We start from the raw sequence: 247,674 nt of genomic DNA on the forward strand, positions 1-247,674 counted from the left end.
GCAGCTTTATTTGCTGAGGAGCTGTGAATGGAATTGAACATTGTGCAAACATCATCAAGTGTCACAGACATATAAGCCAGAAAGCAATATTTCAATAGCAGTAAACATAAAATGGTCCCAAGCACTGCAATCTCCTCAGAAGCTGCACCATTTTAAGCTTTAAGACCTTAAGCTTGGTTGCTCATTGCGTATGATGCAAAAAATAAGTCATTGGTGAAGCAGTTAAAGGTGATTGGCACTAGAACATTGACAATTGCACAAATGACATTGGAACTTCTGCCATGATATCCTGGCGCTGGGGTTGTTGGCCTCCATCAACCATATGCAAAGTATTACTCCAACAACATTTGTTTCAACAGAGTGCCAAATGGTTCACTTGTTTAAATGCTGCCTTGGTGTGAAGGACAGTCACTCTCAATTTGACTTTGGGACTCAGCTCTTTGTTTCACATTTGGACCGAGAGTGAGATGAGGTCTGGCACTGAGTGGTCCTGGTAAAACCCAGCCTGGGCAACATTGAGTAGACTATTGGTGAGTAAGTGTGACCTGGCAGCACTATCAATGACAGCTTGCATCACTTTGCTGAAGACAACAGCGGGCTGATTGGCCAGCATTAAATTGCATTGAATTGAATACTTTATTGTCACATGTGACAAGTCACAGTGAAATTCTTTGCTTGCAGACCCAAGGTGTGCAATGGTCTGCACGCAAAGGGTGCAGACAAAGTTACAAAGTATCCCGTGCCAGGTACACTCTTGTTCTCCATCCCCTCCCTCACGGCAATTCCCTCCTTTGTTCTCCAATAAGCCAAATTGGATTGTTCCAGCCTTTTGTGAACAAGATACATCTAGGCAATTTTCTACACTGTCTGGTAGTTGCCAGATATATAACTGCACCGGAACCACTCGGAATAAAAGTGCAGCTAGTTCTGGGGAGCATGTTTTCAGTACCACAGATTAGATTTTGTCTGGTCCCATAGTCTTTATTGTATACAGCATTTCTGCTTTTTCCCCCCAATATTCTTGTGATATTCATGTGAAGAGCTGACAAATGGTCATAATCTGCAAACAGGTTGCTAGTATGAAGCAATGGTAGAGATGTTTAACTGGAATGAAGTTGTGGAGACTAGCAAACTCAGGAGATTAATAATCCCTGGAGACTAGCAAACTCAGGAGATGAGCAACAAGTTCTGGAGATTGGTAACTCATTGTGTGGTGTGTGTCAGTATTATGGTGTAAATCCATTCAACAGGTTTTCAGTTGATCATCTCAACACTTAGTCTTAGATATATTTACATATTTCCAATTGGAGCCAGCAAGTTTACAATGCAAAATGTTCTGAGAGAATGCTGCACTTGGGACTATTTTACTTTTACTGCTGTTGAAGTACATCTCAATATTGGATTTCAGTTAAGAACTAGAAAGAATGTTTGGTCTGATTCATATTTTGGTGGGAAGCCACGTTAAAAGTGATTGATGTGTAGGAAGGAACTGCAGATGCTGGTTTAAACCGAAGATAGACACAGTATGCTAAAGAACGGTCTGGACCCGAAATGTCACCTATTCCTTTTCTCCAGACATTCTGTCCGACCCACTGAGTTAAAAGTGGTTGATCGCTGGTTCAAAGTATCTGATAGTCAACAACAAGTATAATTTTTATAAATAATAATTTTGTACAAAATCTTTTGTTCATATTGAATATATTTTGATATATCCTATCTGCACACGCACTTCAGGACTGTTGGATTTAATGAAGATTTTATTTTCTTGGGTGGTAAAAAGACAGAACAAACTAGCTTTTAACAGAAGCAGATTTCTGAACATACATTAATTTGGAGCAAGATTCATTTATTTTAGTTTAAGCACAATGTGCACTGGCAGATGTATTTAACTGCCCTTGTGATCTGTGTCACTCTTTTTGATCATTAAATATCACCAACATTTGATCTTAAATAATAGTCTGCCAGAACCTATAAGTTTCCCAGTTCTTTTCAATAAACATTGAGGAAAAACATTAATCCTTTTCAGAAGGCCCATTTTATATACAATGTGAAGGAATTTTATTTCACCATTCATAATGCAAAATACTCCAGGGAATATATGCCAGGAACTGGTAGGGTTGATTTTTACCATCTGGGATTTGCAGAATCCATGTTTAAATGAAGGAGAGGGTGTTTTAAAAATGTAGTTTTATGTTCAGGGGTAGCCATTGTTAGGCTCCTCTCACTGCATTCAAAAGGGGGTGGTGCTTAGTTACAACTGTGTCTGCAGTGACGGAATATAGTGCAGAGGAGTAAAGGCAGCAGGATTTCACACTGAATTCAGCACTGTGTCTGTGAGAGTGTCTGTGCATGCGTGTATTTTTAATTTGTTCCTTTGAATTCTAATCTTCAACAAACATGGGGAAGAAATCCAAAAAAGGATGTGATTTTAAAGCTGTTTTGAGGAAGAACTGGTTGCTCATGAGTACAATTCTCGCTGTAGTGTTAGGTAAGCTTTGCATGTGTAAGCTCTTGAATATTTTGTTGATGTACAATGAATATTTCTTCGTAAAGGAAAAGATCTGAATAGATTCATGTTATTATATAGAGTTCTGTATAATATAGCTACATTCTAGATCTTATTAGTATTCATATCACCGTGTTAATATTAACACCTGCTAGTGCGGCTGATGCTTCAATTGTGCGGTTTTTAATGCTTAAATTAATTGGTTTGACAAATTATGCAGGATTCCATTATACCATTGTCCCAAAGCTTTTTAAACCTACACAAAAACAAATGCCAGATAGCATTTTTAATGAGTTATATATGTAACATTGCAATGAAATATCTAGCTCTAGCTAGTAAATGTAAGAGTTAATCAGCCCATCACATGAAATGGTATTTTGCAATTTTATTCTCTTTATTTATTCTCTTTTCTGTTAATTTAATTCATTGGGTTATCTATTACTTAATATTCACTGAAGGTGAGCAAACAATCTCTTCCCAGGTTGAAGCCACAGCTCTCTGTACTTAACTACTGGGAAGTATTCAGGGGTGTTTGAAGTGAAATTATCTCAAATATGTGAAATTGATTTGCAAACAAAATGATGAAGAATCTACAAAAATAATTTCAGTTTCATACTAAGCGAGGAGTGCGAATGAAAGAACTAAGAGATGCTCTTTTTTCTTGTGTTGTGAGAATATCCACTTTCCATCTGTTGGGGAAAGATGCACTATCATTTATGGGTGCTACTGCAGAGAGAGAGGGAGAGAGAGAGAGAGAGAGAGATTGAGAGAGAGAGAGGGGGGGAGAGAGAGAGAGAGGGAGAGGGGGGGAGAGGGAGAGGGGGGGAGAGGAGAGAGAGGAGGAGAGGGAGAGAGGGGAGAAGAGCGGAGAGAGAGAAAGGGAGAGAGGGAGGGAGAGGGAGGGAGAGAGGGAGAGGGAGGGAGAGAGGGAGAGAGAGAGAGGGAGAGAGGGAGAGAGGGAGAGAGAGAGGGAGAGAGAGAGAGAGGGAGAGAGAGGGAGAGAGAGGAGAGAGAGAAGATGAGAGGAGAGGAGAGAGAGAGAGAGAGAGAGAGAGAGAGAGAGAGAGAAAGAAGGCGAAAAGGTGACTGAGAAACAACAAAAGAGAAAGAAAGAGAGATTCCCAATTGACTTGAAAAGCTTTTCAACTTTTCTCAGGAATAATAGAGGAATGAACAAAGAATATAGTAACAAATGAATTATGTATTAACTTATTTACAGTAAATGATTTCTAACTGGATTTGGGTAAAAGATGCAGTTCTTTCTTATTCTTTCTGAATTATAATTTCATTGATAATTAAAGTAAAATTATTTTTAAAAAATCAATTTAGCTCATAAACAATACAATTGGTTTTCTAAATTTCACAAATAATGGCTAAACGCTATGTGCATCATGATTTTTCTCTCAATGTAATTCTGTAAAATTGATTTCAGAGGATTATTGCAAAAACAATAATGTTCTTCCAAAGTGTCCAATCATCACCTCTAATTTACTTACTTTACTAATTTACTAACTATCCTTCTTCTTTCAATAACAGATTCCCTATTATCTGTATGTAACTTTCACTCCATGTCTTCTGATTACAAAACGCATGTTATCACCTGAACATCTGCAACTGGTGGCTTTATTAATACATGATGTATTCAAAATAGTCACGTCTGCGCTCTGGAGGAAAATAATTTTATTAGGTTGCACTTATCAGAGCCCAATTCTATTCAGTATTGTTTGCACAGAATTCATTTGAATTCATTCAGAGTGATATCGTATTGTAACTGACCCGCATTCCAATGCTAATACATTACAATGAACTGCCCCTTTGAAATGATTATCCGTGATCACATCAGAGATTTAAATTTTAAGTTTGCTCAGAGAGATGTGACCCATGTTTCATCTCAGCAAAAATGAAGTGTGTCTAGAATTGTTTAGTCTTTGTGTATAAGTATAATATATGGTCGATAATGAGCGTTCATCCAGTGTCATTTCCTTACAGTAAATCCTCGTTATAATAGACTGACTATAGGAGGGGAGTGGTGTCCGATAATGCAGATAACAGAATAAGGTATTGTCATTGTATAAGTAGTAGAAACAAACTGCAGTTGCTGGTTAATCCACAAAAGTACACAAAGTGCTGGAGTAACTCAGCAGGTCAGGCAGCATCTCAGTCTGCCAAGGCCTATGCGATCCTCCAGTTGCTAAACATCTTAACTCCCCTCCAATTCCCATACTGACCCTTTCTGTCCTGGACCTCTTCTACTGTCAGAATGAGGCCAAACACAAATTGGAGGAACAGCACCTCATATTTTGCTTGTGCAGCTTACAACCCAATGGTATCAATATTGATTTATCTTACTGTTTTTATGCCTAGTTGTCACCTTCCCCACAGCCAACAATGAACCATTCTACATTTCCCTGATCATCATCTGTTTTGATCTGTAGTTTTCACACCTTACCCCTCCATATCTCTAGTTTCCCTCTCCCACTCTGAAGGAGGGCCTCGACCCTAAACATCACCCATTCCTTCTCTGCCTGTCCCGCTGAGTTACTCCAGCAATTTGTGTCTATATCTGGTGAACATGGATAGGCAATGTTTCGGCTCGGGACTTTTCTTCACACACACTGGCTTGAAATCCAGGTGAGTTGACGGGCCCAGCCTGCTGGCTGCCAGGGGAGAGGAGAGGATCGGCGCAGTCATTGGTTACGGCCCGTGGGTGGCTGGTGTGCAGGTAAGGGTTGGTGGTGGCAGGCACGGCCTGGAAGTGGCCGAGGAAGTCATGTGAGTCAGCAGTGGCAGCAGTAGGTCTGGCCGGGGAAGTCGGTGTGGGTCGGGGGTGCCTCTGGTAGTATATCAGTAGGTCTGACCGCTATAACCAAAATGCATTATAATGAGGTGCGTTAAAACAAGGATTTACTGTACTTGGAGATATTTAAAGAAAAGTTGAAGTACAATTTTGCAGGAATTGACAAAAAGAGAGTTTGCTCAGTTATTTGAAGCTTAACAATGGAATTTGATGAACTGCCTTTGATGAATTGTAGCGATAAGCTTTGGAATAAAGGTATCTATAGTTAGAGTGAGACTGCAAGCTCCAAAGGCAAAGATGGAATACCATGTTTCTATTTAGCCAAGGCATTAAAAACAGGTAAATATATCTGGAAATGTCTCGGTATGCTAGGCAACAACTGTGGAGAGAAAGAAGATGATGGGGTGCACTAATAGCTAGCTGTGAGACCATACAGAGCTGCCAGCTAGCAGCAAAGCATATGTCATTGACTGACCTCTGATCTGACCTTGGATTCACCACTGAGTCCTGTGATGTTCCTGAATGACCCTGAGCTAATGTGCAGATGCAGTTCATATCCAATTCCTCAGCTTTAAGCACACATATATGAACTAGAATGCGTCACCAAACTTCATTAAGGTGATTAAATTAATGTTTTAATTTTAATTTATTTGAATTAATATCAATATTTTAATTCATTTACATAGGGTAACTGCATTTTAAATGAACTTACTTTTTAAAATCATTTCAATTTTTTTTTCAATTGTCTCTAAGGGTCATAACTGATCGTAAAACAGCAGAGACATCTGAAACAATTGGAAAGGCCTTCCAACAGCACAAGCTATTAGAAGGCATCAGAAATGTCAGTGGATGGGTTACATTTTTGCAGTCTGAAGCATAGTTGCTATTCTGCTTTCAGAATGGCCTTGACAGGAACACCTGAAGATTACTGAGAACTGTGTGGTTGCTAAACATGGTGAAACTTGCGGTGGAGGTGGAGCTAGGGAGGCAGGGAGAGTGGGCGGGGGGAGGGGGAGAGAAAGCTTTGTCTGTGATAGACGCATGCCAGCTAATATTACTTTTGTATCTTTGCATTCATTATAATGTGGTATACATATATAGAGAGAAGGATGCTACTCCTTCCAGTCTGCTACTAAGAACCAAATGGGTTGGAACAAATGGAAGCCCCAAGCAATGATTGATTGCACAATATTTCTTAGTAGTTACAGCAAATGGATTGTGATTGGATTGAGATTTTACTGCCCTTTAAATGCAGATAAATAATTGGGAATCCAAAATTAACCATTACATTTCTGAATGGTAACTGAAATTGAGGAGAAGATATTGTCATTTAGCATCTGATCATAATATGTGACACTTACAGTATATACTTTAGCCCTTCCACACATTTGATATGGGAAAAATAATAAGATAAAGAGTAAGATTTGCGAGTTGTTTTTGATTAGGATGGACTTTGCATTGTTTTGCTATAACTCACATGGCTGTTCAGCAATTTCCATTGGGCACCTCTGGTTTAGATCTATCGATAGTCTCAATTTCAGTTTATCAATCATAAATCTAATTCTGTTCATATTAATCAATTAATGCAATCAAGAAATTATTTCTTGCATCCATTTATCAGTATCACACATGACAGAACGTAAAACTGAAAAGGGTAAACACAAAGTTATGTAGTTAATATAATACTGGTGAAACGTACATATGTAAACACTGAATTGTGTTCTCAATCAGTAATTAGAGTTCATTTTTGTAAACCACGAGACCTTTGGCCATTTCATTCTGTTGATGCATAAAGTAATCCAGATGTAACAATATCACTCAGTTAATTTTAACTAAATATTATCCTGAAAAATTAGCATTGTAAATTTTAAAGATCTGTGTTGAAATAAGCATGGAGAAATGTCGCCACTTATTATATCTCAAACTGACACCATAAAGAGGTAATGGTTAAAAATCATGCCTATGAATCAACGATCAAGTACAATAATAAAATCACGATTATATTTTATTTACAGGTGATCAATTGATATTCTGATCCATTACGATGAAGGGATTTAAAACAAAATATTTGCCTAAATATTTCAGAGAGGGACATTAAAAACCTGCAAACAAATCTTTGACGGAAAGCTGTTTAGGACATGTATTTTTTATCCATTGGATCAGCCATAAAAGGATTAGGCTGGGTTTTTTTTTGTGTTGTATAACAGACCATAAACAGAGGGAATTAGGTCCTTAAATTGCAAATTGCCTTGAGAGAACAGCAATCCCAAAACTGAGAACATCTATCAGAAAAAGTGAAAGTGACGATCTTCACTAGAAAAATCGAACGTTTAAAGACGACCATAGGAATTTGACAGAGGAGACACAGGAATATAAGTGTCAGCAAATAACAATGCAGCCTTATAGGACTTTGGTAAGGCCACACTTGGAGTATTCCATTACAGGAATGATGCGGAGGCATTTGTAAAGGTGCAGAGGTGGTTTACCAGAATTATGCCCTGGATTTGCGGATGTTAGCTGCTAGGAGAGGTTAAACAGACATGGATTGTTTTCTCTGGAAAACCAGAGGTTAAGGGGAGACAATAGAAGTATATAAAATTATGAGAGGCATAGATAGGGTAGATAGAAGCTTTTTCTCAGGATGGAGATATCAGAGCATGGGAACTACAGGGTATATCTTTAAGATGAGAGGGGTAAAGTTTAAAGGAGATGTGCGTGGCAATATTTTTGTTATACACTGAGGGAGGTGGCTGCCTGGAATGTGCTGTTGGTGGAGGAAGTTCCCCAGGTGGCATTTACAAGACATTTGGATTGGCTCATGGGTATGTGGGGAATGGAGGAATATGGATTATGTGCAGGCAGATAAGAGTTGGTTTTGGCATCATGTTGGAATAGGCATTGTGGCCAAAGGTGCCCGTTTCTGTGCTGTACTGTTCTATGATAATTCCAAATTCAGTAGTATGCACAGGAGTTTAAATTTGAACTCTTTGGAGGAGCATAGTCATGCATTCCGAACATTCTGCACATCCAAAGTTATATTTTGGAAGAGTATTGGGTGAGTGGGGACGTCATGCTCCCAACAACCCTTTGCATGCCCCTTGGAATGGCTCAGGCGCAGCTGGTAAAGTGCCAGAAAAGTGGGCTCAAATCTGATCTCCAGTGTGTGGAGTTTGCATGCGCCCCTGGGGTAGAATGGGTTTCCTCCAGGTGCACCAGTTTCCTTTCTTAATCAGTCATTACAAATAGCCCGAGTATTTAGGTGGCATTGATGAGAATGTGAGGAGATTAAGAATTGGATTAATGTAGGATTAGTGTTAATACGTGTCTAATGGCTGGCAAAATGGGATGGACTTTGCTGACTTTAGAAGCAGGAGAGGTCTAAAATAAATATTTCAGTTTGCTATTTATTCTTATGAGGATGAGAATATTTAAATATTAAATTAAAAATAATATATATATATTTAAAGGGAAGCTACAAAAGCACACTGGGGAATAGGAACAAAACCAGATAGGCTGCAAAAGAGGCAGGAGCACATTGGCTTTTTATGTTTAAGCAAGAACTGCAGATGCTTGAAAAATCGAAAGTAGACACAAATGCTGGAGAAACTCAACGGCTGAGGAACAGGTGATGTTTCGGGACGAGACCATTCTTCAGACCGATCAGACCCGAAACGTTCTCGACCCGAAACGTCACCTATTCCTTCGATCCATAGATGCTGCCTCACCCGCTGAGTTTCTCTAGCATTTTTGTCTACCTTTGGCTTTTTATGTTTTTCTGTTCCTTTGCAGGAAACAAATACATTTAAGTTTGTTTCATGTTCTTTTTTGAGTGCCCATTGTATTTGTGAAATGAAATATCTCAACATTTCTCTACTAGCCTGTTTAAAAAAAATAGATACATCATTCTACCTGAAAAAAGACTGAATAAATGCACCTTCCACTAGTTAGCCGCCCAAATGAGAAAATCTACCCAGGTTTTCTCCAAGTATGTCAAAATTACATTTGTACAGAACAGTCGGTATGAGACCAACTTTGGTAAATTATTAAGATGATTTGATGTAATGACAAGCCCAGTATAACAGAAATTAATAGAAGCAGAAATAAACAAAAACATCAACTGTTCCTGATAAATTAAATCAAAATAATATGCAAGTTGGAAATAAAAATCAGCACTAATATTTAACTTAGTATTTCCATGCTGCAAATTTAAGCATGTCAACAGAAGTTACCCAGTATTAAGACCAGATATATTCATCCTCTAACTTGAAACCGCTGCAGTATAGTAACATAATAGTTCTATTACAAGGAAGGCTGCCAGTAAGTGCCCATTACACTGGCATTGAGACATGAGTTCAAATTCCCACCTTGGGGAATTTAAATTCTAATAATGAAATAAATCTGAAATTTGAAAAAGATGTTCAATTCAGGAATGAAAACCATAACTCCATCAAGATGTTGTAAATACACTCTGGGTCACTGCTGTCTTTCAGGAAAGAGAATATGCTGCCCTTACCCCATTTCTTTTATTTGTGGCCAATGAAATTATATATGGTCCGGGTTTGAGCTTGCCCTCGGGTGCTGTCTGATTGGAGTTGGCATGTTTTCCCTGTGTTTGTGTCGGTTTCTTTCGGGTGTAGCTGTTTCCTCCCACATCCGGAGGACATGTGGGTTTGTGAGATAATTGGCTTCTACAAAATAGCCCTAATGACTACTCATAGAGTCATAGAATGATACAGCGTGGAAACAGGATCTTCGGCCCAACTTGCCCACACCGGCCAACATGTCCCAGCTACACAGATGAGATGGTGGAATAACGTAGAACTAGTGTGATTGGGTGATCAACAGTTGGCATGTTCGGTGGGCTGAAGGGTCTGTTTCCATGCTGGATCTCTAAACTAAACAAAACAGTGATGCCTACCTGTGCCTGTTGGCTCAATATGTTCTCATTACACTATGAACTACACAACATCTTATTGCTGATATCCAGATGGACAAAGTTCCTTGTTTTGTAGAAAATCAAGCCTGTCGTGTAAATGTGGGATGGAAATGATCAAGGAGTTGAATGACACGCACATCTTAGAATTCCTGAACAATTGAAGAGGTGCTTAGTTTCATAATTTGTAAGATAAATTTTATGGTAATTGGAAAATTATCCATTGAGGATTGACCTAAATGTATGTGTTAAATCCCAGTTTAGAAATTTCATCCTGGATTAATTCATAATACTGGCACCTCTGCATTAGCAGATTGTAGATTTGTGTTTCTTCACGGATTAGAGTAATTGATGAGGTGTTAAACAGAAGTCTTTAATTTCCATTCAGGTATGACTGAAATATCTCACAATGCTCTTTGAATAAGGGTCCGATAATGTAAATAGTCTTACAGCACAAAAATGGGTCTTCAGCCCTCTTGTCCATGCCTACCAAGACACCACATTATCCCATGTTTGATGTATATCTCTCTGTCCATGTACCTGTCCAATTGTCTTTTAAATGTTATTAGTTTACTTGCCTCAACTATTTCCTCTGGTCGCTTGTTCCATAAATGTACCACCCTCTTCGTGAAAAAGGTTGCCCCTCAAATTCATATTAAATCTTTCCCTTCTCACCTTAAACCTATGCTCACTAGTTCTTGATTTCACAAACCTTGGAAAAAGACTGTGTGCTTTCACCCAAACTATGCCCTTCGTGATGTTGTACACCTTTATAAAAATAACCCCTTAGTCTTCCATGCTCCAAGGAATAAAGGAATTATCTATTTGAATGAATGAATAGATTTATTGGCCAAGTATTCACATACAAGGAATTTGCCTTGGTGCTCCGCCCACAAGTGACAACATGACAGTTAGGAATGACACATAAAACATTAAGCATTAATAATAAAACATTATTGATTTAACATGTGAATTAAATAAAATGCCAGGGTAAAAGGAGGCTACAGATTTTTGGTTATTGAGTAGAGCTACTACTCGTGGAAAAAAAGCTGTTTTTATGTCTGGCTGTGGCAGCTTTGACAGTCCGGAGTTGCCTTCCAGAGGGAATTGATTCAAAGAGGTTGTGGCCAAGGTGAGAGGGGTCAGAGATGATCTTACCTGCTCACTTCCTGGCCCTTGCAGTGTACAATTTGTCAATGGAGGGAAGTTTGCAGCCAATAACTTTCTTAGATATTCTTCAGTTCCTCTGTTCTATAACACTTCCCATTACCCTACACTTCATTGTGAAATTTCTACCCTGGTTCAACTTCCCACATTGCAACACCTCACATTTATCTGTATTAAACTCCATCTGCCTTTTTCCTGCCAACTTACCCAGCTGATCAAGGCCGCTTGATGACTTTCTGCATTGTCTTCATCACTCAACTATTTTAGTGTAATCTGCAAACTTTCTGAGCATGCTGTGTACTTTCTCATCCAAATCGTGATGTAAATGACAAACAACAGTGGGCTCAGCTCTAACTCCTGAGGCACACACCTAGTCAACGGCCTGCAGTCTGCAAGACAACCTTCCACCATCACTAAATGAGTCTGCAGAAGGTTTCCAACCCAAAATGTTGCCTATCCATGTTCTTCAGGGATGCTGCCTGAACCGCTTAGTTTTTTGTGTCTATTTTCCACCATCTACTTCCTGCCATCAAGCCAATTATGTATCCAATTAGCTAGCTCTCCTTGGATCCCATGCGATCCAAACTTCCTGAACAGACTAAAATGTGGAAACTTATCAAAGGCCTTGCTGAAGTCCATATAGATTATATCATCAGCTCTGCCTTCATTAACCTTCTAGGTTATTTCTTTGAAAAATTCAATCATACTCATGTGACATGATCTTCCTTGCACAAAGGCATGCTTAGTATCCCTAATTAACTCCTGCCTTTGCAATTGCATATATATCTTATCCCTCAGAATCCCCTCCAGTAACCCACCTACCACGGATTTCAGGCTTGCTACTCAATAGTTACCAAGTTTTTCTTTGCATCTCTTCTTAAATAAAGGCACAATATTAGCCATCCTCCAGTCTTTAGGCATCTCACTCGTGGCTAATGATGACACATATCTCTCAGCAAGGGCTCCTGCAATTTATTTGAGTATTGTGTGCAGTTTTGGTCTCCAAATTTGAGGAAGGACATTCTTGCTATTGAGGGAGTACAGCGAAGGTTCACGAGGTTAATTCCCGGGATGGCTGGACTGTCATATGTTGATAGAATGGAGCAGCTGGGCTTGTATACTCTGGAATTTAGTAGGATGAGAGGGGATGTTTGAAACATATAAGATTATTAAGGGTTTGGACATGCTAGAGGCAGGAAACATGTTCCCGATGTTGGGGGAGTCCAGAACCAGGGGCCACAGTTTAAGAATAAGGGGTAAGACATTTAGAACAGAGATGAGGAAATACTTTTTCACACAAAGTTGTGAATTTGTGGAATTCTCTGCCTCAGAAGGCAGTGAAGGCCAATTCTCTGGATGCTTTCAAGAGAGTTAGATGGAGCTCTTAAAGATATCGGAGCCAGGGGATATGGGGAGAAGGCAGGAACAGGATACTGAATGGCGGTGCTGGCTCGAATGACTCGAATGGCGGTGCTGGCTCCTGCACCCGTTGTCTATTGTCCATTGAGTTTCCAACGATTTATGGATATACCTGATCAGGCGATATCCTGAATGTTGTCTGTCCACTCGTTGCCGCAGTGATACATTTCAAAAGTGTATGATGGGTTGCAGAGGTTTGAGACAACTTCAAGTAATAACAAAGATACCATGGAAATCCTGTTCATTTCTATATAGACAATAGACAATAGATGCAGGAGCAGGCCTTTCGGCCCTTCGAGCCAGCACCACCATTCACTGTGATCATGGCTGATTATCCACATTCAGTACCCCATTCCTGCCTTCTCCCCATATCCCCTGACTCCGCTATCTTTAAGAGCTCTACCTAACTCTCTCTTGAAAGCATCCAGAGAATTGACCTCCACTTCTGAGACAGAGAATTCCACAGATTCACAACTCTCTGGGTGAAAATGTTTTTCCTCATCTCCGGTCTAAATAGCCTACCCCTTATTCTTCAACTGTGACCCCTGGTTCTGGACTCCCCCAACATCGGAAACATGTTTCCTGCCTCTAGCGTGTCCAATCCCTTAATAATCTTACAATTTCAATAAGATCCTCTCTCATACTTCTAAATTCCAGAGTTTACAAGCCCTGCCGGTACATTCTCTCAGCATATGACAGTCCCGCCATCCCGGGAATTAACCTCGTGAACGTACGCTGCACTCTCTCAATAGCAAGAATGTCCTTCCTCCAATTTGGAGACCTAAACTGCACACAATACTCCAGGTGTGATCTCACTAGGGCCCTGTACAACTTCAGAAGGATCTCTTTGCTCTTATACTCAACTCCTCTTGTTATGAAGAACAACATGCCGTTCGCTTTCTTCACTGCCTGCTGTACCTGCATGCTTACTTTCAGTGGCTGATGAAACATAGAAACATAGAAACATAGAAATTAGGTGCAGGAGTAGGCCATTCGGCCCTTCGAGCCTGCACCGCCATTCAATATGATCATGGCTGATCAAGGACCTCCAGATCCCATTGTACTTCCCCTTTTCCCAACTTGACACAATTCAAATAATAATCTGCTATCCTGTTTTTGCCACCAAAGTGGATAACCTCACATTTATCCACATTAAACTGCATCTGCCATGCATCTGCCCACTCACCCAACCTGTCCAAGTCCCCTGCACCATCATAGCATCCTCCTCACAGTTCACACTGCCACCCAGCTTTGTGTCATCTGCAAACTTTCTAATGTTACTTTGAATCCCTTCATCTAAATCATTGATGTATATTGTAAATAACTGCGGTCCCAGCACCGAGCCTTGCGGTACCCCACTAGTCACTGCCTGCCATTCTGAAAGGGACCCATTAATCCCTACTCTTTGTTTCCTGTCTGCCAACCAATTCTCTATCCATGTCAGCACTCTACCCCCAATACCATGTGCTCTAATTTTGCCCACTATTCTCCTATGTGGGACATTATCAAATGCTTTCTGAAAGTCCAGGTACACCACATCCACTGGCTCTCCCTTGTCCATTTTCCAAGTTACATCCTCAAAAAATTCAGGAAGATTAGTCAAGCATGATTTCCCCTTTATAAATCCATGCTGACTCGGACCGATCCTGTTACTGCTATCCAAATTTGCCGCTATTTCATCTTTTATGATTGGCTCCAGCATCTTCCCCACCACCGATGTCAGGCTAACTGGTCTATAATTCCCTGTTTTTTCTCACCCGCCTTTCTTAAAAAGTGGGATAACATTAGTTACCCTCCAACCCCCAGGAACTGATCCTGAATTTATAGAACATTGGAAAAAGATCACCAATTCGTCCATGATTTCTAGAGCCACTTCCTTAGGTACCCTGGGATGCAGACCCTCTGGCCCTGGGGATTTATCAGCCTTCAGTCCCATCATCCTACCCAACCATTTCCTGCCTAATGTGAATTTCTTTCCTGCCAAATGTATATCTTGTACTATTAAGCAAAATAGCTTGTTTCAAAGCAATCTTCTTTGGATAACATTAATCCATTATTGTTTCTGGAATTACTAATAATACACTGCAATATTAAAACCATTCCAAATATAAACTCAGGATAGCATTCAACTTATGACAGCAATTAAAATATTATTTTGAAATAAAACCTGAGATAATGATGCAATTGAAGGCCATGAGTAAGATAAATCCTCCATTGGGAAATTTATCACAGATATTGCTTCTGAAAATTCAAAGACAAATCAGAAATAGTCACGCATTGATCTTAATCATAAGATGTCTTCATAATTATGATGCCTTTAAATATTCTTAATCCTGATTAATTGAATTATCAATAGGGTATGGTTGAGAGATACTGACCATGGCATATTATAAACATGGTAACAAAATTACTAAAAATATTTTAATAGTTTGTTTAATTTTTATGTAATTTCCATTTCACGGACAACCTGAAGCAACACATCTAGAGATACAGTAACATGATTCGTCATCATATAATGCACACCACCATTTGCATTGAAGCACCATCAGAGCTTTATAAACAGATTTCATTACCTTGCAATAAATCGTAAGGAATATGTTTAGGAATATATGTACGCTTTTATTTTTTTTCCAATCCTATTCATTCTGGTATATTTCATTGTCATGATTCATAATCTGAAGAAGATACTGTGTAATATTCTACACAGTGCCAGTAATGATTAGTCAAACAAAGTGATCCACCAGAATCTTTATTGAAAATTCATGTTGCGAATCATTAGAATTTAGAACATGTGTGAGTGAAAATAACGTTGCAACTTCTTTGCCATGTTGGTAACTCAGAAGCTCTGAACTAAACAGCTATTTAGTATCACAATTATTCAGTTATCACAATAATTATTGCAGTATGAACAATTATGACAACAAATTGGATGGCAATAGGGTTGCTGCCTCACAGCGTCAGAGGCCTGGGTTCTGACCTTTGGTGCAGTCTGTGTGGAGTTTGCATGTTCTCCCTAGTGACCACTTGGGTTTCCCATGTCCCCAAATCACGTGGGATTGTAGGTTAATTGGCTTCTGTAAAGTTGGCCCTAGTGGGTAGAGGGTGGATGCAAAAGTGGGATAACATAGAACTAAAGTGAGTGGGTGATTGATGTCAGCAATGACGATGGGCTGAAAGGCCTATTTCCAGACTGTATCTTTCAATCAATCAATCCAAAAATGTATCCATCTCAGTGACATTTCTTTAGAAGATGAGTTGTTGCTTGTTAACTTTATGATCTTTGCTTTTTCATCTGAATATGGTTGTGAAAGTGTGCTTCCAATTATGAGAATATAGCAGGGATTAACTGTGGAAAGATCTTATTCACATAACATGTGATTAAAAGAAATTCAGAAAAGATGTCCCTTCTGTAACTCTCTTGAATAAAAAGATAAATCACACCTAAAGCATTGTTTTAAGTACAGGTAGTAGAAAAGGTGTGGATATATTTTTAAATACAGATAATTTGCAACAATTGGTTAGATCTGTTAATTAAGGCCATTGATGAGAAATAATAGTAAGAAGAAATTGTGGTCTGGCAGAAATAATGTTGTAAATTGCCTGTTTGGATCATTTGTGGTGATGTAAATGGGCTGAATTATGCTGATTGATAGCCAACAGGTATGAAGGACAACAGACACAAAACACTGGAGTAAAGGGCTTGTCCCACTTGGCAATTTTTTGGCGATGCCGGCATCATTCACTGAAGTATCAGGTCACCGAAAAATTTGCGGTGGTGACACGGCATGATGACGTATGATGCGCGGTGTTTTTTTCAAGTGTCGCAACATTTTTTCTGTCGCCGCTGGATTTTGAAATGTTCAAAATCTTTTGGCGACACTAATATGACACCGGCAGTCGCCGAAAAAATCGCCAAGTGGGACAGGCCCTTGACTCAGCAGGACAGGCAGCATCTCCGGGGAGAAGGATTGGGTGATATTTTGAGTCGAGACCCTTCTTCTGGCTGAGAGTCAGGAGAGAGGGAACGGGATATGGAAGGGTACAAAGAACATGTAAGGTGTGAAAAGAACAGATCAAAGCAGACTATGCTCCAGGAAATGTACAATGGTTCATTGTTGGATATGGGAAGATGTCAACGAGGCATACAAACAATAACATTAATCAGGAGGACAGTGAAACTAGTAGGAGAACTAGAGAAGGAAGCCACCAGCTATCAGACTCAGATTTCTATGCAAGCACATGTCAAAGACATCCGAAAGGTTAGATGCAGATAAGTATGACTCCTCCATCTGTAGCTGGATTCACCATTGAGAATGCACTTTCCATCTGTCCTGGGACTTATGCCGGGGAAGGTTGGCATAACATAAGATCATATGATCATAAGTGACAGTAGAATTAGGCCATTCGACCCATCAAGTCTACTCTGCCATTCAATCATGGCTGATCTATCTCTCACTCATAATCCCATTCTCCTGCCTTCTCCCCATAACCTCTGACACCTGTGACAACATTGCCAATTCTATTTACTAGAATGTGGCTATCCACACTGGAAAAAATGTAAGTATAGGCTAAAGCTTTACTTATTTTACTTTAATGCTTTCTTATTTATGTGTTAATTACATTTATTCATTTTGTGTTTATTTCTTTTAATTATTTGAATATATTTTTAAATGTTCCCATCGGAGATACTTACGTACTGTTAAATTCTGTTCAACAATCTTTGAGAGTGGGTGAGTTTTGCAAGGGAAAAGGTTCAAAGATCAGACTGATAGAATAGAAAAAGGCTCACACTTCAGTTACAGTGTAAATCAAGATTATTAGCAAAGGGAGTAGTACTCTCTCTCTGCCCCCTTCCGTAACACCGGTCACAATACAGCCCATTGGTGAGGCCTTCCAGTCTGAATCAACTTTATTGGCAATAGGGAATAAACATCTACTTATCTAGGTATGCACAGGGTCTCTTCTACAGCCGCACACCTCCCTCTCTCTATGCCCCCTTCAGAGGTGCCAGTCGCAATCCAGCCCATTGGTGACACTTCCCTTCTGAGAACAAAGGAGCACGCAGGAGACGCCTGCTTTATACTAAGTGACTGCCATAGCGCTACGTCTAGCCAATAGCATTCCGAAATGCACCGCTAGTCCCTCAATGGCAGGGGCCCACAGTCTTTCCCGCCCACCCTTGATACCAAGCAAAGCACGATGCCTATTTGTTAACTACAGCCTATTTGCACAGCAGGCTCTCTCACTACAGCAAGTAAGCTCACCTCCTTGGATGCCAGCAGGGTGTAGAGAATCAAACAATTCAACCCTCTGCAGCCAGAAGAAAGAAATGCGGGTGGGTGAGAACTAAATGTTGTGAATTCAGGCAGGACAGGACAAGGATAATCTGGCGGGGTGTCAGGGGTTATGGGGAGAAGGCAGGAGAATGGGGTTAGGAGGGAAAGATAGATCAGCCATGATTGAGTGATGCAGTAATGGGCAAAATGGTCTAATTCTGCTCCTAGCACTTATGATCTTATGACCTTATTCATTCTTCTGTTCTTCCTATTCTGGGTGAGACTGAGCACAGTTATTTAAGAATTACAGTTATTTAAATATGACATAAATATATTAAGAAATGAAAAAGCATAACGATTTATTCGACGTAGCATTAGCAATAAGACAGAAATACCTTATCAAGAAGGATGTTTACTTAATATATTTACTGTGATGGGTGCAGAACCTGTTCTGATTCATACTTTATTTTAGACAGAGAGCAGATCAATTTTTTCCCAGCATATAATTCAATGGTTATGTGATGAGGCAAGAAACTACCAGAGACTATATTAGTAAGGCATTGACAGTGTGCTGAAGCATCCAGCATGGGCAAGGTTTGCATCAATGGGTGTACTTTGTTGAGTAGACAGAGCTGCCACGTTGGAGCTCAGTGCTTGAGTGCCCCCGCCCTTGATCATGTGCTTTACTGCAAAAAAAATACTTCCCTACACTCCTAGTTGATGGATTATCAACTAGGTTCAAAGTTGCTGCAGATCACACAAGAGCGTAATACATTTTACAGTCTATTTTTTTAACATATATATTTTTTAACTATTAAAGTGAATAAGCAAGTTGTAAGCAACACTACCTGACCCACTGAGCTCCTCCAACATTTTGTTTTAAGTGCTGAGACATTAAGTGCGGGGACTTAAATCTTGACCGCCGGTCTGCGGCCTACAACAACTTAAAGCCGCGGTCTCCGGTGAGGAAGAGCCGATCCTGGACTGACTCTGGACTCTGGTCCTGACCACGGTGGGGAAATGGAGGAGGACTGGCCAAATTTTGTGCCTTCCACCACAGTGATGAATGCTGTGGTGGATGTTTGTGTTACAGTTTTATTGTGGTTGTGTGTTCTTTATTATTGTATAGCTGCAGACAACCCAAATTTCCACCAGCCTGGCTGTGTGGCAATAAATTATATCTAATCTAATCTAATCTAATCCAAGATTTTGCTATAACCAAATGTTACCCCACATATTTGCATTATTGTAATTTCCTTAGCAATACATAACATGTTTGGGAACATGTTCATAAGTGATGCAAAACAGGACAGGCTGCTTAGAAGGGAAGGAGAAGAGGTAAAAGGACTTGCCATCAGCCAGATATGTCCTGTGCGAGCCTTTCTGCACTTCTACCTGAACCTCAGTGAGAATCTACGCATGAAATGTATGAACGTGTAAAGGGATCCTAATTGAATTCTTCACTTGCTGCAGTCATAATGCACCTCTCCCTTATGAGATGCTGTTAACTTTAAATAATGCCTGACAAATTAAATTAGTGATAGTCAGGTTTTAAATTGCATTTTGCTGCAGTGTGCAACCACTCAGCAGTATGTTAGCCAAGGTTGCAATCATTTGTAATTAGTGGTGAGTAATCTGTTGGCATGTAGTCTGAATCAAATGGACACTATTTGATTTTTATAGTTGCTTTGAGGACTTGTCAATTTAGTTCCCATTGACAAATGCAAAATTTCACTCCTTGCTTACATTTTGTGTTATTCTAGACATGACAGTTAAAAGGAAACAGAATAGGATTAATCTGCTTTAAATCCATGTTTCTTTGCGACCATGAATCAAAGCATAAGTAATGGACTGCATTGCTATTCCCAGGTCCTTCGGTGCTGAGAGTGTAGAATACTATAATATATCATTTCCCAAGGGCTTCTCAATCAAACTGAATGTGTTCCTTCTAACATTAGAGGTGATACGGTGAATTCTGATAAGATTTAAATCTTTATATTAGTCACTTATACATCAATGCATCCTAATGCACCACATGAAGGATTGATCCCATGCCCGCCTCTCCTTTCCAGCATTCTCCCCCTACTTCAATCAGTCTGAAGAAGTCTCAATAAAAACTCCATTCCCTCCAGTGACACTACCTGACCCACTGAGTTCCTCCAATATTTTGTATTTTGCTCAGGATTCCAACATCAGTAGATTCTTGTCCCTCCAGGAATGCATCCTAAATGATGCTTGCCAAGACAATGCAGCCATATGAACATCTTTAATGTAAATTAATGTGCAACTTTAAAATGAAAATTGATTAACAGAAAGCAAGCATACCCCCATTGATAAGACTGCCTTCATTTTGAATAATTCTGAAATAACTAACAAGATACAAGCTTAAAACCCCTGTCTCACGGTGCGAGTCGACCCACAAGTGGCCCCGAGTTTAAAACAAATTAAACTCATGGTAATCACGTACAATTAACGTAGCGGGAACGTCGGAACTCGTGGACGCAACTTAGCGACTCGTGGCGCTAACGGCAGGTACCCGTGAAACTTGTTAATTCTTGAAAAATTTCAAACATGTTTAAAGTTTTCCACGAGTCAAATTTACTCTTGAAGTTAAAAATTGAAACATTTAAACTCGTTGTAAGAATGTAGTGGCCCGTGAGTTTACCGTAGTGACTCGTGAGTAACTCATGGGTTTGGCCCGAGTGCCAGAAGTGAAATGTTGAAGATTAGTCAGATCTTAATGGAAAATTTTCAGTGAAGCACACCGGGGATCTGAGAAACAGTGGCAAAAAGAATGAACCGTGCAGTGTGGGGAAAGCCGCATTGCGAGAGTTCATTAGTTCTCTTCAGAACTTTAACTTTTCACATTGAAACGGTGCCATGAATCCTTGTTACATTAATGCACTTTTCATGTGCATTAATGCACTGGATTCCTCCAGTAACCAGTAAATTACTATTAAATCTTGACATGCTTTACATAGTGACATATTCTAACATCCAGGCAAATTGTGAAGATTGTGTAATGAAACAAATAATTGAACTACCACAGGTACAAGACCCATTGACCAAACCGTGCTTCGGCAGTGAAATACAAGAAGGGTTGGTAAACAATAATTTTCAAAGTGATTTCTTCCAAAAGAAGCCATCAAGAAATAATGCGAGAGAAAGAAGGGGTGGGAGGATGGGGTGGGGGGAGAAGGAGAAGGGTACATGGATGAGCTGCACACTTTCCCCTCTGTGGCTGCCAGCAGCTTCAGAGCCTGAAGGTGTCTGGAGCTGGTGGCACCAGTAACCGTGCGGAAAATTGCCTCATTGTTTTTCTGGCTTCAGCAGCGTGGATGCGATATGGATCCTGCAGTTGGTTTGCCTGGGAACGGTGGCGCAGAAGGTTGCACATGGTTCTCTCACAGCTCCAGCGATCAAAAGGTTCAATCCTGACCACCGGTGGTGTCCGTGTCAGGGTTACACCTTTTCCCTGTGACCAAGCGGGATTCCCCCGGCCGCTCTGGTTTCCTCCCACATCCCCAAAGAACGTAGGTTAATCTGCCACTGTAAATTATCCCGAGTGTGTCGGTGAGTAATGGAATCTGGGACAGTTGACGAGCATGTGAGACAGAATAAATTACAGGGTAACGAATGGGGAATGGGATTGATGGGATTGCTGTCAGAGCTGGCATCGCCTTGATGGGCCAAATGGCCTCCTTCCATGTTGAAAGAATGATACGCCAGAAAGTCAGCTCTCTGCCGTTGATTTATGGGATATTCATGAAATATCATGCGCCGGCCGATAGCTTTTGGAGAGTTCATGATGTAATGCAATGATGTAACCAATTGTAATTATGGTACCAATTATGGTATCTACACCGGATGATAGTCTACCGTACAATATAGGAAAACATTCTCATATTTACAATTAAGGGCCAATTGTATTCGGGTTTTTAATACAAATTCAGTTTACCAGAGTTTAAATTAAAACTTGGGCCAGGCGCTGGGAAACTCTGGGACGCCACTGCTGAAGAGAACATCTGAGCTTTGTCTTTCATTCAGAGGTTCGCGGGTGACTGTAGGGCTCTGGAAACTTTGTTTCCCAGGGCTGGGGTGAGTGTGAAAGGGGTGGTTTCTGGGCAGATCTGCCCAATCAGCAATGTTTTGAGCCGCTGCTTTATAGAGAGACACACACTGCTATCCCTCTGGTCTACGGACCTTGCTGTCGGGGGAGAAAATAATGTTAATGTTCAATTTACCTAATCTTTTTGCTAGAAGTTTAACAACATTTTGATGAGAGATGAATTAAGGGAATAAAACAATCTTACTAGACACAAAAAACTGGAGTAACTCAGCCAAGCCGGCAGCATCTCTGGAGAGAAGGGTCGAAACGTTTTTTTTCAGTCTGAAGAAGGGACTCGACCAGAAACGTCACCCATTCCTTCTCTCCAGAAATGCTGCATGTCCCACTGAGTTACTCCAGCATTTTGTGTCTATCTTCGGTGTAAACCAGCATCTGCAGTTCCTCCCAACAACAAAAAAACAGCCTATGATTGATGCCAGACCTTGAACAAATGCAGTTCAAATGGACTTTTGAATGCAATTTTGGAAGGATTGTTTCTTGAAACAAACTGCTCTAAAAGTTTGAAGGAAGGGATTGCAGGTACTAGTTTAAACCAAAGATAGATACAAAATGATGAACTAACTCAGCTGGTCAGGCAGTATCTCTGGAGAAAAGAAATAGGTGATGTTCTTCAGGCTGGGTCTTTTTATAATGAAAAAAAACTGCATGACATCACTCCATGTGATGATTTTTCCACACGTCGGTAGACATTGTTGGCTCAAGAGTAACTCGGGAGAGGAACTTGGTAACTCGGGAAACAAACTTGGAACATCGCAGAAATTAGAAGTAAACGGCAAACTTAGACATACCTGTGGGAACTCGGTTAAACTCTTGAACATAAACTTGGAATCTCGTACACAACCACAAGTCTGATTTATTTCTTCCACTCGGGGTCACTTGTGGGTGGACTCACACCGTGAGACAGGGGCTTAAGGCACAGAGAAATACAACAAAATACCCAGATGTTGCAGATTTAAATGTTTCCCTGAAAAGCTCAAGCTGAAAAATTAAAATCGGATACAAAAGCAATAGAGGTGCAGAATAAGTTGGTTAGGGTTAATGATCTGGATGAGGGAATTGAAGGCAATATCTCCAAGTTTGCGGATGACACTAAGCTGGGGGGCAGTGTTAGCTGTGAGGAGGATGCTAGGAGACTGCAAGGTGACTTGGATAGGCTGGGTGAGTGGGCAAATGTTTGGCAGATGCAGTATAATGTGGATAAATGTGAGGTTATCCATTTTGGTGGCAAAAACAGGAAAGCAGACTATTATCTAAATGGTGGCCGACTAGGAAAAGGGGAGATGCAGCGAGACCTGGGTGTCATGGTACACCAGTCATTGAAAGTAGGCATGCAGGTGCAGCAGGCAGTGAAGAAAGCGAATGGTATGTTAGCTTTCATAGCAAAAGGATTTGAGTATAGGAGCAGGGAGGTTCTACTGCAGTTGTACAGGGTCTTGGTGAGACCACACCTGGAGTATTGCGTACAGTTTTGGTCTCCAAATCTGAGGAAGGACATTATTGCCCTAGAGGGAGTGCAGAGTAGGTTCACCAGACTGATTCCTGGGATGTCAGGACTGTCTTATGAAGAAAGACTGGATAGACTTGGTTTATACTCTCTAGAATTTAGGAGATTGAGAGGGGATCTTATAGAAACTTATAAAATTCTTAAGGGGTTGGACAGGCTAGATGCAGGAAGATTGCTCCCGATGTTGGGGAAGTCCAGGACAAGGGGTCACAGCTTAAGGATAAGGGGGAAATCCTTTAAAACCGAGATGAGAAGAACTTTTTTCACACAGAGAGTGGTGAATCTCTGGAACTCTCTGCCACAGAGGGTAGTCGAGGCCAGTTCATTGGCTATATTTAAGAGGTAGTTGGATGTGGCCCTTGTGGCTAAGGGGATCAGAGGGTATGGAGAGAAGGCAGGTACGGGATACTGAGTTGGATGATCAGCCATGATCATATTGAATGGCGGTACAGGCTCGAAGGGCCGAATGGCCTACTCCTGCACCTAATTTCTATGTTTCTATGTTTCTAAAAGAGAAAAACAGACGAATATTCTCACAAAGAATCATTATTTAAGCTGCCTAATAAAGTATTTATGCTTTGATGCAATTTATATATGACAGTACCCTACTTCATTTTTGCATTTTTTACAGCTGGAGGATGAGGTTATGTTCCAAATGAGATCTATTATTCAATGAAACCTCTGATCAAAATTAATCATTGAGAATTTCAGTTCATATCCTTTCATCAATATTTGCCATTTTGTTGAAGAAATGCTCTTTGGTTGTCTGTGGACAGGATACTCATTTGGCCCATTTAGCTCCTCTTTTATTAAAATCTATGCTTCTCTATTTTGGGATGTTTACGTTTACTTGGTTTTAAAGTGGCATTTCAGAGAGGCTTGTTTATAAGTTGTTGCATTCTTCTTTAACGTGTTAATGGGCCTTTGGGGCCATCTGCAGCTGGGACTGTAAAATGGCACCAAAATGATGCCTCTTGCATATCGACTCAGTGGGATGTTCTGTACATTCTGTATTAAACAGGGGATGGAGCTTATGTATGGTGATCATCTTGCTGATCTGTATGCAAAAAGAGTATTTCACTGTACCTTGGTACACATGATAATAAACAAACCATTGGATTATTGTTGCAGGTCTCGTGTCTCTGCTTCATTACCTACTGAAACACGATCCTGACTGCATCCTACATGAATCAAGGGTTTGATCTCACTTTTTCTTTTTCTCCAGCTAACAAAGCAATCCCATAATTTAGCATCTAGCAGGGAATAGTAAACATATGCAGTTAATTTTGGGGAATAACAGGTGCATAGCCCATTACTTTCAAGAATTCATCTGTTATATTCCATGTTTCCTTATGATATTGAAAGAGGTAATTCATCCCTTTGAAATCAATGGTAGTTAGTAGATCAATCCCACTTCCAAAATAAAATTTCCTGCAACCATCAACTACCCTCAGGTTACCCCACCTACCTATACACAAGGAGCAAATTAAAGTGACCAATTAATGTATCACCCTGGACTTTTGAATGTGGGAGCAACCAGGGCACTTGGAAGAAATGGGGAGAATTTGCAAACTCTCCACAGAGGTCATGACTGAACTGCAGCTATGTGGCAGTAGTTTTACCAGCTATACCAAGCGGTAAAGTTGCTGCCTTACAGCGCTTGCAGCACCAGAGACGCAGGTCCGGTCCCGACTATGGTTGCTCTCTGTCCGAAGTCTGTACGTTCTCCCCGTGACTGCGTGAATTTTCTCCGAGATCTTTGGTTTCCTCCCACACTCCAAAAACGTACAGGTTTGTAGGTTAATTGGCTTGGTAAAAGTGTAAATTGTCTCTAGTGTGTGTGGGATAGTGTTAATGTGTGGGGATCGCTGGTTGGTGCGGATCCGGTGGGCCATAGGGCACGTTCCCGTGCTGTATCTCTAAACTAAACTAAAATGAGATCTCTCAGATAAATGCTTCTGCTGGGTACGTCACAGCACTTTCCCAGCCAATTCTATTCATTATCAGATCACTGGATCTACTTGCCAGACATATTAAACACAAATCAATTTATATTAGTGTTTATTACCGTTAAGCTTCTTTTCTGCGCAACCTTAATTGACTTGGCTTCACTAAAGATTTGGAAAATTTAATTTAAGCTGTAACAGAAATTAATGCAAATAAATAACGAAATCATGCAGCAGAGAAAGGCTAATACAGAATTGTGAAATTTAGCAATTATCCCCCTAAACTATCTTTCTATCTAGTCTGACCCATTGGCCTCCATTAATAAAACAGCTCCATCCAGCTTCAATAGACCATAAACTTAATTGAATATTGTGTTTAATCATCCCAATATATTGGAAACCCTTTTCTCGATCAGATATTGTTTCCGTTTCTTTGAAGAAACGAATAAACTCAATTGCATTATTGAGGGATGACATTTTTTTTCTGATCTCCTTTACGGCTTTTACTTTTAACATTTTGTCCTATCAGTCTGCTTCATGTTCTAAGTCAAATCAACAATCTTAAGCCCCTGTCGCACTTATGCCCCTGTCCCACTTAGGAAACCTGAACGGAAACCTGAACGGAAACCTCTGGAGACTTTGCGCCCCACCCAAGGTTTCCGTGCGGTTCCTGGAGGTTGCAGGTGGTTGCCGGAGGTTGCAGGTGGTGGAAGCAGGTAGGGAGACTGACAGAAAACCTCCGGGAACTGCACGGAAACCTTGGGTGGGGTGCAAAGTCTCCAGAGGTTTCAGTTCAGGTTTCCTAAGTGGGACAGGGGCATTACAGTAACATCTAATATGCATCTCGGCACTTCAAGAACAATAGGTCATTTTCTTTAAGTCTTTTAATGATAAGAAATAAATATTATTTAGAATTGAAATAAATCAGTTTTACAAATTCCTTTCAATATCTGTGGAACATTTCTACACATTGTGCAGATCTGGAGACTTCTTACAATGTAGCCAACAGAGTGTACATCAGACATTTAACCCCTTGCAACTAATTACTAATGGCTACATTGGCACCTGTCCAGTGGAAATAGATTAACAGAACCCATAAATGTTAAGGTTTCAAGGTTTCAAGTTCAGTTTATTGTCACACGTACCAGTTAAGGTACAGTGACATTTGAGTTATCATGCAGCCAAACGAAGTGAAAAGCAACAAGACAAAAAAACATAAAAGTTAACATAAACATCCATCACAGTGGATTCCACATTCCTCACTGTGATGGAAGGCAATAAAGTTCAAACTTCCTCTTTGTAGGAGTAGAATTAGATCATTCGGCCTATCAAGTCTACACGGCCATTCAATCATGGCTGATCTATCTCTCCCTCCTAACCCCATTCTCCTGCCTTCTGCCCATAACCTCTGACACCTGTTCTAATCAGGTGGCCAATTAGGAAAAGGGGAGACGCAACGAGACCTGGGTGTCATGGTACACCAGTCATTGAAAGTAGGCATGCAGGTGCAGCAGGCAGTGAAGAAAGCGAATGGTATGTTAGCAGTCATAGCAAAAGGATTTGAGTATAGGAGCAGGGAGGTTCTACTGCAGTTGTACAGGGTCTTGGTGAGACCACACCTGGAGTATTGCGTACAGTTTTGGTCTCCTCATCTGAGGAAAGACATTCTTGCCATAGAGGGAGTACAGAGAAAGTTCACCAGACTGATTCCTGGGATGTCAGGACTTTCATATGAAGAAAGACTGGATAGACTCGGCTTATACTCGTTAGAATTTAGAAGATTGAGGGGGGATCTTATAGAAACGTACAAAATTCTTACGGGGTTGGACAGGCTAGATGCAGGAAGATTGTTCCCGATGTTGGGGAAGTCCAGAACAAGGAGTCACAGTTTAAGGATAAGGGGAAAATCTTTTAGGACCAAGATGAGAAAAACATTTTTCACACAGAGAGTGGTGAATCTCTGGAATTCTCTGCCACAGAAGGTAGTTGAGGCCAGTTCATTGGCTATATTTAAGAGGGAGTTAGATGTGGCCCTTGTGGCTAAAGGGATCAGGGGGTATGGAGAGAAGGCAGGTACAGGATACTGAATTGGATGATCAGCCATGATCATATTGAATGGCGGTGCAGGCTCGAAGGGCTGAATGGCCTACTCCTGCACCTAATTTCTATGTTTCTACGTTTCTATGAATCAATCTATCTCTGCCTTAAAAATATTCACAGATGGCCTCCACAGCCTTCTGCGGCAAAGAATTCCACAGATTCACCACCCTCTGACTAAAGACATTTCTCATCTCTTCCTAAAGGAATATTATTTATATTCGTAATGTGTTTATCCAACTATGCTTCGAATGCTACTCGCATCAATTCCTTCATGTGGTGATGAGTTCCACTTCCTAGCCATCCTCTGGGTAAAATCTTTCTAAAATTAATTTTCTGAAATCACAATAACATACATTTTGCACTGCAACAAATTATTGCTAGCAGTCAAAATAGCCTCTGTAATGCTTCCATATATTTTATAGTCCCTGAATAAGCCGTAACATTTATCAATCGATAGTGTTAAAAAACATTCTTTCTCATTTATACATGAATTATGATCCATGCCAGACAAACTGAATCCATTCTTCTCTTCATGCAGAATCTTTGAACACTCATTATTGAATAATTATCACAGTAATCTAGATTAAATTGCCTATTACTCTTCAAAATTACACCATTCTAAGCAATCATCTCGAAACATATGTTGCTCTATCAGCTATTTGTTTTTCCATTTGATTAACTTGTTGTCAAACTATATCTTAACTCCACATATCTGCGTTAGTTTCAGATGTTTTCAGGCAACAGAATGGTCCTCTCATCAGATAGAATGCAATCCTGACCTCCCATATACCTCTTTGGACATCCTTGAATTATCTTTAATCGGACTTCAATGTTATATCTTTGCACTAAATGTTACACCCTTTATCATTTATCTCTGTGCTGTGGACAGTTTGATTGTATTCTGGTATAGTCTTTTCTCTGACCAGATAACACACAAACAAAGCTTTTCACTGTACCTCGGTAGATGTGACAATGATAACCTAGACTAACTTTGATTACCCTTACCAATGAATGATTGTGCATGCAATTACATTTGGAATCAGAGAATTTTTCTCAATTGCTCACAATGTTTAAAAATGTTAGTTGTGAACCTTTCGACCATATTAATGTACAAGACCTCACATGGGCCTAAAGCATGTTGTTAATTTGATGATTGCATTAAAATAACACTAAGACATAACACTTGTCTTTCTCAACTTCAGGGCACTCCAAAAAAATAATGCATTGCCATAAAACTGAGGCAAGCCTCTTGCCTATTCAATGGCACATGCGCAATACAATGAATACTCACCATTTTATTTTGGATACTTAGCAATTTGTCCGAAAGACAAGAAAATACTGGTGTTCAACCTAAGAACTGCTGTTGTCCGTTATGTTGATGTAAAATAAGAGCATCTTTGGTTCAATGAGGAGTGCAGGAGGGCATACAAGGAGCAGGGCATACCTTAGAATGAGTAATCAATCCGGTGAAGATAGAAACATAGAAATTAGGTGCAGGAGTAGGCCATTCGGCCCTTCGAGCCTGCACCGCCATTCAATATGATCATGGCTGATCATCCAACTCAGTATCCCGTACCTCCCTTCTCTCCATACCCTCTGATCCCCTTAGCCACAAGGGCCACATCAAACTCCCTCTTAAATATAGCCAATGAACTGGCCTCGACTACCCTCTGTGGCAGGGAGTTCCAGAGATTCACCACTCTCTGTGTGAAAAAAGTTCTTCTCATCTCGGTTTTAAAGGATTTCCCCCTTATCCTTAAGCTGTGACCCCTTGTCCTGGACTTCCCCAACATCGGGAGCAATCTTCCTGCATCTAGCCTGTCCAACCCCTTAAGAATTTTGTAAGTTTCTATAAGATCCCCTCTCAATCTCCTAAATTCTAGAGCGTATAAACCAAGTCTATCCAGTCTTTCTTCATAAGACAGTCCTGACATCCCAGTAATCAGTCTGGTGAACCTTCTCTGCACTCCCTCTATGGCAATAATGTCCTTCCTCAGATTTGGAGACCAAAACTGTACGCAATACTCCAGGTGTGGTCTCACCAAGACCCTGTACAACTGCAGTAGAACCTCCCTGCTCCTATACTCAAATCCTTTTGCTATGAAAGCTAACATACCATTCGCTTTCTTCACTGCCTGCTGCACCTGCATGCCCACTTTCAATGACTGGTGTACCATGACACCCAGGTCTCGCTGCATCTCCCCTTTTCCTAGTCGGCCACCATTTAGATAATAGTCTGCTTTCCTGTTTTTGCCACCAAAATGGATAACCTCACATTTATCCACATTATACTGCATCTGCCAAACATTTGCCCACTCACCCAGCCTATCCAAGTCATCTTGCAGTCTCCTAGCATCCTCCTCACAGCTAACACTGCCCCCCAGCTTAGTGTCATCCGCAAACTTGGAGATATTGCCTTCAATTCCCTCATCCAGATCATTAATATATATTGTAAATAGCTGGGGTCCCAGCACTGAGCCTTGCGGTACCCCACTAGTCACTGCCTGCCATTGTGAAAAGGACCCGTTTACTCCTACTCTTTGCTTCCTGTTTGCCAGCCAGTTCTCTATCCACATCAAAACTGAACCCCCAATGCCGTGTGCTTTAAGTTTGTAAACTAATCTCTTATGTGGGACCTTGTCGAAAGCCTTCTGGAAGTCCAGATACACCACATCCACTGGTTCTACCCTATCCACGCTACTAGTTACATCCTCGAAAAATTCTATAAGATTCGTCAGACATGATTTACCTTTTGTAAATCCATGCTGACTTTGTCCAATGATTTCACCACTTTCCAAATGTGCTGCTATCCCATCTTTAATAACTGACTCTAGCAGTTTCCCCACTACCGATGTTAGACTAACTGGTCTGTAATTCCCCGTTTTCTCTCTCCCTCCCTTCTTAAAAAGTGGGGTTACGTTTGCTACCCGCCAATCCTCAGGAACTACTCCAGAATCTAAAGAGTTTTGAAAGATTATTACTAATGCATCCACTATTTCTGGAGCTACTTCCTTAAGTACTCTGGGATGCAGCCTATCTGGCCCTGGGGATTTATCGGCCTTTAATCCATTTAATTTACCCAACACCACTTCCCGGCTAACCTGGATTTCACTCAATTCCTCCAACTCCTTTGACCCGCGGTCCCCTGCTATTTCCGGCAGATTATTTATGTCTTCCTTAGTGAAGACGGAACCAAAGTAGTTATTCAATTGGTCCGCCATATCCTTGTTCCCCATGATCAACTCACCCGTTTCTGACTGCAAGGGACCTACATTTGTTTTAACTAATCTCTTTCTTTTCACATATCTATAAAAACTTTTGCAGTCAGTTTTTATGTTCCCTGCCAGTTTTCTTTCATAATCTATTTTTCCTTTCCTAATTAAGCCCTTTGTCCTCCTCTGCTGGTCTCTGAATTTCTCCCAGTCCTCCGGTATGCTGCTTTTTTTGGCTAATTTGTACGCATCATCCTTCGCTTTGATACTATCCCTGATTTCCCTTGTTATCCACGGATGCACTACCTTCCCTGATTTATTCTTTTGCCAAACTGGGATGAACAATTTTTGTAGTTCATCCATGCAGTCTTTAAATGTCTTCCATTGCATATCCACCGTCAACCCTTTTAGAATTAATTGCCAGTCAATCTTGGCCAATTCACGTCTCATACCCTCAAAGTTACCTTTCTTTAAGTTCAGAACCATTGTTTCTGAATTAACAATGTCACTCTCCATCCTAATGAAGAACTCAACCATATTATGGTCACTCTTGCCCAAGGGGGCACGTACAACAAGACTGCTAACTAACCCTTCCTCATTACTCAATACCCAGTCTAAAATAGCCTGCTCTCTCGTTGGTTCCTCTACATGTTGATTTAGATAACTATCCCGCATACATTCCAAGAAATCCTCTTCCTCAGCACCCCTGCCAATTTGATTCACCCAATCTATATGTAGATTGAAGTCACCCATTATAACGGTTTTGCCTTTGTCGCACGCATTTCTAATTTCCTGTTTGATACCATCTCCAACTTCACTACTACTGTTAGGTGGCCTGTACACAACACCCACCAGCGTTTTCTGCCCCTTAGTGTTTCGCAGCTCTACCCATACCGATTCCACATCCTACAAACTAATGTCCTTCCTTTCCATTGCGTTAATCTCCTCTCTAATCAGCAACGCTACCCCACCTCCTTTTCCTTTCTCTCTATCCCTCCTGAATATTGAATATCCCTGGATGTTCAGCTCCCAGCCTTGGTCACCCTGGAGCCATGTCTCCGTGATCCCAAGATACAAGGCAGGACTACTTGCATGCCAGATGACATAAACATAGCTAAATTATTCCACAAACAATGGATCACTTCTATGCTCTGCAATCTTGCTACACCCAGTTTTGAATGTCAATGGACAATCAAACACACTGGAGGAGGAAGCTGCATACATATCCCCATTCTCAATGCTGGGGGTGCCCAGCACATCAGTGCAGAACAGAATTTCAGTCAGAAGTGCCCATATGGATGTTCCTTCTCCGCCTCCTCCAGTAGTTTCCAACAAGATAGATGCCAGGCTTCAGCCAATTTGATTCACTGCACATGATAGCAAGAGAAGGCGAAAAGGATTGGATCCAGAAAAGGCAGCATTCCAGTAATTAAATTGAAGCCGTGCTCTAGAGTTTGCTGCATCCTTGTCCAAGCTGTTCAAGTACAGCCACAACACTGACAAAGCTGAAAATTACCCAATTCACAAGAAGCAGAATAAATACACTGTGGCCAATTAATGCCCCACGATTCTACTTTCAATATTGAGCAAAGGCATTTACTTAGAATAACCTGCTCTCTGAGGCTGGGTTTGGGTTCTGCCAAAGTTGCTCAGCTTCTGACCGAACTAGGACAAAAGAGCTGAACTTCAGGGAGACTAACTTTCCTTGGTAATCAAGACTGCATTTGGAGAGCCTTGGAAAACCTGCACATGGTAATCCAGTGAAAACTCTGCTGATTGTAATCATATCTCGCATGAAGGAAGATGATCGCTGTGGGTGGAGATTAACCATGACAGCTACAGTACATGGCATCTCAACAGGGGTTTCTCAGGTTAGTGTTCGAGGCCCAATCATCTTCAGCTACTTCATCAATAGCAAGGTTTGAAATAGATACGTTTGCTGATAATTGGACCTTGTACAGCGCCATTCATGACTCCTTATATAATGAAGCAATGCACCCAAATGCAGAAAGACCTGCACAGTTTCCAAGCCAGGGCCGATAGGTGGCAAATAACATTCACATTACACAAGTGCAAGGCAATGACAATACCCAATAAGAGAAGGTCCAGCTATCACCTCCTGACATTCACTGGCATTACCATCACCGAATCCCTCACTGGCAATATCCTGGGGGGTTATCGATGACCAGAAACTGAACTGGAGTAGCTATATTCGCAATGTGCCTGCAATCCTGTAGTGAGTGGAATCCTGTGGTGAGTAAAGGGCCTGTCCCACTTACGTGTCCTTGGCACGCAAATTACGCGACCTCGTGGTCGTTTTGAGGCGCATGGGCATCGTATGGCCTCGCGGGGCCAGTCCCACTTAGAAGCGCGGAGGGGTATGTAGTTGTGCACGACATCGCGCGGGGCTCCGAGATTTTTGTAGTGAACGAAATCTTCGCGCGCCAACGGCCTGTCGCGGAACTGACGGCCAAAGTGGGACAGGCCCAAGACCCTGGCGCGACGTAACGTCTCACCTTCAACAGCAGCAGAAGCAGGCAAACGATCGCCGAACTCGGCCTCGGTCTCACGGCCGTTGCGGTCCGGATCCGCCCCCACTTCTACTCCCAGAGTAGGGCCAAGAAAATTGAAGATAGACACAAAATGCAGGAGGAACTCAGTGGGACCGGCAGCATCTCTGGAGAGAAGCAATGGCTGACGTTTCGGGTCAAGACCCTTCTTTTCAGACTGAAGAAGAGTCTCGACACGAAACGTCAACCATTGCTTCTCTCCAGAGATGCTGCCGGTCCCGCTGAGTTACTCCAGCTTTGTGTCCATCTTCAAATGACGTCACGCGCTCCAGACGGCTGTGCGTACGCATGAAATCGCGCCCGACCTTCGCGGGACCGTCGCGGTTCAACGCGACCACGATGTTGTGTAATTTGCGTGCCAAGGACACATAAGTGGGACAAGCCCTTAACTCACCTTCTAACTTCCCAAAGCATGCCCACTATCGCCCAGGCTCAATTCAGGAGTCCGATAACTAATACTCTCCAGTTGCCTGGATGAATGCAGCTTCAAAAACACTCAAGAATCTCTACACTAAACAGAACATAGCAGCCCACGTGATAAGCACCTAATTCACAACCATTAATTCACTCCACCACAGACACACATTAGCAGGCGTTTGTATCATCTACAGGATGCACTGCAGCAAATCACCAAAACTCCCATAGACAGCATCTTCTGAGGTAGGGTCCCGACCTAAATCGTCACCTATCCATGTTCTCCAGGGATGCTACTTGACCCGCTGAGTTACACCAGCACTTTGTGTCTTTCCTTCAAAATCTCTCCCAGCTGGAAGGAGAAGGGCAGGGAAATCATGTGAACCCCACCACCTGGAGGTTGCCCTCCAAGTCACGCACCATCCTGACATGGAAATATATCACTTTTCCTTTGCTGACTTTCCTTCACTTTGCCTGGTCAAAGTGCTGGGACTCCCTCCCGAACAACACTGTGGGAATATTCACTCCTCAAAGACTGCAGTCGTCAAAGAAGCAGCTCACTGCCACTTTCAAAGGGAGTAAATTGGGAAGTTAAAAGTGGGTTTACTCTACAAATTCCTTGAGTGAATAAATGAACTAAATCTATTTTTATCCTTGCTCAACATTTTACTGACCAACTTGCTTAATTATTTAATGCCAAGGCTTCATATATGTTTAATTGCACACGGGGATGGTATGTGTCTTTTTGGAAGTTGACGAAATGATTTGTGAGGTACATTTTATTTGACAAGCTTATCTCTGGAACTACACAGGGCCTATCAGTTAAAGACACCATGATTTGGGATCACGGAGACATGGCTCCAGGGTGACCAAGGCTGGGAGCTGAACATTCAGGGATATTCAATATTCAGGAGAGATAGAGAGAAAGGAAAAGGAGTTGGGGTAGCGTTGCTGATTAGAGAGGAGATTAACGCAATGGAAAGGAAGGACATTAGTTTGGAGGATGTGGAATCGGTATGGGTAGAGCTGCGAAACACTAAGGGGCAGAAAACTGCTGGTGGGTGTTGTGTACAGGCCACCTAACAGTAGTAGTGAAGTTGGAGATGGTATCAAACAGGAAATTAGAAATGCGTGCGACAAAGGCAAAACCGTTATAAAGGGTGACTTCAATCTACATATAGATTGGGTGAATCAAATTGGCAGGGGTGCTGAGGAAGAGGATTTCTTGGAATGTATGCGGGATAGTTATCCAAATCAACATGTAGAGGAACCAACAAGAGAGCAGGCTATTTTAGACTGGGTATTGAGTAATGAGGAAGGGTTAGTTAGCAGTCTTGTTGTACGTGCCCCCTTGGGCAAGAGTGACCATAATATGGTTGAGTTCTTCATTAGGATGGAGAGTGACATTGTTAATTCAGAAACAATGGTTCTGAACTTAAAGAAAGGTAACTTTGAGGGTATGAGACGTGAATTGGCCAAGATTGACTGGCAATTAATTCTAAAAGGGTTGACGGTGGATATGCAATGGAAGACATTTAAAGACTGCATGGATGAACTACAAAAATTGTTCATCCCAGTTTGGCAAAAGAATAAATCAGGGAAGGTAGTGCATCCGTGGATAACAAGGGAAATCAGGGATAGTATCAAAGCGAAGGATGATGCGTACAAATTAGCCAGAAAAAGCAGCATACCGGAGGACTGGGAGAAATTCAGAGACCAGCAGAGGAGGACAAAGGGCTTAATTAGGAAAGGAAAAATAGATTATGAAAGAAAACTGGCAGAGAACATAAAAACTGACTACAAAAGTTTTTATAGATATGTGAAAAGAAAGAGATTAGTTAAAACAAATGTAGGTCCCTTGCAGTCAGAAACAGGTGAGTTGATCATGGGGAACAAGGATATGGCGGACCAATTGAATAACTACTTTGGTTCCGTCTTCACTAAGGAAGACATAAATAATCTGCCGGAAATAGCAGGGGACCGCGGGTCAAAGGAGTTGGAGGAATTGAGTGAAATCCAGGTTAGCCGGGAAGTGGTGTTGGGTAAATTGAATGGATTAAAGGCCGATAAATCCCCAGGGCCAGATAGGCTGCATCCCAGAGTACTTAAGGAAGTAGCTCCAGAAATAGTGGATGCATTAGTAATAATCTTTCAAAACTCTTTAGATTCTGGAGTAGTTCCTGAGGATTGGCGGGTAGCAAACGTAACCCCACTTTTTAAGAAGGGAGGGAGAGAGAAAACGGGGAATTACAGACCAGTTAGTCTAACATCGGTAGTGGGGAAACTGCTAGAGTCAGTTATTAAAGATGGGATAGCAGCACATTTGGAAAGTGGTGAAATCATTGGACAAAGTCAGCATGGATTTACAAAAGGTAAATCATGTCTGACGAATCTTATAGAATTTTTCAAGGATGTAACTAGTAGCGTGGATAGGGGAGAACCAGTGGATGTGGTGTATCTGGACTTCCAGAAGGCTTTCGACAAGATCCCACATAAGAGATTAGTATACAAACTTAAAGCACAAGGCATTGGGGGTTCACTATTGATGTGGATAGAGAACTGGCTGGCAAACAGGAAGCAAAGAGTAGGAGTAAACGGGTCCTTTTCACAATGGCAGGCAGTGACTAGTGGGGTACCGCAAGGCTCAGTGCTGGGACCCCAGCTATTTACAATATATATTAATGATCTGGATGAGGCTAAGCTGGGATGCAGTGTTAGCTGTGAGGAGGATGCTAGGAGACTGCAAGGTGACTTGGATAGGCTGGGTGAGTGGGCAAATGTTTGGCAGATGCAGTATAATGTGGATAAATGTGAGGTTATCCATTTTGGTGGCAAAAACAGGAAAGCAGACTATTATCTAAATGGTAGCCGACTAGGAAAAGGGGAGATGCAGCGAGACCTGGGTGTCATGGTACACCAGTCATTGAAAGTGGGCATGCAGGTGCAGCAGGCAGTGAAGAAAGCGAATGGTATGTTAGCTTTCATAGCAAAAGGATTTGAGTATAGGAGCAGGGAGGTTCTACTGCAGTTGTACAGGGTCTTGGTGAGACCACACCTGGAGTATTGCGTACAGTTTTGGTCTCCAAATCTGAGGAAGGACATTATTGCCATAGAGGGAGTGCAGAGAAGGTTCACCAGACTGATTCCTGGGATGTCAGGACTGTCTTATGAAGAAAGACTGGATAGACTTGGTTTATACTCTCTAGAATTTAGGAGATTGAGAGGGGATCTTATAGAAACTTACAAAATTCTTAAGGGGTTGGACAGGCTAGATGCAGGAAGATTGCTCCCGATGTTGGGGAAGTCCAGGACAAGGGGTCACAGCTTAAGGATAAGGGGGAAATCCTTCAAAACCGAGATGAGAAGAACTTTTTTCACACAGAGAGTGGTGAATCTCTGGAACTCTCTGCCATAGAGGGTAGTCGAGGCCAGTTCATTGGCTATATTTAAGAGGGAGTTAGATGTGGCCCTTGTGGCTAAGGGGATCAGAGGGTATGGAGAGAAGGCAGGTACGGGATACTGAGTTAGATGATCAGCCATGATCATATTGAATGGCGGTGCAGGCTCGAAGGGCCGAATGGCCTACTCCTGCACCTAATTTCTATGTTTCTATGTTTCTATTTAAGGTAACCTTCAATTGCATGGAGCAACTGCTGCCCTCCCGTCTCCATAGGGCCCCACATGAGACAGCATACAATTGCGATGTGTGCAGCAGTAACAATGTTTAATTAGGTAGCAAGTCTATCTCAATGTATGTAGCCATTCACCATTTTGTGGTGAATTTGTGCTAAAGACGACAGCCCTGTGCTTTAATGGGGGGAAGAAAAAAATCAAGTACAGATTGAAATCATGTCATGGTTAAGGAAGAGCATTTTTAATTTTTAATTTACTTTTGGTACAATCAACTGTAAAAAATAAAGTACATTTATGAGTGAATAGGCATCTGATCATAAAGTTCCCAATCATAGGTTGCTAAGTAACGGATATAATTAAGACAACAGTAAATAATAAAAATGAATGAAACATTCACATACACCACTGAATATTTATGATGTACTTCACAACATAATGAATTGGAGAGGTACAACGTTTTATATGGAGATAAAACCAGCAAAATTCAAATATAGGATTTCTGAATATAAGGCCATTGAAGTTGAAGTTAAAGAAGCAAAAGGCTGAGAATATGTTTGAATAGAAAAGAATGGAACTGATAAGGCAGCTTCAACCAGACAGATGGGGGGGGGGGGGGGGGAGGGGGGTTAGGGCCCGACATGCTATGGGTGCTCTCAATAAACGATCGCAATAAAATTTCCACAATGTGAATCGCAAAAATACATTAACAAATGACATTAGTTGAATATCATTAATTTATATTTCTTGTCATAAGCCAACAGGAGACCAGTAATGAAAGTTATAAATTTCCATTGAACAAATAATAATTTTCATTTCTTCATAGAATCCAAAAGAGTTTAAAGCACAGGAGCAGGTAATTTGGCCCATTTATCCAGCCAGTCCTTTAGTTTAGTTTATTGTCAGTGTATCACTTTTTTGCTGCATGCTGATCAGTCAGCGGAAAGACTATACATGATTACAATCAAGCTGTCCACAGTGTACAGATTTAGGATAAAGGTAGTAACGTCTAGTTCAAGATAAAGTCCAGTAAAGTCCGATTTTAAAAAAGCCTGGCGGTCTACAATGAGGCAGATGGTAGCTCAGGACTGCTCTCTGGTGATAGGATGGTTCAGTTGCCAGAAAACAGCTGGAAATAAATTGTCCTTGAATCTGGAGTGTGCATTTTCACACTTCTGTATCTCTTGCCTGATGGGAGAGGGGAGAAGGGGCAGTGTCCAGGGGGAGACTTGTCTTGATTATGCTGGTGGCCTTGCCGATGCAGCATGAAATGTGAGATGGAGTCAATGGAAGTTGGTTTGCGTGATGGCCTGGGCAATAACCACAATTCTCTGAAATTTCTTGCGGTCTTAGATGGAGCTGTTTCCAAACTATGCTGCGATGCATTCTTATAAAATGCTTTCTACAGCGCATCTGTAGAAGTTGGTGAGAGTTGGGAACATGCCAAACTTCTTAAGCCTTCTAAAGCAATAGAGGTGTGGGTGTGCTTTCTTGGCCATTGCTTAAATATTGCACTCCATGTCAAGTTGCTGGTGATATTTACTCCTCGGAACTTGAAACTTTCAACCATCTCTACCGCCTGCCCTTTGTCCATGGCTGTGCACTGTTTTCCTATTCAGTAATCATCTGTCCCCTTTTGAACTCTGCAAATGAGTCTATCTACCACCCCATTCTGACAAATCATTTAATATCCTAAACATTTTAATCAACTGACATAAGAAAAAAAGTGCAGAATTATTTTTAAAAAATGCAAAAAAAATGCTTCCTCGTGTCAGGCTTGTTTTTTTGTTGTTGCAGTCAATTGCATTTTTTGGTCCATTATTTCTTAATCCTCTGTCAATGGAAACATTTTATGACCATTAGATATATTTGAAGCTGAATTGCTGTTGTTCTCCAAAACATGTGCAGCAAATGCCAGACAAATAAATAACCAGATATTGAATTGTTTATTATGCATTAAATGCATTATTTAATTGCAACCTATTAATTATAGCTTAACAACATTGATACTGGACTTGTGGGTTCATCTGGCAGGTTTCTGGAAGTTCAACTGTGGAGAATGCCATCACATACATGCATTTTGTGGCTCTACAGTATAGATTTTGAACTGGTTAGCAGACCTCTTCTGTTGCTTGCCATCATAACATTGTGTTTGTCCTATCAGCTTTCATCCCCTGAGACTTGGAGCAATTCCAAGGTTGTGCAACCATCAACCGAGGAGGTGAAAGGATATTTTCAGTAATTGATTTTTAATTATACACCAACCACAAATATACACCGCATCCTCCTGCATGAGAGAGGGCTAATGTGTCTGTTTAACTCCAAGTTAACAATAAAGGACAGAGTGGATTCCCCATGAGATTGCCAAGAATTATTAAAAGTTATTGGCATGCATGTTATGAACCAAATGATAAAATGTACCATGATATTTCTGTTTTCTCTTGAATTCCGAACAGCAATCACATCAGTAGAATAGACAATAGACAATGGACAATAGGTGCAGGAGTAGGCCATTTGGCCCTTCGAGCCAGCACCACCATTCATCCCCAATCAGTACCCCGTTCCTGCCTTCTCCCCATATCCCCTGACTCCGCTATTTTTAAGAGCCCTATCTAGCTCTCTCTTGAAAGCATTAGGGAAGCGGGAAGCATTAGCATGAAGGGGGAAATGGGTATGCAGTTTTTTGGCCATTGTTTGAAGAAGTGCTCTAATTGTCTGCTAAATGACTGCCTCCATTTTACTACACAGCTCTTATTTCAGTTTCATCCGAGCAGCTGCAGATACCAAATGAGCCTCCCAATACCACCTACCAGCTCTAAATTCTGGCAAAGCCTGGTAGATAGGACAAGAAGTTCCCTTTTGCAGTTCCCTAGAAGAAAGGGGAATTGGAAACGGCTATTTCTGGACTCCTCAGAATAAAAAAATAACACTACCTGTAGAACAAAGCCTAGGGTGTGTGCTTCACTCCGTCATACTGAATCAGCTGCAGGACCCAATTTGCATTCGAATTTAGCTACCGACTGCCTTATTTCAGCAGATATGGGGTATGTTTGGAGACAGGATTACAAAAGACAGAGAGACCATGTAGAAAGGATTGCTGCACTGTTTTTGGTGTCCATCCTTTCTGAACAACAAGGATCCCTCAAGTTGAGCTAGCGTTTTAAGTTCAACTGTTTGGCAGTTTTAATGTTTCCCATGTCAGTGATTTGTTTTGAAATATTCTGCCCTCTTTGCTTATTAATAGCCCATTTATTTTAATGTGTGGCTTTGTAGCTAGCAGTACATTAAATCACTGCTTTATCATCAGAACCATCTGAATCAAACTGATGACACATAACTCAGTGGGTCAGGCAGCATTCCTGAAGAAAGTGGATAGGCGAAATTTCTGGGAAGGGTCCCTTCCCGAAGGTTACCTATCCATGTTCCTCAGGGATTCTGCCTGACCCGCTGTTACTCCAGCATTTTGTGTCTTTTCTTGGTAAGCCAGCATCTGCAGTTCCTTGTTTCTGCATGAAGTTGATTTTGGATATATACGAGGTTGTTCAGGTGCGCATAAATGTTGCACTGGCTTTATGTGCTGCTTTATTAGTATACACCATCAAATGCCATTATAATGTCGCCACTCTGCAACTTTCACTCTGTCTTAGATTGTCTATGAAAATAAAACACTATTGCTGGCAGTCCTGCGAGTAGTCCATGAGGTAGAAATTATTCTTTGTTATTTGTGTTAAAATAAACAAGGAAACAACATAAGCAAAAATTACTCTGCTTCTACAATTTGGTTCCATGATACACTCAGCAGATAAAATAAAGGGAAGCTTTCTACCCACAAATGTATTGTAAAGTCTGACTGCAGTTCAATATCTAATTATACAATAACCAAATCCAGCGACATAACAATAAACGTACCTTTTGACTGAATCCTGCACTCTTTATATGTGTCCTCTTGTGCTTGTCCAATCTGTCTGAAGGCAGTCCAAGACAATCAAGCATGTTTTGATTATTTTCCTCAAAAGAATAAGAAACTAGGCTTATTAATAATTTGTATCACCAAACTATCGGAGAGGAGCTTTGTATACGGATGTTTGAACCCTGGTGCAGGTTTGATACTCAGTGTTTTAAATTACCCCCAGGGTTTCTGCACAATTAGATTTGGCCTCTGTACAGGGATTATGAATGTTTATTTGGTTATCATTTTGGTAAGATGAAAAACCTCTGGACTTTTCACTGATCCAATCTAAAATGTGTGGGAAGAGACAATAGGGCCTCATTGGAAATGGATTGAGATCTGTAATATTCCATACAGTATCTTTCCCTGGGTTTAATACAAACTTTAAATTTTTACACCCAGTAAGCTTCTGGCTTGATGATATAAAATTATATATATATATGTGTGTGTGTGTGTGTGTGTGTGTGTGTGTGTGTGTGTGTGTGTGTGTGTGTGTGTGTGTGTGTGTGTGTGTGTGTGTGTGTGTGTGTGTGTGTGTGTGTGTGTGTGTGTGTGTGTGTCTTTCTCTCTCTCTCTGCAGAAGCTGCCTGATCTGCTGATTATTTCAAGCATTCTCCGTTTTACATTTGGGAATGTTACATCTTTGATTAGCAAATTTACTTTGTTTGATACCACAGCACTTCAACTACAATCAAACTCAAAATCAATGCAATGCACCAAAAGCCATTAAAAGTCTCAAAATGTGACAAACCTCAAATATTCATAGAAATGATGCAAACTCTCTAATGCTGTTCATTTGGCATTTCTTGTTACAGGTATAGTGACGGGACTTCTGGTACGGCAGCATGCCGTATTATCAAGCCTGGACAAGTTCTACTTCGGGTTTCCTGGAGAGATCCTGATGAGAATGCTGAAGCTGATTATTTTACCTTTAATTGTTTCCAGTATGATTACAGGTAAGCAGTCTTATTAAGTTACGTTATTTAAGAGATTATTGGAGTCTGGCCCACCGTATAGTGCATATAACAATAAACTCAAATTAATTGGGCTTGACTTTTGACATAACTGGCTGTTTCTGCAAGGGGAAATCAGTGCAAGTTTTAAACTAGTAAATACATCGTTCATGTAAAATGCACCTCCATACCATATTACACATTTGCTGGTTTATTTCAAGCGAAACAACATAGAAATTCAATATGAATGTCATATAATGTTGTTCTTCACATGCTGCCAAACTACTATTATTCAGATCTTGCAAAAATGCATGGAATTAAGCATAACTTTAGTACCAATCATGGATTTAATGATAGACACAAAATGCTGGAGTAAAACAATGGTGATTGTATGTACCTGTAATAACAATTAAAAGAGGGAACATTACTTTTTACAGCGCTTTACTATACTTACCTGAAAGTGTTTTATTGCTACCAGGAGAATGAGAGCTACTTTGATAGAAGTATTAAAAGGTAACATGCAATAGGACAAAGTAGGTTGAAACAAACATTTTACTAGTATATAAAGGTCAAGAATATTGAGAAGTTAAAGATTAATTGCGAAAGATTTAGTGAAATGAGGAAAAAATGTTTTATGTCAAAGGTTTATTGGTTGACTTTATTTGTTTATTTGTTCCGAACAAGTAAAGACATAAATAGGAATAAATAACAAGAACAAAATCGAAATAGTCAAACATTTGGACATTCCAGGCAATATTTGCAAAGCAATGAAAAGCATAAAGCAAAATTTAAATGTCCAACACTTTTTCTTTACAAGCTCGAAAAGGAGTGAGAAGAAGAATAACTTATTCAATCTCACCCCTTCTCCCTAAACCCTTCTTCCATATTTAATAATTAATTAATTAATAATAATAATACCCCAGACAATTTTTAGAGATGCATACAAACATATATATACACACAACTGATATACACTTACAAGTAATATGTATGAAGTAACCAAAAAACATAAATAAATAATAAACAAACACTAACCCCTGTTTGTCAACCATCCCCTTCATCCCTGTACCTTGTGAAAAAAAGTTTTTTGTATGTCATTTTGAACTGGTTCATGTTTGGACATGTGCTTTAACTCCACATTCAAACTGTTCCACAATCCTACTCCACAGACCGAAATACAAAAAGTTTTTCTGGTCATGCGGACTCTTTGTACCTTAAAATTAAATATTCTTCTTAAATTATAACCCCCCACTCGCTCATTGAATAATTTTTGTATATTTCCAGGTAAGTTTTTATTTTTGGCCCTAAACATTATCTGTGCTGTTTTAAATGCAACCAAATCTGCTAATTTTAATAATTTTGACTGTAATGGATTAGTGTGATCCAGATACCTGACATTGTGAATAATACGTATTGCTCTTTTTTGCAGAATAGTTAATGAATGTAGCGAGCTTTTATAGTTATTGCCCCAGACTTCTGCACAGTAATTTAAATAGGGTAAGATTAGTGAACAGTAGAGAATGCGGAGTGATTTGTGATCCAGAACCTGCTTAACTTTGTGTAATACAGAAATGCTTTTTGACAGTTTGGATTGTACATGTTTAATGTGTGATTTCCAGCTGATTCTATCATCCATTATAACCCCAAGAAATTTATTTTCATGAACTCGTTCAATTTCAACCCCATTTATCTTTATATTTACTTGTGTATTTGTTCTGCAATTACCAAATAACATTATTTTGGTTTTGCTCAAGTTTAATGATATTTTGTTCCTGTCAAACCATGTTTTCAGTTTTATAGGTTGACTAACAGTATTGACGGAATATAAAATCGGATTAAGTTCTAATCATAGTTCAATTACGTGATTGAAGAGAGCAATAAAGTGATATGGTTCTAACGAGATCAATACAATTAGATCTATTACCGTTTTGGATGATAAACATAAACATTGCCTGTTTTTGCCAAATGTCCTTATGCATTGCAACTTCCAAAGAATTCTAAAAAAAGATTTCCTCACACAGAATGAATATTGCAGGGACTGTGAACAAATTCCAGGAAGTGCAAATGCTTTGCATACATCAGGCCCCTTCAAAAAGCAATGTGGTCATTTAATAGATGATTGGAATTTGTTGAGGAAGTATATAGCAGAATAGACAAAGGAGAGTTAGTGGATGTTGTTTAATTTTATTTTCAAAAGGCATTTGATAAGTTGCCACACATGAGAATGCACAACATGATGAGAGCCAACAGTTTTAGAGGGAAGATACTCGCATGGATAGAAGATTGGCTAAATGGCAGAAGGCAAAGAGTAGGAATAAAGTGGGCTTTCTCTGGTTAGCTGCCAGTGACTTGTGGTGTTCCATAGGGATTGATGCTGGGTCTGCTACTTTTCACGTATGTTAATGATTTGGATGATGGAATTGATGGCTTTGTGGCCATATTTGCGGATGATATGAAGATAGTGTGGAGGAAACAGGGACTCTGCATAAGGACTTGGAAGAGTGGGAGATTGTGAGAGTGGGCAAAGAAGTGGCAGCTGGAATACAGCATAGCAAAGTGTGCAGTCATGCACTGTCAGAGTAGGAATAAAGATGTAGACTATTTACTAAATAAGGACAGGATTCAGAAATCAGAGGTGCAAAGAGACTTGGGAGTGCTGATGCAGGATAACCAAAAGATTAATTTGTAGGTTGAGTCGGTAATAAGGAAGTGAACTGCAATGTTAGCATTCATTTCAAGAGTACTAGAATATAAAAGCAGGGATGCAATGCTGAGGTTTTATAGGGTACTGGTCAGCCCACATTTGGAGCATTGTGAGCTGTTTTGGGCCCCATATCTGAGGAGGCATGTGCTGGTATTGGAGACGGTCCAGAGGAGGTTTACGAGAATGACGCCGGGGATGATTGGGTTAACATATAATGAGCATTTGACAGCTCTGGCCCTGTACTCACTGGAGTTTAGAAGGATAAGGGTTGACATCATTGAAACTTACCGAATAATGAAAGGCCTGGATAGAGTGGATGTGGAGAGGATGTTTCCAGTAGTGGGAGAGTCTTACACCAGAGGGCGCAGACTCAGATATAAAAGGACATACCTTTAGAAAGGAGATGAGGATGATTTGTTTTTAGCCAGAGGATTGTGAATCTGTGGAATTCTTTGCCAGAGATGGATGTGGTGATGAAGTTTAGGGATATTAAGTTAGAGATTGATAGGTTCTTGATTAGTGAGGGTGTCAAATGTTATGGGGAGAATGGGGTTGAGAGGGAAATACAGATCAGCTTTGATTGAATGGCCTAATTCTGCTCCTATTACTCATGAATTTATAAATAGTTGATTGTTGGTGACATTGCTGAAAGAGTATCATTTGGCAGAACACTGGGAGAATTCCTTATTGATCTGTTTTTGTCCTCACTAGTACACTTGCCTGGCAATCTACATTGATGTTTAAGGACTAGCAAGGAACTCAATCTGAAAAGGCAGAACAAAACCAAATGACATTTTGGTAAAAAAAAAAATACACCTTCAGTTAATGCTATTTCTAATTTTACAATTATTTAAAAGCTATTGAAAATCAGAAGTTTGTGAGATCAAAATCACTCCAAATCAGTAGATAATTCTAGATGATGTTTCAAGATGGTTTTAAGCATGCCCTGTATTGTCAGATGTGCTTTCGTACTGGACTTTAAATAGGGGATCCCTAAATCAGCCCCTTGGGGTGTCTTTAAGTGACATTAACCATAGAGAAGCACATGAACCATTCAGGCATTTCTCAGAACATTTTTTTTCAACTGAGGTTGCATGATCATATTGTTAGCTGTGAACCTTGTAACGCAACACTTGGCCACAGTGTTTTTCTATACTTAAGACTACAAACAATGTTGCTCTAAGATCATAATAGCAGTCATCTATGTGTCTACACATGACAAATTAGTTAATTGGTATTTTTAAAAGGATGCAGAAAAGTATTTGTGGAATACATTGCAGTAGATAGGTGCCCTACAGGTTTAATTTTACCTAGTTTATTTCAGGTCTGGTCGGGGGGAGTTCTTCCTGCCAGAGGTACCATGTAATCCCGAGCTACCTGCTCCATGGTCAGATAGTCGGCAACTAAACCGTCTCCCCAACCTGGTTTGCCAGGTGAGGAGGGGGCTGTGGACCCCCAGCAGGACCAAAAACAAGACCAGTCAAAGGGCGGATGAGCTTCTAGCGAGCCAACGGCCATCCACATTTCAGTAGAAGTTGCAATAATTGTCGTTTATAGCATTGTAAGGATGATGATAAAGCACACACACCTAAATCCTATACTCCCAGCGGCGGAAGTCCGCAGGAACTGGAGGATAGAGATGTGTGGTGCTTCTGTCACCGTTCCCGTTGGGAACCAGCACCACTGCCTCACTAATGTTTTCAACGACGTTGAATAATTAATTATTTCAATAAGTAACTAATTGAAATGATCTCCATATATCTTTAATAAAAACATTGTGGTAACCAGGTTCCCAAATCATTCTCTACAGGAGTTGCTGCTTTGGATTCAGACGTCTCAGGGAAGGTCGGAGCACGGGCAGTGGTGTATTATTTTTCAACTACCATCATTGCTGTGATTCTAGGTAATAAGCCATGCAGTGAAGTATTGTGTGTCTGGTAACATTTTTTAGTATCTGAAAGTCCATGAAGAATAAAGTGCTGTCCTGTCATTGTTTGGGGAATGAATCAGAAATAATCCAAAAGAGAACAATATTTTCGGAAAAAAATGTATCCTATCTTAAAAATGCACAAATAAAAACAATAATGTGGAAGATCGGTGCTAGTTGGATCCTGGTGACTGATTTTGATGTACATAACTGGTATGAGGAGCTGTTTTGTATAGTTGTGCAAACTGATCTAGATTGGAGGGCTTTAGTTATACTAGACTGAGTGTTTGAGTTATGAACTGAATCATGTCCTGTCATGGCTAAAATGCTAAAAGTGGAGGTTCTCAAACAGAGAGACTGGCGCAATTAATGGAGGGGCCAGGTGTGAACTTTCATGGAGAGCAGTAGGTTGATCATGGGAGCAAGCACATGTTTCCCTAACACAGCAATGAATATTGTTGTGGCAGAGGAGAGCACAGAGAAAGTGGATCTTGCTTCAATGATCTCTGCTGTACCAGTATTACATTTGAGCAGTCAAACAATATCTTCCTTAAAGTAAACTGAAGATATAGGCAAGGTGTATCCCTTTTAAGTCATGCATAAATGGGCTTTTTTCCTTCTATTGGAGCTTATATTTCCATAGATGCTTTTGAACACTCAGTGGATAATCAACACAATGACTTTGTGTGCAGCAGTCGCCTTACAAAAGAGCTCGATGCACTTGAAAGATCTGGCTGTAATATACTGATTGCATTCTGCCATGAAGCTTGCTCTAAAATTCAAACACTAGCATGCAAAATAAAATCGACCGTCTGATTAAACTTATTCTGTCACTCAATAACTATTATTGCTTGTTAAAGCAGCATTCTACATTTTTGCTTCCAGAGGCAAAAATACAAGATTGCACTGTAATCTTTGCACTATTTTAGTGTTTTGCATTCGTCATTGTAGTATCTATCATTATCATGTGTATTATATATTCTATGATCTTCATGCAAACACGTAATTGAATTGCACCGTGGTGTAAATGGTAATCAATGATGATGAATTTGAAGGTATGCAAATCTGACAGACCTTGGAGATCATCATTAGCATTAAATCTTGGGACATTTTTGTTTGATGTAGATCCAAGTTTAATTGATAAAATTATATAGAACAAAGTTTTAATGTTCTTTCAATGGCAAACTTCCCAAGCATATAATTTATTTTGCTTTGTACAAGGAATTGTGTTGGTCATGGCCATCAAACCTGGCATCGCTCACAATGCTGAAGAAATTGACAGGAGTGGAAGTACCCCGGAAGTCACCACTGTAGATGCCTTGCTTGATCTCCTTAGGTTAGTAAATCACTCAGGATATGCAATTTGTAATCACTTATCTTTTATATGCAATTTGTAAATCACATATATTTTGCCTATAATTAATGTACATAAAAAATTGCCAGTCTGATTAAACTTATCTCGTCACCCAATAACTATATTGCTTGTTAAAGCAGCATTCTACATTTGTACATCTTGTTTGTATTAGTTTAAGGGCTCATGATTGTACAATATTCATATCCATTGTAATTCCCCAGAAAATGAAGCAGTCAGTCTATAAGCAGGCATGGATTAAAATGTGCCAAGCAACATTTGCATCACTAAGGTCATAGGCCTACTCATCTATCCCTGATGTTCAATGGCATTTCCTTTCCCAAATCACCCACCAACTTCCTGGAGATTACCATTGATCAGGCACTTAAATAAATTAATACAGTAGCTCAAGAGTAGATCAGAGGGTCTGTTTAGAGTGGTTCTGTGATCTGTAAGGCAAAAGTCAGGAGTATAAAGGAATGTTCTTTCTACCAGGATAGACAACTCTCAAAACAGTCAAGAAGCTCAACACTATTCAGAAACAGATAGACACAAAATGCTGGACTAACTCTGCGGGACAGGCAGCATCTCTGGATAGAAGGAATGGGTGATGTTTCGGGTTGAAACCCTTCCTCATTCGACCCAAAACATCACCCATTACTTCTGTCCAGAGAGGCTGCCTGTCCCGCTGAGTTACTCCAACATTTTGTGTCTATCTTCAGTTTAAACCAGCACCTGCATCTTCTTCCTACTACATTCAGAAACAAGCAGGCAACTGAATGGCACCCCATCAACCACCATAAACATTCATTTACTCACTCACTCACTGGCACACGATCATTGCACAGTCTATTATCTACAAAGATACTGCAGTTATTACCTTAGGCTTCTCCCACACTATCTCTAAAATCTGCAACCTTTGCGATTAAGAAGGACAAGGGCATTAGATGCTTGGGAATACCCTCACCTGCAGATTCTCTACACAAATACACACATTCCTAACTTGAAATATATCACCAGCCCTTCATTGTTGCTGGGTTTCAATCTTGCATATCCCTAGCCACGTAGGGAGTACGAGAAGTACAACAGTTGGAGATTTACCTTCACCTTCCCAAGGTAAATCAGGATTAGTTTTAGTAGCAATGCCCAAATCTTGAATAATGAGCAACTGAAAGAAAAATGCACTGAAGTCTCCATGACACCACAGTATTTAATCAACTTAGTTTTGAATCAAATGTGATCCTTTGAAATGTACCGTTTGAAATATCTCCGCAAAGATATTTTCTTTTGAGTGTTCTGCAATATATTGATTCGATTTTTTTAAATAGAATTGCAAGCTGGTGATTGAATCAATGCAATGATAGGAAATGATTGTAGATTTTCAGGTAAAACTCTGAGCAAGATTTGATCTTTAGCCTTTTTCTAATAGATTATAGCTGTAACTGGTTATGTAAATCAATATGCAATCTCAATAAGTCAGAATATGTTAAAAGCGTTTACCGGTAATTATACTTCAGAAAGATTTACTTTGCTTCCAACGCTTTAAACATTCCATTTGTCACCAGCTGGTTAAAATGTAACTTTGTAATATGTTCTGAAAGAATCACCTGTTACATGGTAGTCGCAAGGAAGCTTTTGCAGCATATCCCAAGCCACGTGCTTACATTGCGAGACATTAAATTGCATCCTTTTCTTTGCAATTTGAAGCAATTCTCATGTAGGTTATTTTGGCTCATTGCCCAATTCCCTCTATAATATTTATTTGTCAATAGTTCCAAGTGTTACTCTTCATTAACTCTTAACATTTGCTCAAATTGTTCAGCCCCATTGTCAGACAGATAATTAAGTATTTTGATGCACAAGCCTTCTGAGCACCTATTAAGAGTTACAATTGCTCAGTAAAAATACATCCATAACCAGGTTAACATTCGCGGCTACCTTCTCTTCCCTTGATTTATTTTCTTACTTTATTAATGGACAGTATCTTGTATAATTTAAAAAATAATATCTTTAACATTTTGAGTAACCTTGCATGCATGCACTGAGAAAATTATCTTTAATCGTGTGAAACATAATGTGCTGCAGTACCTCAGCAGTTTCAGCAACATCTGTTGAGGGAATAGATAGGTGACATTTTAGGTCGGGTCCCTTCTTCAGACTGGTTATACTAATCCAAAACATCACCTATATATTCCCTCTACAGATACTGACTGACCCGTTAAGTTACTCCAACAGTTTGTGTTTTACTCGTTCACGTTATAGGAGTAGAATTAGGCCATTCAGCCTATCAAATCCACTCCACCATTCAATCATGGCTGATCTCTGCCTCCCAATCCCATTTTCCTGCCTTCTCCCATTAACCAGTGACACCTGTTCTAATCAAGAATTTGTCTATCTTTGCCTTAAAAATATTCACTGACTAGGCCTCCACAACCACGTGGCAATGAGTTCCACAGATTAACTACCCTCTGACTAAAGAAGTTCCTCCTCGCCTCCTTTCTTAAAGAGTGCCCTTTAATTCTATGACCTCTGGTCCTAGACTCTCCCACTAGTGGAAACATCCTTTCCACATCCACTCTATCTATGCCTTTCATTATTCTGTAAGTTTCAATGAAGTCCCCCCTCAACCTTCTAAGCTCCAGTGGGTAGAGGCCCAGTGCTGTCAAACGCTCATCATATGCTAACCCACTCATTCCTGGAATTATTCTTGTAAACCTCATCTGGACCTTCTCCAGAGCCAGCACATCTTTCCTCAGATATGGGGCCCAAATTTGCTCACAGTACTCCAAATGTGGCCTGACCAGCACCTTATAGAGCCTCAGCATTACATCTCTGTTTTTGTATTGCAGTCCTCTTGATATAAATGCTGCATTGCATTTGCCTTCCTTATTATTGATTCGATTGGCAAATTGACATTTTGGGAGTCCTGCAATAGCACTCCCAAGTCCCTTTGCACCTCCAATTTCTGGACTCTCTCTCCATTTAGAAAATAATCTACTCCTTTATTCTTATTACCAAAATGCATGACTACGCACTTTGCTATACTGAATTTCATCTCTGCCCATTCTCCTAACCTGTCCAAGTCCTTCTGCAGAGTCCTTGCTTCCTCTACACTGCCTGCCCCTCCACCTATCATAGCATCATCTGCAAACTTGGCCACAAAGCCTTCAATTCCCTTATCCAAATCATTAATATACAACTTGAAGAGAAGCGGTCCCAACAACGGCCATTGAAGATCTACACTAATCACTGGCAGCCAATCTGAAAAAGTGCTTTTTATTGCAACTCTTTGCCTTATGCCATCCAGCCAACTCACTATCCATGCTAGTATCTTCCCTTCAATACCATGGGCTCTCATCTTCCCAAGCAGCCTGACGTGCGGCACCTTATCGAAGGCCTTCTGATTCCAGCATCTGTGAAATATATTATCAGTAACACATTGGTAAAACACATTGGTAAAACACATTGGTAAAAAACATACACGGACAAATTAGTTTTGTGCAATTGTCTTTTAAATATGAATTGCACAGAGTCTGATGTCACCGTGCATGACTAGATGACTCAATGTGTAATTGCATCCTGCATGTGATGTCACCATGATGTCATCCTGCATGTGATGTCACCGTGCATGACTAGATGACTTGATGTGTAATTGCATCCTGCATGTGAAGGAACCAAAACACATTTGTCATTCTGTGGTTCAACTGCCCATGAAATATTTGATTGTTTTAAACAATCTAGTTATTGACAAAAAAATCACCGTCTTGCACCCAAAGGTGTTGCACCACTGAGTGGATTTCTTAATCATTATTGCCTTGCTGGATGTGTAGAGATTTCTGTGTGCAAACACTTTAAAATTAATGTATTGTCTGTGAAGTGCCTTGGGACATTCTGGAAGAGATGCAATTTTTTTTTTGGCCAAATATATGACCAACAACATATTTTACAGTTCCCTTATGAAGTATAGTGTGGTGTGTACTGTCATCTTCTTTGAGATTTCTGAATGTACAAAATCTTTGCAGGATGTCAGGAAACCAAATGCCTGCATTTTTGTTCATAAGCACACATCCACATCCCTTTGAAGTACTCTTATAACTGTTGTGCATCTTTTTTTTAAACATAGGAATGCATTCCCAGAAAACCTGGTCCAGGCCAGCTTTCAACAGGTAAATGATTTACTATTTCCTTCACCTACTTCAAAGCTATCAGAATCAGCCAGTTGCATAAGATTGAATTATTTTTTTTAATTGCAATTGGGTGACTGATTGAAAAGTCAAAATTTACCATTATGAAGACATCATAAAGATAATGAATTGCAAAATCTTGCTGGATATTATAAATAATGTCATAAATTATATTTCAGGAATATCAGTGGCCAGATAATGCAAGTGATGCCACATTTATTTAGATGGCCCTTATGCTTGATGAGGCCGTACAAAGTCATCTTAACCTAATAAAATTGCATAATCCGTACATAAATAAAACCAAGTGATAATAAATCTGCAACATTTGATGCTTGTGTCTATAAATCATCTTTGAGCACATTTTGCATTAATGGATGCAAACAGAGTGAAAGTTTACCTTAGAATACTTGCATTTCCTAAAATTGTTACTGCAACAGAACTTGTAATTTTAATTGTCTTCCTGTAAGCGCATTCCAATTGCACTGTTGCATTAATCTGCTAGCTTTTCCCCTGAGTGAACCTGCTGCCATTTTAGGTCCACCAGGAATCATTACATCCTTATTTCATTGATTTAATTCTCATTTTACTTCGGAGTCACGTGAGTGACTACGTGAAGAACCCGCTTCCAACGCATGCGTGCCATATCGCTACAAGCATTGCACGAGCCAACAGAAGGGTGGAGGACATCCCCCAGTAACGGGAGAAGGAAAAAAGGACCAGCAAAAGGCAGGTAAGGACTCTGCATTTCTATTCACAGAAAAATGGACAGAGTGAAAAGGAAACGGTCTGCAAAAAAGCTGCCCGAGAAACGCGTTGTAAACGTGGATGAACGGCAGAGACAGCAGCCGTCGGCTCTAGAGGCCTCGGTAGAGGAATCAGCTGTGCCAGAAATCATTCTGGCACCGACGAAACTTACTCACCGGCCGGGAGGCAAAGTTCAAACTAAAACGCACCATCTAGCAGAGCCCGACTTGGAGCAGCAGCGGGCGACCAGCCCGTATCAATATTGGACCAGGGCTGAACGGGTGCGGCAGACGGAACAAACCCGCTATGAGTGGCTGCATACGGAGCAGCCAGGAGAAACAGCTGACCGGGAACAGACGTGGACCGACAGTCAGGACCGGTGTGGCCAGCGGCGGGACGAGGAAAGCCCGCAAACCAGCACCCGTGAGTACCGGGGACGGGAACAGCTGGGATACAAAGAGCAGCACACTGCTGAAAGGCTGCAGGAATGGGAGCAGCCAAAAATAGCAAGTGCAGCTCACCGTCTAAAGGAGCTGCTGGAGGAGCTCCTTCACAGTGGCAGTCCCATGAATGTGGAGACTAGCCACAGTGGGCAGACAAGCCCCATATGGGTACCCCGTGAGGGACCCCCTGAAATCTCGACCTCTTCGGAGGAGAGTGGGCAGGACCCTGATGGGCCAGACCCTGATCACACAGCTTCCCATGATCCTGAATCTGCAGAAAAACATACACTGCTGGACATGGTGGCTGATTACTTCAAACCAAGTCAAACAGGGGAAGACTTGGATTCCAGGATGGCAGCCAGTATTAACTACATGTCTGGCCATCAACTCCAACAACAAATATTCACAGAGACACTGGCCAGACATCTGCCACCTGGTAACTGTGATGTATTACAAATCCCCAGTGTCAACCAATGCATTTGGAAGCATATGGGGAAGGAAATCAGGAACCATGATCTCAAAATCCAGAAAGCCTTAAAGGGGCTTACGGCAGGGATCACAGCTTACATCCGCACCCTGGACAAAACAGAGCAAACTAAAGGCCACCAAGACGCACTAGCCCTGTTCTGTAATGTACAATATGAGCTGAATAGCATGCGGAGGGCGGCTATTCAGCCAGCACTGGATCCTAAATATGCAACAATTTGCAAACAAAGAGCCGTTAAAACCCCAACCCTTTTGTTTGGGGAAGCCAAGACACTGGGGCTCATCAAAACCAGCGCAAAGGCTTATTTTGGATCACGGTACCAGCCACATGGAAGACCGAAAAGTGTGGCTTATATCAGTGGCAGTGCCAGAACCCAATATAACCCGCAGCAGCCTTCTTTTAGGGTATGGCCAGGGACGGCCACCCTGGAAGATGCGGAAGCCTAAACCTCCAGTACAACCACGAACACGAATAAAAACAAAACCCCCTTTTTTCAAAAAACAAAGAAAATAATACAACCACCAGTAACCATGGAGGTAGGTGGGTGTGGTTCTTTTGTAAAAAAGGGACCCACGACGGTGGGAGGGAGGTTGCAATACTACAGTGACGAATGGTGTAAAATCACTACAGACTCGTATGTTCTAAGCAGTATTCAGGGTTATCTGATAGAATTTACTCATCCCAATAACCCCCCAGTAGAACATACACCAGAAAGGCATTTCGTCCTTACAAAAACCGAACAATCTAAAGCCCACATGGAGCTACAACGATTGTATACAAAAGGTGTGATTGAGCATACTACTCATGAACAATTAAAATTTGTATCAAACATATTTATTAAAAATAAAAAAGATGGGGGTTGCAGGATTATCATTGACCTTTCAACCCTAAACACATTCGTTCAATATGTTCATTTTAAGATGGATACCTTTATCACTGCTAAAGAATTAGTATCAGCTGGTTTCTATATGACAAGCATTGACTTAAAAGATGCATACTATACAGTACCCATCAAAGGGGAACACAGACGGTAGTTAAGTGTAAATTGATACCAGAAACGAATATGGATTATCTAGGATTCACCATTAACACGGTCAATATGTTAGTAACTTTACCAATAAATAAAGCCGCAGCCCTACAGGAGGATTGCAGCGAGCTTCTTAACACCAACAGACCCTCCATTAGACGGGTAGGCCGGATAATTGGGAAGATTGTGGCTACATTCCCGGCCACACATTTTGGGCCATTACATTATCAAAATTTGCAAAGAGCAAAAATTAGAGCACTCAAATTTAACAAAGGTCATTTTGATAGACCTATGGAGCTGCCTACGGAAGCTATAATTGAACTACAGTGGTGGGAACATAGCATTAGGTATTGCTCCAACCCCATCATTATTGACAACTCGTCTATGGTATTACAAAATGGTGTATCCAAAGAAACATTTGGATATCGGCAACATAAAGGTAAGCTAAATTCAGTGGCAGACACCAGGTCACCCAAATTTAATGAAAACACGGAATGGATGTTAAATAAAATGTATTTGCTGAAATTACAGCAAAATATGGTAGACCAGATATTGATATTTTTGCGTCCAGGTTGAATCACCAATTACCAAGGTATGTGTCCTGTGAACCAGACCCTGGGGCAGAAGCTACAGATGCTTTCTCACTGCATTGGGGGAAATGGCGTTTTTTATGCTTTTCCCCAATTCTGCATCATCAATCGGGTACAAAGGAAAATTCAACAATATTCGGCATCTGGGATTCTCATAGTACCCGATTGGCCTACTCAACCGTGGTATTCGGTCATACAGGGGATGGTGTTAGAACCATGTTCCATTATTGGACATAGCCCAAATTTATTAATTCATCCAGTAACTGGAGGGGGGCAGTCACCCATGCCATAAGACTATGGATTTGTTGATTTGTAGAGTCTGAAAGACCCACTACACGGCATGGGGCTGTCAGACAGGACGATGAATCTCATCACATCCGCACAAAGACTGTCAACACGGAAGCAGTACCTCGGACACATCAAGAAATGGGGCATATACTGCTTTGACAACAACCTAGACCAAAGGGCCAAGAATATTCCGGCCGTATTGGAATTCTTAACAAACCTCCATTATGATAAACGATTGGGCTACAGTGCCATCAATAGTGCCAGAAGTGCACTCTCCAATTACCTATCACAAGGAACGGAGCGGCACGGTGGGAACGCACCCCCTGGTAACAAAACTTATGAGGGGCATATTCAATGCAAATCCCCCTAAAACCAGGTACTCCAAAATCTGGGATGTGGGTGTCGTTTTTAAACATGCTGAGGAGCTGGTCGCCCATAAACAGCATTATCACTGCAGAAACTGACCATGAAGATGGTTATGCTCATGGCGTTAGTTACTGCACAACGAGTCCAGTCATTAAGCAAACTGAGCCTGGACTCCTTGATCATCTCACGAGAGAAACTGGTGTTTGTCATACATGAGTTAATAAAACAAACAGACCAGGTTCATCGGGTCAAATGATTGAATTTATGGCATATCCATATGACGAACGTCTGTGTATAGCAAGACATATCCAATTATACATGGAATATACTAAGAGCATTCGAGGTCAGGAAATGGCTTTGTTAATTTCTTACAAGAAACCGCACAAAAGGGTCACGACCCAAACTATCTCAAGGTGGCTCAAATGTGTCCTAAAGATGGCAGGAATAAACACTAATGGTTTTAAATCTCATTCCACCAGGGCTGCAGCAAATTCCGCAGCAAAAATTCTGAGGTACCCACGGACCAAATCCTCAGAATAGCAGGATGGTCATCCGAAAGGACTTTCCAAAGGTTTTATAATAAACCAGTTTTTGGAGCCATCATCATTTTCGGAAAGCATTTTACGTTCAATATTATAATTTGCCCGAAGGGTTACAGGGCTATGATTTCAATTAATAAATGTATTTTCTCATTATATCACACAAGTCTTTGTATAAGTGTGTCTAAAATTGCTAATGATACTCTCTCCCGATACCCAAGGCAGTTGTGAAGCATGGACTCGTTCCACGGCATGAGGTCACAGAGCTTTGAAATCTTCACGTAGTCACTCACGTGACTCCGAAGTAAAATAGTAAGATTAAACGAGAACTTACCAGTTTGAAGTTTGATCTGTATTTTATGAGGAGGAACGTTGAGGGAATACGTGCCCTCCGCTCCCACCCTCCTATGATCATATCAAAACTGGTATCTCTTTGATAATCTTACTATGTTAGGTCATTATAGTTTCTGTGACCTCACACCGCTGCTTTGAAGAATGGCACGCATGCGTTGGAAGCGGGTTCTTCACGTATTCCCTCAACGTTCCTCCTCATAAAATACAGATCAAACTTCAAACTGGTAAGTTCTCGTTTAATCTTACTATTAAATTGTTACAATTGTGATTCTCACTTAAATGATCAAAGCAACAGTTTGGAATGCAACTTGCCTCAGAACAGATATAAGACTATCAGATATGGATTTGTGTTCCTTGTTTTCTGCCATAACATTGTTAATTGGGTGCACTAACCTCAAAATAGGCCTTGTTTAAGAAGGAACTGCAGATGCTGGAAAATCGAAGGTAGACAAAAATGCTGGAGAAACTCAGCGGGTGAAGCAGCATCTATGGAGCGAAGGAAATAGGTAACGTTCCGGGTCGTGAACTCTTCTCCAGTCTGAAGAAAGGTCTCGACCCGAAACGTCGCCTATTTCCTTCCCTCCATAGATGCTGCCTCACCCACTGAGTTTCTCCAGCATCTTTGTCTACCTTCAAAATAGGCCTTCCTCTGCACCATCCTTTGAATGACTTAGCCGGCTATGACAGATATACTGCTATAATTTGAGTTATGGTAATGCTAATTGAATATAACACGAGTGGTAAATTAACTAACATTATTTGCATCATCATGCCAAATTAGTTATGTGAAATCGATCAGGAACTGGAAAAGCACTTAAAAGTTACTTTGGAAAGTGCCAAGCAGAAAAAAAATCTTGCCTTCAGTGAAAAATTATCTAGGGAAATAAATGTTTTTTACGTAACCTTCCCATGGTAATCAGACACCATTGTCTCTAAAGAACAGGTGGCCTTTGTAATTGACCAACAATTGCTTCTATATATAGCATAACATACAGCCTTTAGTATTTTTAGTTTGCAGTAATAAAAGTAGCTATTAAAAAGACCTTTATTTTTGAAAATCCTGCAAAAAAACATTGTTATTGACTGTCTGAAATTCTATTGCAATAAACCTCTTTTACCCATTCCCCACAATTGTTTTAAAACTTGATTTTTTTAAATAATGTGAAGAACACACAGTACTGGAGTAACTCAGCGGGTCAGGCAGCATCTCTGGAGGACAATAGACAATAGGTGCAGGAGTAGGCAATTCGGCTCTTCGAGCCAGCACCGCCATTCAATGTGATCATGGCTGCTCATCCACAATCAGTACCCCGTTCCTGCCTTCTTCCCATATCCCCTGACTCCGCTATCTTTAAGGGCCCTATCATGGACAGGTGACGTTTTGGGTTGGGACCCATGTGAGGTTTCTAACGAACACAATCATTGTGTTATAGCATAGCTCCCTGTACTGTAGCTCCAATGCTGGAACTGGATGGTTTCTAGAGTCAACAGCTAGGAGATTGATTTATCTAGCAGGTGAAAGTTTGAACTTTCACTTCTATAATGGAAATCTATAACCTCTCAAGTTATTCTGTATTTGCTCAATTGGCATTTGGGTGTTTTTTGTTAAATGTTGATCTGAACTACTTTACCAGTTATTTACGGTGTGTATTAATTCATGATCTGTCCTGTCAAAAACAAGCGATGTGTGACTTCCTTTTCCTATTCATTTCCAGTATAAAAGCAAGAGACAGGAAATTGAACCTGTAAACAATGTCAGCGTTACCACTGGGGTAACAGTTACTGTTATAATGACCACTCTGATGAATGAGGTAACTTTGTTTCTTTGCTAGTCATTGCTATTATAATGCTTGATGGATACTTTTATCAGATAATTTTTACATAGAGTATTTTAAGAGTGCTGCATTTGCAATTAATTGATCTAGAATATGGAATATTGAACATTACAACACGGGAACAGGCCCTTCAGCCCACAATGTCTGTGCTGAACATAATACCAAGGTAAACTAATCTTGCCTGCCTGCACATGATCCATATCCCTCAATTCTTCTCATATCCATATGCCAATCTAAAAGCCTCTTAAAAACCACTATTGTATCTACCTTCACCACCACTTACGGCAATGCGTTCCAGGCACCTATGATTATGCCCTTTAGTCTTTGACAATTCCACTTTGGGACAAAGGTTCAGACTGTCTGTCCCATCCACGCTTCTCCTAATTTTATATATTTCTGGGATCATAGAACACCAATGCATAGCAGGAAAGAACAAAGAAATGAGCAAAGTAAATGTGTCGTTTAGAAAGATCAGTTAGTCCATCCAATGCATTCTATCTTAATTATTCCTCCCATGATGACCCATCCACATTCAACAGGAATGTTGACACGTGCTGGTAGAAAAGAGTGCTGCAAATCTTTACATTCATTTGCAGAGGCACTTTTCCTGAACTGCAGAGACATGGCTGTCGTTCCTGTGAATCACTGTAATATTTATATCCAGAAATGGTCTGCAGTTTTGAGAGTGGGGAGGGGATTTCTGGCATGATTCTGTGCATTTGATCCTCTTTAATTTACATTTCAATAATATTTACGAGTTCTGCTGGAGACATGCAAGTCCATTAGGAGTTGCTAAAGGGCCTGTCCCACTTGACGATTTTTTTGGCAACTGCCGGCATCATTGACTGACGTATTAGGTCGCTGAAAAAGATGCGGCGTGACGTGGCATGATGAACTATTGACGCATGGTGTTTCATCAAGTGTCGCAACATTTTTTTTGTTGCTTCTGAATTTTGAAATGTTCAAAATCTTTTGACGACCCTCATATGACGCTGGCATTCGCTAAAAAAATCGCCAAGTGCGACAGGCCTTTAAGGGCGCCATCAGTGGAAACACAAGAGATTGCAGGTGTTATAATCTGGAACAAAATACAAACTGCTAGAGGAACTCAGTGGGCTCAAGAGCAGAATCTGTGGAAGGATGTAGGGTCTTCACCCAAAATGTTGACAATTCCTTTCTCCCCACAAATGCTTGACCCATTGAGTTCCTCCAGCAGTTTATTCCTTTGTGCCATCAGTGTATTGATTATTATATATATACAGTTAAGAAATAGAAAATTAGACTATAATTTTTAATTTAGATCCTATCACAAATCTTCACAGAATAAAACCAAGGACTACAAGGTGGTTGGCATGTACTCTGATGGAATCAATGTGCTGGGGCTTATTGTCTTCTGCCTCGTGTTTGGGATTGTCATAGGACAAATGGGAGAAAAAGGAAAAATTCTGCTGGACTTTTTTGATGCGTTGAATGAAGCCACCATGAGAATAGTGCAGATCATCATGTGGTGAGTAGGATGTAGTACTGAAATTAAGTTCTGCATTACTTATGCATTATCTTTTTGTACTAAGTGAAAGAGGCATCAACACCATTGCTAGATTGCCCTTTTCCACCGAACGGATACATTATTTTACCACTTTATGTGAGGGCTAGTAGCTCTGCTAAGCAAGTGTTCATCGACGCACCAGGATCAAAGAACAAGATCTTGTCTTGATGATCTATATAATTCCTGCAGTGGCACTTCCCACTCTTGGAAATGCAAGTAGTTAAAATACACCACAATGTTCAAGCCTCGAAGGGCCCATGGATCAAATCCATGGCCAAGCCTCTATGTTTGACAACTGAAAGTCCCTGTCGTTCATATCTAGGAAGGTGAGGCAAATAATCAAAATGGAAGATAAAACCACTTATTCTCTGAATTAAGACTGGAGGACGTTGGCTGCTACAGTGCAGCACTGTATACGGTGTACAACACTGCTACAGTACTAATACTAAGGAGAAGGTGCTTGGGAAGCTGAAAGGGCTGGCAGTGGATAAGTCACCAGAACCAGATGGACTGCACCGCAGGGTTCTGAAAGAGGTGGCTTTAGAAATTGTGGAGGCAATGATAGTGATATTTCAAGAATCACTAGAGTCAGGAGTGGTTCCAGACGATTGGAAAATTGCCAATATTACCCAGCTTTACAAGGAGCAAAGCAGAATAGTGGGAATTGTAGGCCGGTTAGTCTGACTGCAGCGGTTGGTAAGATTCTAGAGACCATTATAAAGGATGAGGTTACTGAGTACTTAGAAGTTCATGATAAAATGGGCTGGTCAGCATGGTTTTGGGAAGGGGAGATCTTGCCTGAAGAATCTGTTGGAATTCTTTGAAGAAATATGTTAGTGGACATTGTTTACCTAGATTTTCAGAAAGCCTTCTACAAGGTGCCACACTTGAGGCTGCTAAGGAAGATGAGAGTCCATGGTATCAAAGGGCAGATATTAGCATGGATAGCAGATTGGCTGGATGGCAGAAGACAAAGAGTGGCAATAAAGAGGGCTTTTTCTGGTTGGCTGCCAGTGACTAGCGGAGTTCCGCAGGGGTCAGTGCTGGGGCCGCTACTCTTCGCGTTGTATATTAATGATTTGGATAGGGGGTTGAAGGTTTTGTGGCCAAGTTTGCAGATGTTATGAAAATATGTGAAGGGGCAGGGAGTGCAGAAAAAGCAGGCAGAAAAAGCAAACAGAAGGACTTGGACAGGTTTGGAGAGTGGGCAGAGAATGGCAGATGGAATATAGTGTAGCAAAGTGTTGAGTCATGCATTTTGGTAGTAGGAATAGAGGAGTAGGCTATTTTCTAAATGGGGAGAAAATCCAGAAATCGGAGGTGCAAAGGGACTTGGGAGTGCTGGTGCAGGATTCCCAAAAAGTTAATCTGCAAGTCGAATCGTTAGTAAAGAAGGCAAACGCAATGCTAGCATTTATTTCTTATTATTTATCTCTTATTATGAAGAGGGCTAGAATTCAAAAACAGGGATGTAATGCTGAGGCTCTATAAGGTACTAGTCTGACCGCATTTGGAGTATTGTGAGCAATTTTGGGCACCATATCTGAAGAAGGGTGTGCTGGCTCTGGAGGGGGTCAAGAGGAGGTTTACGAGAATGATCCCAGGAATTATTGGGTTAACATATGATGAACGTTTGACAGCACTGGGCCTGTACTCGCTGGAGTTGAGAAGAATGAGGGGAGACCTCATTAAAACGTACCGAATAGTGAAAGGCTTGGATAAAGTGGATGTGGAGAGGATGTTTCCACTAGTGGGAGAGTCTAGGACTAGAGGTCATCACCTCTGAATTATAGGACATTCCATTAGGAGGGAGATGAGGAGGAATTTCATTAGTCAGAGGGTAGTGAATCTATGGAATTCTTTGCCACAGAAGGCTGTGGAGGCCAAGTCAACGGATATTTTTAAGGCAGAAATAGATAGATTCTTGATTAGTACAGGTGTCAGGGGTTATGGGGAGAAGGCAGGAGAATGGGGTTAGGAGGAGGAGATAGATCAGCCACGATTGAATGGGGTAGACGATGGGCTGAATGGCTTTATTCTGCTCCTATCACTTATGACCTTGCATATATTAAATCCATTTTAAGAGGAACACATGATTTATAGTAATTAACTATTATTTGGCCTTCTTAATTACTTACTTATAGTTCAATGTGAACTCTTCTGTTTCGGTTGTATTGTTAATCTAAGAGCAAATAAAATAATAATTTCTGAAATAACATATTGCCGGATTTATAACTGCACCAAAATTAAGTTGAAATTACTTTTGCAGTATAACCACTTGTCAGTGACTTGTTTCAGGTATATGCCAATTGGCATTTTATTCCTGATTGCTGCAAAAGTAATGGAAGTGGATGACTGGGAAATTTTCCGCAGACTTGGACTTTACATGGCCACAGTGCTGAGTGGGTATGTATCATGTTTCTTTAAAATGCTTTTAGAAATTTTTGAATCCGGTTGAAGAAAGAGTTCTATTTATTGAATTGTTGCAGGGAAAAGAAGTGGACCTAAAGTTATAGAGTTAAATAGTGAAGCTAAATTGAGATCTTGAACTTTAGTAGTTGAATAACAAGCTGCTGTATTAAATCTAAAACAAATGGTTAGGGTGATCATTGCCGAGGCTCTAATGTTAAATACGTGGAGCTGACTCAATGCTGAACGTACAGCTTGAATAATATAATGTTCAAATACAGTATAAATGTATCAGTTTGCATATTCAGAATCAGAATGCTTTATTCTATAAAACCAGAATATGATGATTGAGGAAAGGTATTTGAGGTGTTCCTCGCACAACTGAGGATTATCTACTGGGTTTGGAATTGAGACAAACTGCAAAGCCAATGGTGTGTATTTCTATGTGCGCCCCCTGCTGTAGGCACAATGGTATAAAAGTAAACTGAGTTTTATCCTCTCGCTAAACTATGCTTTACCGTATTGAGATAATCCATGGAAATAGCTTTCAGTCAATAAGAGTTAAATGATGTCTGCAACAACAAATTCAATTTATGAAGTACCTCTAATGCAGTAAAACTTCTCAAGGTCTTTCTTTCCTAATCCATTTATGTTATTAACACGAGCTGGTAAATTCTCTTGTGTCTTTGGACCCATCTGGTTCTGCGAAGTAATGGATCTCCTAGAATCTAAGCTCCATGACTTTGGCTGGATGATGGGTCACAATACAGGGACAGGGCATTGTGCTATTGAGTTCCTCAAGTAAATAATGTTAAATAACTATCTGACATTACAACGTGGAATGGTCCTACTTTGGATTTTATTATCTTTTAATTATTTTCCAACCTGCGTTGTAGCAAGCTCTGATTCATCATGTTTCTCAATCTATCTGCCTACTTTGACACTATCCCATTCCTTCATCATTCATCGATTTGCTATTGCTCTCACTTGGTTCTATTTTAAGTATTGAATTATAGACATAAAATCACTTGCAATATGTCTTCCACTATCCCACAATCTCTTGCTTCTCAGGATTACAAAAATTTTCTCGCTCCTTCTCTTGTTTTCATCTCCTTCCCTTTCTCTCTTTTTTCTTCAATTACAGTTTCCTGACTTTTCAGTGGTTAGGAAACATTTCAGTTGCTTGTGTTACTTATTCTAAAACAAGCAGCAGGAATGTATGTGGTAATTGTTTCACAAGGGGTATTATTTCTCTACCTGTTCAATATACATAAGGTTATTAAATTCCAATCATTTTTGTTGTAGATTTAAAAAAATAATTAAATATGGTTATGAAAGATAAATGTCCATAAATATACACTGTTGTTTTATAGATTAGCCATCCATGGAATAATCATCCTACCCATGATCTATTTTATTGTGGTACGGAAAAACCCCTTCACATTTATTGGAGGGATGGCTGAGGCATTACTGACTTCTGTGATGATTTCATCCAGGTAACTGCAGATTTTAATATTTTTTTACAATCATCTAAGCAGTATGAATTGTTCATGAATCAAAAAGAACTGAAATATTTTCCATTATAACCTAAACATAATTTGAGGCCTTCCCATTGCAAACCAATTGAAATTCAAAGCACGGAAATTAAAATGACCAGACAGAATATGTTCCCTCACTAACTAAATGCTGGAATCTGGAGGAACTGAGCAGATTGAGCAGCATATCTTGGGAAAAGGAATTATTGATGTTTTGGGTCGATACCTTACTTCTCAAATGAGAGTGGAGAGGGCAGATAGCTGGAAAAAAGGACTGTAGATAGATAGATAGATAGATAAATACTTTATTAATCCCCTTATTCAGGGGAAATTCTGATGTCCATGCAGCACACTAATAAAAATACAACACAGTATTCAAAGAAATTCAACACCAAAACATCCCCCACAGTGATTCCCACTGTGGGGGAAGGCACAAAGTCCAGTCCCCATCCTCTTGTCCACCCATAGTCGGGCCTATTGAGGCCTCCACTGTAATGCTGACTGCCCTAAAGACACTTCCATTGACTGTGCCAAGATCCTCTTTTAGAACATATTTTATCAGCCATATATTAAGAAGCTGGTGTAGCTAATGGATATCAGAAGTATGCAAAATATGCTGATCATGGTGTCAAATTGGACGAGTTATCATGCTTTATGCAATGATCAGAGATTCTGCAGGAATACCCCCCCCCCCCAACCACCTGCCTCCCTAATTTTCTATTGTTTAAAGAGATCACTAAATATTTGTAGAGAACATGTTTATTGTTTCCTATGTTCTAGTCACCTGGTCAGTGATGTTTTTAGGACTTTACAGAGATGCAACTGTCTAAGTGGTGTATAAGAAACACCAGGAGTTTGTGTTAACTGAATCTTTTTCCAAAATTCTTTGTACCCTCTAATGGATGTTTATGTTGCTTTATCTGTCATGTGTGCAACATGTTAGACAAATGGTGCACACAGAGCACACACTGTGCTCTAGAACAGGGCAACATTCATTCATTGAGAAATTCTACACACTGACCCTCAGCAAAGAATGATACATCAAATGTTTTCAGTTCAGGAAGAACATCCTGGAGCCACTTACAGTACCAGACATAATAACAAATTAATTTGAGTTCGTTAAGATTACGATGCCCATCTGCATTTGTACATTAAGTTCTGTCTACACTGGAGCTGAAAATATCTCCAACATATTATAGTTTGCCACGCACACCTTTCAATAAGAGAGGTTACAATCTCTAAAGTAATTGCACCAATTGCCAACCATTTTGTGATCGGCAATAAGTAATAGATTTGTTGGAGGAAAGCCATTTCCAAAGATTTAGTGTTTAAGAAGAAACTGCAGATGCTGGAAAAATCGAAAGTAGACAAAAAATGCTGGAGATTCTCAGCGGGTGAGGCAGCATCTATGGAGAGAAGGAGTAGGTAACGTTTCGGGTCGAGACCCTTCGAGTCTGAAGAAGGGTCTTGACCCGAAACGTCGCCTACTCCTTTTCTCCATAGATGCTGCCTCACCCGCTGTTTCTCCAGCAGTTTTTTGTCCAAAGATTTAGTGACTCTCCTGTTGTGTAAAAAATGCAATGCCATCTCATCCCATCTCATAGTGATATAATAATCGTAAGCACAACATATTTTAAGGTAAGATGTGAAAATGCATTACCAAGATAAAGGACAATTGCACTGCAAGATTGTAAGTGAGCCATAGTAGTTTTCTTATACCATGTCTCTCCAAGTATCTTATACCGTGACTCTTCAAGAATCCTCAGTATTTAATGAAAAAGAACAAGCTGCAATTGGCAACATAGCACAAAATGATGTAGATTTCCTTTTATCCAAAACTGGATACCCTCAGACATCAGTTCAGAGGCTTCTCTGAAATCCGATATTATTAACACATTGGTGAATCAGCAAATCATGTTGAAGAATTCTCATAGACAGCAAAACAAGTGATATAAAGCAAAATACTTAACTAGTATTATAAATAATGTACAAACTTCCAAAAGGTAGCTACTGGCCCCAAACGTTGTCTGTGCATTTTGCTCCACAAATGCTGCCTAACCTACTGAGTACTTTACAGCAGTCTATTTTTGCAGGAAGAAGTGTTGAGAGATACTGCAGTTTTACCTATGTAGACAGGAACTGCAGATGCTGGTTTATATCGAAGATAGGCACAATGTGCTGGAGTAACTCAGCAGCAGCGTCGCATGAACAAAAGGAACGATCCTTTTCGGGTCCCATTCCTGACCCAAAATGTCACCCATCCTTTTTCATTGCTGCTTGACCTGCTGAGTTACTCCAGCACTATGTGTCTATCTGCAGTTTTACCTGCTCTATTTAACCAATGAAAGAAATACTTATCACATAACAGGAGATTATAAAGGTGTGCAAAAGCTTGTTTTACTGAGAATGTTGCTGATGCAATAATATTCAATCTTATGCACAGCTCCGCAACTTTGCCAGTGACTTTCCGATGTGCCGAGGAGAAGAATAAAGTGGACAAAAGGATCACCAGATTTGTGCTGCCAGTGGGAGCCACGATAAACATGGATGGAACAGCTCTGTATGAAGCAGTTGCTGCCATATTTATTGCTCAGCTGAATGACTACCCATTGGATGCAGGACAGATCATCACCATCAGGTGTGATCTTTATCTCAAGTTTTAGTCAAAGTGTAAAGATATTTCTTGCTTTTTTTTCCAATGTGACCGGAAGATCGATTTATTGCCAATTGCTCAAAGTCAATAGATCAGATCCAGATCTATTGGACACCACAGAAATTAGTTCAGACGGGGGTGTGCACATAGTGGTCACCAGGCAAGAGTAGCTTCCAACCATCCCTAAGTCTGCCAACGTTTAAGAAACAAATAGGCAGGTACATGGATAGGTCAGGTTTAGTATAGTTTAGTATAGTTTAGAGATACAGCACGATAACAGGCCCTTTGGCCCACCGAGTCCGCACCGACCAGCGATCCCCACACATTAACACAATCCTACACACTAGGGACAATTCACACTTATACCAAGCCAATTAACCTACAACCTTTAGGTCTGGAGTGTGGGAGGAAACCGAAGATTTCGGAGAAACCCCACGCGGTCACGGGGAGAATATAAAACTCCATACAGACAGCACCTAGAAGTTGGGATCAAACCCAGGTCTCCGGCGCTGCAAGCACTGTAAGGCAGCAACTCTAACTGTGTCACCGTGCCATGAAGAGGGACATGGGCCAAACACAGGTTGGTGGGACTAGTGTAGATGGGACATGCTGGCATAAGCAGTTCCTTGTTTCCACCCTCTTAATCTGACATTCACACTTTTAGTGGAAATTCTGTTTAGAACAGGAAACCAGACTATTGGACAAACTGTTCTCATTGATCAATGTTTGCCTAGCATATTGCAATGCCACAACATTTCTCCAAACTGATTGAGATTTGGAATTTTCTAGGCTTTTCGGTTCAATGATATCAGTTTATATAATTACCCACTTTGAAGGTGTGCACTACATCTGGACACGGTGTAGCAGGGTTTTACATGTTTTCTTGCTGATTAAATGCTATGAAGCATGGTCACGTGATTTTCATCTGTGCATTTACACGCGTGTCTGCTCTTTCCTAGTATTACAGCGACGGCAGCCAGCATTGGAGCAGCGGGGGTCCCTCAGGCTGGAATGGTTACCATGGTGATTGTTCTCACTGCTGTTGGATTGCCTGCTAACGATGTCACACTCATCATCGCTGTGGACTGGCTGCTGTAAGTGCCCGTGTGCGAAAAAATACCCCGTTCGAAAGAAAATTCGAAGAAAGACTATCCCCATTTATTCTCTCTGGTGTCCAATCTCCTTGTCAAGGCATTGATTCTGCTCCCACCATGCCCAAGGGACTAGGTTAGATATGACCGACATGGACAAGTTTGGCCGAGAGGCCTGTTTCTGTGCTATATGCCTCTATGACCCTACGACATTCCCTCAGCGACAAAAAGAGTTTCTAGTTCCTCAGTGAATATGTTGCATGTGCCAGAATGTCAATGTGAAATAGGCTGGGAGCTGTCAGAATGTTTCCATCCTTCAAAAGTTGCCCATACCTGACTGCGCCATGGACTTAGTTATAATAATAATAACTAGTCCGTTGGTTAATAATTAACAGTTAATTCATTGCTTGTTAACTGCTCCCTTGGCATATGATTAACAGTTGTTCAAACAGCACCGGAAGAGTGTAATAGCAAGATTCCTGGCCCAGCTTAAATGGTTATTGAGTGTCATCAAGTTATTAACAGAATGCTACATTCCAAGTCAAGAAGTTCAAGGGGGTGCAAGTTTGGAGATTGTTGTGTCCTTCACAGTTGCACTATTTACAAAAGCCTGGACTTTGGCATCAGTGGAGAAGTGCTTCTGACTTAAATTGGACTTAGAATAAATGGAGGAAAGTGTCAGCAACCTACAGTCAGAATCTGCCAAGTTTGATCCAGGGGATATTATTAATGAAGTTATCCTTTCTTTATAATACAGTCTGTTCCCTTATCTCCTACTACCCACATCCTAATAGAGGAAAACTCCCCTAATCCATCATCTCATTAACAATATGCCCACATAATATCCTTCTTAAGCATGGTGTCAACAACTAGAACTCGATTTAAATTTGAGGCAGGCACAAAAGAGCACTTCTTTGTCACACCATGCGTCTAGTTGCTATGAATAATAAAGGTCAAAGCCAGTGCTTGTTGTACATTATGAACGAAGTCCAAATGAATACAAACTAACCTAATCTTGTCTCACACTCTGCATCCCTTGATTGGTTGCATGTAGCTTTATTTTCTCTAGTCTGGTACTTCTCCAAAGTATATTCTGGGGGCAGATCGAAGGGAGTTTGTCTGCTCATATTTTACAAATAGGATAGGAAGGGTTATATTCTCACAGCAGCTTGACCCAACTGTGAATATAGAGCAAATATCACCAGATAAGATCTACTGTGCCTTGTAGCCATTGATGTACACAAAATATTTCACCAGCTTTGAATCAAATGAGAGCTATAGATTTAGAATCAAACAGGTGAGTCACAACAATTAAATTAACAAATTAAGTTCGGCCCTTGCACAAAGCTGTGATATTTGAAAAATATTCTCAGTCAACTACACAAGGGGTTTGGGTCCTATTTAGCCATAGACAGGCTTCATCTCAATCTTCATTCAGAGTTTGGCATGTTTTCTTCCTAAGATCGACACAAAATGCTGGAGTAACTCAGCGGGACAGGCAGCTTCTCAGGAGAGAAGGAATAGGTGATGTTTTGGGCTGAGACCCTTCTTCAGACATTATCTTTCTTCAGTGCGCCCATTCCTTCTCTCCAGAGATGCTGCCTGTCCCGCTGAGTTACTCCAGCAGTTTGTGTCTTCGGTTTAAACCAGCATCTGCAGTTTCTTCTTACACATATGTTTTCTTCCTATTTGTACTGCCAAGATTCACCCACAAGCTGTGGTTACCCTGTACCACCTTCTGCATACTACCTATCATATTACAGCATAGGTGAAGATATTTGAGCTAGCTTCTGGTACTGTAATACTTGAGGCTTTGATGAATAGAAGATTATGGATTATGTGCAGAATTGGTCTTGGCATCATGTTCAGCTCAGACATTGTGGGCCTAAGGGCCTGTTCCTGTGCTGTACTATTCCATGTTCTAAGAAATATGGCAATGTACGATTCTCAAGATGAAGGAAAAGCCTGTCAATACTATTAAATAAGTCATTTTTAAGATTCTAAGAGAATACGCCTTAATCAGAATGTGTTGTGGAAATATTAATGGCACTTGTTGGTAGAGTGTGGAAAACCAAATGGTGCCCCTGGGTATTTAAAGAATAATGTGATCAGTTATTGTCTTCCTGAGCAGATCATTGAAAATTTGTACAGCAGTGGTTTGTGTTTCAGACTGCAAAAAAATAACATTTAGTGATGATTCCATCTCCACCTCTGCTTTCAGCACCCAACACCAGCTGAACTTCATTGAGAGAGGTGGGCAGTGACCCAAGCCTGTGGCATTTTCTTCTCCATTCTGGGATTGTGCGCTGGTCGCCAGCCAGCTGATCCTTTGTTAAACATTTTTGATGCGTGACAAAATGGTAATGGCACAGTCAGTTAAGCTAGCAGTCAACTGAATCAGACTGCCGCTATCCTTCAGCAACCTATTCCTCTGCTACTGCACTCTTCATCCAAAAGTGCTTTTCTCAAGGTCACAGTGATTTATATCCACACATCATGCTATTTCATTTCAGACGATTTTTACTCTAATCACTACTCCAAACGTACGTACAAGGCTTGCATACATACATCTGCAAAGCCCAGCAACAATTTTTGACCACATGTGTAATGAGTGGAGTCAAATAGATATCAAGATACAATACATGTTTATTAAATCTACTTACAGCATCGATCTGCAGGATATTAAAGTTCCTAGCAGTTACTCATACTGAATGGTGCATGCAAGCTCTTGTTAATATAAAACACATATTAGGCAGAGCCACTACTAACAAGCACTGCAATTGACTAGTAGGGAATAACCAATCTACAACATGCATAAAAGAAGGGTGCACTTCACCATCTGAAATCTCCAAAAGGAGTCAAACAAAGATCAGCACATGTCAAATAAATTCATAAGGAATAGGAGTAGAATTAGGCCATTCGGCCTATCGTCTACTTCGCCATTCAACCATGGCTGATCTATCTCTGCCTCCTAACCCCATTCTCCTGCCTTCTCCTCATAACTTCTGACACCCGTACTAATCAAGAACCTACCTATCTCTTCCTTAAAAATATCCACTGACTTGGCCTCTGAAATATTCACAATATTCACAATAAAAATATCCACTGACGGCCTCTCACAATATTCCAAATGCGACCTTACCAGCAGCTTATAGAGCACCAACATTACATCCCTGTTTTTGTATACAAGCCCTCTTGAAATAAATGCTAGCGTTGAGTTTGCTTTCTTTACTTCCGATTCGACTTGCAGATTAACTTTTTGGGAATCCTGCACCAGCACTCCCATGTCCCTTTGCACCTCCAATTGCTGGATTCTCTCCCTATTTAGAAAATAGTCTACGCCTTTATTCCTACTACCAAAGTGCATGACTCCACACTTTGCTCTACTGTATATTCCATCTGCCATTTCACTGCCCACTCTCCCAACCTGTCCTTCTGCAGAATCCCTGCTTTCTCTACACTACCTGCCCCTCCACCTATTTCCGTATCATCCGCAAACTTTGCCACAAAGCTTTCAATCCCCTGTTCAAATCATTAATATACAAATCTGTGCAAAATGTTCAGTTTCTCCTTGTACGCATGCGAGGTATATCATACATTGGCATCATGATTAGGAGAGCTTCCAAGGAAGTTATTTTCAGGAAAAGATGGCAATTTTGACTAAGCTGGTGGTCTTGCATGTTTATTTAATAATCAGCATATGCAGTTGAGGTTGAGGTTGCAGCTGAGCCTGGCCTCTGCTCACCACATGCACCGGAGAGGAGGAGGTCGGACTAAGATATCCAGTATACGGACCAGCGGCGGGAAGCAAGGCAGGGCCTCGATGGTGGACATGGCCACTGGAGGCCCTGCAGCAGCCTGGGGCTCAGCCCAGTGAGCCGTGGCTGTATCCCAACCACAGGCCTGGCTCACACGGAGAGGGAAGGCCGCCGAGCCTGGACCCTGCTCACCCCGTGGATCGGGAATCGCAGAGGAGGTGGAGGGAGACAACGCCAGGCACTGGAAAAAGGGCCGGTGTGAGGAACAAGGGTAGTCTTACCTTCTGCACCCTTGAAGTCCGCTGCTGGAGGCACCCCCCTGGGGAACGAAGGCTGATGAGGGCCAGGTGTGGAGAGGGGTGATGGTTTGTGGGATGTCAGGAATGGGGGAGGAGACGGCTGCAATGGGCCTTTGTTACCATATGCGGCTGAGACTGTAAAATTGAGCCAAATGGCTCCTCTTGCATCTGGACTCGGTGGGCTGTTCTGTACATTCTGTACTGACCGGGGGATAGTGCTTATGCACAGGGATGGTCTTGCTGATCTGTATGCACAACATTTATTTCACTGTACTCATGCAAATGGGGCAGCCACATGAAAGACGAGTTACAGTCATGCAGCAGATAGTGCTGCTGCCTCACAGTTCCAGAGGTCTGAGTTTGATCCTGACCCCGGTTCTGTTTGTGTGGTGTATGCATGTTCTCTCGCTGATCCTGTGTGGGTTTCTGCTGGATGCTCTGGTTTTCTCCCACATCTCCAAGAAATAATGGTATGTTAATTGCATTCTGTAACTTGCCTCTTAATATAGCTGAATAGTACAATAATCAAAGGAAAGTTGCTAAACATGTGAGAAAGAAGTTACGGGCAAACGGAAAGGAAGAGGGTGATTAGGACTGATGCAACAGTGCTGCTGGGAGATGGCATAGATCCAGAGAGCAAAATGACCATCTGTATTGTGCTGAGCAATTTGATCAGAGTGACTTGTGATTGCTAGATCAGTCGGTTAATATCAGCACCTCCACTCTAATTTAGTCAATAGAACCAAATTTGGAAATGCAATGCAAATTAAAATGTATGTTTTTTCATAATACATTTTTTGTGGTGGGTTGAATGCAGAAACATTTTATAAGCACAATTTAGAGCTCAGTCTGAAGAAGTGTCTCGACCCGAAACTTCGACTGTTCCTTTTCTCCAGAGATGCTGCCTGACCCGCTGCGTTACTCCAGCTTTGTGTGTCTATCTTCGGTTTAAACCAGAATCTGCAGTTCCTTCCTACACAGAGCTTATTTACAGCGCATTCAGTAAATATTTAGACCCCTTCACCTTTTCCACATTTTGTTATGTTACGGCCTTATTCTGAAATGGATTAAATTATTTTTTTTTATCATCAATCTACACAGAATACCCCATAATAAAAAAACGAAAACAGGTGTTTAGAAAAGTTTGCAAAGTAATTAAAAAGAAATAACTGAAATATCACATTTACATAAGTATTCAGACCCCTTATTCAGTACTTTGTTGAGGCACCTTTGGCAGCAATTACAGCCTCAAGTCTTCTTGGGTATGACGCTTCAAGCTTGGCACACCTGTATTTGGGTAATTTCTCTGCAGATCCTCTCAAGCTGAGTGAGGTTGGATGGGGAGCATCGATGCACAGTTATTTTCAGGTCACTCCAGAGATGTTTGATCAGGTTCATGTCTGGGCTCTGGTTGGGCCACTCAAGGACATTCAGAGACTTGTCACATAGCCACTCCTGCGTTGTCTTGGCTGTGTGCTTAGGGTCATTGTCCTGTTGGGAGGTGAACCTTCGCCCCAGTCTAAGGTCCTGAACAGCTCTGGAGCAGGTTTTCATCAAGGATCTCTCTGTACTTTGCTCCGTTCATCTTTCCCTTGATCCTGACTAGTCTCCCAGTTCCTGCTGCAGAAAAACATCCCCACAGCATGATGCTACCACCACCATGCTTCACCTTAGGCATGGTATTGGCCAGGTGATGAGCGCTGCCTGGTTTCCTCCAGATGTAACGCTTGGCATTCAGGCCAAAGAGTTCAATCTTGGTTTCATCAGACCAGAGAATCTTGTTTGGGTGTCTTTTGGGAAACTCCAAGTAGGCTGTCATGTGCCTTTTACTGAGGAGCGGCTACCGTCTGGCCATCTACCATAAAGGCCTGATTGGTGGAGTGCTGCAGATATAGTTGTCTTTCTGGAAGGTTCTCCCATCTCCACAGAGGAAGTCTGAAGCTCTGTCAGACTGACCATCGGATTCTTTGTCACCTCCCTGATCAAGGCCCTTCTCCCCCGATTACTCAGTTTGGTCGGGCGGCCAGCTCTATGAAGAGTCCTGGTGGTTCCAAAGTTCTTCCATTTAAGAATAACGGAGGCCACTGTGCTCTTCAGGACATGCAATGCTGCAGAAATTGTTTTATACCCTTCCCCACATCTGTGGCTCAACACAATCCTGTCTCTGAGGTCTACAGACAATTCCTTCGTCTTCATGGCTTGGTCTTTGCTCTAACATGCACTGTCAACTGTGGGACCTGATATAGACAGGTGTGTGCCTTTCTAAATCATGTACAATCAATTTAATTTACCACTGGTGGACTCTAATCAAGTTGTAGAAACATCTCAAGGATAATCACTTTGTTAAAAACTTTTTTATTAAGGGGTATTGTATGCAGATTGATGATAAAAAATGAATTTAATCTATTTTAGAATAAGGCTGTAACGTAAAAAAGTGTGGAAAAAGTCAAGGGGTCTGAATACTTTCTGAATTCACTGTATATTGAATTAGTTAGTTTCAAAGTTGCTTTTTGACCAGAATGTCAGTAAAGCTTATGTCCTTAATCATTTTCATGGAATAAAGAGAAAGTTCATGGGTCGCATTATGAAAATTGTACCCATGAACTTTATGCAACTCAGTAGGTTTGTTGACTTAAAACCATGTCTCCATCTCGATTGCTATCCTGGGTCATTCAAGGGAAAAGCTACCCCCAAAAGGCTCCACTTTGATGCCAAGAGATTGCAGTGAAAATGTTATGCCTTGTGTGTATCATAAAATATGTCTGCAGGACTAGCACAAGGCTAAGGATTTCCACTTCTAGCACACACAACAACTTGTGCATTTATATTTACAACTCCCTCCCCAATTATACTGGTCCCTTGTGGCTTCAATACAAATTGTGACAAGACTAGATTTTATGTATTGAAGAATATCTGGGCTACTAGGTCCATTATAGAAGTGCTGGATTGATGAAGTATAAGCAAATAATAAATATTATAATAATAATAATAATAATAATAATAATAATAATAATAATAATAATAATAATAATAATAATAACAATAATAATAATAATAATAATAATAATAATAATAATAATAATAATAATAATAATACATAATAATACATAATAATTAATAGTAAAAATTAATACACAGAAAAGTCAAATATCTGTAACAATTGGTGGATGCCAAATAGTGCTTGGAAAATTGAGACAGATGACAAAGTGAACTGAGATGGTTATTTTTTTGAGTCATGTATTTGAACACATTCCTGTAGACTATCACAAAAGCATTTCAAAAATCTTGCATATACACTATGGATTACTGGATGCTTAAATCTTGCAACAGATGAAATGGCCAGAAAGCAAGTCTACCTCACTGTGTACTCTGCTTTTAATCCATGACGTTTTACATTCACTTCCTCAGGGATCGGTTTCGAACAATGGTGAATGTACTTGGAGATTCTTTTGGAGCCGGAATTGTGGAGAAGCTGTCTCAAAGGGAACTCCAACAGATGGATCTGTCAAGTGGCATTGACATAGTGAATCCCTTTGCTTTGGAAACAGCTAATTCGGAGAAAGAAGAAATGAAGATAAAAGAAGCGTATGTCAATGGGGCATTTGATATCGATAAATCAGATGCTGTAGCTGTCACAGAAACATCCCAATTTTGACTGAATAAGAATGACAATTTGTGATTTTGACATCACAGCGATTACACTGGCAAAACTGTAAATCTGAATGAATTCATGAATTTTATCCTACCAACAATAATATGTTAAGATTAGCATTTGAAAGTGTAATATATACTGACTATTGAACACTGATAATCAAATGCAAATTATTTCTCCATCAGCTTGCAATCAAGATATGTTAGTGCTCCAGTCTAGATGCATGGAGTGAGATACAAAACAATAACTATTGCAAGTCAGTTGATTTTGGAATCAACTGATTTAAGAATGGGTAATAACTACTTAATGAAATTAAAAAAATGTTTTTTAAAAACAAATAATAGATTGCAAGAATTAATATTGGGCAATAATTGTAATTCTTGGTTCAGGTAAGAATTTATAACCATGTGCAATAGCTTATCATAATTGTCTCAACCTTCAATTAGCTGCATTAACCATTCCAATGAGCTATTATGTTCTAAATGATGTTTCAAAGAATACATAATCTACATTTAACGTTTGAGATAACAATGATTGTGTTATTACATGTGTAGTGTAATCTGTCTGAAATCAGACTTAAGTTAATAAGCATGCAATTCTTAATTTGGTGAGCCAAGATGAAAATTCTAGGATGTGGCTGATAAACCAAAATGGCTCAACTTGCATTGGGTCTGCAAAATGATATGACATTACCTTGTAATATATCATGAATTTCTGCAGGGCTTTTCTTGCAATATAATTTTATGGTGTAATTTTGGTGGGAAATCTGTATATCTAAACTACATACAGTACATATGTAAAATTAACTTCTGCTGATGTTATGAGAGCAGAATGGGAGATGGCTTAAGGAAATATATCCCAACTGTGTTGGCTCCAGTGTAAACTAAGAATTTCAGCATTATCCAGTTCATTTGCAAGAGCATCATTTATCAAAGATGACATGCACAGATACCAATGCCTACTTGAATTAGGCCTTGCTAATATTCTAAATGTACATTGGCAGTAGGTGCATAAAGATTTAATTAAAATGTCATATGACCTGATTATATTAGCTACATTCAATGGTGGCACTGTCAATTTTCAAAACATAGAACACCACTGAACATATATTGGGCAATAATTGTAAAAATGCAGGGTAAATACTAATGCCACAGCTGCTTCAAGTTGATTAAAAGTTAGGAAAATAAATGTACTCTATTATTGCTAAATGAGTGAATGCGTTGACTTTAGGTTGCACTCATCTGCTAACATTTATTATCATTGACTTTTTTGGTATTGAATGTCCAGCAGTGGCTGTTGCGCTTGGAACTATTTAGCTCCAGTGACTGAAGATTAATTTTCTTTCCAGCATTATCTTTCCAATGTAACCAAGCCAATGTTACCTAATGTACATCTCCTATTGATATGATGCTTGTACTCCGAGTAACATTGTGTGCCTATTATTTATTCTGAATCTTGTATTAGCATTCAGTTACCCAAGGACAGCTTTAACCAGTGTCATTATAAACAAATGTAACTTTTACTTCTATCTACAACATTTGAAGACATTGATCTTGATATTACTCAATTTAATTGGCAGGAGAAGCAAGGAGAAATGGGAACCTGGATATGAGTGCATAGAAAAAAACACTATGAGTATTCAGTTTTTTTTAACTTCTTCAACCTATACAGTAGGTAATAGGCAGCATCTGTGGAGAGGGAAAGAGGCAAGGTTTCAAGTCAATGGTTTTTCAGCAAACATTAGGGATGTTTCAGCAAATGCTTGTTGCCCCTTTGTGTCTGTAGGGTGTCAACTGTAATTTGATCAGTGTAAGCATGCAAACTAAAATTTAGTACAACTCAATCTTTATTAATACTCAGATCACTTAAAGTGTAAGGGAATTCAATTAACCCTTATTGCTCTCAATGACCTTGCATTTTATTCACTGTTATAGCTTGCTATTCTTTACATTGCATCATAAATCCCGGGCACCGTTCGAATAAAATGAACTGGCCAGACTCACTCTGCTGGGTGTTAGTCTGCACTGAGTTCAGAATTTGGTTCTTATTTTGGCGGTTATTCTTCCTGGGTTGTTGCTGATAATGTACTCATTTAAAAAAAAAAATATGGTTTGACACTAATCTTTCAGAACATTGAGCTCCTCAAACATCAGCTGAGCCATTCAGGCACGAAGGAGTGCAGAAATGATTGCTCCTCAAGGTTTTCTGCAAGTCTTCCATGTAGGTAATTAATGATTTAAGCTAGACCTCTGGTTACTATGGTAACAATTAGCTATTTTGGCTGCTGTTGAAGCCTTGGTTGCCAGTGGAGCTGTTTCAGAGATTCTTATCTGACCACAGCCAAATGTTCATTGAGTTGCTGTTATCGATTTATTACTCTTCTGAAACCTTTGGTCACAGTATAGCCGCAAAATTCCCCACTGGGATTAATGAGACCGAGAGACTGATACTTTGCAACTCCATTGCCTTTCGTGAAAGTCTCGTTCCAATGTGTACTTGTAGTTTGATTGCCTAAGATGTTTTCTCAAAAAGTTCCTAATTCATAATTCTGTGATCAATCAATCAAAATTGGAGAACACTCTTACAATTAAGCGGTTAACAATTTCCTGAGCATTTTCAAAGAACTTTGCAGACTATTAACTATCCTTGAGTGTGGCTTGTTTCAAAGGAAACACTCTTCTTTTCTGGCATGGTTATTTGTAACCCTTTGCAAGCCAGCTTTGTATTGTTCTGCTTCACGTCTCACAATAACCTGTTGTTCGTATAAAGTTGGCTGCTTTTCCCATCTTGCTTCGTAGAGGTTTAGCTGCTAGCCATGGGGCTGAGAACTGATGTAGGGAAAAGAAAGGAGAATGAATGGGTGGGGTGATAGGGGGCAATCAAATAAGTCCTGTTTGTAATATAAGAAAATAATGCCAAAAAATGTTCAGCATGTCAGTCAGCAACTGTGGGAAAAAGAAATGGTTAATGTGTCAGGCATGGTCTGAAAAAAGGGTCGCGACTCAAAGTGTTACCTATTCCTTTTCTCCAGTGATGCTGCCTGACCCATTGAGTTACTCCAGCATTTTTTTCTATCTTCAGTTAACATGTCAAGTACGTGAAACATCAACAGTTTCTATTTTTGAAGATGCTGCCTGACCTGCAGAGTATTTTCTGTTATTTGTTCAGATTTCTAGCAATAGCAGTTTTTGTGTTTGGATGTTCAGTGCCATTTGGTGTCCTGAAAAGCAGGGAAAGATTAAATGACAAAAGGAGTGATGATGGCGGTCAAAGACTGTTGGTGTCAGGACTGGTACAAAACAAAGTAAAGGGACAGAGTTACTGTAAAGGACAAGAGAAGGATCATAATTAAGCTGTTTGGGGAAAAAAATGGATGTGGTAGATATGAACTGAAATTATTGAATTTGTCTGTAAATTGGCTAATTCGAAAATGAGAAACTGTTCCTCAAACTTCCATTGAGCCTAAGTCAGCAGGATATGGACACAAAGAATGGGCACAGTAATTAGGTATGAAAAATTACTTAATAGTGGCACAATGGCACAGCGGTAGAGTTGTTGCCTTCCAGCGCCAGAGGCCCAGGTTCGAACCTGACAACAGGTGCTGTCTGTACAGAGTTTGTGTGTTCTCGCCGTGGCCATGTGGATTTTCTCTGGGTGCTCTAGTTTCCTCCCACACTCCAAAGACATACAGGTTTGGCGGTTAATTAGCTTTGATAAATATTGTAAATTGTCCCTAGTGTGTGGGATGGTGCTAGTGGACAGGGATTGCTGGTTGGCATGGACTCGGTGTGCCGATGGGCCTGTTTCGCGTAGTGTCTCTAAATTAAGCTAAAAACTAATTGCAATTGCAGGGTAACCAATGCTTGGAGATTGAGTGAGGATATTCAGTAAACCTATCATTCAGTCTGCATTTGGTCACCCTACCACAGAGGAAACTACATCTTGTGCGGAGAACAACTCTCCCTGCAACCGCATGTGTTTTCTCTGGGTGCTCCAATTTCCTTCCACATTCCAAAGACATGCAGGTTTGTAGGTTAGTTGGCTTCTGTAAAATTACCCCTAGTGTGTAGGATAGAACTAGTGTATGGGTGATCGCTGGTCAGCACTGACTCAGTAGGCTGAAAGGTCTGTTTTCATGCTGTATCTCTAAACTGAACTGAACATTGGCCCCTCGAGAATGGGGAAGATCTGAGGGTTTCCTGGCTGCACTACACCACTGAATTTCATGTTGTCTCCAACAGTGGGGCAGAACGTTGCTGGGATTCTTCATCACTAAATACGGGGGGGATCTGTTCGCAGATCCTGCATCAATGTAGATGCGGTGACACAAGGAACTGCAGATACTGGTTTACAAAAAAACAACATAAAGTGCTGGAATAACTCAGCAGGTCAGGCAGCATTTCTAGAGGACATGGATAGTTTTGGATTGTGAGCCTTCTTCTAACTGATTGTAGGTGCATGGATTTGGAACCCCTTCATTGGAATAACTATTGAATGACTACTTGAAAGGAATTTGTGCCATATTAAATTAACTATTTGTGTTTGCATTAATGTTTTCTGCTATGTAGATGTTTGTTAAATGTTTTGGGGAGATTGTTTATTTTTATTTTTAAAAAAGCACATTAAAATGTCTCATTTCATTTTTAAAAATATGTGGCGGCTTGTCAGTGATGTTCAGAAGTATTAGAGTCCTGACAGTTTTGAGAGATAGCAAAGGTGGGAGTAGGGCTTTGCTATCAATCTAAGAAACGGCCTGTTCTGACATGGCACTATGACCTGATTAAATTGTTTGAAGCTCATGTATCTCACAGGGCTAGCCCACGTGGCTCCAGGACCTTCTCAATAAGCAAGATGAGGTGGTAAGTTTGGGTTGTGGGGAATTGGAGCACTAAGTCTAATATGCTGCTGGTCCCATCCAGTAACATGTCAACCATCAACTCTGGTTTTCTTCCGCAAACCACGTGACCTACTGAAAATTTCGAACATGTTCTGTTTTTTATGCCAGACTCACAGCTTGCTATTATCCTTTTGACTTCAAGTTTATTGTTCACATTCCTTTAAGTTATCGCATCCTCTTTCCTCACATCCTCTGCAATTTGCATTTGAGTTTTTTGTTTACTCACCATTTGGAATACATTGCTGTTCTTACTTCGGACTGGAATATATTGCTTCATATTTCACTTTGTAACCAGCAAAACAACTGCTTTATAGAATCGCCCTGAGCACATTACAACATACCATGTTCATTCATTGTCTATTGCTAGTTAATGAATCAGACATTTTAATACTTAGGATTTATCAGAAAATTCCAAAGTATTGTGAAAGGAGAAAATAGACATAATTTTGACTCCTTCCGGCGATGGACAGGATCCAATAAATAAATAAATAAATCATAAATGATAGAAGAAATAGGTTTTTGTTCCTTTGGATTGTTAAACACACTTGAAATATTTTAACACTGTCCAAAAGGTTTTCTTTAAACAGGAAAAGGGAAAACACAATGAACATCAATCAGAACCGAAACAAGTGAATCAAAGGTTATACTGACAGTTACCTGCACAGATCATTTCATAAACATTCTGAAGCAATTGTTCAACACAATTTTGATAGAATGCGTCTTGTTCCTTTTTATAAATTGAGGGCAAGAAATATGACGCACTCAAAAATGGATGCAAAATTTACAGGTTGATGACTCCACCCTCTGACCTGAACAAAATTTTGATCTAAGTTAGGCTGAATGTTATTCAACTGCTGCCCTTTGAACTTCCGCCATAATGCTGGACTTCAAGAGTCAAAGACCACTGGAAATTGACCCAGTTGGCCAACAAGTAGAATCCCAGCAGGGGAGACAATTTAAAGAGGGTTATCACAGTGGCTGGAAGAAAAAAGGCAAACTGCTGGAGTAAGTCAGTGGGTCAGGCAGTTTCTCAGGAGGACATGGATGACGTTTTGGGTTGGGACTCTTCTTCAGACATTCCAGTCTCCAGTCTGATGAAAGGCCCTGACCCCAAACATGGCTTACCCATGTCCTCCAGAGAATCTGCCTGTCCTGCTGAGTTACTCCAGCACTTTGTGGGTTTTTTTGTAAACCACCATCTGCAGTTTTTTGTTTCTCCATTGCAGTGGCTGGTCCTGAATCCAGAATGTTCTGGACCTCACTTATGTTAACTACTCTTTCTTGAGTAACCTCTGTGTACAGATTTCTAGTTAGGCCACTCGTTGGTTGATACTACCATGAAGTGCCACACACAATGCAAGCTTTCTCCCATTTGCACCTGAATTTTGCATTTGGGTTGAAACAACCAATATGGAGCATTAACTTGCATATACCAGCGGTACGTTTCCATTCATGGGGATATGTTGCTGCCCGATTGTCAGGTTTGTCTGAATATTCCATCTAGTACACCTTGCACATCATAGTGTTACCCCAGTTTTCATCAACTGCTCATTATTTACATGCAAGTTCGATAGCTCTGAGTTGAATTTCTCCCCTTACTCTTTATCAATATATTTAATTGCGTGATAGTTGGTGATTGGATGACACTTTCCCAATTGCTTTTTGCATAGTTATACCCTTTCTCACCTCTTCTTTCCTCCCACTTTTTTTCACCTTTCCAGAAATCATGCTACCCGAATGACAATACAGGACTATTAATCAATGCCTTATCTCCCTTCACTGGTGATTATGCATGTAGGTGACAGCAAGCATGAGTGATTGTTGGACTACAGAGAGATAGTGCAGTAACATCTGGCCGTGTCTCTATCTAACATTGATAAGAGTTATGGGCCTGTCCCACTTAGGTGACTTTTTAGACGACTGCAGGAGACTATGCAGTCGCCACATGGTCGCCACATGTTCGTGGGTAGTTGCCGGGGAGTCGCCTTCATGGTCATGTTGAAAAATTAGCGGCGACTAGAATGAAGCCGCCATGGAGAATAGCAAGAATTCTCGTGCCGTAGGTGGGTCGCCAGGAGGTCCTAGTGGTTTGCCAGGATGTCGAAGGTTCTCGTAGGTTGTAGCCGGTGCTGACGAGTGAATTTCATTGGCTCATTGGGAAATAAAAACGTAAGCAGTAGTTTTCAGAACCAAGGATAACCGACCGGTAATGTTAATGTCCATCGAGCTTCACAGCCGTGTATCTCTGGCTTATTAAAAGTTGTCTACATTTCTTCTCCCCCCTCTCCCTCCCCCCCCCCCTTTTAAAGGACACCGCACCCCCCGCTTCCCCTATCCCCCGCCTGCATAACGGGCTGGTGAAGGAAGCGATGTGTTTGTGTGTGTGTGTTCCACTCTGACAGTCGCCGTTCCAGTTGCCAGCTTTTCAGGCGACTGCCGGCAACTTGACAGTCGCCGCAGTCTGCTGAAAAATCATCTAAGTGGGACAGGCCCATTAGTCTTGAATTAGCAATGTTGTCTGATATAATCTCACTAATACACAAGCTAGTTATGCCGTTCACAACACGCATTGCTATCCAAGCAACAAGCTTGGGAGGTTTTTAGTCTGTTTACTAAAAGTTATGGAATTTAGTTTTCACAATTGTGCACTCTAAACCTGTGAATATCAAGACTTAGAAATTCCAGTGCCCCATACATAGTGTGCTTAATGATTGTAACAACAATGCACCAATGAATGCTTCGCTTGTGGACTCTGCCCTGCAGACGTCAGGAGCACCAGGACATGAGAAAGTGAAGGATGGCAGCCAGCAAGTAAGTGAGTGAGTTAAGTAGCTGGACAGAGGTTTGGGGATGGGGATAACAAGCAAGATCGGGGCTGGTGGGGTGAAGATCAAACATTGACGAGATCAGAGGCCATTTGGGGGTGAGAGTTGGATGTCAGAAGGGTGGTAGGAAGGTGAAAGATTTGTTATGTCCCATCTGGGAGAATTAGTTGCTGAATAAAAAACACTGCTGGGATATAACACAGGGGTCTCACTCCAGTGCTGTGTGGGGAAGTCCGTGTTCTCTCAGGGGTGATCAACAATGGCTTTGATAAAGGTAGTTTGGCCCATTTACTCCACAGCACTCATGTGGGACTAATATGGAAACCACAATAAGTGTGCAAGGGTGAATCATACCAGTAAGTTCTCGTTTGAATTTCACACCCACAAATGATGTCTATCATGTTCCATTTCCAAAAATAAAATAAAAATTAACAGACAAGTAGTATTAAAAAAAACTTGCTGCACTTTGGAATTGTTGGGACTTTATTTTAAAACAAATTCATTTTGTTGCTTTATGGTTTGTTCTTCAACATTTTGGAAGGACACTGCAATGTTTTTCCATTTGAGGTAAATCATGTAAAATAAAGCAAGACCAAAGCGAACCAGCTGGTTGTAACTGAAGAGTAGAGGCAATCTCGCCCATGAATAGCTTGGCCTTTCCCGGTGGGAAACACCAACAAGAAAGCAGATGACCAGATGAAAGTCAAATAGCCTTGAGGCTGCTGACTGGCAATAGATGAAGGTGCATGGCAGCAATGTTTGTTGGCAGAAGGTGCATGTGGTGAGGACATTCCAGCCTGTGTAGATAAGAATGGTTAGCCTGAGTCATGGAGAAGTAGTTTTAGCCAGGGTGGGTGATGTGCTCATCAACTACCCAGGAACAACTGGGATATGAATATTTTCATATTCACCAGTCAGTCCCAAGTTTACTACCTCAGAAGTTTAAGAACCCATAAGGGTCTCAGGAATGAAAGCAAACTTGGTATTAAATTATTCAATTATGAAACTCCTACAAGAATCCAGAGCCTCGTCTTCCATAAAACTCCACAGCAATAAAATTGTAAATAAGCAGTAATGTTGGCAGAAATCGAGCTCTACTTTTTTAACAGCTCCTGCTGGGAAGGAATAATTAATTTCACCTGCTTGCAGTGTACATAAATTGTTTGAAAAGGTCGTATTTTGAAGCAATAAACCATCTTCAAAACATGTAATGTCTAAACAAAAAAAAATCATCGCTGATGCTTCCAGAATAAAACTGTTTCAATAATTTTTACATATGCAAAATTTGCATTTTGTTTTGATCTTGTGATGTTTTTCGTGATAGTTAATAGTATAGCATTTTTTGATAAAAATTAGTTAAAAAATATATCAGCATAATTTGTAGAAATAAAACATGTATGCAGAATCATAACCTGGAGTTTGTATGCATGCACCATTGATTGAAAGGTACATTTGCTTGCAAAGATCTACATGAACACACCGTTGTACTAGCACCAACATGCACTTCAGCTACTATTGGATTTTTCATGGGAATAACTATTCTGAACAGTTCGTACTCCAAATCTTGCCCAAAGTGTGTGATAAATAGGATTTTTTTGTGGAGGTTCAGGGCATCCCGAGTAGAAAAAGCTTACAATTGAAGAACATTTGAAATAATTGTATAAAAAGAGGTGATATTAAAAAATCTGTGATAATGTGGAAACAATCAGTAGAAATGATATGGAGCCATTGAAACTCTAAACAGTGAATGTAGATGAGACACAAAAGGTTTGATGGATAATTCATCTGTAAGCTTCCGAGGAGCAGAATGTTATAGTGAAGAATGTTTGTGCATCTTGTTTTCTGTTGAATAAAGAACTCCCGCAAGATGAGTACAATGATTAATTGGGTCAATAATTTCACAGACACAGATTGGTCTTTTATTTGCATTTACATATTTGATCAGGTATTGATGTTTTTAGTGTCAATTAGGTGCAGGAGTAGGCTATATGACCCCTCGAGCCAGCACCGCCATTCAATATGATCATGGCTGATCATCCAAAATCAGTACCCCCTTCGGCCTTTTCCCCATATCCCTTGATTCCCTTTATATGACCTTTTCAAACAATTGGCCCCAAGAGCTAAATCTAACTCCCCCTTGAAAACATTCAGTGAATTGGCCTCCATTGCCTTCTGTGGCAGAGAATTCCACAGATTCACAACTCTCTGGGTGAAAAAGTTTTTCCTCATCTCAGTCCTAATTGGCCTACGCCTTATTCTTAAACTGTGACCCCTGGTTCTGGACTTTTCCAACATGGGGAAAAAATTTTCTGCATCTAGCCTGTCCAATCCCTTAATAATTTTATACGTCTCTAAAAGATACCCTCTCATCCTGCTAAATTCCAGTGAATACAAATTTAGTCGACCCATTCTTTGATCATATGTCAGGCCCGCCATCCCGGAAATTAGCCTGGCGAACATACACTGCACTCCCTCAATAGCAATAACGTTGTTCCTCAAATTAGGAAACCAAAATTGCACACAATATTCCAGGTGCAGTCTCACCAGGTTCTCCTTGCTCCTAAACTCAAATCCTCTCGCAACGAAGGCCAACGTTGGCTTTCTTCACTGCCTGCTGTACGTGCATACATACCTTCAGTGACTGATGTACAAGAACACACAGGTCTCGTTGCACCACCCCTTCTTCTAATCTGACACCATTCAGATAATAATCTGCCTTCCTGTTTTTGCCACCAAAGCGGATAACCTCACATTTATCCACATTATACTGCATCTGCCATGCTTCTGCCCACTCACCCAACCTATCCAAGTCACCCTGCAGCCTCATAGCATCCTCCTCGCAGCTCACACTGTCACCCAGTTTAGTGTCGTCTGCAAACTTAAAGATGTTACATTTAATTCCCTTGTCTAAATTGTTAATATATATTTGAAAACAACTGGGATCCCAGCACTGAGCCTTGCAGCAAACCACTAGTCACTGCCTGCCATTCTGAAAAAGACCCGCTAATTCCTATTCTTTGCTTCCTGTCTGCCAACCAGTTCTCTATCCATGTCAATAACCTACCCCCAATACCATGTACTCTAATTTTGCACACTCATCTCTTGTCTGGGACCTTGCCAAAGACTTTTTGAAAGCCCAGGTACACTACATCCACTGGCTCTCCCTTATCCATTCTACTCGTTACATCCTCAAAAAATTCCAAAAGATTAGTCGAGCGTGATTTCCCCTTCATAAATCCATGCTGACTTTGACCGATCCTGTCACTGTTTTCCAAATGCACTGCTATAACGTCTTTAATAATCGACTCCAGCATCTTCCCCACTACCGATGCAAGGCTAACTGGTCTATAATTTCCCATTTTCTCTCTCCCTCCTTTCTTCAAAACTGATCCAGAGTCAAGAGGACATTGGAAAATGATCACCAATGCATCCACGATTTCTAGTGTCACCTCCTTGAGTACTCTGGGATGCAGACCATCTGGCCCTGGGGATTTATCTGCCTTCAGTCCCAACAGTTTACCTGACACAATTTTCTGACTAATGTAGATTTCATTCAGTTCCCCCCTCCAACTAGATCCTCAGTCCCCAAGTATTTTCAGGAGATTATTTGTGTCTTCCTTAGTGAAGACAGAACCAAAGTACTCGTTTAAATGTTCTGTCATTTCCTTGTTTCCCATTATAAATTCACCTGTCTCTGACTGTAAGGGACCTACTGTACATTCGTCTTCACTATTCTTTTCCTTTTTACATACCTATAGAAACATTTACAGTCAGTTTTTATATTCCCCGCAAGCCTTCTTTCATGCTTTCTCTCCCTTTTAACAACCCCTTTGTCCTCCTCTGTTGAGTTCTAAATTTCTCCCAGCCCTCTGGTTTGCCACTTCTTCTGGCCAATTTATATGCCTCTTCCTTGGGTTTAACACTATCATTGATTTCCCTCATCAGCCCTGGTTGAGCCGCCTTCCCAGTTTTATTTTCTCGTCAGACAGGGATGAACAATTTCCGGAGTTTATCCATGCGGTCTTCGCCATTGCCTCTCCACTGTCCACCCTTTAAATATAATTTGCCAGGCTATCCTAGCCAATTCCTGTCTCATACCTTCATAGTCTCCTTTATTCAAGTTCAGGACCCTAGTTTCTGAATTAACCGTGTCACTCTCCATCCTAATGCAGAATTCAACCATATTATAGTCACTGTTGCCCAAGGGGCCATGCACAACAAGATTGCTAACTAATCCTTCCTCATTCAGAACATCCTCGAGAGAGAGAAGGTGAACAGCCGGCAGCAGTTGTGCACATAGGCACAAACGACATCGAGAAGAAGAGGAAGGAGGTTCTCCAACATGAGTTCAGAGAGTTGGGAAGAAGACTGAAATGCCGGACCTCTAGGGTGGTTATCTCTGGATTGCTTCCAGTACCTCATACTTCCCAGAAAATAAAACTGGGAAGGCGGCTCAACTGAGGACAGGAACAGGGAGATAGGGGCTCTGAATGTGTGGCTGAGGGGCTGGAGCAGGGGGGCAAGGATTTAGATTTATAGACCACTGGGATCTCTTCTGGGGTAGGGGTGACCGGTACAAAAGGGACGGGTTAAACCTTAACTGGAGGGGGACCGACATTCTGGCAGGCAGGTTTGCTAGGTCTACACGTGTGGGTTTAAACTAAATAGTGGGATAGTGGGGGGGGGGGGGGGGGGGGGGGGTGGTGGTCAGGGCCAATTGCGAGCAGTGCGAGGGGGGAAGTGAATACGGAGGTCAAAGTGTTGTATATGAATGTGCGAAGTATAAGGAATAGTGGATGAGCTTGAGGCTCAGTTAGAAACTGGCAAGTATGATGTCGTGGGAATTACTGACACATGGCTGCAAGAGGGCCAGGGCTGGGAACTGAATATTCAAGGGTATACCTCCTATCGAAAGACAGACAGGTGGGCAGAGGGGGTGGGGTTGCCCTGTTGTTGAGGAATGAAATTCAGTCCCTTGCAAGGGGTGACATTGAAACGGGAGATGTGGAGTCAGTATGGATAGAACTAAGGAATTGTAAGGGTAAAAAGACCCTAATGGGACTAATCTACAGGCCCCCAAACAGTAGCCTGGACTTAGGGCGCAAGTTGAATCAGGAGTTAAATTTGGCATGTAGCAAAAGTAATGCTGTGGTTGTTATGGGAGATTTCAACATGCAGGTAGACTGGGTTGGTACTGGACCCCAATCAGGTTGGTACTGGACCCCAAGAAAGGGACTTTGTAGAGTGCCTTCGTGATGGATTCTTAGAACAGCTTGTATTGGAGCCTACCAGGGAGAAGGCAATTCTGGATTTAGTGTTATGTAATTAACCGGATTTGATAAAGGACCTCGAGGTTAATGAGCCATTAGGAGGTAGTGATCATAACATGGTCAGGTTTAATCTACAATTGGAGAGGCAGAAGGGTAGATCGGATGAGTCAGTGTTACAGTTGAATAAAGGGGACTAAGGGGCCATGAGGGAGGAGCTGGCCAAAGTTGACAGGAAAGATACACTAGCAGGGATGACAGTGGAACAAAAATGGCAGGTATTTCTAGGAAGAATACAGAAGGTGCAGGATCAGTTCATTCCTAGGAGGAAGAAAGATTCCAAGAGGAGTAAGGGGCGACCATGGACTGACAAGGGGCGTCAGGGACAGTATAAAAATTAAACAAAAGAAGTACAACGTAACAAAGATGAGCGGGAAGCAAGAAGATTGGGTAATGTTTAAAGAACAGAAGATAATTAAAAAGACAATACGGGGAGAAAAGATGAGGTACGAAGGTAAGTTAGCCAAGAATATAAAGCAGGATAGTAAAAGCGTCTTTAGGTATGTGAAGAGGAAAAAATTAGTTAAGACCACATTTGGACCCTTGAAGACCGAAAAAGGTGAATTTATTATGGGGAACAAGGAAATGGCAGATGAGTTGAACAGGTACTTTGGATCTGTCTTCACTAAGGAGGACACAAGCAATCTTCCTGATATACTAGTGGCCAGAGGATCTGGGGTGACGGAGGAACTGAAGGAAATCCACATTAGGTAGGAAATGGTGTTGGATAGACTGATGGGACTGATGGCTGATAAATCCCTGATGTTCTGCATCCCAGGGTACTTAAGGAAGTGGCTCTAGAAATCGTGGATGCCATGGTGATAATTTTCCAATGTTCTATAGACTCAGGATCAGTTCCTGTGGATTGGAGGGCAGCTAATGTTATCCCACTTTTTAAGAAAGACGGGAGAGAGAATTATAGACCAGTTAGCCTGACATCGGTGGTGGGGAAGATGCTGGAGTCAATTATAAAAGATGAAATAGCCGCACATTTGGATAGCAGTAACAGGATCGGTCCGAGTCAGCATGGATTTACTTGACTAATCATGCTTGACTAATCTTCTGGAATTTTTTGAAGATGTAACTAGGAAAATGGACAAGGGTGAGCCAGTGGATGTAGTGTACCTGGACTTTCAGAAAGCATTTGATAATGTCCCACATAGGAGATTAGTGGGCAAAATTAGGGTACATGGTATTGGGGGTAGAGTGCTGACATGGATAGAGAATTGGTTGGCAGACAGGAAACAAAGAGTAGGGATTAACGGATCCCTTTTAGAATGGCAGGCAGTGACTAGTGGGGTACCGCAAGGCTCGGTGCTGGGACGGCAGCTATTTAGGATGAAGGGATTCAAAGTAACATTAGCAAATTTGCAGATGACACAAAGCTGGGTGGCAGTGTGAACTGTGAGGAGGATGCTATGAGAATGCAGGGTGACTTGGATAGGTTGGGGGAGTGGGCAGATGCATGGCAGATGAAGTTTAATGCGGATAAATGTGAGGTTTCCACTGTGGTAGCAAAAAACAGGAAGGCAGATTACTATCTAAATGGCATCAAGGGGAAGTACAACGGGATCTGGGGGTCCTTGTTCATTAGTCACTGAAAGTAAGCATGCAAGTACAGCAGGCAGTGAAGAAAGTGAATGGCATGTTGGCCTTTATAACAAGAGGAATCGAATATAGGAGCAAAAAGGTCCTTCTAATTTGAGGAAGGACATTCTTGCTATTGAGGGAGTGCAGCGTAGGTTTACAAGGTTAATTCCCGGGATGGCATGACTGTCATATGCTGAGAGAATGGAGCAGCTGGGCTTGTACACTCTGGAGTTTAGAAGGATGAGACATATTTCATTGAAACATATAAGATTGTTAAGGGTTTGGACACGCTAGAGGCAGGAATCATGTTCACGATGTTGGGTGAGTCCAGAACCAGGGGCCACAGTTTAAGAATAAGGAGTAAGCCATTTAGATCGGGCTAAATAAAATTAGAATGTATGCCACAGAAGTAATAAATGTTTTATTACCGTTCCTCCTTAACAGGGAACCTGAAGAAAGACGTTGGGTCGCCTATATTGCCGATTGGAGCAATTTACCGCAGAGCAGAATGCAACACTAGTAGACGTTGACGCCATGGCCAAAGCGAAGATTTTTTGGATTCGAGAGCGGAGGCGGAAGCAAAGATCCTATCTTTGGGCGGAAGCAAGATGGATGGAAGATGGACGGAAGCTGGTTACGAAAATGGGTCCTATAATTACCCATGAATCTGCCCATGACCGTACTATGTGTTTTGTGTAGGAGTAGTCCATCTTGCTCCGCTATAGGATCTTTGTTCATGACTACAGAGGTCGGTAGTTATTAAGACGTAATCCTTGCCTTTTTGGATACAGGGACAATAGTGGAGACTTTGACGCAGGCAGGGACAGTACATGTTTGCAGGGACTGGTTAAAAATGTCTGTCACCCATGATAACCGCTGTACCCATACCGGTTCTACAGCATCCAAGCTAATGTCTCTCCTTGCTATTGCATTAATCTTCTCTTTAACCAGCAATGCCACCCCATCTCCACTTCCTTTCTGTCTATCCTTCCTGAATATTGAGTACCCCTGCATGTTCAGCTCCCAGCCTTGGTCACCCTGGAGCCATGTCTCCGTAATTCCAACTATATCATATCCCTTAACTACTAACTGCACATTCAATTCATCCACCTTATTTTGAATGCTCCTTGAATGCGCATTAAGGCACAAAGCTTTCAGGTTAGTTTTTCTTATCTCCCTTTTGCTTCTGTCCTTTTATGGCCCTCTGTCTCCTTGCATTGGGTCCCATCCCCTGCCCTGCCCTGTAAATATGACCTTTCCTACGCTTTTTCCCATTAGCTGCGCGGATACGTGTCCACGTTGTTAACTCCACCCCCCCACTTTTCAGTTTAAACCCACCCTTGTAGCACTAGTAAACCTGCCTGCCAGAATGTCGGTCCCTTTCCAATTAAGGTGCAACCCGTCCCTTTTGTACAGGTCACCCCTGCCCCAGAAGAGATTCCAGTGATGTAGAAATCTAAATCTCTGCCCCCTGCACCAACATCTCAGCCACACATTCAGATCCCCTATCTCCCTGTTCCTACCCTCACTCGCACAGTACTGGAAGCAACCCAGAGGTAACCACCCGAGAAGTCCTGCTTTTCAGCCTCCTACCTAGTTCTCTATACTCATGTTGCAGAACCTCCTTCCACTTCTTACCCACGTTATTTGTGCCTATATGCACAACTACTTCCGGCTGTTCACCTTCCCTCACGAGGATGTTCTTAGGTCGGTCTGAGACATCTTGGACCCTGGCACCAGGGAGGCAACAAACCTGTCACCACAGAATCTCCTGTCCGCACCTCGGCCAATAGAATCACTCACCACAATGTCTTTGCCTGACGTCGGTCTCGCCTTAGCGCTAGAATTCGAGTCACAGACCTGTCCGCCGCTCGGACTGCAAGCGTCACCTGCCCCGCCAGCTCCCAAGAGGGAGTACCTGTTTTCAAGAGGTAATTCCACCGAGGTCTCCTGCACTCACGTCCTCCCCTTTCTTTTCGACTCTACATTCTTCAAACTATTTTTTAATGTTATTAATTATTTTGTTTTATTTGTTGATGCTATGTTTTGTAATTTATCTTTAATTGTTTGTTTCATTTTTAATGCTTTTTAAATATTTCTGAATGTCAGTCCTAAAAGCAGATGTGCCAGCCTGCTCTGCTATTGGGATCTAAAGACTGGACATGTGGAAGATTGGAGAATTCAAGTAGCGAGTGCAAGCAGTAGGTCAACTATTGACTCCACATGAAAACACCTGGACTGTCCCAAGATTATTTCCAATACCCAATTGATTGATAAAATACATCTCTTGATGCTTCTGAACACATCATCAGTGATGTAACCTCGGGTCTTTCAACATCAACCACCCTCACCCAGGCGACCTAGCCGTGGTTGATCAGACCACGACGTGTTCAGGTGGCATTCGCTCCTCCCCATGAACCTCCTCTCCCGATCCAGAGCCATCTCAAGGCTTTCTCCGCTGCCTCTGTGGTGTTCTTGATAGCTCTTCTCCTCTCCATTCCGTTGATGCCTAGTGCACTCAAGACTTTGTAGAATGATTGCCCTGCAAAACCTCTGCAGCCAACCTCGATGGGCATACACCTTGCCTTCCAGCTCTGCTTACGACAGTCTATGACTAGCTCTTCATACTTGGTCTTTTTCCTCTCATGGGCCTTCTCCAGACAGTTCTCCCATGGCACTGTCAGTTCCAAAAAGACGATGTTTTTGGTTGCCTCTGAGACCAGGAGGATGTCTGACCTCAGGGTGGTCGTGGCAATGTGCCGTGGGAACTTCAGCTGTTTCACCAGGTCTACGGAAAGCTGCCAGTCATGCGCAGTCGCCAGGATTCCTCATGGATTCCTGGCTGCTGTGGTTCTTGGCAGCTGCCCTCCGGCCTTCACGAAGGTGATCATCTGGGTGGTGGGTCGTGCTCGTCTGCAGCTGCTGATTCCCATGCTGATGGCTTCTGCAATGGGTTTAAGAACCTGGTCACCACTCCCGTGTGCTTTAAACACTCTGGCACTCCAGATAAGCCTCCCCTTTGCACTGAGCTGTTGATGTAGCCATTGCTGGAGAGGAAGTCGGTTAGCCGCCTCGCTACTATGTCATACTCATAGTCCGTTGTCCATTAACATTAGTCGTTAGCCTTTGATCCGTCAAATTGGGGTGCTCATCCTCCCTCCATCATGGGCACCCCTGGGGGTATTTTTACCATGAGTTTATCTGTAGCTTGATTGGGTTTCCTCCTCTTAGAGGATACGGTTTGGGCTGCAGGGTTTGGAGAAACGGATTGGATGGGCAAGGATGAGATTTAAGCCAGGAAAACTTAGGTCACTGGTGCTGAAGAAGGGCAAAGTCATGGGCAGGTTCCGCTTGAGCATCGAAGGGACACAAATCCCAACTGTCTCGGAAAGGCCAATGAAGAGTCTTGGCAAGGTGTTTAACAGCAGCCTGAAGGATACAGCATCTGTCCAGGCAATCTGTCAGGAGCTAGAGAGCTGGTTGAGAGCGGTGGACCGGCCGAGGCTTCCCGGCAAGTTCAAGGCATGGATTTACCAGCATGATATCCACTCTGGCCACTGCTTGTCTACGAAGTCCCAATCTCCATCGTAGAGAGATTGGAGAGGAAAGTCAGCAGCTTCCTCAGAAGGTGGCTGGGACTGCCCAGGAGCCTTAGCAACATCGCCCTTTACGGAAATAACATCAAGCTCCAGCTACCCCTGAAGTCCCTGAGGAGGAGTTCAAGGTGACTCGGGCCAGGGAGGTGATGCTGTACAGGGACTCCAGCGACCACATAGTGGCTCAGGCAGGGGTGGAGGTAAAAACTGGGAGGAAGTAGAGAGCTGGCGAAGCCCTGCTGCAAGCGGAGTCTCGGATGCGCCACAGAGTCCTGGTGGGGGCAGCAACTCGGGGAAGAGCTGGCCTAGGAATCTTCCCAACTCACCAGTTTGACAAGGCCAAGGGGAAGGAGAGGCGCAGGCTGGTCCAGGAGGAAGTGAGGGCAACGGTGGAGGAAGTGAGGTCTACCAGAGCGATTGGCTTGAGGCAGCAGGGGGCCTGGACAAGGTGGGAGCAGGCCATGGACTGAAAAGTCACATGGACTGAGCTCTGGCAGGCTGAACCACAGTGTATCAAGTTCCTGGTCCAGGCAGTGTATGATGTACTGCCCAGCCCATTGAACCTGTTCATCTGGGGAAAAGCGGCATGTCCGGATTGCCCGCAATGCTCAGGCAATGGGACGTTGGAACACATCCTGAGTTGTTGCCCAAAGGCTCTTGGGCAGGGCCGGTACACCTGGCGTCACGACCAGGTTCTTAAACCTGATGCAGAAGCCATCAGCATGGGAATCAACAGCTGCAGACCATCCAGGTGAGCACCTTCGTGAAGGCCGGAGTGCAGCTGCCAAGAACCACAGCAGCCAGGAATCCATTACCTAGCAGTGTGGCAACTCACCAAATATAAACATACTCTAAACTAATTACCTCCAGAAGTCTACAGGCACAGTTATGACACTAATATATCTCATTCTCATGGTAATTCAGTTTAATCATCTTTTGGCTCCAGGATGGTTGACAGTTTAATTATTTTTAAATTAAAAAGAGACACAGCATGAATCATCAGTGACAGTAATGCCAACGACCTATACTTCATTTGTGTAATAAGCATTTTGACAGCAAGGACCTTTTACCTAAGGAGTTATCAAAATCTTAAATAATTTTCAGGAACAGATGCAGTTACTAGTGAAGCTGTATCATGATTTCATAGTTTTCAGGGAGGTGCTTGGATTGAATTTACAACACAGAAACAGGTCAGTTTGGTTTATCCAGTCTGTGCAAACATTTATTCACCATACGTCTCCTCCCCCACAGTTATTTCATTCCCTCTGTTCACATATCCTTCTATTTCATTCAAACTTTAAATCTATCTGTTATTCTACCTCAGCCACTCCATGTGATGACATGTTCCATTTTCTGATTTCCTCTGATTCTTCATTGAGTTTATTGGTGATTGTTTCATGACCGCTAGCTTTGGAATGCCTACAATGGAAACACATGTCGAAGAAACCAAAATACCCTGGTCATAAATGGATATATTTTGCCAGCAGCTCATAAAATTCTGAAAGGTTTATTCCACATTTATCATAGACCCAAATCCAAATCCTGTAGTTGGCTCACTTGAATAGTTGGTACCCAGCCCGATAAAGGCAGCTGCATTATTGAACAGTGCCTGCCGTATGGATAATCCATCTCTGGAAAAGGTTTGGAATCTCTTAAGACTCTCAGCAAGGTTTGTTGCCCAGGGGTGCTATGAATGCTGCTGATGCATGTGAAGGCTTTGAAGTTTGTAAAGCCATGAAAAAGCAGGAAATGTCATTGTGATTATTTTGATGTCGGGTGAATGTTTCAAATGACTGAGAAAATAAATCCAATTCCTAAATCTTAGCAGAGATGTAATGAGGTTGTAGGGAATTAAATTATTTTATTATAAGTTAGGGCCTTTCATTTATATTGCACAGTGGCACAGCTGGTAGAGCTGCTGCCAGTGCCAGAGATCTAGGTTCAATCCTGACCTTGGGGGCTGTCTGTATGGAGTTTGCATGTTCTCCCTGTGACCATCTGGGTTACCTCCAGGTGCCTCCGTTTCCTTCCACAACCCAAAGATGTGCAGATTTGTAGGTTAATTGGCTTCTGTAAATTGCCCCTAGTGTGTAAGGAGTGGACTCGGCTGGCCAAAGGCCTGTTTCCATGCCGTATCTTCCATTTCAAACTTGTTCTAGCACCAGGATGCAGGTTCTGCCAATTCCTTTTCACATTCTCTTTCAGCGTTTTGAGAAGGCTCTTTTGGTTCTTGATTTTTAGTGAATCGGTGCCCACGTGCAGGTAAAATTTAGTAGCAGTGATACTCGATCCAGGGAACTCCAATCTTACCTTGTTCACATGAACCATCTCCTCTTCCCAACGTCAAGACGCTGATAATGACTTTGAAAAATCCACCATGACTCCCACCATATTATTGGGAACTTTGTGAGTCTCAGAATGTTTCCTGCAAAATGTTACATCTGGGAATTTGTATGGTAATGAAATAAAAGTTTGCATTAAAAAAAAGTCACAAATGTCAGAGTAACTCAGCAGTTCAGGCAGAATCTCTGGAAGATGACATCTCAGGTCAGGACCCTTCTTCAGTCTGATTATAGTGGGGAGGACAAAGCTCAGTTGTCAAGTGATAGGGTCTTGAGGGAGATAGCGGTGGGGATTGTGGATGCATTGGTGATAATTTTCCAAAAGTCCCTGGAGGCAGGAACGGTCCCAGTGGATTGGAAAATGGCCAATGTAACACCTATATTTAAAAAAGGAAGTAGACAGAAGGCGGGTAACTATAGACCGGTTAGTCTAACATCGGTGGTGGGTAAAATGTTAGAGACAATTATTAAAGAAACACTAACGGGGCACTTGGATAAACATGACTTCATCGGACAGAACCAGCATGGTTTTGTGAAGGGGAAATCCTGTTTAACGAATCTGCTCGAATTCTTTGAGGAAGTAACAACCCGGGTGGATAAAGGGGAACCGGTGGATGTGGTATACTTGGACTTCCAAAAGGCTTTTGACAAGGTGCCACATAAGAGACTATTGCTAAAAATAAAAAATTATGGGATTGGGGGTAATATATTAGCATGGGTAGAGGATTGGCTGACAAATAGGAAGCAGAGAGTGGGGATAAATGGTTCATACTCGGGATGGCAACCGGTAACTAGCGGGGTTCCGCAAGGGTCGGTGCTGGGACCCCAGTTGTTCACAATTTATATAAATGATTTGGAGGAGGGAACCAAGTGTAATATATCAAAATTTGCGGACGATACAAAAATGGGAGGAAAAGTTGGGGATGAGGAGGATAGGAAGAGTCTGCAAATGGATATAGATAAGCTAGGTGAGTGGGCAACAACTTGGCAGATGAAATTTAATACTAATAAATGTGAAGTCATTCACTTTGGGAAAAAAAATGATAGGGCAAGTTATTTTCTAAATGAGGAGGAGCTGCGTTGTAATGCAACGCAAAGGGATCTAGGGGTATTAGTACATGAATCACTAAAGGTCAGTATGCAGGTGCAGCAAGCAATCAGGAAGGCCAATGGAGTTTTGGCCTTTATTGCTAGGGGGATTGAGTATAAAAACACGGAGGTCTTGCTGCAGCTGTACACAGTATTAGTGAGACCACATTTGGAATACTGTGTACAGTTCTGGGGTCCATACTTAAGAAAGGATGTACTAGCCCTGGAGGCAGTGCAGCGAAGGTTTACAAGATTAATTCCTGCAATGAGGGGATTGACATATGAGGAAAGGTTAAGTAGGCTGGAACTCTACTCTTTGGAGTTTAGAAGAATGAGAGGCGATCTCATTGAAACATATAAGATCGTGAGGGGCCTTGATCGGGTGGATGCACCGAGGATGTTCCCAATGATCGGGGAAACTAGAACTAGGGGACATAGTTGCAGAATAAGGGGGGGCTCTTTTAAAACTGAGATGAGGAAGAACTTCTTCACCAAGAGGGTGGTTAATTTATGGAATTCACTGCCCCAGGGAGCAGTGGAAGCAGAAACGTTAAATATATTTAAGTCTAGAATAGATGGTTTTTTAGCTGCCGAGGGGATAAGGGGCTACGGGGAGAGGGCAGGGATATGGACCTAGGTATGGTTAGTATAGTAAGACCCGAGTGATCTCCTGGACAAGTGTCGATCGCCTGGATTGGGGTCGGAGAGGTATTTCCCGGATTTTTTTTCCCGAATTGGACCTGGGTTTTTATCCGTTTTTTTGCCTCCCCCAGGAGATCACGCGGTTCTTGGGGTGGAGAGGGGTGATAGCGGTATGAAGGGGAGGGTAGTGTCTTGTGTTCTGTGTCTTGTGTCTACTGTTTGTGGGTAAGTGTGTCTGTTTAGTGTTCAGCCATGAGCGAATGGCGGTGCGGGCTCGACGGACCTGGTGGTCTACTCTCGCACCTACTTTCTATGTTTCTATGTTTCTATGATAGGTGGATACTGGTGAGGGATTTTTAATTGGTGGATGGGTGGACAAAAGCAAGAGATGAAAAGGGGACAAAAGATTGCTAAGGAGAGGAGTAAAATATGAAGCCAGAGGGAGGGATGTAGGTGGAAAGCGACAGGGGGAAAATGAGGCACAATAGTGCGAGCAAGGGGTGCATGTGCATGTGGGGCATGGGGAAGAGAGGGTGAAAAAGTAGTTGAGGGTTTGGGGTAGGGGGGTGGTGAGCTAATGAACTTGCATTGGATCAATTCCTTTAACATAGGCGATAGCTAGAATCCTACATTCTATTAACTAGATTTAGTTGATTTATGACTTTAAAAGTTAATGATGTACAAAAGCTGATTGTAGGAAGGATACAGGAAAAATATGGAAGACTTGGAAACGAACAAGAGTATTCTGTTAGCACAGTGTCCAGTTCACTTCTAAGCCTTCTAGCAACCAGATGACTACGAAGATAAAATCACTGATGTAGGCAATGTCTGAAGGACCACAACGTCTCATGAATGCCAAATTTCTGGGCATCATCCTGCCAGGAAATGTGCACCGGAACATAGACCCTGTCCAGCCATTACTGAAGACTGTTACAACTGGTAGTCAGCTTCTGTACATGACTTGAATGAAGGCAAGTTTAGAAGGCAATGTAGCTAAATTTGCAGATGACACAAACATATGTAAAAAGGATGGTGTGCGATAATGTAAAAATACTGTAAGGGGATAGAGATAGATTAAGTGAATGGTATAGGTCTGGAAAATTAAGTGAGTGGTATAGGTCTGAAAAATAATGGGGAAAAATATAAAATGTTCCATTTTGGCAGGAAAAATAAAAAGGAAGCATATACTGTAATCTAAATAGTAAAGGATAGGAGAAGTGGCATTACTTGTGTATCCTAGTACATAATTTGCAAATGCTGGTGCGCAGGAACAGCAAACAATTAGGAAAGGCAACAGAATGTTATTGTTAATACGAATGGAAGTGAAAGCCAAAGGAGGGAGGTTATGCTTCATATATGCAAAGCATCAGTGAGACCACACCATCAGAATGTAATCTGTCTTCTTATTTAATCAAGAAAGTAGATCAGAGGTTTGCAAAATGAACACCTGGAATAGACTATATGTCCCATGAGAAAAGATTAGACAGGCAAGACGTGTATCTGCTGAATGAAGGATGTGAATGCTTTGGAGAACATGCAGAAGAGGTTTACGAGGATGCTGCCTGGACTAGAGAGTATTATCTTTATAGAGAAGTTGGACAAACTTGAATTGTTTTCTCTGGAGCATTGGAGGCTGAGGGGCGACCTGATAGAAGTTTATAAAATTATGAGGCATACAGAGAAGAGTCAGAACCTTTCTCTCAGCATGGAAATGTCTATGCCTAGAAAGCATATGTTAAAGATCAGAGAAGGAAAAATGTGCAGGTCAAGTTTTTTTAACGCATAGTGGTAGATGCCTGGAATGTATGGCCTGGGGCAGTTGGAAGCAGATTCAATAGTGGCAAGTTAAGAGGTTTTAACCAGGTACATAAATATGCACGGCAGGTATGTATGGGCAGAAGGAATTAAATTTGACATTGTGTTCGACACAGGCATGTGGGCTGAAAGACCTGTTCCTGTGCTTTACTGTTTTAAGTTCTATGAATCAGATCCAGAAAATCTTGACAGGGTTGATGTGGAAAAGATGTTTATTCTTGTGGGAGAAAGCAAAACTAGGGGGTCACTGTGCAAAAATAAGTGCTCATCCTTTTCAGACAGAGATGAAGCAATTTATTTTCACTGTGAATCTCACAGGACAGTGGAAGCAAAGTATTTGATTATATTTAAGAAAAATATTTGCTATGTGGGGAATATGGAACTGACTTCACAATTCAATACAATAGATTACTATATGAATCACAGTCACAGAACTATTACAGCACAGAAACAGGTCCTTCAGCCCAACTTGTCCATGGTGATCATGTTGGGCTAGACCCTTTTGCACACATTTGGCTCATAGCCCTCTAAATCCTTCCAGTCCATTTACCTGTCTAAATGTCTTTTAAAAGTCGTAATTTTATCCCCTTCTGTGACTTCTATATGATACACAGACTACTATACTGACTATACTACTATACTATACTATACAGGTGTCCTTGAGACTCTTGAAAGGCGCCCATAAATAAAATTTATTATTATTATTACTATACGAGTGAAAATGTTGCCCCTATGGTCCCTCGGAAATCTCACGTTAAGCCTATGTCCTTTAGTATCAGAATCATCTACCCTGAGAAAAAGATTGAGTGTTCAATTTGCCCATGCCCCTCATCATCTTGTAGGGGTCAAGGAAAGAGCGTTCACGTCGCGGCCCTGTTTCCACCAATCTTTCCACCACCACGCACAAGAAGCACAAGAAGCGACAAGACAGACACCATTGTTTGCAGATGCCGAGAAGTGTGTTCAGCTCCGGCTGAACAACTTCTAATCTTGTGTGTGGACTCGATAAGAAGAAGAAGTTCATCTTGTACAGCTCAATAGATCATCCTACAGTCACCTACACTCCAAAAAAAAAGTCCCAGACCATCCAAAGTCTACCTATAACGCACGCTCACAAACCCTGATAACGTCTTGGTGAATCAGTCCGCGAGCATTGCCACTCTTCATTTCACTGCACATCTCGTATGTGTATGTGACGAATAAACTTGACTTGACACTTTTACACCCTTTCCAACTCAACGACATCCATCCAATAGCTGGGCAAACAGTACTGCACACAGTACTCCCATGTGGTCTCACCAATGACTTGCACAGCTGCATCATGATGAGTTAACTTTTGTATTCAATACCCTTGATGGCCAAATGCCTTTTTCACCACCATGACTATCTGATTCATCACTTTTAGTGGATCTGGCATCTGTAATCCAGCACTACTCTCATGAAATGCCAGGTAGACTTAAAAGGTGAAGAAATTTACTCCTCCTAATTTTTACAATTGTATGTCAAAATGAGCTGCATGTTCTGAGCAGGCTGGTGAATGACCCTTGCTCCAAACCAGAAGGACAAGGCAGCATCAGCCACTACAGCAGGAGAAATGATGACCAGTGAGCAACTACCACTCTAATGTCGAATGGAGTTTGTGGTCTTATTCGGCAAGGTAATCAATTGAAACTGGGAACAAGGCAATGGAGAAGGTGGAGATCGGAAGGGGTGCAGGGAGACATGAGACTTGGAATTTAAAAGACAAGTTTAAACAACAAAATCATCATAGAAACAGCATCTGTCCTGAATTCTAACCCGTCAGGTGAAATCAAATCTTTTATCTCTCTCGACTCATAATTTGTGATTCCGTGAGATTGACAGCTGTTACCACTACATCACAGAAAATAAATTGCTTACTAAGTAAATAAATTCTTTGATTGACCCAGCATCATGCCCACAAGGATCGTATTTTACATTTGATACAAATTCATGGATTTTAACATGAGTAGCTTGAGATACATATGTCATTCGTTGACTTGTGTTAAGCATTTTTGTAGCAGGATATCAAAGTGCATTCAAATAAGTCTTAGTAACCTTGCAGATAAGTTAACTGTTTAAAAGTAAAACATAACAAATCGTTTGATAATGCATGATGTGTTAAATCAAGAAGTCAATTCTTAGCAACACTAGAATTGGCACAACATTTGCAGGCAATTATTTGTTCACAATACGATGTCACAGACTTTTGAATACAATGGTTACATATCAGTATGAAAAATAATGGCAAGCCTATCCATCCCATGTTTATGTACAGTTCTATACAAAGACCAAACCGTTAAACTTTCCTGCAGACAGACCTAGCGTAGGAGAGAACCTGCAGAGTGAAGAAGCTATAAAAAAGACATACAAGGGAAGTAATGAGATGAGCAAAGGAAAAATATGAAGAATGAAGAAACATCTCACAAGGGATTTAAGATCCAAAAGCAAAAGATTAATTAATTATGATCAGTGAGAGTAGTAAAGAGATATGAAGATCATTTAATCACAAACACAAATTATGTTATGTTATTGAGAACGGCAAACCTGTTTAATCAGTACTTTGTATCTGTTTTCAAAGAAGTGTAAAAGGACAAAATACTTGTGGTATAAGCTATACTTTAAACTTTAGAGATTCAGCATGGAAACATGCCTTTCGGCCCGAGTCCACGCCGACCAGTGATCACCCCGTGCATTGGCACTATCGTGCATACTAGGAATAATTTACAATTAACAGTTGGCAATTAACCTACAAACCTGTACATCTTTGGAGTGCGGGCGGAAACCAGTGGACCTGGAGAAAACCCACGTGATCGCAGGAAGAACTTACAAACTCCGTACAGACCTCATGCTCGTATCTGCCCTTTGATACCATGGGCTCTCATCATCCTTAGCAGCTTTCCATGTGGCACCTTATCAAAAGCTTTCTGAAAATCTAGGTATACAACATCTACTGACTCTCCTTTGTCTGTCCTGCTATTTATATCTTCAAATTCCAGTGAATTTATCAGGTAAGACTTCCCCTTCACAGCCATGCTGACTATGGCCTATTTTATCGTGAACTTCTAAGTACTCCGTAACCTCATCCTGCATAATGGACTCTAAAACCAGCGAAGTCAGACTAACCGGCCTATAGTTCCCACTATTCTGCTTTGCTCCCTCCCTCCTTGTGCAGCGGGGTAGTATTGGCAATTTTCCAATCATCTGGAACCACTCCCGACCCCAGTGATTCTTGAAATATTACATCAATGCCTCCACAATATCTGAAGCCACCTATTTCAGAACCCTAGGTTGCACTCCATCTGGTACATGTGACTGATCCACCTTCAGCCCTTTCAGCTTCGCACCTTCTCCCTAGTAATAGCCACTTCATTAACTTCCACCCACTGACTCTCTTGAATTTCAGGCATGTTGCTGGTGTCTTCCACTGTGAAGACTGATGCGATAAAAGTTATTCAACTCCTCTGCCATTTCTTTATTCCCCATTATCACTTCTCCTGCATTATTTTCAAGCAGTCCAACTTTCCTTTTTCTTACTCTTTAACTCTTACTCTTTCTTACCTCACCTAGCACTCAAATAACAATGGCCTGTTTCCTTTATCATCGGTACTTTTTTGCATATCTTTCATTCATTTGTTCTCTATCTCCCCACATCACCATCTCTATCTCTCATTTCTCTTTCCTCTGACTCTCAGTCTGAAGAAGGGTCTCGACCCGAAACGTCACCTATTCCTTTTCTCCAGAGACCCGCTGAGCTACTCACTTACAGTTAGTCACGCACATCACAGCCTCAACTTCCAACTACTCAACCATGGCAGACAGATCACATGGGAGGCAGTGGCGGACTGGCCAGGGTGTCAGCTTTCCCGATGGCAAGTGGGCCCCTGATGAAGTGGGCCCCCTATATCAAGTGGGCCCCCTTTGCCTCCTGGCAACCAATATTTTTAGACCCTGTCCGCCACTGATGGGAGGTATTGCAAAGTACTCAATCAAACAATTCCCTCTGTCATTTGCAAAAGTTGGCAAACAATCGGCAGCTGTAGTCACAGACTGGTGGGGGTAGATCGAGGAGGGAGTGCATTACTCTGATTAGTATTTAGTAGAAAATTCTCTGTGAAGTTAGGAGCTCAGTCCCTTGTAACAGAATATTACATTCCTATGATGTCTTAGTGGCCAGTGATTAAAGGTTGATCCAAGTTAGTTTCTAGTCGGTGAGGTATGGGACAAGGTATTGGTGATGCAGTGGAATCACCAACTTTAGAGTCTTTTAGATGTTGCCCAGATGAGCTCAAAGAGGATTACTCAAACAACCAGCAAGCAATGAATGATGCCTGTGAACACCACCTTGCTGGCCTTCTTCTTGCACTTCATTCCCATTGCAATGCAAGTTCCACAAGGTTTATAATTTGCATAATTATGGCTCAAAATGGCTGGGTAGGAATTACAACTTTGCTTGAATATTAACATAATTTTTTACCTTGATATTTTGAGTTTTAGGGATGTGAAAAGTTGTTTCAACATCTCAATTTGCATGAGATATCTCCTAAAATAACAATATCAAATCAAAAGTTTGCACAATTGGTGACATTTAAATTGATTTGAATTTCAACCCTGCAGTTTCACATATGCAAAGTATAAATCTTTGTGCAATACATGTATTTAATTGACTCAAACCTCACTCTTCAACCTGTAAAATGCTCTCACACATTTACAAAGCATGAATTTTTATATAAATATAATTGTTATTTATTGTGGAGATGAAAGTTTACAGGGTCATATAACACAGAAACAGGGTATATGACCTACCGAAGATAGACACAAAATGCTGGAGTAACTCTGCGGGACAGGCAGCATCTCTGGGGAGAAGGAATGGGTGTTGTTTCGGGTTGAAATCCTTCTTCAGTCTGAATACAATCAGAATAAACAGAGAGTGGTTGACAGAAGCAAGGGGTGATTAGTGGATGGGAGAGAGGCTTATGAAGCCAGGTGGGAAAGAAGAGGGATGGAGCTTAGAGGCATAGCAGGTAGATGATGGATGAAGGTAGATAGAAGAGAAGAAAAAGGGGACAGAAAGAAAGCTGCTTCCAAAAATGGCAATATGATGTTCAATTCCATTCACAATATCTCAGCATTTCTTTCAACTATGCCTCTCTGCAGGACAGCCAACATCAAGGTATGAGCTGATAAGCAGCAAGCAAAATTCATGTCACCAAATTATCAGGCAGTAAACATTTTCAAGAAGGTTCTACCCGTGACATTCAATGGTACCTGTATTGAGTAACCAAACTTCTATCACTTGGGCCAACTGTGAGGCGATGCATTTTGGTTCGTTGAACCAGGACAGGACTTAAACAGTAAATGGTAGGGGCCTGTAGACGATTGGGGAGACCTGGGGTATATAATCCCCTGACAGTGGCGACATGGGTGGAAGGGAGGTGAAGAAAGCATTTGGCATGTACTCTTTGCCTAGTTATCGAAAGGATGTCATTAAACTAGAAATGGTTCATGAGGATGTTACCGTGACCGGAGGGCTTGAGCTGTTAGGGTAGACTGGATAGGCTGGGACTTTTTTCACTGGAGAGTGGGAAACTGAGGAGTGAAATATTTGTCTTGATAATTTCCTAAATTATCTCTATTTCCCCAGATTTGCTGATTTTATTTGTTCTATAAATATTCAATTTAATCTGCTTTCCCTATGAATTTCTTGAAACTTTTGTTAGGCACAATTTCTATTTATCTAATGGAATTATATAGGATGGGTCATCTTCACGCAACACCAAACAAAAAAAAAATCCCTTTCTCTCCTTTGTTTTCTCTGTTCAAGTCTATTGTGGGCAATATAAAGCTTTATTATAAAATAATTTACTTCCAGAAATTATCCATTGTCATTTCTCACCTTAATTCAACAAGATTCAGATTGGATTACCAATCCATTTAAAACAATGAACACATTAACTTAAAAACCACAAAATTAGGAACATGGAAACCTCTTTAAAAAAAGAACATCATGTAAAGAAATCAGCAAAATCACATGTGTATGTTTATTTGTAAATGTAAACAAGTAATTGGGTCTATATACATAAAGATCAATGCTGATTGATAAGAATATTTTTGATTTGACTTTAAACATAGCATTTGAATAATTCGGAGTAAGTAAAGAATAAAATAACACAATTAACAATAAATGTTTTTTTTTTAATTATTACATTGTATATTCATTTGGTTTGTCCTATAGGTGAACAATTTTAATCAATTATTATCATATGCATGATAATACAGCATATTTCATTATATTCTTTTGATTACTCATAATTTTCAAAACTGTTCGCTAACACCATTTGATCAGAAGATTTAGGTTTAAGTTATGTTATTCTTATATGATTTTTAAGTATTTTAAGTATTTTTATACATATATGAAAAACATTGCAAAATAATTTGAGAAAGTGAGGCAATCAGTAAAGAAAATGCAAATTAATGGTCAAAACCACATTGTTCTTAAAAAATATTATAAAATTGTATTAAAAAAAAACAGAATGCCTTTCACAACCTCACAATAACACATAATAAATCATTAAAGTAAAAAGCTGTTGCATCATTTTTTGTGTGATTATGTAGTGTATTTTTGTGCACTATCCAATCTAATTTCTATGAAAAGTATGGTATTAATGAAAATTTGAAACATTATGTGGATTGTGAATTCTTGATTATTATTCCAGGGTCCACTGTGAATTTATATATTATATACACATATTATTGTGGATATAAGATAAGACATAGGAGCAGAATTAGACCATTTAGTCCATAGAGTCCATTCCGCCATTCGATCATGGCTGGTAGATAGACTAATTCAACCATGCATGTCTGGATGCCAATCTGGGATTTTCAGTGCTATTCATGGGCCACTCATGCAGAAGCAAGTTTCAACATACCAAGTTGCAGCACAGCTATGATAATCCAACTGATGATCTAATTTTCTGATTATCAGATTTCCACCTTTTTCTGTCATGCCCATTGCTTTACTCTCACACCAGTATTGATCTCCAACTCAAGCACCTACCAGCTCCAACACCAAGAGATACACATCATCACTGATCTTCACCTCACCAATAATCATGGTCCCTGATTATCCAACTCTCACCATGATCCTCAGCAGCTGACTTTCACCTCAAACACTCTATATTTAAAACCAATTAATGACTCTCCTTCCTGCCTCTGCCCCTTTCTCTCCTACAACCTCCTAGACCTGGCTATAGCCTTATTTGAACATTTCCATGCACAGATTGCACTAATAAACTTCCCAGTCAGAGCTCTGAAAAAAATCTTCCTTCAGGTGAGGGATATCAGCTAGGATAAACCCCATTTCATTCTTTTACACAGCAATATGGAATAATTACATCTATGTTTAGAGCAGATTAGACAAGGTTCAATGTTCTCCTCCTGAAACATGTCATCTCCAACAGTATCGCACTGAAGTGCCAGGATTGACCTTAATGCTCAAATCCATGGAATAAGTTTTAAATTCATATGCTGCAGAGAATAGTCACTGCAGAGCGAACAATGAAAATTGCATAAATTGGGTCATAAAATTACTGACCAATTATTGAAATGTTTGTTGACATATTAGTGTCTCTTTGGAGATTTGTTTGGGCAAAATGCTATACAATGGCACTTCAGCAAAATCTGAGTTTGTCTGGGTAGGAAGAGCTGAACGGTGAAGGAAGAAATAGAGAATCAGTTGAGGTGGAATGGGGATCTGGTTGTGTCACTGGTAGTGGGGTGATGTTATGTTCAGAAGAAGAGTAAGGACTGGGCCAAAAGATCCATGGATAAGAATAAAGAAGAAATTGGTAATTGGACCTTGGTGGGGATATAGGCTGCTTACAAATTGGTGGGTGGGATGGTTGGTGGAATAAGGAAAGTGGTGGCCGCTAGAGGGGAATCCTTTGCAATGGATGTGTATTTAATTTAAAGACCTAACTGAGTACTGGACTCTGGAGCCTGGGTCCTCCTCAGGCTAGCACCCCTGAACTTTACACTGTAACAAGTTTTACAAGCCTGCCTTTCCATAGGTGGTCTGTAGACCACATATATTGGATCTTAAATATTGTATGGCATTCCAACGTACAGAATCCCTAGTTGGACGCTATTGCACAGATCCAGGCTTCCCTATGCATTATCAATGCAGGCGGACAGAGGACACAAAGCTTTGTAGAAGTGACATTCAGCAACTTGCAATGTCCTTGCTTTTCCTTTTTGATTAATTTTTCATTGAAAATGAATCATGTGGCTTATAACACCTTGGCAGAGCACAATGCAATTGCTCGGCTGATATGTTTCATGAAGAAACTTGGGATGCAAGTTTTAATAAAATTTCATAGTTTATTAATGGAACAGGTAATTTAAAAAAAAAAGTTTCTGCTTAGGTGCCATTTTTCTCTTAATATTTATGTTCTGGTTTGCATTGCCTTTTAGGATATAGCAAACCTCCAAAGCAGTACGATTTAACAAAAATCAATAGTTGGTCAGCTTGTTAAGACATGGCTTTCTGGGGCTGACAAAGTGAGCATTGGGTCTGCAACATCATGATAGCTGGCAGGCTTGCAGGATAATCAGCTGACTTCACAGCAAAATGCAGGGATAGCAAATTCAAACATATTTTATGAGGTTCTGGCACCTTGCTCTTGATATTCATTGTCGAATAGATCAATTATAAAGATCAAGCTTGCAATTTAGCTATTGGGAAACATTATGGCAGTTTTTCCACAGCCTTTAGCTCTAATTTTCTTTTTAACCTATTCCACCCTATGAGAGTGAGGTACACTCGCACTGATTTTATGCTTCATTGACTTTAATGGAACAGAAAATCACATGAGATACAAATCGAGTATGCGACTTTAAACTGGACTGACCTCAGAAAGTGGGTTAGCTTAAAAACAGGGGTTCAATGTCGGATGATGAAATGTCTCTAAGCACACGAAAGAAATGTGGAACAAATTAATCAAATGTTAATACAGAGGGTCCATGAGCAAGGGGAGGAACAATCAAAAACTTGATATCCAAGCAGCATGTTACTGTGAAAGATAATCATGACAAAAGTGCTTTTGTAACTTCTCTCAATGGGTTGGCAGAGAATTATTCAGACAGAGGCTAGTGGTAGGCAGACGGACTAAATATCGTGTGCATTGCCTCCAAGTTTCTTTAGAAAACGCTTCATTATTGGCTAGAACAAGAAGGCAGATTTTTATCTGAATGGTGTCAAATTAGGAAAAGGAGAGGTGTAACAAAACCTGGGTGTCCTTGTACATCACTCACTGAAAAGTAAGCATGCTGGTGCAGTAGGCCGTGGAGAAAGCAAATGGCATGTTGGCCATAGCAGTTGTACAAGGCCCTGGTGGGACTGCATCTGGAATATTATGTGCCCCATGTTGGAGGAGCCCAGAACCAGGGGTCATGTTTTAAGAAAAAGGGGTAGGTCATTCAGGACTGAGATGAGGAAAATCTTTTTCACCCAGAGAGCCGTAAATCTGTGGAATTCTCTGCCACAGAAGGCAATGGAGGCCAATTCACTGGATATTTTCAAGAAAGAGTTATGCCCCTGTCCCACTTAGGAAACCTGAACGGAAACCTCTGGTGACTTTGCGCCCCCACCCAAGGTTTCCGTGCGGTTCCCGGAGGTTGCAGGTGGTTGCCGGAGGTTGCAGGTAGTGGAAGCAGGTAGGGAGACTGACAAAAACCTCCAGGAACCTCCGGGAACTGCATGGAAACCTTGGGTGGGGCGCAAAGTCTCCAGAGGTTTCCGTTCATGTTTCCTAAGTGGGACAGGGGCATTAGATTTGGCACTTAGGGCTAAAGGAATCAAGGGATATGGGGAAAATGCAGGAACGGTGTACTGATGTTGGATGATCAGCCACGATCATATTGAATGGCGGTGTTGGCTCAAAGGGCCGAATGGCCTACCCTTGCATCTATTTTCTATGTTTCTAACTGGCTATTTCTAATACCCTTCCTTCTGTTATATTCTAAAATGATGGGAGTCTTCTATAACTATGAAAATCAGATTCTGATGGTAACACTGACCTGGCTGATTTTTTTATAATCTGAATCTGCACAGAATAGGTCGGATTAGGTCGAACCTTCTGCATTCTCATTCTAGCAGTAGGAAAATTCAGGCAAGTGGAAATATATGATATCTTTAACGTGGGAATCACTATGCTCCTCCACACATTTCCATTCATTTTGCCCCTTGCAGCTCGTCCAGTTATTCTGAAACAGTTCACCTGGTCTCCAGCAACTACTTTCAAAACACATTGTATAACTCTCCAGCTGCTGTCTAAATTCGATGTGGCCTCCTGATGAGATCCAGTAGACAACTAATCCTCTGGGATTGAATCATTTTATATTGATGGCAATAAGAATAAAATAAAATGCAAAGATAAGAATTTGCAGATCATGCTGATTCTCCTGAACTTATTTCAAATAAAGATTTGAAACAACAACAAAGCAAGTTAAATAGTAGATTGGAACAGAAAAAAAAACTGATGGAGGAACTCACCTACTTGACCCACTGCATTCCTCCAACAGTTTTCTTTTTGCTCCAGGTTCCAGCTGGAACAGATGCTGAATCTGAATCTGCACAGTAATTCCAACAATCACTTTTTTAATAAAAAACAAACAATGGATTGTTTTAATGTTCTGTTCCTCCAGTGAATACCGAACAGGTCAATAAAACTAATAGAAATTATGTTTGAACAATATTTGAGCACTTCCCAAGAATTTCTCACAATTTATGCACAAAACCTCAGCTTCACAACTCCTGCACTGCACAATTTGAGAAGAGCAAGCCTTAGGCTAATGTCCCAGCAAATATGGTGAGCCATGGTTAGCACCAGCACAACACTGCTTGTTCTGAATTGGGCATTATCGGTTTGTGATCCTCAATATCCTGCTCTGCCTATTCCCCACTCAAAATAACTCCTGTATCTCAAACCATGGTATCATAATAACAAAACAACTAAATTCATTATTGCACTTGATTATGAATGTGTCTTATGACATCCTGCATTGAAATATATTTGGGCCCAAAAGATATTTTATTTTCAAAATAATCAGAAAGTAAAATCTTGCAAATGTTATAAAATGGAGGGCAAATAAATTAATTGGTACTGCAAATGTTGCAATAATTTTAATATTCTGGCTTGTAGTAGAATACCCAGAACTAAACTAAGATTGAGATAAGAGAAAATTGGGCAGTCAGCTTTTCAGCTAACTGCAGATGCTATAAATTACTTAAGGCTAGGGAAGAGATATTCTTGGCTTTTGGTAGTGATGCGAATTAAATAAGCTACCCATTCCATTCTTTGTCTGACAGTCCATAAATAAGCACGGAATGCATGCCCTTGTTTTAAGGAGAGCCACCTAAAAAAGCTATGCATTAATGTTGGTATATTAAGTCAGCAAATCCTTTAGTTAGAAAGGATTATATATTGAGTGGCCCTTGAACATTGCTGAGCTGACAAGCTACTGCTGGTTTAGTCTGTTGTCTTTTGCCAACTAACATTAATCAGCAATTAGGCCTCTTGAGGACATGAAACCATCAGGAATTTTCTGCCCTGTTGGTGCAGTATAACATTGCAATTCCTAACATTCCATATTGATGCAGTTAATTACCTAATCTAACTTAATTTAACAAACCAAAAAATAACTTAAAAATCCATTTGACATGATGCCAAACCAGTTATTCAAATCCAGAGTATCAGTGTACAGCAATAATATTTTATATTACCCACAACAGTTCACTGAATGTGAAATAATAGCTGATAAGAGAACTACATTACACATTGTTGACAAAATTACGCTTGTTTATTTGTCCATGTCCTGTAGGACCATTGTATCCAGGAGGATCTTGTTCGTAGTAGTCTGTGAATGACAAGTTGTTAAAACAATTAAAAAGCAAGTTTTTACTTCCCCATAAAGTTTAATAGATGAAAATAGTTAACATGTAAAAGATCTAAAGAACATTTGAGCAGCAAAAAGCTTAAACGTGTTATAAACAATGTATAGGAAATATAGTTATTTTTATGATGAAAGTCAGTTTCCTTCATGAATAAAATTATTTATTTATTAATTTAATGTAGGCTAGAATTAAAATGGTAGCCGTTATAGATGAATATCAACATCAGTATGCAAAGACTGGAAAGTCAATTCAATTAAAGGACATGGTTCAAAAACACAAGGCATAATTTATATTTGACCACAAGGACATTTATGGACTTCACTGAGTCTACAATTGAACACCGAGACACATTCTTAAAAGCAGTTGAAAAGTACCCAGGTATGATGTGGCCCTTTGATTCCGATTTTATGGACAGCAGATTCTCAAACAGATTTAGTGATTTGGGGAATATCATTATCCTTTATCAAAAGTTAAGGAGAAGTTAAAAGAATCGGAAAACTTTGCCTATATGGCTGTCCCAGAGAGAGCCATGTTGGTGATGGATAGAATTGATTTGAAGAAATTGGGAATATGAATTGGTCATAAGGGGGGTCTAAATTGCTTGGAGTGCAGATATAAATAGAGTGCAGCAAGTTTAGTGAACTATGGTAGACATAAAATGCTGGAGTAACTCAGCAGGAGAGAAGGAATGGGTGACGTTTCAGGCTGAGGCCCTTCTTCACAACTATTATGTGTGATCAAATTATAAATACCTATCAAAAATAGTAATGCTGGAAGAACTCAACCGGTCAAGCTGAATCTGTGGAAAGAGCCGAGTTGACGTTTCAGGTTAAAGACCCTTCAGCAGAACTTTACCTCATCCTGAAATGTTAACTGGTTTTCTCTTTCCACAGATGCTGTACAAAGTTTGTACAGACTGCAAACTTACTGCAAGCTTTTCACCTATGGCAGTCATGATAACCAAACACTGACACTAATCTCCCTCGCTGAACAACCTGGTATACAACTAGATACAGCAGGAGTGAATTACAGTAGAGGGAAATGTTAGCTTGTATATCTTAATTCACATGGAGCCGATAATCCTCATCATTACTAGAATGATTATAAGTGTGGGCATAGCAATTAGATTGGCTGAACATATTGAAGATGATGTCATTATCATACCTATCCCTTGTTCTCAAATCCCACATCTCCTACCTCTTCTGATTGACAAGAGACTGGAATTGTGCACTTTTATTTCTCTACTCTACAAACTTAAATTGGTATCAATTTCATTTCATGTATCCAAGTATTCCAACCAGGTAGATTCATACTGAGACAGCAAGAAGACAGTAATTTCTTCACCTAATTTAACAATAGCCATCATTAGGTCAGATTCAAATATGTTTAAATTTGAGGATGGTTTCAATCTGAAATGCCCTTGTGAATACCCCGAATGAAATAATGAGCACATGGTTTATAACTCGGGCAAGGAAAAAGGGTAGGTGCCAACCAGAGGGCACCAGCCCTGCAGCAAAAAGCTTAGATAGGATTATGACAGTAATCTTTGGAAGAACACTGATGGGTATGACATTGAAATACCAGTTGCATTGAGGAGTTTGCAAGAAAGACTAAACTGAATCACTGAGAGAATTGAATATTCAAGCACCATTGGGTTTTTCAAAGACCATGGAGCCATTATGTTCTTCTGAGGAAGCGCCAACCAATTCTGTTTGCATACTTGGGGACCCCACTATAATGCAGATGGATGTTGAAATTTCAAAAACAGCATGAGTAGCAACTTCCCAATGCTCAAGTCCTACTGTGGGAGAGCAGCCTGGTAAAATGCTGGTAACTTAGAGTCCATCATAAAAGATGAGGTTTCTTAGAAGCATGATAAAATAGGCCAAAGGCAATATGGTTTTGTGAAAGGGAGATCTTGACTGACGAACCTGTAGGAATTCTTTGAGGAAGCAAATAGTAGGACAGACAAAAGAGTTGGTGGATGTGGTTTACCAGGACTTTCAGAAGGCCTCTGATAAGTTGCCGCACGTGAGGATGCTTAAGAAGATGAGAGCCCATGGCATCAGAGGGAAGATACTAGCATGGATAGCAGGTTGGCTAGATGGCAGAAGGCAGAGAGTGGCAAAAAAGGGGCCCTTTTCTGGTTGGCTGCCAGTGACTAGGTATTTTCGCGGCCTCAGAGTAAGCCATCTGGACTGATAGAAGGACACCACTCAGTTGAGGAAAGGTTAAAACTACGTAGAAAATAATGTTGGATGCATCTAGTCCAACCAGTTTGACAGAGCTAAAGGGTGCCTTGGGTCTCCAGAGCCATGTGAGCTTGTCTGCTCACTTTAAGATTACAACATGATTTTCTCCAGCATTTTTGTCTAACATGATTTGCTAAATCACTAGACAATGTGAAAGCAGACAAGATTACAAGAATATATCTTTTAGGATTAAAGTAGTCACTGTAAAAACCACAGGGTTGTATTTATTATAACCCAGTGAAGATATTATGCTATCCTGGTATAATACACAGTTCAGTTTAGTTTCAGCTTAGTTTCTTGTCAAGTGTACCAAGGTACAGTGAAAAGCTTTTGTTGCATACTATCCAATCAGCGGAAAGACAATACATGATCACAATCGAGCCATTTACAGTGTATATAGATAACATTTAGTGTCAGGTAAAGCCAGTAAAGTCAAGGATAGTCACCAATGAGGTAGATAGATCAGGGCTGCTCTCTAGTCGTGGTAGGATGATTCAGTTGCCTGATAACATCCGAGAAGAAACTGTCCCTGAATCTGGAGGTGTGTGTTTTCGATGGGAGAGGGGAGAAGAGGGAGTGACCAGGCTGCGACTAGTTCTTGATTATGCTGCTGGCCTTGCTGAGGCAGCATGAGGTATAAATGGAGTCAATGGAAGGGAGGTTGGTTTGTGCGATGTTCTGGCCTGCCTCCACAATTTCTTGCGATCTTGGAAGGAACTGTTCCCAAACCTAGCTGTGATGCATCCTGATAAAATGTTTTCTATGACACATCTGTAGAAGTTGGTGAGAGTTGTAGAGGACATGCCAACCTTCCTATGCATTCTAAGGAAGTAGCTGTAGAGGTGTTGGTGTGCTTTCTTAATCGTTGCTTCAATATGGGTGGTCCAGGAGATGTCGTCGGCGATATTGACTCCTAGGAATTTGACGTTTTCAACCATCTCTACTTTGATGCCATCAATGCAAACTGAGGCATGTGTAACCACTTTGTTTCCTGAAGTCGATCACTATCTCCTTTGTCTTGCTGACTTCAGTGACAGGGTGTTGATGTTATTTTGTTATAATTTACGCAGAATAAAGGAAAATTGACTGAAAAGCGACCGTGATGCAAAGCTTCAGCAGAACAATGTTATTCACAGCCAAAGATATTTAGCTATTGTTTGCAAGGCATCAGGATTGCAAACTTCACAGGGTTTGTTTTTGTGATTCCATGGGGATATCACAAGTGGCACTTACATTTTCTCATTTGACTATGCTCTAGAAAGTCAGAATGCAGATGCACTGAGCAGACCTACAGTTGGTGTAGTCCCATATTAAATTGTATCATGGTTGGAATACATGCCAGGCACAAAACGGGTTGCTACAATGAATTGCAAACCTTCCATCTCTTGTGGATGCATGGACATATCCAATGTACTTGCAAAGATAAAGAAAAGGTGATACATAATTTTCATATTATAGAAAAATGCACAAGTACAAAGACTAGTGCAGTTCATTATGGATCCAGAGTTGTTGTTCCACCACCACAAGAAAGTGTACACCAATGTAAAGTATGCATGATCATGTAGGTACACATTCAAACTAATCAGTGTCATTTTGATGAATATCTACAGCATGTGACTATTTCAGAATTATTTTTGCTCCACATGGTCTTTCAGAGTTACTTGGATTCCTCAGAGAGATTGAATACAAATATGTGCACAGAACTCTATCCCATCTGGCCTCAAATGGTTTGACAGAAGGGCACAAATTTAAAAAAAAACAAAAAAAAAACTGCTGGTGCTGCAAATCTGAAATAAAAAAGAAAAAAATACTGGAAACATTTAGCAGGACCTTGAGCTTCCAATTATCTTTCACTTTAATTCTCCATCCTATTCCTTCTCTGACTGATCTATACACTGTTACAAGACTCAATGCAAATTTGAGCAACAGTATCACATCTTCCATGCAGGCACGTCGCAGTCTTCCAGACTCAATATTGAATTCTCAGTTTTTCTTTTTCTGCAAGCATAGTCTGGCCTGCAGTCTTTTCCATAGCCTTGCTATTAACACATTGCACGAAATAGCATCAAAAGTACTGCTAACTGCTACTGTAACTGCAACATTCACTCATTTGGTCCCACTATATCAGAAATATTTTATTTGTTCTGCCAACCAGCCCCACACTATTTCCATTGCTGAAAACTAACTTGCTTTTTCTCTTTCCCATTTCTGATAAATGGTTTCCAACCTCATACTGACTTACAGATTATTTCTGCTTTTACTTCAGTGTGAAGGTTTGACTGAAATAGATGGCAAGAAGTGGAATTGTGACAAAAATGCTATATTTATTTATTACCAGAAAACACAATATAAATTGTGTGGGAGTACTTTGGGCCCAGTGATCATAATTATTTGTTTCTGGACAGTTATAGGAAAAAGATGGAGACAAAGAATGGAACTGCAATGTTGGAAGCTTGAGCAAAACACAAAGTGCTGAAGGAACTCAGTGGGTTAGGCAGCATCTATAGAAGTAATGGATAAGTGACATTTTGGGTTGGACCCAAAGCCTGATTGTAGTAGGGGGGAAAGAGCTGGAAAAGAGAGGTGGGGCAGGACAAAGCCTGGCAAGTGATAGATGGATACTGGTAAGGGAGATTTGATTGGAAGATGGTGGAGTAAGTAACAGAGGTTAGAGATGAAAAGAGACAAAAGGGAGTCACTTGAGGAAGAAGAGGGGTGAAATGTAAAGCCAGGGGGAGGGATAAAGGTGGAAGAGTTTGTGGCTTAGGGGCAGGATAATGGGAGAAATGGGTGCACACCAGGGTGGGGGTGGGGGTGGCACAGGAAAGAAGGGGGATGGGGAGTTGGGGTATTACCCGAAATTGGAGCATTCAATGTTCATACTGTTGGGTTGTAAGCTACCCAGGTGGAATTTGACAAGTTATTGTGTTAATAAAAACAGTACTCTCCCCCCTCCCCTTCCCCCCCCCCCCATCTGCGAATCAACCCCCCCCCCCTCACCTCTATCCATTTATCAGTTACCAGGCTTTGTCCCACCCGCGATCTCCCTCACCGCCTCCCTCCCCACCCCCAAACCACTACAATCATTGTAAAGATGGATTCTGACTAAAAACATCCTGTATCCATTCCCTCCACAAATGCTGCCTGACCTGCTGAGTACCTTGAACATTTTGTGTTTTGCACATGGAAAAAGATAGGATCAACTGATCCACAAGTCCTAAAAGGGGCATGGTTAATTTTGATGCATAAGCAGAAACTTGCAAACTTGCAAATGAGGGGCTTTTAAATGTGGGATGGGAAATGTTCAGGCCAGCATGTTCATGTCAGGGTGAAGGACAAGACTGGCATGATTAGGGAACCCTGATTGATAAAGGATATTGTGGATCTGATCAGGAAAAAGGAATACTATGTCAGGCACAGGCAGATGGAATCAAGCAAAACTCTTGAAGACTTTAAGCGATATAAGAATACATTTAAGAAGGATATTTGGTGGGAAAAAGGAAACATGAGAAAACCCTGACAGATAAGGTAAAGGAGTATCCTAAAAAAAATCCACAAGTATATTAAGAACAAGAGTAACTAAGAAGAGATTACATCCATTTACGGATCATTGTGGGAATCTGTCTGTGGAGAATGAGCAAGGTCATAAGGTAATTAGGAATAGGAGTAGAATTAGGCCATTCGGCCCATCAAGTCTACTCCACAATTCAATCATGGCTGATCTATCTCTCCCCCCAACCCCATTTTCCTGCCTTTCCCCTCATAACCTCTGACACCTGTACTCATCAAGAATCTATCTCTGCCTTAAAAATATCCACTGACGGCCTCCACAGCCTTTTGTGGCAAAGAATTCCACAGATTCCAGGTCTTAAATGAATATTTCTCGTCCATATTTACTACACCGAAACTCATGAAAAAGTTCTGAGAAGAGAACAGTGACATCCTGAGGCATATTGACATAATGTAAGAGGCAGTCTTGAAGTAGATAAAGGTGGAAAACCCCCAGGGCCTGACCAGGTTCCCTAGGTCCTTGTGGGAAGTGAGGGAATAGATTGCTGGGAACCTGGTAGAGATTTTTGGTATCTTTGTTAACCACCGGTGAGGTGTCGGAAGACTGGAAGATGGCCAATGCTGAGTTTTTATTTAAGAAAGGCTGCAAGGCCAAGCCAGAGAACTACAAGCTGGTAGGCCTTACGATCAGTGGTGGGAACATTACTGGAAGGGATTCTGATAGTTTGAGTTTAGTTTATTGTCACATTTATGTAAGTACAGTGAAGAGACAGGATCTATTTGCATTCAGGAAGGCAGTAACTGATTAGGGATAGTCAGTATAGCTTAGGTTCATGGGAGATGTCATGCCATAAATCCCTTGAGATATCATGTCATAAATTTGATTGATTTTTTTGAGCAAGTGACCAACAGAACTGTTGAAGGCTGGATGTTGTCTATATGGACTTCACCTATTTGGAAACTAAATTAGATAGTTGACAGTGGAAGATCGTTTTTCAGATTGGAGATCTGCAACTGGCGGTGTGCTATAGGGATTGGTCCTTTATGGTTTACCATGTATTAACGAGTTGGAAAATAATGCAAATGGCATGATTAATAAGTTTGCTGGTGTCACCGAAATTGGTGGTACAGTGAATGGTGAAGGCATTTGTCTAAGATTACAACAGGATCTAGATCAACTGGTACATTGGGCAAGGGAATGGTTGTTGGAATTTAACTAAGACAATGCAAAGTGATGCATTTCAGGAAGTAAAACCAGGATATGCACAATGAATGCCTGGGTCCTGGGGGATGTTATTGTTATATAGTTCTTAGAAAATGGCAATACAGTTAGACAGAATAATGAAGAAGATTATGGAATACGTCTTAATCGGTTGAGTCATTGAGAATAGGAGTTGATGCCACGTTACATGTGTACAAATCATTGTTTAGGCTGCACTTAGTGTATTGTGCTGTCTAGTTACCACACTTGAGGAAGGCTGTAGTTAAGCTGGAGAGGGTGCAGAACAGCTTTACAGAAATATTGCCTGGAGGTGGAGGGTTTGTGTTATAAGGAGCAAATGGATAGGCTTGCACTATTTTCCCTGGAACAAAAGAAGCTGAAGGGTGACCTTAGAGATTTATAAAATGATAAGGGGCAGATATAGGAGGGGGGGGGGGGGGGGGGGTTAGTCACAGACTTTTTCCCATGGTAGGGGAGCTAACAACTAGAGGGCAAGGGTTTAAGGGAGAGGGGAATGATTTAAAGGGGATCTGAGGGGGAAAGTTTTGTGGTACTTGGAACAAGTTGCCAGAGGTGGTGTTGGAGACAGTTACAAAAATTACGTTTAAAAAATATTTGGACAAGTACATCAATAGGAAAGTTTTGAGGCATAGGGTAATTACAGTTAAATGGGATTAGCATAGATAAGCATCTTGGTCACCATGGACATGTTTCAGTATTGAATAACTTTATGAATCTTTATGAATCCATACAATTCAAGTACAGTGCAGTTACTGAACGGTAGGCATGTCAGATAATGTGGATTTAAAAAAAATAGATCTTAATACTACTGTAAGTTCCAAAACAAGTGAAGCATAAGGAACAACATGACCCCAGAACTTAAGCTGATGACCTTAATTATGTTCAAGACCCACAGGAAGAAAGTGATTGTCAGAACAAACTTAAATAGCGCTTCATCAGTTTCATTTGTGGTTCATCTGAGTGCAGGTCACATAACGAACATCGTCAAACCCACCCAATACGTCATACTTTGCAGCCATCAGCTCCACCTCATGTTCAGAAATGAAAGTTTCATCACCTTCTACTAAAAGGGCAGTGGTAAAGGAAGGGAAATGTTGAAGTAAATGCTACCATCTAGGGGTGATATTTCATTGCACACGGATCTAAGTCATCCACTATGAGCAAGGAAACGGATAGGTGGTGGAAGGATGGTGGAATTTTTTAAGAGGTGATTGGTAGTTTTATGGCTTTTGTTAGCATTGTAAATGTTTTACTCTTTTATGAAGAGAAAAAGATGTAATAACCTGTGAGAACCTTCTCGGAATTCTATTGCTATCACCATCCTCCATTCAATAAGTACATAATGAAAAATTATTCAAAGCAGAACTGCTCACTTTAATAGCTGAACTCAATGTTTGCACACATTGAACAACATCACAACAATAAAGGTATGGAAATTGCTTGTTTTAATGCTATTTCAAAGTATGCATTTTAAGGGAGAAATCAAGTGATCATGCAGCTTATTTTTGGCATGCAATAAGTTAGAAATGACAGAATTATCAATTAAACTTGTGGCACATGTTGAGAATGTTGTACAGACCAAGTTCATGGCTGTTGAGATTAGATTGAGATTGAGGGGTTTCAAACTGCGGTCTTAAAATGATAAAGGTTTCAATGAAAAATATTTCCTCTGGAATAGCTGGAACTAAAAAAAATTTAAACTATCGGTAATGTGATTCTGCTCAGTAATAAACGTGACTTGTTAAAGAGCTGTAAGTATGTGCTTAGTTACGAAAATGGAAGAGCCATCTGTGAAAAAGTCATCCCATCCAGCAGCAAAGCTGTGAGTAAGTCACCTTGAATATCCATTAGAGAAGAAAAACTGCCACCCTTACCTGATCTCTGGATCTACCCATGTGGTTTACTCTTATCTGCTCTCTGAAATGGCCTCATAAGCTACTCAGGGCAATATGTATCTTCCTTGGCAGAGATATCAACATGCCACAATAGAATAAATCAATGCATATTGGAGTTGGGTCCTTAATCTAAACACCTGAGACACATATTTAAAAAACCTGGAAAAGAACCAAAAATGCTATATCTGTAAAAGATAACAGAAGGAGAGCACAACACTGCAGCAACTCATCCATCTATTCCACTTCCCCAAAGTCTGTGGAACCTAACAAGAAGTCCTCTGAGATGCTGAATAGAGATTTGTTCTCATGGAATATGTGTGTAAAGCAAAACAAATATGCACTATTTTTTCAATTGCATTTCTTGATGTATGTGTAGATTTGTGTGGTTTCTCATTATTGAAAATTGTAATGCAGATTGTTTTTCAGAAACACAATACCAACCCTCTCAAGATAGACACAAAAAGCTGGAGTAACTCAGCGGGACAGTCAGCATCTCTGGAGAGAAGAAATCGCTGACCTTTCGGGTCAAAACAACATCCATTCCTTTTATCCAGAGATGCTGCCTGTCCCACTGAGTTACTCCAGCTTTTTGTGTCTATCTTCAGTTTAAACCAGCATCTGCAGTTCCTTCCTACACACCAACCCTCTCCCCCACCCCGTATTGAAGGCACTGCGTGTACTCAGTATGCCCTGTAACATGGGCAGTGAGAAACAGACATAGGCTTCAGATGAATAACCTATCGGATTGAAAAACTAGGTGCCAAATAAGGGATCTGTCTTGTCCTGGATGATATGGAGTTTGAATGTTGCTGGAGCTACACTAATTCAGTCAAATGTCCATCATCATGCAGACGTCAGAAAGACTTTGGGAAATTGGACGGTAAATAATATACCAGAGGGTACCAGCCTCTGCCCGGTTGTTTTGTGGTGGTCCAGTTAAGTTTCTGTTGAATGGTGATATCCAAGGTATTAATATGAAGGGACTTGGCCATGGAAATATTATTGGTTTTGAAGGGTGCATGGATAGTCTTTGAAAGCTTCAAAAAGTTTGATTAGCGAAGCTATCCTGTACTGCCTGTATCCTGTTGTATTTGTAGATATCAAAAATGTTGTTTCATTAATGAAGATCCCAACACTGCCGTTTAAATCTTAATACAGACACTCTCCGTCTGATGTAAGGGTTATGTTCCGTAAACCTTTACTAAGTCAGATTTTATGTCGGAATCATCTTAAAACTAGGTAGAAACAAAGAACTGCAGATGCTGGTTAATGCACAAAACGGCACCAATTGCTGTAGTAACTCAGCAGGTCAGGCAGTATCTCAGTTCAGTTTATTGTCACGTGTACTGAGGTACAATGAAAAGCTTTTGTTGCGAGCTATCCAGTCAGCAGAAAGACAATAAATGATTACAATCGAGCCATTTACTGTGTATAGATACATGATAAGGGAATAACGTTCAGTGCAAGTTAAAATAAGCAAAGTCCGATCAAGGATAGTCCGAGGGTCACCAGAGGTAGATAGTAGTTCAGCACTGCTCACTTATTGTGGTAGGATGATTCAGTTGCCCAATAACAGCTGGGAAGAAACTGTCGCCAAATCTGGAGATGTGCGTTTTCACACTTCTATCCTTTTGCCTGATGGGATAGGGGAGAAGAGGGAGTGGCCAGGGTGTGACTCGTCCTTGATTAATGTTGCTGGCCTTGCCGAGGCAGCGTGAGGTATAAATTGAGTCAATCGAAGAGAGGTTGGTTTGTGCAACGGTCTGGGCTGCATCCACAATTCGCTGCAATTTCTTGCGGTCTTGGATGGAGCTGTTCATAAAAAAAGCTGTGATGCATCCTGATAAAATGCTTTCTATAGTGCATCTGTAGAAGTTGGTGAGAGTTGTAGGGGACATGTCAAACTTCCTAAGCCTTCTAGTTGGTGTGCTTTCTTGGTCGTTGCTGCAATATGGGTTGTCCAGAAGTTGTTGGTGATATTGACTCCTGGCAATTTGAAGTTTTCAACCATCTCTACTTCGGCACCATCAATGCAAACTGGGGTATGTGTACCACTTCGTTCCATGAAGCTGATCACTGTCTTCTTTGACTTGCTGACATTGAGAGAAAGGCTAGACAGGTAGACAAAAAGGTAGACAGACTGTAGTCTTGACACCAGGTTCTCGATCTCCTTCCTATACACCGTCTCATCATTATTTGATATCCGGCCCACAATGGTGGTGTTGTCTGCGAATTTGAAAATTGACAGATTTGTGCATGGCTGCAGAGTCGTGGGTGTAAAAGGAGTAAAGAAGGGGGCTAAGAACTGATACGCCCATGTTGAGGGTTATCATAGAGGATGATATGTCCTCTATTCTCACTGATTGGGGTCCGTTGGTCGGGAAATCACGGATCCAGTTGCAGAGATGAGTGTTGACACCAAGACCCACGAGTTTGGTAATAGGCTTGGATGGTATAAGGGGATTAAAGACAGAGCTGTAGTCTATGAATAGGTGTCTGACGTAGGTGTCTCTCTTAACCAGGTGTTCTAGGGATGAGTGTAGGGCTGGGGCGATGGCATCGTCCGTGGACCTGTTGTCTGGATAACATGGTTAGGTGACGTACGGGTCGGGACCCTCCTTCAGACTGATTGAGACTGCTGAGTTACACAAGCACTTTGTGTCGTTTCTCCTTAAAACTAGGCAGCAATGCCATTCGTCTGCATCACCAAGCCCTTCACCTGCTGCTGCACTGCCTGGTTGAAGTGGCTGTAGTTGCGGCTCACATTGTAGCTCCTGGCCGTTAGTGCTTTCTTCAGGCTGCTACCATTGACAGGATGTGCTCGATCACCGTTGGGCTCATTCCCCTCTCACCAGCTGCCACTTCTCCCTGGCAGCCATCATTTTATTCCATCATGGAACATGTTGGCGACTCAGGAGGAGGAGGCAGTGGTGGAGGGGAAGTTGAGAAGTGGATAAAGCGATGGCCGACAGGAACAACCGGTAGCTGGTGAGAGGGGATGGAGCTCTACGGTGACCGAGCGCATACTGAAGAAAGCACTTTCGGCCAGGGGCTACAATGTGAGCCACAACAACAGCCACATCAACAAAATGGTGCGGCAACTGGTGAAAAAGGGCTTGTTAGTGCACTTTGTAGATGTCAGCGACTCGGCTGGAAGTTGCTATCCACCACCTCCCTCGTTCTCCCTTGCCTTCCCAGTGTTGCACTGAAAGTGGCTGAAACTGGAAAAACAGCGAGCCCGGTCGACGCTTTTATATCGATGAAGCGGATGGGAAGCCCTCACCATCTTCCCATTGCATTAACACAGGTCATACAGGAAACGGGACCACCTATTGTGAATTGTTTACATAAGTGCGCGTTTACATAATTCGCCTATTATGCAAGTCAGGGGGTGCCTGCAATGACAACAGTCAGTTCCAGCGTTATGTCCAGAATTAATTGATGTGGGGTAGATTTTGACTCTATGTCTGAGAACGTAATTTAGCAGTGTGGATCATCTTTTCCCTATCAAATTCATTCAAGTTCTATTGATTGTACAAGATTATTTTTCTCCGTAATAATTTTTGTTCTTGCATTTCAACACAAAAATCTGTTGGCATCTTTATTTCACTATATCTTATTGGAAAGTTTCTTGCGACATCCTTTTGTTTTGTGACAAACATTGCCACCTTCTGGCAATGGTTTTCTCCACAACTAAGATTCTCAAATAGTTCCTGAGCATAACCTATTGTATATATATAGGTATATAGGTTCTTTATTGTCATTATAACATGTAAACATGTACAACAAAATTAAAAATGCCAACCAGTCAGTGCACCATTCACACATTATCTAAAAGCTAACGATACGTAAAAGAGAAATATCTAAAATAAACAACTAAAATAAATAACATGAAAAAAACAAGCATAAACACACAACCATACATTCTTCTGTCAATTGCACAATCCCTTTGGTATGTAGCGCACCTGCGCTCATTTGGTGGCTACATTAAGTGTAGTTATTGCTGTGGGATAAAAACTGTTTTTGAGTCTGTTTGTCCTTGTCCTCATTGATCTGAACCGTCTGCCTGACGGCAACAGTTCAAACAGGAAGTGTCCGGGGTGGGAAATGTCCTTTATAATGTTCTGGGATTTCTTGAGACAGTGGGAACTGTGTAGGTCCTCCAAGGTGAGGAGAGGGCAGCCGACAATATTGACTGTTTTCCTGTGGCCATTATTTGCAATTTCGTAATTATCTTATTCAGGCTTTTACAATTGTTATTACCTGCATGTTTAAGCATTATACCGTAAATACTTCAAGTATTTTGATGACATTTTAAAAATATTGCAATATCCAATATCGTCTTTCTGGCTGGGCAATATGTGAAAACAGTTACATTCAGATAACTCTAATCCTTTAGTACTATGAGCAAGGATACTACAGCTGCCAGTTTTACTCACTACAGGTGCACAACCTTTTATCCGAAAGCCTTGGGACCAGACACTTTTCGTAATTCGGAATTTGTCGGCCTTCGGAATGGAAATTTTTTTGCGTAGATTTTAATGGCTGGCTCAGTGGTAGAGTGCTCGGCACATATCCGCAAGGTCGCGAGTTTGCGCCTTGATCCCGTCAGTTCCTCGGTCGCGAGTTTGAGTCTTCAATGTAGTTTTTTCTTGCAGAATAAATGTCTGTATGAAATGCAGTGTGTTGAATGAATTCCTGAATTTGTAAATGTGACCTCAGCATTGAATCACCTCTCGCACTCATGTCACCCTAGCGGGGCTACATGCCCTTAGGCGGCCTAAGGCGACATTTTCACACTCTTATATCCGTGTGCAGCAGAGGCGACGTGCGTTTGGCGCCAAACGTGAGCTTTGGTGTGCCATGTTTAGCGCCAAACATGAGCTTTGGTGAGCTTTGGTGTGCAGACGACATCCTGGAAAAAATGTCCGGTTTCTTCCAGGTAGGCGATATACCCTCCCGGGCAATATACCCACCACTTCTCTTTTATGAAGGGGATTTAGTTCCCCTTTCTTCCAGGACCGACCGGAGGTTCCGCTGTCACCTCTGCGGGCCACCCTCGGTGAATGCTCACTCAACTTTGTCTTGGGATTCCTACTCTCCCGCGCAATATACCCTCACCTTCTCTTTTATGAAGGGGATTTAGTTCCCCTTTCTTCGAGGACCGACCGGAGGTTCCGCTGTCACCTCTGCGGGCCGCCCTCAGTGAACGTCCTGTCTCCCTGTCCCTGGGATAGTAGGGGGCAATCAAACAGCACAATACCCGCCTCCCCCTCCAACTCCAGAGGAATCCGCTCCCCGATGGGCCGCTACGGCGATAAGTGGCAGTTCGCCCACAGCCCGAGCTGCGCCCCCCCCAAGAACAAGACGTACCTGGAGCGGGGCTGGGCTGGAGTTGCTGATCTGGGATCTCCGTGCTTGAAGTGGGCCTGGGGGTTGGTGTCCCGATGAGGGGGCACAGCTCGGGCTAACTGCCACTTGTCGCCGTAGCGGCCCATCGGGGAACGGCTTCTGGTGGTCCTGACGTCTCCGGCCAGTTTGCAGTTTTCCTCTGGAGTTGGAACGGGGCTCGGCTGCTGCTGGCTGTGGGTCTCTGGGATCTCCTTGCTTGCAGTGGGGGCCTGGGGGTCGGTGTCCCGTTGGTCCTGACGTCTCCGGTGACTGTCACTGACCTGCTTGCATTGCCGACGTGAAGACAGTGCAAAGCCCCCGCGCCGGTGCAATGGGCGGGGAGCTGGAGAGGGGAGGGAAGGGGTCACACACATGGCCGGGAAGCAGAGGGGTGTAGGTGGGGTGAAATTGAAGGGAGCGACAATCTGCTGCTGCCTGCCCGCTGAGTTAAAACGTTCCCATGCAAGACTCACGATACACTGTGTATCGTGAGTCTACCGTGGGAACTTTTTAACTCAGCGGGCAGGCAGCAGCATATTGTCAATTATTAACCCTCCCGCGCAATATACCCTCACCTTCTCTTTTATGAATGGGGATTTAGTTCCCCTTTCTTCGAGGACCGACCGGAGGTCCCGCTGTCACCTCTGCGGGTCGCCCTCGGTGAACGTTTTCAAGGACCTTTCTTCAAGGACCGAAAAAATGTCCGTTATTCGGAGGTTTTCGTTATTTGGATCTTCGGATAAAAGGTTGTGCACCTGTATTTACTTTACTTATGCATTTACAATTAAATCACACATTGGATCAAAACATTATTAGTAGCATACCTGTCTTTAATAGCATTTCCTGCTTTTTTCTCTCGGGTCTTGTTATGAACATGACGAGCAAGTGAAATTAACATTCCTCTGAGGGTCAGACCAATTTAAAAAGCATTAACACTTAATACTTGAAAAATCTTGCTTCCTACAGATTCCTCATAATTAATGTGATGATAAAACAATTACTTTCTAATGCTACTGTTGTAAAATCGCTTCCTGTATCATGCAATAATTCTATTTTAAATAAAGTTTACTAATAAAAGACAATTAATTTGACAATCAAATAAGAAATACAATTAATTAATAATTAATTGGTCCCCTTCAATCAACATGTTATCATAAATCCATATTTGTATTCTTTGATATATATATATATATATATATATATATATATATATATATATATATATATATATGTTACTGAACATAATTGTTATCTTTAGATGTGAATATACATTTAAATTCAAGTTTGTAACTTTCATAGCTAACCACACTTACCGCGGAGGCCTTTTCCTGTGCATCAATACTAGCCAGAAGATTTTGTACTTTTTCATGGATTCTATCCCATGCAGGGTGACTCACTGGATCGAAATAAAGCCTATTTAACAAACAAAAAACCCCATCTGAACAACAAACTGAGAGAAGCACACCATCACTGGTCTTCTTTGCAATTAATAAATTAAGAGAAATGTCTCAACAGAGAACACAACATAGATTTTCCTTGGCAAAGATTACATTTATTCAGTAATAATTCCATAGTAAACTTAACCTGTTCCCAGAGAAGAATCCCGCCCAATGGGAACAGAGTCTGAAATAAAGCTGCAAGTTAGTATTTACATGGTGCTATCACAGTTATATCATATACACAGGAAAACTGATTGTAACTATTTTTGCTGGGAGATATTTTAGGTGTCTAAAAATCACTCACACTGTTAAATTAAATACATCATGCCAACTGCCTACATTCCTTTTTTTGAAGAATATAAAAGTAACTGATGATATAAACTTTAAGCATATTTTTTATTCATCATCAATTCAAATCTCTTTTATTCATCACCAATTCAAAGTAATGTATTGAAACTGGTAGCGTAGCTTTTGATTATCTTGCCACTACCATTTTTCAAGCAGAAATTGCTTAAGATCAAACTAAAATGAAACAGCAAGAAAAGTAGGCAATCTATTGCGAGCTTAGTTGCATTGATGATATATTTGATTTTATGCAAGAAATTTGTGAGTTTATAGACTGACGTGTTTAAACTCTGTTGATATTAAACTGTTGAAACTCTTTCTGATGAAAGATTGAATTAACGTCGTAACTGCACTTTCAGGAATATGGAAAAGTTTGTGTTAGAAATGTAGTGCAATTTGAAAAAACAGTCATTCGGGAGGTGAACTGCTGTTGAATGTGCCTGGTTATGTGGCCTGAGAGACTATATTATTGCAGCTGGATCATGATAATAATTGGTCAGATAAACAGATATTTACTGTTTCATGTTGGTTTAGATGGCGCCAGAAAATTGGGCTCATCATAATGCACTTGAAAAGGCTGTCGGTAACACTGTAAACAAGTGTACTTCTACTTCAGACAGAAACAAAGCTTTTGGACCAGCATGGGGAAATGGGGAAAATGCATGGGGAAATTGGAAGATCAGCCACTGGGATTCTCCACTCTCATTCTGTAGATCTCAGTCTTGGTGTTGGACATTCTGTAGATCTCAGTCTTGGTGTTGGATATTCTGTAGATCTCAGTCTTGGTGTTGGAAGAGAGAAACCCCATTTTCAAACCAAAAGTGGAAGTCTTCCTCGAATATCTGTCACTTTCTTCCCCATCAATACTGCTGGCGTTGTAATCCTAATATGGATAGGAAATAAACTGGGGACTCAGCAAAAAGCAAACTGCTGGTGGAACCTAGTAGGTCAAGCTATATCTGTGGAGGCAAAGAAATGTTAAAGTTTTGGGTTAAGATCCTGTACCAAAACTGAGAGTGGAGGGGGGTGAGTGAGGTGGAGGAGTGTGGCAGGGGCTGGCAGGTGATGGATCTAGGTGAGGTATAGGATCTTGGGCCGAGGAGCCAGTAGGGGGTGAGTTTCAAGATAAAGGCTGGTGGGTGATAGGTGGAAACACATAGGGAAGAAGATTAGGGGGATGGTGTTAGGAGTGGGGAGAGGAAGGGGAAGATAGAGATAGAGGCAGCAAGATGATAAATAGAGACAAGCAAGATTGCAGATGTTGGAATCTTGTAAAAAAAAGTGCCTGAGGAACTCAGTCAGACAGGCAGCATCTCTGGAGGGAAGTCTATGGAGGGAGAGTCTGAAGAAGGGTTCCAACCCGATATGTAATTTATCCATTTCCCTCCACAAATGCTGCATAATGCACTGTGTCCCTCCAGCACTTTTTAATTTTACTTACAGATAATATGGAAGCAGGAGGGATTGATGATGGGCAGAGGAATTGAGATGAGAGAGGGATAGGAAGAGTATACCAAGGGAAGAAATCAAGGTGGATAGGTACATGGATGATGGGCAGATGGAGCCAGGTGGCCAAGGGTGATGAATGGGGGAGGGGGGAAAGATTGGATAAGGTGAACAAAGGGATAGTGATCCAGGTGGACCAATAGCAATGGGACAGGTACGCTGGGGTGTAGATGAACTTGGAATATTCAATGATCATATATTTGGGTATCAGGCTGCTTGTGGAATATAAAGTTGTGTTTTACTGGTGTGCATTTGGCCTAGGAGTGGAAAAGACCAGGGACTGACAGGTGGTGTGGTTGTGGGCAGGAGAGTTGATATGACATGCGACAGGAATGTGGGCGCAGGCTCTTCATGCCATCACTACAGCTCACAACCCCACCATTTGTATTAGGTGGATGAAAAATGGTACAGCTGGCATTGTTCACGACAGGGAAGGGAAAATAGTCAGGGAAAATAGTCATGCAGGAAAATGACAACAGAAGATTAACTTGTCTTCATTCCTATGATTTCCTGCCTAACCTCAGATGAAAACATACAATAGATTCCTATACATTATATGTAATCTTTATTTTTTTTGCGATGGCCTTCAATCTACCCTCTTTTACCATTACAAAATTATTCTACATTCAGGTGGATTACTCTGTAGTTCACTGAGATCCACTCTCTTGTATGAACCATGTACACTCAACTATAGTTGCTCCTTCTCTTGACCTTTATTTGTTCTCAAAGTCCTCACTCCAAATACTTTCATAACATTGCCTCCCTTTATTTCCACGCCACATCCAGCCAAATTAATTAGGATCATATGGCACTGAAACAGGCCCTTTCATCCCATCTCATGCATGCCAATGGTAATGCTTCTCTAATCTAATTCTATTTGCCTGCATTACCCCTTATCCCTCTATACCTTTCCTATCCAAGTACCTGTCCAAGTGATTTTTTAAAGCTGTAATTGTATCTGCCTCTCCCACCTCCCCATGCTCCTGCACAATCTCTGGTCTTCATATCTAAATTTTTGAGTACCCGCTTACTATTCCGTCATGAATTACAAAATTTTCATGATCAGGTCTGATTTTCTGGAAACTACCCAAAACTGAATTTACCTACTTTTCTTTTACATAATTAAAAAGCAATTATGAATTGAAATATTAGGTCACCATTCCTAATTCCTTCATTGTTGCCCATTACTTTCTGCATTTGTGCATTGATATTCTTTCTTCTCCTCCATAAAATGAAATATTAGTTGATGTAAAAATAAGTTAGTCATAGGTTATTTGTGTTCGGATATTGAAAAGCAATAAAGCTGTAGATGCTGAAAATGTGAAATACAGAAAATGCCAAATACATTTAGCAACAGGCTGTGGGCTGCCTCCTAATTACATCAAAACAATAGCAAGGTTTCGAAGGAATAAAGGTAATGCTAACCTTGCTGATAATTTTGTTTTACAATTGATTTATCTTTTGGTGCATATAGGTACCAACGACATAGGTAAAAAAAGAGAAGAGGTCCTGAAAGAAGAATTTAGGGAGTTAGGTAGAGAGTTAAGGAGAAGGACTGGAAAGGTAACAATCTCAGGATTACTGCCTGTGCCACGCGACAGTGAGAGTAGGAATGGATCAAGGTGGAGGATAAATGCGTGGATGAGGGACTGGTGCAGTGGGTATGGATTCAAGTTTCTGGATCATTGGGACCTCTTTTGGGGAAGGTGCGACCTGTACAGAAAGGACGGGTTGCACTTGAACTCAAGGGGGACCAATATCCTGGCGGGGAGATTTGCAAAGGCTACTGGGGAGACTTTAAACTAGTATGGTTGGGGGGAGGGACTCAAATTGGGAAAGCTAGCAGTCAGTGTGTGAAGCAGGGGGCAGAGAATGGTAGCACTCTGACCCAAAATGTAGGGGAGAGAGAAGAAAAAGAAAATAATCAGAGAATAAGAGAGGGTGGGTTTCTTAAATGTGTATATTTTAATGCTAGGAGCATTGTAAGAAAAGTGGATGAACTTAGAGCCTGGATTGACACCTGGAAGTATGATGTTGTGGCGATCAGTGAAACATGGTTGCAGGAGGGATGTGATTAGAAAATAAATATTCCAGGATTTCGTTGCTTCAGGTGTGATAGAATTGGAGGGGCAAGAGGTGGAGGTGTTGCATTGCTTATCAGGGAAGATATTACAGCAGTGCTTTGGCAGGATAGATTAGAGGGCTCGTCTAGGGAGGCTATTTGGGTGGAACTGAGAAATGGGAAAGGGGTAGCAACACTTATAGGGGTGTATTATAGACCGCCAAGTGGGGAGCGAGAATTGGAAGAGCAAATATGTAAGGAGATTGCAGATATTAGTAGTAAGCACAAGGTAGTGATTGTGGGAGATTTCAATTTTCCACACATAGACTGGGAAACACATTCTGTAAATGGGCTGGATGGGTTGGAGTTTGTAAAATGTGTGCAGGATAGTTTTTTGCAACAATACATAGAAGTACCTACTAGAGAAGGGGCGGTACTGGACCTCCTGTTAGGAAATGAGATGGGTCAGGTGGCAGAGGTATGCGTTGGGGAACAGTTCGGGTCCAGTGATCACAATACCATTAGTTTCAATATAATTATGGAGAGGGACAAAACTGGACCTAGGGTTGAGATTTTTGATTGGAGAAAGGCTAACTTTGAGGAGATGCGAAAGGATTTAAAAGGAGTAAATTGGGACAGTTTGTTTTATGGGAAAGATGTGGAAGAGAAATGGAGTACATTTAAAGGTGAAATTTTAAGAGTACAGAATCTTTATGTCCCTGTTCGGTTGAAAGGAAATCGTAAAAATTGTAAAGAGCCATGGTTTTCAAGGGAAATTTGACACTTGGTTCGGAAAAAGAGGGAGATCTACAATAGTTATAGGCAGCATGGAGTAAATGAGGTGCTTGAGGAGTATAAAGAATGTAAAAAGAATCTTAAGAAAGAAATTAGAAAAGCTAAAAGAAGATATGAGGTTGCTTTGGCAAGTAAGGTAAAAGTAAATCCGAAGGGTTTCTACTGCTATATTAATAGCAAAAGGATAACGAGGGATAAAATTGGTCCATTAGAGAGTCAGAGTGGCCAACTATCTGCAGAGCCAAAAGAGATGGGGGAGATATTGAACAGTTTCTTTTCTTCGGTATTCACCAAGGAGAAGGATATTGAATTATGTGAGGTAAGGGAAACAAGTAGAGTAGCTATGGAAACTATGAGGATCAAAGAAGAGGAAGTACTGACACTTTTGAGAAATATAAAAGTGGATAAGTCTCCAGGTCCGGACAGGATATTCCCTAGGACATTGAGGGAAGTTAGTGTAGAAATAGCAGGGGCTATGGCAGAAATATTTCAAATGTCATTAGAAACGGGAATAGTGCCGGAGGATTGGCGTACTGCGCATGTTGTTCCATTGTTTAAAAAGGGGTCTAAGAGTAAACCTAGCAATTATAGACCTGTTAGTTTGACGTCAGTGGTGGGCAAATTAATGGAAAGAATACTTAGAGATAATATATATAAGCATCTGGATAAACAGGGTCTGATTAGGAACAGTCAACATGGATTTGTGCCTGGAAGGTCATGTTTAACTAATCTTCTTGAATTTTTTGAAGATGTTACTCGGTAAATTGATGAGGGTAAAGCAGTGGATGTTGTGTATATGGACTTCAGTAAGGCCTTTGACAAGGTTCCTCATGGAAGGTTGGTTAAGAAGGTTCAATGGTTGGGTATTAATGGTGGAGTAGCAAGATGGATTCAACAGTGGCTGAATGGGAGATGCCAGAGAGTAATGGTGGATGGTTGTTTGTCAAGTTGGAGGCCAGTGACGAGTGGGGTGCCACAGGGATCTGTGTTGGGTCCACTGTTGTTTGTCATGTACATCAATGATCTGGACGATGGTGTGGTAAATTGGATTAGTAAGTATGCAGATGATACTAAGATAGGTGGGGTTGCGGGTAATGAAGTAGAGTTTCAAAGTCTACAGAGAGATTTATGCCAGTTGGAAGAGTGGGCTGAAAGATGGCAGATGGAGTTTAATGCTGATAAGTGTGAGGTGCTACATCTTGGCAGGACAAATCAAAATAGGACGTACATGGTAAATGGTAGGGAATTGAAGAATGCAGGTGAACAGAGGGATCTGGGAATAACTGTGCACAGTTCCCTGAAAGTGGAATCTCATGTAGATGGGGTGGTAAAGAAAGCTTTTGGTGTGCTGGCCTTTATAAATCAGAGCATTGAGTATAGAAGTTGGGATGTAATGTTAAAATTGTACAAGGCATTGGTGAGGCCAATTCTGGAGTATGGTGTACAATTTTGGTCGCCCAATTATAGGAAGGATGTCAACAAAATAGAGAGAGTACAGAGGAGATTTACTAGAATGTTGCCTGGGTTTCAGCAACTAAGTTACAGAGAAAGGTTGAACAAGTTAGGGCTTTATTCTTTGGAGCGCAGAAGGTTAAGGGGGGACTTGATAGAGGTTTTTAAAATGATGAGAGGGATAGACAGAGTTGACGTGGAAAAGCTTTTCCCACTGAGAGTAGGGAAGATTCAAACAAGGGGACATGACTTGAGAATTAAGGGACTGAAGTTTAGGGGTAACATGAGGGGGAACTTCTTTACTCAGAGAGTGGTAGCTGTGTGGAATGAGCTTCCAGTGAAGGTGGTGGAGGCAGGTTCGTTTTTATCATTTAAAAATAAATTGGATAGTTATATGGATGGGAAAGGAATGGAGGGTTATGGTCTGAGCGCAGGTATATGGGACTAGGGGAGATTATGTGTTCGGCACGGACTAGAAGGGTCGAGATGGCCTGTTTCCGTGCTGTAATTGTTATATGGTTATATGGTTATATGATGTGAACAAATAAAAATGATAAATGAAAATGTAGATCTAGGGTTAGGATTAGGGTCGGTCGGTCAGTAGGCCGATTGGTAGGCCGGTCGGATACTGTGAAGGATCGGTCGGGCTGTCGGTAGGCCGGTGAGTGCTGTGAAGGGTCGGTCAGGCAGTCGGGCTGCCGGTCAGTGCTGCGAGGCGTCGGTCGGGCCGGCCCATGGATGCTGCAAGGGGTCGGTCGGGCTGGCCAGTGGATACTGTGAAGGGTCGGTCGGGCTGTCGGTAGGCCGGTGTTGCAGCGAGCAGACGGACTGACGGAGCCGGCGCTATGGGTGTGCTGAAGGCGGTCCGGGCGGTGTGCAGGGCAGTGCTGCTCCCCACCATCGTCACCAAAGATCATCTCTTGCTCTAGTATCTTTGATCATCACCATGATGATCCAGAAGGGCAAGCTGGTCGAGGTGGACTATGACTTCCTTCTCAATTATATTTTATCTAAACCTGTGTAAAGTTTCAAGACATGGGTCACAATAGTTAAATTCTAGACACATATTCGATGCTCGGCCCACAGCCTACAAGTTCGGAAGTAGCTGACGTTGGGTCCATAGAGGTATCTCTTTCCATTGATGCTATCTGATCTGCTGAGCATTTTATGTTTTTTTTGCAAGAATGTTATGATTTACATTTTTGATTAATGGAACTACTCTACTCTGCAAAAATAATCTTCTTGCAAATGAAACTTAATCCAAAGAAATAGTTAGATCTCAAGCCGGGTGTTGAGCCGCCAGTCTGCCAGGCCCTGAGCTCCATTTGGTGGGTGGTAGAGCAGGCATCCAGAGATGGCATGGTTGGCTGTCTGTTGACAAAAAAAAAATCATACAGTTGTAACTACAATAATTACCTGTTTATATTGCTGGGTGCTTTTCTTTGTGAACAGATAGAGGGTGAGGATTGAACATTTGAATTATCTCTTAAAGTTGAATTCAGTGGATAACTAATAAGATCCTCTGTATCTTTAGACAGTTCTTCCCAACTAACAGGTTCTCTGAAACTTGAACTCTTTAGGATTCAGAAAGATACAAGCATTATTTATTTTATTAATGAAAAATTAAATTCAACGTTGCCATATAAAGGTTTCATCCAAAAGCCCTGTCCCACTGTGCGAGTTCACCCAAGAGCTCTCCCGATTAAAATAAATAAATAATCAAACTCGTGGTAAGCACGTGGAATGAACGTAGCGGGTACGTCGGAGCTCGGGACGTCTCTTAGCGCTATCGGCAGGTACTTGGGGAAACGTGGAAACTCATTATAGGACACCAGGTCCTACTACGGTAAACTCACAAGCTACTACGGTAAAACCACGTGTTAAAAAGTATCAAATTTTTACATCCCGAGTACAGGTGCACAACCTTTTATCCGAAGATCCAAATAACGAAAACCTCCGAATAGCGGCCATTTTTTCGGTCCTTGAAGAAAGGTCCTTGAAAACGTTCACCGAGGGCGGCCCGCAGAGGTGACAGCGGAACCTCCGGTCGGTCCTCGAAGAAAGGGGAACTAAATCCCCATTCATAAAAGAGAAGGTGAGGGTATATTGCGCGGGAAGGTTAATAATTGACAATATGCTGCTGCCTGCCCGCTGAGTTAAAAAGTTCCCACGGTAGACTCCCGATACACAGGGCCGCCCTCGGTGAACGTTTTCAAGCGCAAGCACGGAGATCCCAGAGACCCACAGCCAACAGCAGCGCAGCCCCGCTCCAACTACAGAGGAAAACTGCAAACTGGCCGGAGACGTCAGGACCACCAGAAGCCGTTCCCCGAACTGCGCCCCCTCATCGGGACACCGACCCCCAGGCCCACTGCAAGCACGGAGATCCCAGAGACCCACAGCCAGCAGCAGCCCAGCCCCGTTCCAACCAAAGATCGTTGGTTCCAACTACAGAGGAACCAGGGTTGAGGATGACGGGGCGCAGCTCGGGGCGTCGTAGGGGCCCATCGGGGAGCGGGTTCCTGTTGGTCCTGACGTCTCCGGCCACCTGCCATCCTCCGGGAACTGTACCGCCCTTGCAGGAGAGTGGGGTTGTTTGCAGTTGCAGAGGGAGGGGGCAAGGGCGGTACAGTTTCCAGTCTCAGATCCAGTCCAGGGGGGTGGCCGGAGACGTCAGGACCAACGGGACACCGACCCCCAGGCCCACTGCAAGCACGGAGATCCCAGAGACCCACAGCCAGCAGCAACTCCAGCCCAGCCCCGCTCCAACTCCAGAGGAACACGTAGGGGCAGAAGCTGATGGTGTGCAAGGTACGTCTTGTTCTTGGGGTGGCGGATGAGGGGGCGCAGCTCGGGCTGTGGGCAAACTGCCACTTGTCGCCGTAGCTGCCCATCGGGGAGCGGATTCCTCTGGAGTTGGAGGGGGAGGGGGGTATTGTGCTGTTTGATCGCCCCCTGCTATCCCAGGGACAGGGAGACACAGCGGCGTTTTAGACTGGTGGGCAATTACTTCCAAAGTTCTGCCCACACAGTCAGTACACCTCTCCTACACTGCATTTCATACAAACATTTATTCTGCAAGAAAAAACTACATTGAAGACACAAACTCGCGACCGAGTAACTGCCAGGATCGAGGCGCAAACTCGCGACCTAGCTCGGGGATTCAAGAATCCCCGAGCTAGGCCACCTAAGGGCATGTAGCCCCGCTAGGATGACATGAGTGCGAGAGGTGATTCAATGCTGCGGGCACATTTACAAATTCAGGAATTCATTCAACACACTGCATTTCATACAGACATTTATTCTGCAAGAAAAAACGACATTGATGACTCAAACTCGCGACCGAGTAACTGCCGGGATCAAGGCGCAAACCCGCGACCTTGCGGATATGAGCCGAGCACTCTACCACTGAGCCAGCCATTAAAATCTACGCTAAAAAATTTCCATTCCGAAGACCGACAAATTCTGAATTACGAAAAGTGTCTGGTCCCAAGGCTTTCGGATAAAAGGTTGTGCACCTGTATATTTCACTCGTGGACATTTTTCATCATGTTGAAAAATCTTCACGAGTTACGACGTTTCCAGAGCTCTTGGGTGAACTCGCACAGTGGGACAGGGCTTTAACATTTTACATATTCTAATGCACTCAGGGAAAAATAAAACACGTTTAAACTTTGCAGATTTATTTAACTAATTATAACCATATAACAATGACAGCACGGAAACAGGCCATCTCGGCCCTACAAGTCCGTGCCGAACACTTATTTTCCCCTAGTCCCATCTACCTGCACTCAGACCATAACCCTCTATTCCTTTCCCATCTATATACCTATCCAATTTATTTTTAAATGATAAAATCGAACCTGCCTCCACCACTTCCACTGGAAGCTCATTCCACACAGCTAACACTCTCTGAGTAAAGAAGTTCCCCCTCATGTTACCCCTAAACTTCTGTCCCTTAATTCTGAAGTAATGTCCTCTTGTTTGAATCTTCCCTACTCTCAATGGGAAAAGCTTATCCACGTCAACTCTGTCTATGTCTCATGCATTCTGTGTGGAACCAAGAAACCATGCTGCAGTACCTCTATGATATGACTAAAGACATCACTGGGCAAAGGAATTTTGGTGATGCCCAGAATTTATAGTGTTAGAGTCAAACAGCGTGGAAACAGGTCCTCTGGCCCAACATGCTCATGCCAATCAATATGCTCCATTTACACTAATCCCAAATGTCTGTGTTTGGCCCAAATCTAAACCTGTTCTATCCATGTACCTGTCCAAATGCTTTTTTAAACACGTGATACTACCTGCCTCCACTACCTCCTCTGGCAGTTCGTTCCATATACTTACTACCCTTGGTGTAAAAAAGTTGCCTCTCAGGTTCCGATTGAAACTCATCCCTTCACATTTCAACTGCCGTCTCCTGAACGCTGATTATTTCTCCAGTTTTGATCATCAACTAATTATAGTTGGTCTAATCTGTCCACTTTTAATTGTTCTTATGTATCGCCCACCAAAAATGCATAAGGACTTTATCACACAATTTGCTGATCTTATCGCTAGCTTGTTGCCCAAATTTGACTGGGTCCTGATTCTTGGTGACTTTAACATTCATATCTGCTGTCCCACTAAGCCTCTTGTGAGTGAATTTATGAACCTGGTTGAGTCCTTCAATCTGACTCTACGTACGACTGGACCCACGCACAAGCTTGGCCATACACTCGACCTGGTGATTTCGTCTGGTCTCCCAAATTTGTAATACAGAAATTATTGATGCCTGTCTGATCATAGTGCAATTATATTCGATGCATCTCTCCCTTTCTCACCCTCAAAATCCCATCTCCCTGCTCGCTACTCCCGCTACGTAAACTCTTCGACTGCCAGTAATTTCTCTGAGGCTCTCATAGCCACCCCCGACATCTGCACCATCGAGGCGTCTCCCCACCATCTCAGCACTGACGACCTAATTTCTTTATTCAACACCACTTGCTCTTCCATCCTGGATTCTGTTGCTCCTCTTAAAATGAAAAAGCCTAAGCATAAAGGCTGGCCCTGGCTCAATGACACCACCCTAAGAAGAGAGTGCAGAAAATCAGAATGGAAGTTTAAATCTGATGCTTCAAATTTCCTTTGAACTTCTGAGAAACAATCTTCTCAAATACTAGGAAGCAATAAAGTCTGCGAGAACACAATACTTTTACGACCTCATTTCCAAAAACGCCCATAACTCAAAGGTCCTTTTTAGTACCATTACCTCTATCATATGTCCTGCCCCCAATACCAGTTTAGCTGAGTCCCCTGCTAAGTACAAAGAATTTACTACATTCTTCACCAGCAAAGTTAAGAACATCAGAATGAATATTTCCCCTCCCATCCGTGACCTAGCTGTCTCACTGGTCTGTTCCTCTAAATTAGACTGTTTCCAACCCGTTACTCTACCCTCCCTAGTAAAGCTGGTCTCCACTATGAAACCTGCTACCTGCCCCCTCGAAGTTGTCCCCTCTACCCTTCTGAAGTATGTCATTGCAATAGCCGGTCCCAGCATCCTCGCCATCATCAACAGTTCTCTGGCCACTGGCACTGTTCCTACCTGCTTCAAGCATGCGGTGGTCCAGCCCCTCCTGAAAAACCTAACCTAGACTCCACCTTGCCTAGCAATTACAGACCTATTTCCAAACTGCCTTTCCTTTCAAAAGTCCTTGAAAAGGTAATTTTAAATCAACTTATGCCCTACCTACACCGAAATACCATCCTGGAAACTTTCCAATCAGGTTTCAGGGCCCACCACAGCACTGAGTCTGCCTTGTTGAAGGTTCATAATGACCTACTTCTCACCATTGACTCTGGCGACGGTGTAATCCTGCCCCTTCACGACCTCAGCACTTGATACTGTCGACCATACCATCCTAATTGACGGTCTCCTGTACGGGGTTGGTATTGATGGCACTGCCCTGAGCTGGTTTGTCTCCTACCTCAAAGATAAGAGTTTCTCTACAAACATAGGTAACTCTTTCTCCTCCCCAGCTAGCCTTTGCTGCTGGGTTCCACAAGGCTCCATCCTAGACCTCCTTCTCTTCTCCCTGTATATGCTACCCTTAGCCCAAGTCATTCAAAGGCACGGCATTTCCTTCCACTGCTATGCAGGCGATACACAACTCTATCTCCCCCTGAAATCCAACAACCGATCAAATCTACTCAGCCTTATCCACTGCCTCGTGGATATAAAGTGTTGGATGGCCCAGAACTTCCTCCAACTAAACGAGAGTAAGCCTGAGGTCATCCTACTCGGCCCCTCCGTCTCAATCAAAATGATAGCAGGCAGCCTTGGAAGCCTTACCCCATTACTCAAACCTCACGTCAAAAACCTTGGAGTGATATTTGACCCGTTGAAATTTGGCAAACAAGTCAATGCCGTGGTAAAAGCTAGCTTCTTCCAGCTTCGGACGATAGCAAAAATAAAACCTTTACTCCAATTTGACGACCTCGAAAAGATCATCCACTCATTTATCTCCTCCCGCCTTGATTACTGCAACTCCCTTTACACTGGCATCAGCCAATCATCTATGTCCCGCCTGCAATTGGTCCAAAACGCCGCAGCGAGACTCCTGACGGGCACCCGAAAAAGGGAACACATCGCCCCCATTCTGGCCTCTCTCCACTGGCTCCCAGTGTGGTTCCGAAACAATTTCAAGCTCCTTCTCTTTGTTTACAAAGCCCTTGCCCCCACTTACATCAAAAATCTGCTTACCCACCATACCACCTCCAGGTCCCTCAGGTCGGCCTACTTGGGGCTACTGACCATCCCGTGGTCTAGGCATAAGCTCAGGGGCGACTGCGCTTTTGCGGTTGCAGCACCTAGACTATGAAACAGTATCCCTCTTCCCATCAGAACTTCCCCCCTTTAGACTTAAAACTTATTTCTACTCTGAGGGAGCGCTGTATGTATGTATTTATGTATGTATTGTTGATCTATGTACCACTGTTTGTAGCACGTGAGTACCTGCACTAATATAAAGCACTTTGGTCAACGACAGTTGTTTTTAAATGTGCTATAGAAACAAAATTGACTTGACTTGACTTCATGTAAAATTTTTGTCCTCTGGTTCTTGATTGCCCCACTTTGGGTAGAAAAAAATCAGTGCAATTACTCCATCTATTCCTCTCATGATTTTACACATCTCTAAAAGATCACTTCTCATCCTCCTACATCAAGGAATAAAGTCCTAACCTGCAGAACCACATCCTATAGCTCAGCCCCCGGCAACCACCTCAGAATCTTCTCAGCACCCTTTCATAGAAACATAGAAAATAGGTGGAGTAGGCCTATCGGCCCTTCGAGCCAGCACCACCATTCAATATGATCATGGCTTATCATCTAAAATCAGTACCCCAATTCCGCTTTTCCCCCATATTCTCTTGAATCCTTGATTTCCTCATCTCAGTCCTAAATGGCCTACCCCTTATTCTTAAACTGTGAATCCTGGTTCTGGACTCCCCCAACATCGGGAACATTTTTCCTGCGTCTAGCCTGTCCAATCCTTTGAAAATTTTATATGTTTATGTAATCTCCTCTCGTTCTTCTAAATTCCAGTGAAAACAAGCCCAGACGACCCATTCTTTCATCCTATGTCAGTCCCGCCAACTTGGTGAACCTTTACTCTGCGCTCCATCAATAGCGATAATGTCCCTCCTCAAATTAGATGACCAAAATTGCACACAATACTCTAGGTGCGGTCTCACCAGAGCCCTGTACAAATGCAGTAGTACTCCTTGCTCCTAAACTCAAATCTTCTCGCAATGAAGGCCAACATACCATTAGCTTTCTTCACTGCCTGCTGTACCTGCATGCTTACTTTCAGTGACTGATGTACAACACACCCAGGTCTCGTTGCACCTCCCAGTCTGACACCATTTAGATAATAATCTGCCTTCATGTTCTTTCCAGCTTAACACAATTTTTCCTATAACAGGGTGGCCAAAACTCAATACAATGTTCCAAATGTGACCTCACCAATGTCTTGCTCAACTGTAACATAACCCCCTAACTTCTAAACTCATTTCTCTAATGAGGACAATTTACCGAAAGCCTTTTTGAATACCCTACATGCCACTTTCAAGGAACGATTTACCTGCACTCCTAGATCCCTCTGCTCTGCAACACTACACTGAGCCCTGTCATTCACTGTGTAGGTTCTACACTGGTTCGACTTCTCAAAATGCAACACCTTACACTTCTCTGTATTAAACTCCATTCATTATTCCTCAGCCCAACTGCCCAACCAATTAAGATCCTGCGGTAATTTCTGCCAACTATCTTCGCTATCTACAAAGCCACCCACATTTGTCTCATCGGCAAAATTACTAATCATGCCTTGCACGTTCTCATCCATATCATTGCTATAGATTCCTGGGCGTGCATATCTCTGAAGATCTCTCCTGGTCCGAGAACACTGATGCAATTATAAGGAAAGCACATCAGCGCCTCTACTTCCCGAGAAGATTAGGAGAGATCGGTAAGTCAAGGAGGACTCTCTCGAACTTCTACAGGTGCACAGTAGAGAGCATGCTGACCGGTTGCATCGTGGCTTGGTTCGGCAACGAGCGCCCAGGAGCGGAAAAGACTGCAAAAAGTTGTAAACACTGCCCAGTCCATCATCGGCTCTGACCTCCCTACCATCGAGGGGATCTATCGCAGTCGCTACCTCAAAAAGGCTGTCAGCATCATCAAGGATCCACACCATCCTGGCCACTCACTCATCTCCCCGCTGCCTTCTTGTAGAAGGTATAGAAGCCTGAAATCTGCAACGTCCAGGTTCAGGAATAGCTACTTCCCCACAGCCATCAGGCTATTAAACTCAACTCAAACAAAACTCTGAACATTAATAGCCCATTGCACTTTATCTGCTTATTTATGTGTGTATATATATTCAATAGTATATGGTCACACTGATCTGTTCTGTATTTATTTATGCCTACTATATTCTGTTGAGCTGAAGCAAAGCAAGAATTTCATTGTCCTATCTGGGACACATGACAATAAACTCTCTTGAATCTTGAGATGTCAAACAGCAATGGACCTAGTACCGAACCCTGAGGCACACCACTAGTCACAGTCCTCCAGTCTGAAAAACAACCTTACACCATCACCCTCTGGTTCCTTCCATGAAGCCAATTGTCCATTCAATCGCATGCAAACTAACCTTCCGGAGAAGCCTACCATGCAGAAATTTGTCAAATGACTTGCTGAAAACGATATTTAGACTCCTCCCATTTCCTCCAAACACAAGGCGTAGCTATGGGCACACGCATGGGCCCCAGCTACGCCTGCCTCTTTGTCGGGTACGTTGAACAATCCTTGTTCGATTCGTACCAGGGCCCCATCCCCGACCTCTACCTCCGCTACATTGACGACTGCTTTGGTGCCACCTCCTGCACCCACACACAACTGACTGACTTCATCCACTTCACCACCAACTTCCATCCGGCACTCCAATACACCTGGACGATCTCCGACACTTCCCTACCATTCCTTGACCTCACCATCTCCATCGCAGGGGACAGACTCCTGACCGACATACATTACAAACCCACTGACTCACATGGCTATCTGGACTACACGTCTTCCCACCCTGCCCCCTGTAAAGACTCCATCCCATACTCCCAATTCCTCCGCCTACGCCGCATCTGTTCCCAGGATGAGACATTTCATACCAGGGCATCGGAAATGTCCTCGTTCTTCAGGGAACGGGGATTCCCCTCCGCCACCATAGATGAGGCTCACACCAGGGTCTCATCCATACCCCGTAACACTGCTCTCTCTCCCCATCCCCGCACACGCAACAAGGGCAGAGTCCCTCTGGTCCTCACCTTTCACCCCACCAGCCGGCAAATACAACACATAATCCTCCGCCATTTCCGCCACCTCCAACGTGACCCCACCACTCGCCACATCTTCCCATCTCCCCCCATGTCTGCCTTCCGCAAAGACCGCTCCCTCCGCAACTCCCTCGTCAATTCTTCCCTTCCCTCCCGCACCACCCCCTCCCCGGGCACTTTCCGTTGCAACCGCAAGAAATGCAACACCTGTCCCTTCACCTCCCCCCTCGACTCCATTCAAGGTCCCAAGCAGTCGTTCCAGGTGCGACAAAGGTTCACCTGTATCTCCTCCAACCTCATCTACTGCATCCGCTGCTCTAGATGTCAGCTAATTTACATCGGTGAGACCAAGCGTAGGTTGGGCGACCGTTTCGCCGAACACCTCCGCTCAGTCCGCCTTAACCTACCTGACCTCCCGGTGGCTCAGCACTTCAACTCCCCCTCCCATTCCCAATCCGACCTCTCTGTCCTGGGCCTCCTCCATTGCCAGAGTGAGCAACAGCGGAAATTGGAGGAACAGCACCTCATATTCCGTCTGGGGTCCTTGCGCCCTTATGGCATCAACATTGAATTCCCCCAATTTGGCTAGCCTGTGCTGTCCCCTCCCCTTCCTTCACCCTCTAGCTGTCTCCTCCCACCCTCCCATCCGCCCGCCCTCGGGCTCCTCTTCCTCCCTTTTTCCTTCTTTCTTTCCCCACCCCCCATCAGTCTGAAGAAGGGTTTCGGCCCGAAACGTCGCCTATTTCCTTCGCTCCATAGATGCTGCTGCACCCGCTGAGTTCCTCCAGCAATTTTGTGTACCTTCGATATTCCAGCATCTGCAGTTCCCTTTTGAACATTTAGACAATGTCTACAGCTCTACCCTCATCAACCTTTTTGGTTACATCTTCAAATATCTCCCACATACAAAACTGTGCTGACTATCAGCCCCTATCTATTTTCATACCCCTTGAACTTTTCCACATTTTGTCACGTTACAACCACAAACGTAAATGTATTTTATTGGGATTTTATGTGATAGACCAACACAAAGTGGTGCATAATTGTGAAGTGGAAAGAACAAATAAAAAATTGAAAAGTGTGGCGTGCAAAAGTATTCAGCCCCCCTGAGTCAATACTTTGTAGAACCACCTTTCGCTGCAATTACAGCTGCAAGTCTTTTGGGGTATGTCTCTACCAGCTTTGCACATCTAGAGACTGAAATTTTTGCCCATTCTTCTTTGCAAAATAGCTCCTCAGTCAGATTGGATGGAGAGCATCTGTGAACAGCAATTTTCAAGTCTTGCCAGAGATTCTCAATTGGATTTAGGTCTGGACTTTGACTGGGCCATTCTAACACATGTATATGCTTTGATCTAAACCATTCCATTGGAGCTCTGGCTGTATGTTTAGGGTCGTTGTCCTGCTGGAAGGTGAACCTCCGCCCCAGTCTCAAGTCGTTTGCAGACTCTAACAAGTTTTCTTCCAAGATTGCCCTGTATTTGGCTCCATCCATCTTCCCATCAACTCTGACCAGCTTCCCTGTCCCTGCTGAAGAAAAGCATCCCCACAGCATGATGCTGCCGCCACCATTTTTCACAGTGGGGATGGTGTGTTCAGGGTGATGCGCAGTGTTAGTTTTCCGCCACACATAGCGTTTTGCATTTAGGCCAAAAACTTCAATTTTGGTCTCATCTGACCAGAGCACCTTCCTCCACATGTTTGCTGTGTCCCCCACATGGCTTGTGGCAAACTGCAAACGGGACTTCTTATGGCTTTTTTTCAACAATGGCTTTCTTCTTGCCACTCTTCCATAAAGGCCCGATTTGTGGAGTGCACGACTAATAGTTGTCCTGTGGACAGATTCTCCCACCTGAGCTGTGGATCTCTGCAGCTCCTCCACAGTTACCATGGGCCTCTTGGCTGCTTCTCTGATCAATGCTCTCCTTGCCCGGCCTGTCAGTTTAGGTGGACGGCCATGTCTTGGTAGGTTTGCAGTTGTGCCATACTCTTTCCATTTTCGGATGATGGATTGAACTCTGTGAGATGTTCAAAGCTTGTATTTAATGATGACTTGTAAATCTCAGCCAGGGCTCCTGCAATGTCCTCTCTAGCTTCAGAGACTGTCCATGGATATATCTGATCAGGCCCTAGGAGATATGTCAACCTTCATGTGCGTTAGGACCATCAGCACCTCCATGATCATAATTCTGACTGCTCTGAAGACATTTTCTTTGGCTGCCCCAAGTTTTTCCTTTAATGTACGTAAAATCTCTTGGTATTATCTTGGTGCTATCTTTAATATTATCTGCCAGAACCATCTCCTGCCCCCTTTTAACCTTCTAATGTCCTTATTCAGCGTGTTTGTCACTTCCCGAAACTCCTTCAATTATCCACTTGATCCCAGCTACCTTTCCCTGCCCCTTGCCTCCTTCTTATTCTTCACCGAGGCTTAATTTCTCATCTTCCAAGCTTCTTTATACCGACCTGCCTTGCCCTTCAGGAACATGCATGCTCTGAACACTAATCTGCACACTTTTAATAAACATCCCACTTACTGGACATTCCTATTCCTGCAAACAACAAGCTCCAATCAACTCGAGCGAGTTATTGTCCAATACCTGCAAAGTTGGACCTGCCGAATTTTAACTCACGGGCCCGCCCAGTCTTTATCCATAACTATCTTAAACCTAATAGAACAGTGGCCGAATGGCTCATCCAAAAACACTTCATCCACTTACTCCCAATTTCCTAAGATTATACCAAGCATCGCATTTTCTTGTGTCGGACCCACTATATATTGCCTGAGCAAATTTTCCTGAAGACATTTGACAAAGTCCTACTTGTCTAAATCTTTTGCACTATGACCACCCCAGTCAATATTGGGGATCTTAAAATCCTCATCTATGACAACCTTATTAGTCCTGCAGCTACCTGCAGTCTCCTGGCATATTTACTCTTCTAATTCCCGTTGACTATTTGGGGGACGTAGTACACTCCAAACAAGGTGATCATCCGTTTCTTATTTCTCAGCTCCACCCATTTCACCTCACTGGATGAAATGTCATCTCCGATGCCAGTCCTGTCTCTCTTTTAGCCTGGTTTCCGTAATGGCTAAAACATCCCAGCTGCATGCACCTATCTACACCCTGTTCATTTGCCTTACCCATCAGCCTCTCACATTAATGTAGTTTCAATACAAATCTCTCTCCAAGGAACTACAATGTTTGCTATGAAACCCAGACATAAGATCGTAGGTTAACACCTACTAAGATAACCACATACTTTGAAAGGTTCTTTGTCATAAATTTCAGCCGCACGCATGTTGTTTTGAACCTTTCCATACTCTGACACACTGCGGTCATTACTGATAGCTAGAAAATGCATTGAGTTATAGAAATTAGTTACCAGAAATTCGAACAAGCTTAATTTGTTCTTACCTTGTCTGCACTATATCTTGGTAAGCAAACATCTGGATAAAAGAATTAAATAAAAATGAGAAGCACATAAAAGATAATATACATTCCTAATTGGTCATTGAACTGTGCCTGAAAAAATACTGAGTTTTGGCAGTATAGAAACATAGAAAATATATCCAGAACCTTTCCAGTTTTCTGATTTCTATTTGATAAAATGTCAAATAAGCTATTCTCTTTTGTATTGTTAAAAGCCCAGCATACTTTCTGGGAAATAATTTCAGTCTTGCTATTTTACTTATTAATGTTTCCTAATTTCATTGGTGTGAAATGCAAATTATTAATGCCGTTATTAATTTCTGCCATTATTATCTGAATTTGAGTTCTGCTATTGCTAAACTAAAGAGACTTACAAAAAAAAGACAGAATGTGCTGGAGTAACTCAGCAGGTCAAGCAGCATCTCTGGAGAACATTAAAATGTGACATTTCAGGTCGGGAATGGGGTTGGAGAAAGCAGGAAGAGAAGTGGGGGCAGGACAAAGCTGGTAACAGATGCGTGGATATAGGCAGAGAGGGTTTTTGATTGGCAGATGGTTTGGACAACTGCTAGAGATGGGCAGACAAAAAGTAGGAGATTGGATAGGTGTGGTATGAATTGTGAAGCCATAGGAGGGAATATAGGCGAAAGAGGATGGGAGGAGAGGGAGAAATTTATGTGAATCCAGTTGTGGTACAGGGAAGAGAGGGGGGGAAATTGTAGGGAATGAAAGGGGGGGGGGGGGGGGGAGGGATTTGTAGGTTAGTTACTGAGATTTACATTGCAAAATGCAGGCTATGGACTCCCAGCATATTCAATAGGCTGTGCTAATTTCCCTAATTATTTACATCATATCAACGGGTTGTTTGGCACAATCAATTTTTGCAGGATTTCCATTGCCCACTTTTTTTCCAATCCTATTAGTTATTCTGAGAACTTTTTGGATATTTATTAAGGAACTACTGGAGAGTAGGGTTTAAATATCAGTTAAATACAATTCAAACATTCAGAGGGCATTGAAGTGAATATGGGAATATATGGTCTGATAGACAATAGACAACAGGTGCAGGAGTAGGCCATTAGGCCCTTCGAGCCAGCACCGCCATTCAATATGATCATGGCTGATCATCCCCAATCAGTACCCCGTTCCTGCCTTCTCCCCATATCCCCTGATTTTAAGAGCCCTATCTATCTTGAAAGCATCCAGAGAACCTGCCTCCAGCACCCTCTGAGGCAGAGAAGTCCACAGACTCACCACTCTCTGTGAGAAAAAGTGTTTCCTCGTCTCTGTTCTAAATGGCTTACACCTTATTCTTAAACTGTGGCCCCTGGTTCTGGTCTCCCCCAACATCGGGAACATGTTTCCTGCCTCTAGCGTGTCCAAGCACGTAACAATCTTATATGTTTCAATGAGATACCCTCTCATCCTTCTAAACTCCAGAGTGTACAAGCCCAGCTGCTCCACTCTCTCAGCATATGACAGTCCCGCCATCCCGGGAATTAACCTTGTAAACCTACGTTGCACTCCCTCAATAGCAAGAACGTCCTTCCTCAAATTAGGGGACCAAAACTGCATACAATACTCCAGGTGTGATCTCACTAGGTCTCTGTACAACTGCAGAAGGACCTCTTTGCTCCTATAATCGATTCCTCTTGTTATAAAGGCCAACATGCCATTCACTTTCTTCACTGCCTGCTGTACCGGCATGCTTACATTCATAGACTGATGTACAAGGACCCCCAGATCCCATTGTACTTCCCCTTTTCCCAATTTGACGTCATTTAGATAGTAATCAGCCTTCCTGTTTTTGCTACCAAAGTGGATAATTTCACATTTATCCGCATTAAACGTTATCTGCCATGCCTCTGCCCACTCCCCCAACCTGTCCAAGTCACCCTGCATTCTCATAGCATCCTCCTCACAGTTCACACTGCCATCCAGCTTTGTGTCATCTGCAAATTTGCCAATGTTACTTTGAATCCCTTCATCCAAATCATTGATGTATATTGTAAATAGCTGCGGTCCCAGCACCGAGCCTTGCGGTACCCCACTAGTCACTGCCTGCCATTCTGAAAGGGACCCGTTAATCCCTACTCTGTCAGTCAACCACTTCTCTATCAATGTCAGCACTCTACCCCCAGTATCATGTGCCCTAATTTTGCCCACTAATCTCCTATGTGGGACCTTATCAAATGCTTTCTGAAAGTCCAGGTACACTACATCCACTGGCTCTCCCTTGTCCATTTTCCTAGTTACATCTTCAAAAAATTCCAGAAGATTAGTCAAGCATGATTTCCCCTTCATAAATCCATGCTTGAAATATTTCCATGACATGAGGACTAAGAAATGTGAGGAAATAAACATTATTTTCCTGAGATTGAAATAATCAATCATGCAAATAATAAAATACAGGCTATGAATTTTGTAATCAAACAAGGCACCAGGATTGGATGCAGTGGACATCGGCCGTGGAAAACAAGTATGGAGGGAATTAAACAGAGTAGCTGTTGTCCTAATGTATTATGTAAGTGAAAGATAACAACCATCTACATCATAAATGCATTTAATGCATATTGTTGTGTAATTAAGAGTGCAATGTTCTGGCCCAGAAATTCTATTGCAAAGGGCAACGACTGAAATGCACATCAATAACATCTTACCTCGATTGCATCTAGCTGGACTTGCAGTTCTTGGTCTGGCTCTTGGGCTTTTATCAAGTGGGAGGCTTGAGAGTGGAGAAGTATACTTCTCTGACTTCCTTCTGTCACACTAATACAAACAAAATATGTTTTGCTTTTGCTATTATAAAGTTCTTTAAAATGTTACTCATTCTATCCTTAGCTGAACTATTACTGACCAAGAGCTGAGCTTCAAAACCTACCTCTAAACCATCCGTTTCAAGTTTTCCTTGCAAATAGTACTTGAAATCCTCAGAATCATTGATTCCTTGTTTCAATGCTCTACTCCAAATCTCTTTAAACATTTGAGAAACCCACCATTATGCAATATTCCTCAATTAACACAACGATATTCACTTCAAAAATACTTACAGTTTCGATCATAATAGGTCGCCTGGATATAGATTCTGATTTTTGTGGTGGAGGGTGCTGCGTATCATCTCGACAAAGTTCAAGTAAACACCTCCTACAGTAAGGAGAAAGGGATCTTGACCTGCTCAGTGTTAGTGGCTTCTTGGGTTCCTTATCAGATCTCCTTTCAGTGCATGATCTTCCTATCAGGTTAAATGATTTGGCACATCTTGGTCTTCTAATTTGATTCTCTTTTCTTCCATTTTCTGACTGATAAAACAAATGAAGTTTGACAAAATGGATGCTGTGGCTTTATGATATGGTCTTTTTTTATGTTTTACCTTTTAGGTTTCAATGGAAGCAGTGAAACAGTGGAAATGTTTCTCATATACAAAAGTAAGTACAGACCATTCCCACACTATAGTAATTTGGGTAATTGAAACCCACCCTTCCAAAATTCACAAATCTCTATTCATAAATTTGAGATATACAATAAAATTCACTTATGGAATTCATAATGAAAATTGTTATCAATTTTCATTTTTAGTCACTCAATAATATGGGGTCAATAAGATTTGGATATGTCATCACCGCATTCATTGAGTTGGCAGTCACATCCGTCCCTTCTTTGTTGTTCAAGAAGAAACTGCAGATGCTGGAAGATCGAAGGTACACAAAAATGCTGGAGAAACTCAGCGGGTGCAGCAGCATCTATGGAGCGAAGGAAATAGGCGACGTTTCGGGCCGAAACCCTTCTTCAGACTGATCTGAAGGACATCAGTCTGAAGAAGGGTTTCGGCCCGAAACGTCGCCTATTTCCTTCGCTCCATAGATGCTGCTGCACCCGCTGAGTTTCTCCAGCATTTTTGTGTACCTCCGTCCCTTCTTTGCTGCATTCACTCCAGCACGAGGACATATGAACAGAGGTCTCAGAGGGGCGGCACGCTGGTGCAACGGTAGAGTTGCTGCCTTACAGCACCAGAGACCCGGGTTTGATCCTGGCTTCGGGTGCTTGTCTGCATGGCGTTTGTACGTTCTCCCTGTGGCCTGCATGGGTTTTCACTCATTTCCTCCCACACTCCAAAGATGTACAGGGTTGAAGGCTAATTAGCTTGGTAAATTGTCCCTAGTGTGCGTAGGATAGTGTTGGCGTATGAGGATTGTTGGTCGGCGCAAACTCAATAGACCGAAGGGCCTGTGCCCGTGCTGTATCTCTAAAACTAAACTAAAAAAAGTACAGCCATGAGTTGCTCTTCATCTGTGAGTCGTTTTCTCTGACATGATGTATTGTGGGGAGCTGTAGTAGCCATGCCCAGCTCTTGCACCAGCACCTTAAATTAATCCCTTGGCCTTTACTCCACTTCCATGAACCCATTAATTCATTAACTCCTTCTACATTGCCTTTAGAAACATAGAAACATAGAAAACAGGTGCAGGAGTAGGCCATTCGGCCCTTCGAGCCTGCACCGCCATTCGATATGATCATGGTTGATCATCCAACTCAGTATCCCATCCCTGCCTTCTCTCCATACCCCCTGATCCCTTTAGCCACAAGGGCCACATCTAACTCCCTCTTAAATATAGCCAATGAACTGGCCTCAACTACCTTCTGTGGCAGAGAATTCCACAGATTCACCACTCTCTGTGTAAAAAATGATTTTCTCATCTCGGTCCTAAAAGATTTCCCTCTTATCCTTAAACTGTGACCCCTAGTTCTGGACTTCCCCAACATCGGGAATAATCTTCCTGTATCTAGCCTGTCCAACCCCTTTCACCCATGAATGCAATCCTGAAGTCCCTCCCCTTTCCCTGACATTCCCTCTTCTTAAAAACTTTGCTAATCTGTGAACCCTGTGCGTCAGACAAAATGCTTTGCAGATAAAAAGTGCAGCAGTGCTGCATCCTGAGATGTCTTTTCACATGTTCTCGGACTGGAGAGAACACGGCAAAGGAGGGACATGGCAATGACTGCCAACCCAATTGACAAAGTGATTTAATGTCAAATCTTATTGCTGCACATTGTGAGACTAAAAATAAAACGTAACAAATTATTTTGTTTCTTTCACACAAACCTTGTCTATCGCTTGAGACAGCAATTAAATAATGGCAGTCAGTCACTTAGTCCTCAGCAATAAAATGACTTAATGACAGGGAACATCCTGTATCTGTGCATTTTCACATACAATGGGATTCAAAGGGAAAAGGATATATATCACAGAAAATTGCAATACAAATATGTTTCTAGTAACGTAACCTAACCTCTGAGTAACGTAGGGGCCACCTGGATTTAGAGCCAGAGTGAAACAGCATTAGAACCAGGCCCTTCAGCCCAATTTGCCCACACCGGCCAATATGTCACAACTACACTAGTCCCACCTGTCTGCGTTTAGCCCCTATTCCTCCAAAGCTGTCCTATCCATGTCCCTGTTAACTCCTCCCTTCCCACCCAAACCACCCCCTCGCAAGGTACTCCCCTCTCCAACCGCAGGAGAGGCAAAACATGTCCTTAGACCTCCCCCTCGACTCCGTCCAAGGTACCCGTCAATCTTTTAATGTGAGGCAGAGGTTCACATACCTCCTCCAATCGTTTCGCTGAACACCTCCGCTCAGTCCTGAACCTACCTGATTCCCCCGGTTGCTAAACACTTTAACTTTCCCCTCCCATTCCCACACTGACCTTTCTGTCCTGGGCCTCCTCCATTGTCAGAGTAAGACCCAGCGCAAATTGGAGGAACAATACCTCATATTTGGGCAGCTTACACCTCAGCGGTATTAATATTGACTTTTCTAACTTCAAGTAATCCTTACCTTCCTTCTCTCTCCATCCCTCCCCCTTCCCGGTTCTCTGACTAGTCTCACTGTCCTTGTTTACATTTTATCTTTGTTTGCTTTGTTGTTATTTCTCCTAGCTAATAATGATCTACTCTACATTTTCCTTGATCTCATCCCCTTTGTCTCGTTTTCACACCATACACTTCTTTATCTCTGTATCGTCCTCTCCCCTGACTCAGTCTGAAGGGTCTCAACCTGAAACGTCACCCATTCCTTCTATCCAGAGATGCTGCCTGGCCCGCTGAGTTACTCCAGCATTTTGTGTCTATCTTCTGTTTAAACCAGCATCTGCTGTACTTTACCACATGTACCTGTCTAACTGTTTCTTAAATGTTGGGATAGTCCCTGCCTCAACAAACTCCTCTGGCAGCTTGTTCCATACACCCACCACCCTTTGCATGTAAAAGGTATCCCTCAGATTGACAATATCTTTCCTGTAGCATGGTGCCCAGAATTGAACACAATGCTCTAAATGTGGCCTCACCAATATCTTATACCACAATCTGACAAGTTTTCAGGAACAATAAAGTTATATTTCATTGCACTGATAATTTGATTGTTTTTAATGCCACAAATAAACAAAGGCATTGTGGATACTACAAATCATGTGGATCACATGAAATTAAATAAATTATTTTCAATTTAAACTTTTTATTAAATCACAAATGGTTATAAAGCTTTAATTATAAATACAGTTTGTATAATGGATGGTCTAAAAACAATGAAGCACATACATGACTTACCAGGCATAAACTAGAGGAAATTCTCTTTGTAGATCTAGGAGAAAACTCTGTGATTGTTGTTGTTGTAGAAAATTCCAATTTTGGTGAAATTAACTGCAATATCGATTGAAATGTTGAATTAGTAGTAAAATATACTGAACTGTTATTTAAAGTATGTTTTGATGTCTAAATAGTAAAAGTAATTTCTCCAACAGGTGGGGAGCCAAAAGAATGCATATCAGAAGCATGTACAAAACTTTGACAAATTTCAGGTCAAATTGTTTTAGAGTCATGGGCAGAAGTCACTTGTCAGGATTGAAATGCAAGAAAACCTCCAGATAGTCATGAAAACTGGCTCTTTGGTCCAACGTCCATGCCGGCTATATTGATACGTCTGGGTTAGTCCTAGTTGCCTATATTTGTTTTTAGTTTTTAAAGAAACATAGACCAAGGGGGACCAGTTGGTTCTCGTCCTATCAACGCTCGGATGTGCGGAGGGGGGGGGAGGCCTGCGGCATCACACACGCACTAACCGCCCCCACACACACAGGGGGGTGGAGGGGGGGTGAGAGGGGGGGAAGGGGGGAGAGAGAGTGGGGAGTGGAGAGAGTGGGGAGTGGAGAGAGTGGGGAGTGGTGAGAGGGGGAGAGAGAGGAGGGGGAGAGAGAGGAGAGGGAGAGATAGGAGGGGGAGAGAGAGGAGGGGGAGAGAGAGGAGGGGGAGAGAGAGGAGAGAGAGGAAGGGGAGAGAGGAAGGGGAGAGAGAGGAGGGGATAGAGAGGAGGGGATAGAGAGAATGGGGAGAGAGAGGAAGGGGAGAGAGAGGAGGAGGAGAGAGAGGAGGGGGAGAGAGGGGGGGGTAGGGGGGTAGAGGGGCGTGACTTCACCCGCTGCGTAGGCCGCAAGGAGATAGTTCTTCATAAGCAAGCCGAAAAGCTTGTAAACATCGGAGAACGTCGGTGACCTCGTGATCTGCAGAACTTGCTCGTTCTTTCTGCGCATTTTGGAGAACGGGGGGGGGGGGGGGGGGGGGGGGGGGGAGGGTGGCGGCGTAACTTGTGGAAAACAGAGCGCCTGCGTGTTGACAACAGTTGCTTAAATCCAGAGCTGGGGGGGGGGGGGGGGGGGGGGGGTGGGGCTGGGCCACGACCAAAGGCATTGTGACGTCATCAGCTGGTCAGATTTGAAAAGAAAGTCCGATTTGTGAACAAATTTAGTGAAAAACACGGTAAATAATTAACCAAATTCACAGATGAAGGGATTTTTGAAATCATGAGGCAAATCTCTACCGGAATATGTAAAAATGTCACCGTTTCGGCGTTGGGTTTTCGAGATGTGAATCAAATACACACACACACACGCTCTTTTAAAAGTATACTAGACCAAGTGCAGACCCGTTGGGTCTTCTCCCCCAACGTGTGGTTGCAGGGGGGGGCGCGGCATGCGGCGTCACACACACTAACTACTCCCCTGATATTATATTAATATTATTAATTTGCTCCTTTTCCCTCATAACCGTCCTATGCACGGACGCATAGCCCCCAACTCGCAGGCGCGTCTAGAGATGGAGGGGGGGGGGGGTAGAGAGTGGGAGCAGAGAGAGAATGGGGAGAGAAAGAGAGAAAGGGGCAGATACTGAAGGGCAAGAGACAGAGGGAGAGGGGGTGGAGGGGAGGAGGAGAGAGAGGGTGGAGGAGAGGTGAGAGAGATGGAAGGAGAGAGAGAGGGGAGGAGAGAGAGAGGGGAGGAGAGAGAGGGGGAGAGAGAAGGAGAGGGAGAGAGAGGGAGAGAGAAGGAGAGGGAGAGAGAGAGGGAGAGAGGGGGCTGAGAGGGGAGGAGGGAAGGGGGGGAAGGGAGGGGGAGAGGTGGGGAAGGGAGGGGAATGGAGGGGAATGGAGGGGTGGAGGGAAGGGGGTAGGGGAAGGGTGGAAGGGAGGAGGGAGGGCAGGAGGGAGATGGGGTAGGGGAGAGAGGGGGAAGAGTGTGGAGGGAGGGGGAGAGAGGGGGAAGTGGGGAGGGAGGGGGAGATGGGGTAGGAGAGAGAAGGTGAAGAGTGGGGAGGGAGGGGAGAGGGGGGAGAGAGGGGGAAGAGTGGTGAGGGAGGGGGGGTATGGGAGAAGGGGAGGGGTGGGGCTAGTCCATCTATTCCCCACTCCCTATCACCCCCACTCCTCTCCCAATATTCCTACACTCTCCCTCCTCACCTCCCCCATTCCCCCCTCTCCCTCAATCCCCTCATCCCCCCTCTTCACCTCCCCAGGATCTCGCCTGTCCTCTGGTTCTGCAGAACTTGCTCGTTCACAGAGAGGAACACAGAACAGGAAGGAATCAGAGAACCAAATGCCAGCACGCGTCGGGGCGGCGGGGCAGGGCGGGGGGGGCGGCGGGGTTTTGGGGGGGGGGGGGTGGTGACGTAACGGCTGCGTGGGTTTTCTCAGATCTTCGGTTTCTTGCTATACTCCAAACACATACAGGTTTGTAGGTTAATTGACTTGGTATGAATGTAAAATTGTGTGTAGGTTAGTGTTACTGTGTGGGGATCATCGGTCGGCATGGACTCTTGTGGACTCACATCCCGAAGGGCATGTGTCTGCGCTGTATCTCTAAACTAAACACAGGTTTGTAGGTTAATTTACATTAGTAAAATTGTACATTGTCCTTAGTGTGTAGGATAGATGTAATGGGCGATTGTTGGTCGGCAAGACTGTGGGCTGAAGGGCTGTTTCCACACTGGATCACTTAAGTCTAAAGTGATGATGGTTTAACAAATGAGCTGCATTTGAAGGCTCTGGACCAGGACCCATAGAAATATGAGTGGCGATTGATTTGGAGGGGATGATTCCAGTAATGGGTGAGGCTAGGGCCCTAGGGCATAGATGGAGAGTAAAAGGACATACCTTTAAAATGGTGATGAGGAGAAATGTATTTAGCCAGAGGATGGTAAATCTGTGGAATTCATTGCTAAATTAGGCATTTTTAAAGCCGCAAATAATAGGTCTTGATTAGTAATGGTATCAAAGGTTATGGGGAGAAGGTAGGAGAATGGGGGTGAGGGAGAAATAGATCGAATGGCAAAGCAGACTCGATGGGCCACATAGCCTAATTCTCCGCAGATTGACTTATGTACTCCCCCCAATGCACACGGAAGAAACCCATGCAGTCACAGCAATATATAAACTCCATACAGTAGGCACCTGAGGTCATGATTGAACCCGGCTCTCAGGCACTGTGAGACAGTGGCTCCACCAGTTACAATTCATTTCAGTAATGGTCTGTTTATTCATCCAGTGAGGAACAGGGCATTGAGTACAGGAGTGTTGGTGCCAAGGTGAAATGTAGCAGAAATATCCAAATTGTATGCACATTGCTTATAGTTAAATGGATTGATGGATATAACTGAAAGGCATAGTTTAAGCCTGGTCCAGGTACACCTGTGCCAATTCAAATATATTGTCAAGAGTTAACTTCATCAGGAGCTTAACATTGGAAACAATCATAAACAAGGAATCAGTCAAATGAAAATGTCTTACGAAAACTGTTGAACATCGTCGCATCAGCACTTCTCTGTCAACACCTGGGTATGAAGGAGTTAACTTCGGTTCAGGGAATAAGAAGTTTCTTGTATTATCTTCATAGCTTGCTAATGTTTCATTCACTAGAGCCAGAAAATGAAAATTTGCAAGTTTACATCTGTGGACTATTGCCAATGATTGTTCAAATGGTTTTAATGAAAGAAAATAAATATCATCATTGTTTCATTGTCTTCAGGTGTAAATCACGACTAATTTGGGTTAGCAATGCTTTATTGCATGGCTACATTGAGGTGCAAAGTGGAATTCATGTTTAAGTACAGCAGCAGGACTATATGAAAGGAGGAAGCTCAAATCATCAATTCTCCAAACTGCAGTAGCTTGTCCAATTGATGCTTAATGCTGCAAGATGAAATTGATGAATATTACATTCATTTCAGACGACAAATCCATATTTGACTCAGAAATACAATAATAAACCTGAATTACTACTTTGGCAGCCGACATATTTCATCAGATTAAACAGGAAAAAATGTAGCCCTAGAATGATGCACCCATTAGACAATAGACAATAGACAATAGGTGCAGGAGTAGGCCATACGAGCCAGCACCGCCATTCAATGTGATCATGGCTGATCATCGCCAATCAGTACCCCGTTCCTGCTTTCTCCCCATATCTCCTGACTTCGCTATTTTTAAGAGCCCTATCTAGCTCTCTCTTGAAAGCATCCAGAGAACCTGCTTCCACCGCCCTCTGCGGCAGAGAATTCCACAGACTCACCACTCTCTGTGGGAAAAAGTGTTTCCTTGTCTCCATTCTAAATGGCATACTGCTTAAACCCCTGTCTCACGGTGCGAGCTGACCCACGAGGTACCCCGAGTTTAAAACAAATTTAACTTGTGGTAATCACGTACAATTAACGTAGCGGGAACGTCGGAAATCGTGGACGGAACTTAGCGACTCGTGGCACAAACGGCAGGTACCTGTGAAACTTGTTAACTCTTGAAAAAATTCAAACATGTTTAAAGTTTTCCACGAGTAAAATGTACTCTTGAAGTTAAAAATTGAAACATTTAAACACGTTGTAAGAACGTAGTGGCCCGTGCGTTTACCTTAGTGACTCGTGAGTCTACAACTATCATGATTTCATTTGGACTCTTCTCTGCCTTCAGGATTATTCCAAACATTTGTCACTCATTTATTTTTCTAGGTTTATGTTCTAAATATACTTTCCATTTGTTTCCACTTACAGTCCCCAGGTTAATAAATTATCTGATAATATTTAAGATTGTTTAAGTAATCTGCCTGTTGTAACTAAACACTGAAATTAGGTCGACCTGCAATGGTAATGTGTGGCATGGTGTGAATTTCCTCAAATAATAGGTCAATGGTAGGATGGAATAGATAAGTGCCTGGTGTAATCCCTGTCAGGGCACAGGTTGGTTTACATCACTCAAACACAAGACTGTCGTTCACTAACCTATGTCGACATTATTATAAACTCTCTACATGTTTCTCGTCTGTTTTTACTTCCATATTAAAATGGTGACAGTGAACATTTGTGTCAAATCCATTTTATGTTGATGTTTGAATTAAATATACAGACTTTTATACTACTGAAGTGTATGTAGCAAACATTATTAACTCTTTGCAGTCCCCTTAAGGCACGTTTTCTTTAAAAATGAACTGTGGAGTGATTTTCTTTTGGATTGGGGGTGAGATGAATTGGAAACCTTATATGGGTCTTTAAACCATATATATAGAAGAACTAATTCCATGTGCGTGAGACCGGGGGGGGGGTGGGGGGGGGGGGGGGGAGGAGGAGGGTTTACCCCCTCCCATTGGTACGAAACATTTGCATTTTTCAGCTTGAAATTGTGCAATATGGTGCATACTGTAGCGAGTTATTTAACTTACACTTGAATGCAATATATATGCTTTAAATTGGATTGGAGCATTTTTGAAAGGGGGGAGGCTGTGTGATCACTGATCACTGGCCTTGGGGATACCCGGTGAGGGAGTGGTGCAACCGAGTGGGGACAGGGTGTGGAAGAAGGGGGTCCCCCCTCCCAGGGTAGGAACTTTTTGAAATTTGATGTATTAAAATCATGTTTTAGTGCACTGTAGAAGTATGATTTCATGTTCTAAATATACTTTCCATTTGTTTCCACTTACAGCCCCCGGGGGGGGGGTTAATTAATAATTTTTGTTACCAGCAGAACGGAGGAGCAAACCTCCAAAGACGTATAGGTTTGTGGGTTCATTGACTTCTGTAAATTGCCACTAGTGTGTGGGATGCAAAAGTGGGATAAACGAGAAATTGGGTACGGGTGATCGATGGTTGGCATGGACTCGTGGGCCAAAGATCCTGTTCCCATGCTGTAAATTCTAAACAATTACATAATGGGGGAGCAAATCCCTGCGCTAGAGAGCGATCAAGTGGAGTGTTTCAGTTAAAGGGAGGCCTCGCAAATAGAGGAAGACTGTAGGGGAAAAAATACTCTGAGAGGCGAGGGGGTGGCCAATGTCCCTGTGAATCCGATACATTGGCCAGGGATTCTGTAGACCAGGGATTCTGTCACAATCTCCGTGAGCGTCAAGAATGGCACCCGCTCTGAGAGATTTACATGGTTTGGTTATGGGGAGTCATAGAGTGTTACAGCACGGAAAAAGCCCCCTCAGTCCAACTTGTTCATGCCAAGCTAGGTCCTTCCTGTAGGGCTTGGGTTGCAAGAAGAAGGTGAATAGGTTTGAGTTTTTTTTTTCTTTGCAGTGCAGGAGGCTGAGGGATGACCTCGTCTCACATTTGGCCTCTATCCCACTAAACCTCTCATACCCACCAGGTTTCTGCAGAGTCTACAGTACAACAAGGCTTGTGTTCCATTCAATTTTTCCGCCACCATCTCCCACTACCCTGGTGCTGTTGTCTTGAAACACAAAAGTGCTGCACTAATGTAAATGAGACATTACACACGTGTAACTTTCTAATAGTCTTTAATAAGGATACAGAGTTAAACGATACATGAGTAGTCACTGACTCCAGTCTGCTACTGTACTGCGCAGAAGGAGAAGCAGGCGTTATTATAAATGATACCTAAGGCGGGGTTAGTAATGCTGAGGTAGCTATATGATTGGTTGCATGCATAAACCATCTACATCCTTCCCCTTAGAAGATTAAACATGGAGGATAACCATGGCAACAAAATTAAACAAAATCACCATACCGAACAGGCGGCTTGCTGACACGGCCCGAGCGTGTATGGACCAACCCTTCCCCCCCCCTCACCAAAAAGACTAGAGGACGTCGGCAAACCCGGAGGTGACGAAGCCGCAGGGGAAACAGAGAACGGCAGGGGGGACAAACGTGCAGGAGGGTGGAAAAATGGTTGGCAATGGGCATCCCACGCGGAGGTGAACAAAACACGCGAGGGGTCAGGGGCATGCAGGGGCCGGTAACGGGAACAGCAGCGGACGGCTGGAACCGCAGCGGCGGAGCGTAGGGTCCCGCTGCCTGCGGGAGCGGCTCCTGTACTGCAAGCAGGTGCTGACGACTCCTGCGGTAAACAGTCCCTTCAAAGTTCACAAGGTACGAACGAGGCGCGTCGGCAACGCCAACCACGGTGGCCAGACGGGAATACCCACTAGCAGTCTGTAGACGAACGGCCTGTCCAGGCAGCAGAGGCTTGAGTGGTTTGCACGATCTATCATGTGACCGTCGTTGGATGTCGTGCTTTTCCTGAATGCGCGTCTGGACGGATGCAGGCTCCAGCACTCGAGGTAGCAGCTGGTGTTGAGCAATCGGAATCGGTGGTCTCATCGTTCTGGACATCAGCCGCTGGGCAGGTGAACCCAGGGTTGCGTCCCTTGAAATGTTCCTCAGGTTCAGGAGGTCGAGGTAAAAGTCGGAATTCGCCAGGCGCGCTTGCTCCATTAGCAGTTTGGCACTCCGGACAGCCCGCTCAGCAAGCCCGTTACTCTGCGGGTACTCAGGGCTGCTCGTGAAGTGGAGGAAGTTCCATTTGTTGGCAAAGAGCTTGAACTCCTGGCTGGTAAACTGCCTGCCGTTGTCGGTCTGCAGACGGACAGGCGAGCCGAAAGTGGAAAAGTGTTTCCTCAGCTTGCGGATGACCATCTCGGACATGAGGGAGGTCAGAAGGTCAACCTCGAACCAGTTCGAGTACGAGTCAGCCAGGACAAGGTAGTGTTTACCGCGCCACTCGAAAATGTCAGCGGCCACCGAGGTCCAGGCCAGGGCTGGCGCGGGTTGTTGCAAAAGGGGCTGCCTTTACTGGTGGGGCGCAAGGCTGTTGCAGGTAGAGCAAGACAAGACACGGTCCCGAATGTACTTAGCCATTCCAGGCCAGTAGAATTGGCACTGTGCGTGGGCGATCGTGGCATCAACACCAGGGTGCCCGCTGTGGGCCACGCTGTAGTACTTGTCATACAGGGAGGAGGGGATCACGACCTTGTGGCCCTTAACAATAACGCCGTCTTGGATGACCAGTTCATCGCGAACCAGGAAAAAAGGCTGTGTCTCTGCAGTTGCGCTGGCGCGCTTGCTCGGCCAACCCCCTTTTATCACTGAAGAAAGCCGCTGCAGAGCGGGGTTGGCGGCAGTATGCTCGGCTAGGCACTGAAGCTGCTTAGTGGGGACAAAGCCAACGCCGAGCACCAGAAGGTCCTCCCATTTGTAGGGGTGGCTATCACAGGAAGCGCGAGGGGCGCGAGAGAGAGTGTCAGCAACGTGCATTTCAGTACCCTTTTTATAAACAATGGTGAAGTCGAAACGCTGAAGCTGCATCATCATACGTTGCAGCCTGGCAGGTGCGACATGGATCGGCTTGTTCAGGATAGTCACCAATGGCTGGTGGTCAGTCTCAACCGTGAAAGAGTTCCCGAAAAGAAAGTCTTTGAACTTAGAGCAGGCAAAAATGACGGCAAGCAGCTCCTTTTCGATCTGTGCGTAGCGTTGTTCGGTGTCGGTCATAGTACGGGAGGCATAGGAGACAGGGAGCAGGGAGCCATCGGCGGAGGACTGTAGGCAGGCTGCACCGAGCCCGAATCGTGAGGCGTCGCAGGTGACAGTGATGGGGCGCTTCAGATCGAAAAATGTCAGAGTAGGAGTGCTGATCAGCTTAGACTTTAAAGTATCAAAAGCCTGCTGGTGCTGCGGGAACCAGGACCAGGCGGTGTCTTTTCTAGTCAGTTGTCGCAGGGACGAGCTCAGTTCGCTGAGGTTGGGTATAAATTTCCCAAGATAGTTCACCATACCCAGGAAACGCTGCAGGCCGAGCACGTCGGTGGGGGCCGGCATCTCAGTGATGGCGGCAGCTTTCAAAGGATCGTGCTTGAGTCCGGCAGGAGTGAATACATGGCCAACGTAAGTGACCTCGGAGACCCGGAACCTGCACTTCTTGGGGTTAAGCTTGAGGTTGATCTGTCGTGCCCGCTCCAGGACACAGCGTAGGTTCTGGTCGTGCTCCACCACGTTCTTTCCGTAGACCAGGATGTCATCAACAATGATAGCGCACGGCAGACCAGCGAACAGCTGTTCCATGGTCCTCTGGAACACCTCGCTGGCAGAGTTGATGCCGAATGGCATTCGCAAGAACTTGAATCTGCCGAACGGTGTCGAAAACGTGGTCAGATTTGATGACCCCTTGTCCAGCGGTATCTGCCAAAACGAGCTCTTAGCGTCGAGGACAGAGAAGACGGTGGCCTGTCTGACCTGAGCTGCAACATCCTCAACTGTCCTCATGGGGTAGTGGGGGCGCCTGATGGCAAGGTTCAAGTCTTTAGGGTTGATGCACACACGGATTTCATTCTTGTCCTTTTTTAACGTGGCAACCATGGTGGACACCCACTCGGTGGGCTCGCTGACCGCTTCTAGCACCCCCATGGTGACCATGTCGTTTAACATGGATTCGACTTTGTCCTTCATGGCGTGAGACACTCTGTGCGGTGCACGAATTACAGGTGACACATTTGGATCAGTAGCAAATTTGTAGGTAATAGGCAGCTTGCCCAGTTCGTCATTAAACAGGTCGGGGTATTTCTTTATCGGGTCCACCGATATCATCACCTTGTGGACCGTTCTGTCCAATGACACCAGTCCCAGATCCTGGCATGCCTGGTTGCCCAACAGAGTCACACAGTCAGAGTTCAAAACATAAAAGGTCAAGGCACGCATTGTTTTTTTCAGCACACAAGTGAAAGTAGCTTTACCCAGCGGTCTCAGCACCTCACCCCCGTAAGCATGCAGAGTGGAGCGGTCTGCAATCAGGAGCTCATTATTCCTTATCTTCTTGAAAAGGCTTATTGACATTACATTCACCTTTGCCCCCGTGTCGAGCTTAGCGTGAAAATCGGAATTGTTGACAGTTATCAGAACAGTTGGGTAGCCGGCCAGGTGCATGGAGGAGTGAGTACACACTTGCCTCCCCATGCGAATTAATTGGATCGGCAACGTGGGCAGCGTCGAGCAGGGACGGAGAATCATACTTGTTATCAACTTGCATCAGCATGTTTAGGTTAGGTCTGGAAGCTTGTGGAACTTTCCCACGAGAACGGCAGGCAGCAGAGAAATGGTTTAACTTATTGCAATAGTTGCAGGCTTTACCGTAGGCAGGACATGGCGACTGCCTGTGGTGCATATAGTTGCAGTTCGAGCATTTAGGGGGCTCACCGCCAGATGCGGGGCTAGCCCATGGCACAAATTTCGTATTATCCGTTCGAGGTCGCGGTCTATTGAACCCAGTCAGATTGATAGATTTAGTGTCCGAATCACGCTGACTGTCTGGCGGGTCGATGACCTCAGCCATTCTGCAGGCATGCATGGCTTCATTTAAGGTCAGATCGGGTTTGCGGAGGAGCTCTGATCTCAGTTTCTGATCGAGCATCCCTGTCACCAAAATGTCTCTAGTTAGCTGGTCTGTCATCGCTTCGAACCGGCACCTCTGAGCTAGGTAACGTAAATCAGCGATGAAGCACTCAACAGGCTCATCGGGCAACTGCTTGCGAGTAAAAAAATTGCGCCCTTTCTAAAATACGATTAGAGGGCAGGTCACAAATCTCCCTGAATTTGCGCATCAGGGCACTTGGGTCGTCGGCTGTTTCTATGGGTATCAGTACCTGATCGTCGGCACCCAGGACCGCTGGGGCGTAACTGAAAGTTTTCGCTCTTCTCATGGCGTCGGGGCCGGCAAGGTTGAGAAGAAGAGAGGCTTTGACTTCATCGGGCTCGTTCCGATGTGCGATATTCATGTAGTGGCGGTAGTCCAGTTCGAAAGTAGCCCAGCGCTCCGCGATGTCCGAATCGAAGATGAGCTGAGCAGGCTTTCGGCAAGAGGAAGCCATCGTCAAAATGAAAATAAAAACTTAGCAAAAGAAATAAAAACCGGTAGACAGGAGACGCGAGTTCTAGCTGACACCATGTAAATGAGACATTACATATGTGTAACTTTCTAATAGTCTTTAATAAGGATACAGAGTTAAACGATACATGAGTAGTCACTGACCCGTCTGCTACTGTACTGCGCAGAAGGAGAAGCAGGCGTTATTATAAATGATACCTAAGGCGGGGTTAGTAGTGCTGAGGTAGCTATATGATTGGTTGCATGCATAAACCATCTACAACTAACATCTGTGGAGAACATGTTTCAGATCGCCACCCTGCATTTGGCTGCTGGGTTAATTTTGAATTTAGACTGCAAAGGATCACTTGTTGTTTTACAAATGACGTGCAATCTGTATCTATTGCGTCTTTGGAATATCCAAAGTCTCCGCTTTTCCATTTCAGAACATTTATTCATCAGGCATTAAACAAGGGTCTGAAGAAGGGTCTCGACCCGAAGCATCACATGTTCCTTTTCTCCAGAGATGCTGTCTGATCCGCCGAGTTACTCCAGTTTCTTGTATCTATCTTCGGTTTAAACCAGTATCTGCAGTTCCTTCCTACACATAAAAAATAACGTGGCGGCGGGAGAAGAACCCACTATTTCGGAAATCCCAGGAAAGTGTACAGTAATCTTTGCTCCGCAGCCGAACTGGTTGAAGGAAGATTGCCGAAAACATATTACTCAGATAAACAAGGGAGGTTGACAACATATTAAAATGTATCTCCGGTTAAATCCGTTTTTCTTACTGGGCAGCCACTGAAAAAATGAAGAAGCAGCTTAAAATGAACTGTCGTTCAAAAGTAAATCGATATAAGATCATTATTGATTCAGCTTCACTCAATAAAACGCTGCCCGCACTTTTTATGCATTAGCTCTGTTTTGGAGTATTTTATGTGTTAGTACACGGACATTTTTTTGTAACTTAATCTAATGACCTTGGTGGTTACACTGACTGTATGCAACCTGTCAACATTGTTCTCCCAGCTCTTGAACAAAACCACATCATAACGCGTTGCCCTCAGAGGACCAGTCACCATGTACGAATCCTTGTAGCCTTTTACAACAGCCTGGAGTGAGAAAAAAAATCTCTTCTTACGAAAAAAATACCTCAATCACTTTGAAATGTGTTGGAAGGAACAGCAGATGCTGGTTTAAACCGAAGACGGACACATAAAACTGGAGCAGCTAACAATGAATGGCCTGTTCCCTTTATCATCGTTACTTTTGTGCATACCTTTCATTCTACATCCTCTCGTTTTCCTTTCCCCAACTCAAAGCCGCAGGATGGAGATGTCTTCTTTAACACTGTTGCTTATTAAATACTCCAGGTGTGGTCGCACTAGGGCCCTGTACAACTGCAGAAGGACCTCTTTGCTCCTATACTGAACTTTCCTTGTTACGAAGGCTGGAGCCGGATTTACCATTAGGCTTCATAGACCGAAGCCTAGGCCTCGAAATCTAGGGGGCTTCCGGCCAAGGCAGGACTTGAAATTAACGGTTGCCCGGGTGCCACTGGCTACCTAACGTCTTGCCGGGCAACCTAAAAGTTGTGTCATTTTGCCGTTCAACTTTGAGTGGGCCCCCCTCTCTATTTCTCTTTCTCTGTCACTCTCCGTCTCCGCCCGCCAGTCGTATCAGGGCCGCCGGGTCTCCGCTCTCCGCATCCACCGGCACGGCCGGCCGCCTTGCACATGCGCACTGCTACGGCCAGCACATCCTCCCCCTGCACATGCGCACAACCACGGCCAGCACATCATCGGCAGCCCTGCACATGCGCACTGCCACGGCAACTGGTCGGCGCTGGGCACTTTCTCCCTCGCTTTGAATTGTGGGAGATCTGGCCGCCATTGCTGTCCGGTCGCCGCCTCGCCGCGACCTCTTAAAACCAACGCAGAATTACTCCCTGGAGCTGGAGTAACTCCCTGGAGTAATTCTTGCTTCTGGTTTCCTGGTCCTCCAAAAATATTCTAAATGGAATTTAAACTGGAGGTGGTGGAGGGTCTATCACCAAACTCCAAACTCTGAACAATAACAGCCTATTGTATTTTATCTGTTTATTTATTTTGTATATATAAACACAATAAATAAACAGATAACATGTAATAGGCTGTATATGGTCTATGGTATATAAACACACTGAACTTTTATCTCCTGTTCTGTATTATGTTTACATATTATGTTGTGCTGCAGCAAGCAAGAATTTCATTGTCCTATCTGGGACACATGACAATAAAATTCTCTAGACTCTTGACTTGGACTTAAGCAAAAACGGGTTCTTGTGGAAAAAAAGAGCTACCTTAAATTTAGTTGCGTCTGTTTGGTTAACTATGGTAGGGTGAAGACTATTCCATGCTTTAATTGTGTGGGGGAACTCCATGGAGCAGCCAGCAACTCTGGAGAGAAGAAATTGGGTGACGTTTCGGGTAGAGACCCTTCTTTAGACTGCCTCTGGTTTTAGTGTTTTTAGTTTAATTTAAACATACAGCGTGGAAACAGGCCCTTCAGCCCATCGAGTCCACCGATCACCCGTACACTAGGTCTATCCCTCACATTAGCGACACAAGTCAAGAGTCAAGAGTGTTTTATTCTGACATCCCAGTTAGAACAATGAAATCCTTACTTGCAGTAGCACAACAGAATATGTAAACATAGCGAGCGCACACACACACACAATTTCCCTCCTGGGATGAATAAGTTATATCGTATAGTAATGTGTGTGTAGGAAGGAACTGAAGAAGGGTTTCGGCCCGAAACGTTACCTATTTCCTTCGCTCCATAGATGCTGCTGCACCCGCTGAGTTTCTCCAGCATTTTTGTGTACCTTCGATTTTCCAGCATCTGCAGTTCCTTCTTGAACAAGGAACTGCAGATGCTGGTTTAAACTGAAGATAGACACAAAAAGCTTGAGTAACTCAACAGGTCAGACAGAATCTCTGGACAAAAGGAAAATATTACGTTTTGGGTTGGGTCTGAAATAGGTTCCTGCACACCTTTGGAATGTGGAAGGAAACAAGAGCACCCGGAGAAAACCCATGCGATCAAAGGGAAAAGGAGCAAACTCTATACAGTGTTAGGCGCTCCCCCCCTGGTGAATGCTATGTACTTACCTTTCTCTGTTTCTCTCCCGAGTACAGGCCTCGTGGCTGTGAGTCTGGAATCAAGGGGTTAAAAGGCTCCTGTACCCGATTGGCCAAGCTGCGTCAGGTGACGGGTGAGTCATCTGAAGCTTAAATACCAGAGTTCCCAGGATTCTCTCTCTTCTTCGTAGACCCTAACCTGTGAGCAGTCTGCTGGTGTGAGCTGCAGAAGGCCTGGCCACATGGCATAGAACTTTATGTACTTTCACCATTCCTTGTTAACAAATATTGAATTGGGACGGATAAGAGCTGACCTTAGTGTTTTCGTGTATTTTGTTTCAGGGTTATATCTCTTTAGGTAGGTTTTAGAGTCTCTGGTTCGACGGTCCATTACGTGGCTGGCTGGAGCACTGTTTAATTGTTTGTCAGTTCATCCATATCCCTGACTGGGTTGTTTAAAATCAGGTTTGGTTTTTGTGTTCCATTGAATAATTAAAAGATTTTTGAACTTGAACCTGGTTTTTGAATTATGTTACGCTGCTCTGAAGTACCTGCATTCAGGAGTCATAACAAAATGGGGGCTCGTCCGGAGCTGTGAGGACCCTAGATGTTTTTGGGGGGTTTTTTTGGTAGGCTTCTGGTGACTGAGGAAGTCTGTGTGTTGTGAGGGAATTGTTTCTTCCCTGTTAGTGGTAGCATTTGTGCCCAGAGTTTAGCTGGTGGTTTGGTGCTACATTTGATATGGAATTTAAGGTGCAAGACTTTGTTGAGGCTCCTTGTCAGGAGTTGTTTGATAGGTGTACTAAGGAGAGTTTGATTTTGCTGGTGGATAACTATGGCGTGTCTATTGATAAGCATTCGAAGAAACAGTCTATAAAGACGGTGCTATGGTCTGCTTTGGTGAAAAGTGAGGTATTACCTGGTTGTACAGTCAGTCCTCCATCTTCTATACAGCCTGGTCAGGACATGGAGGCAGTCATTAGGTTGAAGGAGATGGAGCTTGAGTCACAGAAAATGGCCTTGAAAAAGGATGAGCTAATGCATGTTCTTGAAATGAAACGACTTGAGGAGGAAACCAAGAGGGCAGAGATTAGGCTGCGGGAGAAGGAATTGGATGCCTCCCGGTTTTCTTCTAGGGAACGGGAGTTTGATATGAGCAAGAACATCCGCCTGGTTCCCCCGTTTAGTGAGAAGGATGTGGACAAGTATTTCAGTGTTTGAACGGGTGGCTTGGTCCTTGAAGTGGCCTAGGGACGTGTGGACCTTGCTATTGCAGTGTGTCCTTGTGGGTAAAGCACGGGAGGTGTACTCGTCTTTGTCTGTTGAAAGCAGCCTGGACTATGAGTGTGTGAAGTCTACAGTATTAAGGGCTTATGAATTAGTTCCAGAGGCGTACCGGCAGAAGTTCCGGCGCTTTAGGAAGTTTGATAGTCAGGCTTATGTGGAGTTTGCTAGGGAGAAGGAGGCACTTTTTGACAGGTGGTGCGCTTCTCAAGGAGTGAAGGATTTTGAGCTACTGCGGGCCTTGATGATTATGGAAGACTTTAAGAACTGTCTCCCTGAGAGGGTTGCTATTTACCTTAATGAGCAGAAGGTGAATGAGGTGTCTAAGGCCGCGGTGTTGGCAGATGAGTATGTATTGACTCATAAATCTGATTTTGTTGGGCGATCCTATAGTTTTGGTGCACGGCCAGTTGATCGTGGTGGTGTCGCCGGTGGCAGTGTCAAAGCTGTTTCTGTGCCTGCAAGTGGCAGCATGTTGATACAGGGGGAGGTCCAAGCTGATAAGGTTGACGGAAATTTGAGGACTAAGGAAGGTCCTGTGTGCTACTATTGTAGAGGGAAAGGGCACATGTTAAAGTCGTGTCCCGCTCTGAAAAAGAAGGATGCAAAGCCTGTGGCTTTGGTGGGTACACAGAAGACACCTGTGGTTCCTGAGGTGCCTGAGTCTGATGAGTGTAGGAATTATTCTGCGTTCATCATGAATGGTTTTGTTTCTCTAGAGGATGGGGGTGATAGAGTTCCAGTATCCATCTTGCGTGATACTGGTGCTACTCAGTCCTTTATATTGGATAGTGTACTGCCGTTTTCTGGGGAATCATCGGTTGGGTCAAGTGTCCCAGTGGTAGGATTCGGGATGGATGACATGGTAGTGTCTTTGCATACCGTGAGTCTCGAGTCCGAGTTGGTTTCAGGCCGGGTAACTGTTGGGTTACGGCCGTGTTTTCCCGTTGAGGGAGTTTCTGTGATTTTGGGGAATGACTTGGCAGGAGGTAGAGTTTTAGTTACTCCTGAGGTGACGGCTGTTCCGATGGTGCAGAGTCCTGATAGATTGGCTATGCAGCATCCGAGGGTCTTCGCAGCTTGTGCTGTCACGAGGGCTATGGCTAAGAGCCAGGCGAAGTTTGAGGATGTAGTGGACCTGAGTGAGAGCATTTTTGGGGATCAGGATAATAGATTCTGTGATGTGAAGGGTGTTTCTACATCTCAAGATGGGGTAGTGTCTGGAAATGTGCCGGTGTCGCTGTCACGTGACCGGCTGGTTGAGGAGCAAAAGAGTGATCCAGGTTTATCTGATCTGTTCGACTGCGCGGTGCCTGAGGGGGATATGGATTCCACAGCAAAGGGGTATTTTCTAAGGGATGGCTTACTGATGCAAAAGTGGTCTCCCTTGGATATATCTGGGCATGATGATTGGAGCGTGGTTGATCAGATTGTGATACCTCGTCGGTATAGGGACGAGATACTCTGTTTGGCCATGATGATCCTCTGGGTGGACATTTGGGGGTCAATAAGACGTATGACCATATCTTACGGAATTTTTTTTGGCCAGGGTTGAAAAAGGACGTGAAACAGCAGTGCAGGTGTTGTCACATTTGCCAGGTGGCAGGAAAGCCGAACCAATCGATTGTTCCTGCGCCTTTATATCCGAATCCCTGTGGTCGGTGAGCCGTTTGAGGGGATACTAGTTGATTGTGTGGGTCCTCTAACTCGGATAAGGGTGGGCAACAAGTTTTTATTGACAATTATATGTGCGTCCACCCGCTTTCCGGAGGTGGTCCCTTTGCGTAGAATTATTGCCCCTACCATTGTGAAGTCTCTCACTAAGTTTTTTTCGTTGTTCGGTTTGCTCAAGGTTGTGCAGAGTGACCAAGGTTCCAACTTCATGTCGAAGGTTTTTGGTCAGGTAATGAAGTTGTTAGATATTAAGCATTGTTACTCCAGTGCGTATCATCCTGAGAGCCAGGGAACTCTCGAGAGGTTTCACCGGACTTTGAAATCTATGTTGAGGACTTACTGCCTGGAGTTTGAAAAAGAGTGGGATGAGGGGGCTCATCTAGTTATGTTTGCGGTGCGTGAGGTCGTGCAGGAGTCTTTAGGGTTCAGTCCTGCTGACCTGGTGTTCGCGCATACTGTACGTGGTCCGTTGAGGGTCCTGAAGGAGAAATGGTTGCAGGAGGATACAAACCGTAGTATTTTAGACCACGTCTGTACTTTTCGGTCTAGACTGAGGAGGGCATGCGAACTGGCAATGGGTAATCTTGCTTCTGCTCAGTCTAAGATGAAGGACTGGTTCGACAGGAAGGCTTCTAGTAGGAATTTTTCTCCAGGTGACAAGGTCCTGGTGTTGTTGCCTATTCCTGGTTCCAGTCTGCAGGCTCGGTATAGTGGTCCCTATCAGGTGGTTAAGAAGGTTGGTGAGAGGGATTACGTTATTGGTACCCCTGATTGGAGGCGCAAGACTCAGCTCTGTCATGTCAACATGATGAAGCAGTACCATGAGCAGGAGCCTGTGGAGGTCGATGGGGAGGAGCTGTGTCCTTCGGTTTCGTCTAAGCCTGTTTTGGCTGCAGTGGTGCTGCCCCCTGACACGGGTGGTGATGTGGGTGAGGCACGGTTGTCTGTGGCAGTGACGCCGGGAAAGCTGTGTAACTCTGAGGCTTTGGAGTCGCTTCCCTTGCGGTTGTCTCATTTGACTGGAAGTCAGCGGGGTGACCTGCTTGCTTTGGTGGAGTCATATGGGTCACTGTTCTCGGATGTGCCTTCTCAGACGTCTGTGCTGCAGCATGACATTGGCGTGGCCGGTGCTGCGCCAATTAAACAGCATCCGTATCGGGTCAACCCTGACAAGTGCCAGAGTATGAAGAATAAGAACCGGCGGTTAATGAGCTGGAGTTTGCAGCTGCAAGACTACAACCTGGAGGTCAGGCATATCCGTGGCAAGGATAATGTCTTGGCTGACGCCTTGTCGCGCAAGTAGTGTTTTAGCTCCTGAATAGTTTCTGGGATTTGGTGGTGTTTTTTCTCTCTTCTTCCGAAACTTATTCAGTATCTTTGGGTGGGGGTGTTAGGCGCTCCCCCCCCTGGTGAATGCTATGTACTTACCTTTCTCTGTTTCTCTCCCGAGCACAGGCCTCGTGGCTGTGAATCTGGAATCAAGGGGTTAAAAGGCTCCTGTACCCGATGGGCCAAGCTGCGTCAGGTGACGGGTGACTCATCTGAAGCTCAAATACCAGTTCCCAGGATTCTCTCTCTTCTTCGTAGACCCTGACCTGTGAGCAGTCTGCTGGTGTGAGCTGCAGAAGGCCTGGCCACATGGCATAGAACTTTGTGTACTTTCACCATTCCTTGTTAACAAATATTGAATTGGGACGGATAAGGGCTGACCTTAGTGTTTTCGTGTATTTTGTTTTGGGGTTATATCTCTTTAGGCAGGTTTCAGAGTCTCTGGTTCGACGGTCCATTACGTGGCTGGCTGGAGCACTGTTTAATTGTTTGTCAGTTCATCCATATCCCTGACTGGGTTGTTTAAAATCAGGTTTGGTTTTTGTGTTCCATTGAATAATTAAAAGATTTTTGAACTTGAACCTGGTTTTTGAATTATGTTATGCGGCTCTGAAGTACCTGCATTCGGGAGTCGTAACAACAGTCAGCACCCATATTCAGGATCAATTCCAGGTCTCTGGCACTTTTAGGCAGCAACGTTATGGTCAATGTACTGCCCCATAGCCTTGAACTTAATTAAAACATACAGTAGCTGTAAAGGGGAACATAGCGTCACTTGGAGATTTAAAACTGAAAATGGATATTTTCATTTTTTTAGTAACCAAAGTTATCAACATATAATGTTTTATGTGTTGGAAAACAATATATAGTGGCACAGCTGGTAGACGCTGCCTCACACGCCAGAGATCTGTGTTCGATCCTGTCCTCGGGAACTGTCTGCTGTTGAATTTGCACATTCTCCCTGCAAGCGTGTGGGTTTCCTCCCACATCCCAAAGACGCATTGGCTTTGTAGGTTAACTTGGCTCTGTAAAATTGCCCCTTATGTGTAGTGAGTGGGTGAGGAAAGTGGGATAACAAAACCTGTCTGAATGGATGGACAAAAATGCTGGAGAAACTCAGCGGTTGAGGCAGCATCTATGGAGCGAAGGAAATACGCGACGTTTCAGGTCGAGACCCTTCTTCAGACTGATGTGAGGGTGGGGGGAGTGGGGGGGGACGCGAAGAAGAAAGGATGAGGCGGAGACAGTGGGCTGAGGGAGAGCTGGGAAGGGGAGGAGAAAGCAGGGACTACCTGAAATTGAAGAAGTCAATGTTCATACCGTTGGGGTGCAAACTGCCCAAGTGAAATATGAGGTGCTGCTCCTCCAATTTACGGTGGGCCTCACTCTGGCAATGGAAGAGGCCCAGGACAGAAAGGTCAGATTCAGAATGGGAGGGGGAGTTGAAGTGCTGAGCCACCGGGAAGTCAGGTTGGTTATTGTGAACTGAGCGGAGGTGTTGGGCGAAGCGATCGCCAAGCCTGCGCTTGGTCTCACCGCAGCTGATCATATGCTGAATAATCCAACACCATTTTTGTTTGGAAGTGGAAAGAAATAATAGAAATTGCATTCATGCAACGTGTAAAAAGAGTTGAGATACTGTATTATAATTTTGCTGCATGTCATTGTGGTATATATCATGTTTTGATTGGTGAATATGTTTAGTTTGTGACTTTATTTGAAGCAGAAATAATATGTGAATGCTTCATTGAGCATAATTCCGGCTGGTAACTACGCACTTCGTCCGAGCACATTATCGCGCCAGTCATGCAAGCCATCTTAAATGACCACCTAAACTTTAATTTGGCAACCTAAAAAGCTGCCAAGGTTGCCCGGCTGACAACAGAGGAAAAAAAAATGAGAGCCCTTCAAGGTGTATAATATTTTTGACATTGTCATAGCATATGTAAGAAGGCCTGTCACACCACACTGTAGTCTCTAAACAACCCTTCAGTAATTTTCCTTGCCCTCCATTTCAGAATAATATTGTTTTAAGCTGATAACTCGACACTAGCACTGGCAATAAATAATAAATGTGCAGCTTTCCAGCTCATCTCGTTGGTCACGCTCTGCTGCAAATAGGTGTCAATCTGGTGGACTCTTCCATCTTCCTCTAGTCGTGGGGGTGGGGGGTTGGGAGGGGCCTCACAAGTGGAACAGCCTAGGGTCTCTTTTCATTTAAATCCGGCACTGATGAAGGCCAATATGCCATTCGCTTTCTTCACTGCCTGCTGTACCTGCATGTTTACTGATGAACAAGGACCCCCAGATCCCATTGTACTTCCCCTTTTCCCAACTTGACACCATTTAGATAATAATCTACCTTCCTGTTTTTGCTACCAAAGTGGATAACCTCACATTTATCCACATTAAACTGCATCTGCCGTGCATCTGTCCACTCACCCAACCTGTCCAAGTCACCCCACATTCTCATAGCATCCTCTTCAGTTAACACTGCCACCCAGCTTGTGTCATCTGCAAATTTGCTAATGTTATTGTAATCCCTTCAACTAAATCATTACTATATATTGTAAATAGCTGCGGGCCCAGCACCGAGCCTTGCGGTACCCCACTAGTCACTGCCTTCCATTCTGAAAGGGACCCGTAAATCCCTACTCTTTGTTTCCTTTCTGCCAACCAATTTTCTATCCATGTCAGCACTCTACCCCCAATACCATGTGCCCTAATTTTGCCCACTGATCTTCTATGTGGGACTTTATCAAATGCATTCTGAAAGTCCAGGTACACCACATCCACTGGCTCTCCATTGACTAATCCCCAAAAGATTAGTCAAGCATGTTTTCCCCTTCGTAAATCCATGCTGACTCGGACCGATCCTGTTACTGCTATCCAAATATGCCGCTATTTCATCTTTTATAATTGACTCCAGCATCTTCCCCACCACCGATGTCAGGCTTACTGGTCTATAATTCCCTGTTTTCTCTCTCCTGCCTTTCTTAAAAAGTGGGATAACATTAGCTACCCTCCAATGCACAGGAATTGATCCTGAATCTATAGAACATTGGAAAATGATCACCAATGCGTCCACAATTTCTAGAGCCACTTCCTTAAGTACCCTGGGATGCAGACCATCAGGCCCTGGGGATTTATCAGCCTTCAGTCCCATCACCCAACACCATTTCCTGCCGAATGTGGATTTCCTTCAGTTCCTCCGTCACCCCAGATCCTCTGGCCACTAGTACATCAGGAAGATTGTTTGTGTCCCCCTTAGTGAATTTGCATTTGTCCTAGGAAAATAGTGGGACTTTTCACTTATTTGCTAAATGAACCAGTTATTTGTCATGCAGGAAGAAATTGGAAGATATTAGCTATTGATTTGTTTCTGGAGTGTAGGAGGCTGAGGGGAGACCTGGTAGAAGTATATAAAATTAGGAGAGATCTGGATAAACAGAACCTCTTTGCCAGGGTGGAAATGACAATGTCTGGAGGGCCTAACTTTAGGGAGGGGCAAAATTTAACGAAGAGGCGTGGGACAAGTTTTTGCAGAGTGGTGGGTGTGTGGAACGCACTGCTAGAAGTGATGGTGGAGGCAGATACGAGTGGCATTTAAGAGGATTTTAGATAAGCACAAGGATATGCTTGGACATGGACCATGTGCAGGCAGAGAAGATTAGTTTAACCCGACACCATGTTCGGTAAGGACATTGTGGGCTGAAGGGCCTGTTCCTATGATTTGTATTCTGTTCTCTAAATCATGATTTGAGCAAAACATAATCCCATAAAATGTAACAAAAAGTAAATGGTGAGAACATCTTTACAATCCTGTACACATGTTGGAGATCAAATACAACCTGGGTGACTGCTTTGTAGGATACCTCGGACCAGTTAAGCATGATAGTGAACTCCTGCTTACATTTTATTTTGTTTCTATATCTCAATCCAATTCTGATTCTCCTATATTCACCCTTCTACAATTTTCTTGTGAAGGGCAATGCAAGAATGATGAATGGCACCTAATCTTTGGACTGGATATGTCACTGCTTTCCAATTCAGCTATGCTAGATCACACTATTGGCAAGCTGGCAGTTCTGCAAGCTGCCTGGTAATTTCAGTTTGTGCAAGCATATTCTGAACTTTGAATATGCTGGGTCAGCTGCTGGTTCACCACATCTCTCACTTTGCCATGTGGTTACCAGTAAATCTGGGGGATTTCATAACATACCAAGCTGAGGGACCAGATACACTTTGTTTCTGACTTCCAGCTTTGCATCACCTGCAGCTGAGGATCAAGCAAGGTCCCATGAATGGCATCAACGAACTTCTGTAATAGAAGCCGAGTAGTTTGTGTTTTTTGAAATGTTTAAATTAATACCATTATTTTAGGTAATTTCCATAACTCACATTTAATTGGATTAATATAAATAAAAACAGTAAGAATCATTTAAAATTACATTAAACATGTAAATTACTTAAAATATTAATATTTAAGTGAAGGTAGGCAAAATTGCTGGAGAAACACAGCGGGTGAGGCAGCATCTATGGAGAGAAGGAATGGGCGTCGTTTCGGTCGAGACCCTTCTTCAGACTGTTCAGTATTCAACAGCATCTGCAGTTCTTTCTTAAACATTTCTTCTACTCCACTGCAAAATCTCCTCAAGGTATGTCTACTTCGAAGAAGTTCTCCTCCTCTCTCTGAACCTTCTCTCCATAGATGTTGCCTCACCCGCTGAGATTCTCCAGCATGTCTACCTTCGACTTTTCCAGCATCTGCAGTTCTTTCATAAATATTTAAGAGCTTTGATTTTATTGTTGTAAATATGCTTCTTTTTAATTATTCCTAAATGTCTCCCATCGTTGGAGACATTTAGAAACAACGCAAAAGACCACTGACTGCAGAGGTTCATAATTGGCTGTGGGGTCGGAAGAAGGTCTTGACCCGAAACGTCACCCATTCCTTCTCTCTAAAGCTGCCTGTCCCGCTAAGTTACTCCAGCTTTTTGTGTCTATCATCCTAATTTGTCACCCGTGGACATCTCTATTTTTGGCAGCAACATTGTGAGGATGTCAGTAGCTGTGCAGCTGGTAAAGGCAAGAGGGATTGGAGAGGCTAAAGCAGGGGAAGCTTCGGCTGGGTCCAATGTGATCTGGCTTACTGAATTCAACAATCTCAGATGTTAACATTTTCTCATTTGATTTAGCTCCACAGTACTTTCCTTTGATAATTTCAGATAATGATCATGCTGTTTTCATTAAAAATTATACATTGACATATTGTTAGCTTTGTAGCGGGAACTTGCAGGAGTCCAGCCAAAAGCTAAGCGGACAGGAGTTGTGTGCACGAGACGTGTTTATTCTCTCCAATAAAGCTCCCTGCTCCTCAAGGTCACGGGCATTGCCCGGCTTAAATACCACTTCAGATTCCAACCCCGTGACTAGCACCTCCCACACTGAGACGCCGCCCTCCAGAGCCGAGGGTTCGTTGTGCCCGTGGCTTGCCACCAGGTGCCGTCACATGACCCCCCCGCCCCCCAGAACCAGAGCAACCAAACCAGACGGGATGCCGAATGAGGCGGCTAGAACACGTAGATACCACCCCACGCCCCAGGGGTTTTTTGGTTCGAAAGAATCTCCAGGAGCCCGCGACGGGGCGGTTGAGCCACCTGGACTGGCTCGCTCAGGTCCAAGTGGGCCTGTTTCAAACGAGTCACGGACACAGTTTCACTCCGGCATCCCATGTCCAAATCAAATGTAGTAGGCCCGTCATACAGGCGCTGCAAGGGCAACCTGTGGGAGTCATGGCGAAGAAAGACGGGCAGCCCATCAGCTGCAGAGGCACATGGAAAGGGGCCACTCCATGATGCGACATTGGGACGGGAGACAGGGCACGGACCCTCTCCCGCAAGCGGATCAGCTCTGATGACGGCGGTTCCCAAGACCCATCAGCAGCAGGGACAAATTCCCTGGGGACGGAGAGCGGAGCACCATACACCAACTCCGTGGAGGACGATGACAGATCCTCCTTGGGGGCCGATCGAATGTCCAACAGGACCCATGGCAACTCGTCCATCCACCCAGGGCTCGTTAGACGAGCATTCAGGGCAGCCTTCAGACAGCGGTGGAACCGCTCCACCACCCATTTGACTGGGGATGGTACGCTGTCGCGTGGTGGAGCTGCGTCCCCAACAGGCGGGCCATGGCAGACCATAGTTCAGACGTGAACTGGGCGCCCCGGTAGGACGTGATGTAAAGTGGAATCCCAAAGCGGGCAATCCAAGTTTCAACGAGGGCATGAGCGCACGACTGGGTTGAAGTGTCAGTGAGCAGGACGGCCTCCGGGTAAAATGGTCGACCACCGTAAGCAGGTGCAAATCACGCCGGGATGCAGGCAGTGGCCCCACGATGTCCACGTGTACATGATCGAACCGCCGGCGTGGCACTGCGAAGTCTTGAACTGCCGCCCAGACGTGTCGATGCACCTTCGATGTCTGGCACGGGATGCACGCCCGGGCCCAGTGACCGAACAGTAATCTATTCATGAGGCCGGGTTAAGCACACCTGCGATTGCCGGAAGGGACAAGGTATCCGCCACAAGGTTGCATTTCCCGGCGAAGTGTCGGATGCCCATTGTATACTCTGAAATAGCCGCCAGCTGGCGCTGCTGGTCCGTGAAGGTTACGAACGTACGGCCCGCGAGGAAGTACCGGAAGTGCCGCACTGCGAGGTGTAAGGCGAGCAGCTCCTGGTCGAAAGCGCTAAGGTGACGTCTAAAGAAGGCGAGAGGCCGCCAACGGCCTTTAACCGACTGTTCCAAAACACCGCCGACCGCAGAGTCCGAGGCATCCACTGTAAGGGCTGTGGGGGCGTCGGCAGACAGATGCACGAGCATCGTCGCCCGAGCCAAGGCCTCCTTTGCCCCTTCAAATGCCGCCATAGCAACAGTGTCCCACTGTATCTCCCATTGCTTGCCTGTCAGCAACTTGAAAAGTGGCCGCAAAAGTTTTGAAGCCGCCAGAATGAACTGGTGGTAAAATGTGACCATCCCTACGAATTCCCGGCGGCCACGTACAGTAGCAGGCCACGGGAACTGGCGGATTGCCTCAACTCTGTCCAGCGCAGTAGAGCGCAAGGAAATCTTCTTGAAATTTGACGCGTGGACGAGATGTTGGCCCCTCACGTCCACGAGGAGTGACTGCGCCCGCAAGAAATCTGCGCCCAGCAGCGGCTGGGCCACATCCGCAATGATGAATGGCCAGGTGGAATGGCATGCACCTAATATGATGGGAACCATGCGGATGCAATATGTGCAGATTAAACTGCCATTCGCAGCAGTTAACGGGGGGCCCCTCTTACCAGCATGAATGTCCAGTCTAGATGGAACCTGAGCCCTTGTCCCAGACGTACAGGCAATGGATCCTGCCAGCCACCGTGGTGACTATCGGCGGTCTGCAATGGCGTTTCCTGGAAATGAACACGGCTGGCGGCATTAGCGGGCCGCTGAACCCTATCATTGGTGGTAAAAACACCACATTCATTTACCTGGATCCTGCTCAACCATCCTCCTCTCCTATGCCACTTGTCTTGTCTGTGGCTCTCGTGGGCGTGGCCCTCTTGTGGGCGTGGTCTTGGGTCACTGGGCCTTCCAGGGCACTGAATCGATCCGGTCCAGCGATTCCGGGGATTCCAGCGACTCCAGGGATTCCAGCATTCCCACTTGCTGCTGGTCAGATTGCCACAGCTCGTCAGCATGTGCCGCTAACTGGATCGGATCGTCAAAGGTCTCTCCGGAGAGCTGCCTGTGGATGTCACGCAGCAACTGCTGCAGGTAGGTAAATTCAATCAGCGGGCAGGGCAGATGGTCGCCCATGAGCATGTGCATCTCGTTCATTAGGACCGAGGGACTCTGGTCGCCGAGCCCGCCCATGTTGAGGACCCGACAGGAGCGCGGAATACGGCTCAGCCCGTAGATCCGGAGCAGCAGCTCCTTGAGGCTTGTGTAATTAACCGCCACCGGTGGATTATCCAGGTAAGGAACGACCCGACCGGCCGTCTGCTGGTCAAGAGCGCTTACCACATCATCGTAGCGGGTCTCGTCGGCCGTTACGCCGCGGATTTAGATTTGTGACTCAGCCTGTCGGAACCAACTGCGAGGTCCAAAATGTAGGCAGCTTCAGGGAGACCATGTTGAGTTTGGCCTCGTGGGCCTTGCAGGCGGCAGCAGCAGAATACTTTTTTGTTTCAAATTTTCCTTCCAGGATTACACTCCTGGGCGTCTGGGTCACCAGTGTAGCAGGGACACGCAGTAGTCCAGCCAAAAACTAAGCGGACAGGAGTTGTGTGCACGAGACGTGCTTATTCTCTCCAATTCAGCTCCCTCTACTCCCTCAAGGTCATGAGCATTGCCTGGCCTTAAATAGCACATCAGATACCACCCCCATGACTAGCGCCTCCCACACCGAGACGCCGCTCTCTAGAGACGAGGGTTCGTTATGCGCGTGGCTTGCCACCAGGTGCCGCCACACCTTATCCTTTCTTTCTTAACTTTCACAGCAAAGCCCTTTTGCTACTTGATCTCAACCTGCCTTCCACCCGAGTGGAGCCTTTCCACTGAGTTCCTATCTACACTTATTTTTTTGTGGAGAACTTCTTTAACTTTTATCAACCATGAAAGACCATTCAGCTGAAATATCAACTCACACTTTGTTAAAAATATTTCCCCAGTTTGTCGGAACTAATTCTAGCCGTTTTTGTTTTATTTCAGTTTTACTACATCTATGTTATTTTGCTCCTCACCTCTTTCTTGACTTTAATCTTTAAGTGCTGCACTACTGATCTAATCAATTCACATTGTTAACTGCAACAGCTTTAAGCTCTTGAATTTCCTCCATACAGATCTTCACTACACCTCCTTTTTCAGACATTCCTCTTTGACAAAGTTTTCAATAGCTAATCCTAATGCTTACACAGCAGGCTAGTTGTAAATTTTGTGAGATAATGTTCCTGCATTGGGATACTTTAAAAGAGCTAAATATATGCAAGTTGTTCCAAGTTTCATGAGCTCAAGTCCCATCAGTAAATTGTTAGTCATCAGTCATGCAAAAAAATGTCAACTATTCATTAATGTATCTGCATTTGCACTGTGGCTAAAAAGAATTGAAATCTGTGCAAACTACATCTGCTCTTTAAAATAAAAACTTGAAATATTGCTGTACTTCAATGAATAATAATACCTGAAGGAGTGAACTGGACCAATTCAAATTTTGTATCATCACCTGAAAGAAAATGAAATATCATTAGCAAAGTTTTAAAAGTTGTGGAGATAAATATTTTAAATTAAAAAGCACAAGGATATTTATTTGTCTTCATAACTGCAAAACTAATAAATGTTCCTATTTATGTTACCACTTGCCTAGCAATTCCTATATACCTTTAGTGCTGTGATATTAGGTAATTTTCAGAGTAAATTTTCTATTGTAGCGAGTTAAACCATGTCACACTGTAAATTCAATTAGGCATTTTCATTTACAAATCACTCTTGAATTGATTATATGATTTGCACAAACATGCACATGGAATGACACCATCTATATAGAAATCCACTCCTCTGTACATTTGGTACATTATTTTCCCGACTTTTTAATTAAAATTGTTGACCAATCTGAACTTTTTTTTAAAAATCTGACCGCTGCCCAGCTGCTGACGTTACAATAACAGTAACACTTTTACATCTTCTGGTAGAAATTTCCTTATGATTTCAAAAATCCAATCCTCTATAAATTTGGTCAGTTATTTCCCGAGATATTTACTAAAAATCATAACCAAACTGACATATAAAAAAAATATTAAGGTTGCCCTGCTGACCTCACAATTACCTTCCTCGTGCCCCCCCCCCCACCCCCCCGTCGCTCGGGATTAATGCAGCTGCTGTCAATTCGCATGTGCAATATTCCACGAGGTACATTAGCCCACCCACCTCAAAAGGCGCAGAAAGAACGAGAAAGTTCTGCAGCAAAGACCCTACAGCTCCGCTATAGGATCTTTGTTCTGCAGATCGCGAGGTCAGCGGCGCTCACGAGCTGAAAAGGTTTTCTCGCTGCCCATGCAGCTTGTGAAGCCATGCCCCTCCCATCGCCCACCCGCTCACTCAGCTTTCCAGAGAGTAAAGCCGGTTCTGCCTCTCTCCGCTTTTAGCAGCCCACTCACTCGGCCGGCCCCCCCCCCCCCCCCCTCGTGTCCCCTCCACCCCTCCCTCCCCTCTCCACCCGTCACAGGGGTTGAGCTCCTCTCCGTGTCCGCGGCCTGACTGTCTGTAACGCTGGCGGAAGCGACGTTCGGCCGGTCCTCCACTGCTTTTGGCAGTTCTCAACAATGAGCCTATATCTCACTATAGGATCTTTGGTCCTTGGATCGCTCCGGGCTCACTCGAGCCCCCGTGATCTCTCTCTCCCCTCTCTCCCCCCTCCCTACCCTAAACCCCACTCCACACCCTTCCCTCCACCCCTCCCCCTCCTCCCCATCGCCTCCCCTCCCCCATCTCACTCCCCCCTCTCCCTCTCTCCCCCCCCCTCTCCCTCCCCTAAACCCCCCTCACCCACCCTCCCCTCCACCCCCCTCTCCCTCTGTCTCTTGCCCCCTCTCACTGTCTCTCTCCCTTCCCTCACTGTCTACCCCCCCTCCCTCGACACGCCTGCGAGTTGGGGGCTATGCGTCAGTGCAAAGGGCGGTTATGGGGTAAAAGGGGCAAATTAATAATATTAATATAATATCAAGGGGGATAGTTAGCATGTGTGCGGGGGGTAGTTAGTGTGTGTGATGCCGCATGTCACCGCGCCCCCCGCAACCGCGTGTTGGGGGAACAGACTCAACGGGTCTGCACTTGGTGTAGTATACTTATAAAACTCTGATCTGATCTTTCGTTTGTTCGCTTGTGAATCACATCTTCTCCAAAACCGTCGCACTAATGGTAAAAATTTTACATATTCCAGTAGAGATTTACCTCATGTCGAAAATCGCCTCATCTGAAAATTTGATTAATTATTTGTTCACCAATCTGAGATCTTTTTAAAATCCAATGTGCTGAAGTGAGCTGAATGACATCACAATGCCTCTGCTCCTCGCGGCAAGCAATTTTCAACGCGCTGACTGCTGGGCACTGCCTTCTCCCCCCTCCTCCCTCCCCCCCCACTCCCCACCCACCCTCTCGCCCCCCATCCACTCTCCTCCCTCCCATCTCTTCCCCCATCCCCCCCACTCTCCCCCTCTACATCCACCCCCAGTCCCTCCCCACTACCCCCTCTCCACCCCTAGTCCCTTCCCTCCACCCCCCTCTACGCTCCATCCCCCCTCTACCCCTCTTGTCAACAAGGCAAATTTTTAAAAGAGCTTACTGAAATCAATATATTAACTTGCAATGGTTAGCAGCGAACTAAATGTTAAAATACAATAGTTTTTGCAAGTACTTCTTACTGCCAACAATAAGGGTTGTCTGACTAACATTTTGGTAAGAGGTTATGAGCATACAATAAAATAATTATTGATTTTTATACATACATTCTAAAAAAGCAGCCACATCAGCAGGATCAATAATATCTTTCCCAAACACCTGTTGAAGCGAACATAGATAGATGAAATTGCGGCATACAAATTGTAAATAAACACATGATAAAAACAACATTGTAAAACCAAAGCACTAGAAGCAATATGTGGTAAAGATTGCCAAAATCACATGGAACTAAGAGCTTATGTGGATCTAAATGAATTATCCTAATGCAGTTGCATATAACTTGTAGGACTTTATGCACAAGTTTTGTGGGAGTTGCCAACCATACCTGGAGTCAATCAAACATATATTCAGGGTTCTGAAAGCCAAATCAAAATGGACTTAACATAAGCAATTTCGTCACCACCTACCCAGATCAGGAATAGTGACCGAACCCAACATGAAGAAATTGTACCTCTTGTCCCTGTATTCCAGGTCTCTAGATATTAGCCCAGTAACATAATCACTATACTATGTTACCCTACTCATCCACCATTGTTCATCACCCAAACCTTCATTTCATTTAATGCATCAAACTTACAGCTACCTTCACTTAATCGATTGTATCCATCAGACAAATACCTAATCTTTACTCTCTTGTGGATCCATTTTATCACTTGTGGAAGAGCATAAAATGCTGGGATAATGTAAAGGACTAGAGGTGTGCCGGCCCACTGTTGGAAAGAACCTCTTAATGATCTGACACATCTGTGCTCCTCTAACTAAATAATAGTGATATGAAGCTCAGACAGCCTACATGGAAGATAAGAACAAGTTTTTCATATGCATATATGGTGATATGTATTTGTCAATGTCTGAACAATGGGAAGAATGAATGCAAATATCAAGCTTACACCCTTGTTAAATTTAGATTATTCTTTTCTTTCATCTTCCAGGTTCTTTACTTATTCAGCAAATGTCGAAGGATATCCATGCGGAAAATTCCTCAGAAGGCAACATTGTTTCTGAATTTGCACCAGCATAGGATTTGTAATTATTCACCACAGAAATAACTGATAATTTAATATATAATTAAATTATATTGGGTATAAATGCAGGAATAGCAAGATGGATTCAGCAGTGGCTGAATGGGAAAAGCCAGAGGGTAATGGTGGATGGCTGTTTGTCGGGTTGGAGGCAGGTGACTAGTGGGGTGCCTCAGGGATCTGTGTTGGGTCCTTTGTTGTTTGTCATGTACATCAATGATCTGGATGAAGGGGTGGTAAATTGGATTAGTAAGTATGCAGATGATACCAAGATAGGGGGTGTTGTGGATAATGAAGAGGATTTCCAAAGTCTACAGAGTGATTTAGGCCATTTGGAAAAATGGGCTGAAAGATGGCAGATGGAGTTTAATGCTGATAAATGTGAGGTGTTACACCTTGGCAGGACAAATCAAAATAGGACGTACATGATAAATGGTAGGGAATTGAAGAATACAGTTGAACAGAGGGATCTGGGAATAACCGTGCATAGTTCCTTGAAGGTGGAATCTCATATAGATAGGGTGGTAAAGAAAGCTTTTGGTATGCTAGCCTTTATAAATCAGAGCATTGAATATAGAAGCTGGGATGTAATGTTAAAATTGTACAAGGCATTGGTGAGACCAAATCTGGAGTATGGTGTACAATTTTGGTCACCCAATTATAGGAAGGATGTCAACAAAATAGAGAGAGTACAGAGGAGATTTACTAGAATGTTGCCTGGGTTTCAACAACTAAGTTACAGAGATAGGTTGAATAAGTTAGGTCTTTATTCTCTGGAGCGCAGAAGGTTAAGGGGGGACTTGATAGAGGTCTTTAAAATGATGAGAGGGATAGACAGAGTTGATGTGAGCAAGCTTTTCCCTTTGAGAATAGGGAAGATTCAAACAAGAGGACATGACTTCAGAATTAAGGGACAGAAGTTTAGGGGTAACATGAGGGGGAACTTCTTTACTCAGAGAGTGGTAGCGGTGTGGAATGAGCTTCCAGTGGAAGTGGTGGCGGCAGGTTCGTTGGTATAATTTAAGAATAAATTGGATAGGCATATGGATGAGAAGGGAATGGAGGGTTATGGTATGAGTGCAGGCAGGTGGGACTAAGGGGAAAAAAATTGTTCGGCGCGGACTTGTAGGGCCGAGATGGCCTGTTTCCGTGCTGTAATTGTTATATGTTATATGGTTATATGGTTAATAGACTCATTTGGGCAGCTGGTTGGATTGTAACCTGGTAATTCAAAACTGAGTAGTGATCCAATTTATCATATCTTCCTTGTTTAGCCAGTAGCTATAATAACATTAAATAGTATTAGAAGGATAATCATATTATTCAATAAGGTCATGGTTGCACCATTTTCTTATTATAATCACATATCCTTCCCTTAATATCTAAAAAGCTATCAATCTATATGTTGAATAGACTCAGTAACAGAGCACTCATGCCTTTAGGTAGAGATTCACAATCACCTGCCCATTATTTTGAGGTGATCTCGAGTTATAGATGCCCTCGCCCAAGGAAACTGCAACCCTTCATCTACCTTCAAGTTCCTTGAATTTTTTTTTTTTTTTATAAGATCCCCCCTCATTTTTCTAAAATTAAGAGTATGGGCCTAATTTAGTTAAGCTTGCCTTGAATGCCAAAAATGCTGCACTTTCTCTGCTCCACAATTCCTTTGATGTTGAGACTAGACCCGTTCACACTTTTCCATGGCAAGGTATCTCTACTGTATTCAGTTGTTGCAATAAAAACCAACATGCTGTGTCTGTTGAACCTCCATACCAACCTTAAGTAATTAGTGTTCAAGGATAACATTCAAGCACAGTGATATATTGCAAATAAAGTTTGCATTTGTACTGGAGAGGTACCAGGTAAGAACCATCTACTTCCCTTTACATTTGATGGCATTATCATCGATGAGTCCCAGACCATTAACATACGAGGTCACCACAGACTAAAAGCTCAACTGGACCAGCCATATAATATCCATGCCTGTAAGCCAGAAGTTTAGGCATTCTAGGGTGAGCATCTCAAATCCTGACACAGCAAAACCTTTCAACCAACTTAAGGCAGAAATGCGGAGAATGGAGTATTCTCCATTTGCCTGAATGGCAGCTCCAAAAACTCTCCAAAAGCTCATCATCCAACACAATGCAGCCTACTTAAGTATCAACTCATCCATCGCCTCTGCATAACTGTCACAGCGTGTACCATCCACGAGGTGCACTGCAGTTTCTCCATTGGGTTACTCAATCCAATGGAAACACAACCACTTGCAGAATTCCCTCCAATTTGCATACCATCCTGATTTGCAACTGTACTCCTGGTCTATCTTAGTCACTAGAGTCTACACAGTGAAACTCCATACCCATTAACACTCCGAGAGCAGCTTTATCTGAAGAACTTCAGCAGTTCACCAAGGGACCTTACTGCTACCTTCCCAAGAGCAATTCAGGATGGGAAAGTAAATGGCCAATAATCCCCAGATCTTAAAAAAGGGGGAAAAAAACCCTGTTGTTTAACAGATTTATTTTAATCTTCTGCTGCTTAAAAAAATCTTTGCCTCTCTACATTTTCTACTGGTGGATAACCTTGAATCTGTCCACATTACGATCCACACATTGTAAGGCTAATTTACATTCGCCAACTAATATAGCTTCAGATGTCACGATAGAAGTGGGTTCTGAGGCAGCAACACCATCTGTTGTGCACCCATATTGCCTTTATCTTATCGCACTCTTGCATCAACTTTTTTCTGTTTCTTTGTATATTTGTTAGCTGTCTTCTTCTGCTTCTCAATTCTCTTCCATCATGTTCCATCTTCTCTTGTCCCTTTCCTTTTCCGTCTCCCTCCACTTCACCAGTTTCTGTTATTACTTCCTTTCTTCTCTTCCCCTATTCTTTAATGCCTTTCATGCTCCCAATCTATATCTCCATTTCATCGGTCCCATTAACATTTACAGCCACTTAGTCTTGGTGAAATCAAACCCCCTTTTCCAATAACACTTCACAACCCTAATCTTATTTTTGGTCTTTTACAATATGCTACTAAATTTAAATTCAAGTCTTTTAACCTACTGACAGTAGTTACTTAAAAAATAACTACTTGGCTAAACTCACCTTTTCAAATTGCAGTTTTTCATGAATAAGCAAAGGGAAAACTGGAATAACACATTTTGTTTTCCAGCGCTGACCAAGGATATAAATACAGAGGTACACATCATCTTTCCTTGGTAATATCACACCTGGACAGGTTATCTGAATTAATGGGAGGGGAAGGTGGGGCAAGGGGAAGGTGGGGCAAGGGGAAGTGGGGGGTGGAAAAAAAAGATTACATTTTACTTAGTACATCAAATACTAATTTAATTATCCTTGTTATTCATGTCTAGTCATTCTAATATTTTGAAAATTACAGAATCTACAAGATTAGCCGTTTTTGATATTGAAAGCCATCTGCAAACCTATAGACATACACCTTCACACATTTTGTAATATGAGAATCCCTATAAAGAGACCATTTGTTTTGTGAGACCACACCTGGAGTATTGCGTACAGTTTTGGTCTCCAAATCTGAGGAAGGACATTATAGCCATAGAGGGAGTGCAGAGAAGGTTCACCAGACTGATTCCTGGGATGTCAGGACTTTCATATGAAGAAAGACTGGATAGACTTGGCTTATACTCGCTATAATTTAGGAGATTGAGAGGGGATCTTATAGAAACGTACAAAATTCTTATGGGGTTGGACAGGCTAGATGCAGGAAGATTGTTCCCGATGTTGGGGAAGTCCAGGACAAGGGGTCACAGCTTAAGTAAAGGGGGAAATCCTTTAGGACCGAGATGAGAAGAAACTTTTTCACACAGAGAGTGGTGAATCTCTGGAACTCTCTGCCACAGAGGGTAGTTGAGGCCAGTTCATTGGCTATATTTAAGAGGGAGTTAGATGTGGCCCTTGTGGCTAAAGGGATCAGGGGGTATGGAGAGAAGGCAGGTACGGGATACTGAGTTGGATGATCAGCCATGATCATATTGAATGGCGGTGCAGGCTCGAAGGGCCGAATGGCCTACTCCTGCACCTATTTTCTATGTATCTATGTATCAGCAGTAGCAAAGTAGGCCTGCCCTTTCTGTACTTGTGTCCTCCACAATTAAGTAATGACCTCCTAAGTCCCAGCATGACAAACAGCATGTGCATTAACAAAACAATGCACAACTGGATGCCTGGATTCTTCATGCTATAATATTTATTTAATGTTATCTCCCTTTCGACTTTTCACTTTCCTGGTGGCACGTATGCAGTTGGTTCCAGCAACTTGGAACTGCTGTCACAGTTTTTGCATTACTTCCAGAATTCTGGTAAAGTTCATATATATTAAAGAAAACTAGCAGATACAAGATATAGACCTATTGACAATATAGTATTAACTATTTGATTTATCTATTTGTATACAAATGTCTTTGAGCCATTTTAACATATGAAATAACACTTGCATGACTTAAGGGGAAGTGTATGTGGTACCTTCTATCCATATTTGATTGGATGATTTCAATACCCTGTTTTGTCTTTATCTAAATATGATTAAAGTAGGATTACCATTCTTTTCCTCTGGAAAATGAGTGTTTTTATTCTTCTGTAGCCAATCATATTATTTATAATCAGAGATGGATGATATTGAAGGATCGTAATTCTTTCATAGAAAAAAACATGGATTTATAAGAAGGGCTTATTAAAAAAATCTTGTATGTTATATAGGGAGGTTTCACGGTAGACGGTCACGACCCATGACCCGTACTGTTGCTACGCTACTCCAAATGGATTACACGCGATGAACTGCAGGTAAGCACTTACCATTGTTTCCAGCGTAGCGGGCCCGTTAAAACCCGCTGAAATTGTCAATTTTTGCGCTGTATATGATTATGGAAATCGGGATAAGTGTGAGAGACATTTAGCATTCTTCAGAATTCCAAAAGTGAGGAGAAATGACGGTAGATAGAAACGAGAGCTGAAGGGGACAACAGCCAGAGTGCTTGGCGAACATTGGCCGTTTGCTCACTGCATTTCATCAAGTAATGAAATTGTGTTATTTGTGTTTTTTCTTGATTCCTTTGGCATCTAAAAAGTTTCAGAAGTGATAAATCTGGCTGTAAATTTTTTAAATCGCCCATGGTTCTCGTGGGTTTTTACATACAAAACGAAAACGCATCTGAAGAAAAATTTACAGCCAGATTGATCACTTCTGAGAATTTTTAGATACCAAAGGAATCAAGAAAAAACACAAATAATGCCTTACTTGATGAAATGCAGTGAGCAAACGCGATAATTCCCAATATTTTAAATGTTTACCAAGCACTTTAGCTGCTGTAGTCCCTTCAGTTCTCGCTTCTCTATACCTTCATTTCGCTTCACTTTTGGAATTCTGAAGTTGGGTACATGTCTCTCACACTTAACCCGACCCACAATTTTTTTCAGCGGAAGAATTCAACATTTTGGCGGTTTTTAACAGGTAGGAAAGTACGCGTTTCTAGCATTAATAACATATACCGGAAGTGACGGTTGTCTTCCAGTTGGATTTAGCGGCTCCGTGCGTCGAGCCCTATGACCCAGTGACCTTCCGTGCAACCCCCCTATACTCTGAGGCTCTGCCAATTCATGTACATTGCTAATAAGCAATCAATGAGGCATCTTTCTACATAGATAGTGATATTACAGTTAAAATAAAGATCTTGGGATTTTTGATTAACCACTATAACTATCGACCTTGATTGGGCATTCCAATCCCCTTCGCTGGGAATAATTGTTTACTTGGCGTGCCGGTAACTAAGGACTCGATCTTTGCATTTGATCTTAAATCAGATAACTGTCTATTGGTGCATTCTGTTTAACACAAAAGCATAAACATAACGGGTAACTAATTTACTTTTACAGACGTTGATTTGATTGGGATCGGTCATTTCAAAATAAAGTTAAATTGTTTGTACTTGTCACAAACTTATAGGCCATTCTCACGTTACGAGCTGACACAAGAGGTAACCCGAGTTAAACCTCGTGGTAATAACGTACGATTAACGTACGGCATTCGTGGACGCAACGTAGTGCATCGTGGCGCTAACGGCAGGTTCTCGTGTAACTTGTCTACTCTTGCAAAAAATCAAACATGTTTGAAATTTTCCACGAGTCAATTTTACTCGTGGTTAATAATTGAAACATTTTAACTCGATTTAAGAACATAGTGGCCCGTGCGTTTACCTTAGTGTATCGTGAGTCTACCGTGGGAACTCTTTAACTCAGCGGGCAGGCAGCAGCAGATTGTCGCTCCCTTCAGTTTCCCAGCGACAGTCACCTGCCACGCGAGAGAGATCATGCACTGTTGTAGGTCTCCTTTGCACGTCGGTGTTTCTGTCTTTCTCCACTCATTGTTGGCCCCATCTGTCACCACCCCCACCTACACCCCTCTGCTTCCCGGCCATGTGTGTGACCTTCCCTCCCCTCTCCAGCTCCCCGCCCATTGCATAGGTGCGGGGGCTTTGCACTGTCTTCATGTCGGCGATGCCAGCAGGTCCGTGCCAGTCACCGGAGACGTCAGGACCAATGGGACATCGACCCCCAGGCCCACTGCAAGCACGGAGAACCCAGAAACCCACAGCCAACAGCAACTCCAGCACAGCCCCGCTCCAACTCCAGAGGAACCTGGGTTGCCGATGAGGGGGCGCAGCTCAGGCTGTGGGCGAACTGCCACTTGTCGCCGTAGCGGCCCATCGGGGAGCGGGTTCCTGTTGGTCCTGACGTCTCCTGCCACCCCCCTGTACAGGAGCTGAGACTGGGAACTGTACCGCCCTTGCAGGTGAGCAGGAGAGTGTGGTTGTTTGCAGTTGCAGAGGGAGGGGGCAAGGGCGGTACAGTTCCCAGTCTCAGCTCCTGTCCAGGGGGGTGGCCGGAGACGTCAGTACCAACGGGACACCGACCCCCAGGCCCACAGCAAGCACGGAGATCCCAGAGACCCACAGCCAGCAGCAACTCCAGCCCAGCCCCGCTCGAACTCCAGAGGAACACGCTTCCCGTAGGGGCAGAAGCTGATGGTGTGCAAGGTACGTCTTGTTCTTGGGGTGGCGGATGAGGGGGTGCAGCTTGGGCTGTGGGCGAACTGCCACTTGTCGCCGTAGCGGCCCATCGGGGAGCGGATTCCTCTGGAGTTGGAGGGGGATGGGGGTATTGTGTTGTTTGATCGCCCCCTGCTATCCCAGGGACAGGGAGACACAGCGGCTTTTGAGACTGGTGGTCAATCACTTCCAAAGTTCTGCCCACACGGTCAGTACACCTCTCCTACACTTGTCTCCCGCACTAAGATCACCCCACAGCGAATGATCCCAGCCTAACCCAAGAGCCATGTCACCCCAGACAGATTAATGACGCCCCCCCCCCCCCCAACCTCTCTCCATCTCAACTCACGCCTGGGCACCAAAGCAACTCAGGAGGCGAACCTTGAGCTCCGTCTCACAACAATCTGATGTGCACATCCGTCCACATTCAAAGATTTAATCTCCCGTCTTCCGGCAGTGTGTAGACATGGCAGTAAATTCAATTAAAACATATCAAACCTGTGTGTTTCAAACAAATCACAAGTATGACTGCTCTGGCACTGGATGGTGCGCATTTTCCCTTGTAGGTCACATCAATAGATGCGGCCGCTCTGCATTATATCTTTAAAACAAAGCCACAGGATGGAGAAGTCTTCTTTAACACTGTTGCTTATTAAAACATAACACTGTTGCTTATTAAAACAAAACTTCAATCAGGATTGGCTCAAGAGTAACTCGGGAGGCGAACTGGGAACATCGCAGAAATGACAAGTAAACGGAAAACTGCCGTCTACCCGTGGGAACTCGGTTAACCTCTTGATCTTTCACTTGTTATATCGTGCTCAACCACGACCCCTTCACTCGGGTTACCTCTTGCGTCAGCTCGTAACGTGAGAATGGCCTTTTAACGGCTCGTGAACTTCAAAAAGATGCAAAATTCACAAGCTTGCAATAAAAGAGGTTGCCGCGAGTGGCACTACATCACGGGTAGCACCTGTACGGTTTCCTCTGTTTAAAGGCTTCTGGAGGAGAGTATACAGTTTAAGAAAAGCATATAATAAGGTTCCAGCATCTGCACTCGCGTGTCTGCATAAGATGAAGGCACGTTATTGAAAAATATAAACCAATTAAAAATATGAACCTAACGGAAGCTTTACAATTGTAAAAGTATAAATATTTTAAACAAGATTGCCCTCATGGAGAATTAAAGCGCGTATGTAAAATCAACAGGCACCATTGTAAAGATAAATTCTGGATGATCAATTGTTTCTAATATCTAGGATTTTAACAATCGCGGCATAAGTTATTTTGACAGAACGAGTCGACGGTTGCACATATCTAAAATAAACTGATTACTGTTGATGGGAGTTTGTATTTAAATATCGCATTACTCGTCTACTAAATCTACATTTACGGTGCTGGTGTAATATGTTAACTCTGCAGTAAGTAAAGAGGTGACAATGAGTGTCTTACCGCGTGGATTTCAAGTTGAATGACGCACTTGAGAACTTTTTGAGGCATTTTACAGATTCACCAATCTGGATGAAAAATAACAATTAAAAAAGAAATCAATTAAAATTTGGTGACATGGAGGCATGTTGCAATCGCCACCGCTTCGGAGAGCGTCACGTTTCCTTGGTGAATTAATCACGCCTGATACAGTCTGAACAGCAAGAAAATTAGACACTTTCAAAGGGTGGGGAAACAAATTCACGTCGCCTGGTAAGGGGTTCCCGTTATCGATACTGCATTGAGTCATCTCATTTTCAAAAGAAAGAACGAGAATAGTCAAATTGACATTTAAAATCTAGATTTGATAATTTTTGAACAAACTATCAGTCTATCCAAATGAACATTAATGAGATCTGGAAAACTCCAACAGAAAGAGTATTGATTACTTTATAATTTATTTCAACATGAATGTTAAAATGAGAAATTAATCTCAAACACAAATCCGAAAGAACAGACTAGGTATTACATAGTAAAAGTACAAAATGCTAGAGTAGCTCGGCAGGTCAGGCAGCATCTGTGAAGGGAATGAACAGGGGGCATTTGGGATTGCTAGTGGTCGGCTAGCGCTGTGCCCACCTGTCTCCTACCCGTCTCACTCGGTAGCGGGGCCCGGTCGTTGTGCTGGGTCCTGGTCACGGTCCCAGGACGGCCCCGCTCCTAACCCCAGCTGTCTCACTCGGGGGGAGGGGGGGGTCGTTGTGTTCGGTCCCAGCCCTAATACCAATCCCGGTCCCGCCTCTTACCTGGCTCACTCGGTACGGGAGCCGGGTCGCTGGGCGAGGGCACCCAGCCCCTACCCGTGTCTCTCGGGGAGCCGGGTCTCACCCCCTACCTCCTGTGTCTCTCAGGGGGTCGGTTTGCTGTGCTCGGTCCCAGCCCCGGTCCCAGTCCCTACCTGTGTCTCTCGGGGCCGGGTCCCAGTCTCAGCCCCAGCCCCTACCTGTGTCTCTCGGGGCCGGGGCGAGGGCACCTGCCGCTGCTCTCGCTCATCCGCTCCTCTAGATGTTGTTGTGGAAGCCAAAGACACCCGGTTCCCTCCGCTCTGCCGGTCGTGTCAGGCGCTGTGTCTGAGCTCTAAACTATTCCCTCCGGACGGCCGACGCGCTCCCGGCTTCACTTCTCTTTGAAATAGTTTGCAAACGTGAATTAAATGAGCATCTGGGCCCGGCTAATTATCACCGTCACCCTTTGATGCCGGTTGCCATGGCGACGCACCTCTGACCCGTCTGCTGAGCGTTGATAATGGACGACGGAGATTTTTCTAAACTACTTTTATATATTTACATGCACCAGTAATTTATCGTTTTCACTCTAGTTGGATATTCTGCGTCTTGCTTTAGGTTTTGTTGGCCCCCCTCAGCCCCAGCCCCGGCCCCAGAATGCAATGGCGCTGCTGCGGGGCCGAGGAGGCAGCGCGGCCGACATGGCGGCGTCATCCGGCTTCAGGCTCAGCTGCTCCCTGGTGGGACACGAAATGGACGTCAGGGGGCTGGTGGCCACCCTCTTCCCCGTGGGAGCCTTCGTGTCCGTGTCGAGAGACCGCAGTGCGCGGGTTTGGGTGCCCAACAGGTAAGGGAATCAGCCGGCAAGCGGCGGAGCGGGGATCTCGGCGCTGCTCCCCGCCATTGCGGGCGGCGCTGCCTCCTGATGACTTGACAAGATGAGCATAGGAGGGGGGGGGGGGAGCGGCTTCAGTCCCAGTCACATAGTTCGGGCGTTTTTTTTAATATACTCTTCGGTAACATGACGCTTTTGGGAAATTTATTTCGACTTCGAAACAATTCTCAAGTTGAACATGTCCTGTAGAATGCAAGACATATAAGCAAGAGTAGGCTGGCCACCGGTCCCTGGGCCGGGTTCTTGCACTAACCACAATATATCTTGATTTCCTGAATATTCACAGTAATACTAGCCCCTGACTGAATGTTCAAAATCAGTACCCTCTGGGTAAATAAATCTATCTTCGTTTCCGTCCGTAATAATAAATCTCTTATTTTGAGACAATTACTTAGTTTAGCTGGGATTAATCACCACTGTATCTACCCAGTCAAACCCTGGTTCAATGCTGGACTACTGTTTTCTCTGCAATATATTAATGACTTGGGTGTGCAGAATACAATTTGCAAACGACTCAAAACTTGGAGACCTAGTGAATCGTGAACCTCAAAAGTATAGATAGGTGGTGGAATAGAAGATTAGGTGGTAAATGAAATTTGATCTTAAGAAATGTATTATATTTCGTCAGTAGATTTAGAAGAGGAATAAGTTTATTGATAGTTCTCAAAGGGCTACACAACAAAGTAAGTGTCACAAGTGTCACAGCAATTGGCAAAAATGGTAAACACAATTATTGCCTTAGAGAACAAGAGCAACCAGGTAATGTTGAATTGTTTGATATGGTCACAATTGAAGTATTATGGTTCTCTCTGAGCACCACACTACAGGAATGGTATGAAGATATTGGAGAGAAAGCAGAAGGAGTTATCTAAAATTATTCAAGAGACAATGACATTAGTTGTGTCGATAGCAGTTCCCAGACATGTCATCAGGATCTGCACAGACTAGTTGACAGGAGTACTTGCAGGTATTTTTAATCTCTCACTGCTTCATTCCAAGGTTCCCAACTTTTTTTGGCTTAAAAGTGGTAATTACTCAGAGCATCATCAGCCTATGGAAATAATTTTAAGTACCACAACTTTGTGCAACCCATGTCAGTCGCTTTGTTTTTATCAATAGAAACTGATTCCATGTTTCAAGAGGAATGGATCCATGTATATATTTAAATATAAAACTGTATGTCTTCTGATTATTATATTTTAACTTCCTCTTTTGTTATGCTTCCCATTTTAATGACCAGAAAAGGAATCAACTCCTTATAGGGATGTAGTTATGTCTTCAAATTTGTAGTAGTAATCAGGTTTTGGGTGATTGATTGTATTTATCAAGTAAAACTGAAGTTTCTTTGTGAAAGACTGTCCAGGCAACACTAGATTTAGATTCTTAATGTTTTGATTTTTCTTTAGCTTTATAAAGCTGCCTATAGTTTACAATTTGATATTCACTCATTTGTAATTGGATTCTGTTTCAGTTCCAACAGGGGTTTTACAGAGATGCACTGTATGAATGGGCATTCAAATTTTGTATCCTGTGTGTGTATTATTGCACCCAATGACACCTATCCTCGAGGACTGATTGCAACAGGAGGGAATGACCATAACATTTGTGTTTTCACATTGGATAGCCCTGCACCACTCTATATTTTAAAAGGTCATAAAAATACAGGTAAGAAATCTTTTTGAAAAATACTTACTTGCAACAATATGGAGATCGTCTGTGGCAATTTTAATATTTCTTCTGTGGATTCGTTTATTTGTTGAATTAAATTTGAGTCAGCATGATACTGATGAGATGATGTATTTGGATTTGTTTTCAGTGTGGTTGTTTACTAGCATTTTGCTGTTTCAGGAACTTAACCACACTGTTTTAGAATACAAAAGGTATCCGGACAGTGGTGTATTAGACATTTGCTTAGTGAAATTATTTACTTCAGGAAATACCTTTTTTTTAAAAAGTACGGATAGTAAGAAACCATGGTGGAGGAGTTATAACAAGTTGCAAATTGCATTTACATCCACATTTGGTGTACATAAAGCGACGTTGATGTTGTACAATACCCTTTTGGGTGTAGTCGAAAGTACAGGGATAGCATAGAAAGAACCATTTACACCATAGAATCCACACTGTTGCATTGCAGCTTGGTTTTGGAACAGCTCTGCCCAAGATCGTAAGATATTGCAGAGTTATGTATGTAGCCCAGTCCATCTCACAGGCCAGTCCTCCCACCATTTACTCCATCTATACTTCACCCTACCTTGGAAAAGCATCCGATATGATCAAAGACTCGTCCCACCCCATTATTCCTTTGATGCTCCCGCCCAGCAGAAGGTGCAGAAGCTTGAAAGTATGCACCATCAGACTCGGAATTGGCTTCTTCCCCTCTATTATCAGGCTTTTGATGGGTTCTTCAATAAGCTCGGGTATTGTCCGATTCATCTCTACTCTATTAAGGATACTGGATTTTCTGTGGAATTGATGCATTACAATGCTAAGAATTATATTTTCCACTCTGTATCGTCCCCTTTGCTTTATCTATTGTAATTGAGTTTGACTTGATTGTATTTATATGTATGATATATCTGATCTGTTTGGATACCATGCAAAACAAAGCCTTCCACTGTATCTTGTTATGCCTTTCAGTAATAAACCTAAACCTAGACAGGAATTCAATTTTGGGCATCCAAGCAAAGATTTAATATAAAGTTTAAATGTTACAGGGGATGAGGTTGCACAGTTATTCAAGTGAATCCTGAATTCTTAAGTATTTAATTTTAGTTAAGTAAAGTAAAGTAAAGTAAAGTAGCCTTTATTGTCATTCAGACCTTTCGGTCTGAACGAAATTTCATTGCCTTGCAGTCATACATATAATAAAAATGACAAAAACACCCAATAAACACAAATTTAATATCCACCACAGTGAGTTCACCAGTGCTGAGCAAGTTAAAGAAGATACCTTGGAGATAGAAACATAGAAACATAGAAACATAGAAATTAGGTGCAGGAGTAGGCCATTCGGCCCTTAAAGCCTGCACCGCCATTCAATATGATCATGGCTGATCATCCAACTCAGTATCCCGTACCTGCCTTCTCTCCATACCCTCTGATCCCCTTAGCCACAAGGGCCACATCTAACTCCCTCTTAAATATAGCCAATGAACTGGCCTCGACTACCCTCTGGCAGGGAGTTCCAGAGATTCACCACTCTCTGTGTGAAAAAAGTTCTTCTCATCTCGGTTTTAAAGGATTTCCCCCTTATCCTTAAGCTGTGACCCCTTGTCCTGGACTTCCCCAACATCGGGAGCAATCTTCCTGCATCTAGCCTGTCCAACCCCTTAAGAATTTTGTAAGTTTCTATAAGATCCCCTCTCAATCTCCTAAATTCTAGAGAGTATAAACCAAGTCTACCCAGTCTTTCTTCATAAGACAGTCCTGACATCCCAGGAATCAGTCTGGTGAACCTTCTCTGCACTCCCTCTATGGCAATAATGTCCTTCCTCAGATTTGGAGACCAAAACTGTACGCAATACTCCAGGTGTGGTCTCACCAAGACCCTGTACAACTGCAGTAGAACCTCCCTGCTCCTATACTCAAATCCTTTTGCTATGAAAGCTAACATGCCATTCGCTTTCTTCACTGCCTGCTGCACCTGCATGCCCACTTTCAATGACTGGTGTACCATGACACCCAGGTCTCGCTGCATCTCCCCTTTTCCTAGTCGGCCACCATTTAGATAATAGTCTGCTTTCCTGTTTTTTGCCACCAAAATGGATAACCTCACATTTATCCACATTATACTGCATCTGCCAAACATTTGCCCACTCACCCAGCCTATCCGAGTCACCTTGCAGTCTCCTAGCATCCTCCTCACAGCTAACACTGCCCCCCAGCTTAGTGTCATCCGCAAACTTGGAGATATTGCCTTCAATTCCCTCATCCAGATCATTAATATATATTGTAAATAGCTGGGGTCCCAGCACTGAGCCTTGCGGTACCCCACTAGTCACTGCCTGCCATTGTGAAAAGGACCCGTTTACTCCTACTCTTTGCTTCCTGTTTGCCAGCCAGTTCTCTATCCACATCAATACTGAACCCCCAATGCCGTGTGCTTTAAGTTTGTAAACTAATCTCTTATGTGGGACCTTGTCGAAAGCCTTCTGGAAGTCCAGATACACCACATCCACTGGTTCTCCCCTATCCACGCTACTAGTTACATCCTCGAAAAATTCTATAAGATTCGTCAGACATGATTTACCTTTTGTAAATCCATGCTGACTTTGTCCAATGATTTCACCACTTTCCAAATGTGCTGCTATCCCATCTTTAATAACTGACTCTAGCAGTTTCCCCACTACCAATGTTAGACTAATGGTCTGTAATTCCCCGTTTTCTCTCTCCCTCCCTTCTTAAAAAGTGGGGTTACGTTTGCTACCCGCCAATCCTCAGGAACTACTCCAGAATCTAAAGAGTTTTGAAAGATTATTACTAATGCATCCACTATTTCTGGAGCTACTTCCTTAAGTACTCTGGGATGCAGCCTATCTGGCCCTGGGGATTTATCGGCCTTTAATCCATTTAATTTACCCAACACCACTTCCCGGCTAACCTGGATTTCACTCAATTCCTCCAACTCCTTTGACCCGCGGTCCCCTGCTATTTCCGGCAGATTATTTATATCTTCCTTAGTGAAGACGGAACCAAAGTAGTTATTCAATTGGTCCGCCATATCCTTGTTCCCCATGATCAACTCACCCGTTTCTGACTGCAAGGGACCTACATTTGTTTTAACTAATCTCTTTCTTTTCACATATCTATAAAAACTTTTGCAGTCAGTTTTTATGTTCCCTGCCAGTTTTCTTTCATAATCTATTTTTCCTTTCCTAATTAAGCCCTTTGTCCTCCTCTGCTGGTCTATGAATTTCTCCCAGTCCTCCGGTATGCTGTTTTTTTCTGGCTAATTTGTACGCATCATCCTTCGCTTTGATACTATCCCTGATTTCCCTTGTTATCCACTGATGCACTACCTTCCCTGATTTATTCTTTTGCCAAACTGGGATGAACAATTTTTGTAGTTCATCCATGCAGTCTTTAAATGTCTTCCATTGCATATCCACCGTCAACCCTTTTAGAATTAATTGCCAGTCAATCTTGGCCAATTCACGTCTCATACCCTCAAAGTTACCTTTCTTTAAGTTCAGAACCATTGTTTCTGAATTAACAATGTCACTCTCCATCCTAATGAAGAACTCAACCATATTATGGTCACTCTTGCCCAAGGGGGCACGTACAACAAGACTGCTAACTAACCCTTCCTCATTACTCAATACCCAGTCTAAAATAGCCTGCTCTCTCGTTGGTTCCTCTACATGTTGATTTAGATAACTATCCCGCATACATTCCAAAAAATCCTCTTCCTCAGCACCCCTGCCAATTTCATTCACCCAATCTATATGTAGATTGAAGTCACCCATTATAACGGTTTTGCCTTTGTCGCACGCATTTCTAATTTCCTGTTTGATACCATCTCCAACTTCACTACTACTGTTAGGTGGCCTGTACACAACACCCACCAGCGTTTTCTGCCCCTTAGTGTTTCGCAGCTCTACCCATACCGATTCCACATCCTGCAAACTAATGTCCTTCCTTTCCATTGCGTTAATCTCTAATCAGCAACGCTACCCCACCTCCTTTTCCTTTCTCTCTATCCCTCCTGAATATTGAATATCCCTGGATGTTCAGCTCCCAGCCTTGGTCACCCTGGAGCCATGTCTCCGTGATCCCAACTATATCATAGTCATTAATAGCTATCTGCACATTCAACTCATCCACCTTATTACGAATGCTCCTTGCATTGAGACAAAGCCTTCAGGCTTGTTTTTACAACACTCTTACCCCTTATACAATTTTGTTGAAAAGTGGCCCTTTTTGATTTTTGCCCTGGTTTTGTCTGCCTGCCACTTTTACTTTTCACCTTGCTACCTATTGCTTCTACCCTCATTTTACACCCCTCTGTCTCTACGCTCACACATTTAAGAAACCCTTTCCCTTTAACTCCATCCTCCACTAGCCCATTCGACACCCCACCCCCCTTATTCAGTTTAAAACCACCCGTGTAGCAGTGGCAAACCTGCCTGCCAGAATGCTGGTTCCACACCTGTTAAGATGCAATCCGTCCCTTTTGTACAGTTCCCCCTTACCCCAAAACAGATCCCAGTGATCTAAGAATCTAAATCCCTGCCCCGTGCACCAGTTCCTCAGCCACACGTTCAGGTCCCGTATCTCCCTGTTCCTGCTCTCGCCATCACGAGGAACTGGAAGCAAACCGGAGATAACAACCCTGGAGGTCCTGCTTTTCAGCATTTTTCCGAGCTCTCTAAAGTCACGCTGCAGAATATTCATCCCCTTCTTTCCGACATCGTTTGTGCCGACATGCACTACCACTTCCGGATGTTCACCTTCGCCCTTGAGGATTTTCTGCACTCTGTCCGTGACATCCTGGATCCTGGCACCAGGAAGGCAGCACACCATCCTCGCATCCCGTCTGTTGCCGCAGAAACCCCTGTCCGTACCTCTCACAATGGAGTCTCCTACTACAATGGCGTTGCCTGCCTTAGGCCTTTTTGGTTTTGGCTCAACAGCCCTATTCGCATCACAAGCCAGTCCGCCGCCCAGTGTAAACACCTCTTCTGTCCCGACAGCTTCTAAGTGGGTGAACCTGTTCACAAGAGGTACAACACCCGGGGACGTTGGCATTCCATGCTTCCCTCCCGTTCTCACTGTCTCCCACCTTCTCTCTTCCAGTACCTTAGGTGTAACAATCGTACTGTAGGACTTGTCGAGGAACGACTCCGTTTCTCGGACGAACCGGAGGTCATCCACTTGCTTCTCCAGTTCCCCAACACGGCCCTTCAGGAGCTCTACCTGGATGCACATAGATATTCATGTTATTGTTTTAATGAGATCAAAAGTGATTGAGAGTGGCAGCACTGTGTCATAGGTGATGGAACAACTGCCTCATAACTCCAGTGAACCAAATTCAAATTCAATCCCAACCTCTGGTGCATTAAGAGTGGAATTTTATTATTCTCCATTGATCATGTGGGTTTCCTCTGGGTGTTTTGGTTTCCTCCCACATTCCTTTATTATGGGGACTGGCAAGTTAATTGGTCACTGGAAGTTGCTCTTAATGAAAAGTTATTGAATCTTCTGAGAGTTAAAATGTAATTGTGGTGAGAATAAATTGGAATTCATGTAGGATTAGTGTAGATGCATGCTTGATTGTGCGTGTGGACTGGATGGGCGAAGAGCCCTTTCTGTGCTGTGTGACACTTGATTAATATTACTGAAATTGGATTTAAAAGTATCACCATGTCAAATCGTGTGAAGATAGTATCATCCAACCTATCAGCATGTGCATGGGCTAGAACAAGAACCATTTAATAGTCATTTTGGAAATTGACAAGCAGATAAAAATATTTGAAAATCCTGTGGAAATTTTACTTTGTTATTGTGAATCTGAAACACTCTGGGCCCTTAACCTGCCAGTTTCCATTGACACAATTGTTCTTATAATGCAATCTTGGGTTTTGGTTTAGTTTATTATTGTCACATGTAATGAGGTACAGGTGCACAACCTTTTATCCGAAGATCCAAATAACGAAAACCTCCGAATAGCGGACATTTTTTCGGTCCTTGAAGAAAGGTCCTTGAAAACGTTCACCGAGGGCGGCCCGCAGAGGTGACAGCGGAACCTCCGGTCGGTCCTCGAAGAAAGGGGAACTAAATCCCCATTCATAAAAGAGAAGGTGAGGGTATATTGCGCGGGAGGGTTAATAATTGACAATATGCTGCTGCCTGCCCGCTGAGTTAAAAAGTTCCCACGGTAGACTCACGATACACAGTGTATCGTGAGTCTTGCGTGGGAACTTTTTAACTCAGCGGGCAGGCAGCAGCAGATTGTCGCTCCCTTCAAATTCACCCCACCTACACCCCTCTGCTTCCCGGCCATGTGTGTGACCCCTTCCCTCTCCAGCTCCCCGCCCATTGCACCGGCGCGGGGGCTTTGCACTGTCTTCACGTCGGCGATGCCAGTCACTGGAGACGTCAGGACCAACGGGACACCGACTCCCAGGCCCACTGCCAGCAGCAGCCCAGCCCCGTTCCAACTCCAGAGGAAAACTGCAAACTGGCCGGAGACATCAGGACCACCAGAAACCGCTCCCCGATGGGCCGCTACGGCGACAAGTGGCAGTTCGCCCACAGCCCGAGCTGCGCCCCCTCATCGGGACACCAACCCCCAGGCCCGCTGCAAGCACGGAGATCCCAGATCAGCAACTCCAGCCCAGCCCCGCTCCAACTCCAGAGGAACACGCTCCCCGAATGGGCAGAAGCTGATGGTGTGCAAGGTACGTCTTGTTCTTGGGGTGGCGCAGCTCGGGCTGTGGGCGAACTGCCACTTGTCGCCGTAGCGGCCCATCGGGCAGCGGATTCCTCTGGAGTTGGAGGGGGAGGGGGGTATTGTGCTGTTTGATCGCCCCCTACTATCCCAGGGACAGGGAGACAGGACGTTCACCGAGGGCGGCCCGCAGAGGTGACAGCGGAACCTCCGGTCGGTCCTGGAAGAAAGGGGAACTAAATCCCCTTCATAAAAGAGAAGTGGAGGGTATATTGCCCGGGAGGGTATATCGCCTACCTGGAAGAAACCGGACATTTTTTCCAGGATGTCGTCTGCACACCAAAGCTCATGTTTGGCGCCAAACGCACGTCGCCTCTGCTGCACACGGATATAAGAGTGTGAAAATGTCGCATTTGGCCGCCTACGGGCATGTAGCCCCGCTAGGGTGACATGAGTGCGAGAGGTGATTCAATGCTGTGGTCACATTTACAAATTCAGGAATTCATTCAACACACTGCATTTCATACAGACATTTATTCTGCAAGAAAAAACTACATTGAAGACTCAAACTCGCGACCGAGGAACTGCCGGGATCAAGGCGCAAACTCGCGACCTTGCGGATATGAGCCGAGCACTCTACCACTGAGCCAGCCATTAAAATCTACGCTAAAAAATTTCCATTCCGAAGGCCGACAAATTCCGAATTACGAAAAGTGTCTGGTCCCAAGGCTTTCGGATAAAAGGTTGTGCACCTGTACAGTGAAAAGATTTGTTTTGCATGCTATCCAAACAGATTAGATATACTGTACATAGATACAATCAGGTCAAACTCAACAATAATAGATAGAACCAAGGGGAAGATACAGAGTGCAGAATGTAGTCCTCAGGTTTGTAGTGCACTGTGGTGCATCAGTTCCATACCCCTAGCTGATGAAGGACCATTCAGTAGCCTGATACAACCCGACAGTATGCTTTCCGTGATGCATCTAGCAATTCGTAAGAGTCACTGGATGCATGCTGAGTTTCCTCAGGATGTAGAGATGTTAGTGTCTTTTGGCCGTCATATCAATGTGGTTTCTTAGGAAGATAACTCTTGTGTAACAGCAGAACTATCCGTAGTTCTGAAAGTGCCCCAATCTTCTTCTGATATTGAATCTTGGAAATATAAGAAATACTCAGATGAGCTAAGATCTGGGGAAGAGAAACAGTTAATGTTTCAGATCGATGATCTTTCATCAGAAATGAGAAAGTTAAAAAATATGCCTTTCATGGTGTTCATCCTCATAGCATTATGTTACTTTCTAATTTTGAGTAGGTTACTGATCTGGTTTATGAACCTTTCTTATTTCTGATCAAATCTGAAAAGTTAACTGTTTCTCTTTCACTGGTGCTGTCTGCCTTGCTGAGTATTTTGAGAAGTTTCTGTTTCTTATTTGGATTTCCAGCCACTGCAGTGTTTTGCTTTCTGATTAGTACATTTTTAAATACTGATAATTTTATTTAAGTTTATATGTGGATGATAATTATTTTCAATTTTAAAGATGATAATTTTTGGAAATGAATGCTGGCTTTTTGATCATTCTTTTTTCCTGATCTGCAGCTGTGAATTACAACTTTGGTTAATGTTAAAACTCCACAGGTGGTCAATTTTACTTGAAACTGGATGTCCAAGTAACAGGTTGAAACTAGTTCTGGTGTATGTGCAAGAACAAATGGAAATTCTTCACGGATGGGGATAGTTTATTCAAAATGTATTTTTTTTTAAAATCCACATTCCTTTCCTAAATACATTTATTTCTCTTCAGTTTGCAGTCTGTCAGCTGGAAAATTTGGTACTTTACTCAGTGGATCTTGGGATACAACATCAAAAGTCTGGTTAAATGAAAAATGTTTGATGACTTTACAGGTACATCTTATTTTCTACCTTTTTAATAATTTAGCAGTCATAATATTCTGAACTCTCAAGCTTTAATATTATTTGAAGAAGTATATTTTGTTTTTAGGGCCATACTGCAGCTGTGTGGGCAGTAAAGATACTGCCTGAACAGGGTTTCATGCTGACGGGATCTGCTGACAAAACAATTAAGATGTGGAAAGCTGGTCGATGTGAGCGAACATTTACGGGTAAGTCCGTGTTTTGGATCTTTCACCTCTAGCACGCATTTCCCACATGTTAACAGAATGTTACTATTTATAAATCAGCAATTTCTACACTTTTTTCGAAGGATGGGAGGGATTTGGGGAAGTACACTTTCTTTAGGGATTCATAGGTTATCTACTAGTTAGATGTGGCCCTTGTGGCTAAGGGGATCAGAGGGTATGGAGAGAAGGCAGGTACGGGATACTGAGTTGGATGATCAGCCATGATCATATTGAATGGCGGTGCAGGCTCGAAGGGCCGAATGGCCTACTCCTGCACCTAATTTCTATGTTTCTATGTTACTAGATTAATCTGAGAAATATACAACAGTGAGTGGTACTGCAGTGTCTTGCATAACCTCACAAAGGTAGATATATAAAATACATTTAAAACTATACCAGACATAAATAAATAAAAGTTCTGAAAAATATTATAACTAAGGAAGTTCCAAATTTAAGCAGCCTGTCTCTGAGTGGTCTAAATAATGTCTTAGCTGGTGAGATCCCATTGATGGTGATACTTGTCTCTGAATCAATGATATCCAGAGATAAGTATGCAATGAACAATGGATGTTCCAACTGGACAGAACAAACTTAATTTTAATTTTGTAAAGTCCAATACATTGGAGATTAGAGAACTTGTCGAACAGAGAGCAATCAGTTAAGGCCACAACAAAGGTTTAATTTTCGAGGGATAACATTTAAAGAAAAAAGATCTATTTGTCCACAGTTAGAATCACCATATTATGAAAAGGATATTGAAACATAGAAACATAGAAATTAGGTGCAGGAGTAGGCCATTCGGCCCTTCGAGCCTGCACCGCCATTCAATATGATCATGGCTGATCATCCAACTCAGTGTCCCGTACCTGCCTTCTCTCCATACCCTCTGATCCCCTTAGCCACAAGGGCCACATCTAACTCCCTCTTAAATATAGCCAATGAACTGGCCTCGACTACCCTCTGTGGCAGGGAGTTCCAGAGATTCACCACTCTCTGTGTGAAAAAAGTTCTTCTCATCTCGGTTTTAAAGGATTTCCCCCTTATCCTTAAGCTGTGACCCCTTGTCCTGGACTTCCCCAACATCGGGAGCAATCTTCCTGCATCTAGCCTGTCCAACCCCTCAACATATTATGAAAAGGATATTGAGAAATTGGATTGGGAGCAAATAGATTTATAAAGTAGGTACCCACGTTATAAGCTTGGGTCAGGAAAGAATGATTAGATGGAAGTGCAGGAGACTGGAATCCGGAAACTGGAGCAAAAATAGAAGAGCTGCTGGAAGAATTCAACAAGTCAGGCAGCATCTGTGGAGGGAAATGGACAGTTGATGTTTTGGGTTGAGAACTTCAACTGTCTCTCTTCTCCAGGAAAGAGAAGGCCAAGGCAAAACAATCAGTGATCTTTCCAAAACAAAATAGAGCAATTAGGATTGGAGATCATTTACAACTTCCAAAATAAGGTCAAAAGTTAGAAGACGGCCATCAAAAAGATTAAGTAATTAAAACAAATGTGATGAATACAGGATTAGTTTTAATGGGTGATGAATGGTCAGCATGGACTTGATGAGTTGAAGACCCTGTTTCTGTGTTGCAAGTCTTTATGATCTATGACTCTAACATAAGAAATAGAAGCAGAGGTTGATCATTCGACCCATCACATGCTAACCTACGTACGACCAAGGATGATTGTTTAATTTAGAATACTTTTCTGTGCAAACCCTTATTACTTGATTCCCTTAAATGCACAGATGGATTTTTAGATGTTAAAAGGAAGCTGATGTCACTCCTGCTGTGATCTGCAGTGGTTCCTGGTCAAAGCAATATTTTGCTTAAAAATGTTTTATCGATCATTTCATATCTTCCGTACCCCATACTCAATATCAGACAAATTATTTATAACAAAATACTCGTTTTCCCTGTTTCTATGCTGTTCCATTCTTATCTCTTTCATTTCTATGTTGCTATCCTGGACAGTTTGAAACTTTGAGTATTTAATCATGAAGTAGCTATGTACTGCACATTTTTTTTTTGATCACCAAGGCCACTTACTTTTGCCTCTGTGACATTGCCTTACTCCATTCTTGTCATCATGATTATTAGGTTTGCAGATGAGACTAAAGTAGGTGGTATCGTAGACGGTAAAGAAGGTTATCAAAAATACAGCAGGATCTTGATCAGATGGGTAAATGAGCTGAAGAATAGCTTATGGAGTTCAATGCAGATAAGTTTAAGGTGTTGCATTTTGGGAAGTCATACCAGGGTGCAACCTTCACAATGAATGGTAAGGCCCTGGAGAGTGTTGTGGAGCAGTAGGATCAAGGAGCAGAGGAGTACAGTTCCCTGAAAATGGTGTAACAGAAGGCTTTTGGTACATTGGCCTTCTTCAGTCAAGGTATTGAGTATAGAAGTTGGGTTGTTATGTTATAGTTGTACAAGATGCTGGTGCGTTGTGTTCAGTTTTGGTCACCCTGCTGGAGGAAGGATGTCATTAAGCAGGAAATAGTGCAGAAAAGATTTGAGGATGTGCCAAGACTCAAAGGCCTTTATTTCTTGGAGTGCAGTAGGCTGAAGGGTGATCTTATAGAGGTGTTTAAAATCATGAGGGGGATTGTTACGGTGACTGCACAGAGTTTTTTACCAAAGGTACAGGAGAATCAAGAACCAGGGGACATAGGTTTATGGTGAGAGGAAACATTTAATAGGAACCTGAGGGGCAATTTTATTTTTTAACCTGGAGGGTATATGGAATGAGCTGCTAGAGGAGGTAGATGAGGCAGCTAGTATAGCAACATTTAGAAGACACTTGGACAGATACATGGATAGGGAAGGTTGGGAGGGATACGGACCAAGTACAGATAAATGGGACTAGCTTAGATGGAGCATCTTGGTTGGCGTGGTGGGTTGGGCCGAAATGCCTGTATCTATGCTTTATGACTCTTTGACTATCTGCTAAAATGCTTACCCAGGATTTTGTTACATATAGATTTGGCTATTATAATAAAGCCATTGTTAGCTTCCCATGTTCTGTTCTCCACAAATGCAAGATCATCAAAAACTCTATTTCATGCTAATCATGTATCGGTCACCCTGTGCTTCCAGATAAACCGGTGACAGATATTTAAAGATTATATCCTCATTTTCAAAATCCACTATTATCTTGTTCATTTCTTTTACTTGAATTTCCTTTTACCCCATCACCTCGGGAGATATTCGCATGTCTCCATTTCTAGTCCATAGTGATTGGTTTCATTGCCAATATTATAAACTCTGGAATTCTAATCTTTGTGCCTATCATATTTGCTTTAAAACCAGCCTCATTGAGCAAGATGTCTGTCATCTACACAAATATCTTTGAGGGTGGGGGACAATATTACTTTTCATTTAATCTGTGAAGTTTGTGACAATTTACTAATTCATTGGATTATGTTGACACACATGTTATTACTGAGATGAGCATGCAAATCTTTTTAAAGGAGTAATTGTTTCTCATTGTAACTATGCCTCATTCATCTGACTCTGGAATTAGGTGTTTCGGGGAACTAAATAGTATTTTTGTAACAAATTGATGAAAGACGTTTTTCAAGTTTTGTTTTTATTAACTTTGGCCTTTTTTAGGTCATAACGACTGTGTTAGAGGACTGGCCATTTTGAATGAATTAGAGTTCCTATCTTGCAGTAATGATGCCACTATTCGACGATGGCAAATCACTGGGCAATGTTTGCAGATTTATTATGGACATACAAATTATATCTACAGCTTATCAGTCTTCCCAAATGGAAAAGGTAAGTAGTTTTATAGTTTTTTTTAATCTTCATTTATGATATATTTCATGCACAAATCGAATGGTTAGACAATGGAGTATATGTTTTAAGTTGCTGACACCTTGATGCTTGGCGTAACTACTTGGAATGAAGTCAAGGTGTTTTTCTTCTGTGCTGTCGTGGAATTTTGGACTTCTCCTTGCTTTGTCTAATGCTAACTTGTTATACTTCTAGAGGGAGAATTTATTAAATGTAAATCTTCCTTATGCCACGAGATAAAGCATCCAAGAAAATAAATTCAGATCATAGATCCTGTTACCTTGGACAGGAATGTGTTTTCTTGAATTTACACGTTATTTCAAATCTATTTCAATATTGCAAATGTTAGTAAAATAAATGCTTGATTTCTTATTCTCAATATTCAATTTACTGATACATATACATGAGACAATCAAGTCCTACTTAAGTAATTTATTAATTCAAAATGCAAAGTGCTTTCTTGGCATAAGCATTTTTAACATAATATTAGATATAAAATTATAAAATGAAATGTCCTCAATTCCCCCTTAAGGTTTGCAGAAGTGGTAATGTTTGAGAGATAAAATAAGAGATAATAAAAGGAGAGGGAGGGGAGGGGGGGGGGGGGGAGAGGAGAGGGAGGGGGGGGAGAGAGAGTGCTTTTTTACTTCAACCCAAACCCAAACAACCATTTGCAGGCAGTGTTTTTTTTATCTCTAACCATATTTTCATTTTCAAAACAAATTAAGGGTACTCACAGTGCTGTAGACATTTGTCAGTGTCATTCAAAGCTCTGATTGAGGCACACCACTTGCAGAGACTGATTGAGGCACACCACTTGCAGAGACTGATTGAGGCACACCATTTGCAGAGACTGATTGAGGCACACCACTTCCTGGTTTTATAGTCCCTCCCCCTCCCTCCAGCGGGAGCAGCAGAGAGAATGGGGAATGTTGTAAAAACATCAATATCTCTGTCAATTTTCATCGACGGGAAAAATCCTCGGCACACATGTGGCGGAGGGGGGCTCTGAGCGAGATGGCCAAAAATGACGGCCGTAGGTGGCGGCGTACTCTCGGAAACCGCAGCACAGATGGCCAAAACCGGTCAAGAACAGAGTTTTAGTAATATAGATGTATTATTAACTACATTAACCACATTATGCAAATTTGGTTATAACTATCTTTTAATGTCATTGGAAACATTGTTTACTGAATGCATGTATTCAGGTGGAGTCTGGAGTGTGTGACTGAAGTCACCAGTGTAAGACAGACATGTTTTTAAATAGTGTTAACATGTTATAGCTTTTAATGACCAGGATGCAGTCGAAACACAATGTTAAGAGGGAAGCACCTTTGTGCTTCTGCCATGGTTGATGAAAATCTTGGGAACTGGACAGGAAAATAAGTACTGTAGAAATGTGCTGAACTTAAACTCACAAATTAACCTGCTGCCCAAACGTGACTGGAATAATGAGACATGACATTTTATTACACTAGGCATAGATTTAGTAAGAATACTCATAGAATATACCAGTAGCAAAGTGGTCAAGTTACAAAGAAACTTTTTATTTCACTTGCTTGTTTTTAGGCTGATGTTATGGTATAAAATAGACTTAATTGCATGCTCTTTTCTGGGAAGACAATGCAGTGCTTTATAATACCAAATATTGTACCTTACAAGTAGGTTTCATATCTTAAGGCTAAAAATCACAAGTGCTCTGCTATCTGGACAAGAAGGATGATTTTACTCAGTATTGGCTGGTAGATTCACTTATTTTATCATTTGCAAATAAATCTTTGCTCCTGTGGAAACGGGTACCATTTGCTTTGCAATAGTAAGAGATAATTCTATTTAGCAAACATGTTATACATTGCCTTTAACTGTAACAGACTATATTTGTAATATTTAAACTCTCCTGTGTAGTGATATTTAAAATTTGATCATAGTCCATTGCAGCACTTTTGTAAGGACGAAGTTAAGACTTAAAAAGTTGTCACTAAAACAGTGAACTGATCAAACCAATTTACCATAAAGCTGCTTATTATTAACAGTACTTGATGCATCGTAGCAGATGTGCAATGGTCCATTGTTCGTAGCATGGCATAAATGGGAGCATTTTTTAATTACTGCGACAAGAACTATAAGTGGAATTATTTCCCGATAGCTAGTCTTGTGTGACAAATGAAATGTTTAAAAGGATCAAACAAATATTTCATCTTGCAACAACTTGGAACCAACATCATTCCAATTCAGATAAAATATGATATTTAACCAGAGCAAGTTTTAGGTATTGTGTTTGTTATTTTCAGTGTATCAAGGTGGAAAACTTAACTAAAATAATGTTTTATTTCTTTGGTAACCAAAATAATTTCTTACTTCTAAGTTGTACATTTTTCTAATCACTGTGCATTGGTCTCTCTCTGTCCAGATTTTGTAACCACGGGGGAGGATCGATCCGTAAGAATTTGGAGGGATGGAGAATGTACTCAAACTATTAGACTTCCAGCTCAGTCTATATGGTCCGGCTGTGTATTGGATAACGGTGATATTGTTGCAGGTTCAAGGTAAATTTGCTGTTCAATTATTAGGTATTCTTGCTTTTAATAAATGTATCAGTGAATTAATTGGTTATTTTCAAGATTTGAATTTGTTCATGATTTACTGAAGCCATGCTAAGAAAAGTATAATGGAGTAAGTGATATAAAATACCTTGTTACCAGAAATAAATCTCTGCACTGGGGGAATGTGTGAAGCAAATCAAAAGGAAGGAGAGACTGCAACACCTCCAGTCCTTCCAGTAGTCCATACATTCTGTGCGGCCCAGGGCTTAATGATGAATGGCTGCATTGCTTTCACCAGCCGATACAGCACCAACCCTCACAGATAGCCACATTTGAATTGATCATTCCATTCTGAACCGTTCCTTTAGCTGTTTTATTGCTCCAGGTGCCCCACTGTAGACCTGAGTCCACTACTTGATTCCTGACACAGCCTTACTCTCATTGTGCTATAATGATCATTTTTAATGCTGATTTCACTGATACACTTGTTCATGGAAACACATTCTGAGTGCTGAGAGAAGTAGCAGGATAAGCAATTCTACTCGTTGCGAAATAAGTGATTTAGGTTTACATCAGCTGTAATATTAATTCTACGCATTTAATCGTGTATAATTGTAACGTTTCACCATGGCATTTTAAAACATGTTCAATCTCTTTAAAGATCAAAGAACTTTTATGGCATTTTAACATAACCTAGGAAAGAATTTACAATACCAAAACCTGTGCAATGTCTCACATGGTACCCCCTCCCTTTCTGCCCTTGCAGAGTTACAATTACTTCAGTTTCAAAGTTATTGTTTTGGTCAAACTCTGACATCTTGCTATCTCTGTAAACTCCTCTTCTACAACCATTTGAAATCCCTAGAGCTGGGACTCTTTTGAATTCCTCTTTTTCCCACTGGCAGCAAAGGCCTTCTGTTAATGTCATAATCTCTATTTATATCCTTAAATCTATCTATTACTCCTCCTCATAAGATGCCTTAAAATATATACTGTTTATAGCTGTTTTATCTCCATATGTGGCATAGTGTCAGATTTTTTTTTTTTAAATTTGGTTGTGCAAAATGCTTTGTGGTTTTACTGCATTAGAGATATTTTCAACTCATTTTGTATTGCTTTAATATGCTGATGAAATTTCCATTGCAGCGATAGTGTAATAAGAGTATTTACAGAAGCTGAAGAACGGACAGCCTCTGCAGAGGAGATCCAAACTTTTGAGAACGAGCTGTCCAGCGCAACCATTGATTCTAAGACCGGAGATCTAGGAGATATAAATATCAATGAACTTCCAGGAAAAGAACATCTCAATGAACCAGGTATGTAATGTTACTCCTTTTTAAACTTGGTTAAAATTTGAAAGCTGTTTTATAATGTGCTCAACATATACATGTACAATTTTTTTGTTGGCTGCATCATAATAATACTCGTGCTTATTTCTGTTTGGAATCTTTTCAGGTAAATCTTTTCCTTTTCTGGGAAAAATTCACAAGATTGACATTTTACAGCTGTTGCATGATCTTTGATATGTTCATCATATGGATATGCAGTATTTATATTATGTCATTTCACATGCTGGCTAAAAATAAGATATTTTGAAGCAATTTTGATTGTTTCTGATTGAGTATATAGAGCTAGATTATTTGGCAGTTTTATCATAGACCCCTATGGTTGAAGCCACTATGCCACTGGTTGAAGTTACATAATCCCTGCAGCAATTAGGGAGATGCACATTTTGTCACTCAAAGCTGTGTCTGTTATGGCATAAAATAAACACCTATACCTAGTTTATCTGAACTAAAATTAGCTTTGAACTAGTTTTTAAAGAACAAGACTATGTTTGGATTAATTTTAAATTTATGAGAAAGCCTCTAACTCTAAATGAAATTAAGAGTTCAGGAGGGATTTATTTTCCAAGCATGTTGGTTTCATTACACAAACTATGGTTACTATATTTCTGTGCTTTAAAAGAAAATAACATTTAAATTAAACTTCAAAATGAAGGAAAAATAATTACTCCTGTGTTGGACTTTGTTAATTCTCAAAGCCAGGAACTGAAAACACAAAGCATTGAGGCATAATTTGACAAGTATTCAGCATTTGAACTTAATTTTTTTAATCCTTTTTTCAGGCACTAAGGAAGGTCAAACGCGATTAATCAGGATTGAAGATACTGTTCAGGCTTATCAATGGAATGTTGTTGATGGGCGATGGTTAAAGATTGGCGATGTGGTGGGTTCATCAGGAGGAACCCAGAAGTCCTCGGGCAAAGTTCTTTTTGAAGGCAAAGTATGTTTTAACATGAAGGAATGCCATCTAATACACGTGTCCAAAATGCTCGTCTACTCTATTGTATATACAGTATATAATATAAATTCACTTACCAACGTTTGCAAATGTGTGATGATATGGTTTCACGTGTGTGAGGGAGAATATTAAAATAAGTAATTTAAATCCAAATGTTTGTTAAATAAATTTCTGGCATCTTTATTTCATTGATTACTGGAGCATTCAAGAGTGGTCTGTGCTTATGTATGATAATGTGATAGTAGCAACCAACCATGAGCTCTTGGATAAATCCCCCCTCACCCCCCTCCTCAAATGTAAAATATTGATTGAGGATATTACTGAGAAGCTTCCAGTCTTCTGCAGCTGAACTAGTGTAGTACTGCAGCCTATCAAGTTTCCAACTATTCTTGCCCAATCCACATGTGTGCATCCCTCCATGATGTCAGGGACAGTATAAAAATTAAAGCGAAGAAGTACAACGTAGCAAAGATGAGCGGGAAAGAACAACAGAAGATAACCAAAAAGACTATACGGGGAGAAAATATGAGGTACGAAGGTAAGCTAGCCAAGAATATAAAGCAGGATAGTAAAAGTTTCTTTAGGTATGTGAAGAGGGAAAAAATAGTTAAGACCAAAGTTGGACCCTTTAAGACTGAAAAGGGTGAATTTATTATGGGGAACAAGGAAATGGCAGATGAGTTGAACAGGTACTTTAGATCTGTCTTCACTAAGGAGGACACAAACAATCTTCCTGATATAGTAGTGGCCAGAGGATCTGGGGTGACAGAGGAACTGAAGGAAATCCACATTAGGCAGGAAATGGTGTTGGATAGACTGATGTGACTGAAGGCTGATAAATCCTCAGGGCCTGATGGTCTGCATCCCAGGGTACCTAAGGAAGTGGCTCTAGAAATCGTGGATTCATGGATTTACAAAGGGGAAATCATGCTTGACTAATCTTCTGGAATTTTTTGAAGATGTGACTCGGAAAATGGACAAGGGAGAGCCAGTGGATGTAGTGTACCTGGACTTTCAGAAAACATTTGATAAGGTCCCACATAGGAGATTAGTGGGCAAAATTAGGGCATATGGTATTGGGGGTAGAGTGCTGACATGGATAGAGAAGTGGTTGACAGACAGGAGTAGGGATTAACGGGTCCCTTTCAGAATGGCAGGCACTGACTAGTGGGGTACCGCAAGGCTCGGTGCTGGGACCGCAGTATACATCAATGATTTGCATGAAGGGATTCAAAATAACATTAGCAAATTTGCAGATGACACAAAGCTGGGTGGCAGTGTGAACTGTGAGTAGGATGCTATGAGAATGCAGGGTGACTTGGGCAGGTTGGGGGAGTGGGCAGATGCATGCAGATGAAGTTTAATGCGGATAAATGTGAGGTTATCCACTTTGGTAGCAAAAACACGAAGGTAGATTACTATCTAAATGGCATCAAGTTGGGATCTGGGGGTCCTTGTACATCAGTCTATGAAAGTAAGCATGCAGGTACAGCAGACAGTGAAGAAAGCGAATGGCATGTTGGCCTTTATAACAAGAGGAATCGAATATAGGAGCAAAGAGGTCCTGTAGTTGTACAGAGCCCTAGTGAGACCACACCTGGAGTATAGTGTGCAGTTTTGGTCCCCTAATTTGAGGAAGGACAATCTTGCTATTGAGGGAGTGCAGCGTAGGTTTACAAGGTTAATTCCCGGGATGGCGGGACTGTCATATGCTGAGAGAATGGAGCAGCTGGGCTTGTACACTCTCGAGTTTAGAAGGATGAGAGGGTATCTCATTGAAACATATAAGATTGTTAAGGGCTTGGACACACTAAAGGCAGGAAACATGTTCCCGATGTTGGGGGAGTCCAGAACCAGGGGCCACAGTTTAAGAATAAGGAGTAAGCCATTTAGAACGGAGACGAGGAAACACTTTTTCTCACAGAGAGTGGTGAGTCTGTGGAATTCTCTGGAGGCAGGTTCTCTGGATGCTTTCAAGAGAGAGCAAGATAGGGCTCTTAAAAATAGCGGAGTCGGGATATGGGGAGAAGGCAGGAACGGGGTACTGATTGTGGATGATCAGCCATGATCACATTGCTGGCTCGAAGGGCCAAATGGCCTGCTCCTGCATCTATTGTGTATTGTCTATTGTTCTTTAATCTTCCAAGTTCCATGTCACCATTCATGAGTAAAATGATGGAAAACCTACAGACTGTATTCTGAGTACAATGTGTGCACAATTACTTAACATACAAGGAGCTTTAATAATAGGCCGCAGTTTGGCATCTTTAGTATTCACAATCAAAATGGAAATTCTCTAATATTCAAGAATCAAGAGTGTTTTATTGTCATATGTCCCAGATAGAACAATGAAATATATAAAACCATCCATGAATGTACAATTATATGACAGTAGCTAATCTTAATGATGTTAAACATCAAGAATATTTTCTTTTTCTCTTCATTTTAGGAATTTGATTATGTATTTACCATTGATATTAATGAAGCAGGACCTTCAATGAAACTGCCGTACAATATTAATGAAGATCCATGGCTTGTTGCACACAACTTCTTGCAAAAGAATGATCTGAACTCAATGTTCCTAGATCAGGTTGCAAACTTCATCATTGAGAATACAAAAGGGCATACATTAGGATCAACAGGCATAGGATTCTCGGACCCTTTCACAGGTTAGTGAGATAATGTACTGAAAGTGTTATGCATATTGATTATTCTTCAAATGCATGTACAATACTCTGGTTGCACAGTGAAAAAGATAGTAGGTCATATCTTAACTAGCGTATGCCCTTTGCTTGGACCCACTGCCATTTTGCCATTCAAGACAGACAGCGTTATTTGATATAAATGTAAAAGGTCTGACTTGCTTACAGAGTAGGCACTGGAAACATTTGGCACGGTCCTCATCCATACAAATTACAGTGATGTATGCGAATGCTCATGTTAGGAATCTGGAACCAAACTCTGTTTTGGTATTTGTCCAAAGCCAGGCTAATCTGCTGAATTGCTTTACTTTAAAACGGCAGAATGGTTTTGAGCTTCCAAATATTTTTAAATATTTAAAAAGAGCTGCAGTAAACATTGGAACATCTTTTAAAGCCAAAGTATTGTACAAATGCTTTCAGAAATACTTTTACATATTTGAAATTAATGTTGATAGATCATTGCACTAACATTTCAATACTGTGGTGGACTAACCTCTAGGAACTATTGGTTTTAATTCTTATTTGCAAAATTATCATTGTGTACTGTTTTTTAACCTACCAATTACCCATACCAACCCTCTTGTCTCTTTTCTTGGTGCGACTGTCCAATTTGCCAATATTAATATTCATCAAAATGGATTGGCATGCCAATCCTGCACTGGGAGAGGATCTTTGATGTTGGCATATCAGCGAGCCCATGCTCGTATTATAATCAAATGGCAGCAAGCAAAGATAGATTTGGATATCCAAATATGATATTTTAAATAGGTGTTGAATAAATTTTCCTGACCATGTCCTTTTCCAAGAGGTTATTTAGTTGGAACTAGAAGAATGTTGTATTAATACTGCCGTGTGTTATTACAATCACAGACATGATTTAAGGAGGAGTAGGGCTGACGATGCAACACTCAAGGATTTAGAAGCATAAGACATGATGGAGAAAGAAGTAGAAGAAGAGAGGTAGTGCAGTGTTGATTAAGGAGACCATCACTGTTGTAATGAGGGAAATGTGCTAGAAACCTTTACAAATGAGGCCATGTGATTGAAGCCAAGCCATAAAAAATGGGCGATCACTTTCCTGGGGTAATACTACAAGCGTGACATAAAGGGGCATGTGCATAGGCAATTATGCAAATACTTTATAGCAGAGATAGATAAATTCTTGATTCGTACGGGTGTCAGGGGTTATGGAGAATGGTGTTAAGAGGGAAAGAAGGATCAGCTATGCTTGAATGGCTACTCTTAGGCTTGCTTGGCCGAATTATGTAATTCTTTCACATGAAATCACAGATTTAAGAGCAACTAGACAATGTGCAGACCCGTTGGGTCTGCTCCCCAACGCATTCCTCCACTCGCACACAGCCCCCAACTGCGCAGGCACAGCTCATTTCCCCTCATCCCCCAGCACTCCCTCCCCCTCCTCTTCACCGTCCCTCTTCTTTCCCCTCTCCTCCCGTTCCCAATCCCTCCCTCACCTCTCCATCCCTCTCCTTTCCCCTACTCTCAGGCACTCCCTCCTTCCATAACTCCTCTCCCCTCCCCCACTGCTCACCTCCCCTTATCTCCCCCCCCCACTATCTCTCCTCACCTCCCCCACTGCCCTCCTCTCCCTCTATTCCCCACTCCCTACCTCCCCCACTCCTCTCCCTCTATTCCCCCACCAGACACAAAAAAAATTTAAAAAGAGGAATTGATAGATTTTCCCATGGATTTTGAAATTTGGCAAGGCCCCACCACCGCAGCGAGGCCCCAGAGTCGCCATGAGGCCCCACCGCCGCCCCGAGGAGGAGAGGGGGGGGGGGGAGAGTGGGAGTGTGGAGTCGAGCCGAGCCGAGCCGTTATCGTCGCGCGTGGCACGCGATGAGAAGGTGGCCCTGGCGGCCATTACTCCCTCTTGATCTTTGGTCCACAGCGGGAGGCGAAAAAATGAATGGGGGGGGGGGAAAGGGTGGTGGAAAGTGCGCCTGTGGGTTGAGAGCATCTGCTTTAATCGAGAGCGGGTAGTGCCGCGAGCAAGGGCATTGTGATATCCGCAGCTGCCGCAACGGTTTGATTAAGAAAAACCAATCCGTTTTGTGAACAACTTTATTAAAAATGTGGGGAAATAATTGATCAAATTTAGGGAGGTCGATTTCCGAAATTGTAAGTTAAATCGCCACCGAAATTGTAAAAATCTCCGCGTTTTTTCGTCAGGTTTTCGAGGAAATGCGTTTCAAAGGCAAAATGCCGTACACACACACACACTCTTTTAAAAATATACGGGTTGGAGCAGGCGGGCGTGGGGACACCAAGGCACACAGAGGGGCACACTGAGAGGGACACACAGTGAAGACTCTGGATTTCGGGGGGAGGAGCGTGTGTCGTCACACACACTTAAGCACCCGCCCCCACAAGCAGATGAGAGTGTCTGCTTGAATGGAGAGCGCGTGCCCGCCCCACAAACAGTCACACGCAGGCGGGCGGGCGGGAATTCTCTCCTGAAGCAGGTTGATCGGGCACAGTTAACAGAAGCTGAAAAACTGCGGCTGCGGTTCTGGCAACAGTCTGCATTCTGCTCTGTCTGGGGGGAGAGGGCGAGTGGGGGAGAGGAAGGGGAGGATAGGGGAGAGAGGTGAAGTGGGGGGAGGGGGGGGGGGGGTTGGAGCGGGCGGGCGGAAGTCGAGCTGCGGGAGGCATGGCACGAGCGTACTTGGCATGGTGCGGGCAGCGGGGGGGTGTGCGGGGTTGAGGAGAGCCGGGCTGCCAAATTAAGAGAGAGGGAGAGAGAGAGAGAGAAGCAGCTTCTGACTAAACTCACAGCTGGGATGAGTGCGCAAGGCTTCACGAGCTGCGTCAACAGTGATGATAAGGTTCAACGCGTGAGGAGTCGCTGCCCCGAGATGTGTAGAGCAAAGAAGCTACAGCGGAACGGAGCTGTAGAATGTTTATTCTGCAGAAGTTTTTCGATCTCTCTGCGCCTTTAATCCACAGTGGCAGGGGGGCGGGGCCTGGAGGCATGTGGGCCTGGATTGGTCGGCATGTGGGATTGTGACGTCAGCAGCTCGTGAGTCCCGTTTCGATTTTAAAATGAGTGGGGGGGGGAGAAGAATTTTATTTAAAAATGTGTACATAAAGATGTCCAAATGTAATGAGGAGTGGATTAGCGAATGTAAAAGTGAAATCTCTACCGAAATGGACAAAATCTTGGAGTTTCTGCGTGTGGTTTTGGCGGACCAAGAAATCAAAGGCCAAAAATCTAATCTGAAAATCTAATCTGACATACACACACACACACACAGAATTTTAATATATAGATAGATAGATAGATAGATAGATATGATAAGGGTATTGTAGTAGGAGATTTCAATTACTTCACTAGTATTGCCTTGGATTAAAGGGTTTACAGGGATCAAAATGTTTAAAGAGCATTCCGGATACGTTTCTGAACCAGTATATAGATGGTTGTGCTAGAGACGAGGCAGTTGTAGACTTAATGTTACGGAGAATAACGCCTGTCAAGTATTTGAAGTGTCTGCAGGTAAGCATTTTGGGAATAGGAGTCGTAACTTCAATCTCGAGGTAGATATGGATGGTCCAGAAATTAAGGTACTGTATTAGGGTGGAAGGGCAATCTCAACATCATTACATGGGGCCTGGCAAAAGATGATTGGGAGAGCAATTATTTGTGGGCAAATCTAAACTTGACAAGTGAAACTTATTTAAAAGTGAATTATGAGAGTTCGGGGCCAAGATGTTTGTTTCTCTAATAGTTATAGGTAAGGAAGGCAATCCAGGAGTATGTGAATGTTCAGGGTTTGATTAAAAGAGAAGAATTTGACAGATACATGGAGAACTGAAAACGGTCAAGGAATTTTAGGTTAAAAACTGTGTTGGGGAACAGGTGCGGGGAAGGGAGTGGGTGGAGATCAAAGAGGGACAATGAAATATCACTGACAGGTAAAACGAAGGAAAATATCAAAGGATTTTAGAAGAGCAAACATATGTGACATGAGCAAACAAGAGTAAACATGACAGGTCGGTGGGGGCGCTGCAAGCCGGCAGCCCTGTCAGCAGCGTGTCCGTTTTTTTCTACTTTTTTTGTTTTGTTAGTATGTTTTAATGTATTTTTTTAATGTTTCTTTGTGTGTCTTGTGTGGGGGGGGTAAAGGGGAAACAGCTTTGGTAGCCTCCTCCACGGAGAGGCGACTTTTTCCATGTCGCCTCCCCCATGACCTAACAGCAAGGATCGGTGCGGCCTTTCCCGGAGACGCGCCTGGGGCTTCAGCTGCGGGCGCAGCGCGGACTCTCGGCGTGGAGCGGGCGAGTCCTCGCCGGAGGGGAGCTCTCCGTTTCGCTGGCCCGCGGCAGCCTGAAGCCGCGGTCTGCAGAGCTCCAGCTGGCGCGGTGTCCGCAGCCTGGGATCCCTCGTTGGGGACCCTGGAGAAGAAGAAGCCACCACCCCCGGCCCGCGGCCTACTTCTACCGCGGGCGCGGCGGCGACTTACCATCAGGAGCGGGGTCCCTCGCTGGGGACCCCTGCAGGGGAGCTTCGACCTGCCGGCCCTGCGGTCTGCGGAGCTTCTGGCTGCGGCGCGGCGGGAACTTTAAATCTTCGACCGCCAGTCTGCGGCCTACAGCAACCTGAAGCCGCGGTCTCCGGTGGGGGAGGCACCGTTTCAGGACTTATCTTGACTTTCACTCATCTGGCCGCCTGTAGCGGCGGCTGCGGAGGGTTGAGGTCCCGACCACGGGCGAAAATGGAGGAGGACTGGCGAAATGTTGTGCCTTCCACCACAGTGATGAATGCTGTGGTGGATGTTTGTGTTACATTTTTATTGTGTTTTTGTGTGTTCTTTTTCATTGTACCGCTGCTGGCAAATTCATTTCACCGAATAAAATTGATTGATTGATTGATTACTTTATTAATCCCCTTATTCAGGGGAAATTCTGATGTCCTTGCAGCACACTAATAAAAATACAACACAGTATTCATAAAGAAATTCAACACCAAAACATCCCCCCACAGTGATTCCCACTGTGGGGGAAGGCACAAAGTCCAGTCCCTATCCTCTTGTCCACCCATAGTCGGGCCTATTGAGGCCTCCACAGTCGCCGCCACGGCGCCCGATGTTCTCGCCGGGTGATGGTGCTCCGGCGTCGGGAGAACCCCCAGCGGCTTGGGGTGCCAGGAACGGCCGCCTTCCCACCGGAGCCTGCGGCTTCCAAGCCAACAGACCACGCCAGACGGAGCTCCGCACACTGGTGATCTCGGCGAGATGTAAGTTCAACGTCGCAGCTGGCCGCTCCGCAGAACCGCGGCTCCACGATGTTTTCCTCGGCGGTACCAAGCATACTGGAGTCCCAGCGCGGCGACCCAGGAAAGGCATCGCCCGCTCCGCAATAGCGCTCCAGCGCTGCACTGCCGCCAAAGCCGATGTTCTGCGCCGCCAACGCCGACGTTCTGCGCCGCCGCCAACGCCGATGTTCTGGCCAGGTCCCCTCAGGGAAACGTCGCTCCAGGACCCGCTGGTAGGCCGCGAGGACAGGTCGAAGACGCTGCTCGGAGAAAGGCAACCCCTCCGACCAGGTAGGGACTTAGAAAAGCAGTTTCCCCCTTCCCCCCCACCACCCCCCCACACATAAAAGATTTAGACCCCCTGACTACACTTAACGAACTAAAAATAATAAAAAAGAAGGGAAAAAACGGACAGCTGCAGGACAGGCAGCCGTTCAGGACAGCGCCTCCTCTGTTAAATGCTGTTATCACTTACTTAATGATAGATTCCTGTAATTTCCTTACCAATGCCCGTGCTATTTTTTCTCAAATTGTTGGTTACATATGGTGCCTACCAATTTGGGAACCATTCCAGAACCCATAGAATTTTAGATACTGACAAGTTCTGCATCTGCTATCTACATAGTAACGCCCTTCCAAAGCGGGTGGGTGCTAATGTGCATATCATCAGATCCTGGGGATTTATTGCCTTTCAATTTTTTATTTAATAAAAAAATTTGATACTAGTTTTATTGAACTCGTGCACTCTAGATTCATAGTTCTCACATCATTTCTAAGATACTTTTTACAACTTCTATGAAGGTCATAAACAAAATACCACTTGAATTTATCTGCCATTACCTTCTTCTCTATTATATTTAGTTTGTTCGAGCTACGTGACCAACAGGAGCTTTAATCTGTTTATTTTTAAACATCTATCAAAGCTTTTAAATTGTTTTAATTTCTAACTAGACCACTTTTTTATTCTACTCTTTTCCTTCTATGTCCACCTAAAGCCAATCAAACCCCCTAATGTATCCATCTTTCAATTGCCAGGCGTTGTCCAGATCCACACCTCTTTTTCAGCTTTCTCCCTCCGCTACAATGAATCTGAGCAAGAATCCTGAGCTGACATTACCTATCCATTCTTTCAACGGATGCTGCCTGACCCATTGAGTCACTCCAGCACTGTGTTTTACTCTGAACCATGTGTTCAAAGCTCTGACTTTCTATACCAAATACCAGTTTATATATGGTACATATAATGAAAGCTATTACTTTTGTGATTTTTTTTGATTTTGGACCCCAGCTACTTTTTTTCTTAGTCCCATCTATGTTATAGGTCCCCACTTAGATGCAAGATCTGGATCTTTCCTCGCCCCTGCTCGTAGGTTTTCCAGCCCCAAGGAGAAATTCTTTACCCTGTTATACAGACCTTTAGACTTTCAATCGTGGTTTCAGACAATCATCTCTACATCCCTAACTGGCCATTTTTTTCCATTCCACCCCACTGAATTTGCACCATGTGCCATACTGTTATGATAAACAATAGACAATAGGTGCAGGAGTAGGCTATTTGGCACTTCGAGCCAGCACCGCCATTCAATGTGATCATGGCTGATCATCCCCAATCAGTACCCCGTTCCTGCCTTCTCCCCATATCCCCTGACTCCGCTATTTTTATGAGCCCTATCTAGCTCTCTATTGAAAGCATCCAGAGAACCTGCCTCCACTGTCCTCTGATGCAGAGAATTCAACAGACTCACCACTCTCTGTGAGAAAAAGTGGTTCCTCGTCTCCGCTCTAAATGGCTTACTCCTTATTCTTAAACTGTGGCCCCTGGTTCTGGACTCCCCCAATATCGGGAACATGTTTCCTGCCTCTAGTGTGTCCAAGCCCTTAACAATCTTATATGTTTCAATGAGATACCCACTCATCCTTCTAAACTCGAGAGTGTACAAGCCCAGCTGCTCCATTCTCTCAGCATATGACAGTCCTGCCATCCCGGGAATTAACCTTGTAAACCTACGCTGCACTCCCTCAATAGCAAGAATGTCCTTCCTCAAATTAGGGGACCAAAACTACACACAATACTCACTAAGGCTCGGTACAACTGCAGAAGAAACTAGGCGATCGGCATTTGGAAACAAGCTATATATGTGCTTGGCAATTCTATGAAGTCCTTGAGCTAAGCATGTCAAATGCAACATTTTGGGGAATAAAATTTTGAGTCACAAACAGAAGAATATTCTTGTGTTTTATACCTTCTGGCCAAAGTACAGCAAGTGAAGATGGAAACTACTGAGCAATAGTTGAGCTGTTTGACTTCTCCAATACTTCCGATGTCAACAAATATTCCTTTGATGGTTGACCTGCCTCTAGTGTACCGATGACCACCTTGGCAACATATCTCCCCACAGCATCGGTTGTCTTGTCTATTGAGATCCATATTTTGTTGCATGCAACTTCATCTCTAATTTTCTGCACAACAATGTAATGATGACTCGCTTGGTATTTGTTCCTCTGTATTTCTCTAAAAAACCTCTGAGAAGTTTGTTTTCCAATTTCCACAGTGCAATTCCAGCATCAAAGAATGCCTTGCACAGATCACTCAAACTCAGAATTGTAACTGGAGCCAGCAGTAAATGTAGTTTCACTTGGGTAGTCTACACCCCAGCGGTATCAACATTGACTGCGCTAATTTTAGATGGCCCTTGTCTTCCTCCTTCCTCTCCCCCTTCCCTGCTCCTTCTAGTCCTACTGTCTCCGCCTCTTCCTTTCTTTTTCCAACCCCCACCCCCTCATCAGTCTGAAGGGTCTCGACCAAAAATGTTGCCTATTCCTTCTCTCCTTAGATGCTGCCTCACACGCTGAGTTTCTCCAGCATTTTTTGTCTACCTTTGATATTTCCAGCATCTGCAGTTCTTTCTTAGATAGATCTTGGAGAAGACTGAACCGGCGGGCAGCGGCATGAACGAACGAATGACCAACGGTGGCGCCCCCGGTTTCGCCCCGGTGGTTGAAGTTTTCTTGTACGTTATACTATTAACGTTAATAATAACATTAATATTAACGTGTTAACATAGAAAACCTCATTGTAATCACAGTACAACTAGAGAAAATAGCACGACCTTTTAGCAAAACGGCAAAAAAAGGCTGATTTAGGCACTCGATCGTGAAAAAGGCATTATCCTGGTGAAAACGTCAAAGGCATGAAAAGGCACATGGCATTTATGGCAAAATCCTGGCTCTACTAACAAGTTACTACAACATGGGCATTGATGTTGCTGATGAGTAAGAAATAGACCATGCACTATTTCTGAAGTGGGTGACTTGCCAGTTCCAATACTTCGAGGAAAAAGTATTTGATGCATCCTTTTCTCTGTTTTCCCGTAACTCTGATCATTTTTTTCTCCAAATTTCTTGAATATTTTTTTTACATTATTATTGGATCTGCTCTTACCACCATAGCAGACAAAGCTTTTCAGATCAGATCCATTTTTTTTAATGGAAAAAAATATATTCCCTTATGCATCTGAGATATTACCTTAAATTTGTGTTTTCTGCTTACGAATACCTGTTCCAGTGGAAATATTTTCTTATTTACTCCACAAAAGCACTTAGATACTGTGAATACCATTTGTTTGCTAAACACAAATTGGAGGAACATTGTTTGAATGAGTGTATGTTGCTATTTTTTGTATGAGTATCCGTTATTGATATTGACGGTAAAAGTTAAGCTTTTTCTGACCTATATCCATTTTCCACTCTTCAATGGATCTTGATCACAACATTTCACAGTTCCTTTTCCTAATTAAGTAAGCAAAACTTGATATTTCATAACATTTTTACAATTTGCAGGTTCAGGGCGTTATATTCCAGGGACTGAATTGGGAACTGGAGGCGCAAATGAAGTGGATCCTTTCACAGGTATTGTTTCTCTTTGGAAAGCATGTTTTTAATAAATCATTTGAGATACATTTAAAATGTATTGACAACAGTGTCGTGCCCCTTTTTTTGTGTTCTCAGTTTCTGTTTTGTTCAGCTAAGATTTTGACGAGGACTTTATTCCAACCAAATCCATGCATGAAGGTAGCTTGAGGAGTCACTCCAGTATTTATAATTTGATCCTGGGGTGGATATATATGTTCTAACAGTTATAACTTTCAGTTATTTTAGTGAATCTGCACTTCAGCTTTCTTAGATTAACTATATAATCAATCAGGGAGGAACTGAAGGGAATTGGCCATTAGGGGCGCCGCATGATGGCAGCCTCTGCCTGCAGTCTTGTCTGTTTTTCTATCTTTTTCTATTTTTTAGTTTGTTAAAAGTATGTTCTGGAGGATTTCTTTTAGTATTTCTATGTGGGCGCGGGGGGTAGGGTAAGGGGGAAGCCGTTTCCCAGTCATTTCCTGGCGAGGACGCAACTATTCTCCGATTCGCGTCCTCGCCCCCCTCTCGCAGCCTACCGACTGGATTGGCGCGGCCTTTCCTGCCGGAGACCGGAGACTGGGCCAGAGCTTCAGCAGCGGCGCAAGCACTGGATTCATCGCGGATCGGGCGATGCCACACCTTGGATCGCTGTTTGAAGCTCCGGAGTGTTGGGCCTGCTGCTTCAACATTGCGGAGCTGTGGTTTGCAGAGCTTCCAGTGCGGGCGGCGCTGACTTTAACATCACGGAGTCCTGGGATCCCTTTGCCGAGGGGCGCCAGTGTGAATCTCCGCCCAGCTTGGCCTGTGGACTTCGGGAGCCACGGACTCCGGTAAGAAGTGGCCGATTCGGAGGTCCCAAGCTGCTGAGGATGTTCTCCCGTTCCGACGTCGGGGTTCCATCATCCCAGCGAGTGGGCCTGAACATCGGGCCCTACTGAGGGCTCGGGAGGCCCTGAGCCTTGGTGCCTTCCCTCATAGTGGGAAACTTTGAAGCGGCTGTGTGGGGATGTTTATGTTAAAGACTATCGTGTTCTGTGTTTTTTATTTTATTCGTATGGCTGTATGGTGACCACAAATTTCATCGTACCAATTGGTGCATGTGACAATAAATGTCTCTTGTCTCTTGAATCCACATTAGTCAGGAAATGGTGTTAGGTGAACTGTTGGGACTGAAGGAAGATAAATCCCCAGGGCCTGATGGTCTGCATCCCAGAGTACTCAAGGAAGTGGCCCTAGAAATCGTGGATGCATTGGTGATCATTTTCCAATGTTCTCTCGACTCTGGATCAGTTCCTGTGGACTGGTGGGTAGCCAATGTAACCCCATTTTTTAAGAAAGGAGGGAGAGAGAAAACGGGGAATTATAGACCAGATAGCCTTCCATCGGTAATGGGGAAGATGCTTGAGTTGATTGTTAAAGATGTTATAGCAACGCATTTGGGAAGCGGTGGCAGGATTGGTCAAAGTCAGCATGGATTTATGAAGGGGAGATCATGCTTGACTAATCTTCTGGAATTTTTTGAGGATGTAACAAGTAGAATAGATAAGGGAGAACCAGTGGATGTGTGTATCTGGACTTTCAAAAAGCCTTTGACAATGTCCCACACAAGAGATTAGTGTGCAAAATTGGAGCACACGGTATTGGGGGTTTGGTTTGACATGGAGAGAACTGGTTGGCAGTCAGGAAGCGAATAGTAGGAATTTATGGGTCCTTTTCAGAGTGGCAGGCAATGACTAGTGGGGTGCCGCAAGGCTGGGTGCTGGGACCCCAGTTATGTACAATATATATTAACGATTTAGACGAGGGAATTAAATGTGACATCTCCAAGTTTGCAGATGACACAAAGCTGGGTGGCAATGTGAGCTGCGATGAGGATGCTATGAGGCTGCAGGGTGACTTGGATAGGTTGGGTGAGTGGGCAGATGCATGGCAGATGCATTTGGTGGACAAACTGGGGGACTTGGGACTTCCACACTCCACCTGCATGTGGATAAATAGCTTCCTGTCAGCTCGCAGCCAGAGAGTCAGAGTGGGCCATCACACATCCACGGTCCTCAGCCTCAGTACCGGCTCTCCACAGGGCTGCGTGCTGAGCCCCCTGCTCTACACCATCTACACACATGACTGCACCCCCGCCCACCACAGCAACACCATTGTCAAATTTGCGGATGACACTACGGTGGTGGGACTCATCTCCGGGGGGGACGAGTACGCCTACCGGGATGAGGCGGAGCAGCTGACAGTGTGGTGTAGAGAAAATAACCTGCTCCTCAACACCTTAAAGACAAAGGAAATAATAATAGACTTCAGAAAGAATAAAACGGACATGGTACCATTAACTATCAGAGGGGACTGTGTGGAGAGGGTGGCGGATTTCCGCTTCCTGGGAATCCATATTGAGGAGGACCTGACGTGGAGCGTGAACACCTCTGCGCTGCTGAAAAAGGTCCAGCAGAGACTGCACTTCCTGAGGGTGCTCAGGAAGAATAACATCACTCAGAGACTGCTGCTGTCCTTTTATCGGTGCTCCATTGAGAGCATCCTAACATACTGTGTATGCGTATGGTACACCAGCTGCACAGCGGCTCAGAGGAAAGCGCTCCAGAGGGCCATTGACAACGCCCAGAGGATTGTCGGCTGCCCTCTCCTTACCTTGGAGGACTTACACAGTTCCCGCTGCATCAAAAAATCCCAGAGTATTATAAAGGACATTTCCCACCCCGGACACTCCCTGTTTGAACTGTTACCGTCAGGCAGACGGTACAGATCTACAAGGACAAGGACAAACAGACTTAAAAACAGTTTTTACCCCACTGCTATAAAGGCACTAAATGTAGCCGCCAAGGAACGCAGGGGCGATACATAATAAGAGACTGAAATCGACAGAAGGATGTAGGGCTGGGTGTTTATGCGTGCTATTTTCATGATATTTATTTTAGTTGTTTATCTTTTTTTAAATATTTTACCTTGTATGTATCGTTAGCTTTTAGTAATGTTTGAATGGTGCACTGACTGGCTGACATTTTACAATTTCGTTGTACATGGTTCATGTTACAATGACAATAAAGAAACTATTCTATTCTATTCTATTCTATAATGTGGATAAATGTGAGGTTATCCACTTTGGTGGCAAGAACAGGAAGGCAGATTATTATCTGAACACCTTTGCTCAGCCTGCGTGAACCACCCTGATCTCCAGGATTCTGGACACTTTGACTCTCCTTCCCATTCCTGCACAGAACTTTCTGTCCTCGGTTTCCTCCATTGTCAGAGTGAGGCTAAACACAAATTGGAGGAACAGCATCTCATATTTCGCTTGGGCAGCTTACAGCCCAGTGGTATGATTTTGATTTCTCGCACTTCAGCTGGCCCCGGCATTCCCTCTCCCTCTATCACTCCCCCATCCAAGTCGCACCAGCTTCTAATTTTCACACTACAAACAGCCTGTTTCCTTTACATTGTTACTTTTTTGCATATCTTTCATTCATTGTTCTTTATCTCTCCACATCACCACCTATATCTCTTGTTTCCCTTATCCCTAACCAGTCTGAAGAGGGTTTCGACCCGAAACGTCACCCATTCCTTCTCTCCATAGATGCTGTAGTTACTCCAGCTTTTTGTTTCTATCTTCGGTTTAAACCCGCATCTGCAGTTCCTTCTTGCCCATTATCTAAATTATGTCAGATTAGCAAAAGGGGAGGTGCAACAAGACCTGGGTGTGCTTGTACGTCAGTCACTGAAAGTAAGCATGCAGGAAGTAAAGAAAGCTAAGGGCATGTTGGCCTTCATTGCGAGAGGATTTGAGTTTAAGAGCAAGGAGGTCCAACTTCAGTTGTACAGGGCCCCGGTGAGACCGCACCTGGAGTATTGTGTGAAATGTTGGTCTCTTAATTTGAGGAAGGATATTATTGCTATTGATGGAGTGCAGCGTAGGTTCACCAGGTTAATTCACGAAATGGAGGGACTGACATATGATGAAAAAATGGGTCGATTGAGCTTGTATTCACTGGAATTTAGAAAGATGCGAAGGGATCTTATGGAAACATATCAATTTCTAAAGTATTGGACATGCTGGAATGTTCCCGATGTTGGGGGAGTCCAGAGCCAGGGGTCACAGTTTAAGAATAAGGGGTAGGCCATTCAGGACTGAGATGAGGAAAAACTTCTTCACTCAGACAGTTGTGAATCTGTGGGATTCTCTGCCACAGAAGGCAGTGGAAACCAATTCATTGGATGTTTTCAAGAGTTAGTTAGATTTAGCTCTTGGGGCTAAAGGAATCAAGGGATATGCGGGCTAAAGTGGGCTAAAGGTACAGTGGGCTAAAGGTACAGTGGGCTAAAGGTACAGTGGGCTAAAGGTACAGTGGGCTAAAGGTACAGTGGGCTAAAGGTACAGTGGGCTAAAGGTACAGTGCTTTTTGTTTATATAATAAAGGTGCAGTTTAAAGGGCAAGAGGGAGCAGTTGTTGTGAGTCAGATACCTGCTGATTTCTCCCAGCAGTTTCTATTGTATTATACTGGTATCGGATCCAGGGTAAGGCGAGAGAATGACAGTCAGAGCAGTGTACTGTTCTGGATGTCAGATGTGGGAGGTCATGGTGTCGGATGGCCCTCCAGACGTCCACATCTGCACCAGGTGCAGAGAGATGGGGCTCCTAAGGGACCGTATTATGTTCCTGGAGCAGCAGCTCGATGACCTCTGTCTGGTCAGGGAGAGTGACGAGGTCATAGAGGGGAGTTATAGGGAGGTGGTCACTCCAAAACCACAGGAGAGAGACATGTGGGTCACGCTAAGGAAGGGCAAGGGGCAGAGGCAGGAACGAGGGAGTACTCCAATGTCGGTACACCTTGCAAATAAGTACTCCTGTTTGAGTACGGATGAGGATGACAGCCTACCCGGGAGTAGCAACAGCGGACGGGCCTCCAGCACAGAGACCGGCCCTGTTGCTCCGAAAGGTAGGGAAAAAAAGAAGAGGGCAATAGTAATTAGGGACTCTATTGTTAGGGGGTCGGATAGGCGTTTCTGTGGACGCAGTCGGGAGACCAGGATGGTGGTCTGCCTCCCTGGTGCCAAGGTCTCGGACGTGTCTCAACGCATCCAAGATATCCTGAAATCAGAGGGAGAGGAGCCTGAGGTCGTGGTACATATTGGTACAAATGACATAGGTAAAAAAAGTGAAGAGGTCTTGAAGGGAGGATTTAGGGTGTTGGGAGGAGAGTTAAGGAAAAGGACCAAAAAGGTAACAATCTCAGGATTACTGCCTGTACCACGCGACAGTGAGAGTAAGAATGGAGCGAGGTGGAGGATAAATGCGTGGCTGAAAGACTGGTGCAGAGGGCAGGGATTCAAGTTTCTGGATCATTGGGACTTCTTTTGGGGAAGGTGGGACCTGTACAGAAAGGATGGGTTGCACTTGAACCCGAGGGGGACCAACATCCTGGCGGGGAAATTTGCAAAGGTCACTGGGGAGACTTTAAACTAGAATGGTTGGGGCGAGGGACTCAAATAGAGAAAGCTAGTAGACCGAATGGGAGGCAGGAAGCAGAAAAGGGAAGCACTCGGACACAAGAGGAGAAAGAAAAAAAAGGAAATAAACAGAGAAGAAGAGACGGGGGGTTTCTTAAATGTGCATATTTTAATGCTAGGAGCATTGTAAGAAAGGTGGATGAGCTTAGAGTCTGGATAGACACCTGGAAGTATGATGTTGTGGCGATCAGTGAAACATGGTTGCAGGAGGGCTGTGATTGGAAACTAAATATTCCAGGATTTCGTTGCTTCAGCTGTGATAGAATTGGAGGGGCAAGAGGTGGTGGTGTTGCATTGCTAGTCAGGGAAGATATTACAGCAGTGCTTTGGAAGGATAGATTGGAGGGCTCATCTAGGGAGGCTATTTGGGTGGAACTGAGAAGTGGGAAAGGTGTAGCAACACTTATAGGGGTGTATTATAGACCGCCAAATGGGGAACGAGAATTGGAAGAGCAAATATGTAAGGAGATAGCAGATATTAGTAGTAAGCACAAGGTAGTGATTGTGGGAGATTTCAACTTTCCACACATAGACTGGGAAACACATTCTGTAAATGGGCTGGATGGTTTGGAGTTTGTAAAATGTGTGCAGGATAGTTTTTTGCAGCAATACATAGAGGTGCCTACTAGAGGAGGGGCAGTGCTGGACCTCCTGTTAGGAAATGAGACGGGACAGGTGGCGGAGGTATGCGTTGGGGAGCACTTCGGGTCCAGTGATCACAATACCATTAGTTTCAATATAATTATGGAGAAGGTCAGAACTGGACCTAGGGTTGAGATTTTTGATTGGAGAAAGGCTAACTTTGATGAGATGCGAGATGATTTAAAAGGAGTGGACTGGGACATTTTGTTTTATGGGAAAGATGTAGAAGAGAAATGGTGGACATTTAAAGGGGAAATTTTAAGAGTACAGAATCTTTATGTTCCTGTTCGGTTGAAAGGAAACAGTAAAAATTGGAAAGAGCCCTGGTTTTCAAGGGAAATTGGACATCTTGTTCGGAAAAAGAGGGAGATCTACAATAATTATAGGCAGCATGAAGTAAATGAGGTGCTTGAGGAGTATAAGGAATGTAAAAAGAATCTTAAGAAAGAAATTAGAAAAGCTAAAAGAAGATATGAGGTTGCTTTGGCAAGTAAGGTGAAAGTAAATCCAAAGGGTTTCTACAGCTATATTAATAGCAAAAGGATAACGAGGGATAAAATTGGTCCATTGGAGAAACAGAGTGGGCAGCTATCTGCAGAGCCAAAAGAGATGGGGGAGATATTGAACAATTTCTTTTCTTCGGTATTCACCAAGGAGAAGGATATTGAATTATGTGAGGTAAGGGAAACTAGTAGAGTAGTTATGGATACTATGAGTTTCAAAGTAAAAGAAGTACTGACACTTTTGAAAAATATAAAAGTGGATAAGTCTCCAGGTCCTGACAGGATATTCCCTAGGACATTGAGGGAAGTTAGTGTAGAAATAGCCGGGGCTATGACAGAAATATTTCAAATGTCATTAGAAACGGGAATAGTCCCCGAGGATTGGCGTACTGCGCATGTTGTTCCATTGTTTAAAAAGGGTTCTAAGAGCAAACCTAGCAATTATAGACCTGTTAGTTTGACTTCAGTGGTGGGCAAATTAATGGAAAAGATACTTAAAGATAATATATATAAGCATCTGGATAATCAGGGTCTGATTAGGAACAGTCAACATGGATTTGTGCCTGGAAGGTCATGTTTGACTAATCTTCTTGAATTTTTTGAAGAGGTTACTAGGGAAATTGACGAGGGTAAAGCAGTAGATGTTGTCTATATGGACTTTAGTAAGGCCTTTGACAAGGTTCCTCATGGAAGGTTGGTTAAGAAGGTTAAACTGTTGGGTATAAATGCAGGAATAGCAAGATGGATTCAGCAGTGGCTGAATGGGAGAAGCCAGAGGGTAATGGTGGATGGCTGTTTGTCGGGTTGGAGGCAGGTGACTAGTGGAGTGCCTCAGGGATCTGTGTTGGGTCCTTTGTTGTTTGTCATGTACATCAATGATCTGGATGAAGGGGTGGTAAATTGGATTAGTAAGTATGCAGATGATACCAAGATAGGGGGTGTTGTGGATAATGAAGAGGATTTCCAAAGTCTACAGAGTGATTTAGGCCATTTGGAAAAATGGGCTGAAAGATGGCAGATGGAGTTTAATGCTGATAAATGTGAGGTGTTACACCTTGGCAGGACAAATCAAAATAGGACGTACATGATAAATGGTAGGGAATTGAAGAATACAGTTGAACAGAGGGATCTGGGAATAACCGTGCATAGTTCCTTGAAGGTGGAATCTCATATAGATAGGGTGGTAAAGAAAGCTTTTGGTATGCTAGCCTTTATAAATCAGAGCATTGAGTATAGAAGCTGGGATGTAATGTTAAAATTGTACAAGGCATTGGTGAGACCAAATCTGGAGTATGGTGTACAATTTTGGTCGCCCAATTATAGGAAGGATGTCAACAAAATAGAGAGAGTACAGAGGAGATTTACTAGAATGTTGCCTGGGTTTCAACAACTAAGTTACAGAGATAGGTTGAATAAGTTAGGTCTTTATTCTCTGGAGCGCAGAAGGTTAAGGGGGGACTTGATAGAGGTCTTTAAAATGATGAGAGGGATAGACAGAGTTGATGTGATCAAGCTTTTCCCTTTGAGAATAGGGAAGATTCAAACCAGAGGACATGACTTCAGAATTAAGGGACAGAAGTTTAGGGGTAACATGAGGGGGAACTTCTTTACTCAGAGAGTGGTAGCGGTGTGGAATGAGCTTCCAGTGGAAGTGGTGGCGGCAGGTTCGTTGGTATCATTTAAGAATAAATTGGATAGGCATATGGATGAGAAGGGAATGGAGGGTTATGGTATGAGTGCAGGCAGGTGGGACTAAGGGAAAAAAAAAAATTGTTCGGCGCGGACTTGTAGGGCCGAGATGGCCTGTTTCCGTGCTGTAATTGTTATATGGTTATATGGTTATATGGGGAAAAAGCAGGATCGGGGTACTTATTTTCAATGATCAGCCAGTCATGATCATATTGAATGACGGTGCTGGTTCGAAGGGCCGAATGGCCTACTCCTGCACTTAATTTTCCTTTGTTTTCTATGTTTCTAATGTAAATGAGATAGAAACATAGAAAATAGGTTTCTATAGGGAAAATAGGGAAAATAGAATATCATTCAATATGATCCAGATTCAGTACCCTGTTCCCACTATCTCTCAATGTGCAATTTAACCGCATGTGATTTTTTCAATTATAATTCATTGCATGCAAAGGATATGCAACAAAATACAAAACATGACTACTTTCAATTACATGACATTGCTGTGTCCCAAACATTATGGCGCCCTGAAATGGGGGACCAATGATAAATATTGCTGCAATTTCTACATGGTGAAACCAAAATGTATGAAAATGGCCTTTATTAAAATCTGACAGTGTGCACTTTAACCACATGTGATTTTTTTAATATTACAAATCTCAAATTGTGGAGTACAGAGGCAAATAAATAAATGATGGATCTTTGTCCCAAACATAATGGAGGGCACTAAATCTCACTCTTGAAAACATCCAGTGAATTGGCCTCCACTGCCTTCTGTGGTAGAGAATTCCACAGATTCACAGCTCTGTGTGAAAAAGTTTTTCCTCATCTCAGTCAACGGCCTACCCTTTATTCTTAAACTGTGACCCATGGTTCTGGACTCCCCTAACATCGGAAACATTTTTCCTGCATCTAGCCTGTTCAATTCCTTAATAATTTTATAAGTTTCCAGACGATAACCTATCATCCTTCTAAATTCCAGTGAATATAAGCCCAGTCGACCCATTATTTCATCATGTCAGTCCTGCCATCCTGGGAATTAACCTGGTGAACCTATGCTGCATTCCCTCAATAGCAAGAATGCCCTTCCTCAAACTAGGAGACCAAAACTGCGGGTTAGAATTAATGTCTGGTCTCAATGCAGTTGGTGCATTAGTCCACGATGTTTGATTTATGTTACACGGAAACCAAAGTTGGGAAGGTGTTGATGTTTTTCTAATATAGCTGAGGATGTATTGTAGTTTTAAAAGGGTGGTGTCAACTTCATGTATACATTCTGATGCTAAGAAGATATTGTTTATTATTATTGTAGGATCTGGTCGTTATGTACCTGGCTCCTTACCATCTGGTCTTGCTCCCTCTGCTGGAGGTGACCCATTTACAGGTAAAATTTGAGAATGCATTGGGAAAAAATATTTTTTTCTCCACAATTCAGTGAACATTGTAAATTAATTACCAAAAACCTATTTTTTTTTTTCTGCATGTGATATTTCAATTATGCAATAGAATTGATTTATTGTTCAAGCTGCAGGCAATGGACTGAAGAGTCATGACACTGAATTAAAAGTCAATACATTCTGTTGAACTTGAATTTTGGAGTAGGTTCCATTTAAGCCTTTAATATTTAGATTTTTAGAATTATTAGTTTAAGATGCATTAAAAAATATATTCAATGTGTAGTGTACTAGGGTGTTTCTAACCGGTTCTGTGGATTATTCTGAGACCACATTATCTGAATCTATACTGAGTGAACAATATTCTTAAATTATGAGAACTGCTTTTTAAATTATAAAAATGTTAATGTTCACAGGAGTAAATGCTTATGTTTCTGCTGATGGATGTGCTCCCACTACACTCAGTAACCCTTATTTTCCAAAGAAAGACCCTGTTACTTTTGATCAAGCAAACACAATTCAGATAATAGGTAAGCGTCTTTATTCTGTCTTTATTGAAAACCAACTTTTGACAACTTTTTAATTTGATCAGCAAAGATATTTTGCAGTTCTTCCCGCCCCCTCCCAATGTATTGGTATACATTCTGTCAGTAAATAAGTGTTTTTCATGTTGCCGCACATTACCATGCCAAAGGTATAATTCTTTTAAGGTGCTTTGTGAGATGTTTGTATCTTTACTAAACAATTTGTATTATAGGGAAACTAAAGGAACTGAATGATAGCACATCTGCTGACCAAAAACTGTCTGAAGGTGATTTGCAAATGCTTGAGAAGTTTCTATGTGTTGTATCGAGTCCTTCTGCACAAGAAAGTCCTACAGCACAACAACTAGAGATTTTATGGAAAGCTGCACAGTGGCCAGAAGGTTGGCAAATAATGATTTATATTGTTCTAAAACTGATTAAGATAATTTGTGTTTTAATATTTTTGAACAACTGAAAGTAAAATGAATGATCTAACTCTCCAGAGCTGGTATTGATGATCATTTACTTTTGAACATTTTTGCCATTATTACTGTTAAGGAGATCTAATGAAAAGAAATACGCAAGCTCACTTTACTGCTTTATAGAGATTGTTGTTTTGATATTTTTCAATTATGTGACTGAGAAGCAAATCACAAGTATGCTTCCACTATTAAGCTGAGAGTTCATTTTTTTAATGGAATGATATTGTGGGGAAATTAGCAGATACATTAATTTGCAATGGTGTAGTGTTGATACATTTAAAAAAATCTTGGACACTTTCCGAATAGACCTGTAGGGACTAAAGTTCTTCAATGTTTTATGAAATATTACCATGATGTTTGAAATATCATGTTGGCATCTGTTCAAATATATTTAATTTGGACTTTCAATATTTTGCTACAGTGAAAAGTCAATAATTGTAATTTAACTTGCTTTTATCTCTTTTCTAATTTAGATATAGTTTTTCCTGTGCTGGATATTCTTCGTCTGGCTATCAAGCATCCCACGGTAAATGAACATTTCTGCAGTGAACACTACAGCAAACAGTTCAGCAACTACCTCTTAAACAAAATCAATCTACGGGGAAAACCAGCTAATCAAATGCTTGTCCTCCGAACAGTCTGCAACTGTTTTGCTAACCAAACACATGGCTCAAAGTTCATGATGTCCTTGAGGGAAGCAATACTCTCCCAAGCAATTGAAATGAGATCAGCTAGCAGCAAGAATGTTCACATAGCACTATCCACTTTGATATTAAACTATGCAGTAAATCTGCACGCAGGAAATGATATTGAAGGTAAAGCAAATTGTTTATCCATTATAAGTGCAGCCATAGAAGCCCTCCAAGATTATGAAGCTATTTTCAGACTTTTGGTGGCTCTTGGAACAATTATAAGTGATGATCCAAATGCCTTGCAACTGGCTCAATCGTTGGGAGTTGATTCTCAGATCCGAAAATATTCTTCTGTTTCAGATCCAGCAAAAGTTGGGGACTGTTGTAGATTTGTTCTGAAAGTGCTGTAATTTGTGATTATAGATTTTCAAGGGTTATAGCCAAGTGGTATTAATTTTGATTACATTATTCCTTAAACTCTGGCAAATAATACATATGGGAGGAAAATAAATTCTGGGGTGTTTGATTATTGTGACAAAATAGTTGCAGTAGAAAAGTACAAACAATTTTAAGAATAAAGGAACTGCTAAAATGTGATTTTATATTTGAATATTTTTGCTTTGTTTTAAGATGTTTCCAATAATTTAACATAGTCAACCTTTCAATTTATTTGTGAAACTGCTCTTGCAAACATCTAAATTTTCAATAATTGTCATTTAAATTTTCCAAATTAAATTTCACCTTTAAATTACTCCTTCACAGACTTTGAAAGAGCATTATTAGCATTTTCTGAGCTCTTTTCATGTTTTCGCATTTATTTGACCCTTCAGCATCTTTATGGGTTTGTTGGATTATGAAAATTCCATTAACTAGTATTAAGACTCCTAAAATGGAATGAGCATTGACCCCATGCTCCTCCCACAGACAATCTTATAGATAATCAAACCCTTGATAATGGAGAGTTACAGGATTTAGTGTTGAATATAGTGTACAATATTAATAATCCATACTGTTCACCGATTTATCCTCCAATTGAGCTTTAAAGAGCAAATATGTTAAAGCTACAATTAATTCTGCTTTAATGCTATGGCAGGACACAAATGATGTGAGTAACTCAGCGAGTCATATGGATATGTGACGTTTTGGGTTGGGACCCCAACCAGCATCGGCACTTCCTTGTTTCAACCCTTGTTATAACGGAGCAGAGGGGAGCATGTGGCATCCTTTGTTGCCGATTGTTTCCCATAACCAAGTAAGCAATTATCATTGTATAAATAGTAGAAACAAACAACTGCAGATGCTGGTTAGTATACAAAAGGTCACAAACTGTTAGAGTAACTAAGCAGGTCAGGCAGCATCTCTGGAGAACATGGATAGATGACATCTCAGTCCAGACCCTTCTTCAGATTCTTGGTCTTGAACTGGACCTTGAATCCAGGTGAGGATTGGCATCGTCATTGGTCGGGCCCGCGGGTGGCCAGAGATAGTGATGGCACTGTGGCAGCGTTGGCGGCGGGGACTGTGGCGGCATCAGTGCTGGTGTCTGCAGTGGTGGCGGCGCTGGTGTGGCTTGCGTCACTGACCGCGGCGCTGGTGGTGACTGCGGTGTTAACGACTCATGGTCCGCTTTAACTAAAATCCGTTATAAAGAGGTCCGTAAAAACAAGTGTTTACTGCAATGTCTAAAAAACCTCGCATTATAGGATATCATGTTAGAAAATAATTGTGTCAATGGGGTAAAATGTGTGCCGACTCGCAACAACAACACTTTTTTTACCCCCTGTAGGATTTTCAAAAATATATGTTTTTGATAGCTATGAATTTATTTTTTGTTAATACTGAAAACTAAATGTTACATTATTTAATAGTATAATTGCACAAGCGTCAATAGAAGTGATTGCTTGTCAAATTCATTTGTCACCTACGGTTAAAGGTGTATTCTATTTTTCTATTCGTTCGAGACAAAGGTATCCAATTAGTGCGAGAATGTTGGATGGAAACCATTTATTTCCCTTGACTGTTTTTGCAAGACATCTTTCTTTTTGACAGACAAAAATGCTGGAGAAACTCAGCGGGTGAGGCAGCATCTATGGAGCGAACGAAATAGGCGATGTTTCGGGTCCAGGCCCTTCTTCAGACTGATATAGGGGTGGTGGTGGCGGGAAGAAGAAAGGAAGAGGCGGAGACAGTGGGGTATGGGAGAGCTGGGAAGGGGGGGTAAAGAAGGAGAAAACAGGGACTACCTGAAATTGGAGAAGTCAATGTTCATACCGCTGGGGTGTAAACTACCCAAGCGAAATATGAGGTGCTGCTTCAATTTATGGTGGGTCTCACTCTGGCCATGGAGGAGGCCCAGGACAGAAAGGTCGGATTTGGAATGGGAGGGGAAGTTGAAGTGCTGAGCCACTGGGATATCAGGTTGGTTATTGCGAACCAAGCGGAGGTGTTGGGCGAAGCGATCGCCAAGCCTACGCTTGGTTTCACCGATGTAAAGCAGCTGACACCTAGAACAGTGGATGCAATAGATTAGGTCGGAGGAGGTGCAGGTGAACCTCTGCCGCACTTGGAAAGACTGTTTGGGTCCTTGGATGGAGGTAAAGCGACAAATGTAGCATTTCCTGCAGTTGCAAGGGAAAGTGCCAGGAGGAGGGGGTAGTTTGGTTGGGAAGGGACAAAATGACCAGGGAGTGACGGAGCGAGCAGTCAGCGGAAGGCCGAAAAGGGAGGAGATGGGAAGATGTGGCCAGTGGTGGGATCCCGTTGGAGGTGGCGAAAATGTCGGAGGATTATTTGTTGTATGCGACTGCTGGTAGGGTGGAAGGTGGGGGATGGGGAGTGAGAGCAGTCAATTTTACGAGTGGGGGGGGGGAGAGGAGATGGGGAGTGAGAGCAGTCAATTTCCAAAGTAAATTAAGTGGTTCTCAAGTTCCCGATCACTAATTCTGCCTTTTACTACAAATAGTGTTTCCTAATTCATCAATTGCAATCCATCCTACTTGCGATGTCAAAATGGTTTACAACAGTACCACTGTGCTTTAATTTTATGCAGAAAATATTTACTGGAAAAGATGGTGGTCAGAGAAAGGATGAATTAACTTTTTATGTAGTTTGCTTAATGGGTTCTGATTTCTTACAATTGAGTTACCCCACATTAACTCCTAGACTTGTCCAGCAATGGGCTTGCATTGTTTTAACTGATCCAGAATCATCACATCACCTGATGTTACCAATGCAATTTAGAAGAAACTCCAAACAGCCAGCACTTCAGATAAATGGGATTCTGACTGTTCAGTTTATTCCCCAATACGAATGAATGTTGAAAAAAACCTCAAGTTCGTGCAGTTCTAAATTGTGACTGATAAAATGAATCCACGTTTAGTTAAATAGTTGTCTCGAAACAATAGAAATGTGATTTTCATCTTATTTTTACATTATTCTTGTTGCCAAAGCTTTTATCAAACTGCAATAAGCAAGTTCGGTATTAGAATAGAATGCCTTTTATTGTCATTCAAACAGCTTGGTTTGAACAAAATTACATTTCTACAGTCTTAACATTACAAAAAAAAAACCAAGACCCACACTTAACACAATTTACACAAACATCCATCACAGTGAATCTCCAACACCTCCTCACTGTGATGGAAGGCAAAAGTCTTATCTCTTCCCTTGTTCTTTTGCCGCAGTCCAACTGCAACGTCGAGGCAACTGGGGCTCCCGATGTTAAAGCCCCCGGCGGGCGATAGTAAGTCCCGCGGCCGTTAAGCCGTGCCGGGCGATGTTAGGTCCCGCTCCAAGTCATTTAACCCCACGATTCCGGCGGGAGAAGTTGCTGTTGCGGGAGCTTCGAAAAGTGATCTCCCACCAGGGACCTGCGAGCTCCCGATGTCACCGTCCACCGGGCCTGCGGCCGGAGCCTCTGAAGCTCCGAAGTCGGGTTGCAGCCGCACGCCACCACAGCTCTTCCCGTTCCGAAGTCGGCCAGCTCCGTGATGGCGAGTCCACAGGCTCCGCGACTGGAGCCCTCAGGTTGGTTCCGGCCGGAGGCCCCCGTTGGCTCCACGATGTTAGGCCCAACGACATCGGAGACCTGACAGAGAAAAAGTCCGGTCCCCGTACAGGGAAGAGATTAAACGGTTTTCCCCACCCCCCCCCCCCACATATACACAGCTAAAAAATAATAAAAACTGGAATCAAAAACATACATTTAACGAGACAAAAATGTAAAAAAAGACAGACGGACTGCAGTTGAGCCGCTGCCGTTAGGCGCCGCCACACCACGTAGTATAACTGCCCATGTCAAGGGTCATTCAGATAAACTTTCTCGCCAGCTGAGCTACTAGGTGTGTACGGACCTACGTATTCATTTCAATTAGATTTATAAATAAATGTATCCGTCAAATATGTCAGCAGTAGGCCACAGCGTACTGCAGGCTGCACAAATCCACAATTGTATCTATTTAAATTATTGACTCAATACACAAACAGCCTTGAAAACACAAGAATGCCTGGAACGAACCTGTCAATTATCAAATCCCTGGCCTGTCACAGCCATTCAAATTTGATATTGATTTACACGAATTACAAGTTGTGTGGTCAACTAATTTGAGACGGTCCTTGCATTCTTATCTAAACAACCTTCCTGGATTGAAGGAAACAAGGAGAATGTGCTGTGTGGTTCCAGTCTGTCAGGGCACACAGTTGGCGTCCAGGTGACCGGGCGGCGATAATAAGCGAGTTTGATATTCCGACTGCGCATGCCCTGGTCATAAGTCACTCGCCATAAACATTGTCGTTAGTGGATCTGCTGTGTGTTATCAGACCTTCGTTTCATCCGTATTTCCCAGCTTTGATTCTTCCAGGTAAGAAAATACTGCTTTCAAACTGTATTAGTATTTATTCTTCCTTTGTATAAAGCTACGATGATTTTGTCGTGTTTATTGCTTACTGCTTCGGTGAGTTCTTTATGCTTCGTGCTGCTCCATGTGGTCGGGGTCTGTGGGCGAGGGGCTCGGCTCTGCGAGCGCTGTTGAGTAGCTGCTCGGTCGTCCCCGTCCCCTCCCGGGTGTCCAGTCCCTGTCCGGACGTGTCGGGCCGGGCTCGCAGCCGGTGCGGGGACGGGGCGCTGGCTCCAGCTCGGCTCCGGCGTGCCAGGGACCGTCGGCTGCGCCTCTCTCCTTGTCCAGCGGCTGTCGGTTTGCCCCCTCGGTGGAGGGCATGAGTCATTTCAAACAGTGAGTCAGTCGGAGCTGGGATAGGCAATCAGTTCCATTGGAGCTGCTTGTAGTCTTCCGGCATCAAAGGTCCTGCTGGTGGAGGGTGTTGTGACTCAGAAGGAGAGGTTTGTTGGCGGCAGGGGCCGAGCGCCGGTCATCGGCGAGGATGCACACAGAGAGGGGGGATGGGGGGCTGCGGTAGCTCGGCCCCCGCCGCCACCAAATATCTCTGGAGAAGGGTCTCGACCCAAAATGTCACCCATTCTTTTCTCCGGGGATGCTGCCTATCCAGCTGAGTTGCTGCAACACTTTGTGTGTCCCCGTTGATGGCTGGTGCTCGGCTTTTGCCAGCGCCGAGGGGGTTGGTCTGCAGCCGCTGGGTTGGGCGGGGGGTGCGGCTGGCGGTCCCCGTCCCGTCGGGGTGCGGGTTCATCGGGAATAGGAGCGTGGTTGGGCTGGAGAGGGCGCTTCTTCTCCGCGCTGGCTGTGGGCCTGGAGCTGCCGCTGCTCTCGGGGTCGCCACGGACGTCTCCGGCCACGGGGGAGGGGGGGTCCAGTGGCGGTTCGGCAGCGTTTGCGGTGCGGGGTTCGATCCTGGCTGCGGATGAGGCGCGGGTCTGTGTGCAACTGCCCCTGCTCTCGCTGTTACACCCCGCTCGCCCACTACATGGCACCCCTGTTCCTCAGATTAAATATATTTTTAGATAAATTATGAATAAAAATAAGTATTGATACAGTTTCTTCAGCCAGCACTTCGATTGCTTTTTCTTTATGGCGAATGGCCTTTGACAAATCCCATGATTCCTTACGCTTTTCGGAATACCAAACTCGCTTATTATGAGAATTTGCAGCCATTTGAACCGCAGCCAAACTAGAGGCTTCACTCAGGAGTGGGTCGCAGCTCCCCAGCTGACGGGACCTCGCTCTCCTTGAAGGAGGCGCTGCCTGCCCCAGCGAGTGGACAGAGGTGGAGCCAACCAGTAATATGAGTGGGAGCATTTTCTCATTCAGACTTTGTCGACAGTTGGGGTGGGATCTGGGAGAGAGAGAGAGAGAGAGCTGGCGATGCTGTATAGACGGAACTCTTTAAAAACGACACATTAAAAACTGCCACTCGGCAACCTGAGCTGTTCTGACAGCCATCTCGCTAGCTCGCTGAGTGCCTGATCCTAACGCAGAACCTCCACAAAACCTTTCTGCTTCGGGTAACACCTGCACAAAGAGCCTCTGCTAACAAGGGCTGACGAACTGTGTTGGTCAACGTGCACTGGACGAGATGGCTGGGGGCAACGCATCGCAACCACCGCAAACTTGGAACAGCACACACCGTCCACTCAATCTATCCAATACTAAAGGGCAGGTATTCCGCAGTTAAATGTCTTGTATCGGATTGGCGGCTCCTTCACAGGGCCAACCCTATACTCAGTTTTCCTCGGAGATTAATCTTTGCCTTAACGGTACATTCACACTGCCTGTCGGTAAAGCATCAGCCCACATCACACTGATACAATCGCTGCCTGCTTCAGATTAAATATATTTTTACACATAAATTATGAATAAAGATAAGCAAATAGACAATAGGTGCAGGAGTAGGCCATTTGGCCCTTCGAGTCAGCACCGCCATTCAATGTGATCATGGCTGATCATCCCCAATCAGTACTCCGTTCCTGCCTTCTCCCATATCCCCCTGACTCCGCTATCTTTAAGAGCCCTATCTAGCTCTCTTGAAAGTATCCAGAGAACCGGCCTCCACCACTCTCCAAGGCAGAGAATTCCACAGACTCACACTTGGTGTGAAAAAGTGTTTCCTCATCTCCGTTCTAAATGCCTTATCCCTTATTCTTAAACTGTGGTTCCTGGTTCTGGACTTCCCCAACCCCGGGAACATGTTTCCTGCCTCTAGCGTGTTCAAACCCTTTATAATCTTATATGTTTCAATAAGATCCCCTCTCAACCTTCTAAACTCCAGAGTATTCAAGCCCAGCACTACATTTTCTCAGCATATGACAGTCCCGCCATCCCGGGAACTACGCTGCACTCCCTCAATAGCAAGAATGTCCTTCCTCAAATTAGGGGACCAAAACTGCACCCAATACCCCAGGTTTCAAATGTTTCAAACACAAGTATTTCCTTATTTCGGTAGCAAACACATTAAGGATTAAATGAAAATAATAAATTATTTAACTTTTTGAATATCTCATTATTGCAGATTAATGAATTGAACTAGAACTGGGACTGTGCAAGTAGTGTGTGAACAGCAGAACAAGAAAGGAAGCTATTGAGTTGACAGAATTCTCGATTAATTCCTTGGTAGAATAGTTAACAATTTATACAGTTTATTAAGTGCTGCGTTAGCTTTTTTAAAAATCCCGAATGACCTTTGACAAATCTCATGATTCCTTGCGTTTATCGAGATACCGAACTCGCTTATTGTTTTTAATCGACAGTGCCTGAGTGGTACGGGTGGCATATTTTTACTGTGCTGATAGGCCCCATAACAACAGGCCATTTGCTCTTGGGGTTCAATGAGTGATTTCATCTTATCACTGAAAGTTCAAGTATATTTATTATCAGCTAGGAGTCCAACAGTCGGCCCAACTTGTCCATACTGACTAATATGTCCAGCTACTCCAGTCTGCATTTGTCACATATCCCTCTAAACCTTTCCTATTTATGTACCTGTCCACGTCTTTTAAATATTAGTTACTGCTTCAACCATTTCTGCTAGTGTTCTGTGAGGAAACTCCTTGGTTTCCTGTTTAACTTTTTTCTATTCACCTTAAACTCTGCCTTCAAGTTCATAATTCCCTAATCCTGGGAAGAAGACTGCATGCATCCACCCTATCTATGCCTATTATATACCATATCTATATCATTATTTTATACACCTCTACGATCAGATCAATGCAGCTGATATCAACAATCTCTGTACATTTTTTATATTCTACTTTCAGCTCCATTCATAATTGTAAAATCAAATGTAAACAAGACCAAACACTAACACCCCACAGGATATTGAGTATATTTTCTGTTCTTTAAGGAATTTGTATGTGTCTAAGAATTACAGTTTGTTCAATCTCATGTCCTATAGATAATTCCCTAAATAACCATGTCTCTTGTTGCTGTTGCCGGCTCATTTCCCTTTAAATTAGATATTGCGGATTTGTTCACTTGAAGAGAAGAGTTTAGAGAGCGCTATATTTTCAAATATGTAAACCTTTTTTTGCAGTCTAAACTGAGCAAAAAGATGTTGCAGTTCCAGTGGGAAGTGTAGTGAAGTATTATCGGTAAACTTTCCAAGATTGTTCCCATAATCAACACCATTAAAACAAATCAAGTAGTCAATATTTTACTGCTTATCAGTATCTGTGTACACATTGATATCGCTTTGTTTATGTGACACACTCTTTTGTTTCTTGTATAAAATTACACAAATTTTGGAGCCAAATCTTTGAAATTTTCACAAAATTACAAGATAAAACTTGATCCTAACACTGAATTGATTATTTTTGGATTACCGGAAGACGAGAATAAATTGAATATGTTTCAAAAATCATTCCTTAATTATGGTTTAATAACAGCAAAAAAACTTATACTGACATTTTGGAAAAATACATCGATACCAACGCTTAAAATGTGGATTTCAAACATGTTGGAAAACCTACATCTTGAAGAAATGCGATTCCTCCTAACAGACAAAGTAGACCAGTTCCTAAGGATTTAGTCTCCATTTGTCGACTTCTTAGAAGCATATGGTGCAACACAAACGTAGAAACGATCCGTTTCAGGACTGGGTGAATGGTGGTCAAGAATAACAAATAGCTATCTCTACTTTATTCTTCTGCCTTCTACCTCTGCTTCTTTTCTCTTCATTTTCTTTCTTTTCTCATCTTCCTTTTCTCACTTTTTGATATCACACACTTCTCAATTTCTTTTCTATTCTTTTTCTGTCTCCTTTTTATTGTTAAAATAAAAATAATAAGCTGTACATGAATTGTAACATGTCAATATATAATAGGTATCTATGGTACCATATTATTGTACTTCTAATTTAAAAAAATAAAAATAAATAAATAAGTGACTGCATTTGATTGTAGAACTTCCCCTCAGTGGCTCACGTTACAGAATGCAAATCTATAAGATGCTAATCTTGTGAAAATTATAACAAATGTTGCAAATGATACCACGTTGTATGTAGACAAAAATGCTGGAGAAACTCAGCGGGTGAGGCAGCATCTATGGAGAGAAGGAATAGGCGACGTTTCGGGTCGAGACCCTTCTTCAGACTGATGTATGTAAGGTTTGTGGGGGCTGCTTGATAATGATGAGGAAAAAGTTTAAAGTAAGCAGTTACTTCTGGAATTCACCGTTAAAGTATGGTTGGCTGTGCAATTCAAAAAGTAATTGGGTAAGTACTGCTAAGGAGTGAAATTGTATGGCAAGAGAGGGGGAAGAATGATTTGTATTGCTCTTGTATAAATTTAACACGGAGTTGATAGGCATCGTTGCTAATGGCCCTTTTTTGATTCTCTGTAAAGTTAAATCTTGTACAATATGGAACCAGTTCATCGTATCTGCACTATTTCATAATTGGAAAGTCTGTCATAAATTTGAAGTCAAAGACAAAATCATGGATAGCATTTTGGATGCACGTGCGAGTACTGCCGACTGACTTCCACATTAATGGAATCTATTTTGGAGGTGATCCACCCAGAGGGAAGTTTCAGTAAGAAGAGTCGAAATTGCAGAGTGGGTCAGCTAACTACTGTGGAGAGAGAGACAGAAAAGCAAGAAAGTGCCTCGGGTCCATGCATTGTCTTGGGATGAA

General features: G+C 42.7%; 3 protein-coding genes across 6 annotated transcripts; 2 read left to right on the forward strand and 1 right to left on the reverse strand.

Moving 5' to 3' along the window:
• Positions 1-2,397: 2,397 nt before the first annotated feature.
• slc1a1 (solute carrier family 1 member 1) lies at positions 2,398-77,344 on the forward strand. The gene is made up of 12 exons (XM_033017813.1): positions 2,398-2,488; positions 42,368-42,508; positions 47,020-47,112; positions 48,358-48,472; positions 52,611-52,653; positions 59,225-59,320; positions 60,667-60,851; positions 63,189-63,296; positions 64,673-64,795; positions 67,278-67,472; positions 68,447-68,581; positions 76,044-77,344. Exons 1-12 carry the CDS (start codon positions 2,398-2,400, stop codon positions 76,288-76,290), a joined length of 1,572 nt encoding a protein of 523 aa, XP_032873704.1. The 3' UTR covers positions 76,291-77,344.
• Positions 77,345-111,068: 33,724 nt separating this feature from the next.
• Positions 111,069-194,761, reverse strand: spata6l (spermatogenesis associated 6 like). 4 transcript variants are annotated; one of them, XM_033017816.1, is made up of 14 exons: positions 194,452-194,761; positions 193,518-193,582; positions 188,089-188,226; positions 184,003-184,054; positions 181,683-181,724; positions 157,694-157,818; positions 154,186-154,278; positions 150,632-150,880; positions 150,242-150,350; positions 147,567-147,598; positions 135,688-135,845; positions 127,986-128,085; positions 127,497-127,574; positions 111,069-112,344 (listed from the first exon to the last, which is right to left on the reverse strand). In XM_033017816.1, the coding sequence occupies exons 2-13, from the start codon at positions 193,563-193,565 to the stop codon at positions 127,539-127,541; spliced, it is 1,182 nt and encodes a 393-aa protein (XP_032873707.1). In that variant the 5' UTR covers positions 193,566-193,582; positions 194,452-194,761; the 3' UTR covers positions 111,069-112,344; positions 127,497-127,538. The 4 variants fall into 4 exon arrangements, with proteins under 4 accessions (XP_032873707.1, XP_032873709.1, XP_032873708.1 ...); XM_033017818.1 differs by having other exon boundaries at positions 194,497-194,721; XM_033017817.1 differs by having other exon boundaries at positions 111,069-112,358; positions 194,497-194,608.
• Positions 194,762-194,781: 20 nt separating this feature from the next.
• Positions 194,782-238,235, forward strand: plaa (phospholipase A2 activating protein). Its single transcript, XM_033017814.1, has 14 exons — positions 194,782-195,125; positions 196,645-196,838; positions 205,371-205,471; positions 205,569-205,689; positions 209,322-209,489; positions 211,918-212,053; positions 213,197-213,366; positions 214,179-214,336; positions 216,804-217,023; positions 226,172-226,240; positions 235,914-235,985; positions 236,412-236,525; positions 236,753-236,920; positions 237,475-238,235. Exons 1-14 carry the CDS (start codon positions 194,941-194,943, stop codon positions 238,041-238,043), a joined length of 2,445 nt encoding a protein of 814 aa, XP_032873705.1. The 5' UTR covers positions 194,782-194,940; the 3' UTR covers positions 238,044-238,235.
• The last annotated feature ends 9,439 nt before the right edge of the window (positions 238,236-247,674 follow it).

This window comes from Amblyraja radiata, chromosome 3 (genome assembly GCF_010909765.2).
Source record: "Amblyraja radiata isolate CabotCenter1 chromosome 3, sAmbRad1.1.pri, whole genome shotgun sequence".
In the NCBI taxonomy this organism is placed as follows: Eukaryota; Metazoa; Chordata; class Chondrichthyes; order Rajiformes; family Rajidae; genus Amblyraja; species Amblyraja radiata.

What these genes read in the sequence shown, in the direction of transcription:
- slc1a1 (XM_033017813.1), top strand. Translation starts at nt 2,398, where the DNA reads ATGGGGAAGAAATCCAAAAAAGGATGTGATTTTAAAGCTGTTTTGAGG. An exon ending in AATTCTCGCTGTAGTGTTAG is followed by an intron (nt 2,489 to 42,367) that starts GTAAGCTTTGCA and finishes TTCTTGTTACAG; the next exon opens with GTATAGTGACGGGACTTCTG. An exon ending in TGTTTCCAGTATGATTACAG is followed by an intron (nt 42,509 to 47,019) that starts GTAAGCAGTCTT and finishes CATTCTCTACAG; the next exon opens with GAGTTGCTGCTTTGGATTCA.
- spata6l (XM_033017816.1), bottom strand. Translation starts at nt 193,565, where the DNA reads ATGCCTCAAAAAGTTCTCAAGTGCGTCATTCAACTTGAAATCCACGCG. An exon ending in CAAGATATAGTGCAGACAAG is followed by an intron (nt 135,846 to 147,566) that starts GTAAGAACAAAT and finishes TGAATCCTAAAG; the next exon opens with AGTTCAAGTTTCAGAGAACC. An exon ending in CACAGGAAAAGGCCTCCGCG is followed by an intron (nt 127,575 to 127,985) that starts GTAAGTGTGGTT and finishes TCTGACCCTCAG; the next exon opens with AGGAATGTTAATTTCACTTG.
- plaa (XM_033017814.1), top strand. Translation starts at nt 194,941, where the DNA reads ATGGCGCTGCTGCGGGGCCGAGGAGGCAGCGCGGCCGACATGGCGGCG. An exon ending in AATGTTTGATGACTTTACAG is followed by an intron (nt 205,472 to 205,568) that starts GTACATCTTATT and finishes TTTTGTTTTTAG; the next exon opens with GGCCATACTGCAGCTGTGTG. An exon ending in AGCTGCACAGTGGCCAGAAG is followed by an intron (nt 236,921 to 237,474) that starts GTTGGCAAATAA and finishes TTTCTAATTTAG; the next exon opens with ATATAGTTTTTCCTGTGCTG.